This window comes from Pleurodeles waltl, unplaced genomic scaffold, assembly GCF_031143425.1.
Source record: "Pleurodeles waltl isolate 20211129_DDA unplaced genomic scaffold, aPleWal1.hap1.20221129 scaffold_121, whole genome shotgun sequence".
In the NCBI taxonomy this organism is placed as follows: Eukaryota; Metazoa; Chordata; class Amphibia; order Caudata; family Salamandridae; genus Pleurodeles; species Pleurodeles waltl.
The window spans coordinates 117,501-326,568 of record NW_027149827.1 but is presented as its reverse complement, the minus strand read 5'-3'; the positions used below and the strand labels follow the sequence as shown (position 1 = coordinate 326,568).

The window sequence follows — 209,068 nt, the reverse complement described above, 5'->3', positions numbered from 1 at the left end:
CAATCATGGTTTGGAAGGAATTAGACCACTGGGGTCAGGGTTATGCCAACTTCCCAACAGAAGTGGTAATAGAAAGGGTGCAGTCACCCTAATGATGGGCAACCCATTGGCACTCCCTGTAACACCCCTAAATTGAGCCTTTAGGTGGCACATCTGAACCCCAGAACTCATAAGCTGATGACCTAAGTAAAGAACTAAGAAGAAATACACCCGGAGAAGAGGAGAACAAGAAGCAGCTGACCTGGTACCAACACTGCCGGCCTTTCTTCGACGGACTAGGCACCAGAAGATGCCCGTCCAGTAGCTGAACCATCAGAAACCTGGGGGGACTGCTTGCCTTTGAAGAAGACAAGTCTTCTGTGACCAGAGGACCTGCTCTCCAACCATCTCTAAGGAAAGGACTCTGCAGCACCCAGAACCTCAAAGACCGGACACCTGAAGACACCATTGCACGCAAAGTCACCGACCCTAGGGGGAGTGGACTTCTGGTGCCAGCAAGGTTCCCCAGCTGCCCAGGGCCTGAAACCATCATGGTTTCACCCTTCCTGAAGTTGAATGTAGCCTCAGCAACCAGGCCCCCTCTCCATCAGCCTCTGAGATGAGACACCTGATCTCAAAAGAAACCACTGCATCCGTCGCCGCTGGCCCGAGTTGAAGTGGACCCCTGGTGTGAACAACATCCTCCAGCTATTCTGAGCTGACGTCCACTGTGGCTTCACCTCTCTTGGACTTCATGACGAAGCCTGCAGCATCAGAACACAGAACCCTCCCAACCGTGATTCGTCCTGGTCAAGGAAACCAGACGCCAAACAACACCCCTGCATCCATCACACCCTGAGCCCTAGTAAAGAGGACCAAAGATGCACCTATGTCCCTAATTACATCATGTTTGCGACCTACCTGTTGGTTGGCCCCGACTGGCACCCCAGTCAGAGCCTGCAGCCTAAATCCCAGGGGATCAATCCCCATTGAAATACATTGGTCACTCGACGCCATACTACACCTCTACACTCGGCTGCCCTAGTGCTGCCTGGAGTGACCTGTTGGTGTGGTCCGGTACCTTGCCCAGTGCTCACTTTAAGTCTACACAATTGGTCCTATGAGTAGTTGTAAAGTGCTTGTTTGCTGAATGTGTTTTCCTTTAATGGGCTAACATTGAAGAGCTAGTGAAATTGCACTGTGTCGATTTTTGCAAGTGAAAAGTATTTATGCTTAAAAATTTACTTACCTTATAACGAAGTATTGGGGTTTAAAGAATATATAAAAAGAAGTGTTATTTTGTAAATTGGTCTCAGATTTATTCTTTCAGTTTGTGTCTCATTTAGTGGCTCTTTGATCACAACAAATGCTTAGCACTACCCTCTGATAAGCCTAACTGCTCACCCACACTACTACAAAATAGAGCATTAGTCCTATCTACTTTTTCTTCTGCAAACTAATTGGGGATCCACTGGCCTCTCTGCAGGGTGTACTTCTTAGTGCACCATATAGAGAGCCAACTTCCTGCATTGGTGGAACTGCGATGTGGTCTACCACTTAGCATCTGCTGATACCACTTGTTCAATAAGTGACTACATGATTAAATCCAAACATTGCCTTTAGATAATTTTTTTGAATTGGGTATTTTTTTTTCCAAATTCCTAAACGTAACTGTTAGGGTCCTGGATAGTTCCCAGCAGCATAACAGTTAAAAATCTTAAAAGACTTACTTTAGTTAGGACTGTAAAATTTGTGTTCGGATTATGGCATAGCTCAAAAAGTTCCCAACTACAGAACTATAATGAGTACCTCAGAGGGTGTGCATAAGTAGCTCATCTTTACCCTTTACTTTTGAGGTTTACTTCCAGTTTTCCCATAAGCAGTTAAAAACCCTCTGCAAAGGGCACAAAATTAAAACAGGCTCAAACCTTACCACAGTAAAGCTCCAGGACCTGTTGCCACAGTATGATCAGACCCATCTGATGGGGCCAATGACCCTAAGGATCACAGCAGATTGAGTAAGTTGGACCCTCCATACTTGAGAGGATCCTGCACCCCACATATAACCTCAGATGCCTAGAGCACATCCCTCTAGTGAGGACGGCTCAAGGCCCAGAGAAGAACTCTCTGAGGATGAGATTATTTAGAAGAGATTGGCTTGAAGAATTGCCCTGGAAGACAGGATACCGGCCATAAAAAAGGTAAAGAGCAGAAATGGGTTTAACATCCATGAAGAATGGCAGCAATGTTATAACTAGGGACAGTGTAGGGCACTCTAACCCTAAAATACCCAATGGGATTGTCCCCAAATATGAGGATGATGATGATATCACCAAGTGTTTCACAGCCTTTGACAGGGCCAGTGTTTCCTAAAAGCTTAGCAAACACTGGGGCTCTCTCCTTTGGGAAATGTTCTCAGAAAAATGCAGGGATAGACTCTTGACACTGAATGAGGCAGATGTTCAATCCTATGACCTCAGAAGAACACCCCGCTTGAGGGCCTTGGGCTTACTCCTGAAGAGTACAGAACTAACTTCAGGTAAACTCTAAAAAACTCAGTCAGCCCTGTAGTCTTTTCTGTACAGACACTAGGTGGCTGGTTAGAAGGTAACAATGTGCATGATTATGAGGGGCTTTACAATGTATTGATGACTGAACATCTGTTGAGTAATTGCGTGCAGGAAAAGCGAAATCAGTACCTGGTAGGCCTAGGTTCACTTTCTCTTCAAGAATTGGGCAAGAAGGTAGACCACTGGGTCAAACCAAGGGTGAACAAAACTTCCACTGGTGGGGGAATACAACAAAAAGAAGGCCAAACAGTTCCCACGAGGAAAAGAGGGTAACCAAAAAAAGGAGTCTTCTGAAGGCCCCCAAAAACCTACACAGGAGGGTGGGTCACAAGTCTTTACCCAGCCCAAAGGCAGGTACAAGGGTAATAACTGGGATCATAGAAAGGCTTGGTGTCATACCTGCCAAACCAATGAACACCAAATTGGAGATCTTAACTGTTCAAACAAAAATAATGCTTGTAGTGCACCTGCAGTAATTGCAGTGTTAAGTCTCCAGATGGGATTCCAAGTTGGCCCTGCCCATGTCAATGAGCTTACTGAGGCAACCTTAGTCTCAGAGGGTGGGATGGATGTAGCTGCCGTGGCCGTCTGGCCCAAGAATCTATAGAGATTCAGACAACAGCCTCATATCAACCAAGTTGAAGCACCGAGAGACACTGGTGCCAGTGTCTCCATTGTGACTGAGCAACTTGTGTCCACTGAACAGTATCTGACTGGTAAGACATACAAAGTCCTTAATGCTGATAATCAGGCTAAGGTACATCCTACGGCAATGGTATCCTGGGAATAAGACGGGGTTCTGGCCGGAATAAGATGGTGATATCTCCCGCTATACATGTGCACTGTCTGCTAGGAAATGATCTGGGCTGAGATAGAAATAAAAACCCATGCAGCTATGCTGAGTATCCCTGAACGGATCTGAGTAAAAACAAGATCACAAAGCAAGGCTGAGGGTGAAAAAGTAGAGTTGGAGTCTGGAATGATGGTCCAGCCTACTAAAAGGAAAGACAAAAAGTCTGGGACGGCAGCTTCCAACCAGACACCAGAACAAGTCCCCTCTTCTCAGGGATAAGACCTGACAGCCCCAAATGAATTGAACCTCAGCTCAGGACTTGCGTGGCAGAGCTCCTAGGACCAGGGGGACGCTTTAGGGAGGATCTGCGCCAGGGACAGAGGACCTGTCCCACTCTTGAAGGCCTGAGAACGCAAGCTGCTTGTCAGGAAAAGGGAGATATCAGTGGCTCCCACAGGACCTACTCCTATTCACTGAGGCCAGAGACCCACACCTGGTGCCACTAGGAGGGTGATAGTGCCTCAGCAGTTTAGAGAGTTTCTCCTCACTTTGACCCACAATATCCCCCTAGCTGGACATCTTGGCCAGGCAAAAACACGAAGTAGGTTGGTAACCCATGTCTACTAGCCTAGTATGTCCAAAACGTTTTCCCCAGGGAGGGGAGCTTTAAAGGCCTTTCCGCCTTTGTAAAGCAACCCAGGTCTCTCCAGATGGTGGAGATGACCAGCCCCCCATCCTGACCCCAAATTTGGCAGCAGCACAGATAGGAAATTAGTTAAATTAGGAGGAGTGCCAACTTCATACCAGTCGAACCCCTGAGGTGGACGAGCTGATGTGGAAACTACTTTTTAAATGACTCTACCTTGTTTGGAAGGAGTTAGGCCACTAGGGTTTTGCCACTTCCCAGAGGAAGTGGTCATAAGAAGTGTGTAGTCAGCCTAAAGGTGGTTAGCCCATTGGCTACCTCCTGGCACTCCCCAGTAATACCCCTAAATTGAGTATTTAGGTGGCACCCCTGAACACTAGAACTCAGATTTCGACAGCCTAAGAAGACCCAGACAAAGAAGGGTTGCACCCACAGAAGAGGAAAAGAAAAAGCAGCTGTCCTGGAACAAGCCACTCCAGCCTGCCTGCTGACCTTGAAGGATCCTGCACTAGAAGCCAACTTGACTCAAGCCTCCAGTGGGAACTGGACTTGCCCTGCAACAAGAAACTCCAAAAAACAAAACAAAAAAGACTCTGCAGCTGGTGGACCCCAGAAACCCGATACCAGAAGTGACCACTGCATCCAACGTCCACGACCTGAGGTGAAGCCAACTGACAGTGCTAACACCAGTCCCCAGCTGCCAAGAGAACAAGTCCAGTGTGGTCTCACCCATCTTTGACTCTCCTGAGACGCCTGCAGTCTCTCAACGCAGGCCCCCTCTCCCACATGCTTGTGGAGAAAGAAAATCCGTCAGCTCCAGCAATCATTGCACCTGTGACCTCTGACCCCAGTTGAGGTGTGTTATGGGGGCCAATGACGTCCCCTTGCTCCTAAGAGCTTAAGTAAACCCTGGGTCTATCCCTGCTGGACTCCACAGCGATGCCTGTAGCCTCAACACACAGGACCCCTTGAAGGTGAGTGCTCCTGGACATAAAAACTCAATGCATAAAGATACCACTTGCATCTGTCACCCATGGGCACAGGAGAAGAGGGCCAGATGTGCACCTACGTCCCTGAGCACCCCAAGTCCATTACCTACCTGCTTGTTGTCCCCTACTGGCTTCCCAGCCAGAGCCTGCTACCTGTTTGTCATGGGGTGAAACTCCCATAGGAAACCTTTGGGCATCCAATCCTACACTGCACCTCTGCATGCGGCTGCCCTAGTGACGCCCTGTGTGACCCATTAGTGTGGTTCTGATCAGTGCCTAGAACGTTCTTTAACTGCCTGAGATCGGCTTTGTAAGTCGTTGTTAACCATGTGTTTGCTGAATATTGCTTTTCCTCCATAGGATAACATTGGGAGAACTCTGAAAATTGTGCTGTGTATATTTTTGAAACTGCAAATTATTTATGCTGATAAGTCTACTTGATTACGAAGTTCTTGGGTGCAAAACATATATAAAAAAGAATTATTTTTCTAAATTTGTCTTGGATTTATTCATTGAGTATGTGTCTCATTTATTACCTCTGTGACTACAACAAATGCTTAGCACTACCCTCTGATAAACACTCACCGACGCAACCACAAAATAGAGCATTAATCATATCTACTTCTGTCTTTGCAATACCAACTGGGTATCCACTGGACTCTCTGCACAGTGTACTTCATTTAAGTGCACTATAAAGAGAGCCAGCTTCATACAATGTACCTCTTTCTTCAATAAGTAGTACTATTCCCTGGGGAAGGTGCAATCAATATTCTATGATTGTTTTATTGGCACTGAATGATAAAAGCCAACCTCTAACTAATTAGTTCCATGAACAATACAAAATGGTACTTTGTCACGTTTTGTGGGCACTTTGCCGGTTACTGCTTTGGATTTGTAGCCTGTATAGGAGGTCCACGCCTGACTACTAGAGCCCCAATCTTGGTCCTTGCCACCTGTAATACATACGGTCTGGGTTGTCTATATACATTCACTAGTTTCAGCAATACCTCATATTTGATGTGCATTAAAATGTTTATGCTTGAGTGTGGTGTTTATTCCATTAACGCTGCCCATGTGGATCCCGGAAGTCTTGATAGACCCGTTCTAACTAGCTCTCCTATGCATGGTAACTCCCCATTGAACCATAATGAAGGTTCTTGATAACTTAAGGGAGGGTCTGCCAATTACAACAGTGCCTGTCCCCAAAAACATCCTGCTGGGGGACTGCAGCCATTTTTACATATTTGCGCTTTGACAGGTCTTGTAATAAACATCTAAAACACTTCCTGAGAGTGGATCTTTTGAACAGCCCAGTTTACTACATGGGGGGACAACAATACCTAAAGCATATTCCCTCTAGGTATTGTTGTTCAGGTTGCTTTTTGAGTTTAGCCATGCCACATTTCCATTGTCTTTGATTATTGTCGGATTTTCAAGAGGATCGACAACCATATACCCATGTAAACAGTCTCATTCATTTAGGTTTTGGAACGCTACATATCGTTCTAAGTTGTATGCACCACCATTCTATGAAAAGTTAGTGAATGTCTCACAACCTTAACTACGTAGGAATTATTTGTCTGATACTCTCCATCCAGAATACTACACAGGCACTGTCAGAATCTGTCCTGCATATCCTACACCTTTATGTCTGTGTTACAAAAGCAAGTTATTAATATAGCAAAGTATTAATAAAGAAAACAAATAAAACAAAACATTTCTTGGTTCATCTGGAACAATCACCTAATTAAGAGAACACAAAATATCTGCAAAGCACATATGCTGTGAAAAAACAATCTTAATAGAATCCCACATTAATTCAGAAAGGGAAAAAAACATTTTTAGGCTTAAGTTACTTAATATTCCACTATTGCAATCTGAGGGTGCATGATGTTAAGCAGACAAGAAACGAACACTAGCTCTGAGACCTAAATGAGGAGAGAATCAAACATTTGTCTACTTTGTACGATGTTCTGAATTTCCTGAACCATGGAGGAAATACCTCAAACTAGTTTTTTTCCTAATGGGACAAGATCTGATAAATCGGTTTTTAATAATATTTTAGACAGATTAATGGAAAACTGTGTTGTACAACTGTTAATATTGAAACATTTTAAGTAGTGGAATAAACAATAATTCAAATGCATTAAAATTATCACATGAAGGAGAGCAGTTCTCTTGCAAAGAGTGCCATATTTGTTTGGTGACCAGGGCACAAGATCTTGATTGCTACTATATACTTAATCAGACTGAATGCTACAATGCTCTATGACCAAATTCTCGTGCAGCTAGTAGGCCTCATCTTTACACAGCACCTCTTTCTATTTACCCTATCTGACAATTTTCCAACTTTTTCCAACTGACCAGAGAAAGCTTGAAGATTGCCACGGACTGAGAAGTCCTTCTTATAAACCAAATCCACCAAAAGACACAGGGAAAATGAATGTGCACTGCACTGCCCCGACCTTCTACTGCAACAGAGGAGGTGCTGAAGTGTGTTGTCAAGCTTAGGAGAATTAAGGCTCTGTCTCTCTCTCTTTGTATGACTCTTTCATGAAGGGCATTTCACAAAATTGTAGACAGTGGCCTCAATTATTAAAATGACCAAGACATTCAGTGTCACTTATTGAGTATCCAAATATTTTTCTACATTACTGTACAAGTTCAACCCCATGCCACACCTAAAACCAGTCCATTATGGAGTAATTATATTTAAATGCTGATGAAAAGGCAGAGCAAATGGCCTCTTAGCGCGTGACGAGATAACAAAATAGGCGAGCATTTGTGCAGAAATAACATACACAATAGCATTGATAAAGATTCTAGCCTTAGATATACTGGAAGAGATAAATACCAAATGAGAAGACAGATTCATTTGATCGAAATGAAAAACACATTGAGTAAAATAATGTTCAAATCATTCACTCTAAAACACACAACATATTACTCAAATTTTTACCTCCTCATGAACTTGTCCCTGCAGAAGAAACTGGAGCAGACTGTACAGATGATGTAAAATCTGGCTGCAGATCAAGAAGATCATTGGATGGTCTACTGGCACTGCACACAAAAACACTTTATTTTGAATTTGATCATAAAATAAATTTACTGCAAGCACTTTGCATGTTTTCATGACTTCAAATAACTTTGTACCAGAAACAAAACCACATTAGAAGGTATTAGCCTTGCTTTCCTTACTCCCTCTATTTTCTCTGGAAAGTGACAATAGGCTGTGTTTTTGTAATAACATTTTAAGGTCTGGCATTTCCTCATTTGTACAGCGCAATCCATAACACCACCTGAATATTTTTTCATTGCTTCCCATCACTTGCCCAGTTGTCTGTGGTATTATACTCCACTTCAGAATATGTACTGAATGTTGATTTATGAAAATATTATAAAACTACTAAAATACAGACTATCACTTATGTTAATTTGGGCAAACGTATTCCCAGTAATTGACAACATAAATACAATTTAAGGTGAATAGTCAGATTTTGTCCTACACCAACTGCACTGCCATTATACCAGCTATTTTACTGGTATGTACTCTTAGCTGTTAAGAAAGATAATCTATGGATACAATAGTTACATAATCAATCTGGTAAACAGCAAATATCAAAATGGTTTTTCATCATCGTCCGCAAAAAAACCAAATAAATTAACACTGTCAAATCAAGCAAGATAAATGTTCGTCAAATCATTAAATTGAAAAGTTCAAATATCAATGTACAAAAAAAAAAGTTGCCTACTACTGCCTATATAAATATTATATATGGAAAATATCAGTTACCCAGTGTACATCTGTTTGTGGCATGTTCCGCTGCAGATTCACATGCTGTGCATAGGTCCTGCCATCTAGTGTTGGGCTCGGAGTGTTACAAGTTGTTTTTCTTCGAAGAAGTGTTTGAGTCACGGGATCGAGTGACTCCTCCTCTTCTGCTCCACTGCGCATGAGCATTGACTCCATCTTGAATTGTTTTCCCGCAGCGGTAAGGTAGAAGTGATAGAGTATAAAGGAAAGAGATGTCCATGCAAATGGAAGTGAAATATATGTATACATATGTACAAATGTTTGTTGTAACTTAAATGGCTACATGCTCCCGTGAGGCGGGTGGGTGCATGTGAATCTGCAGCGGAACAAGCCACGAACAGATGTTCACTGGGTAAGTGACATTTTCCGTTCAATGGCATCTGTAGCTGCAGATACACATGTTGTGCATAGACTACAAAGCAGTTTTTCTCCAATAAGCAGTGGTCAGCCTGTAGGAGTTGAAGTTGTTTGAAATAGTGTTCTTAGTACAGCCTGTACTACTGTGGCTTGTTGTGCTGCTAACACATCTACACAGTAATTCTTGGTAAATGTATGGGGTGTTGACCAAGTGGCTGCTTTACAAATCTCTGTCATTGGTATATTTCCTAAAAAGGCCATTGCTGCACCTTTTTTTCTTGTGGAATGTGCTTTTGGTGTTACTAATAGCTATCTTTTGGCTTTTAGGCAACACGTTTGGATACATTTTACTATCCATCTAGCTAGTCCTTCTTTTGAGATTGGATTTCTAGTATGTGGTTTTTGGAATGCCACAAATAACTGTTTAGTTTTCCTAAATGATTTTGTTCTGTCAATGTAATACATTAAAGCTCTTTTAATGTCTAATGTATGCAGCGCTCTTTCTGCTACTGATTCTGGCTGTGGGAAGAAGACTGGAAGTTCCACTGTTTGATTGATATGAAACGGTGAGATGACTTTAGGTAGGAATTTTGGTTTGTGCGAAGTACTACTTTATGTTTGTGTATTTGTATAAAGGGTTGTTCAATAGTGAATGCTTGTATTTCACTAACTCTTCGTAATGAAGTGATTGCAACGAGGAATGCTACTTTCCACGTTAGATATTGAATCTGACACGAATGCATGGGTTCGAATGGTGGACCCATGAGCCGTGTGAGTACAATATTGAGATTCCATGAAGGCACTGGAGGTGTGGTATGATACGTTTTAGCCCTCCCATGAAGGCTTTGATAACAGGGACTCTAAATAGAGATGTGTGTGGTATACTTTGTAAATATGCTGAAATAGCTGTGAGATGTATTTTAATGAATGAAAAAGCTAAATTTGCTGTTTGCAGATGAAGCAAGTAACCTACAATATCTTTTATTGATGCGGAAAGAGGTGTAAATTGTTTGGATTGACAGTAAAAGACAAACCTTTTCCATTTATTTGCATAGCACTGCCTGGTAGTGGGTTTTCTTGCTTGTTTAATTACTTCCATACATTCTGGTGGAAGATGTAGATATCCAAACTCTAAGACTTCAGGAGCCAAATTGCTAGATTGAGTATTGCTGGATTTGGATGCCTGATTAGTTGTTTGTTTTGTGTCAACAGATCTGGTCTGTTTGGCAGCTTGATGTGTGGTACTAGTGATAGGTCTAACAATGTTGTGTACCATGGTTGACATGCCCACGTTGGCGCTATAAGTATGAGTTTGAGTTTGTTTTGACGCAGTTTGTTGACCAGAAATGGAATGAGCTGGAGAGGGGGAAAAGCGTAAGCAAATATCCCTGACCAGTTGATCCATAGAGCATTGCCCTTGGTAGAGGGTGTGAGAATCTGGATGCGAAGTTTTGGCATTTTGCGTTTTCGCTGCTGGCGAATAGATCTATGTCTGGTGTTCCCCATTGGTGAAAGTATTTGTGAAGTACTTGGGGGTGAATTTCCCACTTGTGTGTTTGTTGATGATCCTAGCTGAGAACATTTGCTAATTGATTGTGTATCCCTGGAATGTATTGTGCTACAGGGTGAATGTTGTTGTGTATTGCCCAATGCCAAATCTTTTGTGCTAGAAGGCATAGTTGTGATGAGTGGGTCCCGCCTTGTTTGTTTAGGTAGTACATTGTAGTCATGTTGTATGTTTTGATGAGAATGTGTTTGTGAACGAGAAAAGGTTGAAAGGCTTTGAGTGCTAGAAATACTGCTAGCAATTCTAAGTGGTTTATGTGAAGTTGTTTAGGTTTGTTGTCCCATTGTCCCTGAATGTTGTGATTGTTGAGGTGTGCTCCCCATCCAATCATTGATGCATCTGTTGTAAGTGTGGCTTGAGGCACAGGGTCTTGAAATGGCCGCCCTTTGTTTAAATTTGTGGATTTCCACCACTGAAGCGAGGTGTGTGTTTGGCGGTCTATCAACGCTAAATCTTGAAGTTGACCATGTTCCTGTGACCATTGTTTTGCAAGGCACTGTTGTAAGGGCCACATGTTTAGTCTTGCATTCAGTACAATGGCGATGCATGATGCCATCATGCCCAACAGTTTCATGACAAACTTGACTGTGTACTGTTGGTTTGGCTGTATTTGTGGTAATATATTGTGGAATGATTGTACCCTTTGTGGACTTGGGCTTGCAAGTGCTTTTTGGGTATTTAATGTGGCTCCTAAATACTGTTGAACTTGCGCTGGTTGGGAGTGAGATTTTTGGTAGTTTATTGAGAACCCTAGCGTGTGTAGGGTCTGTATTACATAACGTGTATGGTGTTGACACTGTGTCTGGCTGTTGGATTTTATTAGCCAGTCGTTGAGATATGGGACGACATGGATGTGTTGCCTTCTTATGTAGGCTGCGACTACGGCAAGGCATTTTGTAAATACTCTGGGAGCTGTTGTTATCCCGAAAGGCAACACTTTGAACTGGTAATGTTTTCCTTGTATTACAAACCTGAGATATTTTCTGTGCGCTGGATGGATGGGTATGTGAAAATACGCATCTTTGAGATCCAATGTTGCCATAAAATCTTGTTGTTGTAACAGTGGGACTACATCCTGTAGTGTTATCAAGTGAAAGTGTTCTGATAAGATGTAAAGATTGAGGGTTCTGAGATCTAGTATTGGTCTCAATGTTCCCTCTTTTTGGGGAATGAGGAAATACAGGGAGTAAACCCCTGTTCCTATTTGATGATGTGGTACAAGCTCTATGGCTTGTTTGAGTAGTAGTGACTGTACCTCTGTTTGCAACATTGAAATGTGTTGGGAGGAGAGTTTGTGTGGTTTTGGAGGTATATCTGGAGGAATTTGCGCGAATTCTATGCAGTAACCACGGTGGATAATGGATAAGACCCAATTGTCTGTTGTGATGGGTAACCAGTGTGTGTGGAACTTTTGCAGTCTTCCTCCCACAGGGGAAGTGTGGTGAGGGAAGATGTGGAGCAAGTCACTGCTTTGTGTGTGAGGTTTGCTTTGATGGCTGATATTTTCCCCTACCTCTGGGGAATTGGCCCTTGTAAGTTCCTCGAAACCCACCTCTTTGGTATTGAGGCTGGTAGGACAGTTTTGATTGTGAGGTAGATGCCTCAGATGTTTGGGCTCTAAAACCTCCCCTGTATTGAGGCTTGCGAAATAAGTCTCTGTACTGTGTTGAATAAAGAGCACCCATGGCTCTTTACCAACCTGAGTGACAAAAAGCTTTTTTTCTTTAAATGGCATGTTAAGGGCAGCCTGCTGGATTTCTGGTTTAAACCCAGACGACCGAAGCCATGCGTGTCTTCTAATGGTGACCACAGTATTGATTGTTCTTGCCGCTGTGTCTGCAGAGTCTAGAGCTGACCTAATTTGATTATTTGTAATAGCCTGCCCTTCCTCGACTACCTGCTGGGCTCTTTTTTGTTGATCCTTGGGGAGATTCTGGATGATATCTTTCATCTCGTCCCAGGGGGCCCTATCGTACCTAGCCAGTAGTGCTTGGGAGTTGGCTAATCTCCATTAATTGGCCGCTTGTGATGCTACTCGTTTACCAGCAGCATCAAATTTCCTGCTTTCTTTATCTGGTGGCAGTGCATCAGCCTAGCGACTGGGAGTTAGCCCTTTTCCTTGCTGCGCTGACCACTACGGAATCTGGAGGTAGCTGCTAGGTAATGAAAGCTGGGTCAGAAGGAGGCGGCTTATATTTCTTTTCTACCCTAGGAATGATGACGCTTGCCTAAACTGGTTCCTGAAAAATCTGATGTGCATGTTTTAACATGCCAGGAAGCATGGGTAGAGACTGGTACGTAGTGTGAGTGGAGGATAACGTATTAAAGAGAAAATCATCCTCAAGAGGTTCTGTGTGCATGGCTACATTATGGTATGACGCTGCCCTAGCTAGAACCTGAGTGTATGACGTCCGATCCTCTGGGGGGGAAGGTTTTGACAGATAGCAGTCTGGACTGTTATCAGAAATGGGATCATTGTAAAGGTCCCATGGGTTGACATTATCTTGGTGCGAATCTGCAGAGTGTACTGGAGACTGTGCAGCGGGGGTAGTAGGTGGAGAGACAGTCAGGTGAGGAGAATGAGGAGGATACTAATGAGGTGAGAACTGTGGAGGTGGAGATTTTTTGGGGGGTTTTGGCACTTTAGCTGGTGGCTGATCATTGTCCAATTGCCCTTGAAAGGCCAGCTTCCTCTTTTTTTTTTAATAGAGGTGCAGTTAGGATCTTGCCAGTGTCTTTATGAATTTGAATCCTGGCCTGCCTTTCAGCAAAATCCTCCATTTGCATAAGTTCCTCAGCAAATCTATGACTTGCTTTAAGTTGTTTGGAAAGTCCATGCTCCTCTTTGTATATTGGTCTTTTCGGCTCCGAAGCCGGTTTCTTCGGGATCAAAAGGCCTGGAGTAGATGTTGGCCTCGGCTCCGAGAGGGATTTTCGAGGTTTTGACTCAATGGGTTGGTGTTTGCCTATTTCGGAGCCTGTGCTTCAGCTCGAGTGCGAAGGCTTCGGTGGCGTGGTCTTTTTCGGTGCCGAAGTTGTTGCTTGGTCACCGGAAGTCTTTTTACGGGTGGTGCCATGGCCTTCTGACAGTGGCGTCCCCGAGGCGTTGTGTTTGGGCTTGGATGGGACAGGGGCAGGTGAACTCATGTGCTGTTCTGCTGTGATTGGTCTGTCATTGTCGGTCTCTTGCTTGGAGTTGGACCCCGAATGGAGACTGCGGTGTGCATAATCTCCTCCTCTTCCATGTCGAGGCGTTCGGTGCTTCTCAACACCATTTCCAACCTTCACCTCTCCGGTCTTGTAGAGTCTTCTGCGAGTGGAAGGGTCAGCAGGCCTCGCAAGTATCCTCTTGGTGGTCTGGAGATAGACACAGGTTACAGACAAGATGTTGGTCTGTATAAGGGAACTTGGCGTGGCACCGAGGGCAGAAACGAAACGGGGTCCAGTCCATGAGGCTTTGGTCAGCCCAACTAGGCCCAAGTTTTGCGCAGGTGCCCCGAAGGGCAAGTAAGGAGCTGGATCTGCTGGTATTGAAGTGTTGATGACAGATGGTACGCAATTGAAACAATACCGACGAATTAGAGAGTTAGTAGCACTTTTCTGACTCAAACTACCGGAGCGAAAAACAAACCATCCGAACCCGATGGCGGAAAGGAAACAATCTAAAATGGAGTTGATGCCCATGCGCAATGGAGCCGAAGAGGAGGAGTCACTCGATCCCTTGATTCGAAACATTTCTTCGAAGAAAAACAACTTGTAACACTCAGAGCCCAACACCAGATGGCAGGACCTATGCACAGCATGTGTATCTGCAGCTACAACATATACACACACACACACACACACACACATCTATACACATAGATACACACACGGTTATACATACATATATTCTAGAAAAAACAACTCAACTTAAGTGTGGTTTGCAGCTCCACATGCAGCTTTATTAAGTTAAATAGCCAGCCATGAAATCATAGATAATCGTATGAGGAGTATCCCATCCACGACTGACATCATTACATGGTCAAAGTGAAGAAGAATGTACTAATAAAATCAAAGCATGCAACACTACTCCAACAACCATATCTGTCATAAAAGAGAAAAGAAGCTATGCTTGGCATGCAATCCATTAAATCTTGTGAAAATGACTGTGTTATCATTTTAATTCACTTGGAAGATCAACTAGATACAAGAACCTATTCTATAGAAATTTGGTCATATACATGTTTGAAGTTCTAAAAATAAGAGAGAACATAGCATTATTTTTTAATTCAAGTTGCTGTTTTAAACAATATGTGAGCATTTCCTTCAGGTGGAATTAAAATAGCAATTTGTTTTTAAAAAGGTGTTATATAGACAGAGTTGTGATATGGCAACCTAATTAAGTGAAAAGATGTTAGCTTTTGCTTAAGAAAACATGAATAACCTCATGTTTAGTATTGCTGAGGTACTTGTACTACAGCTGACAGGTACTCCGGATGTACTATTAGAAGGCTTGTTTGATCCCCAGTGCAAAGGAGGAACAACTATTACATTGCTTAAAATGGAAAACAAAGAATTACGAAGTGCATATAAAACAAAGTAGCCGGTTACTTACCGCTTTAGCTCACTAGAAACTTTCCAATCACAATAACATTTTAGAATATTGAAAAAGCAAAAAAAGAGGTGGTGTCTGGAGCTACGTGGAGTTGGGCAAGAAACAAACTACATCATCTAATTACAGTTTAAAAGCATGCTTATTTTTGGTATTCGTTAATTTTAGTCACAGGATTCACACATTTGGTGCCATGGGGGTAGAGAAGGGGCAGTTATTTACAGGTTTACTGGTCTGTCAAATAACTGAGTTACATTACGGCCACAGTGGGCGTTACCTCATGACTAAGTTCAACTGAGGCTCTTAACTACTAGTTTCAGGCACATATTTAAATTTCCTAATGTGTCACAAATATTGTAGTTAGCAAAAAAGACTCTTTCATGCTCTACTGTTGTAGGTTGTGATTTGCCAGGTTATATATTGTAGTATTCTTGTTTGTTCATGTAGTTTGCTAGTCTTAGGTGCTCAAGTATGTAACTAGGCCTTTAAAAATAGCATGAATAATTTCCCTAAATTATCTTAATAATATTAGCAAAAGGTGTGAAATTGTTTAGCAACATAGTAGTTTTACAAAAGAGGTACTAAGGTGTGACTGAAACGGCAATGCTTTGTGGTGAATATGTTGGACGAAAGTTTCATCATTGTTACAGCAATTTTAGTATCTTAAGTATTTTATTTCACAACCCACAGCATTTGGTCCCAAATATTTGCGGTTTTGGTTGTCTACACATGTACTGTGGAGTGTTGCCCAGCATAATATTGGCAAGAAAGAGAACCATTCGGAAAATCAATTACAGTATTTATCAAAATACAGATATTTGTCATAATATCAAGCATATCAATAGTTTATTTTCTAGACACAAATTGAGCAAGTGTGGATAGGAAGGTGATAATAGGGGAGACTTCAAAAGGTGTAAATGTTTTTATTCATGGTCAGTACCTTATTTTATCTCTTTATTTTTCATAATTTTATAGTGCACAAACTTGACACAAGGACAATAATTGATTTACATTAGCACCAGACTACATCAGGCTTTTATTTTTTAGCCAAGGTGAGATTAAGCGATTGGCCCAAAATCACTGGATGTTGAGCTGAGGCTGTGACTCAAGTCTGGTTCACCGATTAGGCCACATCTCCTGTGTTGCTGGGCCTTAAAGGAAATGGGACATGCTGATGCATGAAAACTTGCAAGATAAACTAAGTAGTCCAGAGAAAGGCACAAAGGCCAACGTTGACAAGTCAGACCTGGGGTCAAAAAGAGACTGAGGCCTATACATTTGATTTAAATAAATACTTGAAGACCTGCTCCACTGAAATCATATCATTAATAACTCACTGAATTAATGGCACATGCGGTGCCATCTATTTTCTCAACACACAGCACCCACTCAATCATACTTTTTCAATCATCTACTTACAACCTCTTAAATTTTCTCATCGCTCATTACGCACCTCATGTTTTACCCAAGTCTGCTTAATATGTCACTCACCATTTAAACCACTTCTAACACCGCCAATGAAGATACTAATTATAGTAATAAAACAGACATGTCACCCCTCACACCCATGCATCCCAATAATGACCAAGCAATCACTCACATCATCCACCCAGTCATACCAACGCTATATTCACTTCACCAGAATAGCACTCACTACACCTCTTACTCTCGCACTTACAGCAGCATACTCCAACAATTGATGATTTAAAGACTCACTAAAGTACACAACCCACAACTGTGTCAACACCTCATTCTGGGCCTGATTTAGATTTTGGTGGAGGGATTACTCTGTCACAACAGTCACAGATGCTCTGTATACCGAAATTAAATTCCATAGGAAACAATAGGATTTAGTTGTCAGAGTACGGGATAGCTGTCCCTGTTGTGACGGAGTAATCCCTCTGCCTAAATCTAAATCCGGTCCTCTGTCTTTTGGTCCAACTCCCATACAATCTGGCATTAAGACTCCTTTGGTTTTCACTAAGTAATAGCGTATCACCACCTGAGAGGTAAGGGGGTAAAAGTACTATATAGTTTAAGCAGATATAGCACTAAGCTAGAGTACATACGGTACATTTAAGAAAATTTGCAAAAGTTACCAAATGTTTATACTTCCATTCCTCAGATCTTCGTTTTTCAGCTATACTATCTTTCGACAAGCAATACTGGTCTGGAGATTACAATGCATTAAGAAGATATGCGCTGGCAGGACCCCATACCAGGTGGTGGGAAGAAATTGCAGTATGAATGTTTACACTTGCTTTAAAATTTGAGATAGGGTAGTCTTAGTTGCAGAGGCAAAGCATTACAGAGTCTAGGAGTATTTCAAGAAAAAGCTAGTTATCAAACTCCTGGCAGGGTGGCCGCCATCTATGCCGTGACCTCCCTGCCAGAGCTATTATGAGTTTCCTGCTAGGTCAGTGGGCGGACACCTAAGTTTAGGTTACACTAATCGAGCCGTCAGTAATGCTGTCGCCTGCAGGGTGCCAAGGCACCCTCGCAATGTTCACTGTCTGCAAAGCACTGCAATGGTGCTGACCAGGGGGGAGCCTGCACTGCCCATGTCAAGTGCAAGGGCAGTGCAGGATTCCCCCCTCGTGGCCCCTTGCACATGTTCTCCGCCAGCCTTTGCATGGCAGTGCTACAGCCATGAAATCGCTGGCACAGAACAAGGTCATAATCCCTAGGGCAGTGCTGCTTGCAGCACTGCCCTGGTGGATAAGGATTTCCGCCACCACCAGGATCCAAGCTCGGTTGTAATGTGGCAGTCAAGAGCACCACAGTGAGTGTGGCGGTCTATAGACCACCACACTCTTAATGAGGCACAAAGTCTTGATTTTAATGAATGCATGAAGATTTTGCCCGTACAAGGCTTTTAGGGATAGATGACGGAGGCAGTACATTCCTATGATCAATGTGAGAAAACAAAAGAGACTGGAGTGGATGAAGAATTTGATCTTGTTGATTAAGCAACTTGGTGAGATGATGATTGTGCCTTGTTGGTCACACAATTCAAAAGGCTAAATAATAGCAGAATCATTTTGCACAGAAGATGAACACAATGCCTGACATACAGGACTACATTTTTTTGGGGTCTGCCCAAATGGGAGAACAAATTCTGTTTTTATATTTAATTTTAAGGAACGAGCATACATCCAGGCTTTGCGTGGCTGAGGCCAAAATGGAGGCATATGGTTGAACTATTAGGTGAAAAAGGAGAGACATGCAATGCATCACTTATCAAGGAAGTACCCAGTTATCTAGATTAACATATAGCCATGTTTCAAAAGTCCAAAATATGTCCCTTCATGGTTACTTCTATAAATATGATTCATAACTTTTTAGAAATTCATCAAGAGTCCCAGGAGATTTCCAGGAACTCTAAGAGAGACATCTTGGTGTAAATGCAATGAGTAAAATATACACATAACCCTTTTCTAGAATGTGGAAATTCATTAGTAAATAAGTACTGAGTCCTTATAACCTTTTATATATTGTCAACAATGAAAAGCATTTCCATTTAAATATCCAGTGTTCATTCATACACACACATATATATACATATTTACATATACATATATATACACATATTTACATATACATATATATATACATATTTACATATACATATATATATACATATTTACATATACATATATATATACATATTTACATATACATATATATATATATATATATATATATTCCTACAGGAGCAAATCTGCATGTGTTTATGGAATTGGAAACCACATAAACGAGTTGAGTACTTTCAAATTTGGTAAAACACCTATGCTCCAGGGGCTGGACAAATGCCAAAACAGGGAGGAAAGCCACAGAATTAAGAGCAAGAAACTACAATAGACAAGAAAGCTATCCAATAGTGAGCAAAGAGCTGATCCAAGGCCCATTCTATGCATTGTAGGCAAAAGGTCTTTTAGAATTGTCTGCAAGGGATACCTAAAATGGAATATAGTGCTATAAGAGCATTTAGGTCATATTTCGGCCCCCAAGGTACTAGCATAAGATTTACTGATGGCTCCTTGTCAATAAGGTTCCAGTGATTTAGTTGTTGTCCTATTACAAATTATTATTAAGTAATTTAGGCCAGTTGGATTTATTGACAATAATCAGTACTAGGACAGGTCGAATGCACTCATAAAATAGTAGCCTTAGACAGAAGCCTTTGAAAGATGGATGATGCAATGTGACTAATTCCTCAAAGCACACAGAGATTTCCATTGGCTCCTCAGGGGTCTTTATATTGGAATAAGGCCTCTGAGCTGGCTAGCCACTGATGTTTTTTTTTCATTCTGCTCAAATGAAAAGTGATTGCTGTGGTGACTGGTCATTCCAGTCCTGAATAATGAACAATCTGCATTTGCAGATTAGGAAAAACGGCAATCATCTTTTCTTTAGAAAGGTATTAACAACTTTTGACTTAAGTTACATTGCTTAGGAGACCACCTCACCTCTTGATCATGATTCCATGAAATATTGCTATTTTTTGTTTTGTATTCCAGCATCACGAAGTCACTTGTTGAAGTTTGTAGTGCTTTTCAAACCAGCAAATTAAATCGTTGGTTTCTTGGAGACATCGCATAACCTCTCCTTGCACACCTCATTTATGTATCTAAATTTTAATTGTCCACTTTTGATTTCCTCTAAATTATAAACCTGTTAATTTTAAAAGTAACATCACTAACTGGCTCTTCTTATGTTATTTATTAAGCTGTATCTGATTTACGAACCAATTATCTTCTAGGGTAAACCCTAGGAGATGGAAATTGGTTTGGAAATCAGATACAGCATAATTAAAAGTTCCTCAATAAAGCTTCAAATACTCAAGCAGAGTAGCATTGCTTTACGTTTTGAATTACACAATTATTGAGGCCCACGGACACCAGCAGAAAATTACAATATTAACCTCACACAGAATGCAGTACAGTAACCTCAGACTAGCCTAGAATCCCATAAATATCAACGCAGCCCTGACATTGATAAGCTTCTGATTAGTTCAGGCTTTTGAATAAGACATGCTTGACAAACTAGCAGAGCTGTGTGTGGCACCTTTTTCATCCAGGGGGTCATTCATAGGTTGCCGAATGGATGATTGCTTTCTTTACGTCTTGCCTGGGCAGCTTAGAGAGACTTCTCTGATTCTCTGTAGTGTGGGAAGGAGATCATGCAGATTGTCACTTGGTCTGCTCAACAATGATTCACAAGAGTATTGAATGAGATTCCATTAGACAGTTACCAAAGTGCACTCTGTCCACTTGGCTTCAATATGGTGGACATGCTAAGGGCATTTATTTTAGAAGGGTGCATTCTGAATTCAAAGATCATTTTGTCTTGAGAGGTGTGAGACTATGGAATACAAAATGGATCTGATATTAAATACCTTTTTCACTACTGCTCTGAGATCCTAGTCTTCCTCGCAGTTCAGCATAGATGGAGGGGTCACACCAGGACAATGGCTGGTGAGATTTTTAAACTGACGTAAGAGTGCAATATTTGTGACCACTCTTCTTCCTGATATCATTAGAAGCCCATCTGTGAATACATCTTGCTACAACCCTTGCTTGTTGTTTTTTATTTTTTTTATTTGAGAAATTGTGTGAATCTTTCAATAAATCCCTCCACCGACACCCCGTCCCTCCTTCCGCCACCTTCCCTGTCCCGGTTTGAATCACAGGTATGCACGCTAGAGTATGCTTAAGGACTTGTTCCCAGAAATGTTTTGTTTCTTAACCCCTATGGTGCCTGGGACCCCTATGGTGCTTAGTATTTCTCTTCCGCTCAGGAGGAGGGGACAGGCAGAGGGATGAAAGGAAAGGACTTTACTTTCCTGTCTCTGTAAGCATTTCTGCAGCCCGATCGCATCACCCACTAGGCAACGGGGATTTATTTTATTTTTTTCCTATATGTGAATAAGGGGAGTGGCCCCTTGGGCAAGGGCTGCTCCACAGGGGGGCTAATAATTATTAGGCTTTTTCTGCCCCCCAGGGCAGATCGGACTATTAGGATTAGGCCAATCTGCCCCCAGTGGGCAGAAACCACTAGACATCCGGGATTACTATTTATTTATTTTGGTTTGTTTTGGGGGGGGGCAGATCGGCCTTTACTGATTAGGCCGATCTGCCCCCGGGGGCTGGGGGAGAGTTGGGGGGTGAGGAGCAAAAGCTACTGGACACCAGGGATTTTTTTAGGTCGAGCATTGCAGCGCGCAAGCGCTGCTTTTCCAACGTGTTGGTGTTTATCTGGGCTTTTAACAACGCCCACCTCACGCCCATCACTATTACTCGTTTGTGGGCTTGCCCTTCAAAAATCCTTTGATTACATTGGTAAATGGTTTACCTTTTTCCGTCCTTGGGGAGGTTTTGTTACCGCCTTGGCCATCGCCCCTGTTATGTGGCTAATTGCTCTTTTGCCGATAAGTTTAGCTGCAAGTGGACTTCTTTTCCTTTTGTGTATCTCTTCACGCTGATGCTCATGGAGGCCATGGCGCTGTGAATTGGCTCCCTTATGTGAAAGTGTTAAACTTTTAATTTTCAATTTATGTGGCAAGAAAAGTCGGGTTAGGAGTTTATAACGCTAATAGCTCTAACTCGAGCGGATGCGAGACCCACTGCATTGCAAATGCTTTTTTTTTTTTTTTTTTATCACATTGGCATAAGGGGCGTGGCCCCTTTGGCAACGGTTGCTTCCCAGGGGGCAATTTTCCTTTTTTATTAGGCCTTTTCTGCCTCCCCAGGGGCAAAAGCCACTAGACACCAGTTTTTTTTTTTTTTTAATTTAGTCTCTCAAACCAACAAATGCAGCAGACTCATAAAATGTGCACCTATCCCTACATATCCCCAGTTAGGGCCTGGGCAAGATATTATATTGTTCTCTGTATGCACCTCAACCAAATACCTGCTGCTAAGGTGTAACCTTTTTTATGAAAAAAGGAAAAAACATTAAAAAAACATAATGGTGGTGCACCACTTTTTCAAATAAACAAATTTTATATTGAAGAGTCCAATTCCTTTGAAGTGTGATAAATCTTCTCTTTATTTTCTTCCTCTTTTTCTCAATAACATAAAATTGTGGTGACAACAGCCAACACGTTTCGTCCTTCAACATAGGACTTCTTCAGGGCTAATCCATTTCTGACTGGCTTGTTATTTTATTTATTTCCTCATACCCTTGGAGTCAGCTGTGACACATCTTCTTAGATCTCCAAGATCGTTGTGATCAAAAAGAGAACTCCTGTTATAAGCCAGTTGTCTTTCAATTTCCCCTATGTAGTCACCTTTTTTCATTATAACCACATTTGCTCCTTTATCCGCTTCGCGGATCACTATTGTGTGATCAGATCTTAGAGATGCAAGGGCCTTTCTTGCCAATACAGTTAGATTACCACTTTTATGCCACTTATCTGCCCTTTTGTCAAAACATTTATATAAATCTTTTGTGACCTAACTGGTAAAGAGATCAATGTTATGATGGGTTCTAGCAGGTATGTATTTAGAGCATGATTTCAATCCACTGTTCACGTCCAAATTTTCCTTAATACCTAGATGTGCCCTTAGGTCCTCAATGTCCATTTCCTTATCCTGCAAAGACATCATAAGTTGTAAATCATATAGAATTGAGACAAGATGTGTAGATGCCTGTGAATCCTCAGTAAATATCTTATCTGGCACTGTCTTAGGAGTAATCATTCCTTGTGAGGAATTAAAATAATCTTTCAATTTAAGCGGACGTGTAAATTTGAACAGATCTACAAAGACATTAACCCGACCATTCATTTGGGTGGGACAGAACCCCAGACCTTTACTAAGTACATCAGATTCTACTTTAAGAGGGCAGTCAGACAGGTTTACAACAACCAACTCACCCCCATTTATGACTTCTTCATGGGGTTTTGTGGAAGCTAGTTTTTTTTGGACCGTGTTCTGATCCCTGGTTTTCTAGTCCTTTGTTTCCATCGCTTCCCACCCCTTTTGGTCTTTGTTTTTTTCAGATCAGTTTTGTTCCTACCATAACCTTTTCATTACCACTAAAAAATTAGATGTGCCCTGAAGAGTAGATTTAGATTAACCAGTTTCATTTGATGTCATACTATTCAATGCAGTTACAGAACTCCCATTGGACAGATCAGTATCACTTAGATCCTCACCTGTGTCTGGCACCTTGACATTATATTTACAGGCAAAGGTATAAACCCTGCCTAATTTATAGTCCAGGTCATCTCTTAACTTTACGTAATTTCTTGTCACGTAAACAGATTTGGTAATCCTCCACTATTCTGTCTAAGATCTCATAGTTCTTTTTAATCAAATCTTTTTGAGAAACACTATCTATTTCTTTTTCCAATTTATCTATATCTGCTGGTTTTACCATCTTGAATCCTAGGTTGGCGGGGAACTCTGGGAGCATCTGAGTGGCCATGTCAGACAGGTGATGTCAGAGCCCCCTCCTGATAGGTGGCCACCCAGCTGGGTGACCAATCTCCCTATTTAGGGTCTCTTTTTTGGGTGGTTCCTCAGATTTGGCTTGCAAGATTCCAGCAGGACTCCTCTGCAACCTCCACTTCAACTCCTGACCAATGAAACTGCATTTGAACTCTTCAGGACCTGACAATATGCAACAAAGACGAAGACTTTGCTTGCAACATTGTTTACACTGCTCCTTCCAGCTTCTGCAACATTTCCCCAGTCGTCCATCCTCGAAGGACTGCCCGCCTTCAGTCTGCACAGGAAAGAAGAAGGAATCTCCCTTGGAATGACTAAGACACCCACCCCTCGCATCTGCAGGGGCCAACAGCAATGACGACCGGCTGCATGGATCCCCTCTCCTGCTGAACTGCGTGGATTCTATATCACAGGTGGTGGTCAGAAGTGGTCCCTTCAGTTCTCTCTACCACCTGTCCTACTGTTAGCCCTTGCCTTCCCACACAGGACAGTACCCCTGTGCACTGCATCTTTTGCAGCTGGCAAGGCTTGTTGGTACTTCCTCCAAGGGGTCTTCAGGCATCGTGTAGCCCAGCCCCAGCACTCCTTCCTGTGATTCACAGCTCAGTGATTGGCTTTCCTGCGGCGTGGGATCCCTTTTTGTAGCGCTGCGTGGGCTCCATTTGCAACTTGTGTGTCCCGTCCTGTGGTACTTCTGAGGGCCCCCTCTGGGTCCACCTCCTGGGTTGAGTCATCCTGGGCCTTGCTGGACCCCAGCAGCACCACTTTCCGCCAACCGCACATTTTACCTGTACAAAGGCTTGTTGTTGGAATCCGGACATGCACACCCAACTGCAAACTTCCTTCTGGCGTGGGACATCACTTGCATCCTCCAGGAAGTCGACTCAACTCCAGGGCTGCAGTGCTGACTTTTCTTCCCCACCGTCGACCAACGTCTGCTTCCTCAGCCTGGTGGGTAGGAACTCCTGCCCCCACTGAACTCAGCTGTGTCTTCTGGACTTGGTCCCCTCTTTCCACAGGCCTTCCTCTTCAGGAGTTCCCCTCTGGGTTTTGCAATTCTCTTCTTTTCTTCGGAGTGGGTGTTTTGGGGAAATTCTAGTAATTTACTCCTACCTTAAGGGTCACTGGTGGGTGTTGTGGTACTTACCTTTGTGCTTTCCTCATAACCCCAGCACTCCTCTACACACTCCACTTACCTAGGAGGGGGTCAGATTCTCGCATTCCCTGCTTTTAGTATATGGTTTGTGCTCTTCTGGAGTAAGAAGTAATGGTCCATCCTCATTTAAATGGAAGAGTAATCTGTTTTTCTCTGTAGTTTACACACAAGAAAGTGTTGCTAGAATGTGTGATGTTAAAAAGTGTGCATAGCCACAGATGTTAGCACTTATTTTTCAAGTGGTGTGCTGATAAAATTATATTTCACATTTTAATTCTGATCTCTATCACCCATTCTTTCTCTTCCTCTATTTAGAGCATGTTTATTACTACCATGGGAGGAAGATTAAGTGAACATTAAAAAGTCTCCATCTCCAGGATGGCAGCATAGCCATAACTGGTCATCCAAGAAAACACAGCCCACATGTCTGGTTGGCACTGAGGCACTCCAGGACGACTAGGGTAATCTCTCAATAAGTCTGAACTACTCCTGAAGATTTGAATGTGAAAAGTGAGCTTAGAGTCTCACCTAAAGACAATTCCATGGCTATCCATGCTAAGGTTCCTGACATTGAAGGCAGACATGTTGCAAAACCCCAGAAATGACAGTCCTAGCCTTTACACAACATTTGAAATACAGGACAGGGTGGACAAGAACTAAAATATACCAAGTAAAAGTAAGACATCACACTATGCATTTTTCAGCAAGTGACAAAACAGCTTCTGTTTTACATCAGTCTACAAACCTCCAGGATATTGAGAAAGGAAAGTTTACAGATATTAATAAAACATTGACATGCAATTATCAGGGCTACTGGCAGACTGATAAAAAAAAGTCAGAGTAAATTTGTGGGAGTGTTATTTTCAGCTGCTTGTAAATAGACATCCTCGTTTGGCAATAACTGACTACTCCAGGAATCTCTTCCCTATTGTTCTCCATCAATTGAAAAGGTAAGCACCAGCACCAGGGTCATGGCTGAGTAGCAGTCGAAAGCTGAGAATTAGGTGATTATCTGTACAACTACCACAGACCAGCAGTAGCAACTGAGCAAAGTAACAAGGAGGAACAAGCATTATGTGGGGCTAGTGAACGATGAAACCATGTGTATAAGGACTCAGGACTGACAGTATTTTTGACACCTGCTCAGCATGACTGCCTACAAGTTGTGAATATTGCCTGAGAGAAGTCACATCTAAAAAAGGTCTGGTTCTCGGGGTACATGCCCAGCTGGATAACATTTTCTCATGTCTCATTTCTCAGGTAACTAATTATTGTAACCAATTAGCACCATCATCACAGATGAACACAGCATAGAACCATGGGAAAAGGTTATAGAACTGACTTTTGACACACCTCGAATGGAATCAGTCTCTTGATCACAATGAATTAATTCTCACAGGATCTAGAGGTTAAGCTAATTTACTCAACACACTGGAAAAGCTGTTGAGCACACGTGTTTCCACAAGGTATTCAAAACTGTCAACGATTCACCCTTCAAGTCATGAGAATTCCACAACAATCTGTAGAACCTAGACATTTACCCTCACCAGATCTAGTGTCAATGGAGAAGTAGAAAGGATAAAGCACAATATCAATTAATTGCTTCATAAATTCCTGAATTAATCTCAGTCACTTGTATTTAGTCTGTAGACCTTTTCATTCAATTTCTTGTTCATTGTGTCACTACAGAGAGGGACCAAACATTATGAAATTGGTCTAGGTCCAGTAGGACACAACTCAACCATTCCTACTATGCGACAATCCCTCTTTCTATGGGAACACAAGCAACCTCTGCCCTTGCGGTCTTGTTGGCCCTCATCCGTGAAATGCAGATTGAGTCCGATAGCATAGCCAGCTAAGGAACCAATATTTATGCTCACTCCAAAACCTAAAAAGGCATTTAATTTGAATACTGCATACTAAAAGACTTGATATGAATAAAGCCCCGCCTTCCAGGCAATGAACGGAGTCTCCTTGACTGTGTTGCTCACAAATCTGTGCCATCAGTTTCCCACCCTTGTCAGAATTCAAACTATATCTAAAAATGTAATGTGTTCCAATTTTATCAACTAGCTTAGTCAGTTTCCTTCAAGGGTACCCATATTCATCGCTAGAGAACGATACCTTAAAATTAAAAAACAAGTGGGCAGTGTGGTAGCAAAATATGTGTAAACATTGGCACCGAAAAAGAGTTATGTGAGCAAAATTGAAGTGTCCATAGAATACACTAGTAAGGTATCTGTGCATGCACAAACCTGACACAATACATTCGTTTTTTCTCTTAGAAAGGTTTTGTATTCTGTACTGTTGAGCTGTTGTCAGATACACCCTTCCAAATGTAGAGTTCCTGAATATGTATGTATTTATGTTTATATGTAATATGACCAAAAGGCAACTTAGTGCTGTAGAGGGCCAAAGGCAAAAATACAGTCAACAGAGGATTAAAGAGGTAATTGGGTCCTGGGTACAGAAGTGGACAGTTACTGCATCATAATGTAATGTTCTTTAAAGACGTGAATTTTCAGCTCTTTTCTAGGTCACAACGGGGGTCAGGCCGTCGCCAATGTAGAGGTCCAACCGTCACATTATGACCGGAGCTGTAGCGCCCCAGTTCGGCTGACAGCACCTCCCCTTTACTGCTACAGGACAGACTGGAAGTGCTAGTGGTCCTAACCCAGCAGGGCAGCTTTCCGCCAGTGGTTTCATGGCTGTAGCACCACCATGAAACTGCTGGTGGAGACAGGGTACAGGGAGACCCTGCACTGCCCATACACTTAGCATGGGTGGCGCAGGGGCCCCGCTGGCCAGTCCCATCGCAAAGTTTACTGTTTTCCTTGAAGACAGTGAACTTTGCAACAGGTGCTGCTGCACCCTACGCACTACAGCATTGCTACCGGCTCTATTAGGAGCTAGCGACAATGCTGTAGGCCATTTCCTGCTGGGCCAGCGGCCAAAACACTGTTTCTGCCCGCTGACCCAGCGGAAAAGTCATAATGGGGCAGACGGGGAGGCAGCTGCACTGGCAGAAACCTACCCGTTGGAACTTCGGTGCACGGGCTTTTCCGTCTGCCAAAGTCATAATCGACCTCTTTATGTCTATACTGGTGAAATGTTTCAAGTATAGTTGTGTCATGTCAGCATATTGGTCAATTTTAGTGTGGTCATCAGAGAGTAGAGCCCCAAGGACAAGAAGCAATCCTAGGGAATTCAGCTTGGTGATAAGGATCTTTTGGTTCCTGCTGGTGTCCACGTGAATAAAATTGGTTCTGTTTGTATAGGCAGGAGTACCAGTTAAGATCTTGCCCTTTTCACCCCAATCCCTTCAAGTGCAGACAAATGCACATGCTTACTGTTCAAGCAGGCACTGTAGGGCTACCAGGGGGATGGAAAGGGTTCTTTAGAATATGGCCAACTATATCACTCTACTGTGTAGCACTGTACCTGACCACTTTAGCAATATATATATTTAAACAATTATAAGAATTATTGAGGAGGATTAATAGCAAAAATTACAATGTAGTATGCTAAGGTACGCCAAGTGAGACTGAAGCAAAAATGAAGATAATACTGCACTACAAAGCATAATGCAAAGGAACAACTTAATTTACTGATCAAAGACAGCAGAGCAAGCATTCTGGAGCAATGAAGCAGCATTTATGGGAGCTTACTAAACTCATTGTCGGTTAAAAAAAAGTATCAACAGGGCCAAATTCATTGACCAGTAGATGCAGCCATAGTTTGCAAGGCCTACCTCAGCCAATTGGTATGTTGACCTAGAAACAGACGTGCTAGCATCTAAATATTCTTAAAGTATAGAAAGCCTCAAAGATGCCCTCCTGGCATGCGTGCCTATGTAGGAGAAACAACCTTGGAATGGTTAATGATTTATAACAGCCGCTTGTCGATACAGCAGCAGCCGGCCCTCAGAGCATGCCCTGGCCTGGGGGGCATGCTGGTGCTGATAGTATGTTGGGGGAATGGAGGAGATGGATTTAAATAAAATAGGCTGGGGAGGAGAGACGAGAATAGACAGAGAGGGAGAGAGTAAACTCATATGCAATGCAAAGTGTAACATCAGCAGTGGAAAGATACGTGCCTTCAAATTAGAACACACTGAGACTGAAACTCTACTTGGGTGGGACAAACAAGAATAGGGAGTAAACTCATTAAATGAGGAACCGGTTAAGTAGGAAAGACAAGAAAGTCGCCCAATCATGAGCATACAGCTAACCAAAGCCCCCGTTGTGTATTTTGCACAACACACAATAAGCCATTAACAGCACACAGGTACACCTATCTGTTCGCATGGGCTAAAACGTAAGCACTGCATAATTTAAACAGAAAGCACCATAACAGTCCCTAATAAACTAACGTTTTTAGTTCTAATTCAAGGAGTTCATGCTATGCAAGAACTCACCTTGCTGCACCTGTTGTGCACGACGTTGCAAAAAGGTCAATAGGTGGCGATGTAGTAACCGATTTTGCTGGGGTTGTACTGGGTGACGTAACTGTTGTAGCTGGAGCAGCCTAATGAATACAAATAGCAAATGGTTAAATGGAAAAATAGAAGAAAACCTACGTGAAAAATATGAAAAATAAATGCGAAAGACACTTTGTATCATAGTACAGCCACGTTAGCTCACATTTTTGCTTCTTAAAGTCCTGAATTTTTTTTACAAACAGCAGTAAATCACCGACTGAATATGAAAGTGTGACAGCTGAATGACCTGGCAGTCATACGTTCATTTTCAAACTGTCTAGGGTGCCTGGTGCGTATTTTCAAAATATACTGTGTTTTTGCATCTCCTATAAAACACTCCAGGTAGCGGGGTGCCATTTTTGATTCTGGCACTTCAGACTACCTCAGACCTCATCCAATTTACATTGTAAGCTTCCAACACTTTTGAATACCCTATTTTCCTACAGTGACATCCCAATGGGAATGCAGCTCCGGCCGGTGTGAATTTATTTCTCAATGGTGGCGTTTTACCAACGAGAGTTCAATTAATCGATCAATCAATCAAAACTAAAGAGAATTATCTGGCAGAGAGCATTCAAATAGTTGTCTCCCCTTCGGTAACGGGTGGTATCTTAAAACGGACGGTTTCAGCAGAACGGATAAAGGAAAGGTATGGCCGACACATTTATCTGCTTCCCCTTGCTCTCTCCTAGTCTTCCTGTGAGCTCTCTCAATCTTTCCCTTGCAGTCTATTGTTCAAGAGTTGAAAAGGCCTATAACAAGTGAACACCCCGTTTTGATTTCCCATGGCTGAAGCATGAACAATCGAGTCAGACTGCAAAGTATTAAAGAAAATCTCAGAAGGCAACCGGAACTAAGCAGGTCATACAAAGTATGTTAACTTTGCAAATATGTTAATTGTGTTCATTGAAATATATGGTGGCAATTTTGAGTTGATTAAAAACTATTCAGGCAGCATGGGCCCTAAAACGTATTTATCGTAATTCATCTAACTGATAAAAATGTTACATGAATCTCAGTAGGAAATCCCTCCCAACCCATCGCACAATGTAACAGTGATTTCCTAGGTAGATATTTGAGCTTTCTTGCAGTGGAAAAATATTCAAAATCTTTCCTAAAAACTTGGTTTGGAAAGAAACCTATGTATGGAAAATACTACTTACCTGTAACAATAGCTTGTAGTGGTGTAGATAACATGCTGAGCACACTCTTGCCTTGGACTGTTGGTGTGGAAGTTGCAAGTTGTTTGTCCTTGAAGAAGAGGTTTCTGTTTCAAGGTGACCCATACCACCTCCCTAGAAGCTCACAATGCACCAGAACATATACTGTCATAGATTGTTATATACTGCTGGTGAGAACAAGTGAGCGTAGAGATGCAAAGCTGTAAAGTCAAAAGTCCTATTGAAAGCTTACATCCAGGAATATGGGAGAGCACATGAACCTAGAGCTCCACAAGCAGGAAACCAGATTTTACAGGTAAGCAATGTTTCTCGTTTGCTGCATGTGCGGTTGTATATCTCATGCTCAGAACAGACTGAAAAATAGTACCCATTTCCCTAAAGAGGTAATGAAAGATGTTCAGAACAAAATTAGAAGTTACACTATGTGCAATTTGGGCTCCCTTCGGGCAGGAATGGGGACCACTGTAATTCTTACTGAATGTGCGAAAAGCAGATCATGTTGTAACTTTACAGATGGCTGAGGGCGATGTGTTGCTTAGGAAAGCCGGTGTGGCTTCCTTCCTACAAGCAGTCTCTGTCCTAGGCAAAGAGTGCTGGCTTAACATATCTGAATGTATTCGACAATCTACATGAAAAGGCTGGTCTTCGAAACTGGTTTTCCAAAACTGAGGTTGGTGAACAGGGGCAAAGAGCGTTTTGGTATCCAAATAGATTTGGAAAGAACAATGTACTACTTAAGGGCTCTTTTAACGACGAAAGTGTGTAAAGCTGGTTCTTTAACTGACCATTGTTGGAAAAAAAGAGTTAATCAATGGTTTGATTAGGTGAGATAGAATTTGACAGAAAACAACAGTGTGTTATGAGGATAAGCCAGTCTTTATGCACTTGGATAAATGACCCCTCAATTCTTAGAGTTTAAAGTTCACATATACTATGGAGGGAAGTGATCACAATGGGGACTCCACTTTCCAGGAGAGGAACTATAGTGGACAAGTGTGTAGTGTCTCAAATGGGGCTCTTATAAGCTGAGTGAGTTTAAATTTCAGGTCCCATGAAGGGGGCAGTGGTGTTCCTAGTGAGGTAGTACAAGTTTTTTTTTTAATGTGCAATTTCAGGTGCAACATATTTTTGCAAATTAATGATTTTCATGACATATCTGGTTGTAACTGATGAACTAATGATGCTGCACTTAAAATGATTTTATTACTTTGCTTAGAAGTGTGATTATTAATGTTGTGTACTTATGCCACATTTTCATGTGAGATACCATTCATTTAATATGGATGCAGTTTTCGATGTCCTGCTCATCGCCCCTACCAATCAGTGGCCCACTGCAAGTTTTTCCACAGTTTCCATGGAGCACAGAATGCTAGGACACAAAAGGACAATGTATTAGAAACATGTATTGTGAATTAAACTTTTAAGGTGTACATGATAAATCATACTGAAGGTTTTCTGCTGGAAATTCTGATGAGTTTTTTTTTCAAACTTCGTTAATTGGTATTTTGCAAATTATGTACAACTCTTGGATTGGAGTAGTATCTCCTGTTGCATGGTAAATGCGAAAGTTCCGACATTTCAGCTGGTCCCGATCAATGTTATTACAGTTCTATCGCGACCCCTCTGGGTTTACTGATGGCATCCAGTATATTCAGTATATAAATCTTCATTCGCATAGTCTTGCAACAACTACCCCACTTTAGTTAGTAGTCATGCACTATCATCCTTAATATTACCATTCACACCATTAACACAACAAAAGGCAACATTCAACAATGCGCTGGAGAGGCTGTTCCATGCTGTGGTGTAAATGAGGTATTCAAGACTAGCCGGGATATCTGAGTTGGGAGATCAGTATCCTTACAGAGACCCCTATCTCTCCCCAGTAGAGGAGTACAGTTCCCCCCGACTGGCTATAGATGTTGTCTAGGGTTTACTGGTTGAGGCAGTATAGATGTTGTGATGTCAAAGCTGTGGCCCCTGTCCATCTACCTCCAGTAATGCACACCAAGTGATCTCTGCTTAATGACATGGGTTACATCACTTCCCCTATATTCCATCAATTTAGGGATGGAGCCCACTTCTAGCAAGGCACAACCTCCTCGGCTTCCAGGTCCCCACCTACCCCCGTCTCTGTGTCTCCCATGCCTCCAGCACCCCGGCCCACGAGGGAGCAATAGGACTTGCATGCACTCCCCGAGCCTCCTCTCTCCACAGCGTAAGCAGCTCAGCCTGTGCCCAGACTGATACATCTTGTCTCCAGTCCACCAGGTCCGGGCCCGTAGGTGATTTCCAGGCCATGGCAATCTGACACCTGAGCAGCACCACGGCTAGGTCCAAGAACCTGCTGCCAACCTTCCTAGAGGTGGGTCTGGAGTATAGCCTCAGTAGGCAGAGGGAAGGATCCAGCTCCAGCCGCTCGTCTAGGACCCTCCACAAAGCTCCCAATGCCCCCTGCCAGCACCGTTGTATCTCGGGTCACCCCCATGTCATGTGGTCAAAATCTGAATCTAAAGTATTGCACCTGGGGAATTCCCTGGGTTCGCCACCATATATTACCCTGAGTCTATGTGGAGTGAGATATGTTCTGTGTATATAATTATATTGGATGTAGCGGAGACGTGTGTTATGCGATGCCCTACAGGGTTTGCCAGCACTTTCTGCCACTCTGTGCCCATTATCTCCTTGCCCAGTGTCCCTTTCCATTTCACTCTTAATGCCTGCAAAGACTTCAGGGTCATCTCGCTATGGGCTCTATAGAGCCTGGTCACCGAATGGGCACCCTCTCCCATTGTCAATAAGAGTTGGAGTATTTTATGCACCTCTGGTTCTGCGTTCACTGTGAGCCAGAGTCCCCTTATAGCATGCGTCAGCGTCTGGTACAAGAGAAGTTGCCCCCCTGGGACTGCACTCTCCTCAACCAAATCCATGAATGGCCATAGGACCCCTTCCCGGAAACAATCCCCCAGTGTCGTCAACCCTGCCCAGATCCAGGTCCTCATTTGGCTCCTCAAGAAATTGTGAGTCGATGTCCCCAAGGGTATCCCCGTCAGTTGTATTTCAGGGTAGTAGGCAACAGTCACACCCGTACATCTCAGGCACCATCTCCAGCAGGACAGGGCCACTGTCAGCACGCCATTTCGTGCCGGTAGGGTGATCTGGGGGCTGAGCATCCGCTCTAGAAACAGATCTACTCTGACATGGCCCCGGTCTGTGGTCAAGTATAACCGATTCCCGCCCACGGGCCATCTGGCTACCCACTGAAGCTGGCTCGACAGGTAATATAATTCAAAATCCGTACTCCCAATCCACCTCCATCAGTGGGGCAGCTGAGATTAAGAGATGTTCGCTGTCAGCTCCCGTCCCATAGGAGCTCCCTGAGGAGCGCATCTAATTCTTTAAACCAGCTCACTGGTATATTCACTGGGATATGAGCTATTGTTTGAGAAATGTTTCATATTATGAGGTCCATCTCCGGAGTGCAGTGACTGAGGAAGCAAGCAGAAGATTTCTCTTACCTTAAGAAATGGGTTTGTCCTCAGATGGATTCATTAATAAGATGATTTTGATTTGTCAATGTAATCTAACCATGATCATAAGATGCTGAAATTGTGGTTTTGCTAGCTGCTATACTCAGATTGTGCATAAACGCTCCTGGAGTTGAAGGACTGGGGGCAGCATCTTCTTTTCCCCCTTAGAATCAGTCTGGTTATTTTGAGACTTCCTTTTACTCACTTAGGATGATGTCAGTACTCTTTATGAGTTTCATACCTAGTATTTGGAGACATTAAATTGCTGAACTAAGGATTTTTATGATGAGACTGTAGTTATGTATACTGTATCTGAGCCTTTATGGCAAGCAATGCATTTTTTCCTGTATCGTTCAATTAATATGGTGCATAGAATCTTTTAAAGTCAATTCTGACCTAGAACTCATGATTTTGAGTGGTCTCGGTTTCTAATTTCAGATTCTACTCAGCGGAATAATTGATAGACTGAAAGATAGGGGTGTTTCCTCCTGCTAGATCAACGAGAAATCCTGGAGCCGAATTGCCCAAGGTAAACACTGTGCTAGGGTGGCTACTGGGGTTTAGGAAATTACTGGGGTTAGGCTCCCACAGGATAACTCTTTTTACCCCTTCCATAAAAGCTTTAGGATCTGAGATTTAAAAGGTAGGGTGGTGTTCCCTATTCTGTAAATAAGCAGCTAAGGGCTTTGTGTACCTGTTTGACCTGTCATCCTTGGCATGGTTTCCTCCTAACCTTTAGCCCTCCAGTTTGGCCGAATCATTTTTGCTTGCTTTAGGAATATGTACACTTTACCATTGCTAACCAGTGCTAATGGGCTTGTGCTCTCTGCTCAAAACATGGTAACACTGTGTTACATCCTGTAGGAAAATGCCACTGTTGGCATGGTCACCCCCCACCTTTTGCTTAGTGTTGATGCCAGCTTTGATTGGAAGTGTGCTGGGACCCTGCTAACCAGGCCCCAGCGTCTGTGTTCTTTCCCTAAAACTGTACCTTTGGTTCCACAATTTGCACAGCCCTGGAACACAGTTAAGTCCCTTGTGAAAAGGTAGCCCTTGTACCAAGGGTCCTGTGGCTAGGGAAGGTCCCTAATGGCTGCAGTATGTATTATGCCACCAAATGGGACCCGTAGCTCAGTACATGCACACTGCCTTGCAGCTTGGGTGTGCTAGTGGGGAGAAAAGACAAAGTCGACATGACACTCCCCTCAGAGAGCCATGTCCACCAACCCCGGCCTGTGGCATAGGTAAGTTACCTCTCTAGCAGGCCTTATAGCCCTAAGGCAGGGTGCACTATACCACAGATGAGGGCATAGCTGTATTAGCACTATGCCCCTACAGTGTCTAAGTCAATTCCTTAGACATTGTAAGTGCAGGGTAGCCATACTGAGTATATGGTCTGGGAGTGTCATTACGAACCCCACAGCACCATAATGGCTACACTGAATACTTGGAGGTTTGTTATCAAACTTCTCAGCACAATAAACCCACACTGATGCCAGAGTGGGATTTATTGAAAAATGAACACAAAGGGCATCTTAGAGATGCCACCTGTAAGTTAACCCTACTGCTAGTGTAAGGCTATGTAACGTCTATGCCAGCCTGCTACTTCTAGACGAGTTTCTGACCACATAGGGTGAGTGGCTTTGTGCACTCTGTGGTCAGAAACAAAGCCTGTCCTGGGTGGAGGTGCTTCACACCTCCTGCTGCAGGAGCTGTAACACCTGGCAGTGAGCCTCAAAGGCTCAAGCCTGGTGCTACAGTGCCCCAAAGCACTCCAGCCAGTGGAGATGCCCGCCCCCCACCGGACAAGTCGCCACTTTTGGTGGCAAGTCCAGAAGGAAAATGAGAAAAACAAGGAGGAGTCATCCCCTCAGCCAGGACCACCCCTAAGGTGTCCAGAGCTGAAGTGACCCCCCTACATGAGGAATCCTCCATCTTGATTTGGAGGATTAGGACCAATAGGGATAGGGATGTGGCCCCCTCCCCAGAGGGAGTGGGCACAAGGAGGGTGTAGCCACCCTCAGGAACAGTATCCATTGGCTACTACCCCCTGACCCTAAACACACCCCTAAATTTAGTATTTAGGGGTGACCCTGAACCCAGTTCTTCAAATTTCCTGACGACCTCAAGAAAGAAGGACTGCTGCGCCCAAAAGCCCACAAAGAAGAGAAGGAAACAACTGACTTGTTCCCAGCCCTACCAGCCCGTCTCCTGCTTTAAAAAGCTGCAAAAGAATAAGCAACGTGTTCTGCAAGACCAGCGACTCCTGAAAAGCCTCCAGGGGACTGCCTTCATCACCGAGGACCAAGAAACTCCAATGGACAGCGGACCGGACCAACAAGAAGACCAAGAAACCATCTTTAAAGGACTCCCACCTGACTCCAAAGGCGTGAGTCCCCAACTTCTGTACACCCTACGTCCCTGGCATGTGTCCCGAGAAACCAACTAGCCAAAGAGGATCCCCAGGCGATTCTGACTATGTGTCCACCCTGGGCTGACCTCTCCAAACCTCCACGACGATGCCTGCAGAGGGAATCCCTAGGACTGCCCTGACCGCTACTGCCCGGGACAAAGATATCCATCACCTGGAGAAGCACTGTACCCACAGCCTCCAGGCCCGAGAGAAACTGACCACCAGTGCAGCAACAACTAGCAGGCGGCCCTCACCCTTGCCCAGTCAGTGGCTTGCCCGAGAAGCACCCTGTGACCTGCCTGCAGCGTCTAAAGGACCCCCCATGTCCCTCCATAGAGTTCTATTGAGAACCCGACATCCTGTTTGCACACTGCACCCAGCCACCCCAAATAATATTTTTCTATATAAAAACCTACTCGTCTGGAGTTAAGTCATTGAGTGTGTGTTTTTACTTATTGCTTGCGTGTGTACAACAAATATTTAACACTACTCTCTGATAAGCCTAACTGCTTGACCACAATACCACAAATAGAGCATTAGTATTTTCTATTATTGCGGGAATCCTGGACCCTGTGCAAAATATATCTCATTTTGATATAGTATATACAGAGCCAGCTTCCTACACATCCAATTAGCATATTTAAAAGACTTGAGGTCCCTAGCAAAGTGCACCACCTGTGCCCAGGGCCTGTAAACAAAATGCTACTAGTAGGCCTGGCACACTGGTTGTGTGAACCTCTAAAGTAGCACTTGAACCATGTCTCAGGTCTGTTTTGCCAGGCCCAAACCTTCCTTTTAAATACATATGGAACTCCAAGGATGGGCCTTGATACCCAGAGGTCAGGGACAACTGTATTTAAAAAGGAGGAGCACGTAATTTTTAGTTTTACATGCCCTGGTAAAGAAAACCTCTTAAATTTGTTTTTCCCTACTGCAAGGTCTACCTCTCCCAAATGATAACACAGTTGTTACCTCATAACATGTAATAAGCTGTAACTTCCAAATGGGAACAGGCAACTCATTCCTGTTGGATGTTTTTGGAATTGTAATGGAAAATCCTAACTTATGGTGAAGTTGGATTTTATATTACAGTTTTGAAAATGCCACTTTTATAACGTTGGCATTTTCCTGCCTTAATTATTATGTGCCTGCAGCCTGTCTCTAGGACAAATTACTGGGTGTATGCAGGAAGCTGGCCTGGTGTGTGGTGTCTAGAAGCCAGGCTCTCTAGAGGTAGTTATGGAGAGCAGCCAAGGCATATCTAGGAGACAAGCAAAGCTCATGTAATATCACTACAGTCACACAGTACTTACACACAAGAAAGAAAACATTTGGTTGTACAAAAATAAAGGTACCTTATTTTAGGAACACAATATCAGAAAAGACTAGAGGAAACCCTCCAATATGCTAATCCTATGCTTGAAAACTTTGCTAGATAAACAGACATTTGAGGTGCAAATCTAGAGTGTTGCTGGTGTTGCAGAGTGCTCCTTACTAGAGCTGCTCTCCACCTGAACTTGGGAACTACCCAGAGTTCTCTATTCTTTTTTGCATAATTTATGCATCACTCTCACCCTGAAAGGGATTTGTTTTGACTTATACTGGATGCTCCCTTGTGTCTGGACAAAGCTAAACGTCTCTGATGAGCTCTAATGAGAGCGAAACACGTGTCCAGGGTTGCTTTTACTCATTCCAGGTTGGCTTGGACGGTATTTTACCAGTCGAAAGCTGTAATACTGTGCCTGGAGTGGTAAATGGCTTTTGTCATTTTACAGCTCGGCAAGGTTGACACTGTGTCGAACCTATGCTTAAAGACTTTGCTGTACAAACGGCAAAAGACTTTGTCACTATCTAACTCGGCATGGATAGCACTGTGCTAATCCTATGCTTAAAAACTTTGCTACATAAACAGACATTTGAGGTGAGCAAATCTAGAGTGTCGCTGGTGTTCAGTGCTCCTTACTAGAGCTGCTCTCCACCTAAACCTGGGAACTACACAGAGTTGTCGATTCTTTTTTGCATAAATTATGCGTCACTAACCCTGAAAGTGATTTGTTTTGATTATATATATATAAAAATATATATATAAAAACAGTAAGAGGCATAAAAAGGTTGGAAAACAATTGTAAAATAGCAATAAGCAACGGTGGCCCTAGGGGGAACCCAAACCACATACTAAGAAAGTGGAATGTGAACACAGGCCCCCCCCCCCCTAGTTAAGTAAATCGTGTAAAGGGGAGCTGGGAGTACTAAGAAACCACACAGGTAAGTAATACAGTACCCCCAGTGACCAGGAATGCAGGGGTAAAACACTTGATTTCCCCAGAACCACCCCAAAGGATGAAAAGAAGAAAACAAAGACTCCCAGAACAGCCTGCAAGAAATCAGCAGTGGATTGCCGAAGATGGAGACCTGTGGAGAGAGGGGACCAAGTCCAGAAGTGTCTGTGGTGTCCAGGGGGAGTAGGAGATACTACCCACCCAGAGGTACCTTTTGGAGTTGGTCCATGAAAAAGAAAGACAAGTCAGCACTGCACCTGGAGAAGAGTTCCTGATGCATGCAAAAGGTGTCCCATGCTGGAAGCTGGTTTTCAGATGGGTGTGGATGAAGGATTTCCACTAACAAGCCTTGGCAAAGGCAAAATCGTGGTTCCAGGAAAAGAGGCACTGCCAGGAACCAGCAAGGTCCAGGAGGACTATACCCAGCAGGGGGAGAAACAGGGGACTCTCTGCATCACAGAAGACCCACAGGAGCAGAGGCAGCACCCATATCTGTCCCACGTGGCAGGGACACAAGTCGCCGAAGCAGCCCACACAGCACCAAAGAAGTTCCCACATCACCGAATGACTACACAGAGGCCCATGAGTTGCAGGAGGGAGTGCTGGGGGCTGTAGCTACATGTTGCCTGAAGTTCACCTTGGAGGTGAAGCAAACAGGCCTTGGTAGCTGCAAAGGACGCAGTGCACAGGGGTGCTGTCTTGCACCAAAGTGCGACAGCTGGTAGGGAGGACCAAGGGTAACTCTCCGGACCACCACTGTGATGCAGGATCCACACCACTCAGGATGAGGGGAGATCCATGCAGCCGGTCGTCATTGCAATCAGGTACCTGCGGATGCAGGGAAGTGATGTCTTCACCCCAAGGGAGATTCCTTCTTCTTGTGCAGGCAGAAGAGTTGCAGTTTTCGGAGGATGCACAGCCGGGGAAATGTTGCAAAGCTGGCAGGAATTCTGGATACAATGTTGCAGAAGACTCTTCCTTGTTGATCTGCAACTTGTAGGTTCCTGGAGGGTTCAGTCGCGGTTCCGGAGGGCAGAAGTTGAAGCAGAGGTTGCAGAGGAGTGCTGCTGGAATCTTGCAAGCCAAATTTGAGGCCCCACCCCAGAGGAAGACCCTATACAGCCCAACGAGAGGGCTTGGTCGCCTAACCACTTATCAGAGGGTGCCTCGGACATCACCTGCCTGGCATGGCCACTCAGATGCTCCCAGAGTTCCCTGCCAACCTTGGAATCAAGATGGCAGAACCCAGGGACCCTCTGGAGGAGCTCTGGGCACCACCCCTGGAGTTGTGATGGACAGGGGAGTGGTCACTCCCCTTTCCATTGTCCAGTTTCGCGTGAGAACAGTGACTGGGAGCCCCTGAACTGGTGTGGACTGGTTTATGCACGGAGGGCACCAAATGTGCCCTTCAAAGCAAACCAGTGGCTTAGGGAGGCTACCCCTCCCAAGCCAGTCACACCTATTTCCAAAGGGAGAGAGTGTTACCTCCCTCTCCCAAAGGAAATCCTTTGTTCTGCCTTCCTGGGCTTGATCAGATCACGCGGCAGGAGGGCAGAAACCTGTCTGAGGGGTGGCAGCAGCTGGGCTTCCGGAAACCCCTGTAAGACTGGTGGTAACAATGCTGGGGGTTCTCTAAGGAGCCCCCGGAATGCATGGACTCATACTTTCAATACTTGCAACAGTATTGGGGTATGATTCCAACAGGTTTGATTTCAAACATGCCCAGATTCGGAGTTACAATTATGTAGAGGGACATAGGTAGTGACCTATGTCCAGTACACATATAAAATGGGGTCCCCGCACTCACAGTCCAGTAACACGGTGCTGGAGTTTGTGGGGGCACCTCTGCTAGTGCAGGGGTGCCCTCACACACAGGTACCTGCTCCCTGCCCTCTGGGCTGAGAGGGCCTACCATAGGGGTGATTTAGTGACCTGGTGCAGTGACCTGCAGTGAAACCGGGCGCGTGCATCCGGTTCACGCAGACTGCAATGGCAGGCCTGCAGAACCCTTTGCATGGGCTCCCTATGGGTGGCAGAATAACTGCTGCAGCCCATAGGAATCCCCTGGAACCCCAATGCTCTTGGTACCTAGGTACCATATACTAGGAACTTATATGGGGGGGGCAGTATGCCAATTGTGGGAAGAAAAGGTTACTAGCAACCAGATGTAGAGGAGAGCGCATATTCACTGGGGTCCTGGTTAGCAGGATCCCAATGAACACAGTCAAGCACACTGATAACATGCAGAAAATGGGGGTAACCATGCCAAGAAAGAGGGCACTTTCCTATAGTGTAGTTGGCAGTTGGGGTCTGTGTATTACTCCTAAATGGAGGCGCAGGATAGGGAGCTTAGTTGTCCCTAGATGGGCCTTCACAGGCAGGATGCGATTGTGGAGCTGGACCCAGCCCCACTCTTACACTTGAACAGGCTATGTCCTGTATCCATACAAAGGACTGCATACTCCCTGTAGTTAGTCTGGGGCGGGGGCAAAGAAGGCAGGGCACCTGTGCACTTAAGTCTTTCCTCTAGAAGCTTCTTCCACTTCAAAGGCAGAACTGGGTATAAATATTGGACCTCAGCCACTAACTCTTCAGTACACTTCAGGACCTGTAGATACTGTACCAGGAAGATGAACTGCTGAGCTGCTGAAGGGAATGCCACTCTGCTGGACAGCTGCTCTGAAGGACTGCTGCCCTCTTGCCTGGGTGAGAAGGACGGGACCTCAATCTGTTGAGTCTAGGACCCAGAGTGGCTCCAAAGGCTAGTTGGCTGGCCTCCTGACTTGAGCCTCAAGGCAGAAGGCTCCAAAAACCGCAACTCCAGCACCTGAACTCAGCTATCTGGGAGTCTACCCTGCCAAGTGGTAACACAGAAGTCTGGACCCTTGGAAATGGAGTTACGATTCTCTGTCAGCATTTGTGGACCCAGCGGAACAAATGGATCTCTACTGCTGTGTGGCGCAGCTCAGAGCAGAACTGACACATTGCCGCCACTGGCTTGGCTCTCCTCTGTTGCAAAGACCTCCATTGCAGCCCACCATATCATCAGAACCACCACTGCGTCATGCACCCTCAGCGCAGGCCCTCGCATCCCTCGATGGCAGCTTCAACAATGTCACCAGACTCCGCATTGCAGCTCCTAGGAACTGACGCCTGGGCCAGACTGTGCAAAAAATCCTCAGCGTTGGACTTCGTATCACAAGCTCTCTTTGATGGGATCCTTGCATCTCAGCATCTTGCAATCAAAGCATTGCTTTGGCTGCACAACTTATCTTCGCCGTGGACCCTTGCAATGCTCTACCAACCAGGTTTAAGGTGCTTTGTGCAGCTGGGCTAAGTGAGTGCCTTTAGATGGCTCATGCACCCCGGTTGGCCTGAACTTGAGGTGGTCCAAGTCCTACGCAACCAGATACCCACAGTTGAAGCTTTGTGCTCTTGGGTGCTATTTTCCCTGAAATATTTAGAATTGCTTATCTCCAGTTCTACTCATAAGTGTTTTTTTTCATTTTGGTCTGGTTTTATTTATTAAAAATGTGGTGTGGGATCCTTTTTGTGTGGTGTTTTCACTTTATTACTGATAGAAGTGTTGCACAACTACTTTAAGCAATGCTTCTTAACTAAGCCTGACTGCTCTGTGCCAGGCTACCAGAGGGTTGAGCACAGGTTAATTTAGGGTTGACTTGTCTCTTACCCCGACAAGGATTGTGGTTGCAGCTTGACCAGGGCTCACACCCCAGTCAACCAACAACTCAATCTCTTACAGTACCCTTACAGAAAAAAAGTTAGCCTTGCCTTTTCTTAAGTGCAATAAATATCAAATAGTGTCTTCCTGCAACTTCTGAATCTGCAGGACCTGTGGGTCTATTACCCCTACCGCATCAAATCAATGGGAGGGAGGGAAGAGTCTGTTGCTGCTCTCCCACATTCTTGCTCTAGGCCAGTTCTGGACATGATGCTGAAGGCACAATGACAGAAGGGGTGTGGTCAGCTGGAGTGAAGTACTCAAAAACTGTGTGGCCTAAAACATTTGGGTTTCTAAAAGGGCACCTTGTGAATCATTGTCCTATATGGGTACTGTGATGGCCATCTGGAGCCCTTTTTTGTTTCAAGAGAGGTTGGTGGGGGGGGACAATGAAAGAAAACCAAACCCACTGCACAACATCAATCAATGCGGAACTACAGCAGGGGCAGCAGCGCTTTACATTGCAGAGCAGTCCGATTCCATCTGGTGACAGAGGACGTTTATAGAAGGCCTTGAAATGTAAGCGACCCTCCTCAGTGACTATCCTTATTCCAAACAGTACATTATGCAACCACCAGACACAAAATAATTTCTGTGGCACACTTGAGACCTGCCAAAACGATTGGCAGGAGTTTCCCTTGACCATTATTTATCTCGGTAGGGTATTTGGGGCACTGATCTAGGAGATAATTTCAAGATCAGTGATGAACCTAGAATTCCAGGGACGAATACCTGTTAAGAAAACATTTGTAAGATAACTTGACCTTTAATTGTAGAAGGCTCACTGTAAAGACCACTGAGAAAAGCTTGCTAAAGGCCACACAGAAAACTTGGATGATTAGGCTAAAGAGGGGCTTTTTGAAAAAATGTCAGTAGAGATGCGATATAATTGCTTAATACTGTTGCATTACAAGTGTGCATAATGAGGTGAGCGCTAATCACTTACAGCTTAGAATAATTTGTGCATTATCAAGTTGAATGTGACTGTCTACAATGGGAGTTAATGTTTGTATGAGTTTTCACAGGCCTTCTGGCCTAACCTTCCACCACAGAGGTGCCATTTTGTTTTCATTGTGCTCTAGTGGTTGGAGCCTGCTCAATGTCAGAGAGGTCTTTTGAGCATTAAAAGAGGGCCATGGCACAGATGTGCAGTGGCTGAATTGCCTGGTAATTGCATGTTTGAACAGCTAAATGTTTTTATACCTTTTAATTGTTCGAGGAAATCTGTTAAAAGGGGTTGGAGGAGAGGTGAATGGCATTTTTAACTTTATTTTCGGCAGGAACATTTGTCTTTTACACATTTTGAGAACTTTTCACCACAGAGGTGCCATTTTGTTTTAGTGGTGTTCTAGTGGTTGTAGCCTGCTCAACATCAGAGCAATCTCTTGGGGATAAAAGCAGGACCATGACACAAACGTGCAGCAGACGTGCGCAGTGGGCATGCTGATGGGGTGCCAAAGGCTACCCTGTCTACACCTGTCCGTGCCCAGATCACCTTCTGCGCCAGCCAAGCTGCTGTGACCTGGCCGAACTTCCCTTTTCAGGTCTTTTCCAGGGAAGAAATGATTGTAATATACAAATCAAATGTAATTTGGATTTTGGTGACGGCCATATGTACACCCGTACAGCCTGTAAATCCACTCTTGATGCCCATGCTTCTAGTCAGCACACATCATATACATCTATAATTAACACCAATACCTTGAATAATAGTGTATTTAACTATGCTGCTTCTATGGCTGTTTCTTTTTCAACTTCTCATCAATTATCGATCCTTCCCCAAACATGCCTTAACTATCTATAACTTACTTCTTGAAGATAAGTGTGACTTTATGTTCCTAACTGGAACCTTGTTGAAGGATACATCTACACCAGGTATTGTGCAAGCAACACCCCTTGTTTTCTAATACAACACCTAAGCCGGGAGGGCAAAGTGGGAGGTGAAATTGTTGTAAGTAAAATAGATCTAATTTTACATATTCTACTTCATAAATCAGTGTAATTAGAAATAATGAAGAGCAGATCTTTACAATGAAACTGCCTCCATATTTCTCTCTATTAAGTGCCCCAATTTATAGACCTCCAGACTGCAATACTGGTTCCCTACAATAGTTTGCTAATGTAATTGGACAATATCTCTTTATCATTCTAAATTCATGGTACCAGGTAATTTTAGCTTGCATATAAAATATCGGAATTGTACTGCAGCCAATTAATTTAAGGCATTATTAGAAGGTGTCAATTTAAAATAATTAGAGTCTGGCTCTACTCATACAGCTGACCACACTTGGGATCTTATTTTTTCCAACCTTTTCAATTTTCAATTTAAAGCTGCTCTTAAAATTGTTTGGTCTGCCTATTTTTGGTTTCTTTACTAGACTGACAAATCAAAGATTTCAGGAAGTGACACAAAAACTCTCAAGAGCCTGGCACAAAATCTTTAAAATTCGAATGGTTGAGGTCTTTCACTCTATTCCCCTAAGAGGAAAAACGTTTTTGTGAATTATTAGAGCTAAAATGGAGAAGATCATATGAAGAGGATGCAAAACTGAACTATAAGGATATGTTAAAGACGTTTTGCAAATCTATAAGCAAGACACACAGTGAATACATCTCACATCAAATTTCATCCGCTTCTAATATGCCCTGTAACCTTTTAGTATTATCGGTTCTTTTCTATCTCCCACTGTCTCGAAAATAAAATCACTCCTTCATCCAAACTATGTGACAATCTTTCTGACTTCTTTTATAAGAAAACAAACAATATTTGCTCAATTCTCAGGACAAGGTGCAACTGTTAGCCTCTATGCCTCAAGCTCTCCCTCTGGACCTTTGTTATTCACATTTACACCTTTGTATCTTGAGGATTTACCTTAAGATTTACCTAAAGAACCTGCCAACTGTAAATCTGGATCCTCTCTTGACCAATGCCCCCGCTATCAACTTAAATCTAGTATCCAGATCTGTCAATCCTATATTAAATAATGTAATGAAAAATTCCTTAGAGTTGGCTACGGTTGCCAGGAGCTGGAAACAAGCACTTCTGCTTCCAATATTAAAAAAGCCAAAAGCTGACCCAAACACCATGTGATTTTAGACTAATTTCACTTTTGCAAGCTGTGTAAATGATGCGAGAGAAAATAATTAACAGCAAGCAACTAACCCATTTTTGGAATCCAACCATCTCATGCATGACTCTCGATCCAGATTTCGTCCGAATTTTAGTATTGAATCTGCTCTGTTAGATGTCACAGAATTTATTAAAGACAATCTTGACTAGTACTTCTGGGCTATGGTGGCCCTACTCAACCTGTTACCTGCATTTCATGTGGTCTCTCATTCAGTTCAGGTCACGCCTTGGCTTGGTTGAAATCTTTCCTTGAAGATAGAACACTGGCATTTACTTTCTGACACTTACATCTATTGCAAAATCGCTTTGTTATGGAGTCCCACAGCAAACTATTGAGTCCTACCCTCTTTAATTTATATTTGGTGTCTTTGGCTAGCCTCATTGAATCTTGGAGCTTATGAGTGATCTCATATGCTGATGACACTCAACTCTGCCTGTCTTTTCAGAAGAACAACAAGAATGCATTGACTTTGTTCAAGCAGTGTTTCAAAGAAGTGGTTGAGTAAATGGACAATAATTGTCTCAAATTAAATTAATGAAATTCGGAAAAAACAAAAAATATTGTTTGGGGGGGGAGGGAGAAAGTCCGCTCCAGATTCCAGCAGATGGTGGCCAGATGAGCTTGTTTCCTCCCCCAGTCTCACCTTATCAGTAAGAATTTTAGGTATCAAATTTGATATTGATCTTTCTTTGAACCTCAAAGTCAGGCCATTTTTTTTCTTTACATTGCTAAACTCAAGTCTTGCATTTAGTCCAAGAATACCATTTAGAGACCATTGTCCATACTATTGTAACTTCCAGACTTGATTATGGCAATATAATATAATAATAATTTAGCTTTATTTCGGCTGAAAGCCATAAAAGCAATACACAAACCAAATAAATGCATACTGTTCATAAAAAGCATATTTCAAATACATAAAACATGGTTAAAATCAAAGTCCATAATATCACTAAGTAGGTAGGGCCTCACAGGCAGTTTCTCTGATGAGTCCATCACTGTCTGGTATCATCCTCAGACTCCAATAAAGCACAATTCCAGCCAGCAGTCACGGTAAAAGGTTATGAACCACCCGAGTGCAAAACCCCCTAGATGTCTCGGACCAAGCACTTTGCAAATATCTGATTACAGCAAACACAACCTTTTCACTGGAGTCACTTGTCAATATGCAAAGTGATTCCCTGTGAGTCCTTACACCAAAAAGCCTGCATAGGGGGATGATCCACTTCCTCCTAGGTGTTAAATAACTTGGGCAGAAGAATACAAAGTGGGCGAGGGTCTCGAATTGCATCGGACAGTAATATTGAAAGTTAGACACATAGCTGGCTTTGTTCCAACCCATAGTAAAAGAGTTCAGTGGCAAGATCCCCCATCTAAAATTAATAAAAAGGCTTTTAGACTGGGCCAGTTGTATATTATCCATGTAGTGCTCAATCGCTGGTGAGCATTTGTGATTTAAAAATTGGTACGTTCTGCTGCCTGATATCTGGCTAAGCCATGCCTCAATCAAAACCGCCTCCCAATAACATCGCTTTATACGCAAGATCACATCTCTTGTTATAGTCTGGGGAGATCGCCATACCTCCTCCATTTTGATCCAGTATCCAGTATTAATACCACACTGTAAAGTATTAATGACTCAGATAAGGAACCAGAGGACCAGAGGTGCACCCATTATATGAGTGGTCTCAAGGCAATTACTTTGTGCATCTGGTTAAGTGCCAAATCGAATATAAGGGGAATAAGTGGTGGGCTAGCTGGTAAATAAAGCAAGAACGTAAGAAAGTATTTTCTACCAAGGTCAAATTCTGAGAGTTACAATACCCCCAAAGTTCGGCACCATAAGTTGCAGCTGTCGCTGCAGCAGCTTTATATACCATAATAGCTGGCAAAATTTGCCCTCCCATAGAATTTTTCATTTTCCTTCTGATCGCCACTGACCACTGCTGAAGGGAAACAGCACTCTTCTTGATTTACGTTGACCATGAGAGATTATCAGATAATCTTATCACCAGATAATCAAGCTGGCTAACCTGTTCAATAGGTACACCCCCAATACTAATGTTCCGTCTAAATTTCTTATGTGGATTTAAGGCCATAAACTTAATTTGATCTGAATTAATCTCAAGCCCCCTCATCTCGCAAAACATTGTAAATGCATCTAGTTCATTCTGGAGTCCCATTGTAGTTCTTGATATCAATAAAGTATTGTCTGCAAACATGAGGATTGGAACAGGTACTCACGTTAGCTTGGAAGCATGACTGCACCAAGTTAGTTGATCTACTGCACCATTAATATAGAGGCTAAACAGGATGGGGGGCAAAACACACACCTATCTAACCCCTCTAGCAATAGAAATTGAGGATGTAAGATCGCCTTCCTGGGTCCACCTGACCCTTGCAGAGGTTCCCTCGTGAAGATATTTCATCAGCCTTAAAAGTTTGCGGTCTAGGTAGTTAGTGGGAGCACCTAAAGTTAATGTTTTGCATTTTATGTTCTCGCACATGGCAAACAGGTCTACTTCTAGGAATCCCAACTCTAGAAGTACTGTTGAAGCACTTGGGTGTTGACTGCCCATTTGTATCTTTGTTTACACATCCTGCTGAGCAGGTACATAAAATAATTGTCCACTCTAGAGAGGTGTCCCACTAGACAGAGGACATGATAAAGAATGGCCCATTGCCAAATTGTCTGCATTAGCTTGGACAACTGTGGTAAGAGCATGGCCGCAGGTTTCTGAATGGCATACATTGTAGTAATGTTATCAGTGGGAATGAGCACTGATTTTCTGCTAATGAGGTTGCCAAATTCTTGCAGCACCAACTGAATTATCAGCAACGGTAATGTGAACTGATGGTTGCTCCCCACTCCTTGAGCGAAGTGTCACTGTTGATGGTAAATTGTAGCAGAGGCTCAAGGTTCAACAGGTCCAGTAATAAGTTCTTGTTCCGCCACTGCAGTTGGTGCTAGGCTCCATCAATAATGGATCTTCCCACTGCTCAGTAACCTATGACCATTTTCTTGCAAGTACATCTTGAAGAGGGAGCACATGCAATTGGATTTTTGGGAGTAGCAAAACGCAAAATACTATCACCACCAAAAGTATCATTCTTATCCTCACTGTCAGAGAACACAATGGGCCTGATTCTGACCTTGGCGGTCTTTTCGCAAGACCGCCGAGTTACCGCTGCGGCAAAGACCGCCGACCGCGGCGGTATGCCGCTGCGCGTATTCCGACCGCTGGGAGCGTTCCGCCGGAATACCGCCAGCAGCCACACTGGCGGTCGGCGGGAAAGTGGAGACTGGTCAACCTCCACCGCCACGCCAGCAGAACACCGCCCCCAGAATTACGACCCACATTTCTGTGTGGCGGTCTTCTGTTGGCGGTCTTCTGTTGGCGGTCACGTCCCTATGGCTCCCGTCGCCTCCCGGAGGACCAACGCACAAGGTAAGTTGATCGTCCGTGAGGGGAGGGGGTGGGGGGGGTGTTGTGTGATGTGTGCGTGCATGGGGGTGTGTAGAGGGGGTGTGTGAGTGCGTGCATGCGGGCGGGGGGTGCTGCTGTGCCTTTGGGCAATGTGTGTAGTTCGGCGGGTGCGCATGTCGGCATGTATGTGTGCGGGTATGTGCCCCCGTTGTGTATGTGTGTGTGTAGGGGGTGTGCATACGTGCATGTTGGGGGTGCGTGCATGTCGGGGTGCGTGTATGTGCATGTCGGGGTGGGGGGGGGCAGGGGGTTTGTACCACCTCTGGGGGGTGGCAGGGGGGTGGAGGGTGTGGGGGGAGGACTCGTGGGGGGCAGTGGGGGGTGGGGGAGACCCCTATCAGTGCCAGGGAAGGAATTCCCTGGCCCCGATAGTGCCTACCGCCATGGTTCGCATGGCGGTTCCCGACCGCCAAAAACCGCGGCGGTAAGCAGGGTCATGATACGGTTGGCGGTCTTGGGTCGACCGCCGGGCCGGAGTGTGCGAACTCCAGCCCGTCGGTCATGACCGCCGTGGCGGTCGGAGTGGGGAAGTAGCGGTCGATCGCGGCGGTGACCGCCGCGATCAGAATGCCATTTTTTGGACCGCCGGTCTGTTCGCGGTCCAACCGCCGCCTCTCCACCGACCGCCAAGGTAAGAATCAGGCCCAATATCTGTTAAGGAGAATGCAGCCTTTGAAATGTTATCACCCTTTTGTTGCTGTGGCAGGTTTTTCCTGTGACTGTTACTGAGATGGTTCCCAAAAACAAATGCCTATGTTGGGGACAAATGTAAGAGTTTTTTGGCATATACCTCTTGGTAGGGAGAAAGGAGACTGCTTCCAGTTGCCCAGGTATGGAAAGAGATGAATGGTTACACTGAAGATTCTGTGTTACCCCTGTCAGACTTCTGATAAATACCTGAGGGGCTGTTGTGACTAAGGGATAGGACTGTGACTTAATAATGAACTCGACTTACCACAAACCTGAGGTGCTGATGGGAAGCTCAGTGAAGATAGAGAGGCAGGCATAATTGAGGCAGAGGATTTTGAGTAGTGTCCAATGCAAAACAATGCAAAGATGTGTTGGCTAGTTGTGATCTTGCAGTGCTCCGATTGTATCGACTGAGTGGTTGTAGATTAACTGTAATATCCCATCATTCTTATGTATTAGAAAGTATAGAAAATAGTTACAATATTCTCACTGATGCAGAGGGAAAGGGTCTGTTTTTTCTTTAACTAATATTTGCACTTGAGAGTTCTAGATGGTCTTGGCTGATTCTATGGCAGCATGGTGAAATATTCCATGGTGTGGAATTCCATACAGTAGCATTGGGTGATGATGGAAAGCACCCAGCGATACAAGGTTATAGCCTTCTAGGCCTGGTACAAAGGGCTTTGGAAACAGGTTGCAGATTTTGCTGTATCTCATGTTTGTTCTCAAGGAAAGCCCAACTTTGGAGACCAGTTCTGTAATGCCTCCATGGCTTTTGCCTTATCCTTTTTTATTTTTTCCAACATGGTTTCGACTTGGGTCCTAAAGATGTGTTTACCATCAAATGGAAACAACTAAAGTGCTGTCAACAACAGCAACAGAAACTTACCAGCCAGCTGAAGAGCTTGGTGACCAGAATCAATCTCAATTTCCTACATTGCACTTGCACCACAAAACACCTGAAGGAGCTGCACTGGCTCCTCATTTATAAATGAGTACAATTCAAACTCATCACAACACACTTTTAAGGCACTACATAACACTGGCTCAGCATACCTCAACAATCGGTCTGCTTTCATAAACCTTCCAGAAACTCCACTTGTCGAAACTCCTGCTTGCACAAATCCCACGCATATGGAAAATCAGGTGCGGCAGTCGAGCCTTCTCTTAAATTGCTCCCAAAGTGTGTAACGACCTGCTGCTACACACAAGAGCCTCCTCCTCACTTCTTAAATTCTGCAAGAAGCTAAAGATCTAGCTCTATGAGGTGTCCCACTGTGCCCTAGGTGTGCCTAGATTCACAAAGCTCAGCACCAGGATACAATCCCTGGGGATAGTGCACTCTACAAATCTGGATTGCGTAACAAATTCTTCAGAATATAACCTGGACACTATAAACTAAACTGGGCAGTAAAATAAGGTTGCAGGTAATAATTTGTCTGGATGCAGTATTAGCAGCATCTAAGGTAACCCTAATATGTGTGTTTGATATTGTCTTTTCTGTATGTGTCATAAGGCTGCTTAGCCATCTACTGCACCTCCTTCCACTGTTATCAGTCATATCTTCTACCGTTAGGGGAGGCTGACTGAGTTTGCAATACATCATTGCTCAGCTGGCTCAGCACAGCTCAGACTTCAGTTGCATTGATTTTCCCGCTCTCCTTCTCAGGAGAAGGGTGTCTCGTCTCCTATGCCCTGCATGTTAGATTATATGAATTGTATAGCACAATCATTACCGAAGAGGGTATCCAGGAGCTTGGGCAGGTGTGTAGATTTGTTGTAACTAAGGTGATTATACGAAGAGCCAAGTCATCTGCTTCTTGCAAAACTCATGAATTGAGGAGGATGCTCTGATCTATAGAGTGGGGGTTGTTTCATGGCTTGGGTGAGAGGTAGGAGAATAAGTGGCCTCCAGTGTTGATTTTGCAGATGCAGGAAATGTGTGCACAAGAGGCTGTGGTAAAGAATAGGTGTCTGGTGGGTTGGGGAAAGGTGTTCAGGTATTCTGTTCCTAAGGTGCAATGTGATGTCTGTTCGGTGTGGGAGGTCGAGTATGAGTGTTGAAGCGGTGTTCTGGTTATTCATTTACACTGCTACTTAACTCCTTTTTGGAGCCAGGATCCTTCCCACTTGAATGAAAGAAAGCTGGCATCCTCCCTTTGCTGGAAAAGCCCACCATGGATCCTAAAGAGGTGCAGAACTATCGCCCCATCTCTCGTCTTACCCTGTCCTTCCCTTCATATGCCAAAAATATATGAACGTCACCTTGTCGAAGGAGATAGAAGGGAACCAAGTGTTCTATACAGCACAATTTGGCTACCAACCAAGTGAGGAATATACTGGATAGCGGTGGGAAGGCAGCCACTATTTTAATAGATCTGTTGGCAGCTTTTGATACTATCGATCATGAGACTCTTATAGCACGGCTAGCAGAAACTGTAATAGGTCGGCTCTACCTTTTGAGCTGCTTCTCTCTTTTCTGTCACAGAGAGAACAATTTACAGCTATGGGAAAATTAGGTCAAAATCATTTACCCTTCCCTGCAGAGTCCCGCAGGGCTCATCTCTGAGCCCTACTCTTTTTAATATTTAGGTGGCTCCTTTGACTAAACTAATTTGTTTCTTTGGCTTTTCCCCCATGCCATATGCCAATGATAAACAGCGTTTTGTTTCTATTGCTAATGACACGGAGACAGCTTTAAGTTTACGGTGTCAGAAATGTTCGGGGGCTAATTTGCAATTGATGAGTTTAAACAACTTGATAATTAATTTAACAAAAATAGGAGTACTTTTGTTTGGGAAGAATTCGCCCTCATGGAATCAGGCTTGATAGCCTCAATCTTTGGCCCTCCTTCCGACTCCAGTATCTACCATAAAAAAATCTGGATATCATGTTTGATGCCAGTTTGTCCCTTAATGCACAAATAAACAAACTAGCGTCTTTCTGCTTCTATTTACCTCATAAGATCAGGAAGATCATGGTTTATATTGCATCTGAGCTCAAGTAAACAGTGGTCATGGCTTTTATTTTGTTTACACTGGACTATTGCAATGTCCTTTATTTGGGGGTCCATGAGTACTCTGAATAAATTGCAAAGCCTTCAGAATGCAGCAGCAAGACTTTTAAAAAAAGATACTCAAATTATAGTCTGTGTTTGTTTCCAAAACATTAAAAGAGCTACATTGGCTGCCTCTGAGGAGAAGGGTCAAGTTCAAGCCCCTTTGTCTCATTCATAAAACTCCATATGGAGCTGATCATGAATTTTATAAGGAAAATCTCATTTGATAATCCCCCAGCAGATGTTTAAGATCTTCCAATGCCATGTTGATCAAGGTGTGTAAATTTAGGAAACCTAAGTCAACATGGCATTCCCCTCAGAGTGCCATGCCCACCTCACACTGCCTGTCGCATAGGTAAGTCACCCCTCTAGGAGGCCTTACAGCCCTAAAGCAGGGTGCACTATACCACAGGTGAGAGCATATGTGCATGAGCACTATGCCCCTACAGTGTCTAAGCAAAACCTTAGACACTGTAAGTGCAGGGTAGCCATAAAAAGTATATGGTCTGGGAGTGTGTCAAACACGAACTCCACAGTACCATTATGGCTACACTGAAATCTGGGAAGTTTGGTATCAAACTTCTCAGCACAATAAATGCACACTGATTCCATTGTGGAATTTATTGTAAAATGCACCCAGAGAACATTTTAGAGATACCCCCTGAATACCAGTCCGACTCCTAGTGCTAGGCTGACCAGTTTCAGCCAGCCTGCCACAACCAGACGAGTTTCTGGCCACAAGGGGAGAGTGCCTTTGCCACTCTGTGCCTGGGAACAGAGTCTGTATTGGGTGGAGGTGCTTCTCACCTCCCCCTCCAGGAACTGTAACACCTGGCGGTGAGCTAGTGGAAATGCCCACCTCTCTGGCCACTGCCCCCACTTTTGGCGGCAAGGCAGGAGAGGATAATGAGAAAAACAAGGAGGAGTCACCCACCAGTCAGGACAGCCCCTAAGGTGACCTGAGCTGAGGTGACCCCCTGCCTTTAGAAATCCTCCATCTTGAGATTGGATGATTCCCCCAAAAGGATTAGGGATGTACCCCCCTCCCCTCAGGGAGGAGGCACAAAGAGGGTGGAGCCACCCTTGAGGACAGTAGCCATTGGCTACTGCCCTCCTGACCTAAACACACCCCTAAAATCAGTATTTAGGGGCAACCCAGAACCCATGAAATCAGATTCCTGCAACCTACACAAAGAAGAAGGACTGCTGACCTGAAAGCCCTACAGAGACGACGGAGACACCAACTGACTTGGCCCCAGCCCTACCGGTCTGTCTCCAGACTCAAAGAACCTGCACAGCGATGCATCAGACAGGGACCAGCGACCTCTGAGGACTAAGAGGACTGCCCTGAAACTGAACGACCAAGAAACTCCAGAGAACAGCGGCACTGTTCACCAACAACATCTTTGCAACAAAGAAGCAACTTTTAGAGAACTCACTCTTCCCGCCGGATGCGTGAGACTTCACACGCTGCACCCGACGCCCCCGGCTTGAGCGTCAGAGAACCAACACTGCAGAGAGGACTCCCAGGTGACTGTGACCTCGTGAGTAACCCGAGTCAACCCCCCTGCACCCCACAGCGACGCCTGCAGAGACAATCCAGAGGCTCCCCCTGACCGCGACTGCCTGGTAACAAAGAGCCCAACGCCTGGACCAAGCACTGCATCCGCAGCCCCCAGGACCGAAAGGAACCAACCTCCAGTGCAGGAGTGACCAGCAGGTGGCCCTCCTCCTAGCCCAGTCAGTGGCTGACCCGAGAAGCCCCTCTTTGCCCTGCCTGCATCGCCTAAGTGACCCCCAGGTCCCTCCATTGCTTTCTATAGCAAACCCGACGCCAACTTTGCACACTGCACCCGGCCGCCCCTGTGCCGCTGAGGGTGTGTTTTCTGTGCCTGTTTGTGTCCCCCCCACCAGTGCTCTACAAAACCCCCTGGTCTGCTCCACGAGGACATAGGTACTTACCTGCCTGCAGACCGGAACCAGAGCACCCCTGTTCTCCATAGGCGCCTATGTGTTTTGGGCCCTCTTTTGACCTCTGCACCTGACCGTCCCTGTGTTGCTGGTGCAGTGACTTTGTGGTTGCCTTGAATCCCCAACGGTGGGCTGCCTATGCCCAGGAAACTAAACTTGTAAGTGCTTTACTTACCTCAGAAACTTAAACATACTTACCTTACCCAGGAACTGTTGATTTTTTCAGTGTCCACTTTTCAAATAGCTTATTGCCATTTTAACCTATACTGTGTGTACTGGTGCTTTCATTCAAAGTTCCTTACTTACCTGTGTGGAGTACCTTGCATTTTATGTATTTACTTCAAATCGTGAATCTTGTGGTTCTAAAATAAATTAAGAAAATATATTTTTCTATATAAAAACTATTGTCCTGGAGTTAAGTCTTTGAGTGTGTGTTCCTCATTTATTGGCTGTGTGTGTACAACAAATGCTTAACACTACCCTCTGATAAGCCTACTGCTCGACCACACTACCTCAAAAATAGAGCATTAGAATTATCAAATTTGTCACTATCAACCTTTAAGGGGAACCCTTGGACTCTGTGCACACTATCTCTCACTTTGAGATAGTATATACAGAGCCAACTTTCTACAGTCAGCCAATGAGGGAAGGCAGCAGTCCCAACTTTGTCACAGAGTGGGATGGGGGTCAGTGAGACTTCTGACCCCACCCAACTCTGTGACAAGGTGTCACTGGTTGACACTCGCCCTGGGCGCTTCAGGGCTTAAACCTGAAGCGCCCAGGTCGAAGTCAATGGGTGATGCTTCCCCTCGTCACTGAGGAGAAGGGCCTTGAGGCGCCTTTGCTGGGCTGAGGAGGTCACGCCCATAGGAGATGTGACCTCCTCAGCCCAGCAAAGTTCAGTTCAGGCAGCCAGGAGTCTGCGTAAAATGCACATGTCTTGCTCCTGGCTGCCTGAGCTGAACATGAAGAGTGTGTCTGGCTGATCTATGCTCAGCCTGACAGGCACTCTTCATGATGGGCAAAATGTGGGAGGGTGTGGCCCTTCCGCCCTAAAGGACAGCCATGGCTGCTTTGCACTTATTCTCCACCCTAGGTTTGAACACTGACACGTTCACTGGGTCCTCGAAGTAATTTAACCATGCTGTTTAGCATTGGCAAACACTGTCTGGCCCACTTGATCTTCGAGAACTTCTTGATGAGGAAGTCCTCATCTTGTGGTGGCAGCTACTGTTAATACATATCTTTGGTGCAGTGTCCAAAGTACAGGAGTGCACCAGCAAAAAAATTAACTAATTCCTAAGTGGCACCCCGCCTTTGAAGACAGCCCCCAAAATAGGCATTTCCTCCTGCAAAAAGGGAAATCAGTCCATCTGCTCATCGTTTTTTTTTTTTTTTTTTTTGAACAACGAAAGTCTTGTCAGGATTGATTTGTGTTCCTATAAAGTGAAATGTATATAGCAAACTAACTTGCCATGCATTTTGTTACTTCTTGAGGTATTAATCCATCACAGATTTTTTAAAGCGTTTTGCCTTCAATCAAAAATACTTAGAATTACCTTATTCAGTGGAGAAGGTACGCTGGATCTAAAGGAAAAGATAAAAATAGCATTTTCATTACTTCTAAAATCATAAGACATGGTCAAAATTCACATGTACATTACAGATCACAAAAACTTTATATAATATCATTTGCTGGTCATTTTTTGAAAATGAAAAATGTTTCACTTCAACAATTAAACTTTCTTAATCATTTGTACAATGGAATATGAATTGTCTTGTGAAAATATATTAACAAATGCATAAAAAATCTAAATTACATCAAGACATTTAAGAAAATGTGCAATTAAACGTTTACATATTAAAAGTGCATTGTGTTTGTAAGAAATGTGTACACAGTAAAATTGTCAAAAAGTGAAAAAGGAACTTGCAAGTTAGTGAGAGCTGCCTTCTAAAAAATGCACAGCAGGTGACTGGCACGCAAGATGCAAACCAAGGAAAATGGTGTTACACATTTGATAACTCAATTGGCGCTGGCCCCTGATAGAGATGGTCTGTTATGATTGAAAGAGAAATACTGGCGGTGAGAAATACCTTTGTGGGGTGCTTAGGATGGTCGCAGTTTTAAAGGTTATCTTTTTTATGATTGTGGCTTATAATAACAATAGAAAAAACAAGATCTCAGTCATTTAAGAATTTGGTGGTGGGACAAGAGGATTCTCAAGAAAAAGGCAGTGGCTGGTTTGCGGTTGTGAAAAATAAAAAAGTGTCAAAAGTAAATAGAATTTAATTGAGATTCGAGACAAAGGCTAGACGGGTGAAAGGAGACAGAACACGCTGGTTTTCCATCTAGACAAGCAATGTTTGAATGTTCAGCGGCTTAAAATGAAATTGAGGGTGTTTATTAACAAAATTAGAGGAAACAAAACCACTTACAGACCTGTCCCTTTGGGTGCTTACCCACTTCGGTTTATGAATGTTACCTTGCTGGTTGGACTCCTAGGTTCCTCAACAAATACTAATGTTCCTCATAACCTTTAGAGTAAACATCAAAAACAACCCTGTACCCACCATTGCTACCACCATTTCACAAACCCCCGCTAGAAAGAAAGAGTTTACTCTTTCCCTTAGTTCTGTAACCGAACAGCCATGGAAGATAAAAGGTATAAAAAGGCTGACAGCTGCTGGGTAAAGTGGGAGTGCGCATGGGAAGGTTATTAAAGCAATGCACAGAAAACGTCATTCCAAGGTACTTAGGTGTCCATCTCTTCAAGGTATATTAATCACTGGCATTACTCCCACAGCAGCTTCAGTGTTGAGGCTGGAGTTTACAGATGGCTTACATGAACAGATGATTTAGGTCTGCCAATCCATATTTTGTCATTAGCATTGGATTCAACATCCATACAGTAGTAACACATGAGCATGAGACAGCCATGGAGATTTTGAGCACTGAAATCTTTCTAATACAGACAGAAGTGTGTGAATATAATATAAAGGGAGCAGATTCATTTCCACAACATGCTCTTACGTTCGCTTTTATTGTATCACTACATAACATGTTAATACATTTACTATTATAGTTATTGAAGAAACTATCTAGATATAAACTTTTTACTAAGAGGCTGAACAAATCAATTTTGGCAAAGATTCCTTTGCGCTAAAGTCCTTGATAAATTAAACTGGTACTAACTCCAACTCAAGCTATGAGTTGTAGGAAATAGAGATGGAGACTGGACATCGAATTTTAGCCAAAAAAAACACTTTAAAAAAACGCTAGGACCAACAGTAAAGAAAACATGTTGGAAATGAGGTAGGCCTCATTTGACATGAACAAGTGGCACAATGGAATGTTTGACTATTATATTTTCTATTATAAATGATAAAGTAAATTTAACTAGCATTTTTCCTTTAGTCACCACCATAGATATTAATATAAATGACCAAAGCAGTACTCACTCTTTAAGGTGCTCATATATTTAAGCAAGGACGTAAGTAAAGGTGTCACATGCGAGATGGCTCAGTGAGTTGTACATTTACTGTTGTCATCAGGTACTACCGAGTTAGCAAGCCCATGAATCACAGCAGCACTAAACCAGGATTTCATCTTTCTGATAAAGAAACTAAACATCATTTCATTGGAAACCAACACCTCTCCATAGTGCTTCATGAGGGCAAAAATTGTAATCTCTGCTTGGTTAAAGAAATCGCAGCACTTAATTTCTCATCATGTGGGATCATTATCCTACTCTAGGAGTATACAATTTTAATATTTTTTTCAGTTTTATATCGTGCAAATGTGGTCAGGACATTATCAAGCTCTATAAGACACCAGGTCATGTCACTTTCTGTTTTTCAAAAAACGGGGGTATTAAGTAATTTGGCTACAATCACGACATGGTGAGAAGGCCTGCATTTACAAATGGTTGCACACTTCCAAAATCAGTGGTGCTGGAACAATTTCAGAGTTCAGGTGCTGTCTGCCATCAATGTTATATCACTGAAGTCAAGGGGATTGGGAACAATCCAAGCTTCGCACAAAGAATAAGCATAGCAAATGAACCACCCCTATTTAGCAGTAGGCTGGCAAGGATGTAGTATCTATCAGGTGGTGCATTTTGGAGTACACTGTTGCAAACATATTACTAGAGCATGGTCAAGTAGCACATTGTAATTTGCAGACAACACATTTTCCACTGAAATGCCGGCTAAACTGGCAAAGACAAAATTTTGACTGATGAAACTATACAGCACTCAAATGATAGCGTGTAAAACGAGTTTCAGCAAATATTCATAATTTGCACTTCACCAAAGTAAAGATGCTTTATACATGTAGATCCTGTTAAAATCACTGTTTCAATCACACTTCAGAATTCAAAATGTGCCTCAGAAATATTTGTACACTTCAATTATGGGTATTTAAGCGCTGTTGTGTGTTAGAAAAAATAAGATCCTACTGAGTTTCCTTTCCCAATCCCTTTCCACAGTATGATTGTCTCATAGTTCACATTACAAAATCCCCCACTTTGTAATCCGTTAAAGTAAAGTATACACTAATAATGTGCCTTTCAAAAGAATAAGTAGCAGTTTATAAGAAGACAGCCTAGATAGACATTTGACCCCCGTCTTTGAAAGCAGTGCAAATACATTACAATATAAAGATAGTTTAAAGGGATCTTTATTCCTCATTCACACTCTGAACTCCAGTATGGTTATGTTGGGGGTGCTGCAGCACACCCCGACTCCTACTTCGGGCACCTATGTCTACGATCATCAGTTCTTGCCACTAGACCACAATCTTCCGATAACCCATGGCTTGCCTATTTTTGTCACATGTTGTGTGGTTTGGGGCGCCAACTTGGGGGTGGGGGAAGGGCTGAAAGATAGTGTTTGTGATACCCTTCTCTTCATGTCTACTAGCAAGAGGGAAAACTTCACAATTATCCTGCAAGGTAAACTTCCCTTTACAGAACACTCAAAGAATATGGTATTGTATTGATGAATAAAGTTTACACTAGTAACATGCTGACAAGGGAGACTTATTGGCACTATGTACAACCATACTTTTGAAGAACATTTTTGCAAGGAATCCTTGGGTATGTCATGATGGAGCCTCCATGGAAACTGCCATGCATTTTCATCTTTTTTTTTTTCCCAAAGACTTGTTTGCTCAATCACCATAATGTAATATGGCAAGGGCACAGTGGCAAACTTGTTCCCTCATTTACATGCCATCATGCCCCCACACGTGAGAGAAAGCAACCTTTGAAACCCTTAGGTGCAAAACCTGTTACTGCACATCCACATTACAAAAGGGGCTGCACAATCATCTACAGTCCCTTCTACAATACTCAGAGCGCATACGTAATATGGTCTAAGATACATATTTTATAAAGTATACAGTGGTTGAGGGAGGAGAAGCCCTATTTCACAATGTTCCCCCATGATTCTCCTACTCCAGCACAGTCCATCAATGAAGGAGGAGCATAGCACAATAAACAATTGTAGATCATACATAACTAGACCTTCATGTCTATGATCTCTGTCTACTGATTTAAATAAAATATCTCGTTGAAAATAAAATCCTGATAGTTCTGAAGTGCACCTGTTCCTCTTTCAGCCCAGGTCTTCCAGATCTGTTGGGAGTGGGTGTATCACTCCTTTGTAATAGGTCAGGCCACTACCTATTTAAGTGTGAGCAACTCCACCCTTCCTCCCAGGAAGACCCATCAGTATGCAGATGCAGTTGAGTGTGCTGTGTTTATGGCTGTCTGGATAGAATGCACAAAGGGAGCTGTCACCCAGCACAGACCAGACGTGGACTGGAGACAGGATCTAAGACACAGAGCAGTAAGAGCAGAGAAATGCCTACTTTCTAAAACTGACATTTCTAAAATAGTACTGGTAAATTTGACTTTGCAAGTAAAAAGGACTTATCACTACCATTGCAAAGATATGAAACATGACATAGCTACTCCTTTCTGATCAGGAATTACAGGAATTACAGCTTAAAAGTATATTAAGGAATTCCCAAAGCTAGCAAAGGAGCAGGCTTTACAATAGTGAAAAAACATACTGGGAGTTTTTCCACTACCAGGACATGTAAATCTTAGAAGTACATGTTGTGCCTTTTAAATAAACTGCACCCTGCCCTGTGGGCCTAGCTTAGGGGTGACTTATATGTAATAAAATGGGAGTTTACGGCTTGGCAAAGAGATTTAAATCCCAGATCAAGGTGGCAGTAAAACTGCACACACAGGCTTTGCAATGGCAGGCCTGAAACATGGTTAAGGGACTACTCATGTGGGTGGCACAATCAGTGCTGCAGGCCCACTAGTAGCATTTAATTTACAGGCCCTGGGCACATATAGCGCACTTTACTAGGGATTTATAGGTAAATTTAGCACGGAAATTGAGTAGGGGCCAATGTTACCATGTTTAGGGTAAAGAGCACAAGCACTTTGTGCACTTTACCACTGCTGACCAATGCTAGAGTCCTAACACCAGCAAAAAAAAGAGGTCAGAAAAATGACCTTTATATTCTTCAATATAAATTAGAGAAAGGAAAAGGGGTAGAGGGTCCATGTCCAAGGTCAGAATCCCGAACATAATTAGGCGGGGTCATTTCAACTACGAAACCCAGGGAGTCAGAGATTGTCTTACCCACCACTGACCAGAATCTTTTTAACTTGGGGCAGGCGGCAAACATGTGGACATCATCTGCCTCTAAGCTATAGCACAGTTTACACTCTGATGTTGAGCCGCTTCTCTTTATCTTTGTCAACCTCCCAGGGGTCTAAAACACTCTGAAGGGTAAAAAGGTGGTTCCTTCTTAATGCTGCTGATTTGACCATTGAGTATAATGTAGCAAAGGATACTTGCCATAACTGTTTCAGCTCCTCCCCCGGCAGAAGTCCACTCCATTTCCTATAGAATGGTTGCGACACATTCTCTACTCTTGATAGAAGATGTTGATACCATCGAGAGACTTTCTCCCTCTTCTAAGAAAGTGGGGAAATTTGCTGCTTTCGATTTTTGGACGTGTTAATCTGATCAAGATGTCTATGCTCCCGAAGATTACTTTCTTATTTGATAATATGCCCTTACATTTTGATAAAGAAGTTATCCTAAAACTGCATGCGAAGATTACCTCATTTATTTGGCCCAGCAAAGGTATTCTCCTTTCCTGGAAACATTTGAGGAGGAAGGTGGGTGTTGGGGGTTTGGCCCTTCTTGATCTACAGTTGTATTGTTGGTCTTATCAATTAAAGAATAATAGGATGCTCTTGTTGACTCCAGATGGCTCAATAACGGGGTCTATGTCTATTTTTCAGGTGAATGGGTGGCTTAAAGGTCAGGGGCATCTTGGCCCTGGTTTTGCAGTTTTAATAATTCCTATTCATCAAAACTGCATATGCCCTTCATCTGGAGGTGAGCCAGTAAACTTTTTAAGACCTTTCCTAAGACTAGGGATACTGCCCAAGTTTTTATTGATTTTGATGCACAGTTGTGTCTTAGCATTTTCCTGCATTTATTGCTGCGTCCACATTGTATTATCTTTGTACTGTGCCTTTGAAATATTTGTAATAAGCCTTAATGATTTTTCTTACATTTCTGAAATCCAATTCAAACTCCCCTATTGAGTCAGCTCAAACTGAATATTAAGATGCTGTTTGAATCTGGTCTCTAGGGACACACTGAATCACGGACTTTGAGGTTAACACGGTCACAGAATCACCCGATGTTTCTATGCACCACTGTAATGCAGAATTTCTACGGTCCTGCGCACCCACAGTTGCGAACTCTGATTTCGCAGATTGCAGGCTTTGCAACTGTAAAGGGCCCTGTTCATCAGACACGTCTATTTCACGTAACGGTAAAAAGGGCTAATGTGGAATGAGCAGATAAAAAAAAATTAGCCCTCATGAAAACATAATTCCTCAAAATTACAAATGGAAATGTTTTGTGACGTTTATTTCTACAAAGGAAACCCGTTATTACTTTAATCATGTGCTAAACTATATTGAAGTGCATCATTACAATCATTACCAAGAAAAGCTTCCATACAAATTAACCATCTTTAATGAAACAAAGTTCAGACGTAAGAAGAACGCACACCTAGTTTGACACTCCCGACCTCCAATCATTTTCTTGGCATTCTTGTCTGAATGTTTCTGAATTCGGACAACCGAGCACTCTCTAAGATCAAGACCGTCATAAGGACAAATTCCAAACCAGACGGTTTTCTTACCATGAAACGTATTCCTTACATGCTCGTTTTATGTTTATTACCTACTGGGTGGCTAAAAGATTGTTAATGACTAGATCAGTTAATTTTCAATTGACAATCTCAACTAATTGCTCTATTTTTGATATTTTATTCATTTACGGACCCCGGGGTCCGTCTACTAACTTTGGCACTGCTTTAGCCGAATGTATCTCATCTCTTGTAATCATTCCAGAGAGTTTGTCTTCAGAGATTGCACCTTATCAATTGATGCTAGTGAAAAGTTTGACACTATCACACCAATAGGCTACCTTGGGTCCAAGCTAGCTGGCCCCTCATCCTGCACATAATGAAGGCTGTATGGGTGTTGACAACCCCCTGGCTCTGGATAGAAAACCTACAGGTCTTATTCTTTATTCCTGGCACCTGCCCCATAAACATGGGTGCAATAAACGTTAACGTCCTCGAGCTAAAATTAGTTCAAGTAAGTTTTATTCTGCTTTCCAAAACCTCCACCCGAGATATCTAGATTAGATCAATCAATCAATCAATCAAGGATTTATAGAGCGCACTAATCACCTGTTAGGGTCTCAGGGCGCTGGGGGGGGGAGAGGGGGGTACTGGTCGTAGAGCCATGACTAGATATTACCACTACATGCTTCAATATCTAGACTACATTTGCTCTTGATGTGATTGCTCTCTGAAAGCTTAAGCATTCTTGCAGAAAGAGTCCAACAGCACCTTGGCACTTAGTACTCCGAGGACATAGTCAACACCAAGACTTTGCAAGGCGCAAAATCAACAATGGAGATTAAATTTCAATTTATCATTAAAAAAATGCTTGATGGTAGAGCTGCCTAGTACAATTCTGCCTTCACTTCTGCAAAAAAATCTTCCTATAGACATCTTTAATATCACAAAAGATATTTTTTCATCCCCACTTACCCCTCTCTCTGCCTCCCTTTCTATCACCTTTTGTGAATCAATCTGTTCTTACTTTGAGGAGAAAACTCTGTATATCAATATTTTAATGAGGAGGAATCTGTGCTGGAGATGGTTAGGGAGGACACTTCCAAAACTCCAGAAACGTCTGCAACGTATTCAAAACGCCTCCGCCATCCACATCCTCGACATACCCCGCAACAGCCACATCTCCGCCCACCTGAGACACCTACATTGGCTCCCCGTCAGCAAAAGGATCACCTTCCGACTTCTCACCCACACACACAAAGCCCTCCACAACAAGGGACCAGAATACCTCAACCGATGCCTCAGCTTCTACGCCTCCACCCGTCTTCTCCGCTCCACCAGCCTTGCTCTCGCCGCCACCCCTCGCATCCGCCGCTCCACAGCGGGTGGGAGGTCCTTTTCCTACCTGGCGGCCAAGACTTGGAACACCCTCCCCACCAGCCTCAGGACTACCCAGGACCACTCCGTATTCCGGAGACTCCTCAAGACCTGGCTCTTCGAGCAGCAGTAACCCCTTCCCCCTAGCGCCTTGAGACCCGCACGGGTGAGTAGCGCGCTTTATAAATGTTAATGATTTGATTTGATTTGATTCCATGTCCGGTTTTCAATCTGCTCTTTCAGTTTCTTCCAATAGTGCTTGAAACATCTTTGGTACATGCCCATGCAATATACCCGGGGTGTCTTAATGACACCCTTATTCTCACACTGGAAACAATAGCACCACAGCTTACCTCCTTATGCAATGCCTCTGGTAATTATGCTGCAGTGCCTCTTATTTGGAAAGAAGCTTTCGTAGGCCCTCTATTGAAAACGCATGTGGCCGTTGCTTTATTTTTAAGTAACAACCAACACATCTCTTTTGTCCACTTTGTCAAAAAACAGGGGAAAAAAAAGTTAACCTCTAACTTCCTTAACATTTTGGACGCCATTCAGGCTGGATATCACCCCTTCTACAACACTGAGATGGCTTTACTAGTTGTCACGCATGACATTTGGATGACTTCAGGTAGGTGAGAGAGCCACACTACAGCTTTAGGGCCCTAGCAATACTTCAAATATTGTTTCCCACAACGCACTTTGCCAGCGATTACACTCTATAGGCATTCAAGATGAGGTATTTGGTAGCCATTCTTTCTGGAAGATCATTTGCAATCAGTCTTTCTGACTCAATTTCACTCTCGCCCTAAGCTTCTGGTGGTGAGTTAACACAGGGCTCCTTTCTGAGCATGACCCCTTTTAATATTTACCCACACCTCTGGCTGACCTGATAAGTGGTTTTGGTTTCTCTCTTATGCAGCAACTGTCACACGTTGTCAACCGTAGCTTACTGGGTGGCAAAGCACTCACTCAAGTTGAATGGAGACAGAACCAAGATGTTAATGTTCGGAGGGGCCTCTCTTATATGCACCCCCCCCATCCCCATAACGCCGATGGTAGACTTCTGAATGGGGCAGCACTTTCTCCCAAAGACTTTGGGAAGTTTAAGTCATTCTGAATTTCTCTCTGACCTTTGTGAAGTAAACTAAAGATATTACTATTTCTTGCTTTTATAACCCAAGTATGCTCCGCAAAACAGTATTATCATTAGTGCTGTTTAGCAATGGTCAAAGATCTTTTCCTATCGCATATTTAACACAGCAACTCTTTGTATACCGGCCTTCTGAAAAGACTCATACAATATCTCCAACTGATCTGAAACTTGGCAAGCAGGCTCTCATGCATCCTTCCTTCACATTGACCCTCAACGCAGATCATTAAACTGGCTATTTGTGGAACAGTGCAATAATTTTAAGGCCACGTTTTCATAAAAAAATAAAATAAAAATAACATTCAACACATTCCTGAGCATTGATACACTTTGTTCATTCCTCTTTGTTGTTAGTCCCCTTTGGGATGGGAACATTTATTGTGTGCAGTCACGTTCCCCTGCCCTGAATGCCCAATTCATCTGGTGCGTGAAGTTCTTTGCCTGTCCCTCGACATGACTGAGATCCTGGTGGGAGCAAAATGTTTACTCTCATTTGACTGACAGAAGGATACTGTCCCTATCATGGGTTTAGCATGTAAAGTTGTGGTGGCAGCATACCGTGTTTTGTGCATCAGATCTATTTATCTGTGTCACTGTAAAGGTCTGATGCTAACCTAGGTCCTAATGCTATCAACCCAGGTCTTGGTTCTGTGTATATATGTGGGTGGGTGTCAATAGTCAAACCTTCATTGTGTATATGAGTGAACTAAAGTAATGGAGGCCTATAGTTTCCATACTGAAAAACACTAGCCTATATGTATGCACAAGACTGAGGTGAGGTTTTATTCGCCAAGACAGTGGAAGTGAATTGCTAACAATCTTGAAGCTGAAAGGAGGAGATCTACATCTTGAAAAGGGGAAAGCGAACACACAGCTACATTTGGAAATGTGATTAGGTCCCTTTGCTGCAAGGTGCTATTGGCTAGTCTTTATAAGTACTGCCATTTGGTAGATGTAAGGGGAAGGGTGGGACTGGAGTCCCTGTTCACAGAGTGAAGGATCCTTTACAGGTGGCCTGCCTTTTCTCTCTTTTCCCTATCACTGTTCAGAGTGGCTGCCGATAGCCAGGTGCAAAAGCTCACACATTTTTGTGCCTCTGCTGTAAGTGCTCCAACGGGAAGACAACCCGGCTCTGCACCACAAAGGCTGTGTCTGGAAGTCAGCCTGGAAAGGACACAAGAATGAAGAACCAACCCCAAAGAGAATCCACATTCCCCGTATAGTGTATCTGTGTTAACGTGGGACCTGATGAACAACTTGTCCTTCCAGTTCCAAGTTCTCTTAAACCAGGACGGGGTGCTCTGCAGAGTACACAGAGAACTGCCATATAACAAGAGATGGTGTCTGCCTGACAGCCAGCTTCTAGAGGTAAAGGGACAAGATCTGTTTCCCTGCTGTGAGGTGCCTGGATGCTGACCTGTCAGTGAAGGAGAGTGTCAATCCTGCAGGAGGTCTTGACCAAGAGGATTAGCAGCAGTGGACCCTAGAGCTGAGGGTCCATCTGTCCAGAGGGACGTGAGGGAAAGTGATTGGCATGCTCTTGGAGTGACCTTTCACTAGGGGGCTGCCAAAGTGTGCCCTAGCAGACTCCGCCGCTGTGATAGTGTAAGCCTGTATGGTGGCACTGCTCTGAAGTGTGCCCAAGCAGACACTGCTGCTGTGACCAATAACTTGTGCTCCAAGCAGACCATGCTGCTGCAAGTTGGGAAGTGTGGCTGAAGCACACTGCACAAACTAATCAAAGTTATGCAGACTAAGTCGATGTCCATTTATTAGTGGTGTCAGAGCTGCATCTTCACCTTGTGAAGTACTTTTGTCAGCTCCATGATCCCTGACCCCACTCGACTTAACCTGCATCTGGAAAAGGGCCTTCGAATGATTAGAGAGCATCAGCAATATCAGAGCCTGCCAGGACCCAGGGAGCAGCCTCCACAGCTGCTTCCGTAAACAAGACCTGAGTGCCAATGCACCTACAGTCGGAGCATCTTCCTCCAGGAGTAGAGGGGTGTTAGAAATGGGGTCTTTGGTTGACAGTCAGGTTACCCCCTGTTCAAGCAAGGACCCTCATTCTAGTCAGGGTAAACAAGAATCACCCTCAGCTAACCCCTGCTTACCCCCTTGGCAGAGCAGTAGGCTTAACTTCAGAGTGCTAGGTGTAAAGTATTTGTACCAACACACACAGTAACTTAATGAAAACACTAAAAAATGGCACAACACCAAAAATGCGACATACACAAGTCAAGTTACGAATTATTAAATATTGTGGTGCGGCGACTTCCACGGAGTCGCGGACTTCAGCGGGGCTGCAGCGGCGTCGGGCCTGTGAAGAGTGTCGCGTTCCAGTGAAGGTCACAGCGTCGGGTGCAGGCGGCGTCACCAAATTCAGCAGCGGCGTCGGTCCGAGGTCATCCGAAGTCGATTTCCTTGGATTTTCACCAGCTTTCCTTTCAAGGGCCCAGGGACTGGATAAGGCACCACTTGTCAGAGCAGGAGTCTCTCCAGAGACTCCAGGTGCTGGCAGAGAGAAGTCTTTGCTGTCCCTGAGACTTCAAACAACAGGAGGCAAGCTCTAAATCAAGCCATTGGAGATTTCTTCACAAGATGGAAGGCACACAAAGTCCAGTCTTTGCCCTCTTACTCTGGCAGAAGCAGCAACTGCAGGATAGCTCCACAAAGCACAGTCACAAGCAGGGCAGCACTTCTCCTCAGCTCTTCAGCTCTTCTCCAGGCAGAGGTTCCTCTTGTTTCCAGAAGTGTTCTAAAGTCTGTGGTTTTGGGTGCCCTTCGTATACCCAGTTTCTCCTTTGAAGTAGGCCTACTTCAAAGTAAAGTCTCTTTTGAATGTGAAATCCTGTCTTGCCCAGGCCAGGCCCCAGACACTCACCAGGAGGCTGGAGACTGCATTGTGTGAGGGCAGGCACAGCCCTTTCAGGTGCGAGTGACCACTCCTCCCCTCCCTCCTAGCACAGATGGCTCATCAGGATATGCAGGATACACCCCAGCTCCCTTTGTGTCACTGTCTAGTGTGAGGTGCAACCAGCCCAACTGTCAAACTGACCGAGACAGGGAATCCACAAACAGGCAGAGTCACAGAAATGGCATAAGCAAGAAAATGCTCACTTTCTAAAAGTGGCATTTTCAAGCGCACTATCTTAAAATCAACTTTACTAAAAGATGTATTTTTAAATTGTGAGCTCATAGACCCCAAACTCCCAAGGTCCATCCGCTCCCAAAGGGAATCTACACTTTAATCAGATTTAAAGGTAGCCCCCGTGTTAACCTATGAGAGGGACAGGCCTTGCAACAGTGAAAAACAAATTTAGCAATATTTCACTGTCAGGACATATAAAACACATTACTAAATGTTCTACCTTAACCATACACTGCACCCTGCCCTTGAGGCTACCTAGGGCCTACTTTAGGGGTGTCTGACATGTAAGAAAAGGGAAGGTTTAGGCCTGGCAAGTGGGTATACTTGCCAAGTCTAATTTACAGGTAAAACTGCATACACAGACACTGCAATGGCAGGTCTGAGTCATGATTACAGAGCTACTTATGTGGGTGGCACAACCAGTGCTGCAGGCCCACTAGTAGCATTTGATTTACATGCCCTGGCACCTCTAGTGCACTTTACTAGGGACTTACTAGTCAATTAAATATGTCAATCATGGATAAACCGAGCACTTGCACTTTAGCACTGGTTAGCAGTGGTAAAGTGCCCAGAGTAACAAAAACAGCAAAATCAGAGTCCAGCACACATGAACAACCTGGGGAACAGAGACAAAAAGTTAAGGGTGACCACGCCAAGGATGAAAAGTCTAACAAGGGGAGAGACCTGATGTGGGCTATGGGCCGACCACAACCAGTGGAAGAAAAGGACTTGCATTGGTAAACGTTACCTACTGCAATGACGACTGTAAAACTGACCACACAAACTCTGAATGTGGGGGTAGTGTTGCACTTGTGCCTGAATCCTGCTGTATACTAGTTACGGTAAGGTGGGATTCACTTTTTTTTTTTTTTTTTAATAAAACCTTTATTTTTCATTTTCAAGAGACAACAACTAGCAGTAGAGGCAGTGGCATACATATTTCCTCACATAGCACATTGAGGCCCTCTAACAATGCATCATCTTTCGGGCATGTAATCAATTGACTCCATACGTCAGAAAAAAAAAACCCACATTATACTTGTATCCAGGACATTCCAGTTACGCCGAGGGCGCAGTCCTATTCCCTCCTTGGGGTGTCTCACCCCCTGGTCATGCAGACTAATTATCACTCTGAGGATTCTGCGCTTGCACATGGTCTCGAAAAGAAGTCACACACTGCTCTCCATGCCACATCATCCCCCAACCTTTCATCCAGTCTGTTTTTCTTCATATGGACCTCCTCGGCTATCGCCCATTCACCCACCTCCCTGCACCAATTTGTGATCATGGGCGCTCGCTGCCCCATCCAAGTAACAAGCACTCTGGGTCTTGCAAATGGAGATTCCAGATCTAACTCTCAGACAGCTCGGGCCCTGATCAGCGTTCGACGGGTCTTTCTCTCTCATCACTTTATACAGTTGTGCGATCAAATGTCGACCCCTGCCATGCATCAGTAGGACGTCTAGTGTTCGCAAAGTCTGTGGTGTAGCGGGCTATGTGGGCCCGATTTGTTTGGCCACCTCCACCAGCCCTGCGCAATGGAGAAAATGTCCCAGGTCTAGCCTAAATGTGTTGCAGGCTTGCTGGAACGTAATAAAGTATTCACCTGGGTATAGGTCTCCCAACTGTATACATCCCTCCAGGCCTTGAATGACACATTGGTCATCATCTGACGTACCAGAGCCAGTAGCCAAGGCATAGTTCTTGATGAAAAGGAGCTCTCTGCAAAACCACTTCCACGTACCGCTGCCAGATACTTGCAGTATGGCGAATTACATATGGAATCCTTCCCTCCACTCCAGCTCCCTCAATGTCACTGGGAGGTGTTCCGCTGTCACCAAACCTGTGACCAATCCCTTTTCTCAACTGCCATCCTCTATGAGCCACCGCACTGATGCTGCTGGTGCGCTGCATAACAGTAAAGGTCCAGTCTTGGCACCTCTAATCTACCCGTCTGCATAATGGCAGGTCGGTGTGGTCAGAGCCACTGTACTACGACGTCCCTCCCATAACAATGACGTGAGTACCGAAGTCAGTTGCTTAAAAACCCTCTGTGGTATGGGGCAAAACGACTTCTGTAATGTATACATGGACCTGGGTAGTAGAACCATTTTGGATATCGCCAACCTGCCTATTAGCAAGAGTGGCAGAGTGTTCCAAAATGCGACTGATTTACTCATGGAGTCAACCACTGCCTTTATTGCGAGACGATTGCTGTGCCTCGGTGTGTACCACCTGCAGCCCCAGATATCTGAAGTTGGTCATCACCAGCGCAAGCCCAGCTCCAGAAGACGATCCAGTGGTGTGGTAGCCGATGCCGCTAGCGGGAAGACGAGTGACTTATGTCTGTTAAGACAGAGACCTGATACATCCCCAAATTCCTCTAGGAGTCGCAACAGCCTTGGCAGCGCACTACGTGGGGATGAAATGTTGAACAGCGCATCATCAGCGTAGAGTGAGATGATATGATGAACGTCAACCAACTTTATATCTCTGTTACCCATGTCACGACACACCCAGATAGCCAAGGGCTCGATGGCCAGCGTGAACAGGAGGGGTGACAGTGGACAATCCTGCTGGGTGCCCGTGCCCACCTCCCACACCACTGACTGACTCTGTCCAACACGCACCCTCAGTGTGGGTTCTGTGGGTAGTAGGCACACCTAACCTCGGTACCAACACCTCAAGTAAATAGCCCCAGTTCACTGTGTCGAAGGCCTTCTCCAGGTCTATGAAGACCAGAGCCAGCTCCTCTCCGGGGCCCTTCCACCTCGTGCAGGACAAGCACAAGGCGTCTTAAATCCATGCCCATGACCAGGGATGAATGCACATTGGTCCTCGTGTACCAGCTGAGAGGTATATGGTGCCAACCGACTGGCGAGCAATTTGCATAGGCCTTTTATGTCCACATTTGTCATAGTGAGCGGTCTATAAGCAGAAAAGTCAGCTTCGTCACCGCCAGGCTTGTGGAATATGTGTATTTCACTCTCACGCATTGTCGGCAGCAGCACCCCCTTCTCGAGTGCCTCCATGAACACCTCCAGGAGTCCCTTCATGAGCATCGCCAAGAATGTCTGGTAAAATTTGAGCGTAAAGCCATCCCCTCCCAGCCCCTTGTTTCACGCTAGTATTTTGAGAGCTGTATGCAGTTCTTCCAAATCCAATAGGCCATCTAGCGATTCGGTTGCTGCGATGCCTGCCGCCGAAGCGTTAGCCCCTCCAGTAATGGGAGATACCGTGATGGGACTATGACAGGGTCTGTCGTGTATACACGTCGAAGGTGCTGTCGGAAGGCGTCCAGCATCCCTGCTCTGGTGGTAAACCAGACACTACCCTCCCATATTAAGTGCATCATTTGTGGTGTTGGCTGTTCCCGTTGCATATCCATGTCAATAGTCTACTTGATTTGGCCCCCACCTCTGTGTAGTGTCTGTACTGTTGTAGTGTATATATGTTGAGGGGGTCCCATATGTCAGCTATACAAAGTCTCACTGCTAGCTCCCTATGCTTTGTATCTGGGTAGCAACTGGTCCCCGGTCTGCAGCTCAACCAATGCCTCCTCCTCACTGCACTCCATACTACCACATATTAAGCTCATGCAATGGCCCCTTAACACTGCTGTCAGGGCCTCTCACTCCTTTGCCCTGCTTGACACTGTACCCCAATTGATGGTCATGTAGTCAGTCAGTGCCCCGGAAAGAACCTCCCTACCAGCTACATCTTCCAGTACGTCTACAGACATCCTCTAAGCTGCACTGTCCCGCTCACTGCCTCCCCACCACAGGACACAGCTAACAGATGTGTGATCTGAAAAGAATTGCGCCGTATGTGTCAACTCCATGTCCTCCAGACGCGGAAACCCACCACTAGTATCCTGTCCAACGTGCTATATCTATTGTGTGGCCGAGTAACGTGTGTATCTGCTTTTCCGGATGTCTTATTCACCAAATGCCCATCAATCCCACGTTCCACATTACTTCCCGAAGCATGTTGGTCATTAGGGGTTTGGTGGCCACCCTAGGAGGTGCTCTGTTCAGGTCAGTGTCCAATATTCAATTAAAATGACCAAGCCACATGGTTGGCACATCTATTGCGAATGAGCAGGTCCTGCATGGAGTGAAAAAAAAGTTAGATCATCATTATTTGGCGTGCATGAGTTCACCCCACATCAGTACATATCTGCCACCCACATAGTTCTCCAAATAGGTAAGGGTGAAGGGAACAACCGGCGCCACCCAGATCAACGTGCCCCTAGCATACGTCAAACGTGAGGCGTGATATATGTGTCCCTGCCAATTCTTAGCTAGCCGTGCCGCTCCTGCATCATCTAGGTGCGTTTCCTGCAAGCAGGCTATGGAGATTTTGTGCCTCTTTAAGAATGTGAGTACCCTTTACCTCTTAGTTTATGTCCCTAACTGTCAGACGTTCCAAATCAAGAGTTTATATTCAGCCCCCATCTTTTGGCATATCCATTATGGTTTTTCCGCCAAGTCACTGCAATGTCATGTTACTCACTTCCCTCTGCCCACTATGAAAGTCTATCAAACAACACAATACAAACTTCCCCTTACCATTCCCGCCCACGGACATACTTAGCATAACTATATGTCTATCTGTGCCCATCCCACGCATGTGCCAGGACGTGCACTGCATCCCAGCCTGTCCAACAGGGACCAGCTAACTCAAATAATTGTTTCTGCTCCCTGCCCATTGTCCACCTCCATTATGTCACAATCCACTGCCAATCATTATTGAATGTAGTCCTCTTCCATTCTCGAACCCCTCCTTCCAGCATAATATCTGGTAAGAACTGACTTCATGCAGCTACACCCCCTCAGCGTGCAACCCGCAGCTGCACAATACTGGCCCACCTACCCCCCCACCACTCATTGCAGCATCTGTCAATCAAATGCAACTCATGCCTCTGCATTATTAGCCATCTCCGGGGTGACCAAAGTATCTGATATGAAGTCCGACCCTGGACTGGCACCTGTGAGTCAACATCATCGGATGCTGGATGCATGCCCACATCCCACTTCCTGCCCGTTCGCTGGGCACTGTTGCAGGGTACCATCCTCACTGACTGTGAACCTCTGGATCTCCAGCCATTCCCACAACTCCTCCGAGCTATCAAAAAAGTGTGCTTTTCCTTGGGCAAGCACTTTCAGCCTGGCTAGGAACAAGAGCATATACTGTAAGTGGAGTGCCGGTAGTTTTTGCTCGACACCCAGATATGATTTACGCTGTTCCTGCACTTGCTTAGTGTAGTCCGGGTAAATCCTCTTACCATTTTGCTGAGCATGTGCGCTCTCGAGCCACCCGTAGGATGCAGTCCCTTTCACAGTAAGTATTTTGGCTATGATGGCCCTCACAGATGTCCCAGGTGGCGATCTTTGCACCAGCGCTCTGTGTGCCCTCTCCACCACAAAAAAGTTAGAGTTGTTCTTGCACGCATGTTTCCATGAACTGTTCTGTTGAGTTCCCCTCCATTCCCTCTGGGAAACCCAGCACTCTAATATTACTACATCAGGATCGGCCCTCTACATCGTTTGCCCTCCACTCCAGTTCCCTGGTTATCGTAGTTAAGGGCCACCATTTCCCCTTGCATGTCTGCTATGTTGCCTTCCACTGTTGTGACTTTGTCTGCCACTTTGCCCAAGTCCACCCTCAACAAGCTGACATCTATTGACAACGTCTCCAAATTTTGCTCCAGAGCCGTTCCACAGCCCTGAAGGGCAACCAGTAAGTCCACTCGTGTGGGCTCCACCTCATCCTGCAGTGCAGTCTCTTCATCCCCCGCACCAGAATGCTGTGCTATTCTTTGAGTGGGGGTGCCACGGGGTGGAGTATTGTGTGATGGTATTCGCTGGGTTCTAGCGTGCTGTCCTAGCCTTGCCCATGGTTGTTCGGCAGGGGTGGACACTTCCTGGCCCCCCCAACCATGCCCACACCAGTCATTTCCCCCAGCGAAGTGCTCATCGGGTCTCTTAGCCCTCGGGAGTAGACATCCCCGATCCTCCACCTGCACCCAAGTGATATCTCCCTAGGCACCAGACCGCCTGTAGTCCTGAGCCTGGGAGGCCTTCACCTGGTTCCTTCCACACACTCCTGCACTGCTGTGTGTCGCCCCTGCCATCCAGTGTGGATCTCAAGCTACCATCAAGCTGACAGTACCTTCATGAAGCCACCCCAGCAGACACCCTGTCTGGTAATTGGTTCCTGCAGTCCAAGTTGGTGCTCTCTTCTCCCCACCACCTTTTTGTTCTCCTCTTGGGGATCTGTGTGTCACAGTCAATATTATTCCAGTTCCGCAAGGTGGCCCACACAGAATTACATTTCAGTTCCTTCACATTGGACGCACTCTGTCCATCATAGGATTGCAGCTTGGATGAGTGTTCAGTTCATGTGAAAGCCCTACCTCGGATACTCCCTATATTGTCACCAATGCCTGCAAATATTTCTGGGGCCCATCTCCTATGGCTTCCCTGAGTCTCTATATAACCATTGCGGATCTCCTGTGCTCCTGATGCGGCCCGGGAAGACACCGTAGACCATCCTCCACATCAGGGTTTGCACCCTTTTTTTTCCACAGTGAGCTGGTTGAAGGCTTAGCGAGTATGTATGCAGGATCAGGGAGTCACCCATACTTTCCCCCCATTGTGTGCCGCCGGGCACGCCTCCTCGCTGGTCAGCACTATTCTTTTTTTCCATACATCTGCCCTGGGTGCAAGGCTAGAATTCCCAGGTGCACGGCCCCTTGCTAGACACCGCAGAGCGGGAAGGGGGCCGCAGCCAGGACCGACTCTTCAGGCGCGAGCGTCTCCGGGCCTCGGTCAGAGCATCGCTCGCCAGTCAGGGGCACCTCCTCCCTCAGTTCCTCTTCACCTCATCCCCGCATGGCAGCCAGTCATTCCCGTACAGGTCCCATGTTCTGTGCGGCAAGATAGTCTCAGTGGTGGCCACAGCGCAATCAGCTATCGGAGCCTGCCCGCTACCTGAGTCTGCTGCTTTTGCGGCCTGTCACGCGGCACATGCCTCACCACTCTCTCGATCCGTGCCAGCTCTGTGCGGCACCACCGTCCTAAGTCTCACCGTGCTCTGATCTCACAGTGCATTAGGGGTACTTTAGCCATAGGTGCGCAGGGTCGCACATCGTAGTATGTAGCAGGATTATAATAGTAATGAAAAAGACAGGCCGGGAGCTATTGGGCTTATGTCCTGCAGCCATCTTGCCTCGCCACGCCGGGAGGAATTTCTTTAACCCTGTCACAAGTGGATATTTGTACCTGCATATTGTTGTGTTCAGTATTTTATTTTTATGCCTTTTCATAAACGATAAGCACTGGATTCTACAATCAATCATTGCACTGATGGATGAGTGTTGAGTTCTGACGTTGTTGTACGCCTACATTACCACCCTGTGAAGCCTGTCACTGCTCGCTATTGGCAGACCTAGTCAAGTGATGAAGGGTTTGTACTGGGTCCAGTCTGCACAGCCATAGTAAGGCAGACCCTGGGACACCAGAGGCAAAAAACCTCACCTCCCACGGCAGAGGGCTAGAAGCCTGTTTGCCTGTGCCTCCTCTCCTGAACTGAAGTCTCATATACCCCAAATCCACTGACCTCAAAAGACAGTAACAGCCTTCTTCCACCCCAAACCGGGCAATAATCCTCCTCTCTATTTTCAAAAAGAATCAGATTCCTTTAATTTCACCAGTGCCTGGCAAATGTGAATATTCTATGAATCTGTACTATGTCTGTACATCTAGCTCTAATGCCACAAAATAATTACTGGGTAGCTGTTCACATTTTATAAGTACACATCCTAATTTTCTTGTAGAGCACACCTACCACTGTGGGCATGTAGGTATGGATACAGACTTTTTCACATTTTATTTCTTATCTCTCTTTTATGTTCATTTATAGCAGCTTCACATACTTTAACAGCTAGAAGGACATTGGGCACTCTCAACCCAGGTCTGAACCTTTGTAGCTCATGTGTACTTGCGCAACAACATTCAACTATAGTCTTAACACTTGCGCTGCTCGGATACTTGTATTGCACATTCATAGCCGTGTCCTCTCTCCTAGGTTTAACACAAAAACACATGCATGTTTCACTGAGGTTCCTCTTTTTTACTTCAACTTACATCAGAAGATGCACTTATGAACTACAGGTGCCTTTTGGGGTGATGGGGCCCATGTGTAGCACTTTCAGTAAACAATTTTCATCTACATAGACACTGGTGTTTTATGTTTCTGATATCACTTTTCCAAAATGGGGATAAAAGCAATCCACCATCCAATTCCATTCCTTGCTTGCTGTCAGGAACCACTGACATTTTAAGGGTCCGCACACATTACACAGACCAGAGATAAAAGTTGGCAGTTCTAATAAGATTAAGACATTCAGGGAATTGAAGGCTATGGCAACAAGGGCATAGTTAGAGAATCAAGACTTAGTCAGCTTGTTTTCAATTCCAAGATGCTTGGAATTACTTAGAGTCACTGACTTAACACATTGGTACCCAATCCAAGACGGCATCCGTCACTACAGATCATGAAGTCACTTCCTCTTCCAGATCATTCTAGGTGGAGACACTATAAAAAGGTGATACAGTGCAAATAACCATTGCCTGCAATGATTATACCGAATGTGCCCACCTTACAGGACTGGAGTATTCAGCTGTGGGTAGAGCTTCCCTATTATTCTTTCTTTTGTTCCTCACAATCCCCAAGTCCAGTCCAATTAAGCATTGTATTCTTACCTGTACTCTTGAGATTTTGGGGTTAGGGAAGCTAAGGTTGGTAGCTGAAGTAGTTGTTACTGCTGGTGTTCTTGTCATTAATCCACATTCCTTAACTAGTTTGGTGTGTCGGATGACCGGGAGCCATCAGACGCTACGGTGCTCATGAGCGTCAGGCAGCTCCCGGCAGTCCATTCCCATGGCACTTGAAATTCCTCTGGTGCGGGCACCAGAGGGATTTATTTTCATGTTTTTTTTATTTTTTTTAAAGAGACAGCCTCAAGAGACTGGGGAGAGCTTCCCCATATTCTGAGGCCACTTCTTTTGTTTCAGTGAAATGACAATCAGCGTGCAGACAAGTGACATATCATTTGAAAGGAGAGAATCTCCCCCTTCCAATGGTACCCCTCACTAGTGGATTCCTGATTGGGGATTGCTGCAGGAGGGCGGTCCCCAAGCAGGGATCCACGCACTAGGCACCGGGGGGAGCAGCCCTTTGGTCAAGGGGTTTTGCTCCCCCTGATTTTTTGGGGGCATTTTCTTTTTCTGTCCCCCTGGGGGGCATATGGGGACAGTGGCCCCTGATCTGTCCCCCCAGGAAGGTTGGAGGGGGGGGGAAAGAAAATTAAAAAACAGATTTTTTTTTTGTATATACATGTAGGGGTGAAGACTGTGATGAAAGGGCATTACAATGCCCCTGTCCCTCCCCAAAAGTAGCACAGTCTTCTGCCCCAGAGGGACAGATGTGGGCAATAGCCCTCCCTTCTGTGGAAGAAAGCATACTAGGCACCAGGGTTTGTTACCTAAATGCTGCAATATCTTCTAGTGACCCCCCCAAATTAGTAATCCTCAGAATAGTAGTAAATTAGATGAGAAAGCATTACACTTAGATGCATCTAAGGGAGATTATCCTGCAAAGGTATATTTCTGCTTATTACATGAATGTGGCGAGACTATGGAAGCAAGGGATTGCTATGAATGCACTCAATTGCCTGCTTATGTTTCTGAAGGCATTACCTATCAACATGTTCCTGTGACTTATGGAATTTCATCTAGTCTTTTGTTAATTATGTATTATGGGACAGGTCAGTATTACTTTTCAAACTACAATTTAGTTCTTTCAGAGAGCCCTATTATTGACTATTTGAACAGACGTCCAGTTCCATTGGAAATAAAAATAATTGCAAGATTTTGCAAACCTGTTTCCACTCAAGACACAGTTTATGCACATCAACCTAATTTAACTTGTATATTATAAGATGTTTAGAAGAAATTCTTGAATTTAGTTGAAGACAGAAGAGGGTTGGAACCAGCTGACAGTTAGATGTGCATTTCTCAAGTCGAAATAAGTGGACACACCAACAGACCTATTTGGCCTGACACTCCATCCTGGGACTCTCAGTCACAGGGAGCATCACATCTGCCCCAGCCTGCCTCAACTGAGAAGGGGGGGGAAGGGTAAGCACTAGCGCTTAAAGCACCAACTGTCTCCTCACAGCAACGGTTGTGCCTAGAGGCTTCTTTGGCCCAACACTCCTTGGTCGCAGGGAGCATCACATCACCTCCAGCCTGAGCTGTGAAGTGGGGGGAGGAGCCGCACTAGCGCTTAAAGCGCCAACAGTCTCCGTGCGTGACACTCATGGGCAAAGCCTGGGCCAAAGGCAGGCCCGTCCTAGCCCATCAGAGGCTGAGCTGGGCCACCCTCCCAACATGCGTTGTAAATTTTTTTTAATAATTTTATTCTTCCAGCCCTACAAATAGGTAAAATGGGTAAAAGGAAGATCTCTCCCTCGACTAACATCTGGGGCAAACTTGGATGGGTATTTACAGAGAGCTTCAGTGGCTATAAACAAAGAAATTTAACTGGTAGAAAGGTATCTATCGCGGTCCTCTCCCAGTGCTTTGGCTATTAGTGCAGCAACATGTAATTCTGACTTAGCGATAGATGGAAACTGTGCACAGTTACACTCCAAGAAACCTCTATCACTGAGACCCAGAACACACTGACAGATGACTCTTCAAAAGGAACCTCAGTCAAGGCTTATGACTCAGCTAGGTCAGGAATTTCCAAGCCTTCTGTGTGGAAGAGGAAAAAGGCAGAGTAAGACCTTGAAAGTAAAAGACAATGGCCATCATTATGACCTTGGCGGTGAGTGATAAAGTGGCAGTAATACCACCAACAGCCTAGCGGTAAGTTCTGCCAATTATGACCATAGCGATAACTCCCCTAGATAGCCAATGTACCACACACCAACCGCCATGGCGGAAACAACAGTCACCACGGCAGTAGTCAACAACAGTCAGGTGGGAGACGGGGCGTGGCCTGGGACTAATGGAGCTCTCACGCATAGAGCGGCGCTCCCAGACCATAATCTAGGCCTGAAGCTTAAATCCTGCCATAATAACGACCGGAGGTCCTAAAAACTGAAGAGAAGTGATCGGAGACTATACAGCATGAGTAGAGACCGCGGCGATCCACTTTGGGGCAGAGTTTACCCGGAAAACTCCCCCCAACAACTTTGCGGCTGCCGTGACCCAAAATGGCGGCCGCGACAGAGCAGTGAACCCGTTACAGCCGCGGCCCGCAGCTGAGAGGATATGACGGTCCTGTAGAGGTGGGGGGCCCCACACCATTCGTTGGAGGGCGCGGGGGGCTCAGACACTTTCGCCACAAACGACGAGGGCAACAGTACGAAGCGGAACATCAGCAAATGCGGCATAGTGTGGTGCCTTCGGGCCACATTCCAAGCCCAAAGTTTAAATTCTGACATAGTGACAACCGGAGGTCTTGGGGACTGAAGAGAAGCGATCGGAGAATATACAGCACAAGTAGGAACCGTGGCGCTCCACCCTGGAGCAGAGATCACCCGGAAAACTCTCTTCAAAAACTTCGCGGCTGCCACAACCCAAAAGGGCAGCTGCGACAGAACAGTGAACTCACTGCGGCCCTCGGCTGAGAAAGTCTCGTAGAGTTGAGGACCCTCGCGCCGTCCGACGAGGGACACAAGGGGCTCAGACACCTTTGCCACCAATGGAGAGAACAACATTACGAAGCAGAACATCAGCGAATGCGGCATAGAGCGACGCCCTCAGGCCGCAATCCAGGCCCGAAGCATAAATCCTGCCATAATAACGACCGGAGGTCTTAAAAATTTGTAGAGAAGCGATCGCATATATAGCACAAGTAGGAACTGCAGCGCTCCACTTTGGGGCAGTGATCGCCCGAAAGACTCCCCCTGACAATTTCGCGGCTGCCGCGACACAAATTGGCGGCCGCGACAGAACAGGGAGCCAGCTACAGCCGCGGACCTCGGCTGAGAGGATACGAAGGTCCCGCAGAGGTGAGATCTCCTACACCATCCATTGAAGGGCGCAAATTACACTTTTGCCAATAATGACGAGAGTAACAGTACGAAGCGGAACATCATCGAACACTGCGTAGTGCCATAATCCAGGCCCAAAGCTTAAACCCTGCCATAATAACGACCGAAGGTCTCAAAAAATTGAAGAGAAGCATCTGAGACCTGTTACAATGGTAAAACCAAAAAAACAAGACAAATCACCAGCAGGGGACTCCTCGCACACTGAGAATCCACCCCCAACGCCAGCCAGAGAATCGCATACGGGGCACGAACAACAAGAAACAACTCTGGACACTGTGCTGCTGGCCATTAAAGACTCCAGAGAAGCGCTTGAGCGTAAAATCGATAACCTCACCGCAGATCTTTCCCTTTTGCGAGACGACCACCATAAATTAAAGGAAACGGTGGGTTTGCATGAGACTACCCTGACGGGGTATTAGCGGCGCACAAAGACTCATCTTAAGAAATTAAAGACCTGACCACCCGGCTGAAAACATTGGAGGCAAGGACAGAGGATGCAGAAAACCGAGCCCGGCGGAACAATATCAGATTGGTGGGGGTCCCAGAGGGGGCGGAGGCCTCCGCAGCTAATACAGAAGTATTCCTGGAACAGTGGCTTAGGGACACAATAGCATCAGAGGGCTTCTCACCATTTTTGAGGTGGAGCGAGCCCACAGGATCCCTGGCGGACCACCCCCGCCGAGAGTCAGGCCACGGCCAATAATCGCTAGATTACTCCACCACAAAGATAGAGACTACGTACTGTCACAATCCCGCCAGCTAGGAGAGATTCAAATTGACGGCCAAAAGGTTATGATATTCCCAGACTTTACGAGAGAAAAACAGGCGCAAAGGGGCATCCTACATTGCAGTAAAACGAACCATGCGTGAGCATGGTATAAAATATGCCATGCTCTTTCCGGAAAAACTGAGAGTGGAATACGATAACAGAACCCATTTTTTTCTCACACCTCAGCTGGCAATGGAATGGGTTGAATCGGTGAACATCCACTGCAGAGCAACCCGTGACAGGACATTCCGAAACCCCGGGAAGAAACGTAGCAGATCACGGAAGAAGACCACAGAAGCGGCTCCATCAAAACGTCAGTCACAACAGGAGATGCGTGATGCGGTGGAAACAGCAGCAGCGTTAAGCAGGGGAGACTTCCATACACACCGGACCCCAGACGATGCATCAGACGCTGCCTCAAACTGCGAACATTCCTCAATATCCTCACAGGATACTCTCGTCGGCTTGCCTTTGATCACCCCAGGAACGGTGGACGAGATTATTTGACCTCACTAAAAGAACGAGTTGGCAAGTGAGCGGACAATTGTGGGGGAACCTCAATCTGTTTAGGGATATTGATAGAACCCAACCGTGAATATAGAGCGATAGGAACCTAGAGGTTATTTCTTAACCGGCACATTACACATGATCGGGCCTGGGGAGGGGACGGGGCGCTGCCTCTTGGTCTCTGGCACGCCTCCCTCCAATAGGTTGATAATTAAGATTACAATAGTTGTAATGGTTTGGACGGGGAGAGTTGTAGGTACCGGTCCTGGAGTTACAAAAGGGGTTTGATTTTGGTTGTGTTGTTTTCAGGGATTATCAGGCACATCTATCTCGCAGTCCAAACGGTTCACACCTTAGATTACAAAACTCAATAGGTATGTCCAGTAGTAGTAATAGAGCGGTGTTAGCGGACCGCCTCTATGCCCCTCCTTAAACTATGACCACAGAATACAAGATAATCACATGGAATGTCAGGGGACTAAATAACATGTCCAAGAGGTACAAAGTTCACAGCTATCTTAAACGAAGGGGAGTGCACATAGCTATCTTACATGAAACTCACTTGTTGGAGCAGGAGATCAAGGCCTTGAAAAAGCGTTGGAGGGGACAAATATTTGCCACTACCCACTCAGCGTTTGCAAGGGGAGTGTTGATATGGATCAGACCAGGCGTCCCATTACAGGTTCTCCATACCTTGATCGACACTGAGGGGACATACGTAGTGATTTCTGGTAGATTGGACGGGAGAGAGGTAACTCTTGCGGGACTATACGCCCCAAATCACGAACAGGGAAGATTCCTAGACAGATTATCACTGATCATGAGCACGCTTCTCACTAATACTACGTTAATAGGAGGAGACTTTAATTGTGTAATGGATACCGCAATGGATAGATCGCACCCACCATTGTCACAATCCGTGACCCATAAAGCAGCACTGCACTTCCAGCAGTGGCAAAAACACTGGCAATTAACGGATTGTTGGCGAAAACTTAACCCCCCCAATAGAAAATACTCTTTCTATTCAACAGTTCACGACCTGCATGTACGACTGGACACCTTTTTGGCGTCTCCAGAGGTGCAGTCTGTGGTGGCGAAAGCCGAGTATCTTAGCCGCACCATCTCAGATCATAATCCCTTATTGATCTCTTTGGCCTGGTGCGGCGAGAGACCTTTGATTCCCACTTTGCGTCTGAGAGCAGAGTCACTTGAAGACAAGCCTTTTAGAGCCCAATTGGGCACGCAAATTACGGAATTCTTCGAGAACAATACTGGGACTGCCTCGTCCAGGTCTGTCGAATGGGATTCATTTAAAACAGTGATCATGGGATATTGTATTAGCACAACTGTGGGAGTGCGGAAGGTGCTAGAGATAGAACTAACCGATCTCGAGAACTCCCTTAGGGATCTCGAACGTAAGCACCCAACACAACCCGACCTCCCAATACAACTAGAAGAGACAAGGGCTAGAATAATAGAAACTAACACTAGATTGTCTTGATTCGATTACAAACAATTCTTGCAGAAGCAACATACAGAGGGCGACAGAGCAGGTGCCCTACTGGCCTGGCTGGCCAAACCGCCCCAACATCAAACCATAGTGGTGGAATTGGAGACCACCCCGGGTATTAAAGTATATGGACAGAAGGAGATCAATGCCACCTTTCTTAAATATTACTCAGAGCTATATGCCCCCCCCCACCGAAGTACTCAGCGAAGCTCAATTACATGATCTGGGGGACCTCAACGTCCCGGCATTACAAGGGGAAGATAGAATAGCCCTGGCGACCCCCATATCGCTTACAGAAATAAAGACTGCAATTCAGAGTATGGCAAGGGGCAAGGTACCGGGAGCAGATGGTCTCCCTTTGGAGTTCTATCTTACGTATCAGGACTCATTAACCTCCCAGCTCAGCATCTTATATACAGAGGCATGGAATAACAACAGCTTGCCTCCTTCCACTACAGAGGCCATAATGATTCCCCTTCTGAAACCCACCAAACCCTCTACAGAAGTTCGATCGTACCGCCCACTATCAATGTTGAACTTAGAGTATAAAATACTAAGCAGGGTACTAGCTAACAGACTTCTACCATACATGTCCTCATTAATTCATCAGGACCAATCGAGATTCATCCCAAAGCGAAGCACCGCCCAAAATATCCGTTGATTGATTTCACTCCTTCATGCCCTGCCCTCTGACGCAAATAGAGCAGTAATCATCTCGATAGATGTCGAGAAAGCTTTTGATAGCCTACGATGGGATTATTTAGAACGAGTGATGCTGCAGCTAGGACTAGGAGAAGGGTTTGTCAAATGGACGAGGCTTCTCTACACAAACCCCACAGCGAGAGTGCGCACTGGCCGTACAATATCCCCTTCCTTTGCCATAGGTAGGGGTACAAGACAGGGCTGCCCACTATCACCTTTGCTTTTTGCGTTGGCAGTTGAGCCTCTCGCCCAATCAGCTAGGTCCCAGAGGTTCTATGAAGGCATTACAATCAACGCATGGACGCATCATATTGCTCTCTATGCGGACGACATGTTACTCTTCCTCCGGAATGTAGAGACCGATCTACCAGGGGCAATGACAATGTTAGACAACTTTGGGGCTGTATCTGGGCTCCGGATAAACTGGGGGAAGCCGTCCATTTTTCCAGCTACTAGGGGTATCGAAAAACCAATGGACAATAGGGGTCTCCCGTGGTCCCCATCCACATTCAAATATTTAGGGGTCAATATATATCACTCCGGTGAGGATTTACTAGAAGGGAACATTCAGAGCACGATTAGGAGTATTAAAAACAGCATGATATTCTGGCAAACTCTTCCATTAGCGGTCACTGGGAGAGTTGCACTGATTAAGATGATAGTATTACCTAGAATGTTATATTACTTTGCAACCATCCCACTCATTATACCGAGGGTGGTATTTAAAACAATTTCATCCTTGATAACAGGATTTATTTGGGGTACCAACAGACAAAGGATAGCATTGCGCACCCTCCAGAGAACAACAGCAGAAGGTGGTTTGGCTGTTCCTGACTTTGAATTATACTACTGGGCGAGCCAACTCCAATGGCTGGCACGATTCATCAGAGCACCCCCAGTGGGGGAAGCACTGAGAGCCCCTCTCCACTGCTCTCGTGATAGAATTCTGGGCATTCTATTAAACCCCAAGAAACAGAATAAACCACTTCCGATAGAATGGGAAGCATCGCATCACTGCTGGGAACAATACCTAAAACGAACACATACCAGAACACCGTACTCACCAGAGGCCCCCCTGATCTGTATAGGAACCGTCACAGGTAATCATGTGATAAGGGGTATCACCCAATTCATGGCACTTCAAATCGACACCATAGGGGCTCTATATAATAATGGGAAAATGTGCACTTATGCAGAACTGCAGGAAAGGTTCCAGATACCATCAGGAATGGGAAGTTATTTTGTTCTGTATGCGTTTTCATGCAATAATAAAGCAATAAAAGAGATCTTAAAAAAAAAAACAGGTGGGAGACAAAGTACCGCCCACCATATAATGACACACGAAACCGCCACCTTTCGGGGGTGGAACCATCACCAACAGAAGCCTGGCGGAAACAGAGGTCAGAAGTGAAAGGACTCACCATTGGAGAAACAGGGAAGAACCACGCCGCCATGGAACCCGAACTGCGAGTTTTCCCAATGATCTTCTACGTCATGGTCAACCTGGAACACCAACGCAGACGGTGAGTACAGCCACTTAGCACACAAGGAGGGAGGGAGGAAAACGAGAGTGACGCACACATGCACAACACACACCACCCACACAACCAGCTGCACACGTAAACCAATGGCACACAGCATAATAAAACACGGACCACAATGCTGGAGTAACAACAATGTATTGGCATAGCAAAATCCACCACACAAACCAAATATATACAAATGTCCATAAAGGGCCAATGCCCCGTCCAAAGTCATGAACGAACACAAGGCCACAGGGCACAGACCAAGGCCCAACCTGTATCCTGACACAGCCAGAGAGAACACTGCAGGGGCATCATTTTGCAAGTGGGAAGGAACCTCAGGGGAATTGGGGGGCCAGGGGCTCCTCAGCCGAATACGAAAACATCCCCACTAGTTCTGGAGGGATTGCTTCGTTCTGGGGAGTGCAAGGCCACAGTCTCTGATGTGGGTGAGTTGCCCATTGGTTCTGGAAAGGACAGCCAGCACAGCAGCCCCTGGATGGTGGCCTACATGGCGCCCGCTGGCAGTGAGGGCTGCACAGTTGTGGTGTTTGGAGGAGCCTCCTGGGCAGCCTCTGCACTGTCCAATGGCTGCAATGTGGTGGTAGTTGGAGGAGCCTCCAGGGCAGCCGCTGCACTTACTGATGGCTGCAATTCGACAGCTGACAGTGGGGGCCCCTGGACAGCTGGTGGTGGTGGCAGTGTCGGTGTCAGCCTGACAGCTTCCGCTGGTGTAGAGTGCCCAGTCTCCTCCTGTATATGGGTCGTGGATCCCTTACCCTTTCTGGCAGGGGTGGATGGGCTCTTCCCCTCTTTGCCTGGTGGTGCAGGCCCCTTCCCCTTCTTCACAGGTGGTGCAGGCCCCTTCACACTCTTCCCTGGTGCTGCAGGCCCCTTCACACTCTTCCCTGGTGCTGCAGGCACCTTCACACTCTTCCCTGGTGCTGCAGGCACCTTCACACTCTTCCCTGGTGCTGCAGGCACCTTCACACTCTTCCCTGGTGCTGCAGGCACCTTCACACTCTTCCCTGGTGCTGCAGGCACCTTCACACTCTTCCCTGGTGGTGCAGGCCCCTTCACACTCTTTCCTTGTGGTGCAGGCCCCTTCACACAATCTTCCCCGGTGCTGCAAGCCCCTTCACACTCTTCCCCGGTGCTACAAGCCCCTTCACACTCTTCCCCGGTTCTGCAAGACCCTTCACATTCTTCCCCGGTTCTGCAAAACCCTTCACACTCTTCCCCGGTGCTGCGAGCCCCTTCACACTCTTCCCCGGTGCTGCGAGACCCTTCACACTCTTCCCCGGTGCTGCAAGCCCCTTCACACTCTTCCCCGGTGCTGCAAGCCCCTTCACACTCTTCCCCGGTGCTGCAAGCCCCTTCACACTCTTCCCCGGTGCTGCAAGCCCCTTCACACTCTTCCCCGGTGCTGCAAGCCCCTTCACACTCTTCCCCTGGTGCTGCAAGCCCCTTCACACTCTCCCCTGGTGCTGCAAGCCGCTTCACACTCTTCCCCGGTGCTGCAAGCCCCTTCACAATCTTCCCCCGGTGCTGCAAGCCCCTTCACACTCTTCCCCGGTGCTGCAAGCCCCTTCACACTCTCCCCTGGTGCTGCAAGCCCCTTCACACTCTCCCCTGGTGCTGCAAGCCCCTTCACACTCTCCACTGGTGCTGCAGGCCCCTTCACACCCTTCCCTGGTGCTGCAGGCCCCTTCACACTCTTCCCTGGTGGTGCTGGCTCCTTCCCCTTCTGTGATGGAGGTCTGGTATCCTTACCACCACAAGCAGATGGTGCTACCACTGTCCCTGTGGACTGTTTGGCTGAGGTGCTGGCTGTGTTCTTGGTACCCTGACCATACATGCAGGACGGTGGTGGTTGAGGGGGAGGGAGGATAGGGAAGAGGTTAATTTGGGAAAGGAAAAGATTCTTAGGGACGTTGGGGCGGGAGGAGTAATGGGAGTGGAGTATAAGGGAGTGGTTGTTGAAGGTGTATGTCTGCTGGACTTGGGTGCAGGTGCATGGGCAGTATGCTGATGTGAGGTGGGTGGCTGTTGGGTGTGTGAATGCTTGCGTTTGTGTCATTTAGGAGGGTGCAGGTCTAATCCTGTTGAAGGTCAGGAAACAAGTAGGGAATCAGAAAATGGCTGTCATGTCCGCAGCGGTGTACACCGTCACCTCTGGTGTACATCCCCATTGGCCACTGTACTCCATAGGGCCCAATATTATCGAATGAGGAATTGAACGGTGGTGCACGACCGCCTACCACCACAACACCGAATGTTGGTGGAAATACCTTACTTCCAACTGTTCCTCCACACAGGACAGGATAGGCCATTTCAGGGGGAGGGGGAAACAGGCCTATCGAGAATTGATGCATCACAGGATAAATAGGCACATTCTTCAAAATGTACACTATCCCAATACATAAGTGCACAATGTGGACTGCTGTTGTGGTTTAGTTGTTCAAATTGCGACAGCCCACTCACTCCTGTGTCCCTTAGATACCTACCACTGCGGGTGAATAGGAGATAGAGACATACCCCCGTGTACAGACCACTGGTGGACTTAACTACACTGGAGGACAGGCACATTATCCTCACCTATAGACTGGACAGGGCCACAATCACAGAGCTATGTGCCCAGTTGGAGCCAGACCTTATCTCATCCATCCATCACCCGACTGGGATCCCCCCCATCTTGTGTAAGTTCTCCATTTTTTGCAACTGGTTCTTTCCGAGTGTCAGTGAGCTTGGCAGCAGGAATGTCACAGCTTATGTTCTCAGTGTTGGCTGCCCTGGTAAAACACATGTGCAACTACATAGCTTTCCCCCAGGTGGAAGATTTGGCCACTGTGAAGGCCGGATTCTATGCAATGGGACACATCCCCAATATTATTGGAGCAATTGACGGGACACATATTACGTTTGTCCCCCCCCCCCCAGCCAGAATGAACAGGTGTACAGGAATCGTAAGAGTTTCCACTTCATGAATGTGCAGATGGTGCGCCTGTTGGACCAGTACATCTCCCACATCAATGCTAAATATCCTGGGTCAGTGCATGATGCCTTTGTCCTGAGAAATAGCAGCATTCCAAATGTGATGGCCCACCTACAGAGGCACAGGGTGAGGCTTATAGGTGAGCCTTGGTTCTCACACAGTGTATGTAAGTGTATGCCTCTGATGTTAACTTCATAGGCTAGTGTGTGGCTAAATGTTGTCCCTCACTTATCTTGCAGGTGACTCTGGCTACCCAAACATATCGTGGCTACAGACCCCTGTGAGGAATGCCAGGACAAGGGCTGAGGAATGTTCTAACGAGGCACATGGGCGAACCAGAAGGGTCATTGAGAGGACCTTTGGCCTCATGAAGGCCAGTCTCGGGTGCCTCCATCTGACAGGTGGATACCTGTGCTACTCACTCGGGAAGGTCTGCCAGACAGTAGTGGCATGCTGCATGTTGCACAACCTGGCCCTCAGGCACCCTGTACCTTTCTGCAAGAGGAGGAAACTGGAAATGCTCCTGTGGCAGCAGTGGACCCTGAGGACAGTGAGGATGAGGAGGCAGAAGATGAGGATGTGGACAACAGAACATCAGTTATCCGTCATTACTTCCAATGACACACAGTTGAGAAAGCGCAACTTCACATTTCTATGACTATTGGTGTATTCTGTGTGGCATGAAGGCATTACCCACTTTTTATCTGTACTTACTGTCACCTGTGGATTATAATTTTACAGATGTTGATGATTGGACAACAATGTCCTGATGTGATCACTACAGCCAGCTATAGGTCATCGTTTCTATGCTCTCACAATGTACAGTTCATTTGCAATGGATGTAGCTGTTTCCATCAATACAAGTTTTCAATACATGAAATACTAGTAGTTGAGTTTTGTTCAAGGGTGTTTATTGTAGTGCTAAGAAATTGACAGCAAAGTGCAATGGAATGGGTTGATGATGGAGGAAAGTCCAGGGTATTGTTTCAGTCTGTTTGTAGCACAGGTGCAGTGTCCAAGGGGACATAGGAAGGGGAGCAATGACAGTTCAAGGTGGACAAGGTGACTGAGTGAGACACAAGGGGGACAATCAGGAGAGTCTCATTTCCTGGCGGTGGTCTTGGCATGTGTCTTTGGCTTCTGTCTGGGTTGCAGGGAACATTTGCACGGTGGTTCACCTTCTGCAGGGGGAGAGGTGCTGGTGGCCTGTGGGTCCTGTGGTGGGGCCTCCTGGCCACTCGTGGCAGTGGAGGTGGAGGGCTGTTCAGTTGACAGGCTAGTGGTAGGGGTCCGCTGGTGTGCTGTTGCCTCCCTCATGATGTTGGCCATGTCTGCCAGCACACCTGCTACAGAGATCAGGGTGTTGTTAATGGCCTGCAAGTCATCCCTGATCCCCTGATACTGTCCCTCCTGCAGCTGCCTGTTCTCCTGCACGTTGTCAAGGATCTGGCCCATCATGTCCTGGGAATGTTGGTAGGCTCCCAGGATCTCGGAGAGTGCCTCCTGGAGAGTCGGTTCCCTGGTCCTGTCCTCCCCCTGGCGCATAGCAGTCCTCCCAGTTTCCCTTTTGGCCTGTGCCCCTGTCCCCTGAATGCTGTGCCCACTGCCACTCACCCCAGGTCCCTGATTGTCTTGGGTATGAGGTGTGGCCTGGGGTCCCTGTACAGGTGGGCACACTGCTAATTGACGTGTCCTGGGGACAGAGGTATAGGTATGCTGAGTTGGTGCTGTGGTATTGGATCCTGATGGGGGAGGCTCTCTGGTGGTCTGTGATTGTGCTTGGGTGACCGGCTGTCCAGTGGTCCCTGATGGGCCAGGTAGGTCCTCCAGATCCAGAAGTCCAGAGTTACTGTCACCACTGGGGGCCTCTTCTGTTGGGGGACTGGATAGTGGTGGCACCTCCTCTCCACTGACATCGGCTGGGGTACCTGTGGGAATGTAATGATGTATTATGCTTCAAGTGTATGACATTTGTACATCCCTGGCTTCCCCTCTATCGTTGGTGTTGCCCTGCCAGCTTTTGCTTGTGTATGGTGATGTATTGTGGGTATGTTAGTTTCCCTATGCTGTGCATGCTTTAGTGATGGGTGTCCATGCAGGGCTGGGAGGGGTGTCCATGCATTGGTTTGGCATGCAGAGCTTGGCATTGGGGTTAGTGAGATGTTTAGGTGTGTGGGTTGGAGTGGAGTGATGGGAGGGTGTGAGATAGCATGCAGGTATTGTGGGGAAGATGGGGGTTGATAGGTAATAAATGTTGACTCACTAGTGTCCAGTTCTCCAGCAACTCCAGCGAGACCCTCAGGATGCAGTAATGCCAAGACTTGCTCCTCCCATGCTGTGAGCTGTGGGGGAGGAGGTGGGGGTCCACCGCCAGTCCTCTGTACGGCGAGCTGGTGCCTTGCTGCTATGGAACATACCTTCCCCCGTAGGTCGTTCCACCTCGTCCTGATGTCAACCTTGTACTAGGGTGCTGTCCCATGGCGTTCACCCTGTCCACGCTTCTCGGCCATAGCTCCAGCTTACTTGGAATGGAAATCTGCTGTACCTGTGCTCCAAAGAGCTGTGGCTCTACCCTGACAATTTCCTCCACCATGACCCTTAACTCCTGCTCAGTGAAACAGGGGTGCCTTTGTGGTGCCATGGGTGATGTGTGTTGGTGAGGGTGTGTTGGGTAATGTGGTGGAATGTGTGATCTGGAGTGTGTGAGGGGCATATGGGTGTGAGTGGTGTATGGGTGTGAGTGGTGTGTGAGTCTAGTTGTCTCCGTGCTCTTCTTCTCGGTCTCCTGGTAGCAATTGGTGTTCGTAAGGGGTTGTGGGTAATGTAGGTGTGTGTTTTATAGTGGTGTGTTTGGGTGTGGTGTGTGCATGAGTGTCAGGTGTGTGTTTTTAGTATTGGTCAATGTGGTGGTGTTTTGTATGTGGGTGTCCATTCTGAGCGCCAATTATCATATTATTGTACCGCCAAAGGTTTACCGCTGTTGAATGTCCGCTGTGGTGATTCGTGGGTCATAAGGTGATGGGTATTGTTCTATTGGCGTTACGGTCTGGTTGTTGGTATTGCCACTTTATCACTGACCTTTGGTATGGCAGATTTGTCTATGTGGTAGTATTCTGTTGGATTGGTGTGCGTGTGTGTGTGTGTGTCATAATATGGTGAACAGATATCTGCCACAGCGGAGGTATTTTGGCAGCCGTCAGCGTGGCGGTAAGTGGGATTTACCACTAATGGCATAATGGGGGCCAGAGGCAACCTCAAAACAAGGCTGAAAGCCCAGGAAACTAATCTGGAGTAAACACAGATGACAGAGCATTCTCTGTGTCTGCAGAATACAATACCTGTGTAACCCAAATTATTAAAAAAGCTATACAATCCTCTTTATCCCCAATAATGACCCTCCTAGAGAATGTGGAGTTGGAAAAATTCTTTAGTTGAGGTTAACAACAGATCTCTCCTCACTCCGGAGTGCCGTCTCTGTCAATCAAATTCAAGAGGGGTTAGTGCGGGAGGGGTTGCGCATGATACTATTGTTAGACCTCCTAATTCTTCAGAATTTCCACAGGGGCCAGGTTCACTCTTGCACCAGCACTCAGTTAAGCCCTCACCCTTTCCAGTTTTGCATCCCCCTCCTCAAGTCACCACTTACATTGTGATATTGAAGGGAGTTCTGCCTTTAATGAGTAACAGTCCAGAGAATTAAAATGAACTTTTAAACAAAGTAGTACATGGGTTAGGAACAAGAATAAATCGCTTTGGGCAGCTGTTTAACTTGAATCATGTAAGAAGAGTCTTATGGGTTGGATCATCGCCTAAGCCTGATAATAAGGATTGCATTGTAGTTACTTTTACGAACGAAGATGCGGTGAAGCATAGTTTACTTAGTTCCAATTATTCAAATCATGGTGCAAAGTCGACTAAGGTCTGTCCCTTGGGTAATTTCTATAGACCACCTGTAGCACTTGCAGTAAATAATCCAAATTCAAATTACGTTCGTTTTTCAGTGCCCACACAAAACAGATTTGAATCACTCTCAACCTTGGATCAAATGGATTGACCTTCATCTCAATAGCTCACTTCATGTTCTAGTCCTCTTAGGCTTTTTTCTCCTCCTCCTATGAGGGAACTTGAAGGGGCAACTATACAATTTGATCTGCTCCAAGGAAGGAATGATAATTGTTTTCTGGAATATTGCAAGTGCACAATTAAAAATTTAAAATCTGGAATGGATCGCCTTTGCAAATGAAGTTGATATTTTATGTTGTCAAGAGACTTGGTCCCGGAAGGCAACAAATCTAAATGGCTACCAATCCTTTTTGGAACTGGCAATCCCCTCTATCGTGGGTAGAGCTAAAGGGGGATATTATTATTATATATATATATATATATATATATATATATATATATATGTGTGTGGAAAATGTCATTTACCCAGTGTACATCTGTTTGTGGCATGTTTTGCTGCAGATTCACATGCAGTGCATTAGTCCACCATCTAGTGTTGGGCTCGGAGTGTTACAAGTTGTTTTTCTTCGAAGAAGTCTTTGAGTCATGGGATTGAGTGACTCCTCCTCTTCGGTTCCATTGCGCATGGGCATCAACTCCATTGTTAAGACTGTTTTCCAGCAGAGGGTAAAGGAAGGAGTGATGGAGTATATAGGTATAAAGTAAGAGATGTCCATGCAAATGTAAATGTATCTACATATGTACACATTTTGTAACTTAAACGACTACAGGCTTCCGGGAAGGAGGGAGGGTGCATGTGAATCTGCAGAACATGCCACGAACAGATGTACACTGTAAGTGACATTTTCCGTTCGATGGCATGTGTAGCTGCAGATACACATGCTGTGCATAGACTACAAAGCAGTTTGTCCTCCCAAAAATAAGCAATGGTCAGGCTGTAGGAGTTGAAGTTGTTTGAAATAATGTTCTTAGAACAGCTTGACCTACTGTGGCTTGTTGTCGTGATAATACGTCTACACAGTAGTGTTTAGTGAATGTATGTGGTGTTGACCATGTAGCTACTTTACATATTTCAGCCGTTGGTATATTCCCTAAAAAAAGCCATTGTTGCACATTTTTTCCTCGCAGAATGTGCTTTGGGAGTAACTAAAAGCTGTCTTTTTGCTTTAATATAGCATGTTTGGATGCACCTTACGATCCATTGTGCTAAACCTTGTTTTGATATAGGATTGCCTGTATGTGGTTTTTGGAAAGCTACAAATAGTTTAGTCTTTCTAAACGGTTTAGTTCTGTCTATATAGTACATTAAAGCTCTTTTGAGGTCTAATGTATGTAGAGCTCTTTCTGCCACAGAATCTAGCTTCGGGAAGAAGACTGGCAGTTTCACTGTTTGATTTATATGAAATGGTGGTACAACTTTTGGTAGAAATTTTGGATTTGTTCATAGTACAACCTTATGTTTGTGTAGTTGGAAGAAAGGTTCTTCAAGAGCAAAGGCTTGGATTTCACTTACTCTTCTTAAAGAAGTAATTGTCACTAGGAAGGCAACCTTCCATGTTAGAAATTGAATTTGGCAAGAGTGCATAGGCTCAATGGTGGTCCCATAAGTCTTGTAAGCACTATATTTGGATTCCAAGAAGGAACTGGTGGTGTTCTGGGTGGAATGATGTGTCTCTAAATAAAGAGCTATGTTGTATACTTTGTAAATATGCTGCAATTTCAGTAAGATTAATTTTTATTGAAGAGAATGCTAAATTACATTTTTGTACACGAAGTAAATAATATACAATATCTTGTATTGATGCTGTAAAAGGGTCTATATTTTTGGATTGACAGTTATATACAAATATTTTCCATTTGTTTGCATAGCACTGTCTAGTAGTTGAGTGTCTTGGGATTTGGATGCCTGATTTGACCTCTGTTTTGTGTCAAAAGATCTGGTCTGGATGGGAGTTTGGAGTGGGGTACTACCGACAGATCTAATAATGTTGTGTACCACGGTTGATATGCCCATGTTGGTGCTATGAGTATCCTGTTGAGTGTGAAGTTTGACGCAACTTGTTGACTAGAAACGGAAGGAGCGGGAGAGGGGTAAAAGTGAATGCAAATATCCCTGACCATTTGATCCATAGAGCATTGCCCTTGGATAAGGGATGTGGGTGTCTGGATGCAAAGTTTTGGCATTTTGTGTTTTTGCTTGTTGCGAACAGGTCTATGTTTGGTGTTCCCGACTTTTGAAAGTATTTTTGAAGTACTTGAGGATGAATCTCCCATTCGTGAGTTTGTTGGTGATTTCTGCAGAGATTGTCATGTTGTCATGTCTGTTTTGATAAGAAGATTCTTCTGTGTGAGAAGAGGTTGAAAAGCTTTGAGTGCTAGAAAAACAGCTAATAACTCCAAGTGGTTTATGTGTAGCTGTTTGTGTTTGACATCCCATTGCCCTTGAATGTTGTGATTGTTTAGGTGAGCTCCCCAACCAATCATTGATGCATCTGTTGTAATTATGGTCTGAGGCACAGGGCCTTGAAATGGCCGTCCTTTTATTAGATTTATGGAATTCCACCACTGAAGGGACATGTATGTTTGGAGGTATATCAACACTAGATCTTGGAGTTGACCGTGTGCCTGTCACCATTGTCGTGCATGGCACAGTTGTAAGGGCTGCATGTTTAGTCTTGCGCGTGGAACAATTGCAATACATGATGCCATCATTCTTAAAACTTTCATGACAAATCTGACAGTGTATTGTTGATTTGTTAGTATTTGTGTGATTATATTTTGGAAAGCTTGTATCCTTTGTGTATTTGGATATGCTAGAGCTTGTTGAGTATTTAGTATTGCACCCAAATACTGTTGTATTTGTGCTGGTTGAAGGTGTGATTTTGGTAGTTTATTGAGACGCCTAGTGTTTGTAAGGTTTGTATTACCTAATGCGTATGATTTTGGCATTATGTATGATTGCTTGATTTTATTAGCCAATCGTCTAGATATGGAAAGACATGTATATGTTGTCTTCTTAGGTAGGCTGCCACTACTGCTAAGCACTTTGGGAATATCCTTGGCGCTGTTATTCCAAAGAGTAACACTTTGAATTGGTAGTGTTTTCCCTGAATGACGAACCTGAGGTATTTTCTGTGTGCAGGATGGATGGGTATGGGAAAATACCCTTCTTTGAGGTCGAAGGCTGTCATGAAATCTTGTTTTTGTAGTAGTGGGATGACATCATGTAAAGTTACCATGTGAAAATGTTCTGACAGGATGTAAAGATTGAGAGGCTTGAGGTCTAATATTGGCCTGAGGGTGCCATCTTTATTGGGAATTAGAAAGTATAGTGAATAAACTCCTGCTCCTATCTGAGACTGTGGAACCAATTATATTGCTTGTTTGATTAGTAGAGATTGGACCTCTTCTTGTAACAGAATTGTGTGTTCTGTGGATAGTTTGTGTAACCGTGGTGGAATATTTGGAGGAGTGTTTATCAATTCTAGGCAATAGCCATTGCGGATAATTGATAGCACCCAGTTGTCTGTGGTAATATTTTGCCAATTTGTGTGGAACTGTTGTAGTCTTCCCCCCAAAGGAGAGGTGCGGAGTGGAAGGGAATGAGGGAAGTCACTGTTTTGGGTGCTGTGGCGGCTGCTTAGAGGCCTGGAATTTTCCTCTATTTTGGGGTATTGTCCTCTATATGTGCCTCTAAAACTACCACGTTGGTATTGCGGTTGGTAGGTTGGCTTTGTCTGAGAGGTTGATGCCTCTGAGGGCTGTGCTCTGAAACCACCTCGAAACTGAGGTTTACAAAATGACCCCCTATATGGTGCAAAGTAGAGTGCACCCATTGCCTTTGCTGTGTCAGAGTCTTTTCACAATTTTTCGATAGCTGTGTCTACTTCTGGCCCAAAAAGATGTTTTTTGTCGAGCGGCATGTTCAACACAGACATCTGTATTTCTGGCTTGAATCCAGAAGATCAGAGCCATGCATGTCTACGTGTAGTGACTGCAGTGTTGACACTCCTAGCAGCAGTATCTGTTGCATCTAGGGCAGATCTTATCTGGTTATTTGTAATGGCTTGCCCTTCCTCCACTACCTGTTGTGCCCTTTTCTGGTGTTCTTTGGGGAGATGTTGTATTATGTCCTGCATCTCGTCCCAATGGGCTCTATCATAGCGAGCTAATAGTGCTTGCGAGTTGGCTATCCTCCACTGATTTGCTGCCTGGGATGCAACTCTTTTCCCTGCAGCATCGATTTTCCTGCTTTCTTTATCAGGAGGGGGTGCATCTTCTGATGACTGACTATTTGCCTTCTTCCTGGTGGCGCTAACTACAACAGAGTCAGGATGTACCTGATAGGTGATATAATCAGGGTCAGAGGGTGCAGGTTTATATTTCTTCTCTATTCTAGGTGTTATGATGCGTGGCTTTTCTGGTTCGTTAAATCTGATCTGCATGTTTTACCATGCCTGGGAGCACTGGGAGGCATTGGTACCTAGAATGAGTTGAGGATAGAGTGTTGAATAAAAAATTCTCTTCTAGTGGCTCTGTATGCATGGTAACACCATGATATGCTGCAGCCCTAGCTTTCACCTTGTTACAGACAGTACTATCCTCAGGTGGTTATGGTTTAGAGGGATAGCCGTGTGGATCATTACTTGGAATGGGATCAGGATCAGAAAGATACCATGGATCAACATTGTCCTGTTGTGAATCATATGAATGAGTGGGTGAATGCATTGGTGTAGGGCTGGTAGGAGGAGAGGTAGGTAGGTGGGGAGAATGAGGAGGAGAGTGAGGAGAAGACTGAGGAGGTGGTGGTTTCTCCTTCTGCTTTTGTACTTTAGCTGGGGGCTGCATAGTGTCCAATTCCTCCTAAAAAGCTAGCTTCCTCTTTATTTTTCAAGGAAGTGCTGTAAGAATTCTTCCTGTTTCTTTATGGATGTGGATCCTGGATTGCCTTTCATCCATAATTTCTAGAATTGGCTCTACCTCTAAGTCTTCTTCAGAGGTGTTGGGGCTTTCTTTAAGTCTTTTTGAAAGTCCATGCTCTGTGTATGTTGGCCTTTTGGGCTCCAAAGCATGCTTTTTCAGGATCGAAAAAGATGAGGACGACAAAGGTCTCGGCTCCGAACTTGCTTTCTTATTTTTGACTCCAAAAATGTATGTCTACTGGAGTCAGAAACTGAGCTTTTTGTCATCTCTGAGGTTTTCGGAGGCTTGGCCTTTTTCGGTGCCGAACTGGGAGGTCGGTTACCGACAGTCTTTTTTCAGGCCGAGCCATGGCCTTCCGGCAGTGGCGTACCCAAGGCCTTTTGTTTTTTGTTTTGTGAGGGTGCAGGGGCAGGCGTACTCACATGTTTTCCTGCTGTGACTGGTCTGTCTTCCTCTGATTCCTGCTCCAACTCCGAATCTCGAACTGAGACTGTTGTCTGCATCAATTCTTCCTCTTCTACGTCGAGATGTTCCCCACTCTTCGACGCCATTTCGAGCCTTCTTGCTCTTCGGTCTCTAAGAGTCTTTTTCGATCGGAAGGATCGACAGGCCTCACAGTTTTCTTCACGATGGTCTGGGGGGAAAGGCAGAGGTTGCAAACCAGATGCTGATCTGTGTATGGGTACTTCGCGTGGCACAGAGGACAGAATCGGAATGAAGTCCGATCCATGAGGCTTTCCACGCGGTCAGCCTAAGTTGGGCACGTGGGCCCCAAAGGGCGTACAAAGTTGTTTTCCTGACGGTACTGCTGTGTCGATGTAAGAAGATAAACCCGATCAATACAATACCGACGAAGAGAGAGTTTTACAAAGTTTTCCGTATCGAAATCTCAGAGCGAGAGGAAACACATCCGAACCCGACGGCGGAAAGAAAACAGTCTAACAATGGAGTCGATGCCCATGCGCAATGGAACCAAAGAGGAGGAGTCACTCGACCCCGTGACTCGAAAAGACTTCTTCTAAAAAAAAAAAATTGTAATACTCCGAGCCCAATATATTATTATATATATATATATATATATATATATATATATATATATATATATATATATTCATATATATATATTCCTCAACCCTATCAAAAATATGGTCTTCATCTAACTTCCAGGTCATGCTTCTCTCCTTTTTAAAATGAGTACAATATTTTATTGGTTAACTTCTATTACAATAATTTTAATCATGTGGACACAGAAGCTACTGTCCTTTTTGAGGATTTTCTTGACTCCTTTACAAATACAAAACGCATTAGTCTGATTTCGGTGGGGGGGAGTTCAATATTACTTTGTGTGATCACAGTGGAGATGGGTTTGTAACTTTAGAAACCAGTGGAACCTAGACACATTCCCTATGGGGAGACCTTGAATACTATTATTCTGAAACATGATCTTGTGTGTGTAAATGATATGGCAGCTTTGAGTGGAAATTTAATCCCAACTTTTACGGGAAGTAAAAAGTGCAGCACTATTGATTTTATTTTATGTCCCCTGAACTCATACAAGTTTATACAGATTTTAAGGTAGTTGCGCATTCATAAGTGACCATAATCCTTTAGCGTTAACTCTGAATTTATATATAATTAAACCCACCAAAAATAAAGGTAATAAGATAACTTATCCCAAACAAAGAGGGATTAGAATCAAGTGGGATAAACTTAATGCTTAAATAATCTTACAAAATGTACCTACTGTATTACGGTATCTTAACTATAATTTAGATGTATCCACAATCTCGAACGATTTTAGCATTTTATGCAGAGCTAGCTCAGAAAAACTATCCACTGATAACCCCAAAAAATATAAGCAACCTTGTAGATGGTTTAATTCAGACACAGGTCTTGGAGGACCTTATAGCAGCAGCAAATCGGAATGATAGCCTTTTGGGGAATTTTAAATCACCCTTTTTTTCTAGCAAGAGGTTGCACGACATGAAGCCCAAATTCCAGCAGATCAATGGGTGGCATACTATGAATATATGTTTAAGAAACAATGTAGTCTAACATCTGATGTAACTGATAAAGCTGATCCCATGTGGCAGGTTGACCTTACCCAGGAATCCACCATAGCCTTTGAGGTAAAAGGCATCTTAGCAGCACTAGGGAAATGTGGTGGAGGGAAGGCACTGGGTTCAGATGGCGTACCAGTTGGTGTATTAAATCAAAATCAATTCTGGGCGCCTCTTCTGACAAATGTATTCAAGGGTATATCTTCATGTCAAATAACGGAGTCCTGCAAAATGGCCATAATTTCGACAATCTTTAAAAAGGAGACTGGGAATTACCATCTTGTTATAGGCCTATATCTTTAATAAGCTCCAGCTGAAAATCCTGGGAAATGTACTCCTAGCTCGGCTGGAATCTCGGGTCACAGAGCATAATATTTTGTCTAACATACAATATGGTTTTAGACCTGGTATTGGTGCTGTTGATTAGTGCCTAAACTTGTATCTTCTAACAGGTAAATTCATAATGGCGAAGGAAGGGTAGCTACACTTATCATTTATTGATTTATCCTGTGCCTTTGATATTGTGAATCGGTCAACGCTCTGGTCACTGATGGAGAAGAATGGGGTTGAATTGGAAATGCTTATTTTAATCAAATGTTTACACCAATGCTTAAGTCTATTGTGGTAGCTCGGGTGAAACAACTTCTTGTATTATTTCTTTCTGTGGGGTGAGACAGGGTTGCATTCTTGCCCCCTTTTTATTTGCATTATATATGAATGGAATTGCCAAATATTAGGCAGAAGTTGTGTAGGATATCCCCTATATAGATTCCCAACCAATCTCCATTCACCTCTTTGCAGACAATGCTGTCCTCATACACCGCACGGCTAACAGTCTTCAAATATTATTAGATTCTTTTCACTCTTTTATGGGTGATTTGGATTTAAAAGTGAATTACCTTCGTCATGGGGAATGCCACATTGGAAAAAAATGAAAGATTTGAATTATTTGGGGATTATTTTTTGTTTCAGTTTTAAATGGAACTCACTTTTGAATAAATGAGGTGCAACCCTTTCAAAAACACAGAGAGGCTATTTTTAGATTTTCACGCAGTTTTGGTAGGATGCCCATTAAATAAATGCTGACTCTATATAAAACTAAAAGCATTTTTGCCAGGTCCTATGAGGAAAGTCTATGGGGATACCCAAGTCAGTCTGCCTTTCAACAGGCAGAGAATAGTTTCATTTGTAGACTACTAAATGCTTCCAGTGGGAGCTGCAACCCTCGTATGCCATGTAGAATTAGGATTGGGGTATCTAGAAAATCAGTCGACACTTGCTCCGCTTTTGCTATGGATCAAATCTTGGTTTAATTTTGGAGACGCGGTTAGTTAGGTCTTGTATTATTGATTGTCTCACTTTAGATAGTGTGGCTTACATTCCCCTGAATTACTTATCTGAGACAAAATCTCGAGGCCATAGGTCTCAAGGATTTGTTCAACCACCTTTATCAAATCACCAGTTCATGTAAGGAGGAGGTTAATTCACTCTTTCTAATATATTGTACAGATGTAAGATTAAGGAGGGCCCAGTCCATGGTTTCATTAAAAAGGCATATCAAGATTGCGACTACAAATTGTGTGGAACCGTATATCTCTTTTGAATAGCGAACCCCATATATCATAGTTATCTTAACCTTTTTAGGTGGTCTGATTCACTATAAGGTACTTTTCCCCCAGTGTAATACCTGTAAATATGTTTTACCTCTGTGTAACTGTGACCATGTTTCCACACAAAGCACAAGCCACTTTACATTTGTGTCCTATATATAGAGTTTTTAGGCGGGAGTATTTAATTCCTATTTTATAGAAAACTAATTTAAGAATATATAAAAAACACTTGATCTTTTTACAGAAAATCTCTAGTACAGAAATATGTCTTGCAGTATAAACTTTATTAGGAGGGTTCGTGAAAGAAGGAAAAGATATGAATCATTGTCTTTATGATTACATGGTAAAGAGGTATTTTCTCCAAGACTGGTGTAGTGCTGATAGCTGTGACTTATGATTTTGTTTATTATGGTTTTAAAATCTGTATTCATAAAAATGTATCTTGATTTTAGCAAACATATGTTTTACATATTTAATAAGGAAGGAAAATGTATGTATGCATATTTGCATGACTTTTGTGGCCAATAGCCTGAATAAAGTTAATTGACTTGACTTAAAGTAGACAAAAGAAATGGAACATCAGTTAGCTCGAAACCTAGCTGCCTTACCTCTAGACTGGGAGAAGAAAGGAAGATTGTGCATCCGGATGGAAGGATCTGAAACGGATAATGTGTTTGTGGGAAAAGGTGAATGGTAACACACTTTTGATGTCAGAGGGAACTATAAGTTCCATTTGGATGGGGAGGACGCTGTTAAACCTGGAGTTAATTTTGTTTGTGGAAAACATGCTTATTTTAGATTGCCAAAAGGATGATATGGAACATGTTAGTTGGGGATTGTTTTTCCTAAAACTTACCATGTGGAGCACTTTGACGATCCTCTTTGGACTCAAGTTTCTAGATCTAAGCGAGGTGTGAGTGCAGGAGAAGTGGAAGGAGACTTTTTTGGTGCTTTGATCCTGTCTGTTGGAGTGATTTTGAATTATTTAAAGTTTAGAAGGCTGAAAAATATAGTGGATAAACTAGCCAGTAGTACTACTGGAGTGTTACTGGTCATAGATTCTGAGCGGACTGCGATCAGATCAATGGTTTTGCAAAATTTACTTGCCTTAGACATATTGCTCACAAAAGAAGACGGAGTCTGTCGGACGCTTAAGGTCTAACAATGTTGTACCTTAATTCCGCGTAAAAGTAAGGATTTGCAGAGGTATATCCAGAATATTTCAGGGTTGATAAAAGATTTGAAAGAGTTGGAAGCGACTGGTGCATGAGAAGAATGGAAATGGATATTCTGCTATAGATAGAAGGTTCAGAAATTTAGGAAGTGGAATTGTATGGCTTGTGTTGAGACCATTGCTGATTATTTCCATAGTGGTAATAATTCTGTTGATTGGATACAACATTTTCTAAGGAATGAGGATTCAGCAAAGCAGAAAGAAAGCAGAGGTTGAGTTGGAAGAAAGTCAGAGTGAATATTACAATGACATGAAGCGTTTGGAAGAACCCAGGCGAAAGCTGTTCAGAATTACTAGGTTTTAGAGTCTCATTCAAGAATGAAGTGGGTTTGTGATGATGTTACGCATCAGAGGTAGGGTTGAAGGAGCATAAACTGGCTACTCCATTATGCTTCCTAAAAACATGTAACATGTAAGACAAATAGTTAAACATAGTGCACTGAAATAGATCAGTAAAAGTGCACAATGAAAGTTAGTGTTTTATGCAAGCCACATTTAATACTCGTTTGCAAGAATGACAATTTTATAGTATATGTTAGCCTTCATAATTTTTTTAAATCAACAAGGAAGGCATTTAAAACATATTTGAACTAAAGTATATTCATGTTCATTATAGTTGGTTGGAGTGAAGGCCGCATTCTTTTTTAACGTTCTAATCTTCAACGTGAAAGCTTGTTTTTCAAAAGCTGCAGGTGCTGACATTAACTAGGAACTCGTTGTGCACAAGAGATCAGAGGGTCTGAAAGAACCGCTACCAGACGAAAGGAGTATCCTGGCACTAATAGCTATAGCTTTTTAAATTTGAGAATGCAGGGGTGTATCAAGGTTGGGTGTCGAAGGCTTCGGACGACTAAAGGGTTAATGATAATTGATTTGCAGCTTTCTTTTTCCAAATGAGGGTTTTTGTTATGATATCATCAAACCTGGGAAAAACTACGAGTTAAGTGGGGTTAGAAGGAGAGCGATTCAGATTCTCTCTGCCCCTTGCTTAGAGCAGACCTTCTGCGGTACAGACCTCATGTTTTCTAAGTGGCTTTATTCCACCGCACCTCTCCTGAACAGAATCTTCTACTGAAGATGTGTTTGCTAACCTATCAGAATATTCCTTTAGTATTAGAATACTTTAGGCGCTAGATTCAATGGTTTGGCAAGAGAACTTCATTTTGTTGCTTCAATTCAATATTGTACAACATCTTAATTCTCCATTGGTGGTTTTGTAGATATATACTATGGTTTTGAGATTCACCTATGTAACTTTGGCTTTGAGTCTGCAATAAAGGCCTTTGAAAATTAAATTTGAACTCTGAGGTTTAAAGTGTGACTATTAAGTTGCACTGTGAATGGTTTGAAAAATTTGGTAAAATTACTTCTTCACCCCTTGGGACAGAGAAGAAAAGATTAATCAGACCCCAGATGAAAAGATAGGGTCCCAGGCTCCATCAATGCTTAAGAGAAAGAGGTTTTATATTTTGAGTGCCTAACCATCGTATGTCCTGATACGTTTCATAGTAAAAATAATTTCACAATGAAAAAAATGCCTTTATGAATTAGGCATCAAGAGTTTCTATACCTACTCTACTGCAACTAATCGTAGTGTAAGTTGTCGGGTCCTTTCACGTTTTAGGTGGGAACATGACATTTGTTGAAAAGGGTGTTTGCATAAGGTTTATTATCTCCTCTTCATTTCCTTGCCCCAGTTGTTACATCATCATCAGTGTTCACATCCTAGAGACAGGCAGTCGGGGATGGACTGACAGTGCCCTACAGGGTGGTCTGACAGGCCAGTGTGTGGACTAATTTTCTGGCTGTTTGCAGGCCTGCTTATGGTTTGCTGTGCCGGTTTTATTGTTGTTTAGATTCATATTAAAACATACATCACCTGCAGCAAACTCAAATCCACGCCGTCTTCCATACTTTGCAAAAAACCTATACAGTGTGTCTTTACAAGCTCAAAACTGCCTCCATTTTCAAACATGGGCACCTATTTTTGCTATCTATTTAACTAGTGGGGCCACATTTATTTTGATGCCTGGGCCTATTGTCAGTCCCAGTTGGACCCATTAGGCAGTCAACTGCCTAAGTAAAAGAAACAAAGTTTAAATTCTTCCTCGTCGAGGAGTACCTATAAAGGCAACCTCTGTTATGCCATTAATGGAGTTTGACCAATGACTTTGTGTTTCACCACTGCGCATATTAGTTGCTCAATGTTCACCAGTAGCACATTGTATGTTTTGTTCAGTTGAGCCGCCTATTGGCCTTGACATGGCATTAGCCATTACTTTCTGTATTCAGTTTAGCCGCCTATGGGCTTTGACATTGCATTAGCCATTACATTCTGTATTCTGCCTATTGGCTTTGACATGCTGTATTCAGTCTAGCTGCCTATTGGCTTTGACATGATATTAGACATTGCATTTTGTATCCAGCTTAGCTGCCTATTGGCTTTGACATGATATTATATATTACATTTTGTATTCAGCTCAGCTGCCTATTGGCTTTGACATGATATTATACATTGCATTTTGTATTCAGCTCAGCTGCCTATTGGCTTTGACATGATATTATACATTGCATTTTATATTCAGCTCAGCTGCCTATTGGCTTTGACATGACATTAGACATTGCATTTGATATTTAGGTTAGCTGCCTATTGCCTTTAACGTGGAGTTAGACATTGCAGTTGAGAATCCAAGCTGTATTTTTCCAAGCTGTGTTTTTGCACAAGATGAACCAAGCTGTTTTCTTCTCACAGTAGACTAGACCTGATAAGAGAGGGTACATTGGGTGTTTTTCTCTCTGCTTGAGCTTGGGAAGAGGAGCAGTCTAGGAGATTTGGCCAGTCTCCAAAGGCTTGCGTAGTCTTCCCGAGTCTGAGAGGAGGGGGCACACCTTTGTAACGGATGTCACAGGCTTCAGAGAATTAGATTCGAATCTGCCTGACTTCGTACTGGAACTAGGCGCCAGTTGCCAGTATCCCGTGTGGGTAGATAAATCTCTTTCTCGCAGCTGACAGGAGTCATCAGCTTGCAGACCCTAGAAAGATGAAGCTGTAAATAGTTTCTCACACGGTGAAGTATTTGTTTTGCTTTGCATTCAATGTCTTATAAATATAACCTGCTGTGTACATTGCAACTGTGTTTTCATTGAACGTGTGCTTGAAATCTAATAATTTGTCTCTTACGAAATTGCGGTTGGGGAAGAATTAACAACAATAAAAGTCTTCTTTGAACTCAGAAGTGCATTCTTGATATGCTATGTAAGTGCTGAAAACGAGATAAGTACAGAAGCACTACATTTGGTACCAGGAGTGGGTTGGTTAAGGGGTGTTGACGAATTAATAGATTTCTACGTGCACACTTTAAAAGTGTAATTGTTTTTGTTGTTTGGAGAATTACAGAAATAGTTTTTTGTTGTTTGGAGAATCACAGAAGCACGGCAGACCATGTTTGAAAATGCATGTGTTGTTAAACTGCCCGATGGTGCTATGAAAAACTGTGAATTGTTTTCTATTGTTTGGAGAATCACAGAAGCACGGCAGACCATGTTTGAAAATGCATGTGTAGCTAAACTGCCTGATGGTGCTTTGAGAAATATTCTTTGTTGTGATGAAGCATATTTAGAAAATGTGCCTTTTGGAAGCAATGATGACAGAAAGGTTTGGATACCTTTATCTGCTTACAGAGAAATGCAGGAGAAATGTAGGCAGTTGGAACATGAAAATGAGAATTTACGTGAGCAAATTAGCCAGAATACATTAATTCAAGATAATGATGAAAGTTATAAAAATACTGTTTTAGAAGAATCTTTCTTTTCCCATTCTAGTAATGAGGGGGTTAAGACAGCTTCGGGCTGCTCTGAGACTCCGTGTGAGCCAGGTTTTTTGGCAGTCAAAGTGCATTCCTTAACTGATAACACGGACGAGAACGAGAGAGCTCAGAATGCGATTTACGAGTTACCGTGGCAAAATGCACAAGTAAAAGGAAAGATTTTAGAGCTTCTTACTGTTTGCACTAAGCAAGAGACACCGAGTTTCATTAGCTTGTTTGATTTTTGGAAACAGAATAGCCCTCATTTGAGTGAAATCCTAACACTTTTGTATATGGTCACTGGTAAAAATTATATGCAGTTGCGCGCTTGTGATTTGGCAAATGAAATAATGCAGACTTTAGGTTTCTGCGCAGTGAAATTGAGTGTAAATACTGATTTACATGTAAATCAAGAACAAGGGAAGAAAATAGTGCCCCTAGCTAGGATCATACATTGGATCTGGTACTTGCAAGACAGGGCTAGAGTACCACAGGTAAAAGAGTCACTAGTGAAATTGTGTGCACCATTTGTCCACTGAAGATAAAAAGCATGTTTGTTTTACTAATGATTCATTGACTGAAATGTTGTTTTATGGCACAGGAGAAGGAACAGCATTGTACAATGTGTGCCAGATTTTAAAGCAAGAGCTACGTGAGATGTGTCATTTTTACGCTGATTTTTGGTTCATTGCCAATGGTTTAGCAGTTTGTTTTTCCACATGGCTTGCACCTAACTGGTTCAATTCCCTTTCAGATGTTAAAGAGAAAAATTCAGAGAGAGAAGTGTACACCCAGAATTCTGCCTTAGTGGGGATGGCTAAGTGGGTGTCCCAGAAATGTGAACAGCTGGGAGAAAAAGCCACTTACAGGTGGGCAGAGATGAGAGAGATGCACATTCCCCTAGATTTGATAAAAACTGTGCAGCACGCACAAAAGCAATCTGTCATGCAAGCAGTCACAGAACAGTTGGGGAGAGGAAAGTTACCAGGACAGAAATGGCAAATTGATCAGGTTTTAGGGAGAGTGATTGCTGCAAATTACCAAGGAGAAATCGAAATTATGCTGATAACTAGAAAAGAATCTGATTTATTGATACAAATTGGAGACAGAATGGCCCAAATTGTCAAAAGTGCAGTGAATGGAGGTTTGGTAAAGAAGGAGTCTGCCCCAGCCCTTCTGACAGTGCAAGAAAAGGGAAGCTGTGGTGCAGCAGATAAAAACCTCAGTGCTGATGTGTGGGTTGAAGCCCCAAGTGACCCTCCAGAATCTGCAGAAATTATAACAAAGGGCCCCAAAAACGTCCTGCTGATTATAAAACAGGGAAAGGAAGAGGAAGGGTACATTTTAAATGACAAATGTTATTTGCAAGAAAAGTCATACTTGTTTCTTTTGCAGATCCTACCACGTTTCGCCACTGTCCCTGAGTGTGCTGTGTGGTCCCCCTTCGGGTGTGTGCGTGTGGGGTCGGGGAAGGGACCGAACCCCCAACCTGAACCTGGCTGAGTAAAGTGCCAGCACCATGGATCCATTTTGCGCAAATGGCGCCTTCAGTTCAAGTTCAACTTGTTTGATTGCATTCTTCCACTGGAACTAAGCTGTGTTTTTTTCCTTCTCGTATGGAACTCTGACTTTCACTTATCTTCCAGCATACCTTTCAGGTGGACCGTGCACCTTTACATGAGTAGAACTCATGCCACATCAAATTGCTAACACTGTTGAATTAGAGACACTATACTCTCATTCACTCTTTTCTGTGTAGACGTATCTGATGTGAAAGGTTATGAGATCAATGTGTTAATTCACTTTCATTGCTTTACAGGGATTGTTTTGATCATTCAAATCTGACTTGCTGATAATATTTTTTTGTGCTAATGTTTTTTTTTTTTTTTGTTTGAAACAAGAGATATGTGAAACAAAAATTCATTGGTCAAAGGATGGAATGTTATGCCATTAATGGAGTTTGACCAATGACTTTGTGTTTCATCACTGCGCATATTAGTTGCTCAATGTTCACCAGTAGCACATTGTATGTTTTGTTCAGTTGAGCCGCCTATTGGCTTTGACATGACATTAGCCATTACTTTCTGTATTCAGTTTAGCCGCCTATGGGCTTTGACATTGCATTAGCCATTACATTCTGTATTCTGCCTATTGGCTTTGACATGCTGTATTCAGTCTAGCTGCCTATTGGCTTTGACATGATATTAGACATTGCATTTTGTATCCAGCTTAGCTGCCTATTGGCTTTGACATGATATTATATATTACATTTTGTATTCAGATCAGCTGCCTATTGGCTTTGACGTGATATTATACATTGCATTTTGTATTCAGCTCAGCTGCCTATTGGCTTTGACATGATATTATACATTGCATTTTATATTCAGCTCAGCTGCCTATTGGCTTTGACATGACATTAGACATTGCATTTGATATTTAGGTTAGCTGCATATTGCCTTTAACGTGGAGTTAGACATTGCAGTTAAGAATCCAAGCTGTATTTTTCCAAGCTGTGTTTTTGCACAAGATGAACCAAGCTGTTTTCTTCTCACAGTAGACTAGACCTGATAAGAGAGAGTACATTGGATGTTTTTCTCTCTGCTTGAGCTTGGGAAGAGGAGCAGTCTAGGAGATTTGGCCAGTCTCCAAAGGCTTGCGTAGTTTTCCCGAGTCTGAGAGGAGGGGGCACACCTTTGTAACGGATGTCACAGGCTTCAGAGAATTAGATTCGAATCTGCCTGACTTCGTACTGGAACTAGGCGCCAGTTGCCAGTATCCCGTGTGGGTAGATAAATCTCTTTCTCGCAGCTGACAGGGGTCATCAGCTTGCAGACCCTAGAAAGATGAAGCTGTAAATAGTTTCTCACACGGTGAAGTATTTGTTTTGCTTTGCATTCAATATCTTATAAATATAACCTGCTGTGTACATTGCAACTGTGTTTTCATTGAACGTGTGCTTGAAATCTAATAATTCGTCTCTTACGAAATTGCGGTTGGGGAAGAATTAACAACAATAAAAGTCTTCTTTGAACTCAGAAGTGAATTCTTGATATGTTATGTAAGTGCTGAAAACGAGATAAGTACAGAAGCACTACAACGTCTTACCAAAATATTTCCCTTTTGTCAGTCTTTGGTAGGAGGCAGTCACCAGCTGCTTCTTGTCTATAGCCTCCTGCTTAAGTTTTGGGGCTTGTTTGTGCCTTTTTTCCTTGTTGATTGCAGTTTGTTTCTGTTGTTCACTGTGTTGCTGCATTTGCTAGCTTCCTGGGCCACTGCTGGGCTTATGGTCCTGGTTCTGCCAGCAACGTGTTTTGCTGCACACACACCTCATTCTACTGGGTTTGACTGGGGCCGATTTGATCTGGTACAGGAGTCTCACATGGGCTGTTCCAGCTCACAACAGGATTGGGCTATGATTATTTTCCTTGATGTCAAAGTGGGACTTCCGTCAGTTTACGTGGGTTGTCACCTCAGGTTGGGCCTTTACCAGTGTGCCATCTGCAGGGCTTGGGGCAAACATTCTCTGTGTGAGGTGATGGATGCTCCTTCGCAGATAGATATTGGCCAAATGCTTTGGGGCTGGCGGGTTGGAGGTAATGGGAGGGTAATAAAAGTTGACCAAACATCAGGATGGCAGAAGTATGCAAAACAAATAGGTATATAAAATAAGATTATGGGAAACTGTTAGATTACGAAAAAGAAGTATGAAAAAGGGGACGAGTATGGAGTTGCCTCCCTGTAAGGGGGAGATGAAGGGGGACAATCACCTTAATCCATGAGGGGAAAAAAAGATGAATTAAAGTGAAGCTATGTATCAGACGTTAATAAAAGCAATTAAAAAATAATTACTACAAAATGTATCTTTAAGCAATAATGTTCCTTAAAATGACACATGGAGTCCAGGCTGCATTGCTGGTCTTTGGACTTGAGGGACGTTGGCTCATTTCACAATGCTGGTGCCTCTTGTTTTGACCAGAGTGTGGCCCAGCTTTCCTGATGGGCTTTTTAGCTGGGCCTTCTCTAGATCCCTATTGGGTCTGCAGCTAGTGTTTAGGTTAGTTATCCTTGACAATGCTGTGGACCTTTCATGTTAGATATGGATACCTCCTGAGATGGGAGGCTGGTTGTAGGCCCTCTCTCCTGGATACTCTTTACTGGGCTTGGAACTGAAGTGTCACTGCTCTAAGTGTGGCTCTAGAGCACCTTTGCTACAGGTCAGGTGACTGCTGTTCTTTATTTCTTGTTGAGAGTAGGCTTTGGCCATCACCTGTGCTCCCTGATGGCTTGTGGGGTAGTATCATGTCTCCATGTTTCGTGGCATCTTGTTTAGTTTTGATGCATCACTGCCTCTCTGCTGGGCTTGAAGGGATTGTGTAGTAATAGTTCAAATGTTTGCCTTACTTTTCCCTTATTTCATGCTGGTCTTGGTCCCCAAGGTGTGCCTACTCTGTGGTGCTAGAGGATGCAGGAAAGGTAACCCCCATGCGCCCCCACAATTTTCGTGGAGGTCAGGCTTTTTTCCTTGAGCTTTGAGTTACCTTTGGGATGGTGAGATGTGTTATTTGTCTTCCTGGACCACGTCTCCTTGTCTCAGTGCTGAGCTTGGTGAGAGTTGGGTTGTGCTATTTAGGGCTTTATTAGGAGTGTAGCGGTCTACAGACTGCCACATTACAAGCCTGGCAGTCGAAACTGCCAGGGACCCATCAGCTATGCCAGGATCTTGGATCCCGGAGGTCTGGAGGATGGTGGTGGTCCTAATCTGCCAGGGCAGCGCTGCCCTGGGGATTATGACCCCCTGCTCCACCAGCAGTAGCACAGCCATGAAAAGGCTGGTGAGAATGGGTGCAGGGGCCTTCCTAACCAGCACTGTTGCAATGTTCACGGATTGTGAGAGTGCTGGTGCACCCTGAAGGTGACAGCATTGACGCCGGCTCGATTACGAGCCAGAGACTATGTGTAGCGTCTTCCCACTAGGTTGGTGGGTGGAAACTTAGGTTTCGCCTGCCGACCTAGCAGGAAACCCATAATAGCTCTGGCAGGGAGGTTGATGCACAGGTAGCAGCCACCCCATTGGGAGTTTAGCGGACGGAGTTTTCTGCCCGCCAAACTCATAATGGGGCCCTTAGTCTACCGTTTGCTGGCACCTGGCTGGAATTGGGACTGGGATTATGGTTGCACTCCTTGACTGGGTGCAGGCAAGACACCTTCACTTCCTAATGGGCTTGGGCTTTGTGTGCCGATTGCCATGTTGTTGTTTCTGTCCATTTTGTCTATTAGGCTTGTCCTTAACTACTCTATTGGTATTGCTGGGTGACCAGGTGCTTGTTGGATGTTTTCTGTTTGCTCCCTATTCGGCTCAAGGTCTATTTTGCTTAGACACACGCCATATTTATGCTCATGAAGTTTAATGCCTTTCTGTCTCCTTTTTCTTGGGTGGACATTGGTGTCTGCTGTGGCTAGGAATGTGTAATGGTGCACACTAGTGCAGGAGTTGACTTTTTATTGAGGTTTTCACTCAATTTTTGTTGGACTTCTAAGCTGCATCCCTGTTCTTTCCACTCAGGGTTGATTCCCAACTATTTGCTGCTACGACATGCTGGTTCAGCCTTCTTGCTTTGGTTCTATCCCATTTGACTCCATTTTTGAGCTTTGGGTTTTAGAGGTGCTATGTCTTGCTCCTTTAGTTTGGGCTGCTGGGAAAGGGAAGTTTTATTTGGGTGTCCTTGTGCTTACTTGGTCACCTGTCTGTGTTTTTCGTGATCCCTATTGGACTCTGGGATTTTAGCTACTAGCCTGTTTTCTTCAGTAAATCTTCTTGCCCTTCACCTTAGTTTTGTGTTGGCTGCTGTAGATGGGGAGGTTGTGATGTTTCCACAGTTGTCTGACTCTTCCAAAGGGATTGCTTCTCTCAGTAAGTTGACCTTACCTTCTTTTGCTTATGTTATGTGGGCTGGTGACATTTTATGTTGGAACTGGACATTCACCAAGGTGCGTGAGGCCCATTTGTCCTTTTGAGGGGATTTGCTCATGCTTCTAGGTAGACTGGCTGGCCTTGGGTTGTCCTGGGTCAGGTTGTGTGCCCAACATTGGTAACTGTTTATGGACTGCCCTAAGAGGGCTTCCCCTAGACATTCCACCCTTTCTGGTTCGACACATTAGCATCCCAATTTGCCATTTTGTTGTGGGTTCTGGTGGAGGGCTACCCTGTGCTCCTTGCTGGCCTGGTGCTTGGTCTACCTTAGCTGTACAGTGCCTACTGTTGCCAATGACATAGCCAAATTGCCATGGGCACCAATGAAGAAAATGAAATGCCCTCCATCTCATTGTTTAGTAGTGAAAGCCAACCTTAATTTTAGTCTAGTGGGCCCATAACACTCCTGGTCCCCTGTGCCACTGCACCTGCTGCACTGTTCATAGCTACATTCTGCCTAACTAATACCTAAACGTCATCACATTCTGTAGGGCTGCTTTGGTAGTTGTCTCATGAGTATTTTATGTAATTAGTCCTTTAAAGGCACCCATAAATGGTTTTGTTGGCCCCGTAGGCAGCAGAGTATCACTCGCCACAGTGTAGACTCACCTCATGATGATGTATGAATGGGGAAGAGGAACAGTATATAGGCTGCATATTTACATGATTATCTCCCCGAGAGAAAGAACATGCTTTTTACACATTTTGGAAATTATCGTCCTAGTTTGATTGCACATCTGAGTTTTAAGTGAAACATACCTTTGTGGTACCAATCGCTACAAAGTCTTGAAACAGGAAAGCTGAACATACATCATATGACTTATTACGTTGTGAAAACAAACAGGAAACACCAGAGGATTTTAGCTTGGGAAGCAACAAACAGTGAAAAGAAGTGCTGGCACTCAACTAAGACAATCCAAAGCAAACACAACTAAACTAAAGGGATAGTTTAAACGTGAAGCAGACATTAAATACTATCCAGCCATAGTTTTAATGTCAAATTACATTATGGATCAAAGGACTCACATAGAACACACAGTGCCTCAGTCGAACCCTAAAAAGTTGGTTCTGCTGAAGTCCTGAGGCTCTGCTGCTGCATTCATTTCTGTTTGTCCCGACTCCTCCTCTCTGTGTGAGGGATTAAATGTACAGTGTTGTACCATTAGTGCTTTGAAGAAAGTCAACAATATGTAGCATTTTAAACCCCAAACTAAACTAGCATCAAGCACAAACATGTAAAAATGAAAGCAAAAAAGCCAAAGCACTACAAATAAATATAGCCAAAATTAAAATCACACTGGAAGGGAAGGAATGTGCTGAAAGTACTACAAGCCACCACCAGTCAATAACTGATAAATGATCTTGTTTACGTTCTACCAATCCCACAGTCTCAATGCATGCTGATGCTCAATTAGCAAGACAAACATTTCTTCTTTTTTGGAAAAAAAATGTTTTGATGCTTTTCCTTCGAAACTATAAAACTATAAAAACATGGAAGATGGCAGAAGAGCATTCAAAGGAGTGACAGTAAATTCAGGCAAAGTACTAAGATGGTCACACTGAGCCTTAGGGCTAAAACTGCCACGAGAAAGCCTAGAACACAATTTAATCAAGGGATATCATAAAATAATGAAGGTCACTATATGATTGCAAAGAACAAATTAAATAGGGTGCGAAAATATGCATATATTGGTCTTGAAAATATTTTTAAGTTTTATTTGAAGTCATAGAAAACCACAGCACTGGTTACAAACACTTAAAACAGAATGAGCAGAGAACATTGTTCGATAGCAGTAAAGGGTCATCAACTATTTCTCAAAGCTTCTTAATTAATATTAAATGCTGTTAATTATCTTTTTTGCTTTTGAACATCTAGATTAGCCAGTCATTTTGTGGGCACAGTGATAGAATATCAATATACTGCTCTTCTCTAACTGCAAGGCTAGGCTGCAACCTCTTCCGACTAGCAACACACACATTTTACCAATAGGCTTGCAATATCTGCACTACATACTTGTTTGGGTGTACTTTATTTCTCATACTAGATAATGATATATAACTACCAAAAACATCAAAGATAGCTAGTGTGTAAAAATGTAGTATGACCACAACAAATTATTGGAATGATCTACGGATGTATGTGATGGAGTCTGATGGCAATAATGGTTAATTTAAATATCATAGTGCCATTAGGCACAATTCACAATGCACAATTCCACTCATATGATCAGATCATCCGGCTATTCCATTTTCGGTCTTCTATTCAACACCTACTGGGTTTCATCCCCAGGCCCAGCCTGCGCAAGATAACCAGTCAGCGAAAGTGACAACTTCCAGTTGCACTCAAGCTTTAATGGATAGCAGACTTAGTTTAGATGGGTGTGTGGAAGATAATCTCTTTCTAGAAACTGGATTGTTGGTGCGTTAGATCAAATTTCCCCTGTATCTCAATGGTCTTTTCTGCTGAATGGTTTAATGAAGAACTCATTAGGTTGAAAAAGATTATTAATTGGCTGGAAAGCTTATGGAAGTGGGCATATGATCCAGACAGTAAAACTATATGGTGGCACTCAAGCAATATCAGCAACATATTAAGCAGGTTTGTCAACACTATTATTCCAATAAAATTCAATCAGCACAGAAGTCTTCACAAGAAGTGTTTGCCACTGTAAATCGCTCACTTCTTTGTCCAGAATGTCAGCATCTACCATACCTTCAGAGGAGGGCCGTAACACCCTCACTCAGAGTTGTTTGGACAAAGTGGCAAGGATTTATGACTCCCAGTAGAGGTTTGAGAATCTGCCTGCCCATCCCACAGCACAGAGGCAGCCCTGCTGTTAGCCTCAGAATCCATTCATCAAATTCTGGTTGCATGAGACAGTCACTCTCTTGATCTCAGGGCGGCATTCAACACCATATCACATAATTCGCTTATTGAGTGCCTATGGAGATGCGGTGTTGGTCACACAGTCTTATGCTGGGTAGCATCCTTTCTTCAGGGACGCACATTACAGGTGTGTCAAAAACCATTCTATTTGAGGGTGTTCAATCTACAGCAAGGAGTTCCTCATGGTTCCTCCATGTGTGCTACTTTATTTAAACTATACATGCTTTCCCTGCCCCAGATTATGTAACACAATGTGTTTACAGTAATCACCTATGCGGATGATACTTGTAGGAGGTTGCTGGGTGGATGGAGCACAATTCTCTAAAACTGAACGCAGGGAAGGCAGAGATCCTGATCATGGGCAAACAACCCAACATTTGGGTGACCTCTTGATGGTCCCAAACCCTTTGCCTGTTAACTGTTCCTCAACCCAAGTTGAAAAACCTGGGCATATAGTTTGATCAGAAACTGTCCCTTGACAGCCAAATCACAGCTTTGGTTTGGAAATGCTTTGGAGTCCTTAAAACCTTGAAAAAGATCCTGATGTGCTCCCAGAAACTGCAAGGAAAACTGTGATCCAGGCCTTAATTATTTCGAGGCTGTACTACTGCAACTTGCTGTATCTAAGGGAATCACAGTCTTGCATGATGCGTCTTTCAATGAGTGCAGAATGCAGCAGCTCACTTACTGGTTAATCTTTGAAATCGTGTCTCCCTGGGATCCTCACTTGCCAAGTAATAATGGCTCCCGGTGAATAGGAGGATCTCATTTAAGGAATTATGCTAATGTTATAAAGTTCTGTCATACAGTGGCCCTCTGTATATGCAGCGTTTCAAAACTCTGGAACTTGTTGCCTGTGTCTGTTCAACAGGCCCCTTCAGAACTCCTTTTCAGAAAGAGATTGAAGACTTACTTCTTTAGACAGTACTGATTTTCTGAGGTAGTGAGTGTTTGGCATATAGGAGCCTGAAGTTTAACTGTGGGACACCTAGTTTGGAGGAAGCTATGCGCTCCAGATGTTCTATTATTATTATTGCTTTTGTTATTATTATTATTATTATTATATCAAACCTTTATTTGTATTCATCTATTTTCTTCATCTTTCCAGCACAGCCTTGGGCCGGTCACAACCCCCCAGCCGCTCCACAGCCTTCCTGCCTTCTAACCACATTCTCTTCAGCATGTCTTCCCACCCAAGCCCCTCCCACACCCCAGGAAATAAAATGTAGGCCGCAGTTCGGCCGCACCACTTGTGCATCAAAGCAAGTCCATCTGTGCCTGTCCCTACCTGGACAGCCCAAGAATCCCTTGTGATTCCTCTGCTACACCACCAAGGAGCTTCAGGTCCTGAACATTGGACCCCACAACAACAGCTGCTTCACGGCCTCCCCATGATCGCCTAAAGGACCTTTCAGCTGACAGCACTGCCACTTTACCTGCAAATGGGACCCACTGACCTACACTGATGCCCGCACTGCACCCTCAAAGAGGACTACGACCAGCCCAAAACATCTCCAGTGCATCCTGCTCAACACCTGCTCCCTATGCAAGCAAGCCAAGAAAATCTGGTACACCATCACCATCTACGACCTGGACATTGCTTTCATCCCCGAAACATGACCTACCCACTTCCTCAAACCCCAACATCCCACCCGCCACCCCTGCTGGCTACAAGATGATATACAGAGACCGCATTAACAAGCATGGCGGTGGCATCGCCATCATATTCATGGAATCCATCCAATGCACCATCACCGACGACAACGATAAGGCCTTCATGGAACACCTCAACTTCTAACTTCAGACCGTTGCCAGCACCACAATATGAGGCACCCTAATGTACAGACCCCTGTGACCACGCCCTGCCTTCTGAGATGCCATCATTAACCTCATTACCACCTCACCAGACTCCCTTTACTTCCTCCTGCTCGACAATCTCCATTTCCACCTCAACGACCACAAATCCACCTCCACCTCCCTTCTGGAGAACCTCAGCAACATAGACCTTGCCCAGCTGGTTACCAAACCCACGCACAAAGCAGGGCACACAATGGGCGCCATCTTCACGTCCAGCAAGGGAAACAAAATCACCCACATCATTTAACTCACCTGGACTGGCCATGACATTGTCCATTTCACCATCTCCAGTGCCCAGACCATCTCCAAGCACCCCCACTGAAGCTGGGGCAAGGCAAGTGATGCCCTATGAACACAGACTCTAGGCAACTCACAACCCGAGCCCACTGCAGACCTCAACCTGGTAATTCAGGACTTCACCACCTGGATCACCAAATGAGCTGACAGAGTGGTCCAACTGAAACCAGCTAAAATCAACACCTCCAAGCAAGCAAGATGGTACACACAAGAGCTCAGTGGCCAAAAGCAACTGCCAATGACCCAAAAATCCAAGGCGCATAACCAAAGACCCCTCCGACAGAGCAGCGCACAAGGCAGCCCTCTACAACTACCACTGTCACATCAAGGCAGCCAAGAAAGCAGCTATCACCACCTGCATTGACACCAAAGCCAACCACAGTAAAGAACTCTTCAAAACCATCAAGGAATTCTCCAACTCGACAGCCACAGAAACCACCACCCACCCATCTCAGGAACTCTGCAACACCCTCTCAAACTACTTCCACAGCACAATCACCACTATCTACAAAAATCTGACCCCCCCCTCACTAACTGACCACTTCCAATCTTGACCACCTCCCACAATCGGATATCACCAGCACCAGGATAACCACCTGGTCTCCAATTACCACGCAGTCTACTGCAACCATCATGACTCAGGGACAGCCACTGAACCCCTGCCCCCACGTCTCTTCAACCTCGGAATCAAAACCATAAGCACAGAACTAACCAGTATCCTCAACATCTTCATTTCATTGGCAACCTCCCAGGACAGATGGAAGCATGCAGAGGTCAGACTCCTTGTAAGGAAACACTCTGCCGACTCCTGTGACCTCAAAAATTATACACAGATATCCCTGCTCCCCTCTCCTGTCAAAGTACTCGAGTAAGCCTTCAATCAACAGCTCCACAAACACCTAGAACAAAGCCATCTTCTCTAGACCTCACAACCTGGATTCCCAGTCAACCACAGCAATGACACTGCACTGATCACCGCCACAGATGACATCAGGATCTTTCTCAACCAAGACGCAACGTCACTCAGGGAAACCAAGACCACCTGCCCTGGAGTCTGGAGCACCAGTACCTGCCTGCTCGCCAAGACCAGTGTGCCCGTGAGCGAGAGGAGCGTGTTGGAGGGAGCAAGATACAGATTGAAGCCCAGGCATGAGAGTCTCCTGAGCAAGGTGTAAAGAGCAGTGCCGTACTAATCCGGGCATCTTCCCATGTGCAGTTTTGCGAATATGGCGACCCCATATGCCAGGAAGTGCCATAGTGCACCAAGGATAAGTGCTGCACCGATCGGGCTGTCACCCATGTGGAGTATTGTGAGTTTGACATCCATGTATGCCAGGTGGTTCCACCATGCATTGAGGTCTAGTGCTACACTGACAAGACCATTGCTTGGGTGCAGCATGGTGAGCCTGGTAACCCTGTAAGCCAGAAGGGTCCACCGTGCACCAAGGTCAAGTGCTGCTGTGATGAGACTCTCACACAAAAAAAAAAAAAGACTGCTCAGTTTTGGGCGGCAGCACCACCGATTATGAGGAACTGAGTCAAGTCCCAAACCATGTGGCAGCTGTTGGCCTAACCCTTTGGGACAGGTAGCAGCACCTCATAGATCCTGTAGGTAGAAGTGGTTTAACCCCTCTGGGAAGTTCTGGTAGAAACAGATCGTGCCCTGTTCTGTCAGTTACACCGTGTGCCTGGGAACTGTCCAGGCCGCATTGATCAGGCCGTAGTTTGTGTGTAGAATATTTGCAGTGACGCCATATCCCAGGAGGGCCTGCGGGAGAGGCATCCTGAGGCCAGCAAGACCCAATAAGGGATGTTCATTGGAGTGACCCCGTATGCCAGGAGGGGTCACTTGAAGCGCTGAGGCCAGAGGTTCGGGCCATTGCCCGTGACGCCCAAGTGGTGCTATGACCAAGACGTGGGGAGATTCATGCCCAAGGATGTCCAAGGACAGAAAAGACGTCATCATAGCCCCGCCAGAGCAAGGAGACTAAAAAAGAGAGAAACGACTTACCACGTGTGGCTGGAGCCATGCAACTCCGATCTCCAGGACACTGGTGAGCGCAGCTAAACATGGAGCCAACACCTGCGAGGAGCTGTGTGTGTGTGTGTGTGTGTGTGTGTGTGAACACGAGCAGCCCAACTTTGCTGATCTGAGCAAGGACCACACTGCACTGCTGACAGATGTCATGCCACCAGGTAAGCTGGGAACTTGGTCTACGGAGCCCTGGGGGATATATCTCATTTAGTTTTTAGAACCCTACTTGACACTAAGTGACTACATCTTATTGACTGAGTCTGAGAGCGGGATACCCTGTGAACAAGCCTAGTAGTTTCCATTCCCTGGATGTTGCTGCATGTGAATGGGTAATAACAGAACACTTGTTACAGAGGCGTTAGTAGCTCGGATAGTGGCCTGACAACTAGTGTGTCCACCTCAAGGGGGACCAGTGTTATTGCTTTTTGAGTGTTCTTTGCCTTTGCATGTGTGGATTTAGAATTAAAATTCTTCTTTTATACAAAATAATGAAATACAAAATAAGTATTTGATGAGATGTTGATTTATTGTGTCTGCTGCTTTAACATTGAGTTATGAGTCGTTCTCACTGATGTGTATCTACAGTTCCCTCCGAGGGAGCCTTGACTGTTCGAGCGACGCTACCTAACGGACAGTCAGGTGCAGGAGGGGGCGCTTTACCCAGTTGAGTGGGATTCACAGTTGGGTGGGTCCTGGGACATCAGAAGTAAAAGGCCTCAACCACCTAGATTGGGCTCAGTAACTCCTGCTTGGCCATGGCCCTCTGAACGGGGTTCTGATGGCCTACACGAGCCCTCTAGAGGTGCAAATTTGTACATATGGCCTTAAATTATATTCCCACGCTGATGACACACAACTGCTTCTTAGAGACTGAGGGGGTCATTCTGACCTTGGCGGACGGCGGAGGCCGTCCGCCAGGGTACCGCCGTCAGAACACCGCACCGCGGTCAAAAGACCGCGGCGGTGATTCTGAGATTTGCCCTGGGCTGGCGGGCGGCCGCCAAAAGTCCGCCCGCCAGCCCAGGGCAAATCAACCTTCCCACTAGGATGCCGGCTCAGAATTGAGCCGGCGGAGTGGGAAGGTGCGACGGGTGCAGTTGCACCCGTCGCGTATTTCAGTGTCTGCTAGGCAGACACTGAAATACTTTGTGGGGCCCTCTTACGGGGGCCCCTGCCGTGCCCATGCCATTGGCATGGGCACGGCAGGGGCCCCCAGGGGCCCCGCGGCACCCCCTACCGCCATCCTGTTCCTGGCGGGAGAACCGCCATGAACAGGATGGCGGTAGGGGGTGTCAGAATCCCCATGGCGGCGGAGCGCGCTCCGCCGCCATGGAGGATTCTGACGGGCAGCGGAAAGTCGGCGGTACACCGCCGGCTTTCCGCTTCTGGCCGCGGCTGTACCGCCGCGGTCAGAATGCCCGGCGGAGCACCACCGGCCTGTTGGCGGTGCTACCGCCAACCTCCACCATGGCGGTAATTACCGCCGGGGTCAGAATGACCCCCTGAGTGTACTCAGAATCTCTGGCAACTAAACCCTCAAGCCAGTTTATTTTAGTCCCCCTCTGTCCCATTCCCATCAGTTCAATAAAAAGCCCAGGCATCAAACGTGATATCCAGCTTCACATGGACAGGCAAGAATCATCAGTAGTCTCTTCCTGAACGTTTTCATGCAAAAACTTCACCCAAGTTTATATCATAGGAAGGACTAGACATTTACTGACAGAGAGAATAGAAGCATGCTCTATATGTTCAAATTAAGGTGCCAAGAAGTCTACAGTGCCTTGACCCTTGGTGTGAGGAAGGAAAATGCCCAGTTCCTCCTCTGTGTGATCAAGTGGCAGCAACGTATATATATATATTTTGTTTTTTAACTCATTGATTAAAATAGTATACCATAAGAAAGTATGGATATGAAATAGATGTGGAATGTGTGGAACGGCGAGTTCTGTCAAATTTCTTCTTAAGACTTTTTACATACGTTAATGTTTATATTCATATGTATCAAAGAACGGCATATAATTTGTTGACATTCCTTGATCCATTGCCAGAGGTGAGAAGTGATGAAAATTAAAGACCATCTGGGTACACATTGGATTCTAAATGGACATTGTTGATTGTCAAAAGTAAGTAGTCTTCACTTACAAAGTATTATCCTATTGTGAAAAGTAGCTCATTTAGAACTCGGGGAAGCATATTACAAGCAGCTGGGGCTGCAGAGGACCCATTTGCATATGATGCAGCGGAGACCAGTCTGGCATATTTAAAGTTCCTCGCTGTGTGGCATGGAAATTTTGCCAAACGTTCAGTTTCACTTAAAGTGTTGATGCTAGCTGGATCACCCGTTGGGGTCCAGTTGGTATTTTTTATTCAATGAAAACGAAGTCCCACAGCCGAGGTTTTATGTTTGTGAAACAAAAGGTGGCTTTGACTGGTGAGGAGATTTCTACCAGGGCCTTGGGACGTTGAGGATGTATATTTGCTGTTCTCGAACGTCTTGTCTTGCATGACAGTGATACAAAGACAACACCAGTGTCAGAAGGTCCATCTTAATAGGGAAGAGCATCTGATGCTTTGTAGCTGGCAGTCCTGCAGGATATGCCCGCAGGCTATGGGGTTCTGATGGCAAAGATGCTCATTAAAAATGAAAGATGTAAGGAAAACAATGAAGCTTACTGAAGACACTCCTGTGCAGTGTTCTTTGTTTTTTGGGCGCTACCACAATATTCATGTCTTTCACATATGGCTTCAGTGCCAGTGGACAGTGGCTAATTGTTCCCTTGATTGAGAGTTGCATTTTTGTACATCTGGATTGTTCTGCAGCATTCAAAGTCAGCACCAGCTAACAAGGCTAGGTTTCTCTGAAGAACTTTAATGAAAGTCAACCCTCATGATGTCATGAGATCACCTCAGTGAAAATTGGGCTGTACTAATTGTTTAAATGAAAGGAGATTACCTTTTTGAAACTTGTTCAGTATTTTACTGCTAAATATAGGTTGAAAAAGGAAATTAAAGATACAGGAACTAAATCGGTCAAAAGTCACTTGGCCTTACAAAAATGCCCACACATATGGAACGTTCTGAGCTGCTTTATTTCAGTCCTGCAATAAGGTGAGAGTATGAATTTTAAACGTGTAAGAAGCACAGATCATACAACTCTAATGAATCCATTGTATTTTTTTAAACTGGATTACCTATAGGCTGTGAATATGGAATTTGTAACTGTTGCTTACAGGTGTTAGCGAATCGGGATTTTCAATACAAACGACACTTTTAAAACAAGTCTTTCCTGTCTTGATGAAGAAAACCAGGCTTTTTAAGTTCATCTTTGTAGGTAAAAGTGAAAAAAAAATGTTTGCTTCAAATGTAGATACAGTTCACTTGGCCTGCACATAGCCATGAGTTGACCATCTGGCTAACTCAATGTTAATTTTGGGTATGTTTATTATCGATAAGCCGCTAATAGAAAAGTTCTGTTTTCAGTTGTTTCTGAAGAGGAGCTGGCTGGGTTTTGCCCCTATGTCTGGTAGTAGAGTGGTCCACAACTTTGTGCCTGCGGGTCAAAGAATCTGCTTCCACACTATATATTTATGTATTATGGTTAGCAGATTTGTTGAAAGAAGGTTCCCGTGTTTAACAATGTATTGCTGGCTTCGGCATGTAACTTGTGCCCTTGAATCTGAATTTTCTGTGTAGGGTGCTCTGAATTCTGGATGCAATTCAAAATTACTTCAAGAGCCAGTGGAAAGCTTCCAGGAACCTGGCCCTATTTCTTCTAACTAAAGACCTAGACTTGCTGCTTGCTTTTGTATGAACAGTGATGAGTCAGAAAACTTGCAGCCATGAAGATCACAAAGCAGCTGTCAGAGCTGGCTATAAGGTGTGCTCTGAAATGCTGCACCAGGTCTCATTTGCTTGAATAAGTGTTCAGATTTTGCGGAGTAGTGATGCCTTCATTGGTTGAATTATTAATTGCAATCAAAAATTACTTCTAGGTTCCTCAGGGTTTTATAATGTTTCAGGGCTATTACCAGTAGAAGAGACAATGTCAATGGTATCTATGAGCATCTCATTCTGCAAAAGAGTAGTGTTTAAATTTTGTCTTCAACGCGGACAAAAAAGTTATTCCTTCTTCCAGTGATAAATGTGCTTAAAACAGTCCAACAGTCTTTGATTGCTTTTAGGCAGCTGTCTATATACATTACAAATCATATTTTGTTCAGTTCCAGTCTGCACATGCACGTGATAAAGAGTCGGGCTGATGATGAGGAGTACTCTGGCAAAATCAATGCGGTCTTTCTGTTGAGCTCCACAGACACATTTATTATTATTTGGTTTCTATTGTCAAGGTCCGAATATCAAATTATAATTAAAATAAAGTTGATATTTGGGCAAGAACAGCTATAATGTAGATGTTAATTCAAAATGATTAGGCACTCATTGCTGTTCTACTCCACCCATAAAATGCCCGAGGCATAGAAATGCATGTCTGCAGAAGAGGGGAGACTGTACGTCAAAGTCTTACAAGTTGTTTAATGCTCTAATATGATGAGCAAGTAGAAGAAAAAAAAAAAGAAATTCAACACGTCTGCTCGGTTGATATGGAAAATGTTACGTACCCAGCAGACATCTGTTTGTGGCACGTAGTGCTGTAGATTCACATGCCATCTGGTGTTGTGCTCAGAGTGTTACAAGTTCTTTTTCTTTGAAGAATGCTTTCAAGTCACGGGATCGAGCAACTCCTACTCTCGGTGATACTGAGCATGGGCATCTAGTGCTTTGTTAGATTGATTTCTCGCAGGAGGGTAAAGTAAAGAGTGTATAAGTATTTAGGAGATATATAGTAAAGAAGATGAGATCTCCATGCAATGTATATCCATATTTACAATATGTAATACTACAACAGCCACAGGCTTCTGGGGAGCAGGAAGGGTGCATGTGAATCTACAGCACTACATGCCACGAATAGATGTCTACTGGATTAGTAACATTTTCCGTTCGATGGCATGTGTAGCTGTAGATTCATATGCTTTGCATAGACTCTAAAGCAGTCCCCTCCCTCAAATAAGCTGTAGCTAGCCTGTAGGAGTTGGAGTAGTTTGAAATTGTGTTTTAAGCACTGCCTGTCCAACATTTGCTTGTTGGCGAGATATTACATCCACACAGTAGTGTTTAGTAAATGTGTGTGGTGAAGCCCATGTGGCAGCTTTACATATGTCTGCCATTGGTATACTTCCTAAGAATGGCATTGAAGTTCCCTTCTTTCTAATGGAGTGTGCTTTTGGGTTACTGGTAATTGTCTTAATTTTAACATAGCATGTTTGAAAACAGTTTGCTATCCATCTGGCAAATTCATTTTTTTAAATAGGATTACCTTTGTGAGGTTCTGAGAATGTCACAAGAGTTGCTTGGATTTTCTGAAATGTTTTGTTTTATCTATATAGAACATGAGGGCTTTTAGCATCAAGGGTGTGAAGAGCTCTCTCAGTCACTGAATCTGGCTGTGGAAAGAAAACTGGCAATTCAACTGACTGATTGATAAGAAAAAGGTGAAACTATCTCTGGTAGGAATTTTGGACTTGTTCTAAGAACTAATTTGTCTTTATGGATTTGAAAGAAAAGTTCTTCTAAAGTGAATGCTTGAATTTCGTGAACTCTTCTGAAAGAAGTAATTGCTACTAAAAAAGCAACTTTCCATGATAGAAACTGTAGAGTACATGAATGCATGGGTTCAAATGGTGGCCCCGTAAGTCTTGTGAGTACAATATTAGGATTCCATACAGGGGTTGCAGGAACCCTAGGTGAAATAATTCTTTTAAGACCTTCCAAAAAAGGTTTTCTAACAGGAATCCTGAACAGGGAATTATGTTGTCTATTTTGGAGGTAAGCAGTATTCGCTGTTAAATGAATCCTAATAGAGCAATATGCCAAATTTGCTTTTTGTAAGTGTAACAAATAAACAATATCCTGTACTGAAGCTTTAAGTGGATCAATATTTTGGGGTTGATGGGGTTGACAATAGTAGACAAAACGCTTTATAACACTGTCTAGTTGTGGGTTTGCGTGCTTCCTTTAGAATATCCATACATTCAGATGGAATTTCTAAATAGCCAAACTCTGACTTCAGGAGCCAAATCACCAGGTTGAGTATGTTGGGATTTGGATGTCGGATTTGGCCTCTCCTTTGAGTTAACAAATCTGGTCTGAGTGGTAGTTTTTGATGTGGTATTACGGTCAGGTCCAATAGTGCTGTGTACCAATGTTGATGTACCAATGTGGGAGCTATGAGAACATGGTGAATGAGGTTTGTTTCATCTTTATCAGATATAGAATTAGGGGGAGAGGTGGAAAAGCATAAGCAAATATCCCTGACCAATTGATTCATAGAGCATTGCCTTTGGATTGAGGATATGGGTACCTGGATGCGAAGCTTTGGCATTTTGTGTATTCTTTTGTGGTGAAAAGGTCTATGTCTGGGATTCCCCAGATCTGGAAGTATTGTTGAATCACTTGTGGGTGAATTTCCCATTTGTGGACTTGTTGCTGTGTCCTACTTAAGAGGTCTGCTAGTTGCCAGTAATTGAATCTGGTTGTGAATTGCCCATTTCCAAATTGTCTATGCTAAGAGGGATAATTGAAATGAGTGTTTCCCCTGCCCCTCCCCCTTCCTCCTCCCCTTTTCCTTCCCCCTCCCCCCCCCAACCATTTTGCAGATAATACATTGTGGTCATATTGTCTGTCCTTATTAACACTATCTTGTGGGTGATTTGTGTCTGAAAAGCTTTGAGTGCTAGGAATACTGCTAGTAATTCTAAGTTGTTTATATGATATGTCTGTTGAATTGTCTTTGTATGGTGAGGTTGTTGAGATGAGCTCCCCAACCTATCATCGATGCATCTGTTGCGATTGTGGTCTGAGGTACAGGGTCCTGAAAGGGTCGCCCCTTTCCTCTGATAGGTTGGAGTAATTCCTCCATTGCAGAGTGCGGTTGGTATGGAGGTCCAACAATACTAGCTCCAGAATTTGACCCAGTGCCTGAAACCATTGTTAAGAAAGACGCTGCTGGAGTAGTTGCATGTGTAGTCTTGCAGTGGGTACTATTGCTATGCATGAAGCCATGATTCCCAACAGTTTCATCACCAACTTTACTGTATAAGTGTTGTTGTATTGTAGTTTAGATATGAGATTGTGAAATGCTTGAATCCTCATTGGGTTTGGGTATGCTTATCCTGATTAAATTTTCAGAATTGCTCCCAGATACGATAGTATCTGTGATGGCTGCAGGCAAGTTTTTTGGTAACTGATCGGGAATCCTAGATTGAGTAGGATGGTATACTGAGTAAGTTGTTGACAAATTTGAATTGTACTGGATTATACGCCAGTCATCCAGATATTGGAAGACATGTATGTGTAGTCTTCTGAGGAATGCAGCAACACTGCTAAGCATTTGGTGAACACCCTTGGTGCTGTTGTTACCCCAAACGGTAGCACCTTGAATTGATAGTGCTTTCCTGCTATAACAAATCATAGATACTTTCAATGTGCTGGATGGATGGGAATGTGGAAATAAGCATCCTTAAAGTCTAATGCGGTCATGTAATCCTGTTTTTGTAGTAGGAAAATTATGTCTTGCAGAGTGACCTATGAAAGCGTTCTGAAATTGGTCTTACAGTACTATCTTTCTTAGTTAAGAGGAAGTATTGTGAATATACTCCTGATTCTTGTTGGGATATAGGCACTATCTCTATGGCTCCTTTGAGTAGTAGTGATTGTACCTCATGTTTTAATAAAGTGAGATGTTCCTGAGTAAGTCTGTGTGAACAAGGGGGGAATGTTTCCTGGAGTAGAGATGAGTTCTAGACAACAGCCATGTTGGATAATTGATAAAACCCCTTGATCTGTGGTGATGTCGTGCCATTGTGGGTAAAATTTTTGCAATCTTCCTCCCAACAGTCACTGTTTTGTTGAGTTGGAGGAGCCTCTGGGAGTGGCTGATTTACCTATTCCTCTATAATTAGATCCCTTGTAAGAGCCTCTGAATGAACCTCTGTTATGGAAGTGTGGCCATTGTTTTTGTTATGAAGTGGATGGTTCTATGGTTGATGGTTTGAAACCACCTGTAAATTGTGGCCTACGAAAAGTGCACCTAGTGGGTCTGGTGTATAAGGCACCCACGGCTTTAGCTTTCTGAGTCCTTTTTAAGCTTATCTATTGTGGTATCAACCTCATGCCCAAATAAATGTTCTTTACTGAAGGGCATGTTTACTGTATCTCTGGCTTAAATCCTGAAGCTCTTAGCAACGCATATCTCTTAATGATTATGCTTGTGTTGTCTCCACTTGCTGCTGTATCAGCTGTATCTATGGTGCATCTAATTGCATTGTTAGAAATAGCCTGTACTTATGCTATTTGTTGTCCCCTTTTTTGATGGGCCAGTGGAAGATACTGTAGCAAGTCCTCAATCTGATCCAAATGAGCTCTGTCATATCTTAATAGGAGTGTTTAGTAGTTTGCAATCCTCCAATGGTTAGCAGCCTGAGTGGCAACTCTTTTGCCTGCTGAATCAAATTTTTGACTTTCTTTGTCTGGAGGAGAAGCATCTCTTGTACACTGGCTATTGGTATGTTTTCTTGCTGCACTTACCACTATGGAGTCAGGTGGTAATTGTACCCTAATAAATACTGGATCAGAGGGGGCGTGGCACCAGCGTCAAGATGGTGGTCGCACTCTAGGAGCGCTCTGGACCCCTCCATCATCTGCCGGCGAGAGGCCCACTGTCCTGGTGCCCCACTGCTCGCCCGCAGACCCCCGGGCGCGGGGAAGGTGAAGGGGGGGCCGGGGACCCGATCCCCTGCTGTGGACGATGCAGCGGAGCCACGGACGGGCTTTGCTGCCTGAGGCTGTCGCGGCGGGCCTTCTTGCGGCCTCGTGGACGAGGCGGGCCACAGCGGAGTCTTGGAGGCCGGTGAGAGCGGCTGCGCTTTCGGAGGAGGTGCGCCAGGGCGGCGCTGCTAGGCTGGTGAGTGCGCCACACTGGCAGCGAAGGAAAGACTTAGTGATTTGGACCCCCCAGGCCGCGCCCTGTGGTCCATGCTGCGGCATGGGGTGGGGAGGAGCGACGGGAAGAGGAGTTGGCGCTTCCCCGAGATCAAGCCCCCCCCAAAAAATAGCCACAGTGGAGGAAGCGCTGCGGACCCCCAACCCGGCTGGGCCTAAACTGGGCCTAGACTGAGGGCCAGTTGTCGATCCTGGGTCCGGGGGCACCCGGGTGGAGACAGAGAGCCGAGGCACCCGGGGTGGACAGCGCTGGGGCCCCGTTGATCGGGACAGCAGTGGCGGTGAAGGAAACAGGGCCCCACAGAAGTGAAGACTGTTGAAGTTGTTGAAGGTCCGACGGCAGCAGGCTGATTGGGCTGGACGCTGGCAATAGGGAGCCCGGGGCGGACGTCGACACGGTCGTGGCCCTTCTAGAAGCTGTGGCGGCAGGGGGACATGAGCTAGATGGGGCCCCATGAAGGTGATGGCTGGTCTGTGAGGGGCTGGCAGCAGTAGACTGATTGGGCTGGACGCGCCCGGTGGGGAACCTCTGTGGTCCTGAGGCAACCTGGGACCCCTGGCTCGCTTCACCAACCCCCATCCCCACCCCCCCCCGGAGAGACCGAGGTCGGGCGCAGGTGGCGGTGGTCCGGGTGTGGAGACAGAGGCCCTTGGAGGAGTCGTGTGGACCGGGGGGGGGGGTGTTTGGGCAGGGTGGCGCCCCGGTGAGAGGTGGGCGGGCCAACTCTCGGATCAGACCACGGAGCGATGAACAACCGGTGAGCTCAGATTGGTGGTCAGGTGTGAATGGGCACTGGACTGCAGCTGTGGAGACAACGATCTGGGTCTGAGCTGGCGCTTCACGGGAGATAAGAGCTGTGACCTGCCCACCGGCCCAGAGATACCCTCCGGGGCTGGAGTGTGCAGTTGGAGACCCCGTTTGGGGCTCCCTTGAGACCACATGGGTGGAGGCGGTTGGCGATAGCGGCACTGCCCTGACCACACACCTGAGATGGGGAGAGACAAAGCGGCCAAGCAGCAGCTGGCATCGCAGCAGCATATAGACCAATTTACTAAGCAAGGATCCTCTCGGGGAATGCGAGAGCAGGAGGTGGAGACTGCGGCCAGGGGAGTGAACACGATTCTACAAGCTATCCAGACCTCGCAGTTGGCAGTAGAAGCCAAGGTCGGTGAAGTGAAGGAGGATGTGGGCCTCCTGCGTCAGGACCTGCGAAAGGCGGTAAGCCGCATCAAGGAGGTTGAGGACCGGGTCTCTCAGGCTGAGGACGAGATCGCGTACCTTAAGATTAGGGTTGCCCAGCTGCAGACCTGTGCCGGTGAACTGCACCACAGAACAGAAGATGCCGAAAACCGCTCCAGGCATAATAATTTGCAATTTGTGGGCTTTCCGGAGGGAATGGAGACAAGCTCTGCGATTGAATTCTTGGAGTGTTGGATTCGATCGTGGGCCCCGGAACAGCGTCTCTCCACGTGGTTTGCCATAGAGCGCGCCCATAGGGCTCCGATGCCACGCCACCGCTGGGTGGCAGATGATAGCATGATTCTTCAACTTCAAAGACCGGGATGTAGTCCTTTGAGAGGCTAGGGCCCAGTCGGATCTCCGCTGGGACAACCATAGGATCCTGATATTCCCAGACTATACTGTGCGGTGCAGGCCAGGCGCTGTTCATACGAGGGAGTCAAACAGAAGCTGCGGGCAATGCAACTGACATACATGCTCCTCTTTCCTCCACAGCTCAAAGGCATGATGGAAGGGAAATCCTTCTTTGACTCGCCGGAGGCTGCATGAGAATGGCTCACGGAAGAGCGCCATGGGACTCGAGGGGGGCCCCCTGAGCCGAGGAGCGGTTTGCCGGCGATGGGCCGGGCTGACCCCCACCAGGGGAGGTGGGGGGCCGCAGGCACACCCGGCCCCATCGGAGAGGGAGGAGCGTTCCTCATGGAGATTCAGCAGAGGATGTACGGCCGGACCGGGCCCCTGCTGGATGAGGGGCTGTGCCAGACGGCCCTGAGGAGAAGAGGCCGACTCGAGACTTGGAGGGGGAGCACCTGAGCCAATCTCCCTTGCTATCCTGACTCTGATTCCTGGTGCTGTAAGTATTTGGGAGAGTTCGAGCGAGCGCTCCCCCCTGGAGGCGAGGGACAGTGATTGGCCGCATTGCAGAACTCTGACTCAAATGGAGGGGTCCACCATTCCACATTCACTGTAGACATTCTATATCTACTGTTTGGGGCGACAGATGTTTCTGGGGTGGAAGTATGGGGAGGGGGCAGTTGGGGGGAGTTCAGGTGTTGTTTAGCGTTTTTTTGCTAAGGTTGACTCAGTGTTTCATTTTTCAGGGTTGGCTTGATAGGTCACAATGGAAATGTCTGGTGGGAGCATGGAGTGCACTGTCCTTGCTCTTTTGCTTATGTCCGAGTCTGCAAAGCGAGTATTAGCCTGGAATGTAAACGGACTCCTGGATAAAATCAAACGGTCAGCGGTGTTTAGCACCCTCTGTCGTTTCGCACTGTCTGTGGTCCTGTTGCAGGAGTCCAACCTACTTGGCTCTCGATGCCCCATGCTGCTGAGAGGGGGGTATGACAGGGTCTATCATGCAGGCTTTTCCAGGGGCTCACGGGGTACGGCCATTTTAGTGCACCGTTCTCTATCCATGGTGGTGGCTATCTCTCCCTCGGACCCGCAGGGCCAGTATGTGGTGATCTCTGGGCTGGTGGGAGGGTGCCCCATCAACATCCTTATTGTGAATGCCCCCCGGGAGCACTACAAAGTCTTCTTATGACCCTTAGGGATGTGGTGGCGGGGCTTCCCCCAGGACTGACTATTTTGGGAGGAGACTTTAACTCAATGCTGAACCCAGAGTTAGATATTATGGGACCGTTGTCCTCGAGTCGGGCTGCCAGAGCGTCAGGGCTGCTTAATTGGGTGGAACGTCTTGGTCTCTGTGATGTCTGGCAGACATGGCATCCCCGTTTGCGGCGGTACACCCACACATCGGCAGCACATCACACTCACGCCAGGATAGACCTCTTTCTTGTTCTAGCCCTCGACGTACCTCGGGTCACGGGGTGGAAATGCTCCCACACGTGGTCTCGGATCATGCGCCACTCTTGCTTTGACTGGATGACGTTGATGCGGGTCGGCGCCCAATGTGGCAGCTTAATGCGTGGTTTCTTCAGGATGGCAACTATGCTCAGGCCATAGGAGAATGCCTGTCAGAATATTTCTCTGTTAACCTCGGCTCGGTGTCGTCCCCGGGTACACTTCGGGCTGCCTGTGAAGCTACCATTTGGGGGTATGCCAAATACCTTCTTCGTGAGGGAACAAGCGTGTAGTCAGGCGGTGTCAGTGTGGGAGGCCCAAGCGGTGCGCCTGGAGGGCCGACTCGCGGAGGCTGACAGTGAGGTAATCACAAGGCAGCTCATACTGACTCAGCAGGAGATTAAGCACGCTACTCTTGAGACAGCAAGGCATGTGTGGCGAGCTTCCGTGGCCCGGGTTTATGGGTGTGGAGACAAAAACGGCAAGCTTCTGCATTGACTGGCAACTGGCCCGATGGCGTGGAGGATCGTTCTGGAGGTCATTGATGAGTCGGGGTGATCTCCAGGTCGCCTTGCCATATTGCGCAGAGCTTTGCCACCTATTATGCGAGATTGTATGAGGAGCACCCCAGACCTCTGGCGGAGAGGGACGACCCCCTATTATATGAGGTGCCCTTTCCGAAGATTCCGGTGGCCGACAGACGGGACTTGGATGAGCCGTTGGGTGTTGAGGAAATTGGAGCTGCCATCTCAGAGGTAGCGGCGGGTAAGACTCTAGGTCCTGACTGGTTCCCGGCTGAGCTCCATAGTAAGTTTAGAGATGTGCTTGCCCCACACCTGCTAGCCATGTTTGAGAAGGCACAAAGGACTGGGGGGGTTCCCGCCGGGGCTTAACCAGGCAACTATTGAAGTAATTCCCTAGACGAAGCCTCCATCGCAGAGCTGCTCAGAGTATCGACCCATCTCACTCCTCAACACAGAGATTAAGATTTTTTCTCAAGTTCTAGCTACCAGGTTGAGAAAGGTGTTGCCCTCACTAATACATTTCAGACCAGTTTGGATTTATGCTGAATAGGAGTACTAGGCATTGTATCAGACGGCTGCACGTAGCTCTGGCTAACAAAGCCCTCTTGGCCCCCCCCACTGGCACTCCTTCTCGTGGATTTCTAGAAGGCGTTTGATATGGTGGATTGGTCCTATCTCCGAGGGGGTGCTGGAGAGGGTTGGGTTTGGCCCGCGATTTCAGGCGTTGATGAAGTTCCTCTATTCTAACCCTACAGCCCGAGTGCAGGTGAATGGGGTGGTCGGATTCGCTCCCCATCCGGAGGGGGACTCGTCAGGGCTGCCCTCTCTCTCCGCACTGGCGATGGAGTTGTTGGTGAGGCTGATAAGGGAGGATGCCTTGATTGATAGGTTGGCCTGGCCAACTGGGCAGGAAGATCGCATTGCGCTGTATGCAAATGATGTACTGGTGTTTTTAGCAAACCCGGCTGGAAGCGGGCCGCGGAAGCGTCGGGTCTGGTACTAAATCCCGGTAAGTCTCTCCTGGTCCCGCTGAGCCCGGCCAGGGATAGCTAGGATTGGCAGCGGGATATCCCCCTCTGCCGTAATAGCTTCAGGTACCTTGGGATACATGTAGCACTCTTGCCTGAGTTAGCGTGGTCCCTCAATGTGACACCCTTGACTCGGAGAGTCAAGGAACTCCAGCACTTTTGGTCGCTCCCCCTCAACATTCTGGGCTGAACTGCGCTATATAAAATGATGGTGCTTCCTCGGCTCCTCTACGTGGTTCAACATTTTCTGCACCATATTCCTAGGAAGTGGTTTAGCGAGATGAAGGTGGTGTGTGGTGGTTCTTATGTCATGGTTCGCACCCCCGGCTAGTGCTCCTTACCTGTCAAGGGGATGTTTATTAAGGGGGATTGGGAATGTCGAACCTCTATCTATACTACTTAGCTATGCATTTATTGGTCATCCACGACTGGTTGGGAGGGGGCTGGTCAGATCCAGCGTGTCAGCTAGAACTCTTGACGATGGGCTTCTCTGGCTTGCTTGGGAGGTTGTATGGTGACCTCCGGAAGTGAATCAGGTGGTGTTGGTGGGGTGGAGGGCTGCGCAGCGAATGATGGGGTGGTAGCGCTGCCTTACCCAGCAGACGCCGCTGTGGCAGGGACGGTGGCTATGGGAGGTCTCAGCACTTCAGGGATTTCATAAATGGGACCTTATAAGTATTTCTCAGCTGGGTGATGTTTGGACTGGCTCCCGCATGAGATCAATTCAGGAGCTCCAGGAGCAATTTGAGCTGCATGAGTCCCAATTTCATAAGTATCTGTAGAACCCCTTAGAAGCCAAAACTATGATAGGTGCCCTGGACAGAGGGGGACTGTCACGCATCTACCGCTCATTAGTTAATAACACCACCCAAACACTTGACAAGCTCCGAGAGCGATGGGAGCAGTGGATGGGCCCGATCGACGATGGAGACTGGAGGGAAGCGTTGTTGGCCCCACGGTCTCTAATTACGACCTCCTGACTCCGAGTGGTATAGGTATACTTTCTTCACACAGCATACTTTACACCTCACAAGTTGCATAGAGTGGGCCTGCAGCCCCAGGTAGACTGTCCTCGTTGTGCAAGCCCCAACGCAGAATTCTTTCATATGGTATGGACTTGCCCCCATATACCCTGTTACTGGAGGGCGGTGCTCGGAGAGATCGAGAGTTATACAGGTGGAAGTCGAAGTGGCTCCACTACTAGCTCTCCTAGGGGTGCTCAACAGGGTGGGTTGCAGTAGAGCACATCGGACATTCGTGGGGATGGCCTGCTTGGTGGCCAAAAGGGACATTGCAGTGAACTAGAAGGCCAAGGCCGCTCCCGCGATCGTAAAATGGCGTCAGGGAGTGGACTGGTGTGCTCAGCAGGAGAAAGTGGTCTATGAAGCATGAGGGTGCCCAGCCAAATACACAAAGGTGTGGAGGAGCTGGGAGGGGGAAAGAAGCCTAGTTTCACCATAATGGGATGTGTGCAATCTGACAAGTGGGGCAGTGGCTCCTGCGTGTGCATTGGTGTATTATTTTACCTGTGATGATTGTACCAGTGACCTATTGGACTGTTAAGCCATTTCACGTAAAACAAAAAAAATGGTTTAGCAAAAAATAAAAAAAATAAAGAATACTGGATCAGAGGGTGCACTATTTTTGTTTTGTTTTGTTTTGTTAAAATCAACCCTGGGTGTAATGATTCTTGCTTTTACAGGTTCTTTAAAAATGTCTCCAGCATGTCTAAGCATGCCTGGAAGCATAGGGAGGTACTGGTACTCTTTAAGAGTAGATGTTAAAGTATTAAATAGAAAATCATCCTCAATGGGATCTGTATGTAATTGTACCTTATGATACGCAGCTTCCCTGACTATAACTTGATTATAAGCAGTAGTATCTTCGGGGGAGATGGCTTCACTGGGTATAAATCTGGATCATTAGGGAGAATGGGATTTATGTCCTATATATTCCATGGGTCTACCTCTTCTTGAGGTTCAGTTAAGTCATCTCTATGTGGTGATGCAGATGATTCCTGTGTAAAGAACTGTGTTGAATGTGTAGGTGAATGTGGTAGTGGTGGGGTAGCAGGAAGAGAAGGAGAATGTGGTGGTGAAGGCTGAGGCTGTTATATTGCTTTTTGTTTCCCCTTCTGTTTAAATACTTTGATAGGTGGGGGCCCAGCGTCTAAAGTCTCTTGAAAAGTCAGTTTTCTTGTTATTGTTGGAGGAGGAGAGGCTATGATCCTTCCTGTTTCTTTGTGTACATGAATCTTGCCCTGTTTAGGGTCCATAACACCCAATATAGGTTGTATCTCTGGTGGCTCCTCAGTAGCTGGAGAATATTTAACACCAGCAATTTACGATTCCGAAGACTTGGATATGGAATGCTTTACTCAGACTGAAACAGTCTGTTCTAAAAGTGCTGTTAATTTTTCGGCTCTGAGGAGGAAAAGTCTAATTTTGGTCTTGGTACCGAAACAGATGTGACAGGCTGTTTAGTATAGGCTGAATGCACTTTGGTCTTTTATTTTGGTGCCGAACCCGAGGGTTGGTCATCCAAAGGTAATTTTTGGGTCAGACCATGGCCCGAAGGCAGTGGAGGACCAAAGGCCGATGCAGGTGTCATTTTAATAGTCTTTGTTTGGTGCAACGGGGCTGGTGTACTCATCTACTGCGCTGGTGGGATGGATTGGCTTTCGACATTAGAATCTCGATCTGAATCTGCAATTGAGATGGCTACATGCTGTCCTAATTCTTGCGCATGTTCCTCTCCGAAGATGTCTAGTGTGTGCTCTGACGACTTGGATGCCATCTCCATTCGACTCACCCTTCGATACGAAGAGTCTTTTTGGATTGAAACCGTCTATAAGCTTTGCAGTTTTGCACACCACATGCTGATCAGTGTAGGGAAATTTGGAGCAATAGCGAGGACAGAACCGAAACAGAGTCCATTCCATTAGCCTAACATTGTTCAACTACGTGTCGAAGTAGGCCCTGAAGGGGCGAGGTCGCCCCTATGGGCGTGTAATCGACCCCAATGACTGCAATCAGATCGACTATGTGAGTGGAAAATGCAATTGAAACTATACCAACGTTTATAGAAAGTTAGAGGAAAGTTCCGAAGATACCGAACTCAGATGTACAGGAGCAAGAGGGAACACGTCCGAACCCAACTGCGGGAAAAGGACTCTATGGCTATGCACAGTATCACCGAGAGGAATCCCATGACTCGAAAGCCTTCTTCGAAGAAAAAGAACTTGTAACACTCCAAGCCCAACACTAGATGGTGGACTTATGCAAAGCATGTGTATCCACAGCTACACATGCCATTGAACATTACAATACAGCTGGTTAATTAATGAACAAGTGAAAGTGAGAGGAGAAACACTGGTATGTATGAACAACAGGTCACAGTTTCACAACAATCTGGCTTCCTGCAAGTTGTTCCATTAACAGTGGAGATGCTATCACTAACAACACACGTTTTAGACTAATCTGATACATTGCATTAGTTGCTACTGATGTTTCAATAAGTCTTGAGCAATCTTTCGACCACTTTGTGTGTCAATGAAAATCTACGAGCCAGTAGCACATGGAAACATGATGATCTGCTGAACAGTGCTGACAGTAACCTCTGACAAGATCATATGCTTTCTCCAAAATTAGGTGTTCTTTAGGTGGCACTCCCTGAAGACACTGTTGGCCAAATAGACTGTCACGATTAATCAATATTCTGACAATACCCTGGTCAAGGTGATCTCAGCGCAAACCACTAACTACCAAAGAGCCAGACTCACTCTCAGGCTAACAAGAGGCCTGCGACCCACCACAAATCAACACAGTAAAGACAACATTTGTTATCATCTGTATTGGAATAGACAAGCATGCATGAGATCTAGTTGACATCTAGGTCAGAATAATCAACATGACCCTTGAGGTGAAACCAAAAGTTATCCAATAGGCACTTACCCAGTGCCAGTAAGGAGTAAATTATTCATCCTTACTGGGGTTATCAACCTAACTGAGCTCAGTCAAGTTAAAGGGCAAAGAAACCTATTTTCCGGCTCTGTAAGTGTTTAAATTATCCATTATCTCATCTGAAATGGTTGGCAATGGTAAATGGGTTTCCAACCAAAAATATGAATCTCATAAGTGAGTAAAGTAGATCCACGAAGTGTCACTAACAAGCATTAGATGTGGTGCACTGGAACTGCCACTCTAACTCAGTCAAACTGAGTGTCTAAAATGAAGTACACAGTTATAAGTTAGCAAATGCAGAAGTCCTCTATAAACCAGTTTGTGTACAGGCTACTCGTGTCCAGAAAACAATCTCACTTTAAAGAAAGGACTGGTCTAAACCCAGTCTCCTAAATTCTAGTCACCTCTGATTGGAAAAACAACCATCTTCTTTCTTTCAGGAAAGCGCTCAAGCCCACCTACTCATATTGGCCTTAAGCCACCAGCATATGTAGAAAGGATTAACAGAACACATTTAAGCAACTTTGGTCTTTGAAGGTTCACTCTGTCCAGAATATTGACTTTCTCAGAAAGCATCGGACAGCAAGAAGGAACTACATAATGTGACTTGCAGTACAATTCTTACAACCACTGTATTTAAATTCTCTAGTAATCATTTGGCACAATAAACTCCCCCTTTTTAAATTATGTGCATTGCAACCATCTTGTCAGTTATGGTTGCTTATCCCTGGAGGTTCTCTCTGTAAAGGAACTCGAGACAGAGGTCTTTAGCAGAGGATCTCAGAAGGCAGATGAAAGTACAAGCAAAGGACAAAACAACACATTTTGATAGAAGGCAGGGGCACTGTCCCTAATTTGTTCTAATACATCATTTGTTCTAGACATCAGTAAAATATTTATTATGAGATTTGGTACTTGAAAAAAATTAGGGGCGCATATACTGTGATAGTGAGATCACCAATACAGATTTAGAATACATTTTTCAGTGTGGTGATTCATTCCACACAATGATTGTTTCTGTGTGCTGTATAAAACACGGTGTTAATATACCAGACAAGGAAGAATAAAAGGCTGAGTCAGTCTTACTGGCCCTGAAGTTTACTGTATAGACCACCAGTGAGTGCTTAACGTGTTGAGCCATACTGTCTAGTCATGTATAAAATATTAGCTTTTTCTATATATTAAACTATTTAGGAAGAGATGGGTGTTTCTCAGTGGGACTGTAGGTGCGCCAAATTGTGAAGACCAAATTTATCATGTAACAGGTATCTTACGAAAGTGTTGAGGTGGAAATAGTGCTTCTTGCTCATGCTCAGTAGAGGTGAAACACTGCTAGTCTTTTGGTAATGTGTGTGCTGGGTTACCGACCGTTTAATTCTTGCAAAGGCCAAGTCAGTGAACTCCAGCAGTAATGTTTATAGAAGAAGTGCTACCATCATTATCATAGAATGAAGAAACAGCACTGATCTTTGCTATATCCCACTATTTAAGCAGTGTATGAAAGCAGAAATCACAGTCTCCAGAGTTAGAGAACTTCCTAAGGTTAATGGATAATGCCCTCAAAAGCTGCCTTTAGGTAGGGTGCAGATATGCCATTTTGCTGTTCGTTCTTTTCATTGATTTTAGATGGGCACCAGACCTGGAATGGCCACTTTTGCGCCGCTTTGATAGTGAAATGGTCTGCCATGACTCCAAGATGCCTTCAAGGCCTTCTTTTTCTGGAACACTGCTCCGAAGTGGGACTGATTTGTAACATTTTTTGTCAGGACTGTTTTTTGGTTTACAGCGCAGGCCTCATGGGCACTTCCTTGTTGCATAGCCTGCACATGAGAAGGAAGACCTGTAACAGTGGCACAGAACTTGGCGGACATGATGTTGTTTAAGAAGTTACAGACAAAAACTTGTTGTTTCAGAAGCTAAGTGCTACATTTCAAATGTGAAGCACAAAAGTCATCAGAAAGCGGATGAAAGAGCATTCCTTCACGTGGAAAATTCACCGCTGTGACAAAACAGCCAAAATAAACTTAGTACAATTAAACTATGAGAACTGCTAATTGTGCTAAAAATGAATATGCAGATTATTGATACTTAGCAAGGATTAAATAAAATCAACATATAAAGACAACTGAAAACTAATGCTGAGGCATTAGTAATTTGTTGCCATGATTTAAGGATAGAAGATTACCCCACAACCGCTCACTGCAATGGAAAGAGAAATGGGGTTTACAGGGCTTCATCTCACTTTAACAGTGACTTTATCAGATTCCCTGTAGTGCCATGTCTTCTGCATCTCAATTAAAGGCAACACATTTCAGCCGACCAACTTGTGTAGATTGCAATCATCTAGCACAGAGAAGCTGTAAATGTCACCAACAATGCACTGCAGAGTTTCCATGATAGACTGGTCCCAGGTGGGAGCTGTCCCCAGCCAAAAGTGCCCCGCCAGGTGAAAGATGTGACAGCCATGGATGCAAATACTACTTTGTTCTTCCTTTAAGGGCTGTGGGTGCAGTCTAGGGATAAGATGCAAGCTGCGGCCGCTTCCTGAAAGACAAGAAGATAGACTCTCCTGTCAGAAGACGGGCATCAGTGACTGAGAGGATAACAAACCCTGGATCTATCGGACACCTGTGAGAGGAGTTGGCCCTGGAGACTCCGAGGTTCTTTCAACCCATTTGACATGGACTATTGCATCATCATGAGAGGCTTGATGACATTCCACAGACTCAGAAGAAAAGTGCCAGCTGACCAGTCTGCACTACCCACTTAACTTTCCCCCTGTACACTAGCCATTGCAGTTCTGTGTGGTGTACCTGGGTTGATTTACCGGAGGTAGATATGTGGAATGTAAGAAGTCAATTAAACCTCTAATCATTTAGTGGGCATCAGTATCTTCCTTCCGTGAGTTCAAGAGAATGAAGTTTTCATATGAATCCATTATCCTTGAGATGTCTTCCATGCGTGCCCAGTGCTACAGAACTGTTTGAACCATCTTGCTATGACCTACACTTTCCGACTCATCACTGTTACAAGATTTGTACTCCCATGATGACACTCTGATCAGTGGGTGCCTCTAGTTCCCTGCATGCCCTTAACACCGTACATTTTGCCTGGTTCTTGCCAATATATATGCACATTACACTGAGAACAAACTTGGGTGCCAACTGTGAGGTGAGTTTCCTAGCACCCTCTTACCATCCAGAATAGAACAGCAACTAGCTACTGCCTAACTAGATTACTACACCCCCAAATAGTTTCAGAAACTAGACCCACCATCTCTCTGAGACAGGAGGCTTACACATTGGGCCCTTGAACACTGTTTTGTCCAATTCTTCCAAAACTGATCAATGTTAAACGTGTGCATTTATTTTGAGTGCTCCATCACTTAGCAGTTTGAGCTCAATCCATCCCTGGCCTGAATGAACTTTGCAAACACTCAGGCCACATACCATCAGCTCCCAATTCTGTGTAACCATTCAGTGGCTGTAGGAGCATTGATAGCCCTCAATGGCCCACTTGTGTTTTTTTATTTTTTGGAGGGCAGGAAGCTTAACCAGGACAGATAAAGGTTCATCACCACTGCACATAGGACAGAGTATTCCCTACAAGACAGTACCACGGTCAATAAAAAATTGTACTGCAAGGGTACCCAGGGCCCTAGAGCACCAGTGATAAGTAACAGCACCCAACATGTATGTTGCCCAGTAATTCCTTGCAGGATCATGAAGAAAAAGCCTTACAAACACAGTTGGTTCACAGAAGCTTGTGGTACAAAAGCTGGTGCCTTGCAGATCACTATAAATGGAACATGCATTTGGAAAGCTACTAATGCCACTTTGACCATAACCCCATGTCAAAGAATCCCTTCAGGACATGTGTTTTTCTTCCATCTTTGTAGCTGGAGAAACGTTGCATTTTCCAGATCTTACCCACATGCCCTGGGTGTGATTTCCTCATTTTCTTTACTATCCATTCCTTTTAGACCCCGACTACACTACAGACATATCTGGAATGCAACAATGAGGCTGCAAAACTCCTTCAATATTTTCAACCAAGCCAACAAGGTTCACAACGGACAAAATGGTCAACCAAACAAAATGCAGTATTTGCCACTTCAGCTAATCGTTTGATCTCTATAAACAATAACCAATGGGTTCGTTCTACTTGACATCTTCCACCAAAAACATCCATACCAATTGATGCTGTTGCTCAACTGCAGCTAAAGAAATACAATTAGCCCAGAAATCTGTCGGAAAATGGTTTAATTTATACCAAACAAACAAGAAAATAAAATGGGCCAAATGAAATCTGAGATACTGACAAGCAGCTACTGACAAAAAGCAGAATAAAGTTCACATGGTGGAATATTACAAAGCATTCCAGAAGGCAAAGAAAAGCCTGATTTGCAAAAAAATGAATTAGGCTTTATACCAATCTAGTGAACTAGTTAAAGTATTACAGATCCTGAGCTATTACAAATCCTGAGGTACTTAAGAGCAATTCTCTCTTCTTTCAACACCGTTACATTTTGATGCACTTCTTTGGGAAAATTGAAAAGAGCCATAAGTTTCAGAACAGCAAGAAACATTTTGCGTTTTTATCAAACCGCCACTATCTAAACAACATTCTCACTATTACGTCAATTAAGCCTTCAGAAAGTGTGCATACCACCCACTTGTTTGAAAGCCTCAAATACACAATTCGAGCACCATATAGCCATCACTATAAATAACTAAGTTAGCTTATTGGGTGTAGATGTAACAAAGGTTATAAATACATTTCACCAACATTGTTCAGTGATCATTGCCATTAAACAAGCTCTACTTTCTCCATTACCAAAGAAGCACTAGCCAGACCCATTAGATTCCTCTAATTATTCACTAATACTTATCCTGCCCTCTACTAGCAACATTGTGGATGTTGTGGTAGCATACTGAACACAATACTTTATAGTATCAAATAATACTCTCAATAAAAGGATCAGTTTTCACACCCAAGAGCAGTATATAAATGGCAATAGCCAATATCAGAATGGTCTGCATTCAGGTCTAATTAAAGGGGCTATTTATCCTAAAGAACCTATCCACTGTTTATAAGAGAGTGGATGATAAAACATTGTTAGAAAGCCTGGAAAATGGTCCAGAAATGCCCTTGAGTGGTGCCAATCATCCTGATGAGACTATATCCAGCAATTTAAATTGATTATATCTGCCTCTTCAAAAGTGGAACAGGTCTCTTCTTTGGTCCCACCTCACTTATCTCCACTGTTACCATTAATCTTCAAAACTTACACGAGACCCATTGCTCAAGTAATTTTTAATCACACTCTTCCAAACATATCTGGTTGACATTCAACAGTACGTAGGTTGATCAGCCAGAAAGTTCATCACAGAAATTTCTCCACAAGCATGAAGCACATAAGTCACTGAAGGAAAGTTGGTCCTTCATTAACGGCTCAAAGATTAAAATCTTCTGCGAATATCCACAGACTACTGCCATTCATGTCGCCTGGAGAATTAAGAGACTTATCCAGGCCATCTGATGTAGTAGAAAAGAAAGGTGTTTCGACTCAAACATTTCTTCGTTCTTCAAATCATAATGGTGGTTAATAAAACCAATTAATGTGCTCAAAACGTTTATCACACTAAGCAAGTTACCACATGGCATCAAACTGACCAGGGACTTAGGGCCTCATTCTGACCCTGGCGGATGGCGGAGGCCGTCCGCCAGGGTACCACCGCTGAATGACCGCACCGCGGTCACAAGACCGCGCCGGCCATTCAGACATTTCCTCTGGGCCGGCGGGCGCTCTCCAAAAGAGCGCCCGCCGGCCCAGAGGAAATGCCCCTGCAACGAGGACGTAGTTGCAGGGGTGCGACGGGTGCAGTTGCACCCGTCGCGTATTTCAGTGTCTGCTTAGCAGACACTGAAATACTTTTCGGGGCCCTCTTACGGGGGCCCCTGCCGTGCCCATGCCATTGGCATGGGCACGGCAGGGGCCCCCAGGGGCCCCGCGGCACCCCCTACCGCCATCCTGTTCCTGGCGGGCGAACCGCCAGGAACAGGATGGCGGTAGGGGGTGTCAGAATCCCCCATGGCGGTGCAGCAAGCTGCGCCGCCATGGGGGATTCTAAGGGCAGCGGTAAACCGGCGGGAGACCGCCGGTTTGCCTCTTCTGACCGCAGCCGAACCGCCGCGGTCAGAATGCCCTGCGGGGCACCGCCGGCCTGTCGGCGGTGCTCCCGCCGACCCTGGCCCCGGCGGTCTTAGACCGCCGGGGTCAGAATGACCCCCTTAGTGATTTCAAGATTAGGCTACTATAACATTATCTAGACAGGAGCCACAAAGTAAGAGATTATAAAAGTATGAAGACCATAAAACCATGTTTTAGGATTGTTTGAGCTTTAAGAAGTTTGAGTATTACCAACCCGGAGTCTCAAATCTCTTCATGGCTCCTGGTGGGTCACCAAATCAAGTTCAAACATCTCTAAACCGTTTCGAGAGCTCAAAAGATCATAGCACCACATGTGTACAACAACTTTACCCAAATTACATATTCCATACTCCAAATCAAACCTTTATATCTAGTAATACTACCCTGATGCCATTCATTTGGTCAGAGCAAAACCAAGGAATGGACTGGGCCCAACCAAATCAGTTTGGCTTCAAGATAAAACTGAAACCATTGCTCTATAAGGATGAATTTCTATCCCTCCACAATATCATGGGGGTACATCTTCTCTACAAAGAAACAAAGCTGCATATAGTTCAGCCTGTCCCTTGCTGACCTTCGGATCTGAATATCAACTTAACAAACATGTAGCACTCACAGTCACAGATTCACAAAATGCAAGAAAGGATTGGGTCAAAATTAAAACTTGACATATACTTTAGCAACAATGATTTAAAGTGCCTCCCGACAAAAGATAGTACATTAAAAATAAGTAAATAGATGGTGCCTACTTGTCCCTGTTCACATTCATCAATAAAGGACAACTTTGGAGGTTCTGAGCATGCTTCTCAATGATCTCGGATAGATCAACAAGATCTTCCATATACAAGTCTTGACATAAAAGCACCGAAAACATGTCTTTAGGCCGGACAATATCAATATGAAGCTTACTGCACTTTGAAGATCAGTTTGTGAATTTCATGTCTTCTAGAGTCTAGACCTGCCATGGGAAGGCTTTTTAAGTTGGTAAGAAACAGGAAATGGACAGGGATGAGGACATTTTATTTTTTTTTTCCAGAAAAAAAGCACAGGTGGATTTGCTTTATGTGCAACCGGATACACACGCCGTTTTTAAACAGGGTGTCTTAAGATACCCTGCTCTTTGAAATTCCTGGTTTTGTGGAGCACAGCACTGTAAATAGAATACAATTTCCTGAAGTGTGAAATACATGTCAGAGGAAAAAGGTTCTTTCCAAGGAATGAATGAGGGCCCTGAAAAAGTGGGTTCGCAAAAAGAAGGGTGATGGATTGTGAGGCCAAGAATCAAAGATCCTTACTGTCACCAAACCAAGCCATCTCAATCCAGGAATGACAAAGCCATAGATCAAGCTGTTATCCAAGGAGGAATGCTTGTTCATTTCTAGCTACCACCACGGACATGATCTGACCTGGATAAAGATCCGTGGTAAAGAATTCAAAATGAAGGTGAGAATAATCAGCACTACTCTGAAAATATTTATGGTGGTAGGCCAATTCAGGATGTGAACACAGGCATCCTACACATAAATAATGGAGTGGCAATTCTCGAATGGTTGAGGCTACCTGTCCACAACACAGAAACAAACAGACAAACCTTTTTATGACCTTACAAAGTATGACTTACTTGCCATCTCTGGACAAAGATCTAGCATAACATGTTGTTGTAAAGTGGGAGTAAGAGAGAAAAATAAGAACCTTAAGGGCCTCATTACAACACTGGCGGTCTTCAGACCGCCAGGGTTGCGGTGGTGGTCTAACCACCATAGCAGTGGTCCGACCGCTTTGGCGGTGGTCTAACCACCACATTACGACCATGGCAGTTGCGCTACAGTCATACAAGCCAGTTCACCTCCACAAGATGGACTAGGAGTGCTGGCGGTCATAATTCTCCAGAGCTGCCCTGGATCTTACAACCCCCCCCCGCCAGCTTTTACATGGCTGTAGCACCGGCACATAAAGGCTGGCACAGATGGGCTGTAGGGAGCTCCTGCACTGCCCATGCACTTGGAAAAGAACTAGGTTCCATAAGGATCTGGTCTTAAGAAAAGTTAAATTTAATGAATATAACAAAACAAAAGAAGATCGTCTACATAGGGGAAGATCCTAAACAAACCCTATGTGAACCAAGAACGACTCCAAAAGTTGCTGCCATTTTTTCCACTATCTCCGCTCCAACTAACCTTACACATTTCTGAAACTTGAGCAAATAATACAAAGGCATGTAAAACTGATCTGACAAAAACTCCTTTAAAATGTTGATCAGAGAAAGCAAAAGTTCAATTAAATAGCTTCTCTGTAAAATTAAACTTTCAATTTAAAGCATCAAACATGTATGCTATTTTACAGATTCCTGTTAGAAATGTATATATCAGTTTTTGGGAGCTGAAAGTTTTAGGTCATATAATATAGCATGGCGAGTTATAATTTGATTTCCTTGAAATCAAATGTGTTTAATGCTACGCATCAGCAATTGATTTGCCAGTTAAGATTACTATTAACTGTTCAAATTAGTTGCAAGACATGGAGTCTGTTATCTACATTAAGAACATAAGGTGAACACAGATGAAGTGAAGGTGAACAGCACATACATAAAGAACATATAACAAACTCAGACATGCTCAGAAACTGGTCCACTCAAAGTTTCATGCAAAGCTCAAACTCACAAAAATCAGAGGCGATATACTCACCCTTCACTTCAGTCCAGAGAGGCACAAAAAAAGGAAAGTTTCATCAGTTCGGATAACCTCCTGCACGCAAACATAACTTTGATCTTCTTAAATTGAGATTTAAAACAAATGTAAAATGCATCACATGTCAGTCTGGCAACTGAGTGCAGTAGAATCCTCCTTCCCAAATGTGCCCCATTGTGCCAAAGAGAACAATTGAAAGCACACCTTTCTATAAAGGCACTGAAAAACCAAGAAGAAAAAAAACTTTGTAGGTTTTTCACTTCTTATTCCATACATCCTCAGCACACCCTGCATACATTATTCCTCCCAGTGGAAAGCTAAAGTTTGATATTTGCTGTATGACCAATTACTGCAGATGTGTTAGAAAGCTATCATTCTTTAGCCAGAACCAGGAGTTTTAACAATGAATTAAGTTGAATGTGCTTTAATAAAAATATAAAACAAACAGGTATAAGGTTATGAAAATACCAAGCACTTTTATTCCATCCTAGCACACATTTTGTTACTAAGAGAAGGAGGGCATGAGAGAGGCCATCAAAGTACCAAGGACATGTTAAGAAACCCCTCACATCTCCAGAGCAAATTAGAAAGCAAGCTTGCAGTGCATCGAGGGTACCTAACAGAATAATAGATCTTCAGACTGCTGGATTTGGTCTGGCATTTTTAAATGCAGATTTTTGTGTTTAGAATTCGCTTCCACCTGCCCTCGTGCCTTTACAAAGATACATGATGAATGCAAAACTCACCTTGTCCACTTGACCTTCTTCGCCCTTGTATAAAGTTCTTTTTCAGGTATATATATATATATATATATATATATATATATATTTTTTTTTTTTTTTTTTATTGGAAAGAATCATACAGCAAATATATTCTTACATCACTTTACACTGAGAACATAACATTCTGAGCCGATAGTGGAGAAACAGACAGGGGAAAGAGAGAGATAGATAGGGGGGGGGGTTTATTTACACGCTATTCATTATGAGTCAGAATCCAGACCTGAAGTGGCTCCCATATTGCCTTCCCTTTCCTCCTGGCGTGTTTCCCCTTGCGTTCATATAATGCCATCTCCAGATGATATACAGCAAGCAGCCTGGCCAACCATTGCTGCCAAGACGGGGGTCGTACATTCAGCCATGCGGATGATATACATATTCGATACACTGCCATGGCTACAAAAATAAATGCTCTATGTGAACCATCCAGATCGCCAGCTACCCGAGAACCATAATCTCGGGAGTAAGGACGAAATCACATCCCAAAACCTCCTTCAAGATCGACTGAATACCTTCCATCGAGGCCTCCAATTCCTCACATGTAGCCATCATATGTACAATATCCGTGCCATACCTCCCACATCTTGGACAGTTTCTTCCTGCCATACACCCCCATTTGGCAAGGTGAGCTGGAGTATGATACAGGTCAAATATAGTCTTATAATGCTGCGCTTGCAAGGAAGAAGATAATAAAATGGTACATCCCAGCTCCAATGACCTCATAAAGTTATTACTTCCATCCCCCAGTAGTTTATTCCACTTCTCCTTATACTTCTCTAGATCATCTAGCTGATCCGCCAGCATTAAAGGGTAAATTGATCTGATGGTTATATTAGGATTGGCCAGGATATCGTTCAACAGTTGGTTACTTCTAAATCCTTGCACACCTCCTGTTTTTTTCCCTAAAAAATCCCGTATCTGTAAATATTTAAAAAAGTCCCTTTGCTCAAGACCATACTGCTCCTGTAAATTTCCAAATGCCTTCACCCCGAAATTATCAAAGAGATTACCTAACCTACTAATGCCTAAAGAAGCCCAATTTGCCATGTATTTATCCTGAAAAATCTCCGGGAGCGATGGGTTCTTCTCAATCATGGTATAATGATTATATCTACCGAGTCCTTTCTTCTTATACCATACTCGCCAGCACTTATATGCTGCTCCCAAAACCTTAAAGCCTCGTGATATGTTACCAGACACCCATTGGCATCTAATCCTATCTGCAACTCATAAATACTAGGGCAATCTACTTCTGTAATTCCTTCTTTCTTGGGACCCCATAATGGACGCATGTACTGAAAAGCTGCTGCAATTTGATATAATTTTATATTCGGTAATGACCAACCCCCCCCCCCCCCTTTCTCCAGAAAGAGACATAAATTTGCTTGCTCTTCTACACTTACCATATGCCCAAATAAATCTCATAATCACTCTTTCTATCTCTTTAAATCTAAGATTATTAAAGCTCAATGGTATGGCCCGAAAAAGATACAACAGTTTAGGAAGGAGGATCATTTTCACCATATTACACCTCCCCACAATAGTCAGATGTAAATTGTTCCATCTGCACATATCTTCTCTGGCTTTCCCCAGTATAGGATCTATATTCAGATTAACAATTTCATTTATCATTGGTGTAATATTGATACCTAAATATACTGCATGATCCACCCTCCGACTGTCTTTGGTGTTTGTGTATTGATTAGCCAGCAACTGCGTTTTAGCGCTATTTAACAAGTATCCAGAAAACTTTCCAAATTTTGTTGTCACCTCTTCAACCTCTCTCAATGCTGAGTCGGGGAGGGCGTTAAAATAGCTTTATCATCTGCATATGCTAATACTTTTGTATCCCATCCCAGCCTATGTATTGGTGGAATCTTGCTATTTGCCTCCAACTGTCTGAGCAAAGGGTCTATATACAATGCAAACAAGAGGGGGGAGCATGGGCATCCCTGCCTAGTGCCTCCCCTGATCATAATACTCTCGGATTGTCCTCCCATTAACTGTATTTTCACGACCGGTGATCTATATAGAGCCCTTACTGCTGTAATAAATTTCTTCCCTAACCCATAATATTCCATAACATACCACAGATAATTCCAGTTCACCCGGTCAAACGCCTTTTCTGCGTCTAATAAAGCAACCGCCATAGGCTCCTTTGCTACCTCCGTAGCATCCAAGAGTGCTATAACTCTCTGGATATGGTTAGTAGTATCTCTTCCTGGGACAAACCCATGCTGCCATGCTGCCTAGGGGAAACAAGCTTCTTGATCACCTGCGATATTCGTGCAGCCAGTATCTTTGAGTATATTTTAACATCACTATTTATTAATGTAATCGGGCGATATGAGGCCGGGTTTGACGAAGGTTTCCCCTTCTTCAAAAACATAACTATATTGGCCAGATTCCAAGATGGGGGGATTTCCCCTCCGTTCTGAACCTGAATGAACAGCTCTGCCATTACAGGGAATAGTAATACTTTAAAAACTTTGAAGAATTCTAAAGGAATCGAATCGGGCCCCGTAGCTTTTCCGGTAGGTAGATCGCTCATTGCCCTGTAAATTTCTGAAATGTCTATCCGCTCACCCAAGCGTAAATTGTCACTCTTGGCTAATTTCTCCACCTTAATGGGGTGTAGAAACTCCGACATCTCTTCCTCCGGATGTCCAGATATATCATTATATAATTCCTGATAGTATCTATGGAACACCTTTCTAATTCCATCTACTTCTGCTACTATCTGGCCTTGCCAGTCTTTAATCTCTCTGATAACCCCAGATGCTATTTTCTGGCTTGCCCGTATCACTAGCAATCGCCCGACTTTTTCTCCATACTCAAACCCTTGTGCACGCTGTGCTAAATATTTCTCTGCTATTCTTTGGGCCGTATCCATGTTCATTGCTGCTTTTACAATAGCAACTTCCTCCTGAGCCCTCCTTACATCGGCTCCAGCTTCTATAGCTATAATCAGTTGCCTCTCTGCCTCCTGCAGCTTCACTTGGAGCTCTTTTATTCTACCTTGGATATCCTTCTGTCTTTTGATACTAAAACTCAATGTTTCGCCTCAAATTCCTGCTTTCAAAGTGTCCCAGATTATCTCTACTGAAGCTGACCCCTGATTAAACCCCAAAAGTGTCACTAACCACTTTCTCATATGCTCACAATATTCCGGGTCCTTAAGGAGCCCTCGTTCAAATGTCCATCTACTAACCTTTGGCTCTAACCCATCCAGTTCTAAATCTAAAACTAAAGGATTATGATCTGATACAATCCGTGAATATAGCTCAATCTTACCCTGCTTCAAAAGCACGGGAGAGATTACAAAATAATCTAGTCATGCTAGTTTCGCATGAGGGGATGAATAATAAGTATATCCAGGGTCTGGCTTACGCAGCTTCACCCAAGCGTCCACTAATCCTAATTCTTGCTGGATAGCGACCCTTGCCTTATATACCCGAGGTTTGCGCCCCTGATACCTCTTGGTTGTAGGTGCTAATAAATCCTGCAGACCCTCCCAAGATCCGTTGAAGTTGAAGTTCCAGCATATAATATAGGGAGGGGCCCAGTCTGTTAGCTCAATGGCAAGAGTATCTACAACTACTGGATCGTCCGTAACCACCCCGTACAGAGAGCATAATGTAAAGCTACTATGTCCATAACAACATTCTACTATTACCCATCTTCCACCCATATCTGCCTTCTGCCGAGCAATATTTAGTTTATTAGTTCGGTCTAATATTGCTACTCCTTTAGTTCTGGCTTCTTGTTCTGTCCGAGCGATCACTTTCATACCAAGCGAGCCAAGGATCCCAGAATTTTTATATTCCACATGTGTCTCTTGTAAGCAAAAAATATCTGCCTTAAAAGTTTTCAATTCCTCGGCCACGCTCCTTCTTTTACGAGGGTCATTTAATCCACATATATTAATTGAGGCAATTCTAAGCCTAGCCATTTATTATTTTTGTTGTTTCCCTTTTTTTCTCCCTCCTTCTCCTTCCCCTCCTTCTTCTCAATTGGATCCTTACATTTAGCTTCACTTTCTCTTGAATTCTCTGTTCCGACTGCTCCGCACTTCTTATTTTTCCACCCCATTTCTCTCGCTTCTCTTGAGCCTTTCCTTTCCATTTTCTCCCCTCGTTTTTCCTCCCTCCCTCCACCTTTGCCCCTCCTCCCTGTTTCCCCCCTATCTCCCCCTCCACCTCCCTGGGCCAGTCTCCGCCCTCGCCCACCTCATCTCCTTCCCGCCCCCCCCCGGGACTGCCCCCCACCTTGTTGAGCAATCAGACCACCGGTGGCCTGAATATTGGTGTCGTGAATACAGCGGCTCACCCACCCATCCGTCTCCCAAGCACCACTTCCTCCCCTATATTTCTATATTCTATTGCTTGTCCCCCATCAAATATTCTTTTGCCTTAATTTCTGAGGTAAAGACTTTTACTTTTCCATTCATTATTGTTTTAAGTCTAGCAGGGGCCAACAAATAAGGCTTCCCCTCCTTTGTCGGAGAATGGTTTAATAAGCTGTCGTAGCCGCCATCTCCGCTCCACGGTAGCATGGCAAAAATCGAGGCGGGTAAAGAAAGTAACCCCGTCCAAAGAGCGTGGGGTGTTAGGACGGGTTTTGTCAACTATCTCTTGACGTAGCAAATAATTCCCGAAATAGACCAAGATCGCTCTTGGATATTTCGATTTTGCTCGTTGGCCCCCCTCCCGTTGGGTTATTGGAAACCTATGGACCCGTTGTAACTCATAATGCCAGTCCCAGTTCCCCAGCTCTGGAAAAGCCCCACGCAGGAGATTGACCATATACGCCTGTATATTATTTCCATTTAGCCCCTCCGGTATGCCCAAAAATCGAAGATTGTTCCTTCTCTGTCTATTTTCCAAATCTTCAATTTTCCACATCACATCCGTCAATTGTCCGTCTCTCTCAGCGTTCTGCTCTTTCAGAGTGTCCACATCCTCCTCAACCGCCACGATCCTTTCTTCCATTGAGCATAGCTTGGCTTCGATCTCTGTGCATGATTTCGCAACTTTACGAACCGTCCCCTGCAGTCTCTTAGTAGCGATCCTTGCACGCCGGCTTTCGATCCTGGTCTCAGTTTGCAGTTCTTTAATTGAGTTATATATTGACTGCAGGATCCCTGCCTCAGTGCCCATCGTAAATGCGTTGCCAAGGCTACCAGCAGAGGCTCCAATGTCTGTTTTCTCATTAACAAGACCCTGGGAGCCACTGGTGGGAATATCTATTAAACCAATACCAGAGTAGTCCCACTTTAAAGTCCTACCACTCATAGATGCTGCATTTTCAACACCCTCCTGAGAACCAGGGCGTATTCTGACCATTTGCCGTTGTCGGTATTGCCGTACTGCAAGTTCATTACTTGGAGATTTGTTGCCAGCCTCAGATGTCTCACTCCCTTCCGATTCACTAAAACTGCGGTCAACACTGCTGAGATCGGACTCTTCTGTCAAAGAGTAGAATTTGTCACTACAATCTTTACCCCAGTCCATGAGTTGGGGGTCCTTTCCAACTACTTTATCCAATTTTTTCCAATTTCCTAAAGGGATAGTTAGGTCATCATTTTCTAATGCGGGTCCTGATGCTTTTATAGTTCCCTCCTTATTTTGAAGCTCGGACTCCTCATTTTGATCAGATTGTTGTATTTGAGATTGCCTGAGCCCAGAGAGGCCGGGTATTTTCTCACTTATCTCTTTATTACTATCTTCAGTCTCTATACCGGCACATGGGAGAGGGGTTTCTACCCCTAACACTTTGCTTTCCAAGGAGGGGGTTATATGTGCAGGAAGACTATCTTGCACCCCGCATGCAAGAAAGGCCGTAATAGTTGACTGGTGTTTGCCTATCGGCCTTGTTTCCGATGGGGGAGTATTGCTATTACCTGTCTTGGCATCTCTCAACGATCCGGACACATTGTTCCCAGCCGCTTTGCCAGTTATTGAGGTCAGACGTTTATTTGCCCCTGCTGCCTCTCCTTTATCCTTGCCGATACGTGTCGTCTTAGCCCCCCCACTCTTATCTCCAAGATTCCGGATGGTTTTAGGCGCCATATTTGTTTTTACAGCATAAGATAATAATCTAATAAATCTTGTGACTCCGGCCACTGCAATTAGTACATCCGATATTGTTCATTCAATAACACTCCTTAAAGAGCCATGAGGGGGTATACAGATACCAAGCTGCATTACATTGCATTCCATACACACCTGAGGCTCTCAGTTTTTCAGTTACCCCCTCCTGAAACTTTGACCATTTTAGCCTGACTCCTCAGTTTTCCCTGAGAGCTTTGTCGAATGGGGGAATCTGATACAATTAGTTAATATCGTAGTCCTGTGTTCAAAGTACTTTAATAATAGTCAGAGAAGACCGCCAACCGTTAATGTTTACTGTTTATACAACTACATCAGTGCTGCAGAGAATTTTTTTCACTCCCCCTTTTCTCTTCTCTCTTTTTTTAATTTTTTTTTAAAGGCCAGAGATTAGTTAATAACTGTGCAGTTCTTTTTTTTGTGAGTTTTTGAGCGTGGCTGTTTCCGTCCTCCATGTGCCTGGTGCCTTCAGCCCCCAGAAATAGTCAGATTTCAAGGAGCCCAAAAGATACCCCAGTTTCCTTGAGCCCTTTCTTTTTCTTAAGTGCGAATACAAGCAAAAGAAGGAAAAAAGAGTCTTCTTTTTTTTTTTCCCCCAAAAGCCCTCCGGGGACAGCAGCAAAGTTCAGGAGTCACCGCGTTCCTCCAGTACAATAAATCACTGTACTGTACTCACTGTGCGCTTTCCAGATGTCTTATCACGTCTATCCCCCTTACCGGAGCAAGACGCGCGGCAATTCAGAGTCCTTACTCTGAACGCGGTTCAGCCTTGAGAGTGCTGAATGCTGACCGCGTCTAATTGCGTCTCTCCGATCCCCGAGCAAACCGAAGAGACAGGAGCCCCCGCGTCCCCGCGTTCTCCAGCGAGGGAGCAGGAGCAATCCTTTATCCAAACGGCAGCGGCTGGGTTCCTCTGACAAGGGAAATCCTCGCTGCTGCAGCATGGCGTTCCTCAGAGACGGGGGAGGCAGCAGCGGCTTGGTGCTTGGTTCCGGTGGGCGGGGCTTCCGAGCCTCTCCACTACGCCGACACCATCTTGCTCCCTGAGAGCACACAGGTATATTTTCATTGCATTTAAAATTTAACCTATGCAGTTAAATCATCTGTCCCAGCATAGAGGGAGTAGTAGAAGTGTTATGGGGTACTACACAAGAAAGTGAATATTGTAGCTTTGTACTTTTAGGTAAAGCCATACTGATATACAAATGGGAACAATTTCAAAATGTTTCAGGTTATAAGACTCAACTCAATCTATTATCAGCAAAAAATACTAATCTGGAGGTTATCCACATTTTACAACTTCCAGTGGGTCAAGGAAAATGGCAAATGTTTAGCCATTACCTGCCACTAGACACCCATCTCTAGAACCACAATACTACAAAGACTTTAATAACCCCACACAATGCACTGTTTAGCTGAGGTAGAATAGAAATCTACTGAATAGGTCACACAAACTGAGGACAAATTATTTTACTCCCACCCTTTTTTTTTTTTTAACATTTATTAGACCCCACTGGTTAGAATGGTAGACTTCATCGAAAAACAAGAGTGTAACAAATGGTCTAAATTGTATAACTAGCCCACCATAAATTTCCAGGTAAGGTCCTTTACAGCACTCAAATAAAATCTCAATTTGTATGAATGGAGATTACAATTAAAAATTGTTTTTGGAAGAGAAGGGATGAATATTTTATTTTCTTTAGCTATCATGCATTACTCACTGGTACTTTTCTACAGTGTGAAGATCATGGGTGCCAACCATGATTCCATCCCCTCTCAATCCCATACCATTGAATCTCTACTTTGTACTTCTCCTGGGCTACAGTGCCTTTGATCACTGGGGGGGGGGGGGAGTGCACCACTGAAATGTTAATATTTTATGATCAGTCACCACAAGGGGATTTATATCCTGTAAAAAAAGAATTTGGCCTGAAGAAAAGTGATAGGTTGCAATATATCCAACTCACTTCTGGATCCAGATCAAATGCAAGAGAAATATAGTGAAAAATGTCCCTCACACAATACATTTTTGCACAAAATTCAACAAATAGCATAGTTTTGATCTACTACCAGGTGCTAGTCCTCAAGTATATAATGAAGAATCCAAATCTTTGATAAGTTTCCCGAATATCAAACTTACAAAAAAGCTATGGTTTTTGGGAACCTCACCAAATCGACAGTGGGCCCTATATTTGGCACTTCTATGTGCTGGATTCGATGCCAGCAGTTAAGCATGATGTTGCACCTATGGTGATCATGCAGCAGAGCTGAAGATATCAGAAAGGAAGTGTGAATTGCATAAAATATATAAATAGGGTCCAACTCTCCACACCCTTCTCTAGTGGGTTTGCTGGGAGATGTGAATAAGCACAATGCTTCTGTGAACCTACTCATCTCACAGTTACTTCTAGTATTGTAACTGACCATAACACAGAGCTAGAAATCCCAAAACACACTACCACTGTCCATAGGGCAAATAAAAATATGTATAACAATGGAGCACATTTCCTGTACTCTGAAAAAAACATAAGGTGAAACAGCTAGGTGAATTTGGAGCCCATTTTCCACAGAAGCCAAAGGTCATATTGCCCTCATATCGTATTCTCACCCATGAATGTACTGACATATTGGCATTTGTAATGTAGGTACACATAATTAAATCTATCTCCCTTCAGGCTCTCTTAAAATACTGGGTGCACATCACTGGTGAAGCAAGGATGTTATGGGCTCTATACAGGCAAGGTAAATGGGAACAACTTCTACCATGTTAGTAGTAAAAGAAAACCAGCACTGCGATGCACTATATCCTCAATTGCTGCACCTTTCACTCTTATGAAAATTGTGTGTCACAGAACACATCGGAATGATCAAGGTAGTTTACGATCTTCTGCGTACCCCTTGGAAAACCTTTAAATAAAACTGTTAAGAAAATAAATTGTTCTGTTTAACACGGAAAACAATCCATATTTCAAATAATAAGGTTATTTATCCTAAAACGCTGAATTAAATTACTAGATTTCACAAGAATTTTTATGTACATGTTGAGAATATAAGCCATGCGGCCAGATGTAACATAATAACAATTCAGAGTAATAGCACTTTCGGAAATTAAAAAAATGGTCAATGAAATTAACGATGATCCATTTCCTGAGCTGAGTACCGAAGATCCATAGAGTCAAAAGTGTTGGTAACCTTTGGCTAAATTGTTAATAATAATAATAATAATAATAGTAATAATAATAATACGCAATACATTTTAACTGTGAACGTTAACAAATAACCATACAGCCGGGTACTAGAGGAGAAAAATGTAAAGCTTGAACCATGAGCCTTTGCTATTCATATATTTTTTTTTAATTCTTAAACTTTCTGCCTGTCCACAAGATCAACAAATATTGAAAGCATGAGGGAGGATGTGGGCTCCGTAGAAAATCCATTCTAGGGTCTCCACTCTGGCTACTACTTGTTTCAACAGTTGGGTTACCTGCCTTGCCCGAGACTGCAGGAGAAGAAACCTAGCCCAGCATCTTAACCAGAAAATAACAAGTACTTTACTTACTGTCAATCTACACTACGCATTGTCCTTGGAATTGTCATTACTTCATTGGCTTGGGTCCACGTTTGAGAAACTTGAAAACCCACCTGATCTTTGAGGTGTAAATAGAAGGGCTCAGGTCCCACTCAGGATTTTGCCATGCTTACACATTGCCCATCGACTAAATCATGCTGGTCTGGTATTCTGGCAGTACAACAGATTGTAAAGGATGACAGATTGATCATGAGGATAAATAAAAGTAGAACTCAGTGTAAAGAACATAAAAAGTAAGTAATTTAGGTATTACATCTCCCCCTCTCTTCTAAAGGTCCCCATTTCCTCTAGGAATGGGAAAGTTGAGCCTATAACAAACTTGCGGGGTACGTGGAACCAAAGGAGATAGAAATCAAGCAACAAAATAAAGTTAATCACCATCAATTCTAGTGGTGGCTACTATTCAACAGGAGGGTGTGGGAAGAGGGGAGGCAGGGGGTAAAAAAATAAAAATAAACAACTTACCTTTTCCATCGGGAGAGACGGTTTTGTCTCGTTTTCGTCCTCTTCTCTTCCCCGACTCCTGGAAGCACACAGGCTCCCAGACTCTAAGCCAATCACATGACACTGCTGTCTCCAGCATGACAGCAGCGTTGTGATTAGTCTGAGCATCCTCGTTCAGCGCTCAGACATGGAGTGGGAGCGTGAACACTTTCTCCCCCCAGCTGTGCAATTCAGCCGGGTGGAGAAATGCTAAGTGTGCATGACTGTTTGGGTGGCCAAATTGTCATGCACACTTATGGTACACTACACTACTCCTCCAGCCCAGCTGCGCCACACACCCACCCTAACCCTGCGTTATCAGTATTTTATTTTTCCTTATTCTTCACTGCACAAACCAGTGGGGCGACGCTCCTCCACTTTAGCAGAGCAGCCGATGCGGGTCAATTCTGCGATACAAAAACAGGAATTTAATATCTCACCAATAGTCAATGATGAATGTGTTCTGGGTAGCACAACAAAGACACTATCTATGCTTGATTTGTAAAAGACAAAGGGCTTTTAGAGTTTAGCGGACGGGTTATTCCATCTCAAAACATGACAGATATCCAGTCTGCCCTATTACAATCCCCATATCAGTCATGTTTATGACGGAGTAACCCCCTCTGCCAAAGTCTAAATGAGGCCAAAAGTGCTGGGTCCAAAGTTTTATTTTTTGCATCCAAATGGGACAACAATCCAGGCAACAGGCGCATGTAGATGTTAAACAGTAAAAGAGACAACACTGAACAATGTGGAGAACCACAGGAGCTTTGGTTCTGATTGGAAAGGAGATAAAGTCACTCCTTGGTAAGGGTTGGACAGGTAAGATGTGAACCACTTTAGAGCTGTACCTTCAATCCCTGTATCTTGGAGTCTGGAGAAAAGAATAGCAGGGACAAGGGTGTGAAGAGCAGCCAATACCTCAAGAAGGACCAAGGCAGCTGGACTAAACCGCAAATGATATCAACAACAGAGAAAACAGTCAATTTAGTGCTTCTGCCCAACTAAAAGCCAGTCTGATGTGGGTGAAGTAGTTTTGAATGTTCAACATATTTTGACGAGTAGGGCAGATGAGAAATGGTTGGTATTTGGGTACATTAGCTGGGTTAAGGGTCAGCTTCTATAGTGAAGGTGTAACCAAAGCTGTTTTACACTGATTAGGGAAGATACCCAAAGTTAGGGAACAGCTGAACAAAGTGGTTAGTTCAGTAAGGTGTAAGAGTTCAAGACCATGGAGCCAACCTGCAGGGCTAATATCTAGGAGACAGCCAAATTGGTGGTTGGGCTTAGTGGCTAACTATGCATGGACTGGGTTCAGTTAAAGATGGAGTGCAAACCATTTCTGCTAAAATGGCTGAGGGAATAGTTTTGATTTTGTTGCCGAAAAGAAAATACTAAACACTCCCAAAAAGAAAAAGTGAGAAGTACTTTGTACCAGAGCACAGGAAGTCTGGAAATCATTTATAATGTGGAAACGATCTTCAGCTAGGAAGATTTTGGGGGAATCCAGTGACTAATATGATGCTGATGCCATTTTTCAATGAGTCTCTGCCTTTTCAAGTGTAGCCTATAGACTGCACATTTGCATTGATCACTGAAGTATAATTGGCATGTTGGTTCAGCCTGCAGCACATCAAACATAAGTGGGGCAATAGGGCACCCTTTACACGTATTGGCTTTTTTGCCACTGCCATTGACCATTTGGATCAGCCTACTGCACAGACATTTGGTGGCAGGCTTGTTGTTGAAGTGTTGAAGCTGTTGAAGTGATACCGAATTTTCCCCTTCACTATGAGGCCACACCTTAAGGCAGCAACACCAACAAAGTACTATATCAGCATCCACCACCACTGACCATTACATATTGGCCTACTATGTGGAGCAATAGTTGTACGAACTTCGCTATGCAGATTTACATATACAGTGTAATTTATGATGCTTGGTAGTTCTGGAACAGACAACGGAATAGTATGGTTAATTCTCTTGTGAAACAATGGAACATAACTCATAGCTTTCAGACTGTTGGAGTACGTCATTTGCGATTTCTGTACATAAATACAGAGTAAACAGACAGAGTGATTATTCTGGTGTTTCTGTTTATAATTCTGGAGTAAGCTTACTGGCACATGTACTAAAATACTCACCAGTGTATAATTTTTAGTGTATATCTTGAGCACTGCCTATTTACGTACATATTGTATAGCATTTGTATTTTCTACATAAGCTTTGTAATATTATGGTCTAAAACTGATTTATATATTTACTCTGTTTTTTATAGGGCACACATTACCTAAAAGCGTACAAGCACTTTACAAATGAAATAGAGCTTTGCCTAAGCCACATAGATTACATGGTCCTGAATAACATTTGACACAATGAAATAAATGAAAGACTAGAATGGTGGCAACAAATATCGAGCTGGAGAGGTAATTCTCTGGACGTGGGTCAGTGAGAGCATTCCCCGAAGTTAGAGCACTTTACAGTACAAGCAGAGAATTATATCATATGCATCCATTACATAGACATAAATACTGAGTAACAGAATGAATACAAGTACAAGACTAGGAAGGTGCCAAATAATATCACAATTCCCAAGGAATGGATCAAAGCAGAGCACACCAAGCTTTATGATTTAGGAAGAAGAGAAATTAGCTAAACTCTCTTTTGAATAGAAGGGATTTCAGTTTCGATATAAAGATTGCCAGTAAAGTATTGGTATGTAGGCACAGAGGTAGAGTTCCAGACTTGTTTCGCACTCCCTGAAAAATACAGGGCCATTAATTGTTCCTTTTTAAAGGATAGTGGATCCAGGAGCAGAGAGCCTTAGCATTCTGTGATGGTCCAGACTACCCCACCTCCAAATCTAAACCTTTGCAGTCAGGTGACGCGAAGTAGATGTGTGTAAGGCCTCTACATCGCTCTGGCTTCAACGAGAAGTGTGTTAACAGTACATGATCATTCCTTTTCCTTTTCGCCCTAAGATGAAACGTGCTACCACATGTAAAACCGCTTCTGTTGGCGTGAGATCAATTTTGAAGGGGGAAACTTAGTCAGGAGGGCCAGCGCCCTAGAGCAGTGTCTGATGATAACTTAAATTTTTAGAAATGTGTTTCAGCTTTGACTTGGGCTTTAGGTTTACATGTGTCAGCACACCTAGCTGCAGGGCTAAAAGCTTCTGTGATCTGTCAGCCACAGCCTGCGATTCCATCTGTACCTCCTTCCTGCAGTGTTGCCATTAAAAGTAAAAGTTACCTACCTGTGCAACATTACCTCTCCTAGCTCCCACCCACCCTTGTGCATTTTAACCTTCACTTTGGGTTTCACCCCACAGATGCGTAGACCCACTTTGAAAAGTAACCAGAAGGGTAGAAAAAGGGAGAAGAGATCAATGGTTAGCAGAACGATCAAGTTTTCCGAGCCTAGGAAAAAAGGCACACTGAAAAGTAAAATAAATATACACAAGGGCAGTTAAAGGCATAGGAGAATCCTTCTCAGCAAACAAGTCATATCCACTCTTTGACTAAGGAAGCACTTCCTTACCATGCCACTTTCCCCACACCACTACATTAGAACAGTCTAAAGTAAAGCAGCCACTGTGAAGGACCAACATAGCTAACTCTTTCTTAACTCTTCCTTAACTCATGCCAGAGGCTTGATCATGGCTCCCATGCTCCTGAGGTTTATTTCTAAAAACGTAAAACAACAACTAAGAGTCACACATAACATCAGGCTTTTCCTGAGAGCATATTTATTGAACTGAGCAACAGTCAGGGTTCATCTCGCAAGCCAAACACTGGAATGTTTTAACTTGTAGGCCTTTCCGTGGCTCAAGTAGCAACCATCAAATTTGTCTTCTAGTCACCATAATACATTTTAATGCAAACCTAAAAGAAACCTAAAAACGTCTGACTACAAAAAAACAAAATCCATATCTACACTTTTTCAAATTGTGATCCCAGTGTTTTGCGTGATAATAAAACAGAATCCAGTTAAATATATATGAAACACTCAGAGCAATTAGTGAAGAATCAGACCTTACCAATTCTAATACACTGTCATAGACACATCCTAGTGTACTAATTAGACTCAATTGCAAGGTAACAACTGTTTGCTTATGAGGTATTAGTTTCCTTTCAATGCTAGCGACGATACTTCATCGATACACACGCGTACTCGCGCTTCACGTTTTGACTCATTGGAAGGTGGATTGATACAACTGATATCAGCAGATAAGTTGCTTAACGGAATTATTCTGGGATTCGCTCGCTGGCATCTGTATTACGTGTGGCAGGATTCTTTATTCATTTGGTTCGGGATTGCCATCAAATGGCGCATTGATGGCTTTCGTGAATTACAGACGTACTGCATGCATGTGTGTGTGTGTATATATATATATATACACACATATATATATATATATATACACACACAGGCGTAAATATATGTGCATATGTACTAAATGGAAAAACAAATGTTAAAGTCATGTTCTAGTTAGCTGACAGAATGAGACAAGTATCTTTAAAATAAAAACAACACTTAAATTAGCCAGTTATGGCTTAGTCAACTATCTATAATGCGCTACCCAGTCATTCACTGCTTATGATCTTCCATACAAAATGACTCATGAAATGTTCAATGACACATCTCAAACGACATCAGTGATGACATCACTGATCACATCCTTGAGATTGCTGTTCATCTTCCTCCATAAACTCTTACACCATTTTGAAAAAGAAAGTTCATAGTAAAGAGTGTCCATCATTCACTGAATATAATGTATGGTTGCATGGTAGGCAAATAGTGTAGGGTCTGAGCCTTTTGCTCCTGCGATGCCGGTATTGGATATCGCAGACATGCAGTTGTCGGAAGTTGCCCATGTGCGTGAGTTTCTTCGTAAGTCTAGCTTAACCACCTTAGGCTCTTGGTTTTCTGATGGGCTGTTTATCTCCTCGGAGGTGGCGCTTAGCGATGGGCGAGATACTGCGTTGCACCGACTATATGTACTTAGATTTGGCAAGTTGTTCCGCACGCGCTTCCCCTGTTTCCCTGCGATGCCGCCGGTGTGCCGAGCGCTGGAACTCATGCATCAAACGCAATCCTGCACAGGCTTATTACCAAGCTCTATGCTTGTATGCAGAGCGAGACGCCTGAGATTAAAGCTAAAGTACACTGGGAGGTGGACATCGGCGAGGCCATTTATGATGATGTGTGGCGAAGATGCTGCATGCATATTAGAGAGTTGTCCCATGACTACAGACTGTGCCTTATTCATTCTAAGTTCCTACATCGATTGTATTATACACCCTGTAGATTGCAAAGTATGGGTCTGCGTGTTGATGCGCATTGTGCTAGATGCAAGGCCCCTGATGCAGACTTTTTGCACCTCACGTGCAGCTGTGTTGCGCTGCGCGAATACTGGACAGAGGTGTTGCGGATGATTGAGGAGATGACTGATCTCGAACAGCTGCATACCCCTAAACTTGCCCTTCTGGTTTATGTGGAGGAGATCCCCTCCGATCACAGGAGACTGGTAGGACTGCTGCTGCCTAAGTGCAGGGTCGTGATGTGCTGGGGGCGTAGCCAAGCTCTTCGTTGTAGTGAGTAGCTGCGAAATGCTTAGTTCTGTCAAGAACAACTAACGATATACTGGGAGCTGATGCCTGAGGGCTTCCGGCCGAGAGACATTTGGGGCCTGCGCTAATTTTTTGAGACCCAAGCATTTGGCGGCATCTGATGGCTCAATGCTTCCCATTGAGAATGCAAATAGTTATGCTTTTCTTCCATGCTATCCCTCCCGGCCTGCAGTTATACTGGTGAATGACGGCTGCATTGTTTTTCTGATCTTTCCTCTTTCACTTCTATCTTTACTCCCCCCCCCCCTTTTTCTGTCTCTTCCCTATTCTCGATCTTTCTGAACTTAGCCTTCTGTTGTTGTAATGTTTTCTCATTCCTCATTGTGCACGTCAGGAGGTTTCAGAATATGGAAACATTGTACTGTACTTAGTGAAGCCCTGACTTCTTCTATTGATGTAGAGTAAGATAGCATATGCCTTTGTTGCTTCTTATGCTTTAATCAGTAAACAAGATGTAAGTGCTGACCTCTCAGATGTGGTACAATGGATGTGTTCTTATAAATGCATAATAAAAAAAATATAAAAAAATAAATAGTGTAGGGCCTGCAGCCAAGTCTGGCTGAGTTTGGTGGCAGTTATATGGAAGTGTTTTACCTACCAGTAAAGTTCCACATCTAAGCAGTACTCCATGTTAAACAAGATAAAGCTTGAGCACACCGGGTGTGGGTTGCAGAGGCTTGTTTCAAAATAGATTGTGACAAAGTCAAAGACTGTTGAGAAAAAGCCAAAGCATCTGTTCACAATAGATTATCCACTTGAGGATCACTAGGCATGTGCACATGTAAATTTAAGTACAATATCTGGTAAGTGTATCAGTATAAACAATGAATGATATAGAGGATAAATCCAGGAGATTTTTTAGTAACACATTTTTTTAAATTAATATACTAGGTTACATAACTGGACACTTGTCCTTATCATTTACATTTCTCTAGTTTTATTATGTTTATGGGCTGCTCTTGTAGCATATACTCATGTTAACTAGCTGTTTTACTGTGCTGAAGATAATTTGTATGTGAAGTCTGTAAAGTCTGATCATTTATTTGCAGAACTACTCAGAGGATTTTGGTGCATTCCACATTGCTAAAGAGCACACAATGTACGGATAACCCTCTTTAAAATGGCTGAACTCAGAGTGATTGTAAGCAATGCTCTAAGGCTGCATGCCAATCTGCTAACTTCAAGAATGTGTGTAGTGTATTTTACCAAACGTTGGAGGATAGTCCCTAGGGATTGCCTAGAGGAGTCTTTTCAGTGGCTAATACATACCCAGTCAACCTATTGACTCAAAATAGCAGCTCATGTGTGTGATCCCATCAATGTGAACAGAGAAAAACCACTTTTTTAGATAGTTCATAGTTTAAAAGGTGAGTGACCTCATTAAAATTCAGAGACATTTTGTTTGTTAGGTGAGTGAATAACTGTACAAAAAGGCTGTTATACAGTAAACGTGGGTGAGTTGACAAAAATACCATGTATCCTGCATATTGCCACAGGCTATAACCATTATCAGTTGAATAGCTATAAAAGATCAGGCACAGGTTTAGGTTGTTGAATTACTTCCAGTCCACAAACCATATAGCACACTGCCACAATTGATGGATCAGGTCATAAGTGATGCCATCAATATCATTTGAGATATGACCAATTATGTCATCACAATGATGTAACTTAACATGTCGTCAGTGATATAATATGCAAGGTCATAAACAGGGAGTGACAGTGGTGCAAAGTTACAGTTAGCAGGGGGCGTGGTCAAGATGGCAGCCGTGACAGGCATGTAGTTCTGAGTTGCGGTCATTGTCCTGGTTGTTCCTCCATCATCCAACCTTAATCACCCCATCTTCTTTGTTCCCCAGGAGCATACATCCCCTGCTGTGTCCTGGGCATCACAGGCCTGAGCGGAGGACTGCAAGAATGACTCAGCGTGGATCAGCATATTGGGGCTGCTGTGTGGGCTGCTGCCAACCGTGGCTGGGGGCCCAAGCTATGACAAGCCACGAATTCGGGAGCTCCATGCCTGGAGATGGGGGCCCCCAGTGGTAAAATCAATGGTGGGTGAGCCCACCAATAAATGGTGTGTGGTGGGAATGCTCAGGACACTGAGACACACTGCTGCCATCGGATCCACCAGCACTATGGCCATCCAGACCTGAGTGGGGCTGTGCTGCAAGGATCTCGCTGGCAGAGGAGCTGCCCCACAAGCAAAGCTCTATGGCACACCACAGTGATTAGGCAATGGTTCTAAAGGGGTGGGCCCTTGAGGAAACATGCTGTTAGGCAAGGGAGCAGGGCCAACTGTGATACCTGCATTGTACCTTACCTCCCCCTCGCAAAAGTTTGCCTTGGCACAGAATGGGCAATAGTGACTGCGGCTCTTGGGGAAACGCTCCTGCTGGTGTGATGACCCAGGAAGGACTCTGACTCCCCTGACAACACTGGGCAGGTGAAGACCTGGCACAGCTCCCATTGGTTAAAGCACTAGCAGGTTGTGCTTTTTACCATGGGAGATGGCTTATCGGTGACAACGTAGATGGACAGGTGCTGCTGAGGACTGAGTGTGGCTTTTGAGGGACCAGCGTGCTGTAACCCCAATGACTTGGTTGGAGGCCTTCTCTTACGCCACAGCATGGTGCAACACAAAGGGCACCATCCACACATGTTGAAGGGAGATGGTCCACTGAATCAACTGGAGACTACCTTGACAAAGCACCCAGAGAAGTTCGACAAAATCTTACAGGCAAGTCAGGGCATGAAGATTTTCCCCAGGGAGTCCCCTTACTGCGTGCAGACCACAGAAAGTTGTCTGACAGGGGAGATGATGTGGAACCTGCTATAACTGCAATGCGTCCCACCCTCAGGGAGGTGCATTCCCAAATGCAAACAATGAAAGCGGAACTAGAGCGACTACAACAGAGAGCAGAAGACACCAACGGGCAGTTAAGATGGAATAATATGTGTTTCACAGGATTACCAAAACTCACAGGGTCAAAACATGGAGTTGTTCTTTGAATGCTAGCTGATAGATGGGGTGCTTGCAGGAAGCTACCTAAATTCTTGGTTACTGAAACAGCACACTGCACCCCGGGATTTCACCCCCACCCAGTAACTGCAAGACTACTGAATTATAGAGGCAGATCTTATTTTACAGCTATTCATAATGAAAGGCCCATGGAAATATGAAGGATCCACTGTTACAGCTTACCTAGACTACACAGCACAGATACAGCAGCTGCTCACATGCACATGCAGCTGTCAAACAGCAACTCCGTCTCAGGAACCTCAAATACGCCCTCCTCTTCCTCACAAAACTACAGGTGATAGGGTTGAGGAGACTCATTCCTTTCAGACATCATAGGATGTATGGGCCTGGCTACAGGAAAAGGGCAAGTTGCCTTGGACAGGGACAGTCTCCCGTGAGGGAAGCTGGGAGACATGGATGCAGAGACAGAGACACAACTGGAAGAGGGGAAGCAGCCCATCCTCAAAACAGGCCACCAAAGAAAGAGAACAAGTAGTGGCAGATGTGTTGCACCACAGCAAGAACCCATTCACTGTTCTATCATTAGACTGTGGTTCAGACTCATACCGGCACGAATGGTTCAAGTGCCTCAGGAGGAGGAGAAGTTCATGGTCCAGCTCTCACTCCATGATTGGTGGATGACATTGCATGAAACAGGTTGGACCTTTAACATACATGAAACACTTGTGAACCAGCCATTCATAGCAGATTTTGGGCACACCTTGGGGTCAGGGGATCCTGGGGAGGCAGGAGGTCATTGGGGGAGGTGGGAGCCAGTTCGACCAGACCACTATGAAGGTACCCTCACTGTATCACATTTACTGCAAGGTGCATTTACTCGTTTCCTATGGATACACACACAGTTGAAGATGCCTTCGATTTTAGTGGCAGGGTACCTAATAAGTGCCCAGTTGGGAGTGGCGGGGGTTGGAAATGTGCTTACTTAAGTTGTTGCTGAGTCAGAGATTGGACCAGGTCACATACAATGGGTGCTCCATGAGGGACACCAGCTGGACACATTGTGGGACTATCTTTGGGACTGGAGGCTTATTGAGGAATGGTTAGATGGGAGACAACATACAGACACTGGTCCCAACGTATAATTTCCTGACTTGAAACATTTGGGCAAGGCAACACCTAGGAAAAGGCATGAGGTTTATGCATATCTCAGATGCCACCACATTCATAGAGTTTGCTTACATGAGACATTCTTGGAAGCCACTGATATGCAGAAAGTGCAGAGAAAATGAAGGAAGAGAGTACGTGGCACAGTGTATTCTGCTTTTGCAAGAGGGTCCTAACCTTAATTTCCCCAAGGGGTCTCCTATGTAGAAGTGTCATGCAAAATTGACCCAGAGGGCCAATATGTGGTATTAGAGGGACACTTGGATAGAGATCTCCTCCCGCTGATGGCAATCTATGCACTGAACTTGAAACACTCAGACTTTCTGAACCAGTTGACCCTGGCTATTATGGGGAGAGATCTCCCGCTAAAACTTGGGAACTACCCAGAGTTCCCTGCTGCCTTCCTTTCTTGCATATTATATATATATATATCTAACAACATATATAGACATGTACACACACAACACAGAGGGGAAGCTGGCAGTTTAATTAGACATTTCGAGAGGCTAGGTATCAGGTCCGTGCCACTGTTCTTGTACTGAATTTCTGGGACCCTACTTACAGAAAAGGTATGACTAAAGAAGAGGAACTGCTAATGGGTACTGAATTAGCCCACATAATGTGTAGGAAGGGCATTTGGAAGCATTTACAACATAATGGATTAACAACTCCAAGATGCATGGGGCTCAGACAAAAACATGAACATGTGGAGTGTATTGCATAAGCAATTTGAGGCTACTTGATTACAGCTGTAAACAATGATGTTTGTTAGACATGCATGTGAGAAATAATTATCTGACCGAACACATGTACAATCTATGACACTACTTATCAAGGTATTACACTTACAATATTTTAAAATAGTGGATGCCTCTTAGGCCGGACCTCGAATGCAATTCAATTCATGCTATAAAATGATGGAAGGGTACCTCAAAGAACAATATTAAGACTAGGGCCCACTAAATGCCCGCAGGAAAGAAATATCACATTTCCATGCAGCTGGAATGTTAATAGGGCAGGTAGAGCACCCAAGTGAAATGGGGTGATCATTACAAGCATGTTCAAGTGTCTTCTTGAGATGTTAAAAGAAAACGTGGGCAAAACATTACACTTCAGGGCAGAAGTGTGGAGTTTACAACCTAGCCAGAACAAACCACTAGGGCTTTTTGAAGGCTCAAAATAAGTATTGCCCCGGCTTCACAGGCACAGCATGTGCCCTCCTAGAAGTGGGTTGCAGCAGCACATCCCCTGATTTGACATCCTTTCGGATCACAATGTGCTATGCAACTAAATTAAGCACAACTCAAAATTATTTGGTAGTTGGACTTAATTGCGAGCTCGCTATTACCCAGTCAAAAAACTATTATTAAAAAAGAAAACTAAGTATAAAGAGCTGCAGTGCAAAGCCTTTAAAGGGGAAAATTGGTAAACTCTAAGTTCTAGCTTGAAAAACTCGCTTCTCACTATCTTACCATATGCAGAAGCATGCACTAGAAATGTAAAAGTCAGAAGAAAAAAAAATCGTCTTTTTTAGGTCTTAAGCAAACCTCCTCAAAAGAATTAGTTGCAAGAAATAAAGTCAGTCAACTCCCACCTCTGCCCAAGCAACACCAGACAGAATAAAGATCTACATCAGATGTTCTTCTTTTACGTCTGTTAATCAAAGAACAATAGTTTCCAATGCCTTTAAAATATATATATGTTATATTCAACAAAAACAGCAAAAAACAAACTTTGTGTTTTGCTGTTTTTGTTTGCTCTGCCTGATTAATTTCACTTTTGGATTATGACACTAGTGGCTGTAACATTGTCTTCTTTTTGAAGAAGTAATTTGTTGAACTGATATGGGTTTGCGACCCTGTTATTTATATATATATATATATATATATATATATATATATATATATATATATATATAAATAATATAGTAGGTTTTGGATCTGCCTCTTCCTCTTGATTGGATTGTTTTCTTCTCTATATAATTTTCCTGCTTCCTAATCAATGCTATTCCTCCCTCAGACTATTCTTAGTTTGTCCCTCTTTAGAAGCATTTCTTCTTTTCTATGTTCTGATTGTATGACCTGTCTCCTTCCATGGCTTGCACTGGGGGAACTTTTTTTTTTTTCTTTTAGCACACCATGAAATTGGATGTGTATTCATGCTCCCCCTTAATATCGCCCCACTCAGTGTTCCCGCCTCTATCCACAGCTACTCCACTGCTTTCCCCACCTCTACCCATCCAACTTTAATTATTTTTTTAAGTCACTATTGCTCAACGTTTTATTCCCAGCCCTCACAAACCATAGTTGTTCACTTAGAGGTGCAATGGTTAATATTATGACACATTAGGACCAGCAATGATTGGAACTTGCCAGACTGAGGCAAAATACTTTACAAAGGCAAGACGCTTACCCCATTATGCAAATCATGGTACCCTAAGGTGTTTGAGTATGGTGTCTTCTTTGGAAGAATAAATCTTATAATATTCTCTCACATCATTCATTTCTATGCACTTCACAACAAGCTCCACTGTTATTGTCCACTGTTTCCTTAGGAATGCCCACACATCTCAATGGTTTCAGTATGTGAAGGGCATATAATGTCAAATGCTATCTAAAAAATAAACTTTAAAATTAGATCCAAAATTTAAATACGTACCCATTTCCAGGTTTCTTTCCTTCTAACGTATTTAAATGCTGTTCAAGGGTCTCCATTAGACTACTTGGTGCCTGAAATTGAAAAAACAAATACAAGATGTTATCACATTTTGTTAGTCTGTTTGCGAGAAAGCCTGTAATTTGATTTAATCTCTATAAGCACAAAATATTTACGCTGATCTGCAATATTTCTCAGTATGAAGGAAGTGCATGCTCATGCTATAAGTCAAGTCTAGAGCAGCCAAGTTTAAGATTGCAATTCCATGCTTGAAACTTTGAAGTCAGAAAAGCAAAGCAAGCTTTCTACACGCGAAAGATTATAATAACGCAAATACACAGTGCATCCTCAATCTGCACAATCTAAAAAATAATAGCCACACATACCATATTCACACTGGTTAGGTTGATGGATTGAAAGACCCACCCTACTTCTCCCCATCAAAAAACTTCTCTGGGGTAAATCACAGCTTCCACATCGCTTACACCAGTCCGGTTCAGATAAACCAAAATCTTGTTCTTTAGCCTTCAACCCATTCAGAAACTTTAGTTGGAAAACTTACATCCAAAGACCACATTATGCATTTAATAAGGCAAGTAATTGGTCAGATCAACACAACTTAATTAAAAAAGGGGGGGGGGGAATGTTTAGGACACATAGCACAGGTGACACTTTGTCTATCTCCTCAACTCAAGTTATGTACTATGTTGCATCTTTGGGTATCCTACACTCGGACCAAGGGGCCTGCCTTCCCCCACTGGACAATTAACATTAAAATGTAAAGACTGTTACTGATGTCTATTTCTCAAAAATACATATTAATATGATTGGCAGCAAGCTACTCAACAGAAAAGGCCATCGATAGAGTTTGGTGAAGCTGAACATCTGCGATAAAGTGGCAGATGTTCTATCTGGGATATTTAGAGTGAAAAATATTTCAGTACACTCAATTCAGTGAAGGTAAAATCTGCCATTTTGTGGTATAGGTCTCCCATCTGCCAAACACTATATAAGGTCTCAACACTGGATTATCACTTCACGAAACTGGAAAACAGTGCTACTTACAAAGAAAATCTCGGCACAGGGTTGTTTGGTTCTATTAATATCTTAATTGTCCTCTCTATTGATTTTGAAGTCAATAAAGGTATTAGCTTTCAGTTACTCTTGATATTGTTCTGTGGTATGTTTTTTGTCATGCAAACAACTAAGGGCACACATTGTATCAATGGCTATAAGCAGCACTTTATCTCCTTTTACTATGCCATGTACAGTTTAAATCAATAAATTAAATTGAAAGAAAAGACCTTAGAAAATTAGGCAATTCCAAAATTAGATGGCTAATAAATAAAGAATATAATCATCTAGGTGTACAGAGTTAGGACAACAGAAGAGATTCTTGCATGCATGCCAAAACTGATATTCAGTGAACATGTTCCAAACCAAACACTTGTTTCAGGTCTCCCTCATTTGTTAGCCCATTGGCCTCATTTCAACAGCATCTATTTGTGTAGTGCTTGCCACGTCTGAAGTGCAGCCTTGCCCCCTTCTTCTGATGCAGGGGTGGCACAGGATTTCACCAGTGGAGAAGTGCCCTGTGAACACTGCATGATATTTTTATATGTGTACAGTCACAGTGCAGTTGATTGGCCTGGCACAAAATGGAGGGTGCTGTAGAAAATGTAGCAGTAATCATTAGAGGGTGAGTTCCTTTTCAAGTTTGGATCAGATAAATCTCTAGCTGTCTGACAGATTACTATGATCTTGAAAATGTATATGTCATATTCCTAGTAATGTTACATACAGAAAGGAGCTTTGGGTCAGCTTCCGTAAGCCCTTGCTCTGATGGAGTAGAAATCCACCCTTTAGTTGAGGTCAAAGACCAGCATACATAGAGTGGGTCACCTGGTCAGCCCCCTTTCACCAATGGCGTGTAGCCAATATGAGTCACATTTTATATCAACCCACAGGACAGCCATTCAGTGTTTGGTTTGCAAGGCAGTGTGCGTGATGTTAATCTGTCCTTTTACTGTCTGCTTTCATACCCATATAGGAAAACCACTGAAAGAACAAACATTGGTATTAGGTATCTGGGTGAGTTCTGGTTATGAGTGGGTGTTCATAGTGGGGTACAGTTGAGAGCTCTGGAGTGCAGGCTGAAGTAAGTGGGCCATAACTGTGTTCAGATTACATGATCATCCGATCTATGGCCTCTATCCAGTGTGTACATACTGATTGTCACATATGTACAATCTGTATTAACCAATTCAAATTATTTGCAACAGAAATGGTGTTATTCTTTTCACATTGCTAACAAGCACTTGTAAAGCCAGAGGGTAATGCTTGTTTTAAGCATATGTTTGTTGTCGTTTAGGATGCCTGGATGCAGAAAGCTCATTAAGAGGTACCTAAATGCTGGTCATGTAGCAAGCTATGTAAAGCACAGTATCTTAGAGCACATGTTTTAATTACTTAGGTCATACATCTTTAAGTGTCCCCTTCCCACCATTTTCATCTAATTTAAGCCATGTTGGTCCAGCACAGCCTTTTGCATACAGATAGGTAAAGCTGCCTTAGAGGTGAGAATTATAAATTATGATGTAAAACTGTTGAGTCCTTTGAGTTAAATCTACAACTTGTGGAGCAATAAGGAGAAACCACTATGCTACTCTGCAGCACTCTGAAGCATCTCTGGGAGACTTGGAAGTTGTGTGCTTCATTTGAAGAAAACCAAAGGTCTAACCTCCTCCTTAGTAACACACCAGTCTATGATGGTACATCCAGAGCTCTTGGTGCTACAGACCCTTTAGGAGTGGAGATGCAGAATTTGTTCCCTAGCGAGTGCTACTTTCTTCAATGCTGAGCATCCAGTAGTCACTCTTGCAGTGTAGTGCTTATCAAAATGTTTTACAATTGACATTAACAGCAGTGTCATTAACACCGTCATTAGCACCCCAATTAGCAATACTACCAATACTAGCATGATTTCTACCACACCAATCACCACTGCTGTTACCATAGTCACAATTACCACAACCAGCACCATTATAAAAACATCACCACTAGCATTACCATTGTCATCTATTCTACCACTACAACCATTACTACCAGCATCAACACAATTAACCCCACCATTACCACCCCTGTATGACCTCATCAGTACCACCACTTACTAAAATAACCATGATCACCACCAGTATCTCTACCAACACACACCATTTTAAAAGGTGAAGCAGTGCCTGCTAAATATGTCAGCTGTGTCATAAGTAATTTATGTGCTTGTTATGAGTGATGCCTCAGTGCACTACTTTATATTCATAATAACTGTCAACTATTTGTTGTAATTCTATTTCTAGTTCACCACCAATACCAGAATCACTATCACAGACAACACTATCACATCTACTAATCCAGTCAGAATTACCGCCCCTTCATCATTATGACCATAATTATCATCATCACCAACATTAATACTATTAACACTACCACTACCATTGCCACCAATACTATCAAACACCACTACTGCCATCAACAGCATCACTGCCACCACTACTACTATCATTACCATTATTACTACCACTACCACCGCCCCATTACCAATACCGCATGTTTTTGACAGTGTGTGCTTAAGAGAAGGTATGGTGCTACTATCTATAATTTACAAAGGGTACAGTCACTGGCTTTGCTGATGCTTGCAGCTCATGTTCCTAGCAGCAGAGCTAACAGCAGAGCAAGAGCAACAACACAATACATTCACTGATTATTTGTGGGTTGTTGTACAGTCTCTGAGTTATGTCTCGCCTCCTGGTATCCCCTTCTTCCTTTATGGTATCCAATAAACACAAATTGCACATCGTCATCCCTCTTGCTTATAAGCTGGATGAGGAGATTGAGAAAATCATGCATTTCCCTGTACTATCACAGAAGTCTTATTGCTCTCAACAGTTCATCTCCCCTTTTCAGCTCAGACAATCCAGGAATGTCAAAGCGGCTTTACTAATGCAAAATATGTAGCGATTTGATGTATAATGCACCACTATGTGTTCGTGCTGTAAGGTAAATATTCCTTACCCAGTGACCATCTGATTATATCATGTTAGTGCTAAAGATTCACGTGTTCCACATACTACTGCCATCTAGTGTTGGGTGTGGATATTAGCAAATTGTTTTTCTTCAATCTTCTTTTCCAGCCACAAGCTCTGTTGTGACTCCATCCTCACCCACAATGCACCAAGCCTTGGATATTTTTCTGCTCAGCTGTTGAGTAATATAATTCAAGGTTAGTGTTAAAGACAGAATAGTATATATCAGGTGTCTCTAATCAGTCAACCACAAGTTATCAGTAGCTCGCAGGCTTGAGTTCATTTTTAAATTGGCACCAGGTCCCATTTTCCTTTTAAATTTAAGGGAAGGATGTGTTTGATTTACATTACTACAGGCTGCCTATAGCAGGGCCAGATAACGGGCAGTGCTGGACTCAGAAGTATGACCCATGAAGAGGCACAAAGGTGAAGACTTGAAGTACTGAATTATTTAACTCTTAAATAAAAGCCCTTGTCAACTAAATATTGGAGGGTGAGAAAAAATGATGTTTCAAAACACTTCTAAATGGCAGAAATTTAAAATGAAGAGTTAAGTTACTGATTTGTAAATGCCACACTTTAAAATGGGAGAAAATTAAATGCAGAGTTAACTTAATGATTAAGATAACTCTTCATTTTATTTTTCTCCCATTTCAAAGTGTGGCATTTACAAACAGCAGGCCTCTTGCTCCCAAAAGCTAGAAGGTACTGCAATATTGCTTGCTGAATAATACAGCCATAATGTTTATTGGGACAAATTTAAAGGGAAGACAAATATTTCTATGAAACATTTAGTCTTAACGTTTTTTCTACTTTAAATTAAGCCAATTATGTCTTAATGATTTATGAAGCAAGATCCTTCACTTTAAATTCTTCCCATTTAAGCATGCGGAGTCTACAGGTCACTGGGAGCAAAATGCCTGCTTTTTATAAATGCAACATTTTGAAATGGGAGAAAATTTTAATGATACGGTTTATGAAATCCATATTAACAACGATAACTTTTCACTTTAATTTTCTCCCATTTCAAAGTTTCACAGTAACACACAGCTGGCACCTTGTTCCCAGTGGCTGGTAGATCCATTGCCATTTTTATAACTGAAAAATACACCCATTTGTTTTTTTTTGTTTTTTTAAATGGGAGAAATTTCAGCTGGAGAAACATTTTCAATATTATGAACATTTTTGCAGAACATTTTTCTACACTTTACATTTCTCCCATTTAAAAGAAATGGTTGTACGTGTGTGTTATATTATGTAAGAGTGTCACATATGGCTAAAAGTCTCTCCTGTCTCACAAGTACAAACACAGCCTCTCAGTGTCCCATGCACACATCCCATTCATACACACAGGTTCATACTTCCCCACACATTATGTTCTTGTCACACACAGTACAGCAGCCTAGTCATTTTGTCCTTAGTCAGAGTATTTTGTTCAAAGCATCACATGTGTCTCTATTGACATTAGGCTTAATGTCGAGGAATGTAGGCTTGGGGGTCTCTGGTAACAATGTTTGGCCTTTAGAAGCTCACAATGATTTTCAATGATTAGAAGTAGCTCTCACGATAGAAAAGGTTGGTGAATCTTTGTATTTACTGTACTTTGTTGAATATTATTATATTATGATTGACATACATGCTTTTCACCAGCATCTAGGTAGAAGGGTAGGCACAATTGTATCTACAGTACTACAAGCAACAAGCAGATGGTTACAGGGTAAAGGTTTCCAATCAAAGTCTGCGTGGCTGTAGGTACACATGCTCTGCATGCACTGTGAAGCAGTTTCTCATCGAAGCAGCAGCTAGGGAGTGGATAATGTGCATGTTTGAAACAAGTTCTCAGCACTGCCTAGCCAACTAAAGCCTATTGACTGGCCTAAAAGATCACACAGTAACGTCTAGCAAATCCATGTGATGTTGGCCATGTAGCAAGCTTGCAGATGTCTGCTAAAGGAATGTTTCCCAGAAAAGCCATAATGGCATGATTCTTACAAGTGGAATGTAGTCAGAGCATTACATGTTTGTGTACTTTTAATAAACCAACTGGCAATATCTGCCTTGAAAATTGGGTTTCACATGTGATGCTTCACAAAAACCACAAAATAGTTGCTGTGTCTGAATGATAGATGTGGTCAAGCGACAGAATCTTGGTGTGCAAAAATAAAAACATGGCTAACTCAACAGGCTGATTAATGTGAAAAGAGGAAACCATTTTGGGCATGAGTATTAGGTTTTTCCACAAAACCACCCCACCTCTATGAAAATGAACGAATGGTTCCTTTATGATCAAAACCTGAAACTCGCAGAGCCTCTTGAGATGTGACAGCAATTATAACAGCTACTTTCCATGTCAAGAATTACATGTGACAGGTGCACAGTGATGGGAGAAGGAGCACTAGTAATTCTGATAAAGAATGATATTGAGGTCCCAAGCTAGTGCTGAAAGGGTAATTTGAGGAATTACTCACTTAAGGCACTCAATGAAGGGCTTGATAATAGGAATCTTAAATAAAGACATATGCTCCCTATTCTGGATAAAGGTTGCTACCACAGCTAAATGTAGACAGACATGTATGCCAATTGTGTGTTTTGCAACTGCTAGAAGCAACAATTCCATGCACAGAGACTTTGAGGGTGGGTGGGTGTGTGTGGTTGCCCATGCAATAGTGTACAAACATTTTTCACTCCGCTGCATACTAGGCATGCGTGCTTTACATATGCTGCTCAGCAGGTTTGAGGTAACCAAACTCTAAGACCTCAGGTACCAGATGGCTAGATTCAGCTGTCTGCGTTCTGGTCCTGTGAACTGATCATGAGTCAGTAGAACCTGTCTCAGTAGGTGTTTTTTGTGTAGGTGTACAGATATCTCCAGAAGCACGGAACATCAAGGTTGCCTCACCCACGTTGGAGCCACAAGCTTGAGGGTGATTGACACTATCTTTCTCACCAAATATGGAATCAGAAGAAGTGGTAGAAAAGCATAATCAAATATCCCTAACCATTTTATTCTTACTGCATTGCCCTGGGACTGTGGGTACATGGATATCAATGGTGGAGTGCTCCATGGGGAAAGTACCTTGGAGGACATGGGGATGCATCTCCAATTTTCTGGACTTGGTTCCTGTTTAGCAGATCCCTAAAGTTGTTGCCCACCACTGGCACATGCTCTGCTAGTATCTAAATATGATGCAAATGACCCAATGACAAATGTTAGGGGCCACTGAAGACAGTAGGGAGCGAGTGAGTTTTAGATGCAGTACTTTGCTTTCATGATTTCTGTCTTTAAAGTACTGTTTTGCCTTGAATACGTTTGTAAAATGTTCTGAGAACTAGGCTAATTGCCATAAGTTAGAGTTAATTAATATGGCCACACTGTTCTTCTCACATCCATGTATCTTGTAGAGTGGTGCTCCCAAACCCATGAGTGAGGCATCCTTGATAAAGGTCACCTGTGAAAGTGGATTGAAAAACGGCATAATCAGCTACAAGTTTTTGCTGTTTTACCAAAGAAGGAAACAATGAATCAAGGACAGCACCCATACTAGATCCTACTAGCGACCCTTCACTTGTGACCATTGTCTCACTAGATAGACTTACAAAGAGTGCACGTGCAGCCTTGCTCACAATACTACTGCAAAATATGAAGCCATTACCCCCCGTAGTCTCATTACCGTATTCATCATGAGAGGACACCATGCCTGAAAATGACGCAGAAGCCTTTAGAAGGCTTTTGTTGTGGCAGCATTTAGAACACCATCAAAATGGCTGAACTTGCTGGGGCTTGAAATGGTATTTTTTTTACATTAAGGGTGAAACCTAATTTGTCTAACAAAGACAACAAGGTCTCACAGTGTGTGCTAGGCAGTGCTCGTTGCTACTGCTCTTATCACATAGTTGTCTGGCTAAGGAAGGATATGAATGGAGTTTCTGTGCAGCCACTGCAGCTAGATATTCTGCAAACACCCTTAAGGCTTTAGTGAACTTGTAGGGTTCGGATCTGGTAGTTTTGTCCACTTATCACAAAGAGCAAGAGGCAGTGGTGAGTTAGGTTATGGGGGTGTTAAAGCAGGCATTCTTGAGATCAAGGACCACCACATAATCCTCTTTGCAAATCAGTGGGATGACATTTTGCAGAGTCACGTGGAAGTGTTTTGACAGGATGTTGCAGTTTATTGGCCTCAGGCCTAGAATCTGTCAGTTAATCCCACCCTTTTTGGGTGTCAAGAAATGAAGGAAGTAGACTCCTTTGCTTTGTGCTGTGGGTGTACAAGTTCAACTGCTACTTTGGCTGGGGCACTTGTACTTCCTCCTTTTGCAGCCGTAGATGCTCAGTACTGAGAATTTGCAAGTAAACCGGTATATTTGGTGGTATGATGTGGATCCTCAGACCGCACCCCTGCCATAAGATGGAGGCCACCAATTTGTTGGAGGTATTTCCTCCACTGTAGAAGGAAGAATCTCAGTCTCCCCCCCCCCCAAATAATTGTGAGATTGTGGGGGTTATGGTGGGGGAGTAGCTGCTTCGAGGCAGTGACGCTGTTGTTGCAGTCACCTCTACCCTTGGATATATCATTGCTATGGTGGCAACCCTTGCTGAAGGATTTGGGTCCTCTGTGTCCTCAAATGACTGTTGGTGGAGATACTCTTGCCTCTGAGGAAGCACAGAAATTTTAGACCCTCCTCTGCCTTCCTGTTTTTCTGAAGGGAGAACTTGGTATTGAGGTCTGTATGGTCATCATTGCCTTGGCAGTCTCCATGTCCTTCTTTACTTACTCCAGTATTGAAATGAGCTTGTGGGTCAAACAAATGCTCACAGATGAAGGACACATTGAGGAGCTGCTGATGCATTACTAGCCTGAAGCTGGAGACTCCCAGCCACATGATTCACCATAGCAGGATGCTGGTGATCATCTCTGATGAGGGGCTATCAGCAGTGTCAAACAAATGACTGACATTGGCATTGGAGATACATTTTTCTTTTGCCACCAATCATGGCCATTCTGGTGATAAGCTTCAGGGTAAGTGTAAAGTGTATGACTATTTCCATCTCCTCCAAGGATGGTGGTCGAATCTGGTTAGCAGTCAGACTGAACTGGCAATCTCCTCTGTGAAACCAGACACGCTTGCCAGCCACATTACTACTCTCCCTACCTGGGGAGGAGCACCAATGTCTCCTGAGCTACGTCACTCTTTTGAGCCGTGCAGACTACTACTGGGTCAAGCACGACCTGGCCCTGATATAAACCATGTCTTTAGATGCTTTGTGTTTCTTTTTGACCCAGTGTTTGGCAACCCTAGCCTTGACTAGGTCTTTAAAGTTGTCTCTGTGGTCTTACGCTAAGGAGTATTCAAAGCTACTGGAGGTTTCAGTCCTGAAGAGTTTCTTGACCAACAAACTGTCCTACTCTTGTACTATGTGAAGTTTCACATTGTGGTGCTGTGCTTCTCTCTTTGCAACTGTGTGGTATTGTCAGGAGGAGCGGAAAATCTGACATGGTCGGGGGGTCTCAGTCTGGATTGTCCGGGGAGGGTCAAGTCGATAATCCTCCCTGAGTGTGAAAGATCATAATATGGATTCCACTGGGAAATGTGGGCTGTTGTGGTCCGAGTCACTGTGGTTTGAATATGGTGAGGAGTGTGGCAACTAAGTGTGAGGCCAAGGCGGGAGTGGCCGTGTGGTAGGCCAAGGGCCGGAGTGAATTGTGGGGCCCAGTCCCAAACCTTCTCAATAGGGGGTAAAACTATGATCCTGCAAAGTTTGCCCTTCAAAAATAAACCTTCTCCATTTAGAAATTTGGTGTGTGTGGTTATTTGTGTAAGTGAGGTCTGGTTAGGATTTTTCTGCATGAAAGTATATATGAAAAAAATTATTCTGCCCCAATAGCAGGCACCTTGGGATAGCTGCAAGGCAACTCAGAGCTCATTAAAGTGTAGTAAATTTAGCTTTGCACTTAGGGTTAAATAGAAAGGGTGCACTCTTCATAATATACCCCCCACTCAAACACACACACACACAATCTTTCTTCTTCAAACATGACCTCAATCCTTTGCGAGACTCCGTGATGACATTACAAGGTGAGCCTCATTAATAGCAATCCAGCAATGATGTCTCTTTGCTGGAATGGACGGTCTTGATCTCTGACACAGAAAATAGCAGCGGCAATTTCCTGCCACCAAACAACCAGGAAAAGAAAGGTTTTTTGGTCCTGGACCTCAAACATTTGAACCCGATGGATGGAAACAAAACCTGTAGTGTAGTCTTTATGTGCATTGTGGGCTAAGAGTGGAGTCACAACAGATTGTGTTAGTCAAAAACAACTTACAAACACTCAACACTATGTGGCAGGAGTATGCAGAGCATGTGTATCTATAGCTACAGATGCTACAAATATAATATTTTATATTTCTTAGAACAGATTTCAGATGTGCTATTCTTGATGCCTGTTTTGTTTCAGTACTACATTAAACCACCAACAGACCACTTCTATATATGTATGCTACTCAAGAAAGCAAGTTGTTGCTCCACGTCCATACTTTTGCTCTTAACTCACATCACCAACCTGGAGAGCATTTCCATCTTACCAGCTTACGTTATCATGGCGATGAATCAGTCTTTCTGTGGAGAGTGTTCCAAAAAGGCCTATGAGGGCTTGTTCACCTTTAGGGACCCTATCTGTGAGGATGTCACCCTCTTCCAAACTGACGCCTTCTACTTAAGATTGTTGACAAAATATGAGGCAGGAGGCTTATGCTGGAGGCAGGGAAGGGGCGCATTCAGAGCACGTGTAAAATCCTGTGTAGGTAACATCAGTTTAAACTAAGTCTTTAAACACTACAACCAGAGGACAAGCAGGTGCTGCTAGGGTAATTAGATGCCTTTCTTAACTACACACCTGTAAGATAGCACTTCTGCGCAACACTGAATTTTACTTTACTTAGGGTTCTTCTCCATTCAGAGCAATGGAGTTGCATTATTCCCCACCGATACCTGCTGATTCCTTGCATACCCTTGTGTTAGACCGCTCCTTGATCTCTTCAGTGCTGATTTTCTGGGACGATATAGTAAGAACCATATTTTATTGTCAGTCTTTCAAGACAAAGTCCACAGAGCTAGCAGATTATGATTGAGTGAACTACTTGGCAACAGAACCAAACTAATGATCAGTGAATCCCACAAACTCTACAGGACTTGATAGATTATTGCACTACATCTTTTCAACTGTACTTAATACTTATGTGATACGCCAACTTTAACAGAAGAAGGTTCCAAGAAAAAACTGCTAGTTCAACCCTCATCCATGAAGACAAGAGAATGCCTATTTGCAGTTGAGGTTGCTTGTTGTAATGCCATTTATGATACACATTGGCTTCATGGAGGACTCAAAATGTTACATTTCTCAACGGGAGGCCTGGCTGCCTGCTCTAAATTAGACACTGGATTCAAGTGATCAAGTACCTCAAAGAATTCTTACAGGTGCGGGGGAGGTCACCCCTACCCTGAATTAAAGGGGGTCTGCTCATTTCACTGTATTCTTCCTAAAAAGGATACAATAGCTCAGGTGTGGTGCCCAAATACCCACTCGATCAACATGCTTGCTCTTCCCTGAGCCTGACTATTCCTGATAATGCTCACCTCAGGAAAGAAACATGTATTCAAGGACCCTGCTGCCAAGGTTTCTCCCTCTCAATAAACAAGGACTAATCATCCACGTGGGCGAGTTTCCCTAGAGACGATCAAGGATCATTTTTCACAGAGGCTGTCCCACTATGCCTCAGATTCTCAACCTTGTTTCTGTCCTGGAGAACCGGGAGCTCCTATTGTCTATTCCTGGGCATCTATGACTAGCACCCATATGCATAATTGCATCTCGAACCCTTGCTGAAGTTTGTCATCTTATTTTAAGGCACAGAAATGTATTAAAAAACAGTAAATTAGTAAATAAGTCAATTAATACGGTCAATGATTATAAATGTATCTATGTATAATACAATGTCTAATATAAATAGCAATTCACAACACTGAATCTGAAAGCTATACTAAAACACCAAGAATGATATAACAATCTCACACCTAATAATTTACTAAATACAAGATTTATCTCTTTGACTTCAAAAAGGTCATACTATACATAACATTCATTAAATATCTAACATGGTAAAACTAAAGTCTGCCCATTCTGGCTTGTTCAGGCAGTGAGGGGATAAACTTTGGACAACTATAGGTATAAGCCTAAGGGCCACATTATATATGTGACTTTTCTCACCCCAAGCAGTCACCTACACTTTTACTAATGGAGTTTCATACTGATCCACGTAACCAGAAAGTTATAATATTATGAAAACATCAAAATTGCCCATTGGCAAAGAGACGGATATTGCCCCAAACACATGAAAGATTTGTGAGGAACACATACAATTTCTCTTCAATTGATTTTTATTACTTTCATGGAGCGGTCTGCATTTTTACGCATGTAGCCTTATACTTAAAATTACTATTTGCTGGATCCAAACAAATCTAAATCTAGAATATATAATTTCTGTTGTCAATAATGTATATTATGCAACATCTTTCCTGACTTAGCTAATTAAACCTTATTTAACTTCTGCCATATAAAAATGAATATCGAGCAGTAAGGGCCAGATGTATCATGAAGGCCTTTTGCGATTCGGAATTTGCGATTTTTAAGAAATCGCTATTTCCGACTCGCAAAATGCCATGTATCACATTTGCGAATCGGTAATAGCGATTTCTTAAAAATCGCAAATGCTATTACCGAATCGCAAATTGCGATACCGGCCCCATTCGCACCTATGTGCGAATTTTTTGCATTTATACAATTGTGATTTCTTAACTAGAAATCGCAATTTTGGAAATACAAAACCCCAGGGTGCTGGGGGCCTAAGGCCCCCTCTGCTGCACCCCAAAACTTGGTGGTAAATAGCGATTCCTAAATGCCCAAATCGCATTTAGGAATTGCTTCAAACATGTGCTAAGGAATCGCAAATAAGGAATCCTTATTTGTGATTTCTTATTTAGAGAGTCGCAATTTTAAGGAATCGCTATTTTAGCGATTCCTTAAAATTGCGTTTAGAATGTCTTTCATACATTCTGAAATGGCTTTTTGCATTCGCAAACGGGCATTTGCACAGTTTGCAAATGCAAAATACCTCAATACATCTGGCCCTAAGTTCTGTATTTAGCAATCCATTATAGATCTCACAACAATTAGGTGAACATTGCACTAATATAGAAAAGACCTAAAGCATATGGTCTATTGCGTATGTGGATCTAAAATAGATTGCACAAGTCCAACCAGATAATCCAGAATTTATGCATCTGGTTAGTAGTATAATAGGTTCCTTGAATTCACTGTCAGGAATTCATATTTATCCTATTTGAATGACAAACAGGATTTGCTTTAATCAGGGCCACAATTCCTCTTCAATGTGCTGTTCCTTTCTATGTCGTATGCCCATGTTAACCTTGTTAAAATGCATCCTCAAAAGAAATTGCCATGGATTTACTTCAGCCCCTCAAAGTGCAATATACGCTAATTAGTTTGGTGCTGCCATTTTTTACAGTGAAGGTGTTGATCAGTTATCTGTGGCACCTACAACAAAATCTAACATGCCCTAAATCTTGAATAACTCTATTTAATTTGTTTTGCCAACATATAAATCGAATTAATATTCCTATTATGGCGATCCACACTAAAATGGTCGATTCCCTTCAGGGTATCTTCTATAAGGAAACTTCCTTTAAATCGAGACCCGCTGACACCCTTCACAGGGACTGGTATAATCAGGATTGTGCGCGAGCAAGATCCACCTTAAAAGAGGCTGTTAAAAATTCTACGCATGCGGCTATTAAAGAGGCTCGTTGTAGGTATGCCAATGCCCTGAAGCGAGCCAAAAGAGACTGGGAGAATGAGACATGGCAGAAACTGCTTGCAGCAGTCCAAAGTAAAGATGATAGCTCTTTTTGGTGGTTATTGACCTCCAGTTCGAAAAGGGGTAAGGATGATATTGGGTTGCATATACAGCCCGAAAGATGGGTGTCCTACTTTTCTGAAATCTATGCTTTGCCTGTACAGCAAGCTCTGGAGGACCCTGCACATGTCGAGTGTTGGGCTGCTAATAAGATCTCATCTGAGAGAATTGTTTTTACCTTAGCTGAAACCACAGCTGCTATTGATTCTCTGAGGCCAGCAAAAGCCCCTGGCCCGGATAAGATTCCAGGGGACTTGTTCAAATCAGAACCTAAGATATGGGCATGGTATATCAATTTATTGTCTAATGTCATAGCAGCTGGCAGCCCTATTCCAGAGTCTTGGCGTGGTGCTGAAATAATACCGATTTATAAAAAGGGTGATACAGGGTTGCCTGTAAATTATCGACCAATTAGCCTTATTGATATCCTTCAGAAGACGTTTGCCAAACAAGTCTTAGAGAGGCTTACTGATTGGATTCAAGACCAGCAAATTTTATCTCCCTTACAGGCTGGGTTTCGGCCCAAAACTAATACTATGGACCAAGTTTTCAGGCTGTCACTACTGTTCTGGAAGTATGTCACCTTATCTAAGCAAAAACTCTATGTGGCTTTCGTAGACTTAAGATCTGCATTTGATCTTGTCCCAAGAGAGAAACTGTGGGAAGTATTAAACAAAATTGGTATCCCAGGGAACTTAGTGCATTTAATCCAAAGATTACATGAAAAAACATTTGCACAAGTAAGATGGGGCAATCAGGGGGAACTCACAGACAAAATAGACATCAAGAGAGGAGTGCGCCAGGGTTGCGTTCTTGCCCCAACGCTATTTACACTGTTCATCAATGAGGTGGTGCAAGTCGTGTCCAATTGTCAAAATGATGCCCCATCTTTGAATCACCATAAAATTCCAATTTTGTTATTTGCCGATGATTCTCTCTTGATCTCCAGAACCCCTATGGGCCTCCAGGTACTCATGGACAAGTTCAGTTCGTTTTGCGGTGACTATGGTCTGGAACTTAACCATAGCAAAACTAAACTTATGACTTTGGGTTGTGGCCCCACTAAGAGATATTCAATATTTTACAATGGAACGCCCCTAGGTTTGGTAAGCTCTATAGATTACTTGGGGGTGAGAATTAGCAACAATCTGCATTGGGGGGCCCAAATTGACAAAAGTTTGGCTCGCCTGGTACAGTCATCTGGAGCCATTCTTCGTTTTCATAAGTCTACTTCTGAGAGAGTGATTACTCCAATTATTAAAATTTATAGAGCAAAGGCACAAAGTGCTGCAGTCTATGGGGCAGAAATTTGGGGGTCCTCAAACACTGGCAGGCTTGCAGTGGGGGAAAACAATTTCGTGAGGTCTACTTTGGCCTGCCCTCGCAGTACCCCACTGCTGCCATTGTTCTGGGACCTTGGCCTTTCACGTATCTCAGATGTAGTTGCCCTACGACCTCTGCTTTTTTGGGTCCGTGTTTGGTCCACCCCTGAGTTATCTACTTACAAGACATCTTGGATAGACCAAATGTACTCACCATTCCCTGGTTTAATCACATCTCTAAATGGTTTCATAAATTGGGTCTTAGTGAGCTATGGAGTCATCCAGAAAGTATAAGGAAGGAGCAGAAGAATCATTTGAAAACTGTATACTGGACTTATGTCAGGGAAAACTATCTGCTGTGCCCTACTCACGGCAGATTGACCTCACAATTTTTTGATTTTAAATGGTATCCGTCTTTTGAATCTTTTATGGATAGAATTCTTGACCCATTAAGTAAGAGTTTATATATCCAGTTCAGATATGGTTGTCTGCCTCTCAAATCATATGGCAGTAAGTGGAGTGCAACTACAAGATCTAATTTTTGTCCGAGCTGTAACCATAATTCAGAATCCATTGTACATTTTATGTTTTTATGTCCTGCCTATTTGATTGCGCGTCGAAAGTGGTTACGGCCAGTGTGTAGAAATATGGGGGTAAGACATTGTATTGTTGCCTTAAGAATTCTGATGAGGGAAAGTTCCCCCCCCTTACCCTGTGCGGTTAGTAAGTACATTACAGCTGCCTGGCATGTACGTATTAATCGCTTGGGGAAAATTGCTGATGCAGAACTTACTTCAAAAATAAGGACAATATGAAAAATTGACAATGGAATGTTTTAGTCATCAAATCTTAACCACACACCTAGACTGGAACAAAACCCCATGATTAATTTAAATGACAGTCAGTAGGAGATTAGGTGTTTGGTTTTTATGTGTTTTAAGGCCGTAAAGGATGTTCTTTTTTCATTCCTCTTATTTCTTTTTTTAACTTAATTTTTACTTATCTTTTATCTTTTTACCGCTGGTTGTTTTGCTTTTATGGTTGAAAGTAACCGAGTAAAGCTATGTATTGATGATGATGAAATCGAATTAAGCCCTATAAGATAGAAAGAATGGTATATTTTAATACCATTCAATTTTTGCTTTGCAATAATGGGTCATACTCACTATAAGGTTACAGATGACAGTTATGGCAGATAACACTTTTCCTTAAATGCTAACCTTTTTACTGCCTCTGAAATCCTTCCAGTTGACATCTAAGATTCATGACAATGATGCAATCGCCTAATACTCCTTTGTCACCGGAAGCTGCAATTTCTCTAGAAACTTGTTGTCATTTTAAAACCCCGATAAATGTGGCCTCTAACTCTTTCACTTAAGCATGCACCTTAATTAAAACTCTACATGGGAAAGGCAAATCTGTAGAAAATGTGTGGCAAAATTACATCTTGTTAACGAACACCCTTGGTTGGCAACTATACAGAGCACAGATTTATCCATAAACCACAATAGTTTGCTTGGAAAGGTCTTTGTAATGCTTTAGGCGTACTACCACAAGGTATTCTAAGTTTTCAGTAATTACATTTTGATAAAGTCCTCTTAATATTCCCGGTGGGACTCCAAAGAAGGATTTGTTTTTTAATCATTTACCAGAAGGTAAATTCTATTATCATTAATTGTTTCCTTAAGGAACCCATGCTCAAGATTAGTATTATTTAAGGGAAGCAAAGTCATCCACATTTTATGTGACTGTAGAAACTGTGACCCCTGTACTGTGGCCTTCAATTTGATGATTCCTTATCACTCCAAAGTCTCCATTGCTCAAGAAAATATTAGAAAAAAGTAGACACAATAGACGGCTGTGACATTTGACTTTCTCTGAAACAAGTTGTGGGAACAGGTTATCAGTTATTCCAGGTATGATGTTTTAAAGCACTTTACTTTGTGGCACATGGACACATGCATCTCCAAAGCCAAATGTTTCCAAGCTAGACCATAAAAAGTCCCAGTCAAGTGAAACATAAGAAGCGGCCTTTTGAAGCATGTTGTTAGCTGACCAGCCTTTAATGAAGGCACTGTTATAACTATAAATAAGAGGGTTTTTCCACATGTTTTTTTTTTAACCTAGGCCCAGATTTGGCCGAGGGGTTGTGTCGCCATTGTATTACGTAAGGTGACGCAAGCCCTCAAGTAAGGTTTACTATGCCATGCAAAGCTCTGCATGGCTCTGAGTGGCATAGTACATCTGGAGTAACATGGCAGTGCAAGTCACTGACTTGGGTTACTCTGCCATGGGAAGGAGTTCCATCAGCGGAGCATGGGTGTTCTTATGCATCTACTCATGGGTCCTGGCACATTCCCAGATTTACTAGCACTAGCAAACCTGGGAATGCGTCAAAATGCTACACTTTACCAGTCGAGGAGGAACAAGTAGAAATACGTTTATTTTTCCTCTTTCTAAGTGTGTTTCATTCAGCAGCACACATAAAAAGAGGAAGAAAGTCTGAGAAGATTATTTTTGTGTAGGAAGATGCCCCTTCACGCACAAAACAATCCTGCCTGCAACGCAGGCACCGTTGCAACACAGAACAAAAGTGCCTGCGTTGTCGCTAGACGGCACTCAAGTGTGCCATCACACAGACAGCTGGAATGTGCCATATCTTATTAGATATGGCGCATTCCTGCTACTTCCATTTGCTGCAGTGAAGGAAATTGTCTTGTCGAGTTGTGCTGCATCCAATGTTAGTAAATCTTCCCCTAGTATTTAATGATATAGTCCTACAATCTTCCTCCACTAGACCTTTATGCATCACACTAAAAGATAGCTTCAGCTGACAGTAAGCCCCGTTCTAGCTGGTTGGCTTGTTTTAATTTCTCCCTTACCCCTTGTTTTTGATTGGCAGAGTTCTATCATTCCATTGATGACATCAAGGAAATATTTTTCTATTTTATTTTTAAGTACTTTGATTCGTTATTTAGCTTTCAAATCAAATCAAAAACATTTATAAAGCGTGCTACTCACCCGTGAGGGTGTCAAGGCACTAGGGGAAGGGGGGTTACTGCTGGTCGAAGAGCCAGGTTATGAGCTGCCTCCGGAATGCAGGGCGGTCCTGAGGTTGGCGGGGAGGGAGTTCCATGAATTGGCCGCCAGGCAGGAGAAGGATTTCCCACCTGCTGTAGTGTGGCGGATGCGAGGGACGGTGGCGAGTGCGAGGTTGGCGGAGCGAAGTTGACTGGTAGGCATGTAGAAGCTGAGGCGACGGTTGAGGTATTCGGGTCCCTTGTTGTGGAGGGCTGTGTGTGCATGGGTGAGGAGCCAGAAGGTGATCCTTTTGTTGACGGGAAGCCAGTGAAGGTGTCTCAGGTGGGCGGAGATGTGGCTGTTGCGGGGTATGTCGAGGACGAGGAGGGCGGAGGCGTTTTGTATTCGCTGCGGACATTTCTGGAGTTTAGTGGTGGTTCCTGCGTATAGGGTGTTTCCGTAGTCCAGGCGGCTTGTGACGAGGGCGTGGGTCACAGTTTTTCTGGTGTCGGCGGGGATCCAGCGGAAGATCTTTCGGAGCATGCGTAGAGTGAGGAAGCAGGAATATGATACGGCGTTTACTTGTTTGGTCATAGTGAGAAGTGGGTCCAGGATGAATCCGAGGTTGCGTGCGTGGTCTGAGGGGGTAGGTGCGGTGCCAAGGGCCGTGGGCCACCAAGTGTCGTCCCAGGCGGACGGGGTGTTTCCGAGTATGAGGACTTCCGTTTTTTCTGAGTTCAGTTTCAGATGGCTGAGTTTCATCCATTCTGCGACGTCTTTCATTCCATCTTGCAGGTTGGTCTTGGCGCCGGTGGGGTCCTTGGTGAGGGAAAGTATCAGCTGAGTGTCGTCCGCGTAGGAGGTGATGTTGATGTTGTGTTTGCGTACAATGTCGGCGAGGGGGCTCATGTAGACATTGAAGAGAGTCGGGCTGAGCGAGGAGCCTTGTGGGACGCCGCAAATGATCTCGGTGGGGTCTGAGCGGAACGGAGGGAGGTAGACTCTTTGGGAGCAGTTAGAGAGGAAAGAGGTGATCCAGTCCAGGGCCAGTCCTTGGATACCGGTGGAGTGCAGGTGGGATGTTAGGGTTCGGTGGCAGACGGTGTTGAAGGCAGCCGAGATGTCGAGCAGGATGAGGGCGACTGTTTCTCCGTTGTCCCTCAGAGTTCTGATGTCGTCTGTGACTGAGATGAGGGCGGTTTCTGTGCTGTGGTTGGCTCGGAATCCGGACTGGGAGGGGTCGAGTAGGTTGTTGTCTTCAAGGAAGTTGGTCAGTTGCTTGTTGACGGTCTTCTCGATGACTTTGGCAGGGAAGGGGAGGAGCGAGATGGGGCGGAAGTTCTTCAGGTCGCTGGGGTCTGCCATAGGTTTCTTCAGGAGGGCGTGTACTTCCGCGTGTTTGCAGCTCTCGGGGAAGGTGGCAGAAGCAAACGAGCTGTTGATGATGGTCTGGAGAAGGGGGGCGATGATGTCGTCGGCTTTGTTGAAGATGAAGTGTGGGCAGGGGTCCGAGGGGGCACCGGAGTGGATGGAGTTCATGGTAGCTTTGGTCTCCTCTGCGCTGATGTGAGTCCAGGCGTCGAGGGTGATGGCGGGGGTTGTAGGTTCTGTGGTGGATGGCTGGGTCTGGTGTCCGAAGTTTTCGTGTAGGTCGGTGATCTTATGATGGAAGAAGGTAGCGAGGGAGTTGCAGAGGTCTTGTGAAGGCGTGATGGAGTTGGAGTTGGCGTTAGGATTGGAGAGCTCTTTGACGATGTTGAAGAGTTCTTTGCTGTTGTGAGTGTTCTTGTCCAGTCTGTCTGTGAAGGAAGTTATTTTGGTGGCGCGGATCAGCTGATGGTGTTCGCGGGTGGCGTTTTTGAGGGCAGACATGTTTTCTGCGGTGTGGTCTTTGCGCCAGGCTTTCTCGAGGGTACGGCAGGTTTTTTTGGATTCCTTGAGGGTGTCTGTGAACCATTGAGGTTTCCTGGTGCTGGTCTGTCTTGGGACGCGTCTTAGGGGTGCGAGGTTGTCCGCGCAGTTAGTGATCCAATGAGTGAGGCTGAGGGCTGCGTTGTTTGGTTCGATGGAGAAGGTAGGTTGGTTGTCGCTGAGAGTGGAGAGAAGCTGTTCCGTGGGGATTTTGTTCCAATGTCTGCGTGGGATGGGTTGTGTGCGGAGGTGGAGAGTCGTGCGTCTGAAGGTGAAGTGGACACATCTGTGGTCGGTCCAGTGTATTACGGAGGAGTGGCTGAAGGATACGTGGTTGCTGGCGGAGAAGATGGGGTCGAGCGTGTGTCCGGCGATGTGGGTGGGGGTGTTCACCAGTTGCTTGAGACCGAGGTTGGCGAGGTTGGCGAGCAGGGTGGTGGTGTTGGGGTCATTGTTCTGCTCCAGGTGGAAGTTGACGTCTCCGAGGAGGATATAGTCTGGCGAGGCTAGGGCGTGCAGGGAGATGAAGTCAGCGATAGACTAGCTGAAGAGGGCGTGTGGTCCAGGGGGTCTGTCCTCTGAGGGTGGTCCTGGGGTCGGTGTGGATCTGGAAGTGCATGTGTTTGGCGGCGAGGTGGGTGTCTTCGGTGGAGGTGGTGACGTTGGAGTCCTTGAAAACGATGGCGATTCTTCCACCGACTTGGTTGGTGCGGTCTCTCCTGGTGATCTTGTAGCCGTCGGGGATGGCTATGGCGATGTCGGGGGCCGAGGAGGCGTTCATCCAGGTCTCAGTGATGAAGGCGACGTCCGGTGGAGTTCAGGAGGTCCCATAGTTCAATGGCGTGTTTGTGGAGGGAGCGTGCATTGATGAGGATACATTTGAGATGATTATTGGCGCGTGGGCTGTCGGGCGGGGTGCAGTCGCGGTGGAAGGTGTGCTTGCAGGTCAGGCATGCGAAAGGTCCATGAGTGCGTTTTGGGTTGGCTTGGAAGCAGGTTCTAGAGCGTCCTGGGTTGAGAGCGTGGAGGGAGGTGGGGTCGTAGCGGCGATGCAGGGTTTGGGAGTTCTGGGGGCCAGGGGTCGTGGTGCTGGGCACGGTCCAGGCGCAGACGGGCGCGGACGGGCTTGCCTTTGGCGCGCCAGCGGCACGGCTGCCATAAGAGGGGGGGGGCGGGCCGAGCAGGAAAGCAGAGGGCGGGGGGGTCAGGTAGAGGGGAAGGGAAAGAAGATAGGGAAGGGGGGATTACAGAGGAGGAGAGGAGTCAGGAAGAAAAGAAGAGAGGAATAGAAGAGGAAGGAGATTAGACCACAGAAGAAGAGGAGAGACGAGTCCAGAAGAAGAGGAGAAGACCACAGAAGCGGAGGAGAGAAGAGTCCGGAAGAAGAGGAGAGACGAGTCCAGAAGAAGAAGAGAGAAGAGTCCAGAGGAAGAGGAGAGAAGAGTCCAGGAGAAGAGGAGAAGACCACAGAAGAGGGGAGAGGAGCACAGAAGAAGAAAAGAACACGCAAGGACGGGGTGCAGAGGAGGAGAAGAGAACAGAAGAACACAGATAAAGAAAAGAAGAAAAGAACGCGCAAGGACGGGGTGCAGAGGAGGAGAAGAGCACAGCAGAACATAGATGAAGAAAAGAACACGCAGGACGGGGTGCAGAAGAAGAGAAGAACACAGATGAAGAAGAGAACACGCAGGATGGGGTGCAGAGGAAGAGAAGAACATAGAAGAGGAGCAGAGCATGAGGAAAAACGCGGTGAGGAAGAAGAGAAAGAAGAGAAGAACACAGAGGAAGAGCAGAGCAGGAAGAAAACGCGGTGAGGAGGGAGAGATAGAAGAGAAGAACACAGAGGAAGAGCGGAGCAGGAAGAAAATGCGGCGAAGAAGAGGAGCGGGACACAGAGGAAGAGCAGAACACGAGGAAAGTGCGGTGAGGAGGAAGAGAGGGACACAGGAGAAGAGCAGAGCCGGTGGAAGATGGCTACCAGAGGGAGGAGCAGAAAAGCGAAGGGAGATGGACAGAGAGAGGACAGCAGAGGTACGAAGAAAAAGATGGAGGACAGAGCAGAAGACAGAAGTTCAGAAAAACAGAGGTGAGTAACAAGGGGCTGGGTGGGGGGAGTACTTACGGTTTAGCTGGTCTTGCTGGGAGGTGGCAGGAGCCTGGGCAGGTGGAGCTGCAGCGGCGGGGGAAGCGACCTACCCTAGGGTCAAGGGTCGCTAACTCTGCCGCGCAGCTTTACACGTCCTGCACCATCCTTAGGTTCCATATTAGTATAGAGTACATTTGCCCTTATCACCCCAACCTGTCCCACCCTACCTGTTTTGTTTCATCCTCCCTCAGTGCTCAACTCACTCTCTACCGTCCTCCACCTCTCTTTCCTCTTCTCCTGGCATTTCTCTCACTCCAGTCCTCTGATATCTCCTCTCTGTTCAGCATTCAGCTCTTTTCGTTCCACCCAACTCCCACTACTCATAGTCTACCACTGTTTGTTTTGCCAATGCCCACATTTTTTAAATGCACCAGCATTTGGAAAGCCAATTGTGGCGACTGACCATCTTGAAAGTGTATCTTTTCTAATGTTAAGTTAGATGCCACACTGTGTGACATAACATGGGTTAACACAAAATGGTGCTCGCCCTGAAAGTGTGAAAATAATGTTCTGTACTATCAAAGTGGTTGCCACATTGCATGACACAACATGACAGCAACTTCAAAAGTATGAAAACAATATGTCCCCTACTTTCAAGATGGCTGCCAGGTTACATCATGCCATGTTGCATCACACATGGCAGACACATTGAAAGTATAAAGGCTACACTTTCAAGATGGCCAGTCTCTGCTACTAGATTTACCAATGCCAGCACATTTTACGACTCACTGGCAAAGTCAAGAGATATGGCCAAAAAGCATCGGCAAGAGACACACACTAGCTTTGCAAATGCTTGCTAACCTTCTCTTTAATCACAATTGCACAGATTATTGATTTAATAATCCATCCTTGATGGTCTCTATGTATATTCAGAAAATGAGGCAGGACATCTTTGGCAAAGATGCTCCCCTTGACTGAGATTCTTTATAGGCTTGTGGCTTTGTCACACCGAACTCCATCATAAAATTGCAGTCCAAATCAACTGCAATATCAAGGGACAGAATGAGGGCAAGAAACACCTTTTATTTTGTAATCCTTCTCGTTTAAGAGCCCATTTATCTCATTTATAGAGCCCAATGAAATGTAAAAAAAATATCACTCACATGTTTAGTCTCCACGAGGCCCTTATCTGACAAAAATCAATATATTTACCATCAGCTTCTACATCTAGACACCAATGCACAACTTTTTATATATTGACTTACAATATTAAAAACTGTGAGCAAAAAGCTGCATGATTTTAACATATATGAAGCCCAGCACACACAATTCAGTACAAAACATGCCTAACTCTTTGTGTACCAGACATATCAACATAACCTTGCCACAGGAACCACAATCGTCACGTGGTGCTTCTCCAGTATCTGGGCTGCGTATTCTATTATAACCTTCTTCCCCTGTATGCCAGACATAACCATAACCTCTCCATACAACAGACACGAAGAAGCCTCATCTAGTCATTTGTAAGGTATCAATCCCATTATTAATAAGGAAAACCTCTGACAGTACTGTGGTAAAACATGCTAGTGTTTGTCCATCTAAGGTTTCCCACATATGGGAAAGGCAATCCCTATTCCATGTTAGCACACGCTGAAGAGGGGAAAGACATGTCAAGTTGTGTTCCAAATATCGTATTTTTACTAAAATGACCTTTCTGTGTTCTAGGCACATAATTAATTTAACCTAGAGCACATAAGGAAAAATATGATCTCCATAGATCTGTCATATTTAAATTATCACTTAGATCAGTGAATGCTGCTATTGGAGATTTAGCTCATTGCCTATCCAGTTCCTCCACATGAAGTATATTAAAATCCAAAACACAGACTGTAGACATTCTGTGGTCAAGGAGCTTTATCCCCAAAACTCTTTTTTACATATCATGGTGAATTCAGAAATCTTTTTCCCCCCTGTCTGGCAGAGGAGGGGTGTGGTGGGGACACACTGGGATGTATAAAAGGAAAGAATGTTATGATTGTCCTCACAGTTTACCATTCGAGAGCCTAAAAACTGATATGGTGATCTTGCTGTTGCAGTTCAATTCCAACAGACTAGGTAAAAGCTGGAGATTGATAAAACTCACTTTTTCTACAGCACTACTGCTGATTTACAGTCTAGACCTTTATGGGCACTAGCTTTGGACTTGGGCTACTTGAAGCTTCCCTCACCACTGTCGATAACCACAACCCACTCTCCAGCACCCTGCCAACGTCAAATCTTGTTTCAGATCTACCTTGCTCTGCTAATGGCTCATCTACGACCCCTTTCGCGAGAAAAAATTCTAAGTCACAAAGTCAACTTTCCAACGGGATGAATGTGGTCCTGTCCATCACAGTCGACCTTAGCTTTTGACTTTAACCCAGATTTTAACATTTTGGTGTAATTTTGTTAAAATATTCTCTATTTTTCTAAATCAGTTTGGGATTTTTCTTGTGTTGTGGTTTCATTTGATTACTGTTTGAGTACTGCCTCTAAGTGAACCCTGACTGCTCTATGCTGTAGCAAACAGAGGTTTTAGCACGTTTATTAAGGGGCTTCTGTGGTTTACCAAGATTTTGATTATTTTTAAGTGGGTTCTTACCCCCTTCAAATAATAAATCATTTACTGACAACTAGGATTGAGGGATTAACCATGCCCCGTCAAGACCCCTAACTCACACTGCAGAAGAGTGCTTTATGTATATTTGGACACCATTAGCTGTGAAATGCGTAAGTTGCATTAATGGTACTTTAGTATCTGTAGGCCTTCAATTTCCCTTAGATTCATACATTCAACAGTCCATGACTGGAACCAACTAGGTAGTAGCTACGTCCCTGAGAGATTAGTCTGGGCACGTTTTAGGGTTGGAAAGGTACCTTTTCAGTCCTTGTGCTACATATTCCATTACAGGGACTTACTTGAGAAAAGCTGCTTCAAAAGTAAGAATTATTTCTGTTCTGGTTTCTTGTTTCATTAGGAAATACGTACTGTAGCACTACCTCAATCCCTAATCCATGGTAGCAACAAGTGATGAACTCTGTATTAGCATTTGAAGTCAGTAATAGCCCTGAGAATTTCCATTCCTCTTAGGTCCATGGGGGGGCAATGACCAGATGGATAGTGTCCTTTACTATTAGATTTCTTCTCTCAACAAACCTGAAGCCTATTGATCAATACTACGTGCCTGTTTTAGAGTTTGGTGGAAGGATTAGTCCTTCATGATGTTATGGATATCTGGTTTGTCTTATTACAGGTGTGTAACATCCTAATGCACTTGTAATCAAACAGATGAGATGTCTGTCATGTTGTGACCGAACAACCTGTTCAACAAACTCTAAATCAGGCCCTAAGCTTTCTGGGCATCATTACCCATCACAAATTTCTTGCATAAAAAACACCCTCTTTATGATGACTGTACTTTAAAATTTCTCCTCCATCAATTTAGAATGGTAATTGTAGGAAAATACCCCTTTTTGCGTAGTCACCTCCACTTTTTGATAGATTTTACAATTGTTTTTACTCTGCACACCAGTGTTTGCACTCTAACCCCTAAAATATGTTGAAATTGGTAATAGCCCTAGTTGGCATGGTTAACTTATCTTTAAGTCCCTAGTATATGATACTAAGTGTACCCAGGACCTGCAAATTAAATGTGTCTACTAAACTGCAGCTACTGTGCCACTCCCTACAGTGACAGTGTAGACATGGATGCATGCCTACCAACGTAACAAGGCTGTGCAGTTCTAAAAGTGCAAATTTAACCTGTCAAAATAACCCATTTTGATGGGCATAAACATTCCTTTTAAATACCGAGAAATCCCACCTAAGTAGGCCTTACTGCACATAAGGCAGGGTGCAGGCTATTTAAATGTAGAACATATGGAAGTTTAATGTCTTTATAGTGAAAAGGCCCCAACAGTTATTTTCATTGCAGCAGAGTTAGCTTTTCTATAGGAACACATTGGGATATAATAGTACATGTATTAATGTTATTTCTGACTAGGAAACAGCTCCAAAGTTCATTCATTATTAGAAGCCCAATTCAGGGTGAAGCTGGATTTGTAATTAATATTTTGGGACGGTACTTTTAGAAATTACCTTTTCCTTGCATAAACTCTCTAGAACCCCATTGACATGAGCTCCAACTGGCAGCTTGCACCTGAATAGCCCTCCATGATGAGGTGCAAACTTGCTGTCAGAGCTGAAACAAAAGATCTTGGGGTGTGGGAAGAGTTGTTTTCTCTTGACAGGATGGCTTGTGGGTTGGGCCCAGAAACTTGATTAACTTCAAAGAGCTTCAGTCTCTGTTATTAGGGTAAATGAGACCCATCTATAAGCAAGCCCAGTCTTTTGCTTCGTCTGTGATCACTGTGCAGTGTGACTGTCAATTGCTAGGTGCAGAAACCTCATATCTCTTTGTACATCTGTTGAGGGGACTCAAAGCTGGAGACTAAACTGATATAAGGTACATCACTCTAGAAGAGGCTTTGGCTTGAGAGCCCCCTCAAAGGGACACTTGAAGGAAGAACCATGTCATACCGGTTCTGAAAGCAAAGAGAAAGAATTCACATCCTCTGTCTGCTTCAAATGTATATAAGAGGGAGCAACGACCCCAGCTGTTGCTCCCAGTTATCTATGACCAACGAAGGGAGTGCTTTGCAGAGTATTCAGGGGTGCTGTGCAACCAGAGCTGGTGTCTTTCTGACAGCCAGCTTCCCAGAGATGAGAGGACATCAACTTAAGTCTTGCTGTGAGAGAACAGGGCTGATTGCAGAGGACCCCTAATTGTTTGCTCCCATTTTCCACTTTTTGCTGGTGTTTTCCTGACTCTGATGGTGCCCTGGGTACTGCTAACCAGTCCCAGGGCCTGTGCTCTGTGTAAACTCAGTATGCAAGTTAGGCTAATTATAATTAGCTAACTCAACCTACCTATAAGTCCCTAGTATATGGTAGGGCATGTAAGTTTAGGGACCCCAGCATAGGTAGTTCACCCATAGGTGCACTGCTGAGGTACCCAGTGTCATTTTAAAGGCAGGTCTGCCTTGCTGGCTGCTTTTAAATTAGTTACATGCAAATTCGACTTTGTAATTAAAAAGTAGTTCCAAAGTCTTAAACTACCTTATTTTTACATATGTCACCTCTAAGGTGTGCCCTATGTGCCCATAGGGCTGGTGCCATGTAACTATAAGCAGGGACCTTATAAAAATAGTTTTATAAGCCCTGGTGAGGTAAAACAGCCAAATACATTTTTTCCTCATTGTAGTGAATGGCCTTCGTAGGCTAGAATGGGGAAGACTTTATTTTAATTGTAAAAGTCCCCTTAAGTAACAGATACCAGAAGGTTGGTATCAAATTAATTGTTATAATAAATCCCACAACTTCCATTTCTTGGATTTAATATAACTTGTTCAGGTAAAGAGTTTTAAACTTTACCTGAAAAGTTGCCAACTTCAGCCCTGCAGTGTTTTTGCTGCTGTGCTCTGATTGGCCAGCCTCTGGCAGACTGGCCAGGCTGCCTTGAGGTGTGAAGTGGCCTGGCTCCACACAAAGAGATGTGCCTGTGGGAGGAGATCTCCCCTCAGCAGATGGTGAAGCAGGAAGGGGGAGGGCTGCCAAATTGGTCCTCAAAGGCAGAGAAGGACATTTGGAGCAACCCAGCAACATACTCACATCCTGCAAACCCAGACAATTAGGTGCCCCCTTGATTAGATTAGGACAGGGCAGGAGAGGGGTGTGTTTAGGATTTTTAGCCACACCAGTGGGTGGGCTCAGCCAGATGTAACCTCCAAAAATCACTTTCAGCCATGATGGATTTTTGAGGAATGTTGCTCCCTGAGATTGATTTTTGCCACACTTCCCAGGAAGTGGTCATCACAGGGGGAAGGACCCTGCACCTGATTGGAAAACCAGGACCCCCCAGTTTTTCACCCAGGAGCAGGGATACAACTGGCAGACCTGCACCCACACCTCAGATCCCTATCAGATTCCAACAAGGAAGAACTACAGAAGAAGAAGGGCTGCCTTGCTGGACCCCTGACCTGCACTTGGACACTGCATTCTGGAGGACTGCACCAGCTGCATACTTGGGCTTCACCACTAAAAGGACTTTACCTGTCTTCTACTGCTTCAAGAAGGGACTCCCTGTTTGCTACAGGTACAAAGTAGCTGCCCAGAGTCCCCTGCATCAAGTCCTGTAAGCAGAGCCCAGCATACCAGCGTCCAGTGGCCATTTGAGGATTCTGGCCAGGTGCATTCTGGGAATTGTAGTCCCAACTCCCAAGGAGCAACTCAGAGCTTCTGGAACCTTGGTTTAAGTTGTGGACACATCAAGGACACGAAAAGGACCTTTGGAAGAAGATCCAGAAGTTTGGAGATGTTTGGAGCAACTCTAAGTTGATGAGGTGCATTGTGGGAGTTGTAGTCCCAGACCCCAAGAGGCACACCAGAGCCTCTGAACCCTGGGCTGGTGCTGTGGACCTTTTTCCTGAATAAAACACTTCTGAAAGTAAGTGTGACAGTGTTACCCCGTGGGTGGCCTGAACTCTGGACTTTGTTCCTTTCCAATGTGTGACCTTTTTAACCCTTTGAGCGTCAGTTGCTATAATTCTTTAAAAATTCATATCTCCGGTTCCCCTTATCAGATTTTATTAGTTTTTGTGTCATTTTAAAGCTAAAAAAATATTTCCTATTTTTATAAATTGATTTTGGATTTTTTAACTGTTTCCTGTGTTTTATTTAATTACTGTTTTGTGATATTTGAATACTTTATGCTTAGTCTCCTAAATTAAGCCTTGTCGCTCATTGTCAAGCTACCAAGGGTTGAGCTGGGTTTAATTTACTGAGACCTGGCTGGACCTAAGTGGAGGTTAGTGGCCTATTGCTAAGTGTAGGTACCTACCTGACTTTGCCAATAACCCATTTTCCAACATTTTTGGTGCGCAGTGGTGGGATCCTGTATTTGTGTTCAGTATCACATTACAGTTTTAAGTAAAACAAATTAAAAATCCTTTAAATTGTCCTAGTGCAAAAAAAAATTTTCATTTGGATTGATTTCAATTATTGAATATTTGTGATTTTTCTAAATTATTGTTTCCAATTTTTGCAAAAGGTTTTTGTTGACACAAAACTAGGGAACCATGGAGCGTGATCTGGCTAGCCAACCCTCCCTGACATTAGTCCAACTTAGGGAGTTGTGTACTGCAAGGGGGTTGCCTGCAACCACTGACCTCAGGAAGCAGGTCATGATTAAATCCCTGACAGCATGGGCTGAGGCCCAAGAAGTAGGCCCAGAGGAAGCTCTAGAGGAGGAAGCAGCAGGGGAGGATGCTAGCTCCAACCACTCAGGGGAGGGAGGGCATCTGGGCCTAAGTGAGGATGAGGAACACCAGTCCTCACTACACACAGTCACTAGGGTCATACCCAAAGATAGCTGGGGGAAGGTGGTCCCTTCAGGAGAAGAGAACCTGTCCCTCAGGGAAAGAGAGCTGAAGGCCCAGCTAGCATTTATAGCTTTGGAGGCAGAGAAGCTGGCCCTAGAAAAGAAAAAGTGGGCAAAGAAAGAGAAAAGAGATGGTGGCAGTGACAGAGATGCTGATGTGTCCATGGGTGGTTTTTTATGCCCCAGATTACCCAAGGGCGTGGTTCCTGCTTATGTAGAGGGGGATGACATAGACAAGTGGTTGGAGGCCTTTGAGAGGGCACTCCAAATGAGAAGGATTAGGCCTCAGTACTGGGGTTCACTTTTATGGGAGTTGGTCCCCAACTCAGGGAGGGATAGGCTTCTGACCTTAAGTGGGGAGGAGGCAGATTCATTCCCTAGTATGAAGAGGTGCTTAACCAAGAAGTTTGGTCTAACCCCAGAGCAGTATAGGATGAAGTTCAGGGACACCCAGAAGGTCAGTACCCAGCCTTGGGTTGACTTTGTAGACACCTCACTTAAGGCACTAGAGGGCTGGATTCATGGTAACAAAGTAAATACTTATGAGGGGTTATACAATCTGATCATGAGAGAGCACATCTTCACCAATTGTATCCAAGAAAGGTTACGCCAGCATCTAGTGGACTCTAAGCTGACCAACCCTAGAGAGCTAGAGGAGGCAGCTGATGAGTGGATGAGAACCGGGGTGGTTGTCAAGTCCTGGGGGGGGAGGGAGAGACTCCAAAAAAGGGGAGGGGGTCAAGGCCCCAGAAACCTAAGGAGGGAGGTGGTAAGCCCACCACAGAGACTCCCTTTGTACCCCAGAACACTAAGAAGGAGGAGAGTAAATCCCACTCCCACCCTGACAAGCAGAGACAGGGAGACCCAGGGTTAAAAAAGCTCTTGGACAGTTAGGCTTGCTTTGACTGTCAGCAGACAGGTCACTTCAGAGGAGATGCAGCCTGTCCAAAAAAGGTGGTTAGCACTGGGCTGTCCAGTGTAGCCATGGAGGAGAACTCCTCAGATGATGAAGTCCTGCCAGCATTGGGCTGGGAGACAGGACCAGATGTTAATCTGGTGATCCCGGAGGGTGGGAGTAGGCACTTTCACCCCTTTCAGGTGAATGGGATCCCTACCACTGGCCTGAGAGACACCTGTGCCGGTCACACTATACTGAGTGACCGGCTAGTGACCCCAGACATGTATGTCCCAGGAGAGACCAGGAAAGTCAGGATAGCCACAGGGGAGGTCACCTCCAATCCTGTAGCCATAGTGCCCCTAGAGAGGGAGGGTATACTTGTCTGGTTTAGGGTGGTAGTCAGTGCTGACCTCCCCCTAGATTGTATCCTGGGCAATGACCTCCCAGAGGCGAGTCTGGTCCCAGATGGGGCAGTCGCCCAGGGCCCCCCCCCAACCAAAAGTCCTGGGGAGTCAGTCCCTACATTTAGGAGACAGGGGTCCCCAAGAAAAGGAAAGAAGAAAAGGAAGGGTGGGCCACTCTTAAAAAGGGTTCCAGGGAGCCAAAGGCCTTCTGCCCCAGTAAGGGGGGAGCCCAGAGTTGGCCCTGGGGAGGCCTCACCTGACTCCAAGAAAGTCCTGAGTAGTCAGGCAGCTGTTCAGATGCAGTGTGTTGCCCCTGCACTGACGGAAGGGAGAGTGGAAGGAGGGTGTCTGCCACAGGAGGTGGTAGCCCCCACTCTTGACAGCAAGAGGGGTGCCAGAGCCCCACAGTTGCCCCTAAAGCAGCTCAGCCACCTGTCAGTGGAAAGATTAGGGTGTGGTTCTGAGTACTGTCAGCTGTCAGTAGCCTCTGCTGGGTGCTAGCCTTCCGGGAAGTGCTTTACTTGGCCTGGAAGGAAGACCCCGGGGCCGAAAGCAAAGTAAGCCCCCTGACCCTGTTGGTCATGGTGGGGTTGCTCAAGTGTTGGGTGACCTCTTTGGGTAAGCTAGTGTTGCCCTAGCAAAGTTAGGGGTAGGGAAGGTGGGCACCTCACTACCCAAGTTGGCAGAGAGAGAGGAGGCAGACTCCCCTATAGGGAAGTTTCAGTTTGAGATGGGTCCTTTCACTGTTGGGATGGATTCACTACCTAGAGGGAGTGACCATGGCAGGAGGATGTAAGGCAGAGTAGGCCATTCAAAGGGACAGCCTGTTCTTTTCACCGTCTTCCTTGCCTGACAAGCCAGGAAGACTCTCCAAGGGTTGGGCTGAGTCTCCTGGGCGTGTGGGCTGCGGGGGGGCTTTTCTGAGAGAATAGGGCTGATTGCAGAGGCCCCCTAACTTTTTGCTGGTGTTTTCCTGACTCTGATGGTGCCCTGGGTACTGCTAACCAGTCCCAGGGCCTGTGCTCTGTGTGAACTCAGTATGCAAATTAGGCTAATTATAATTGGCTAAGTCAACCTACCTATAAGTCCCTAGTATATGGTAGGGCATGTAGGTTTAGGGACCCCAGCATAGGTAGTGCACCCATAGGTGCACTGCTGAGGTGCCCAGTGTCATTTTAAAGGTAGGCCTGCCTCGTGGCTGCTTTTAAATTAAAGTTACATGCAAATTCGACTTTGGAATTAAAAGTAGTTCCAAAGTCTTAAACTACCTTATTTTTACATATAAGTCACCCCTAAGGTGTGCCCTATGTGCCCCTAGGGCTGGGTGCCATGTAACTATAAGCAGGGACCTTATAAAAATAGTTGTATAAGCCCTGGTGAGGTAAAACAGCCACATTCGTTTTTCCCTCATTGTAGTAAATGGCCTTCATAGGCTAGAATGGGGAAGACTTTATTTTAATTTTAAAAGTCCCCTTAAGTAACACCTCACTACAGACGTTTGGTATCAAATTAATTGTTACTATAAATCCCACAACTTCCAGTTGTGGGATTTAATATAACTTGTTCAGGTAAAGAGTTTTAAACTTTACCTGAAAAGTTGCCAACTTCAGCCCTGCAGAGTTTTTGCTGCTGTGCTCTGATTGGCCAGCCTCTGGCAGGCTGGCCAGGCTGCCTTGATGAGGTGTGAAGTGGCCTGGCTCCACACAAAGAGATGTGCCTGTGGGAGGAGATCTCCCCTCAGCAGATGGTGAAGCAGGAAGAGGGAGGGCTGCCAAACCGGTCTTCAAAGGCAGAGAAGGACATTTGGAGCAACCCAGCAACACCCTCACATCCTGCAAACCCAGACAATTAGGCGCCCCCTTGATTAGATTAGGAAAGGACAGGAGAGGGGTGTGTTTAGGATTTGTAGCCACACCAGTGGGTGGGCTCAGCCAGATGTAACCTCCAAAAATCACTTTCAGCCATGATGGATTTTTGAGGAATGTTGCTCGCTGGGATTGACTTTTTCCACACTTCCCAGGAAGTGGTCATCACAGGGGGAAGGACCCTGCCCGATTGGAGAACCAGGACCACCCTGTTTTTCACCCAGGAGCAGGGATAAAACTGGCAGATTCCAACAAGGAAGAACTACAGGAGAAGGACTGCCCTGCTGGACCCCTGACCTGCACCAGCACACTGCACTCTGGAGGACTGCACCAGTTGCACACTTGGGCTTCAACACTAAAAGGACTTTACCTGTCTTCTACTGCTTGAAGAAGGGACTCCCTATTTGCTACAGGTACAAAGGAAAGGAGCTGCCCAGAGTCCCCTGCATCAAGTCCTGTAAGCAGAGCCCAGCATACCAGCGTCCAGTGGCCATTTGATGATTCTGACCAGGTGCATTCTGGGAATTGTAGTCCCAACTCCCAAGGAGCAACTCAGAGCTTCTGGAACCTTGGATCAAGTTGTGGACACTTCCAGGACACAAAAAGGACCTTTGGAAGAAGATCCAGAAGTTTGGAGACGTTAGGAGCAACTCCATAAGTTGAAAAGGTGCATTGTGGGAGTTGTAGTCCCAGACCCCATGAGGTACACCAGAGCCTCTGAACACTGCGCTGGTGCTGTGGACCATTTTCCTGAATAAAACACTTCTGAAAGTAAGTGTGCCAGTGTTACCTCGTGGGTAGCCTGAACTCTGGACTTTGTTCCTTTCCAGTGTGACCATTTTTTAACCCTTTGAGCGCTAGTTGCTTCTATGCGCTAGAAAGCAATAATTCTTTAAAAATTCATATCTCTGGTTCCCCTTATCCGATTTTATTCGTTTTTGTCTCATTTTAAAGCTAACAAATATGTCCTATTTTCATAAAATGATTTTTAATTTTTAAACTGCTTCCTGTGTTTTATTTAATTACTGTTTTGTGATATTTGAATACTTTACGCTTAGTCTCCTAAGTTAAGCCTTGTCGCTCGTTGCCAAGCTACCAAGGGTTGAGCTGGGTTTAATTTACTGAGACCTAAGTGGAGGTTAGTGGTCTATTGCTAAGTGTAGGTACCTACCTGCCCTTGCCAATAACCCATTTTCCAACACTTGCCTAGAGGGAACAAAACTTACTCTCATCTGAACCTGTCTGCTGAGAGAGGGGAAGGAGCCTGCCAAACCTGGAGGAGGTGTGACTGTCCAGGGAGCAACAACCTGCTGGTGTGTGGATCTGCTAGAAGTAGGAATACCGAAACTTGAGCTCAAGAGCATGGGTGAAGTCTCTCCATGCTGGTAGTTTCAGGCAGGAATCACAGACAATGGTCATCACCATTGTAGACATGAACTGTGCCCTAGGCAGACTGTGCTGATTCTAAGAAACTGTGACTGAGGCACACTGTCCTGCTGCCATCAAGAACTGTGCCAGCAGTGGATCGTGCTGCTGAAACCCAAGACTTCTGCGGCTACTCACATCACTACCACTACAACTTTGGAGCTTAAAGGATTAAATTTGGCACGGAAGTGCAGATTTTGCACCATAGCCCTGCAAATGGGGTCTGACGGATATTGCAAATTTCTAATGGTTAGCCATAGGTGAATGGACACAGCAATATAATGGCTCACTGTGAATCTGTGACAACTTTTGTCTGGGTGCATTACTAGTCTTTAATGAATATCAGCATGATGTGGATGGTATTGATGAGGCAACTGACAAGTAGTGACAAGTAGTGACTAAAGATAGTTTATTCATAGTAGTGCCTGAAAACCCTTATCTCTCTGGTAAGGAAAATTAAGGCAACTCTTGGGTGAGGCAAATGTTTAGGTTAAATGCATACTATACCTTTGTATTAGATTTGTTTTACTTTTTCCAATGCAAACCCCGATGAAAAGTGCATTGATGGTACTCAATCCACTGAAAAATTGTGGATTATAACCAAAATTAACACAAAGCTGTGGAATGCTCTGCCTTGCATTACTTTGCATCAAGGGGCGTTCCATGGGTGGTGCATCAGTACTCCCAGGCAGCCACTCATTGATTTTGATGCAAATCCCCATCTACAAAGAACTGCAGACCTATGCCTCCTTGAGCCAGGTGTAATGAGGAGAAATGTTTTCATCGCTCCTCAGTTTTCCCTCTGCATTTGTGCTGCATTCTACAGCTCAAATACGAAGTGGGAAATGCCTCAGCTCATAACCGTTGCACTGAAAGAGAGGGCTTCCTGTTCACCTTGCTTTCCACAATGCAGATACTGTTGAACGATGGCATAAGGGTGTCTGCATTGGCACCTAGCAGCCAAAACTGTGCCAGCACAGTGAGAGCAAAGCAAATCCATATTTTAGTAGATATGTAGCTATTCTGCTTTGTGCTGTTTATTTGCTGTGATTCTGCATGATTTATTTTTGTAGTAATTCTGGGTCGTGTTCCAGAGAAGATTCCTTTACCAATTTTATAGAATAAGAAATGTGTCTAGTTTATTAATTGTGTGGAAGCATTTAAGCAGGTGAAGAGTGGTATTGCATGAGCTGCTCCTTAAATGTATGTTGTGTGCGTGCTTGCGGGTGAGAGTGTGTTTATATGAGAGAGTGTGTATATTAAGTGTGAATCTATGTGTAAGTATATATTTAAGTGAAAGGGGAGGTCAATGGTCGAGTGATGTCACTTTCACTGCCCCCTGGCCTTTTGGGGAATTGACATTCATGAAGGCAGGTAAGGTATTCTTTATCTGTTTCCTTTGGAACTAGGATCCATAACAGAGGCCTTGTTAGGTGCGGATCCCCCATTACTTCTCTACCACTACGTTGCAGTTGAGAGCATGGACAGGTGGTTTTGGAGGCCATCAATCACATAAAAAAGATGAGTAAAAAGTAAATCATAAGGATGTTTCTTATCCAGGTGTCTCGAGTGACATAGATAAAATGGTCCAGGCAGGGATGCCTTCTTCGCTGACATGATTTGACGTCTGCCACTCAGTGAAAAACATCTCTGCAATTCGCTTTTACCCATCTATAAGAATAACATTAAATTAGTTCTTGAAACTAACTTGTTCAGTTACATGTTTTTGTTTTCCATTGCAGTGCATTTGGTGAGAGTCCCATAGTAAAGATGTCGGGGCTGGATGGGAGAGGGATGTACTGGACCGTGCAATGTGTTGGTGGAATCCATGTTCCAAGTTTTTTTTAAAAACATGTAGGAGAAGATCGCTTTACTGCAGTTAGGAAGAGAGCGGTGTTTCGACCTATTCTTGATCAATGAAAACCTTCAACTGCAAAAGCATCTTCTTTTCAGATTCTCAAACGGCTAGTATGAAGTGCTGTAGTGTTGCAATAGTATGGCAAGTATATTAGAACAATAGTATAAGTGCAATAACAAGAGACATAAGCAGCAAGTTTTTTGTTTAGAATTTGGAAGAATTTAGTTGCTGCTACATGGAACGTCAATGTGGAAAAAAGAAGAAATGTCTCGGACTCTGTAAGGCTGTACCTTAAGCCAAATCCAATGGCTTTAAAAAAAATAAATGAAAAAAAACAGTTGTGAACTTCTAATAGTTTTATCTACACGTGTTTCCTCTGGTGCCCAGATGAGCCTTGTAGAAAATTACAAAAAAATATATTTCAGTGCCGGTGGGACAGAGTGCTGTGTGAGGGAACAGAGTAAATCAAGTTGCCATTGCTCAACGACAGACTCATTTCCGAAAACCTAAGTAATTCTTGCACATAAAATATTTCTAATCCAACTACGTGGTACAGTACTGTAAATGCAGCTTTCAAATCTAGTTCACCACCGACCTAAGCAGATACTCTATACCAGCAATTTCTGACTTTGTTGATTGCTTTTCACTTCCATGCCATTTTGCAGACTTTCAGATGCACAACATTTTGGTTTCCACAGTGTTCTGTCAGGTAAATCTGCATGCTTCTGCATAACCAAAGAGGTTTCCAACTTGCAATTCATAAGTAATGATTATGGCTATAAGTAGGGATGCCATAATATTTCACTTACTCTATAGGCACTCAATTTGCAGCTTAAACTTACGAAAAGAAAGCAACCCTGCCTAGAAAGTTCTATCAAAGGAACCCAGTTTTCATTGTTTGAATGCTGCTTGCAATTGTTGCTTACTTGTTATGTGAATCCTATTATGGCAACCCTAGGCGTGTTTAGTGGGTGAATAATTTTATGAAGAGGTGGAATCATGGGTTAAACTGCAGTCCAAATATTTTAGGCTTTGGATGACTGTCAGGTAATGGCATGTTCTACTCACACTCTCAACCTGTGGAAACAATCTGCATCTCTGCAATGAGAACAGAATAGGTATACCCTTCATTCTACAGCTACAAACTGAATAGCTGTGGTCAGAAAGAAGGAATCTGATGGATTGGATTAAAGCAATAGAGTTAATTTTAAAAACGAATAGAAGTTGCCAACGCTGAGCTTCCCGATGCACAAGGTATCCAAACACGGCCAGTGATTTTCTGAGTTAGGATGTTTTAATCAAATAACAGGTATGTGTTTCTCTTTAACCTTCAGTGGAAGTGCATACACTGAAATACTACAAACGCATAACAAAGTATCCTTTGGATGGCATAGTGTATTCAAGCAGTTAGTGCACGTTTTATGCAGAAAGGAGTTAAAGCAAGGTTTACATTAAATCGAAATGCAGTTTCGCCACACTTGTCTGCTCAATGGATTTTGGCCTATTCAAAAACGTTCAGCAAAAAAAATGCATTTATTTCAGGTATCAGCGTGAAGAGAGATGATTACTAGAAGAATTTTCCCAAAACTTAAAAATATAACGTTTTCTACCCAGTTTATTTCAAATGTGTTAACTTTATTCAAGCTAAACCATCAGAAGATGTTCTCATTATTGAAACCCAAATATAGCAAACATGAGGCCAATTCTTAAATCTATTTTTAAAAGATCCACATTTCATATGTGTCCTCCAATATTTAAGCACATTAATGTCTTTGAGTTTTGTAAACGTTCTATTTAGAACTCATGAAAATAAATGAGTGGCAAATTTCCATCAATGATTCTGCTGCCACACACTTCTTCAGATTGCCAGCAGACAGTTTGCAGTAAATGCATCTTTCAAACACATTAACCCCCCCCGCCCTTCCTATTTCATTTCTAACACACTTTTTTTCCTTGTGGAAATACCTCTCAATTGATATCGCTCTTTCCTTGGAAGACTTATGTTACCCACACTAGCTCAAAATTAAATACTCCATAAAATACACAATACTGGTTTATTTTCTGTGCCAGTAAATTCCATCTGATGGCATAAATGTCCACAAATCTTATTTCCGTGAATCCTGATCTGCCATTTGCACTGAAAGCTGGCACTTTTGCCTATTAAGTTGAAGATGGGTGTTCAAAGAAAAGCTGAGTGTAGGGTTCATAACATTCAATATGAGACTGGGAGATGTTTAGAGAGAGAGAACTTGATTTCCTTTGTTTACACCAACCCACCAGACACCTACACTCTGCATTACTCTCACACATTCCTTGAATCCTCAACAGTAAAACTGGAGGTCGCTCATTCTCCCACATCTCCTCGCTTAACAATATGCTGTATAATATTTTTTACATGGTATTAAATATATTTAACAATTAATGGAGTGGTAAGATAGTATTACGGCTTTGATGTATCATGTTAGTTTAACATTAAATGTGCAGTTTTATTAATGTTTTTGTTTTGTGCCTTTGTATATCGTAGGGATTGGTGTATTTATTTAAATAAATATATTGTGATAAACATTGTATTGGCATGACTATTGTCAATGGACTGTGAAGAAGCTGTTTTTCATTGTCTTTTTTTGAAATTATTTTTTAGAATATAATTGGATGTTTGTTTTATTTTGATTGCTACATTTGAAGTGATGTGTTGCTAATACCATGGGGATGAGACCTATTTTTTTAATTATTGGATGGTTAGTCTTATAATCACTATTTGATGCTGGGCTAAGCATGCATCACTGTGGCCCCCATTATGACATTGGCGGTAAATCCCTGTTACCAACAGAATTCAGCCACATACAAATCTGCCAGTCCAAAGGTCAGCGCTAAAGTTGCAGTATCAAAACCCACACCATTACCCCAACAAAACAATGGCCGCCACATTATGACCCACGAATCACCACGGCGGGCATTCAATGGCAGTAAACCATTGGCGGTAAATACCGCCTCACTCACAATGGACACCCACAGACAAAACAACTCCCCATTGTCCAATTCAAACAACACACACCTGACACCCATACAAACACCACACCCACACAACTATAAAACAAACACACACACATTACCCACAACCCTTTATGATTACCAATCATTGCAACCAGAGAGACACGAAGACCACTGAGACAACTAGAACGAAACACTCCTCACACCCATACACCACTCATGCACTCTACATCACACACCCTGACACATTACCCAACACACCCTCACCAACACACCTCACATAACACCCATGGC

The 209,068-nt window shown here is 44.3% G+C and overlaps 1 protein-coding gene across 1 annotated transcript; it reads right to left on the bottom strand.

Annotated features, from left to right (window-relative positions):
• Window positions 1–7,940: 7,940 nt before the first annotated feature.
• On the bottom strand, window positions 7,941–113,689 carry LOC138273925 (clathrin coat assembly protein AP180-like). Its single transcript, XM_069218911.1, has 4 exons — window positions 113,516–113,689; window positions 56,444–56,471; window positions 29,339–29,448; window positions 7,941–8,037 (listed from the first exon to the last, which is right to left on the bottom strand). Exons 1-4 carry the CDS (start codon window positions 113,623–113,625, stop codon window positions 7,941–7,943), a joined length of 345 nt encoding a protein of 114 aa, XP_069075012.1. The 5' UTR covers window positions 113,626–113,689.
• Between the last annotated feature and the right edge of the window lie 95,379 nt (window positions 113,690–209,068).

Coding starts and splice junctions, on each gene's coding strand:
- LOC138273925 (XM_069218911.1), bottom strand. CDS start 113,625: ATGGTACAACACTGTACATTTAATCCCTCACACAGAGAGGAGGAGTCG. Junction 29,449..56,443: donor TACCTTCTCCACTGAATAAG/GTAATTCTAAGT, acceptor TGTATTCATTAG/GCTGCTCCAGCTACAACAGT. Junction 8,038..29,338: donor TGCACAACAGGTGCAGCAAG/GTGAGTTCTTGC, acceptor TTTTGTGTGCAG/TGCCAGTAGACCATCCAATG.